General features: G+C 45.4%; 2 protein-coding genes across 3 annotated transcripts; one reads left to right on the plus strand and one right to left on the minus strand.

Moving 5' to 3' along the window:
* Nucleotides 1-41,344: 41,344 nt before the first annotated feature.
* On the minus strand, nucleotides 41,345-208,236 carry GLOD4 (glyoxalase domain containing 4). The gene is made up of 9 exons (XM_085649356.1): nucleotides 208,081-208,236; nucleotides 157,256-157,305; nucleotides 139,026-139,146; nucleotides 91,014-91,158; nucleotides 89,667-89,803; nucleotides 87,827-87,913; nucleotides 87,245-87,358; nucleotides 43,874-43,960; nucleotides 41,345-42,500 (listed from the first exon to the last, which is right to left on the minus strand). The coding sequence occupies exons 1-9, from the start codon at nucleotides 208,168-208,170 to the stop codon at nucleotides 42,435-42,437; spliced, it is 897 nt and encodes a 298-aa protein (XP_085505482.1). The 5' UTR covers nucleotides 208,171-208,236; the 3' UTR covers nucleotides 41,345-42,434.
* A 402-nt stretch (nucleotides 208,237-208,638) lies between these two features.
* On the plus strand, nucleotides 208,639-235,913 carry GEMIN4 (gem nuclear organelle associated protein 4). Of its 2 annotated transcripts, none has more exons than XM_085649355.1 (3): nucleotides 208,639-208,879; nucleotides 224,507-224,577; nucleotides 231,676-235,913. In XM_085649355.1, exons 2-3 carry the CDS (start codon nucleotides 224,568-224,570, stop codon nucleotides 234,879-234,881), a joined length of 3,216 nt encoding a protein of 1,071 aa, XP_085505481.1. In that variant the 5' UTR covers nucleotides 208,639-208,879; nucleotides 224,507-224,567; the 3' UTR covers nucleotides 234,882-235,913. The 2 variants fall into 2 exon arrangements, with proteins under 2 accessions (XP_085505481.1, XP_085505480.1); XM_085649354.1 differs by having other exon boundaries at nucleotides 208,654-208,928.
* The last annotated feature ends 32,282 nt before the right edge of the window (nucleotides 235,914-268,195 follow it).

Below are 268,195 nucleotides of genomic sequence, written 5' to 3' on the forward strand. Positions count from 1 at the left end.
AATTGCCAACACTAGCACTTATTACAGTCTGCCACATGGGGGCATAGTTTATGTAATTTAGAGATGAGCAGAACAACTAAAACATGCTTTCCAAGCTATTCTCATAGCTTTAGGGGCCTCAAATAGTAGGATTGTCACACTTATAGCAGTGTGATGGTTAGTGGTTGTGTAGGTACCGTCTTTAGCAGCGCTGGCTGGGGAAATGGGTGGTGCAAGCTGCAGTGGCCTCCTGACGAGAGCCCTGACACTTAATATTTTACAAACTAAGCACTGGAGAATGGTATGCCACATCATTGTACATCACGTCAAAGCATGTGAGTCCCTGGTGGCCAAGTTGAATGGAGAAGAAGAGACATAAACCCCTAGCAGCCATCATGGATTGAGGAAAAATCATTGCCCTAGCTGAGCACAGATGCATTAGTGTCATGCTGCAGGCTCCCCAGATTGAAATGGGTTGCAGCAACTCTTCTGTCCTGCCTCGGGCAGGGATGTCAGATCACGCCATGTACCGATGAATCAGTGCAGTGAATGACTTTTACACAAAGACTTTCACAGGCTGGAGTTTCCTGCATGCCCAAAGTCCTTTTATTTCTATCTTCACACATCTGTGGTGCTGTGTTCAGTGTTTATCTATCAGAAAGAGGGGGAATGAACCACATAAGTCTCAATACCAGAGTCTCAGAACTTTTTGTCTCAAACTTGTTTCTCTACAGTTTTTAAATAGTGAAGGTACGTGCTCCCACTAAAGAGTGCTTGTTGTTTTGTGTTTCGGGACAGCTTATTCTCATTACAATAGACCTGAGTTGTTTATGGTGGTAAGCCAAAGTTCTAAGCTACAGGCCTAACTAGTTCATAGAGAGGGAAAAGTTACGTCAGATACCCCACAAGTCTGATCTGTTTATTAAGAAAAGTTACAACAATGGCAGCCTGACATTTATTGTTAAATGCATATGTTTCAACCGATATGCCTTTATGGGTGGATTGCCATTGTACTATGTGAAAGCCTGTAGACAGGAATTGTGTTACATGGAATCTCTCAGATTACTGAAGCATGCAAAGTTTTTGGTGTTGATTATTTCTAACACACCCTGGGGATAGCAGCCTTTGTTAGGCCATCATAGGAGGAGTTGTATAATGTTTTGTCAACTGTACATTTACACATATTTGTAATTTTATGACTGTACGCCTTGATGTTTGCCATATGGGAAAGTGCATGCTTAGTACAGTAGGCCTGAGTTAGATATGATTAAGTCAATGATAAAGGATGTATGTGTGATCAGTTCACTGGGAAACGTTATGTCAGATGCCATAGGTCCAGTATGCTTTTTATAAAACGTTAGGAAAAAAGGTGCATTGTTATTACATTGCATTAGAGCCTGTAGATGAGTATTTTGTTACATGGAAGGTCACATATTACCCCAGTAGGAAAGAGTTGTGGTGGTAGTTATTGTTAAGATTCCCTTTCCTGGCAAAGCGTCTTGAATACGAGTTGAAACCTTAAGGCATGTTCCACTCCCTTGTTAGTTCATGAAACTCATACTTTTTAGAGACGTCCCCTACCTTTCATAAAAAGATGTCTCATACACGAATCAGTGCTTGGCTTACTCATCCTGCACTCGACTGGTGACCACGCCCCCATTTCTAGCAATTAGCTTCTGAATCCCTGAGCTACTAGTTTGCTCTCGCCTTGTTCCTGCTTCGTTTTGATATCAGTCACCTGAGGCGTCTTAAATAGGGACTGCGCTGATCCGTTCCTTCCATCTCCCCCGGAGCCAGTCAGCGATGCATATCTGTCCGCAGTCACGAATGATCGTCGCGGCTCCGCTCGCTTCCTGTAAACAGGACTAAACCAACCTTGAGCGTTTGTTCCGTTTCCTCCCTTTACAAGACCGGAGCTGGCCAGTGTGGTGTGCCCCCTTTCTCAGGTAGGCGTTTGTTGCTGCTCCGCTCTCTTCCCTCCATCGGAGCCTGCCAGTGCGGCGCGTTGCCTGGGTAGGGGGGACGTCGCGACTGCTCCGCTCCCATCTCTGGGAATTACTGCCAGCGTTGAACAAACGGTATAACTTTGTTTAAAGGTGTCCGTGACTGCTCCGCTCCCCGCAATTACTACAGGAGCCGGCCAGCACGGTACCGCCATTATTGATTTGATTCAGGGCAAGTTCCTGACTGCTCCGCTCTTCACTTCCCCTTTAGAGCCAGCCAGCAAGATTTGCCCTCATTTATTTTTTGACTCAACTGTGTTCGTGATTGATCCGCTCACCTCGCTCTTGAGCCGGCTAACTCAACACAATATTTTATATCCCTTGGTCCCTAAGCCCTTTCTGGTACACCATCAGGGTCCTTCGCATTTTCCCCTGCATCTAGTGTTGTATGATTGTGAGTGTGAGTGAGTCCTTCCTTGCCCATCCTTGGAGTCTATCGTATATGTACATCAACCCCGACATACAAGACTTCAAGAAAAGGTTGGTGATCTGGGCTACTTTCTTAGGAGGAACCTTAATTTGTGCCACACCGAGACACGCTATCAGTAAGTGGACTACAGGAGGAGAGTGGACATGCATTAATGTTATGAACGCTTTGTGTCTTTATATTGAACAGTCTTAAACCTCACCTGTATTTTCTTTCAGCATTCTAAAGATCAACTACCAACGTTGCCTGCTACAAACCTCAGGGGAAGAGTGGTGGTCACTCATTGGTTATTCCCCTCACTTTTAGCAGACAATAACTCAAGAGGAGGTTATTCTGTCTTTCTCTGAGAGTTGTTTTCTGAAAGTTTGGGGACTAGGTCTTCGCTCCTGTGGAAGTTCTGACTTGGTGTCCATTCCGGACCTCCCTGACAGTTATGACCTCTAACAAACTATGTGTAGAAGATTGAGTATTGTGCAGTGAGCTAGACCACTTCAGCCATTGTCTCTATTATCCTGTGAGTGAAAGCATTTTGTCTGATCACATGTGCTGGAAAATGAATAGGTTGCCAGGGTTGCTGGGGCCGTCGTGCGATTTTCCTTTTTCTCCTTGATTTCATTCTCCTTTTTTATTTTGGTTTAGGCTTCCAAGAGGACAGCCCCATTAAGAGGCAACATGTCTGCCACCTTGGATTGGTAAAAACAATGGCACATTGTGCATGATATGATTTCAAGTTGGTCTCCCTGTGCGATGTCGTATGGTACATAGGGTATCGTTTTCCCATTGGCCAACAGGCTACTTATAAACATGGCAGCCATGTCAGAACTTTAATCAAAGATACAATGCCCATATTACTATTTCAAGATAGCCATTGGATGCTACATTCCATTTTTAATTGAAGGCATCGGCCCACCATGTTGTTTCTTGTAATTTAACTCGCATATGCTTCTTGAGTTGGTGTGTTTAATTATGGGTGGGTGAACACAGGAACAAGGTAGTGATGCATGATTCACTGAGTGCTAGCTACCTCTCTTGCTTGGACTACTGCATTTTGTAAGTAAATCGAAAGCTGAGCGCTGTAAAAAACAAGCATTTGCAATGCAATAAGTCTTACATTTATGATAGTTTGAGCTATTGGCATTGTAAATGACAAATGCATTTTGTTTATGTGTTGTTTTTAATACAGATAAATAAATGGCATTGTCATTTACACTGCCAATAGCTTAAACTCTTGCAAATGCAAGACCTATTGCACAAATGCGTGCTATAATTTTTGTTTAAAGCGTTTGGAAAGAGAGTGTCCTGCCTGCAACAGCAGGCAGGACAAACCTATTTGAGAAAATAGTGCTCGAGCAACACACGTAACAGGGGGTATCGCCATGGGAGGTTTCAAAATGAGACAAGGCGGTACTATGGAGGGACTACTAAACCTTTTGACCAATGAACAGCCCCTGTTTATAGTGGACAATGACACAAGCCAAGGAAAAATGCGGGTAGAGCTTCAACTCCCTACCTCAATACAGCATGCCTCGCATTCGCTTGCCAGGCTTGACGTAAAAAAAAGACGTTAGTTACTCCCTTTAACATAGGACAGAAGGCTGAATGTTACTGGGATTAAAACTCATAACCCCTCGAACAGCACATTTTATTCAGCAGCAAACGTTCAACACCATGAGATATCTACACTGCCGTTATACATGGACATACATAAAGAAGAAGGGAATGAAGACAAGCTTGTGGAGCCGTTAAATAGCGGGCACATGGGGCATCAGAAAGAGATCAAAATAATAATAGGTGGATTCCGTAATGTGAAGGGAAGCTGAGCTTGCAGATAAGTAAATGACCTTTTGAATTCATGAATCCGCGCATGTCAGCGAGTTAGGTAAATAGCAAGTCAGAATCATCTTCACACAAACCTGAGGCATACTTCTCACCTCACCTTCACTCGCTCTGTTTTAAAACTGCTATTTCTATTGAAATTGATGTCACAAAATTGATTTGGTGCACTGTTTATTTTAAAATTGAAACTCACCATGCCAAAACCCGCCGTCACACCGGCTCGACTCACTTCCTGGTACTATCGCCACCCGAGCGCCAATCAGAGAAGAGGGGGAGGGGCTAAGGCTGACAAGGGCTACAAATGCCAGTAGCAGCGCGGGAGCGCAGCGGACGTGCGAAGCGAGTGCGCCAGCGGCGCGCCAAAGGCAAGCCCATCTGCGCCCGCCCGCGGCCGATCGGGGCAAGGGGCAAGCCGTTATGATCAAATTACTACCTACTCCATGACCAAACTCAAATCACTCCACTCTAACAAACTAGCAGTCGACCGGCGCTGTATTACTAGCATAGCCAAGAACGGGATAATGGAAAAAAGATCCTCCTTCCCCGAATTTTATCATCGTACACACCCGAGTAAATGTACTAACCTCAAGGCTATAAACAAGGTAAAGCCCCTAACAGTTATCTATCTAAATACCCGCTCCATGGTCAAACACCAACTAGATATACACACCCTGCTAGTGACCGAAAAACCAGATATCCTACTGTGAACAGAAACCTGGCTAACACAGGACTCCTTCCCTGACATCCTAGCAGCATTACCTAGCAACTTTTACATCCTCCAAGCCAACCGCCCTCAGGGAAAAACAGCCGTGGGGGGGTTTAGCTATAGTTCACCAGGACCTGAAATTCTCAGCACTTACTCCCCTCGACTTACTCTCCTCGACTTACCACAAGTCGACAACCTAGTGATTAAACTAGAATCCAACTCTGCCCCTCTGGTCTGTGTTATACTCTACAGACCACCACAGAGCATGCCACAGTTCCCGCAGTCTCTGAGTAAACAGATGACACATTTCATAACAAATCACGCGAAAATACTACCGATTGGTGATTTCAATTACTGGGCCAACGACCCAGCAGGTGGACCTCACTCAGCTGAATTAACAGACTTACTCATGGGGCTTAACCTCAGCCAGCACATCACCACCGCTACGCACATCAAAGGGCATACATTAGACCAGGTCTGGTCTACCAACCTGACTATGACAAATTCAGATGTGACTCCCTGTATCTGGTCCGACCACCACCTCATCAAATTTTCCAAACCTAAAATTTCTCTACCTGACCCTGGATCCTTTAGGAGCTGGAACACCATCGACAAATGTCAATTCCTAGAAACACTGGCCAACACAATCCCCATTAGCCAATCCTCTATCGATCAGAGTGAGAAAAACCTGTCAGACTGGCTTTTGACAGCCAGCAATAAACATGACCCACTTAGGAAAATACAACGAGCACGTCGCCACGAAGCCCAGAAATGGTTTTCCGCTGACTTAAAGGAATTAAAACTTGCTCTACGTCAAGCGGAAAGGAAGTGGAGAAGTAAATACTCAACTGATGACAAAAGCACCTATCTAGCAGCCCTCAGAACTTACAAAAAAACGATACTGACCACAAAGGCCGAATATTTCTCTTCTAGAATAATCACCTCCACAAACCGATCAAAGGATATCTTCTCAATAATTAACAAATCATCCAACCATGATAGAGTGACATTAAAAACTACACCTTCGCAATCCCTGAACAACTTCTTCATTGACAAAATCAAAACTATTAAAGCAAGCATCCCTATATTCCCAAGGCCTACTTGTCCAAATAAAAAAAACCCACACAGGCTAGAACAGATCTCAGTGATAAGTCAAGAAGTTTTCACAGACCTATCGACCAAAGTAAAATCTGCCTCTCCCAAGGACTGCTGACCCCCTTGGATCTTAAGGGAAGCCTTTACTGCCTGCCCGGACCCAGCCATGGCCCTCCTAAACAAGTCGCTATCCCAGGGTTACGTACCTGACGCCTTTAAAGAGGCGTCTGTTATCCCCCTCCTGAAAAAGCCAGGAGCTGATCCGGGAAATCTAGCCAATTACTGACCTATCTCACTGCTTCCTTACCTGGCTAAACTACTTGAAGACCACGTAGCCAAAAGCCTATCTGCCTTTTTGGAGCAGTCCGATTATCTGGACTGACATCAAGCAAGGTTCTGCCCAGTTCACTCCACAGAATCAGTGATCCTGTCAGTCCTGGATACCCTGCGAGAGAAAGCAGACAGAGGATCCCCACAAGCCTTGGTGCTGCTGGATCTCTCCGCTGCTTTTGTCATGGTCGACCACAACATCCTGGTCGACCACGTCAAGGATGCAGGAATCCAAGGATCGGCCCTTGAATGGATTTGCTCCTTTGTAACAAACCAATGCCAGGCGGTTCGCCTAGGAAATTTCACAACCCCCAAAATTAAAAACACTTGCGGTGTTCCCCAGGGTTCCTCACTCTCCCCTCACCTATTCAATTTATACCTTCTCCCTCTGATCCACGCCCTGAAAGAAAGGAAAGTCCAAACCTTCAACTACACAGATGACTTCCAACTAGTATTCCCTATCAATCCCCACCGAGACCAGAAAGACGGTTACCCAGGCCCTCGTCACCAGCCGACTGGACTACGGCAGCTCCCTCTACGCCGGAACCACCGCCAAACTCCAGAAGAGACTCCAGCGGATCCAGAATGCCTCAGCAAGACTCATCCTCGACATCCCCCGACACAGCCACATCTCCGGACACCTGAGAGACCTGCACTGGCTCCCGGTCAACAAGAGAATCACCTTCCGTCTCCTCACCCACGCACACAAAGCCCTACACAACCAAGGCCCAAGATACCTCAACAGCCGCCTCAACTTCTACACTCCCACACGTCAGCTTCGATCGACCAGCCATGCCCTCGCCGCCGTACCCCGCATCCGAAGAGTCAACACAGGAGGAAGGGCCTTCTCCTACCTGGCCGCCAAGACCTGGAACTCCCTCCCGACCCACCTCCGCCTGACCCAAGACCACCTCGCCTTCAGGAAGCAACTCAAGACCTGGCTGTTCGAGCAGTAGCAGACCCCCCTCCCCAAGCGCCTTGAGACCCTCCGGGTGAGTAGTGCGCTATATAAATGCCTGATCGATTGATTGATTGATTGATTGATCAATGACCCCCCTACCACAGTTCACGAATTCCAGAAGACAATGTTGTTCATCCGCGATTGGATGAACAGCACCCACCTAAAGTTAAATCCGGACAAACTGGAAGTGATCCTTACGGGAGGCTCACTGAACCCCTGGAGCTCCCACGTCTGGCCTAAAGATCTGGGACAGCCTTCCACATCTGCCAAAACCTTGGGAGTCATAATCAACAATGACCTAACCATGAAAACTCAAATTGGATCCGTGATCTCAACATGCTGTTTTCAACTAAGGAAAATAAAGAAAATCAGCAGGTTCCTTACACAGGCAGCAAAAATACAGGCAGTACTCGCTATGGTGATATCCCACATCGATTACGCCAACTCACTATACTTTGGCATGCCGGCCTATCTCACCCACCGTCTTCAAATGGTTCAGAACCAGGCGGCCAGACTGATTTTTCAAGAAAACAGGCGCCAACATATTACCCCTCTTTTGAAGAAGTTACACTGTCTTCCAATAACCCAGAGATGCGCCTTCAAGGTAGGATGCATTATCTTTAAATCCCTGAATAGCAAAAACCCAAAATTCATCAACAGTTTGATCAACAGGTGCACTCTGATTCGCATCCTAAGATCTGCTTTTATGCATCTCCTGACCATACCGCCCTTTAGACTAAAACGCGTTGGTGGGACAAGGTTCGCCACTCTAGGCCCCAAATACTGGAACTCCCTACCGCTTGAGATCAGATCTTGCAAAGAGCTCATGACCTTTCGCAAACTCCTAAAAACATGGTTATTTAGACAGGCATACTAGTAACATCTCAGTCCAACACCGTCAGAGTAGCACCAAGAAACCAACCTGGTGTATGTGCGCTCTACAAATAAAGTTTAACATAACATATTGAGTGATTGGCACGCGCCATGGAGGGGTCTCACACCTGCCCAGGCTCCAGCTGCAGTTCTGAGGCTCTGACATCATTCGGGACTAACTGCCGTCTGACACTTTGACAGCTCAGAGGTAGATGCAGCAGTCAGACGTTGTATCACAAAAGAGTTATTTGGTAAAACGCATTCACAGATAAATAATCCAGAAATGGCTGAAAACAAATCTTTAGCAAAGTCCAGAGTACTTTGAACACATGCTATGAAAGGTAAAATAATCTTTCGGTTTAAAAAAATCACGACTTTCCAGTTTCCACCGTAATGTGAGTGTTGACATGGATGACGGCGCATCCTGAAATCTCACCTGCTAAGCTGCCGGAAAGAGTTGAGGGCTTTGTAAGAGAGACTTGAAATATTAGTGCAAAGGAGGGCTGTGAGCCAGAGGCAGTAACAGGACCTTACCACATGAGGAGCTAGTGCAACTGGAGCCACACTGAGAACCTATGGTGGTTTTCATAGAGACATCTAGGAACAACATGTGGTACTTCAATCAGTAATTGATACATACAATGAGTAATTGCTATTTGCTCTAACCAATACTGCTGTCCCCCTTAGCAACGTAGCTTCTCAATTAAGATATTTTTTAAGGTAAAATTTATCTTAAATATGTGAAATAAAACATTTTCAAGAAAAAGATCACCCATGAAGTATCCCGCGCAGACCTAGTCAGCACAGCTGATCTGAAGGATGCTTTTATTGAATAACACCTGCGCAATGACCTGTGGGGGAAAAGAAACCAAAAGAGAACCCACTTGCAGATTTTGTTTTGTAAAAATAGTCTTTATTTCAGAAAGAAAGGTACAATTTTTTTAAGACAGACCAATGGTTTGTCTGTGGAAGCAAGGCCAATTCTCCTGTCTGCCCTCGGATTTGTCCAAGCATGTGGCACTGGCCACTGAGGGAAGGGAACCGGATTGATTAGAGTTAGTGGGTGGGCCGGGTCAGGCAAAAGGGGTTTTCAAGGTAAGGGGGTTCAGGAGTTCAGACTCTTTAGCTGATTACTAATCCATGGACAAAGGGGCAGTTGCCTGTCAGGTTAATTGAGGGTTAGTTTTTAGGCTAGGAGTGGGGCAGCTGGAATACTGGGTTAGTGGGTTTGTGTCACAGAAGGTAAACGTGTAGCTGAGGTACTTTAAGGGGGCTTAGTTATAGCTTGGGGTTGTGAGGATGGATCAAGCAGAGGCATTGAGGCAGTGGCGGCTGCTTTGAAATAAAAGTGGGTGGTAGCGTGGGAGACAAACAAGAAGAAAAATAATAAAGCAGCACTTACCTGGTGGCCGCCACTTCAGTGCTGTTCTGTTCCTCTGCTCCTCTCGGCTCCCAGCACTCCATGTACAGGCTCCCAGAGTCCCTACACCAATCCAGATGCTGTTCTCATGCTGGTAATACCCATTGGTCTGAGCAGTCTAGTTTGAGGCTCAGTCAGGCCCTGAGAGCCCGTGTTGGTTCTCCGCCCAGGTGTGCAGCACACCTCATGTAGAGAGATCTATTTGAGCATGTTGGTTTGACCGCCCTAAGACGCCCGTCCAAATGGACATGCGCACTTGCATCAGTGCCCACCACTCCTTCTCCCTACTGCCCATTAGGATGGCTCAGCTCACTCCATTCTAAGCTGCTTTATTATCATTTTATTTTCCATGTTTTCACTGCTGAGAGAGCAGTTGGGTGAAGTTCCTCCAACTTAATGGAAGAGCCACCGCTGCATGAGGGAGGCAATGGACATACTGTGTGCGATGTGGAGGGATGGTTTGCTAAAAAGCCTGGGTTTTGAGCCTGGCCAAAACGTTGGACAGCAGTGGGCATGGCACTGCAATAGTCGCATGTTCAATGCCAAGGGGATGAGTAAGAAGTGAGGGGGCAATTACGAGCCCTGTAGGGGATGTAGGAGAAGTGGAGCACATTGTGTGTCACCACACATGGGCTTGCCTGGTTTAGAATGACCCATTGGAAGTGCGTTAGAGCTAGGCAGGAGAGTGTTTCGATAGTTGAAGACAGGGAATAGGCCAAGAGGAAGATGCCAGGCAGGAGAGGAATCAGGGCTAAATCACCAGAGTGGCGGGAGGGGCTACGTGGTGCACACCAAAGTTTGGAGCTGCATAACGCCACCTCCTCCAGGCACAGTGGTGGGAATTGTGGGAATTGTGTAGCAGAATTCCAGAGAGCGAGCGCACCGGTATGGAGGTATGGGGAAACTAAAAAGGCAGAAGAAGTGGGTAAGGGAGGAACACATGAAATTTCTCACAAGTCCACGGCACAGTGGGGCTCTCTTTTTCAGGCTGTAAATAGGCACGTCCTGTCGATGACAGACTTTGACTAGCATAAGCCACACTGGGTCTTGGGACATTGGAATGTCCAGTGTGCTGGGGAAGGATGGCACCCAACCCCACTGGGCTTGCATCAACAACAACCTCCGTCTGCAATTTTGGATTAAAGTATGCCATTTCACTGGCGTTCCCAAGTGCATACTTGACTTTCTTGAAGCTTTGTTCACATCCACTTGACCATTGAAATGGAGCATTTTGTTTTGTTAAGTCTCTTACAGCAGCAAAGTCACGTATATAGCTTGAACAGTAGCTGGCCATACCAAGGAAGGATCTCAACATAGTTGCATCTTGTTGGGGAGGAGTGGATGACAAGACCTGTACTTTATTTGGATTCCGAGTCATTCCCCCATCAGAAAAGATATGACCAAAGTACTTGTTTGGTTTGATGAAACTCACACTTTGCCGCATTTAAAGTGAGACCTGCATTGGCAAGTATACAACACACTTGTATAAGAGCTTTATCATGTTCAATTTGTGTGGCCCCAAAAAAACGAGTATATCACTGTAATTGAAAGCATTTGGGACTGGCTGTATTATGCTACTAATGACATCATGAAATGTTCTGTATCAAATGACACTCCGAAATCTATCCTTTTGTACCTAAATAAAACAACATGAGTCGAAAAGGTAGTAATGTACCTGCAATTCGCTTCAAGTTCGAGCTGTTGATATCCTTTGTTCAAATCAAGGCTGGAAAATACTTTGGCTCCATTCAGCTGCATAATCAATTCAGCAATGTGCAGTCCTGGGTGTTATTCTCTTTCAGTCTCCTTGTTCTCTTGGTGCATATCCACATAGATGTGCACGGCTCCTCCACTATCCTTTTCCGGCACTACCACTATGCGCGATACCCATGGCGTCAGCCCAGTGGATCACTCAATGACATTGTGCTTTAATAGTATATCAAGTTCTTTCTCAACTGCCTCCTGTAAATGAAATGTAATTCGACAATTTCTTTGAGCAACAGGACGGATGTCCTCATTTATGTGAAGTTGCACCTTCATGGTCTTAAGTCTTCCTAGTCCATGAAACAAAGATGGAAAATGATTCACTATCTCATGATAGGCATTGACATTGTAGTTTACAAAAATCAGCCCCATGTCAACAGCAGTACTGAAACTGAGTAAACTTAATGAAATGCCTGGTAAGACATGTATTGGAGCTTGTATTTTCGTCTGTTTATGCTTCACAGTTGCTATGAATGAACCTTGACTTTGCAGTTGTGTTGAAGCAACCCAAGTATACACTGATTTTTGATGGCCTTTAGAGGGGGCACTAGAGACAGTTCATTGTACTTTTCCACTAGCATAATGTTTATCTACACGCAACTGCCTATGACAAAGTATGGAGCACCCATTCACTTTTAGTGTGATCTTGGGACAGTGTCCAAATTAATTTCACACTTTCACTTGTCTGCCTAACTTCGACTGGCATTCTTTCTTGTGCAAAGCTAATCCTACATGTGCACATCGTCCAGCAGTCAACATTGACATCACACACCCATCTTACTTACTGTTGCTTGACAATGACCGTGACAAATGTTTAGACAAGCAATTGGACGACAATTGACGTAGTTCAGTTTCTGCTTGACTCAACTGATGTGGTCGCTTGGCTTTGTGGGTGCACGTAAAGAGGCATGTCTGGAATGTTCTGGCATCAATTTTGTTTTTCCCATATGATGCACTTGATCTTTACTCCATTTTGTTTTCTTGAAGTGACGTACTTGATCTTTCCCGTGCTTTGCAAACCGTTACAAAATGGTTCGCTTTCTCGCAGCCTTTGCATATCTGTCCAATGGCAGGACATTTACCTTCATGTGGAAAGGAAAATCCACATTGAAAACACAACTTCTTTTTCTTTGGGGACATTACTTTATGTCCTTCTGCCTTGTGTTTCGCCTTACTTTTCACATTCTGCACTGATTAATTTTGGGCCGCTCCGACCTCCATGTTAGCTGCTTGTCTATCAGCTCGTTCTTCCGCTCTGGCAGCCATAACTACTCACTTCAAGCTGAGTGTCGCTTTCAGCATTCGGCATCTGAAGGAATCTGAGAGATCACCATCTAATATTCAGAGACGCATGGCCTCTTCTTCATTAAATCATTAAACTCATTGAACTTCCAATGCTTGATGAGAGAATCAAGTCTTTCTACAAACTCATCCATAGTTTCACCAGCTCTCTGCCTTTCTTGACTGAAAATTTACTTTTCATATTCGACATTCGGCCTTGGATTGAGCTTGGTGTTTAACGCTTCCTTGATTAGACGGTACATCACTTCATCTCCTTGTGGTATTTTCGTTATTACTTCTTTTAGTCCTTCACCTGCTAAATTCCTTAGATATTTAATAATCTTTTGTCATTTGCTTCTTCCAGCATATCAATGAAATAATCAAAAGTTTTAACTCAGGCAGTACATCTGTCGTCACTGTTTTGATTTTTGGCAGGATCGAAAGGAGGCAGTGGTTTCAAGGTGGCGGCACCATATCTTGCACTCTTTTCAGCAGCCATTGGAAAATGTCACTATTACGACCACCGCTCAGGCCTTTCAGTCGGTCCAATGGGATTCACCGGTCTTGTAAGCGCAACCAAGTGCTTCTGCTTGGGTTGCAGCACCCGGTGCTGAGGTCGGATGGCTCTATTTACTGAGGTTCTGGTAAGCGTGATCGTATTCTCTATATCACGCCAACCCTTAGGTTACTCATTGTTTACCTGTTTCTGGTCACAGTGTTCTCTCCCTCCTGGCTGTCGCTGATTCTTGCACCTTCTTTACCTCGTTATCACTGCCTTCAGTGTTTCTTGGTGCCAGAAATGTTTCTGCTTTTAGCGCTTCCTTGCACTCGGCTATCACAACCTTTAGTGCTTCCATGTACCTGGCTGTTGCCACATTTAGCATTGTCATACTGTATGGATTACGGCTCTGTGTCATGTTGTGGCGCAGTGCCTCTTGTCTCGACTTTACCAGTAAGTTTCTGGCAGAAGACAAACAACATTTCTGTAAGGTCTTCACTTTCATCACAGGCATTGCACTGGCTGGAGTGGCACTTTGACTCCACATATGCCAACTGTCGTGGACAACGGCAAACTCTCCGGGAGAGCACTCTCGGTTCTTCGGGTCATAGGTTTTACATAATCCCATCCTTGTCGACAGTTGTTGCGTCCTCCCCAGCCGTGACATGCAAATAATCACTCCACACATGGAGCTTGGAGTTACATGTCTTTACTCTTCAGTATGTAACCGTTAACTGAACATTCTACATCATGAATTCTATCACCCACGTACTTACGCTACTGTTCTACGGAGTCCGTCAGGAACCAAAAGAGTCCCATCATCTAAAACTCACAAAACGCTACATTGCATAGTAAAAAAAATGGCAGAAATAAATACAACACATGACTTTAACTATTTAAGGACAACCCTTCTCAAAGCAGGGCTTCAACAAAGTGAAATGAAAGTACTAAATGTTCCTCTCCCCAAAACAAAAAGATGTATCTTGTTCGACAAGAATTCAGGGTATGCTCTAACAATACCATGAGCAGCAATCAAATGAACTAATGCTTAATTTGAGCTAGTGGTTGCAGGTGGGGCCCACCTGGCACTTATTTATTTACTCAACGGACTTTGTTCCAGAGTCAGAGAGAGACTAAAACATAAAAAGGGGAAAGAAGAACGGGAAGAAAGATGGAAAAAAGTGACAAAAGGAGAAAGCAGGGATGAAAAGAACCTCCAAGAGTGCCTGGTGATGGATTAGATAGGTATGACATGAAATCAAGACGTATTTGGCATAGCAACATTCAGTAGCGTTGGCTGCAGGGTTCTGAGTAAAACCTTGGGTGAAGAAGAACATCATGTTTAGTTTTAAAAATAAATACATTTAGAGAATTTGTTTCTTTCCAAAGTAGGAGCTAGAGAATGAAAGTATCAAAGGGTTTGGCCATGTACATTTCTTAATGCCGGATGGTATGTGACATGGCCTGGCACTAAGACATGCACTGAAACGGTGTCCCACAGCTTGCATAATCAGACGTTTCGCTGCATAATCGTATATGAGACCTCTAAGAATTAGTGCCTATGACAGAGATAATGAAGCCTTTGGTGGTTGCGGTGTATTGTCCACATACACATGCAAGCAAAACCATTTTAATTAACTACTTATGCTGCTACCAGTTAGGCTGAGGAAAGTTTGTTTCTCATCATTTCATGATCATTTTAGAAAGATTAGAGGAAGTATTTGCACATCCGTGTACCGCAATGGTGCTATAGAGGCAATGGTAGAATCTACTATCATAACATCGCCTTGCTGTCCATAAGCCACATGCTTGGGAAGGGTTATTATTAAGAGAAACTATGGCCTAGATTTACTAAGGCCCTGCATCAATGCAAAATGCATTTTGCACTGCTTTGCGTCATATTTGGTTAAGAGGCGATACTGGGGTGTTACTTGGGAAGATCATTACAAACATTCAAGCTTTTGATGCATAGCCCGATCTACTAAGATAGCCAGACTGGTTTCTGTATTGAAAAACAAATACCTATTTGAGGCAGGTAGTACTAAGGAGAAATGTTTTAATTTCTCTAACAAAAACATGCATTGCATGTTTGCTGAAGTGCACAGCAAACATCCAGTGTGTGGGGTCCTTGTACGTTTGTCTAGACATAGGGATTTGTAATGGAAGAGTATGCCTCCAATTAAATCCAATTCTAGAGAGTGCTCACTGACCTCTCTGAGGGTCTGCGTCACAGATGGCATCCTTTAAGAGGGGACGGCTGCAACAGCAGCATGCTGTTCTTAATAGACATGCTCTGTGTTGTGATTTCCCCTTGCGCAATGCTTCAAATGTGGTTGCTGGGCTGTGTTGTGTGAAAATTTATTAAATCTGGGCTTACATTTCCTCTTCTCTTAAAATACAACTCATGTAGCAAAATGTTTACATTGAAACATAAAATGAAAGAGAAAAAGAAGCAGAGACCCTGATACACAGAGAGAAGAGTAATATATGTTTGGAAAGAAGATGAGCGAAATACAGTGGGGGAAGGTTAAAAAGAGAGAGCGAAGAATTGCTGGGCAAAGGGGTAAAAGCCAGAAGAATAAAAAGAAACAAGAGGTGTAGAAAGGGCATAAAAGAAAAAGAAATGAGAGTAGAGAAAATAAACACACACAATTAAAGGTATTAAACTGATTAGAAAGTAGGAGTGGCTGAGCGAAAGAGAGGTTGCGGGAGAAAGGGTTGTTGGTTGTGTAGAGGGTGAGACTTTATCAAGCAACAGCCACAATCCCCGTCAGGGTGAACCACTAAAGTCACGGAATTAACCTGCGCTTAACCCTCTAGTAGCTTACACACAAGCAGGCAGGCTTAACTTAGAGGCAATGTGTAAGGTAGTTATGCAGCACCCAGTCAGCGGTCTAGTGTGGAGGCGGGAGGGGACTACTTAGGGCGCATGCCAGGAAGGACGCGCAGCGGACGCACGCAACGGGCGCGCCAAACGCAAGCCTGTCTGCGCCCGTCCGCGGCTGGCCGGGGCTAGAACTCCTGCCCACCTTTTAACCGCCTACTATTACACCTGTGAAGAACTTCACATGATGCGCTCCCTCCATATCCAACTTATGTGCACATAGTATACAGCTAGGTCTCACGGTGCAAAAATGTGATCACTGCCCCTATTCATTGATGATAAACCAAGGGAAATTTGGTAAGGAACACGACTTCCAAATGACACTGGTCAATTGTGGGTCCCTAAGCAAGCATAAACATGAGCTCTATGATCTTCTCATGGATAACCAACCAGACATCATGCTATTAACCGAAACATGGCTGAACGAGGATTCTGCACCTGATATCCTCGAGGCCCTCCCCCTGAATTATGGGATCTTAAGACTGGACCGCCCTATAAGCAGAGGGGGTGGGATAGCTATGATCCATAAACTGTCAATAGAATGCTCCCTGGAGAGGGTGGCAGTGGAGGACAGCGAGGCGGGTCTCTTCACTATTGCAGCAGACAATACCCCTGTCATTAAAGGCCTTTTGATATACCGACCACCTGGTCCAGTTTCACAATTCGCTACCAGTCTTAGAGAACATGTCATACAACTAGCACTGCGATATGCCAAAGTGCTGGTGCTGGGTGACCTAAACCTACACTTAGACGACAGGGATAATGTCCCAGCACAAGAGCTCTGTCAGGAGCTGGCCGCGCTTCAATTAGTGCTACAATCCACTCTCCCGTCTCATCAGCATGGACACTTACTAGACCCTATTTTTGCCAACTGGGGAGAGCTTAGGGTTGATACTCCGATTCCAGTCCCATTGATAGATCATTATATGATTCCCTTTAGAATTTTGATTCCTAAAGCCCAAGCTGTGTTAAAATCAGACACAGGTAGACCCCCAGAGGAAATGGGCCAGTTTTCTGGCAACCAAGTTCAATCTTGCTCTACAGCAGGGGGGACCACCAGGAGGGAGTGATGTAGAAACTGCCTGTAGTGCTTTAGATCAGCGTATTAGTGAGGCGCTTGACAAGGTGGGGCCATGGGCCACCAGTGCTCCAAGCAGACAGTCTAGATCCGCACCTTAGTTCATCGAGGAGCTGAAGACTGTGAAATTCTTTTGTAAACGTCTGGAACGAATGTGGAGAGAAGATTTCTCAGAAAATAGTAAGGCCACATATAAGAACAGTCTCAAGCATTATCATTCTTAAATAAGGAAGACGCGAGCTGCGTACTACAATATGAAGATTGAACTAGCCGAAAATATTTCTAGAGAGTCATTTATGATCTTTAAAGAGTTATCGTCTCTTGACAGAATCTCCGCCCCTAGTAATGATTCAGTAGAATCGGGCAACTTGATAGCAGATTATTTTTCTGATAAAGTAGAGAGGATCTACTCAATCTTCCCGGAGGAGGCACGTAATGGGAGGTCTGATAGGACGGGAGCATGTAACAGGGAGGAGGCTTCCTGCCTCTCCAGTTTTAACCTTCCCTCCTTGGACGACCTCAAAACCATAGCTTTGAGCATCAAGTCAGGCTCACCGAGAGATCCTATGAAACCGAGAAATATGAGGGAGAGTATGGACATTCTGGCTCTCTACATTAGGCACCTCATCAGACTCTCTTTTGAGGCAGGAGTAGTCCCCCAAAGGTGGTAAGAGGTAGTGGTTGTCCCCATTAAAAAAAAAAACGGGATTAGCGCCAGCCAGTTGGAGAATCTACGACCGATCTCACTCCTACCTTTTGTTGCCAAAATTGCTGAAAAGACGGTCAATGCTCAATTAACAATGCACATGAACCACGCCAGTCTACTCCACCCCACGCAATCGGGCTTTCAGGCAACATATTCCACAGAATTGGTGCTGCTTCTGTCCACTGAAACCATCCGCAGACAGGTTGATGCAGGACAAACGGTGGCGCTGATTCTGCTGGACCTTAGCGCCGCGTTCGACACCGTGGCCCATCCCATACTCCTGCAGCGCCTTAAAGAAAGTGGACTGACCAACCTGGCTCTGAAATGGTTAAGCTCTTTCCTACAGGACAGGAGTTTTCAAGTATCCCAAGGGCCGTACTACTCCAAGAATATCAGGTTAGGTCAGGGGGTCCCCAGGGCTCTATACTAAGCCCTACGCTTTTTAATCTGTATAAGGCCCCTCTGTCTAAAATCATTGAAAAATAGGGCATCAGTGTCGTGTCATATGTGGATGACACGCAGCTTGTAGTATCTCTGTCCCAATCTCAGGAAGAAGCTGCCGCTAACTTCTCCACGTGCCTACAAGAACTTACAGTCTGGATGTGTAACAACTGCTTAAAGTTAAATGGCGGCAAGACCGAGGTCCTAATTGTGGGTAAGGCTCCCGCATAATGGTCACCAAGATGGTGGCCACAGACTCTGGGTACCACCCCCACCCCAAAGGAGCAGGTAAAGAACCTGGGGATGTGGCTAGACTCTAATCTCTCTTTTGATCACCACACCAGGACTGTGGCTGGAAAGTGCTTTGGCATAATGAAAGGCCTTCGGAAGACCTTAGATGTGCCCCGGTAGCTGCCAGGAAAACCCTAGTCCACGCACTTGTCAGCTCTCGCCTGGAATACGGGAATGCACTTTACATAGGCGCCAGTAGCAAGAGCGTTCAAAGATTACAATACATTCAAAACGCGGCTGCCCGCCTGGTCCTAATGCTTCCTAGGAGAGCCTCGTCCAAAAATGCCCGAACTACTTTGCATTGGCTCCCAGTAAAGGAAAGAATTCTATTTAAGGCCCTATGCATTAGTCAACGGATCATGAGGAAAGGTCCGAATTACCTTTACAACCTACTGTCCCCCTATACTCCTACCAGGGCCTTACGTTCTTGGGGCTCGGGGCTGGTTCAAGTCTCAGTTATAAAAAAAATGAGAAGGGGGGTGGGGGGGGGGGAGGGGGTCGATCTTTTCGCTACCTGGCCGCCAAACAGTGGAATTCGCTTCCCCTGGATCTTCGGATGGAACAATCTGAAAACATTTTTCGGAAAAAACTGAAGACATGGCTCTACCAGACATAGAGATTCTTTTATGTTTCTGCCTGCATTTTTATCGCATCTCATGTAGCATCTTCCGGACGCAGCGCGGGGACACACTAGCTAGTGTAACCAGGCGCTTTACAAGCTCTTTTATTATTATTATATAGTAAATAAGGGAAAACACAGCACAAGAAAAATTTCACACCAATTTAGAAACAAATAGAGGAAAATGTTATAAATTATTTGATCTCAAAATGCCAAAATCCAATTAGAAGAACCAGAGAGATGCAATTTTAAAGATTTAGGTAAAAATAGTGCTTGAAAGCACAAAGCGCCACCTGTGGTTTTCTGGTCAGGCCAGACTTGAACAAAGTCACAATTTCAGGCCGTTTGCGATGGAGCACAAACTAGATATGGGGAAGAGGATAGGCCTGCTAAGAATTGTACCTTATGTCCTTGATGTGGGGTGTTGCACCACGCAATGGTGGTTTCGAGGAGCAATGTGAGGTCCTGTATCGAGTTGCATCCTGCTGAGTCTGTTCCAATTAGGAGCTGCGAAGGTTGCAATGCGAGGTCCGTGCCGAGATGTGTTACTGCTGCGTCAGCTCCGATGAGGAGCTGCGAGGAATGGGTCAGATTACGTTGCACTGCGCCAGTTATGATGGAGACCACATCTGGGCTGGCAGATCACTTTAGCCCCATTTTCACACACCAGGACTGGCGAGGCACCATCTGGGGTGGAGGGGGTTAGGACTTACAGCATGCAATGCAGGTGCAGGGTTTAAGATGGTTGGAACCTTTTCTGTCCCAGAGGCTCAGATAAGGAGGCTGGCCAACTAGCCCTTGGCATCACTCTGGTCCTAGATTCAAGTTGCAGGTCCACCTTCCAATCCTTCTTACTCAGGCAGCAGAGCAGCAGGGCCTCGGAGCAGTGTTTGCAGCTGCAGCAGAGCCTTCCACAGGCCCAGAAGTGATCTGATATTGAGTGTGAGCGTCCTATTTTTATATCTGGCGCTTTCTTTGAAGTAGAAGAATTTTCTAGAAGTTCCACTTTCAAAAGTGCTTGGAATTTCCTGATTCTCTGTCCTGATCCCGGACTGTCTTCTGGTACGAAAGGTTAGTGCGGTCTGACTTTACCATTAAAGAGGATTTTAAAATGCTATTTCCCATACACCAAACATGACTTTCCTACCTGTCCCCAATCAAACGTTAGCTCTTACTAAAAGTAATGACAACCTGATGTTATCCTATAGGAGGTAGGCCTCACAGAAGTAAAAAACAAATGTGTGGGGTTTTCACTACCAGAGCATTTAAAATGTAAAAGTGAAGTGCATGGGCAACTTTTTTATCACGAATGCACCCTACCCAATTTACTGTCTAAGGCCTTCCTTAGGGTTGACATATATGTAGTAAAAAGAGAGCGTAAGCTTGGCAAGGGGGTCATTTTGCCAAGTCGAATGGCCAGTTTAAAAATGCTAACAGGCTGTATTGGCAGCCTGAGACTTGTTTCAAGGGTTTACTTAAATGATTGGCACAATAAGTGCTGCGGGCCCACTAGCAACATTTAATTTGCCAGCCCTGGGTTTATGGTATACTTCTTTACTAGTGACTTATAAATAAATGAAATATGACTACCAGGATTAAGCCAATTTTACCATGTTTTAGGGAGTGAGCACCAACACGCTAGCACTGGTTAACAGTAGTACTAAGCCAACAAAAACAAATTCAGTAAAAATAGAACTGAAAGCAAACTGTCTGAGGAAAGGCCACCCTATGGCTGACAGGTCTAACAGAGATGAATACATTTAATATGCACATGTAGGAGATATTGAGAAATAAGGATGAACGACAACAAGAAAGAAAAACTAAGCATTTGGAAAGCCTATTCTTCGGGCTTCTCTTTACTGAAAATATTTTGTCATGCTTTGCTAGCAGGCGCTGCACACGCACTGCATGGCAACAATATAGCCAGCTTCCTTAACATACATGGAACAACTATAGTATGACTATTAGAAAGGCAAGCAGGGAGTAAAGGTATAACACAAACTCCCCTTCCTCCAAACACAGTAAGCAATACCGGGCAAGCTTACATTGTCCTTGTGAGGGACTAGGCTTTGGCACTGCTTGCACATTTAGCCACACCAACACAGTAATGTATTTTTCAGCCTTCAGTTCAAATGACTTCCAATTGGGCAAATAATGTGATAACGCCACAGAGTCAAAGTGGAATGTGGGGGTGCAGAGGGTGAGATATTACCAGCAGAAAATGGAGGCTGTACTATCAAAATACAGTATAAAAATCACTGTCAAGGCATTACTTTGAATATTGTATTCCATTTTTTTGTCTGGAATGTTGTGTTCAGATGTTGAAACCTCATCTATACTGAGTTCAGATTTGGCTGTCTCATCTCAAGTATTGTGTCCAGGTCTGTAGCCAATATTTGGTGAATCGGAGGCTATGCCTGGAGTACTCTCTTCCTTGATTGAGGATTTATCTTTTATTTTGCTGCCAGCTCTAAAGGCTACATCTTGAGTACTGTATCAGGTGATTGAAGTCACATCTGAAGTATTGTGTTCAGTTCCTGATGCCATGTTACATTTCTTGCCACTAATTTTTAAGCAGCATCATTCATGTTGTGTCCAGTTCAGGAGGGCATATCTGAAGTTCATGTTAATTGTCTGAAACCACAGACATCTAAATGTATTGTAACTATTTTCATGGGCCTATCTTAAGTGTTATGGTCAGTTTTGGAGACCACCTAGATCAGTAATATACAGTAACAACATCACATTGTCTTACTTAGCTGCTCAGCAGCTGAGAGAAGTCTCTTTCATTACACTTTTCTATTATAAGTAATATTGGCTATTTGTTGGGCTTCTTGGCCATCTACTGTATACGAATATTTTTTCATCCACAGCTTATATGAGTTTCGTCATTAAGGAAGTTAGAGGTCCAATCGAATTTAGTAATATCTATGATCATACTCCGAATGGAGAATCATATATCTGATGCAACATTGTTGTTTTCCAAAACCACTGCTTTATTGTTGAATACAGGTTGCTGGCTTTAAAGTTGAGCCAGGCTTCAAATAAAACACATCAGCCATAAAGTCGTAACCTGTCTTGCTGTCAGCGAGTGAACTATTCAGCAGCGGTCCTGGTCTCTGGCACAAGTGATTTTTTACCGCAGAAAGCAGGATCACTGCTGATCTGACTTTTGCTTTACAAGGACCGCACCTGAATAATTCACTGACTCTTATGATTTCAGTACCCGCCTTGAGAAAGCCCCAGGCCTGCATGCCTGGAAGGGGCGAAACACGTGTTGGCTGATGTGTTTTCATTGAATTTGGCTCTATCTTAGAGCAAGCAACTTTTATTCAACAATAAAATATTGGTTTTGGAACACAACAATGTTGCATCACATATGATTATCAAGAAAGGCTGACTGGTATAAAAACTAAAAGGAAAACTAACATAGATGTTAATGATGTGCTTCAATGACTTTAAGATGCTTTTCTGGTTAAGGCCCAGCAAATATGTGAGAGGGCATGTAATCTGCCTTTTTCACCAATGAGTAATTCCCTATACATGGGGGGTTGCACACCAAATTTGGATAATGACACAGGCAATGTATCTGATCCATCTGGAGATTCACAAGTGATACCCTAAAGGTTTTGGGGTCCATTAGTGGGGAAAAGGAAGCAATTTGATAGCGTGAAAAACGAAGGGGACCAGTCTGCTAATGACCTGCATATACTAAAAATATTCTTGAGAGCATGTTCTTCCTGGATGATATCATCCATCTTCTTTTTGTGCTTTATCAGGGAAAACAGCTGCTTATGTCCAAATGATGCTAAGGCGCTCCCTAGAGAGAGTGATCCACGATTGCTTTCAAGCTAAATTTCCATTTCCCTTGGAGGGGAAAGTGGCCATGATGCCAGAGATCGATTCTAACATGGCCACGTTTCTCAGTAAATGTTTGAGGCCAGGCATAAGAAAGGCCTGGACTGTTCCTGGTGTGGGTGCAAGGATAAGGTGTTAGATATCTCAGGCACACTTACAAAATTGTAGATGGTTCAATGGTGGACCCAGACATCTTGAATGGATGAACAACGCGGGCTATCTGCTTACTGGGAAACACAAACTGCACCATCTCAACTTAATGGAGCAATTCCACGTAGACTGGGTTGGGCCCTAAATTGGGAGAATATGACTCCCCAATACAAAAAGTGTGTTGTTTATTAATCCTTTCATTAAAGAGCTTCCTGGATTTGTCAACCTCTTATCTGCTTTAGATAAAACAGTGTTCTCTTGAAAAGATCTTTAATCAGGGCCCTTTCGAGTAGAGAGTGCTTGACCAGCTAGGTGATCCAAATGCACAGCTCTGAAAACCAGCCAACTGTCAGGAGGTATGGCTTTTGAGAACAGTGCAGGTTTGCTCCCTTCTTTCCATCAAGATCCCCAGGTGTCAGTGGCCACTGCGGTGAGTATCATTTCAATGCAGGTAGCCATCTTAGGGGAAGGAAAAGACAGAGCCTTCACTCTTGGTCCCAGCTGGCGTCAGATGCATGCGTTCTGCAAAAGATCTATGGCTTTCACATAGAGTTCTAATACACTGTTGGCAACCTCTCATTCCAAGTCTTCTATTCTATTCACACCTGAATTCTGTTCAGATGATTCAGGCCATGCTTAAAAAACATTCAGAGAGATAGTACTACCCATGGCCAAATGGATTTATCAGTGATATTATTGATTGAGAAAAAAGACAAAGTGTATTGACTGGTGATAAATCAATGCCTTCAACCCCAACCTTTACTGCCATTTCAAGATGGGGGGCATCCAGCCCCTAAGAGATGTCCTGATATGGTGGGACTAAATGGTAGACTAATTCTCACATCTGACCATATCTTTTTTTGTCCTCCACACCACATACGTCTGCAGTTACAATGGAGGGATTTACTGTATGAAGTCACAAACATTTTCTTCGGTCTCTCATTAGCATGATGCTGCTTCATCAAAGTGATGCGAGCGGTGGGCAAAGCTTTCAGAGGACAAAGCACACGCAAAATTATCTACCTGGGAGACATGTTTCTTTGTTTGGAGGAGCCCTTGACCCTGAAACATCAAATGTCAATGACTGTAGCTTTCTTAGAAAGTTCTGGGTTTTATCATCAGTGGACCAAGTCGGTCATTCTCAGTCAAAAAACTGAGTTTTTGGGGTTCCAAATTGATTCCCAGTCATCATCACATTTTTGATTCCGGTAATATTTCCCAGCCCATTACATTACAGGGCCCATCAAAGTCTGAACACTCGGTTTCAGGAACGGGCTGGCGTATTTGATGTGATTGCCATTTTAGAGGAAGCCAACCGCGAACTGAATTGGTGGGTGGCACAGAAGGAAGCATTACACTACCAAGCTATTTTTGAGTTGCCACAGGAATCAAAATAGAGTCTGTAGCTAGCAGTATCAGGGAGCCGGGTGCAGTTCCCTGATACAGGACGGTCCTGGTCAGAACAGGAAATATTGATTCAGACAAATTGCCTGGAGCAGTTAGGAGGATCCTTTATTATCATAACGTTCACAGTGGGTAAGAAAAGCTGCTGTGTCCTAAAGATGGACAACATGCCAGCAGTAAGATACATCATCAAACTGGAGGCACCGCTCTCAGATACTAGCAAGTGTTGTACAAAACCTTTTGCATTGCTGCCTAGAACACACCTGGGAGTATCTTCTGGGCAAGTACAACAATGCTAGAAGATTAGAACTCCAGGTTCCTAAGGAACACCAGTGAATGGAAATTGGTGACAGCCATATTTCAAAGACTGATGAATCGGTGAGGTTCATGTCATAAGCACTTATTTACATCCCTCTTTTGACATGACAACTTCACCATTCTTCAGCTGGCATCTGGATCAGGAGGTAGCTGCCACATATTTCTCCAGGACTGCTCCCAGGGTTGCCATTATGCATGAATTCCCTTCATAATGATCTTGAGGTTTATGATGCAAGTCAGGCATCAATGAGCAGAGATGGTTTTAGTGACCCATTGGTGGCAGTCTCAAGTGTTGTTCTCATGGAACTGGCAGGTGCCACCTCATGTCCTTCTAACCTAGAGCCCTCAGCTTCTGTTGAACCTTAAAGGCTTACTTTATCCTCTGCTGTTGTCCAATCAAATGTGAGGGATGACTTGGAAAATTTCTGGAGATGGTGGGAGCTTGCTTGTCTTTTGGGACAATTAATTTTAAAGCTACTAGCCTGGGCTTCTGGCACCAAGAAACATAGATCAGCCTGAAATACGTGGACCTGTTGATGTCGTAAATTAGAGTTTGATCCCGTGGGGACTGGTGTAGTTCATGTTGAAATCTTTTGGCCGAGTTGGCTTCCTCGTGTTTAGCTTATCGTACAATTAATTTGTTTTAATCAATGATTTCAGGTTTTAAGGTCAATAACCTTGACTTAAAAAATAAAAAAAAAGGAATATAGGATGTTTTCAAAGAAGCTCATCCAAAACATGGCATGCATAAACCTCATTATATTAAGAGCAGCTGATGAGGTTTCCCTCAAAATCCACAAAAACATACCTGTATAATAAATTGTACAAAAAGCAATTATGAGAACAAAATTCTTAAGCATCCAATGAAAATTGGAAATCCCTAAACCATTGTGGTGGTTTTTGGAAGGACCACTTCACCCTTCCTTGCATTTCTTCAGCGATCTGAGAGGAAAGTCTCTTTTTATGGCCACAATAATAGGTAAACAATTTTTCAACACAACACAGATACTCGCGGGGGAGGAGCTAATAGTGTATGCTAATAGAGAGATGAGTGTCTGATGATCCATAGTGTCTATTTAATTGGGTTTATGATTTTCCATACCTGCGGCCATGCCCTGCACCCAACCCCACATGAATGACTAATGCCCTGCTGCGCACAGCCTTTGGCAAACACCTTGTAGTGGATTTATAGTTTCTCGGTTAATGATGGCAGTCTGTGTCTATGCAGGTATTTGTGTACCTCCTGCTATATCAGTGCTTCAGTGAGTGACTATATAGTGCTGCGCTTCCCTCTCCTTCCCTATTTAATGGCAGAAGTGTGCAACCAAGTGCAGCAGACGCGCCGCTGGCAAGTCCATCTGCGCCCATGCGCGACCCGACCGTGACCAGTGCCAGAGACCCTGGATCTCCGTCCACCCACTGCTACAACACAGCTGCTCTCCTTGCACTCAACCCCGGAAGGAACATCAACTGCCAGCTGGCCACGCTGAACACCACCTACAGCCAGTTCTCCTGCCGCCACTGCTGCCAGACCTTCACCACCCTCTCCACCCCCACGGCTGCCATGCCGGACGCCAACACCACCGAAGCCCTGAAATGCATCCTCCTCAAAGTGCGCTCCCTGCACAGACCTGCCATAGAGATCTGGGACCTCCTCGACACCCTCTCGCTAAACATCGCCTTCTTCACAGAAACCTGGACCAACGCCTTCTCCGCCCCGACATTGCCGACGGATACAAGATCCAGAGGAAAGACCGCCCATCAGGAGGACTCGCCCTCGCACACAAGAGCTCCCTCCGACTCACCACCTCCGCTATAAGCGACTCCCCGCCCACCACGAGCACCTCCATTTCCAGATACAGACCAGCCCCACATCCACACTACGCGGCACACTCCCCTACAGGCCGCCCGGACCTCGAACTGCGTTTGCCACTACCATCCCGACCTCATCACACCCCACGCCATCGCCTCCAAGGACTACATACTCATCAGAGACCTCAACTTCCACCTCGACAACCGCAACAACCCCAACTCCTCCACCCTCCTGGACAACCTCCCAAACCTTGGACAGAAACAGCTCATCACCAACCTCACCCAGAAGGCAGGATACACCCTTGACGCCATCTTCACAGGAGGGAACAACATCCACTTCAGCCACATCACGCAACCCCTCTGGACGGACCACCAGTGCGTACACTTCCACGTCATCAAACCGACCACCCCCAAACCTGCACCCCGCCCACCGCAAAGGAACTGGAGCAAGGTCACCAAGGAGCACCTCAACTCCACCCTCAACCATGATGACCCCTCCACTTCGACCGACGCCAACCTTGCAGCTAAAGAACTACACAGATGGATCTCCAACTGTGCAGATAAACTCTCACCCCTTCGGAACCAGTCACATCAGCAGACGTCTCGAGAATTGGCAAAACACAGGAAGACAGTACCACATACAAGAACGCCATGACAGAATACCACCATCTCATCAGCTCAACCAAACGCACCTTTACCCAGAACAAGATCTCCGCCAACGCCGGCAACTCAAAGGAACTCTTCAGCACCATCCAAGAGTTCACCAAACCCCCCCAGTAAGGCCACAGACATCACCCCTTTCCAGGACCTCTGCAACAAGCTCAGCTCCTAATTCCATCTGAAAATCAAGCCCCTCTACGACAACTTAAACGAACGACAACTTAAACGAACGAACTCCGGACTATGAAAACACTCCAAACTCCAGCAACACCAGCCAACCCACGATTTCTCCGCCTGGACCCCAGCAACCACTGAAGACACCGAAACAACCATGAAAGGCATCCACTCGGGAGCACCAACGGACCCCTGCCCTCCGCATATCTTCCACAGAGCCGCCGCCACCATTGCACTGGAACTACGACGCACAATCAACACCACCTTTGAAACCGGGACCTTCCCCGATGACTGGAAACGTGCAGAAGTCAAGCCCCTACTCAAAAAGCCCTCGGCAGACCCCTCAGACCTCAAGAACTACCGACCCATCTCCCTCCTTCCCTTCACAGCCAAAGTCACTGAGAAGACCGTCAACGCCCAACTAACGAAATTAATTGAAGAGAACTCCATCCTCAACCCCTCCCAATCCAGATTCTGCGCAACCACAGCACCGAGACCACTCTACTCGCCACCACAGATGACATATGCGCCCTCCTCGACCAAAGCCACACAACGACCTTGATCCTACTCGACCTCTCCGCAGCCTTTGACACCGTCTCCCACTGCACCTGCCGCCAGACTCCATGACGCCAGCATACGGGGAACCGCCCTCGAATGGCTCCGCTTCTTCTTCACTGGCAGGACCCACAGAATCAGACTGCCACCCTTCCTCTTTGAACCCACAGAGATCAACTGCGGAGTGCCTCAAGGATCGTTACGCAGCCCTGTTCTCCAACGTCTACATGGCCTCCCTCGCCGCCATCATCAGACAGCATGGACTCAACATAGCCTCCTATGCCGATGACAACCAGCTCATCCTCTCCCTCACCAAAGACCCCGTCACCACCAGACTCAGCTCCCAGGAAGGAATGAAGGACATCACATCCTGGATGAGCAGCAGCTGTCTGAAGCTCACCAGGTGATGTCCAGCACATGGGACCCTCGGCAGCCCGCCCACCCCCACCGACCATGCCCGGAAACTCAGCATCGTACTCAACTCCTCCCTCTCCATGACCCGTCAGGTCAATGCCGTCACGTCCACCTGCTTCAACACCCTCCGCATCCTTCTCAAAAGCTTCAAATGGATCCCCATCCGAAATTAAGAAAAAACGTCACCCAAGCCCCCATAATCAGCAGACTGGACTTCGGAAAATCCCTCTACGCCGGAATCATCAAGTCTCTGCTACTCAAACTCCAGACCATACAGAACACCACAGCCAGTTTTGTCCTCGGCATCCCTCGACAAGAACACATCACCCAACACCTGCGAGACCTCCACTGGCTCCCAGTCGAGAAGAGAGTAACCTTCAATATTCTCACCCACACCTTCAAATGCCTCCACAACACCGGACCCAATACCTCAACAAGAGAATCTCCTTCCACATACCCAAGAGAAATGTCTGATCCGCCAACCTCGCCCTCACTGAAACCCTGTGCATCTGCAGAGCCATAACGGGTGGAAGGCCTTCTCCCTCATCGCTTCCAAGGCCTGGAACAAGCTCCAGATCAACATCAGACACGCCACCTCTCTGAACATCCTCAGGAAGACACTCAAGCCCTGGCTCTTCGACTGAACGGAGCTGCTTACCGCCCCACCCCCACCAGCGCCCTGAGACCCTCACAGGTGAGTAGAGCGCTTCACAATTCCCTGATTGATTGACTATATACAGTCTCAATTGTTTGTGTATTTTATGTTTTCTGTTAGCACCCTCCTAGTCTCTTCTATTGGAAGATGTTCCTGATCAGGAGGAAGTGTATATGTAGCTAATGCTAGTTACACCTATCCTGGCAGCAAGAGTGGGCCTAAACGCACATTTTGTATAACATAGGGTTATTTATTTTGAAGCTAGTTTAAGTGTTCAAGAAAGTCTACAGCAATTAAATACAAACAGATCATATTGGGCTGGAGGATCAATCTCTGAATACCTTGTGAATAGCCCTTCTGCATCAGGAGCCTCTATTTCAATCCAAGAATAAAATACTTCAGTAGTATGCACAGGGTGTGCTCCGATCACAATTTTACTGTTGCCCCCAATTAATGGAAATCCCATCACCAACTTATGGGCAGAATGGGTTGGGCAAATATTTTTCTTTATCTCAGCCATCTCTAGATTCTCCAGCCACTGCTCAGAAAGACTTAGTGAGAATAGGGTACTTACTACATCGGCTGATCCGTTGTATCCATCAAGAACTTAAACAACCCCAGCAGGAGAGGGAACATCTTCGCTCCAATCGCAGAAGACTGTACAATACATCTGGATGTCTCCAGCTAAATTCTGCATGTGTAACTTATGTCCATAAGAAGAGAATTTGGGGTTTTGCTAATAACTTGTATGCGCTGTTTGAAGAATCTTCACAAAACTTTCAAAAATAAGGTTTATCAACTCCTTCCTGTAAGTTTACAGGGTGATCAGTCAAACAGGGGCTGACAAAAATTGCAGGTCCCGTAATGCAATTTTTCAATGCAATTTCCCAATAGGAATTTTGGGAAGCTATACAGAAAAACCGGATTAACACAATTACACCAAATTGGGCAGAAGACTAGAGCTTTACTCAGAAAGTGTGCATTTTGTGATTTTGAGTAAGTCCCTTAAGCCATTTTAGAGACATTAAACTTCAAAATGTAGTCCTGTGGTAACACAAATTTACAAAATAGAGGTCCCCCCCCGACCCTTTGGCACCGAACCCCCGGGCACACAAATATGTATGTTTTTTGGTGCTGCAGGCTTTGGGGAATAGTGAGGCCTTCCATGAAGTCCAATGGGGTACTGTCGGACAGTGCAAGCATTAAAAAGTCAAGCTTGCACTTCAATATCACATGGCACCTTGAAGTGCAGCTTGTGCAAAGGTATAGTAGATAAAAAGGGAAATGTGGGGTGTTTGTCCGTGGGGGTTGCCCAATTGTGAGGGATTGGCCAGCATAAGAAGTTGGCCATGGCCGTGCCCTGCAGCCAAATGGAAGGAGATAAATATTCTTAGCCAAACTAAATGGTTATCAGTGGTGTTTCTTCAGTCTTCCCTCAAGATAAACAGAGGATCATAAATAGGTGCATATCATTGGGGACAGCACAAATTCAGCAACATGGTCAGAAATGGGAAAGCAGTCTTGCTACCTTGTACATGAGTACACAAGGCATATCCTTAATTACTTTGTTGCCAGAAGTTTTAAAACAAATAAAGAAAGAATATGCGGTAGATTTAGGAGTGAAGTTTATAGGTAAAATAGATACAGTAGCTGATATGGTTGTATGGGGATCAGCATTATTGGCTAATCCCCAAAGATTCATTACTATTCCAAAAGATCAGAAAGAGGTGGAGCTGCAAAAAATAATATCTTACCTTTACGTATCCCTGGAGAGAGATGCCCTAACGAAGAGACCACAGAGACCCATGGAAGTGGCATTGAGAATTTAGTTCTTTCTTCTGGATTATTTATTGCACAACTTGTTATAATGAGATACATATCAAACACTGAATGGTAGACAGGCAGTTCCCTGACCTAGTACAGCATGAAGACAGTTTGAACAGTATAAACACTGATATATACAGATAAAACAGGTGTGCACCACTTGAAACAATTTTTGTTCTGGACAACTTGTTTCAATGACGAAAAAAACAACTGCTTTTTAGGTCGAGCCTAATCAGCGCGCAAGCGCGGCTTAGGATCTGACCTGTTGGAATCGGTCTGTACTTTTTGGAAAACTCGTGCGTGTACTACACTGTTTCCAATGAGTACTCGCGCATGTAAGGCATCCACCTTGCAGGAACGAGCAGCTTCGCTATCTGTTTCTAATTATCACACCCGTGCTTGTTAATTGGAAACAGATGGCGTTGCAAGCTAGATGCCGTACATGCACGAGTGCTTTCACTTTCTTCCCAGCTCTTTGCTCCGTCCTGCTAATGGCTTCTCCCTCCTGTCGCCTCCCCTGTTCTCACTCCTGTGCTCTTTTTGCTCAGTACATTTCCATCCCTCCATCTCCTGCTCTCTCCCTTCCCGCCTCTGCCCCTCTCTCTTCTCTCCTGCAACCTTGCCTGGCTGTCTTCTCTCTCTCCGCACTGGGAGAGGGGTAGTCTACAAGCAAGAGCGTGTAAGTGGTTTCATGTCACAAGCAGGCGCTACACACAACGATTAAATGCGGAATTAAATATAGTTTATCTGTAGCGCTTCGAGGAATGAAGCTCCCAATAGCGATCTATTGCCCCGCAGCGCTTTAAAGTGGAGCAGTCTATTCAAACAACCCACCAGCAGTCTATTCAAACATCCCACCACCACGCTCCTTTTCCCTCGCCCCCTCACACTTCCCTTTAGTGCTAGTCTTTTCCTTTCTGCTCCTGTCCCTTTGCAGTGCTTTGAAACCCCCTAGTGTCGCATGCGCTAGACAAGCATCTTCCTCCTACATAAATGTTCCCCTAACATCCTTCTTTCGTTTCCAGCGTCCCCGCCTTCCCTCGCAAACGCCATATCTCATGTCATGACCTATCGTAACATGAATTGAGATGTGTTGCCCACCTTTCTTCGCCACTTCTCACCTACTTTGTAGGGTGACGCAGTGCCCCGCCTCGGTGGCTGCAGCTTCTGAGACGTCATCAGTCGACCAACAGTCTCTTTTCCTCCCTCTGTGCGCTTCAAAAGTTATCTCACAACGCTGGTTATCCAGCCTTCTGATAATCCCTAGGCAGGTACATATATCATCACCACAGTTGTTATGGACGGAGTGCGTAACTGGGCAGGGCTACACACATTCTTTCCCTTGTTTTCCATTATTCCGGTTCTCAACTGAGATCCTGACTTTCCATTCCCCTAACTGACACCCTACTTCTTCCTCTCTCGTTACAAGGTTGTTCACCGTTTCCGTGGTTGGCTTGCATGAGTCACCTAGGAAGGCCACAGGCAGGGCTGCGATTAGCACCACTCCCTAGTCCAGTCCTCCTCATTGTCTACCAAGAGGCTTTCTGTGTCTTGTTTTCCCTCAGGCCACCTACTGGAACTGCTCCTCAATGCTCCTCGGCTTGTCCACTGACATCCTCTCTGCTTCTGCAGCTCCCAAGCTAGGGATGATGACTGATTCTCTACAGCCATGTCCTCCTCAGTGTCCCTGGCTCTGGCCTCTGACTTTTCCTGAGGAGATTCCATTAGTCCTTCTTTTATTTTTGGCCCCAGTCTTTTCTCACCTTCATGTCTCTCTCTAGTCTTTCTTCTCTATCTTCTACTGTGCTCTTCACAGATGCCTGCAGCAGCCCATGATCCTGCCAGCCCTGATTCTACCCGAGAGGTATTCCTGCCTCCTCTGACACCCAAATTAAAATCAAGGGCATAGAGTGAAAGTCTTGCCCCAAAACAACAGACCTAAAAATGCGGAGTTGAGCAAATATGCCAATTTTTTCTCAGGACCTGACAAGGGGCAAGTCTATAAGCAGGAAAGAAGAGTCGAGGGTCAAGACTCTCAAAGCAACCTTTACAGAAGAGTTATAACAAGGTTGTCTCACAGAAAGTGTGTTATACTGAGAAACAAAACATAGGCAGTGGCCGTAGTGGACAATAACTGTAAGCCACCAGAAATTCAAAGCCCACCCTATCCGTGGAGGGGCCAATGACTATGTTCAAGCTGAAACCCGACTCAGACACAGAGCAGTCACACTGTGAGACTGTCCCTATAAATGAAGCATCGATCTTCATTGGCTTATTGTGGTGATATTCCTAGTAGGGTGGTACATGGAGAATACATTCCAAATGTCAGGTATATAAATGTAGCAGCCAGACCCTGAATGAACAAATGAAAAGCATAGAGTCACTAGGAATGTGTCTCAAGGAAATGTAGTGGGCACCCACTGCAAGATGGAATATTCTGGGAGGACTTAGGATATAAAATTCTAAGGCATCTCCTGGACCTAGATGACATCTTACCTTCAAGTCCCTGCACCACTGTAAGACTATGGTGGCCAGAGAATATGCTGGCACAGGCAATCCCAAATGCCTTATAACGCAGTTGAAAAAATTCTTAAGGTTCTCCAAACATAGGGAAGGCTGGCCACACTATTACCCCTCTAGTTCAGGATTAACCCAAAATATATTACAACAGTCTTTGAGAGCACTCAAAAGAAAACTCATAGCGTTATGTGATCTTTAATTTAATAATTACTACAAAACAAAGTATTACTGTAGACTGTAATGTAGTGGCCGGCAATTGAAAACTCTTCCAAGTGGAATGGAACAAGGACTCGTATGATAGTCTTTACTGACGTGGAGTTTTATTTAGTAACATGCAGAAGATTTACTTTGACTACTGAAGAAGGGTGCATTTACAATCCCGTTTTCTGATAAGTGAAAATATTGAAATTGAGAATACTTTATCTTGCAGTTAATAATTCACTAAGGGCGTGCTAATTAAGGAGATACTTGCTCATTAATTGATATGTACTAGAGAGCCCTGACGAAGTTCAGGTTATAATACTGGATGAAACGTGTGTTGCCTAGTTTGCATTCAAGAAGAAAATAAAGAACCAGAACCTGGATAAACTCTTGATACCTCTAAGCATTTTCTTTGGAGTCCCTTCACCAGTGATTGAGCTAGAATTAGAACAAAGGATTTGCTTTTAGATATACAGTTGCATGCTTCCAAGTATGATACTGAACCATATCTCACTGTAGAAGTTTACAAGCTACTTCATGGCTTCAACAGATATGCAGACTGGCATCTACTATTTAAAATGAAACAAGGACAAATATCCAACATCATCAAGGAGAACACTTTTAAAAAAAAAAAAATCAAAATTAAATTAACTGCGAATTTCTAGACACAAAAGTATTTGCCTATTTGATGTTTTTGAGAAGTATAAAACAATACCTATAAAACTCTTTGGGGAACTGAGGGTTGGCAAATTCAAGAGCCGGGTTCATAGCTTTATGCATGTTATTTTACATAGTATTTTGTGCTTTTGAACAATACAAATCAGCAACCTACTTTTAAAAATATTTTTACAATACTGAAAAAGTATCAATACCTTTAATACCTGAACAGAATTATTCTCTTACTAAATTTCGAATTTGGAAAAGCATTGAGTAATGATGAAGTACAAGTGTTGCTTGATAATGGTAAAATTAACAATCTTTTTCCCAAATTAGAAGGATTTTCTTAGAACATTGACACCCTGTCCATGTGATGGCGTATCTAAGCATAGCACATTCCTTTATGCTTTTCTGCACTTTATTTTCTGTGCCACGTCGCTCACTCTTGGTCCCCATTTTGTGTGAGAGCAAAATCAGATCATATAAATTTGCTCTAATAAGCCTACAGAAATAAGACTCACCAAATATCTGTTTTGCTGTTTTAGTTCAGTGGCAAGATGGCCAGGTGAAACCGGCAGGAGGGACGGTGTGTATCAGAAGGAAACAGAGCAACTTCACTGCAGCAGAGATAATGTGGGCATGAGAATGCCCAGCCGCTTCCGTGGCAAAAGATAGCCGAAGCATGGTACGATCCGCTGAGCTGAGGTTTAAGCAAGTATCCATAATTTGGTGTCACTGAGTAAACATGTATTATCTTGTATCTGGATGAAAGTGGCTCCAAACGTTTCCCGAGACACAGCAGCCTATTCATAGCAAACTCCACTGGAAAAGCAGTAGTTTTATGTGAGTGTGAGGGGGGGAGAGATTTATCTAGCATGTGGTTTGTTACCCCATTGAAGTCCCTACTCACAACTACATCATTCAGTGGTATCTGGGAAAGAACAAACCCCAAATATTCGAGAAAGTCCGCAAAGAGTGGAGTTGTTGTTGCAAACATATTATAACAAGGTCAATGGCTTTCCCTGTATGAGGCCCAAGATGACGAGGTATTGGCCCAGGCAGCCTCTTTATGTCTTCAGGAGTGGAAAAAGTAGATGGCATTTGGGGAGTATGGTGATAGGCAATGACCGCATTACAAAGCCTGCATGTATAATTGTGGAATGACCATGGTGAGGCAAAAACCCACACTTGGTTCCATCTGTGTGATTCTTGCAGGAAGAGGATCTCTGGGAGGTATCTCTCAGCCACTGTTAGAACAGAGCTGCACTTGACCTCGTCTAACAAGCGATTTACCCTCCAAGAAAAGAGCTGGAGATTATGTGGTGTATTATTCATTTTCTCACCCATAGTCAGGGATACACACGAGGGACAACAAGAACATCAAAAAGCCAATGTTGATGAATGGGGAAAACATAAAAAATGTATATCTATACTGTAACTAACTCATATGTCCAGCCCCACCCTCTTCTTCTGAATACAAAGCATCCGCTTCTCATGTGTAAGAACCTCTTTGGCTGGATACTTGATTATAGAGTCTTCCAAATTTGAACAGCAACATACATACCCTTTGTCAGGGATCTCGTTGTATCCAGACTATACGCAAAACTGCTGAAGTTTCACAGTTGGAGGTCAACCTCTTGGTCATGGAAGTAGATGCAATTCCACAGTACTGAAGGAAGAGATGCAGTTACACATTCGTTTCAAATGGACTTGCTTCTGATGACACTTTGAGGAGTGCTCAGGCATGGTTTCCAGTTCCGCTGCAAGTAATGTGAGGTCCACCACTATTTCTCCCTCACTTACTGACTGACAACTGGGTTATTCAGGGGCTCCTTCCAGTTGATAGTTTAGAGGATTTAAGGGGACGTTGAAAAATTCCAGGAATTTCAGAATTGGTTGCAGAATTTATTTGGTAATCCTGGGTGGATTTCACAATCGATCAATCGACCTGGACTGTCAGCCACAGCTAGTGTGTGGAATGGAATCTTAATATTATTGATGAACCGGTAGTGTATGTCTTGAGTTTTGTGGCACATGTCCAAAATGCATACATAATGGTTAAATCTTTCCAGTCTGTTATTTGGCAGGGCATGCTTCAGTGGAAGCAGCCCCGTTGGGTAACACTTTTAGTCTGTCATCTTCTAACAGGGATTAGGCTAGCAAGACCACCAGGAGAGAAGTATCAGCAACTTTGGGATGTTAACCAAGTTCTAACATTGTTCCAGCGTTGTACATAACATGTAGCCGTATCCTGAAATGTTCTGTGAGCGACTCTGACTTTGCTGCTCTGTTTAGTATCATGTATGTGTGATGAATGCTTACCCTGGATAAGGTCATGTTTAATATAGACTGGAGAACTGAGCCCAATACCAATATGGTCACATTTATGAGTTTCTCCGTGATTATCCTAAAGAGTTTGTGGTCCAAGTTGACACAGTAAACTTCATGGATAAAGCAGAAGGCCCCAGGCCGCATAACCCTACAGACAGGTAGGACCCATGCCACTCCAGTGTGTCAGGAAATTCCAAATGTCAAACATTAGCATACATAAAGAGATGAGGTGAGAGTGGGACAACTGACAAAAAATATATAGTCCCTTTTTAACCTTGTATGTGGCAAATCACAATGGGAGTGGCAGATTCTTCACATAGAGAGTGGAGTGGGAGATTCTGGAGAGTATACAAATAGCTAATGACATTGAAAGGAGTTCCTCTTTTCAAACTTAACTGATATTTCTCTTAAGTGCACCATGCATCTCCCAAGAGAATTCAATCACTGGGACTGTCCACCACTGCCTCTTCTCTGCACCCACATAATGCAGGTTCCATGCAGTGGTTAATGTGTAAAAAAAAAAAGAAAACAGTGCCAGGGTTCTTGTGAGGAGGCAGCTTGCATCTTCACAAGAGCCCCGGTTCTCTATAAGCGCCGCCTGAACCAGAACCAACTACCAACCATGCAAGAGGAGAGAGGATGTGGCTTAATGGCCAGAGCTGCCAACTTCGGAGCTGGGGAACCAGATTCGATTCTCCGGTCGGCTCAATATCCTGTGATCCCCCCGTGCATCATAAAGGATCGTGAATGTGTCCTGAACTGGTGCTTGTGCAAAGCGCTGGTATTGATGATTAAGTGCCGGTGCTGAGCATCGGAAACCACCGGCTCAAACTAAGCACTGGATCCATGACAACTACACCCACTTAACGTGATCCCAATGGGCACAATCTCCCTATTCATCTGAAGCTGCGTCCTTTAGAATAAGCACGATTTCAACGGCACATTACACCCTCCAGCTAAGAACAGGTTCTTGTTCTTTAATTTAAAAAAAATCCTACCTTGTCAGGAAACTTCCAAACTGCTTATCTAAAATCCAAGTGTGAAGTACTCCAAGTTTTCCCAATCCTTCCTTTTTTTGCTCTTTGTTTGCATTTCTCTGCAATATAGCTGATAATCTCTGTTTATACATCTTATCATCTACTATGTAGTACAACCTCCATACAGGTGGCAACATGTTATCTATCTGTGAGCTGTTGTATTTTGAATCATATTTGGTAGCATCAGTTACGCATAAACAATTAAACCATAATCATAAATGTATACATCTCACAAGTATAATCATGCAGGCACTCATGAAATTACATAGTCTCGCTTTACAATTCAGCATAGTTCCGTAGAACCTCAGCAGTGGGCACAACAGAATATTCCATACAGTATGGCTTGTAATTAAGAGTATAAGGCCCTCAAAACACTATGGCCGTCCCTTCCTTGTGGATAGTATGTTGCAATCTAACTTCTCGGGGTCACTCATGATTCGTGAGCGCCTCCCACAGGCCCCCACTTCCCGGAGTGTTCTGTGCTACCCGGTATGATCTATCTATGGGGACCTTACAACTGATTTGGCATCAATGGCCGTCAATAGTGTGTCCCATCCTGTGGTGGGGTCCCCCTCCCTAGTTGGTACATACGAGTCATGACATTTATTTTTGCGGTACACCATTTTATCAAGTCTCAGAGCCATCTTGAAGTTGGAGGGGCCATAGTTGACTTCCAGTTCACTGCTATGCTCCGTTTCCCTAGAAGCAGAGCCTGATCCATAAATTTGGGTGTGTGTTTAGCTTTCAAAGGCGTAGTAAATCTCCCCAGTAGGCACACCTCTATCATCAGGTGCAGTAGTTCTAACAGGGTCTTCCAGTAGGATTTAATGTATGGGCAGTCCCAGACCATGTGAAAAAAGTCCGCCTCTGTTGAATGGCACCAGGGCCAATCGGATGGGACGCTGGGGTAGATTGTGGCTAATGTGCTACAGTTTAACTGAGTGTATTTAAAATGCAGATTCTTATTCAAGGTCTTAATATATCCAAAATTTTCCCCCACCATTTTGGCGGCAATATCTTCTCCTAGCTTCTGCTCTCACTGGAATGCCGGGCCGGTGCACTGTGAATGCAAGTCACCACCTTACGGGCCATCCTGTGTGTTAATAGTCAGGGCTTCAACCCCCTTGGGCTCATATGTTCTGCCTCCCCATGTGAGCAAAGCAAACACAAGATGATGGACGGTGCGCTGAAACTTTTCACACACTCACCCCCATTTCCAGATCTGGGTTGAATCCATAATCATTGTTTAGCTCACTTTGCTACCTCAGTTCAGACCCTGCTATATGCAAATCAGTCTTGACCCTGTGCCTCATGGGAACAGTCCAGCCCGAACTGCCAATCCAGGTCTTCCCTGAATCGGAAACATGCATCCTGGGACCGATTTCTGGGTAACACCCTTTAATAGCCAGGCTAGCTTGAATCTAGTGACAAAGTGAGCAAGGGACCCACGTCTAGGCATACCCTGCCAACTTAGGGCGAACAAAGCAAACACAAGATGATAGACGGAGCGCTGAAACTTTTCAGACACTCACCCTATTCACAAATCTGGACTGAATCCATCATCATTCTTTAGCTCACTTTGCTACCTCAGTTCAGACCCTGCTATATGCAAATCAGTCTTGACCCAGTGCCTCATGGGAACAGTCCAGCCCGAACTGCAAAGCCAGGTCTTCCCTTAACCGGGAACAAGCATCCTGGGACCGGATTCTGGGTAACACCCTTCATCAGCCAGGCTAGCATGAATCCAGTGGCAAAGTGGGCAAGGGACCCACGTCTGGGCATACCCTGCCAACTTAGGGTGATCAAAGCAAACACAAGATGATGGACGGAGCGCTGAAACTTTTCACTCACCCCCATTCACAATCAAGCTATCCTGGCTGAAGAAGAGTGACACGCCGAAACCGGTCCTAGGATGCTTGATTCCAGTCAAGAGAGGACCTGGCTTGGCAGTTCGGGCTGGGCTGTTCCCATGAGGCACAGGGTCAAGACTGATTTGCATATGGCTGGGTTCAAACTGGAACGGCTTGGTGAGCAAAAAAACGATGGAGTTATGCCCAGATCTCTGGACTGGGGTGAATGTATGACATTGATCTGCATTCTGTGCATCAACTGTTGTTTTTGCATTTGTCTTCCCATGTGAAGGCAATTTCTGTCCGCAAAGCCCAATAAGCCAGAAACTAGCCTCTGTGTAAGTCGGATTTCTCCGTGAGGACCTGAAACGTGATAAGCTCACTGTCTCTGTATAAGTTGCCCATTGTGATTATCCCAACCGGATCCTGGGCCTCTATGTTGTGCCGTTTTGACACCTTCGATACCAAAGGAGATGATAGATGGAGTGTTTGAGCAAATCAAACACTCACCCCCAGGCAACTGATCTGGGTTTAATCCATCATCATCCTTTAGCTCACTCCACCACCCCAGTTCAGCCACTCACCCCAAACGGAGCTACATGTAGTTCTATTTTCGAAGTTTTATCAAACTGAGAGAAAAACATTTATCTTTCCGATCTTAAGGTGCCAACAATTTTTGCAATGCAGGGTGGCATTGTACTTTTTAAAGGCGCTTTCTGAACTGTTTTTCAGTAGCATGTTCTCTATGGGCATGTGTGAGAAAAAGGAAGAACTGGGGTATGCTGATTTGAATAACTGCAATAATTGGATTCCCAATAGAGAGGTGTACTTAAAAAGTTAAACATCTTATAAAGATTGTGTTAGTCCTTTATATGGTTTTAAATAGTATCACTTTGTGCAAGGCCCAAGGCTTGAAATGCGTAATAATTTTAAAAGATTTTAAATGTTTTTACTGTCTTTTTTTATAGTATAATGTATTTGATGAAATGATGCTTTTATGATCTGTTACAAAAGATATCGAATAAAGATTATGATTATTATTATTATCCCAAGGCAATTAAGTAGAGTAGCCCCGTTTGGCCAGCGTGTTGCCGATTGCCTCCAAGTAGTTGCAAAATTCCTCCATCCACTGCTCCTGAGGAATAGGATGCTTCCCAGATTCTTGCAGGTAGCGGGTGTTGTTCACATTAGTAGTGTGGCAAAGGGTAATGAAGAAACACCTTGGATTAGCTGTTAAATGAGTTCATCAGCACCAGAATTCTAGTACTAGCTCCAAACAAGATGTGTATTGCATGGTATTGTGTGATACAAGTTCCTTATTTTGCTCAAGCTGCAATCCTTAGATGTTGACGCCTTTACCGAAACTCAAATTCCAACGTCACATTACACCCGCTACATTTCATCCCAGGTCCAAGAGGCAGAAAAGTGGTAGAAGAGCATTCCCAACCATGACTCTTGAATCTCTCTCTGCAAATGACAGTCCCCCTTTTGAGCCTTGAAACATGCAATTTAGTATCTATACCAAACACATTTCAAAATAGAGCTGGGACATACGCCTTACTCTTGATTCCATAAGTACTCTCTTTTGAATGTTCGGTTGAGAAGAATGCCCAAACATTATTGATTTTGTTGGTAGAGTGCCAATATTTTTTGTTGTTTTGCCTATATCAGAGACATATATTCCTACTAAACCTAAGTGCTGATAAAAAAACAATTGAACCCTCGTTCTGAGGTAAATTATTTTAATAATTATGATAACATGTCTCAAGTACAAAAATTTGCCAAAGTTAACAAGATGAATCTGTACCTTGGGCACAGTAATGTGGATAATTGGAGAAAGACACTAAGTAATTTGCTCTCTCTGCAACTGCTACATATTCATTTATTTATAGTCAGTACTATTTGTTTGGACCAATGCGGCAGCCCAAGTGTATGCCAAAGAACAAATATCCAACATACAATCAATCATGCACTTCGCTGCCATGAAAAGGCATTGCTGAGTGTGTAGTGTACTGCAATAATCAAAGTTACATCTCATTTAGCTGCAATCATTGAAGTTTGAATCAGGAGGAATGTATCGGGACTACCTATGGCTGAAGAAATATCACACATTTTTATTTTCTGCTTCCGTGTAACACAGAAACCAGCTCAAGCACAAAGGCAGACACTGTAAATGTTGATTTCAGAGTGTAATTGTTTTCTTAAATACCAGTTAACAGTTAAGTAGTATTTACAACACTGAATTTCCAAATTTTATATTTTGAGAATGGAGCTTGAAGAGCAGTTGTAAAGAACTCCTCAATCCCTCCATATACAAAATGTGCCAAATAGGGCAAGTCTGGCACACATATTTTGTGGTCTTTTTACATACTCAACCAAGTTAAGCCAATTGAGTGCGTTGAGGAATGACAACAAACCACATGCCATATGGAGAACACAAATGCTGGGACTGCTGTGATAGGTCGTTTTTTGGTTTAAGTTACAGTACTTTCATGTAACAAGGAAGAGAGGGTCCCCTAACTCACTTCTCCTTCTTCACTTGATGGGTCTTCGGTTGACTTAGTTGGTAGGATGTGAACGTGGGCACCAAGTATCACATAACACTGTGGTCTGTTGTCGGCAAGCCTATTATAGGTTGACTATTCTAACAGGTCTAAATCCATTCACAGCAGATATATGTCTAGTAATGCTTTCAAATTGAACAGAAAAAGAACACCCCACACCTTGCTTTGTAAGCAACATTATAGTCAAAAGCAAATATTGTATGTGCTGCATTATTCAGAATGCCACACAGTATCAGCATTAAAGAAACACAATCGGGTTATGCAGACATTTTTGGCTTCTTGTGTTTAGCAAACCACTCATCGCTCTTGTCAGCAGCTATCGCCTACAGAAATATAAAAAATAAACATTAGGACAAAAGAAATGGGTATCTGTAATAATCGTTTCTTAGTTTAAAAAAAGCAGGAAAAGTTATTGGCCTCCCTTACAGAACTAACAAATGAAAATTGCCTGAAAAGCTGCAATTGCATATCGTTTCAGAAGGCACAGCATATTCTGCACACAGTGGGCCAGATGTACAAAGGATGTTTGTGGTCACAAGTGACCCGATTTGCAGAATTTTACCATTTGCGACTTCAAAAATGCTTGTTTCTTTAAATGTACAAACTACACATAGGGAATCAGTAACTTGTTTGTGACCATGAACTGAATCGCTTTTTTGGAAGAGGTGTGTTCATGACGTGCCTTCCAAATAGGGAATCAGAATGGTATGTACTAATGTTTTGCAACAAGAACTGCGGTCGCAAAAACATTGCTTTATTTAAAAGCAGTCACAGACATGGTGGTCTGCTGACCCCAGCAGGCCACCATCCCTGTGATGGCTGTGATTCCTAGTGGATCACAAATTGAGATCAACCTCATTAGTTGTCATGAGGTAGATCTATTTATATTTGTGAGCCATTATGATTCACGAATTAGGAAATAAGGGCCAGATATAACTTTAGAACAATAGTAATCGTGTTTACCAAATAGCGATTTGCAAAAAAATACTATTTGGTAATCATCTTTACTAATGTTAGTGCACCTGGCCCAATGTTTTATATCTCAAGATGCCAACTGCACTATTTTTAACGCAATGAGAAGCAAATCATGCTAGCCATGCTGATGATGCCCAGCACGCCACACTAGCTAGGCTGACAGCAAGCCACACACTGAAAACCACACTTGCCAGGCTCACAGCACACCATACACAGAAAACAGAAAACCACACTAGCCAGGCTGACAGAAAGCCATTCACCGAAAACCACACTAGCCAGGCTGACGACAAGCCATACACAGAAAACAGAAAACAACACTAGCCAGGCTGACAGCAAGCCATACACCGAAACCCACTCAAGCCAGGCTGACAGCACGCAATACACAGAAACCCACACTAGCCAAGCTGACAGCAAGCCATAAACAGAAAACCACACTAGCCATGCCTACTGCCGAAAGCAAGCCATGCACAGCAACCAGCAAACCACAAATGCCATGCGGACAGCCGACAGCAAACCGTGAGCAGTGGACAGCATATCACACTGGCTATGCTGACAGTAGACAGCAAGCCATGGTAACAAGTCAGAACGCGGCTGCTTCTTATTTATTTGGCCAGGGCATCCCACCAAGCATCACATTTTTTTCTGCAGTCCTTCACGGGGTGCATTTCAGTTGAGAAGTAATAAAATGGTCATGAAGCAAAACCTTAGAAACGTCACTTACGTCATCAAGCAGTTTATTTGCTTCGGGGTCCATCTTTGAAAGTTCTCGAAATGCTTCATCGCCTACAAAGCAGATCTCATGACCATCCTGGAACAGGATTTTTTTGGAGACAGTTAGAGGGAATGTCAGAAAATACATTCTTACTTCCAATTTCTTACTATATCTACTTCATCAGAGAAAAAGAGATAACATGGAGAAGAAGCCCTTGCGGCCATTGGCAGTGCAGTACCAACACCATGAGCTGCAAACGCTTTTTGAAGTATTCCAATTATACAACTGTTCTGGAAAACTAAAGAGTTCTTCTACTTTCCATTCCAATTCGAGTTGTGGTGCGGTCGAGGGCCTTTTTAGACAAACTTTACTTAATTCAGATTGCTTTGGGTAGGGGTACAGGGTAAGGAAGGAGTAAATGCTGAGGACCCGTTTCACAAGCTGCATTCTGTAATGCATAACGTGGTACTACAGTAGTACTACTCACGTCTGGAGACCTCCGCCACTGCCATCTTGATTGTGTGAAGGTCTCCAGGTCAATGGCACACATGAGTATGCTACTTTTGTAGTAAATGTGGGAGGGGCCGGGGGCGTGGCTGGAAAATGGGCAATAGTTACTAAGAAATGGGTGGGGCTAAGGGAAATTTAAAGAGGAGTTTCGAAGAAATTTGCTAATAAAAAACACAAACCCACAAAAGAATAAAACTATTGGAATTCACAAAATACATTTTTCAATTACTACAGTCGTACAATTGTGAAAATAGGCTTAAATATACTGCAGTCCAGTCTTGGATTATGTCAAGCACCCCCCACATCCCAGTAGCAGGTTTGGTCACATCACCCCTCGACCAGATAATGTCAATGGAGATGGACTAGAGCGGGACATGCAGTTACCCCAGCAGCCGTCATATAAAAGAGAACCCAATACTTATCAGACTTGAAAACTGAATGATACCAAGATAACCGGCATGGCTGGAAGCTGAGATCTGCCTTCAGTGCCCTGCATGGAATTCTGTACCCGCAGGAGTTTTATGGACTGCATATGGAGGGTGAAAGTGCTGACAGGAAAAGTGAACTGAAACTGCCAGCACAGAATAGGCCAGGGAATAAGAGAGAGGAGACCGAGGAGGGTGCAATCATGATATGCAATGCTGCAGAAAGGAGCCCAGCATATAAGGCCCAGCACAACAATGCTCAGGAAAAGTGGTCTCATAATGGAATACCGAGCGTTCGCTGTCAAAGCCAAAGTCATCCTACACAATGAACACTGCAAGGGAGCTCCCACCTAACTCACATAGGGAATGTCACAACCTTCCTGATGCGATCATGCACAGAGTGGTTGCCACTACAGAGGTTTCCTCGCTGGAAATAAACGGATAACCCCTAGGAAAAGCATAAAGGGCCACTATATTTTTTCTCAAACTCCTGCGACCTTCTAAAGGATGCACCAGATGCAGTGTTTCTAAGTGGCTCTCAGGGTAACATGGAGATGCTAGGTTTCCCTTGTCTTGGGTCGCAAATACAGATGGATATGAGCAACGAATGGCTTTTGTGGAGGCCAAGGTGGAGGACCTGGTTCTCATGATTGATGGGAAAAGAAAGAAGCAAGAGGGTGTGTGGCTTGGACGATGACACGAATGGCAGGTTGAGCCTGCCACTCCCTCCAGCACAGAGCATGAGCCAGATGTGTGGTGGTCCCTACATCACCAAATGGGGTGCCGGTGACATGAGCAACTAATAGAACATTGGGGCATACAACAGAGCCCTTGGTGTGGTGAAGAGAGCCCGCACACCAAAAAGAGGCATTTCAAACTTGTAGGCGAACGCTGCAGAGATCTTTAAAATGGTCGCCGCAACTGTGCTTGACTTGGCTTGATAGAGGCGAAGGTAGGGGCAGTATCTCATGCACATGATACCTGGCATCAGCAGAGCTCACAGACTGTTTTCAGGGACATGTCTGTCTAATTCTTCCCTGTAACGTTTCGCAAAAAGCAGCAGTTTGGATCATCTGTGGCCTATTAATATGAATGTCCCAGCCCGTCTTGCCTGACTTCAAGAGGCTTTCTTGACCGAGATGTTTATCTACTGTGTGCGTCCCAAAGTGCTTGTCATCCTCATATTGTACGCTATATCTGTATATTGTACGCTATATCTGTATTACCTATGTGAAAACTTTGCAGTCATTTTATGCTGCTGCTCTGTAAATAGCGTTATCTTTGAACTGACAATACTCAGTGATCTAGAGGAGCAGTAAACTTATTCCTGTTCCACGGGGGTGTCTAAAAGGCTGAGTTTTAAATCCCAAACAAAATCCCAGTGAATACCAGCGTACAACGGGCTTTTCTCTTTGCTGCTACAAGTTTTCACGTTGCTGAACATGTTCCTCATCCAACAGTCCTCCTAGATGCACTGATATGTGAGTGTAAAGTCTTACAATTACTGGCTACAAAAGCAATTTTTTGACAGAATTAGATATAGTCTCCCATTGGGGAGACAGAAATATCGGTGGCATGCTAGCCACACCTTACTTCAACTACCTCCTGAACCAGTTATAACCCATAAAGGATCCAAGGTCCCGATCTCGATCTTTTCCAAGGTTAGGGATAACTTCGGAGGTCTGACCATGGCCGAAAAAGACACCAAAATGAGCCTTAAACACTCATAGGTTGAACACCCATCCCCAGACTCTCCAATTAAGGGCAAAACTGACAAACAGTACTATGGACATGATCTTAAAGACACTTGCTAGAGTCCACGACCTTGCTAAATCAGCGAAGTTCAAAACGAATATGATGCGGCTGGAATTGTGCGCCATAAGATCGGACATTAATTCAATTGGCAACAAAATAGCTGAAGCAGAGAATCAGATAAGCACACTCGAGGACAAGACCGCAAAATCAAATAAAGAAGTGAAGTTACATGCAACTACCAAAACCCTCCACAGGGACATGGCGGAATTGGAAGTCATAAACCGAAAAGGAAATACACAGATTTTTGGCATCCCTCGCAGGGAGGGGGGAGTCCGCGAATACTTGCATCTCTTTTCTGGAAAAGTGGTTGCCTTTCCTTCATTAAAGATTTTGAGCTAGAAAGGGCGCACTGAGTCTCATCATTTAAATCATCACACAAATCCAATATGAGACAGATTATATGTACGTCGTTGCGGTCATACAGAGATGATCTTGAACTACATGAGTAAGAATAATCACATTTTGTGCAATGGTCATCAAATATACATCTTGCAGGACAACTCAAAATTGACTGCGGACGCCAGGAAAGGTTTTCTGGTACATAAACCCAGACTCAGGACCTCAAACCTTCAGTTCTCCTTTGCTGGCTCAGCAAAAGTTATGGCTTATGCAGATAGAAAACATCATATTTTTGTTGACCATAAGGACTTGCTGTCGTTCTTAGATGGAAGAGACAGACAAAACATGGAGACCAAACACACCTCTGAAACCAAGAAGAAAAGATGAACTTTGACAACAGAAGTCACTCACTATCTGCGATCTTCTTGACGTGCTTCTGTACTACATCCACGTTTTCCTTCCTGCCAGCCCAAGACAGATAAGTTTATCTGTTGCATTTAATGATGTTATGGTTAGTAAGGAGTAGTTTCTTACCTGTAACTCCAGTTCTGTAGTAGGGGTATCTCTGTTATAGTCATAATCTATGAAAAGTCCCGCCCATGTGCAGGGACCCCGGAGCAATCAAAATATCTCTTAAGCTGTCCAGCATTTGCACACCTGCAAAGACACTTAAGAGACAGACAAAATAATACAGCCTAATAACAATATGGCTGCACTGGCCAGCACTTCATCTGAAGTGAACACAAAAGCCAAAATAAAGTTTAAATGTCATTTTTATTCACATCTGACATGTTCCTTTATTGTATCACACTCCCTACACCAAAATCCCTTTAAACAATAGAGAGGAAGGGGTGGACAGACAAGCCCTATAGGCTGTCATTATGTGTCTGCTAAAAGGATACCGTGCCTTTAAGGAACTCTCCAGAGACCCTCGGTATCCCAGGATGCACAGCCAAAGCAAGTTACTTTCAGTTCTTTTTGAAGGTGTATAACAACAGGCCTGATACTGTCAGTTTACTCCACCGGGGAGGAGGGAGGGTCGATTATGACTATAACAGAGATACCCCTACTACAGAACTGGAGTTACAGGTAAGAAACTACTCCTTCTGTAGTAGGGGATCTCTGTGTATAGTCATAATCTATGAATAGAATGGCAAGCCCATCCCAACCAAGAAACAGCGGTGGAGTAAAAACCGAACACCAACAAATTACTGTGCAAACAAATTCCTCAGCGAAGCCTGTCCAACCTGCGCATCTGCCCTAGCATCAGAGTCCAGGCAGTAATGCTTTGTAAACGTATGGACCGACTTCCAGGTGGCAGCCTTACAAATGTCAGCGATTGGAACATTCTTAAGCAAAGCTGTAGTCGCTGCTTTGCCCCTAGTCAAATGCGCTGTAGGCTTACCCCCTAATGTCTTATTAGCTTTCTGATAACAGAGCTGAATACAGGACACAATCCATCTGGAGATGGACTGTTTCGAGGTAGCTAGACCAGTTCTCACCGAACCATAATTTACAAACAGTTGATCCGACCTGCGGATGTCTTTTGTCTTATCTAGATAGAATTTCAACACTCTACGCACATCTAGTGAATGCAGAGACCTCTCCGCCGGAGAGGAGGGATGCTGAAAAAATGTAGGCAAAGTTATCATTTGATTTACATGGAAATCAGATATCACTTTAGGTAAAAACTTAGGATGAGTACGCATTACCACTTTAGAAGCATGGAACACAGTATACGGCTCTTGACAACACAGAGCCTGAATCTCACTTACTCTCCTGGCCGATGTAATGGCCACAAGGAAGGCAGCCTTCCAGGACAAATGCTGCAAAGAGGCCTTATGAATAGGCTCAAAAGGCTCCCTCATTAATCTGGACAACACCACGTTCAATTCCCATGGTGGAGAAGGTCGTCTAACAGGGGGAAACACCTTACGCAAACCCTCCCAAAAATCTTTAATCACAGGGATTTGAAAAAATGAGTTTTAGGAAGGGCCCTTTCTATACGCAGTCAAAGCTGCGAGATGAACTTTAATAGACTGAAAGTTAAGCCCAGATTGAGCTAACTGCAGCAGATAAGGCAGAATAACATCTTCTTTACAGGATGTAGGGTCAATGTCCTTTGCCGTGCACCATAAGCAGAACCTCTTCCACTTATAGGCGTAAGAAGTCCTCGTAGACGGTCTCTTCGCCTCTTTCAAGATCTCCATACAGTCCTGAGGTAGGTTCAAGTGTCCATACTGTACTAGCTCAGGAGCCATGCTGCCAAACTCAAGGACGAGAGATTGGGGTGAACCATCTGACCTCCGAATTTCGTGAGAAGGTCCGGCCGACACGGCAGGCGCCGGTGTGGTAGAACAGACCGGTGAAGAAGGTCGGTGAACCACCATTGCCTCGGCCACTCCGGAGCAATCAGGATCATCCTGGCTCTGGATTGCGACAGCTTGATCAGCACCGCCGGAATCAGGGGAATGGGCGGAAAGGCGTAGAGAAAGCTGTTCGACCAGTCGATCCATAGTGCATTCCCCAGCGTCCCTGGTTGGTAGTACCTGGACGCGAAGTCGCGGCATTTGCTGTTTTCTGCCATAGCGAACAGATCGATATCCGGAGTGCCCCACTCTGCGAAGATGTCTCTTAGCACGTCGTCGTTTAGCACCCACTCGTGATTTTCTTGAACGAGCCTGCTGAGCGCATCGGCTTGGGCATTCTGCACTCCCGGCAGATGGGTTGCCGTGATCGTGAGGTTCCTGGCCACCAGCCAATTCCAGATCGTCTGTGCCTCCCGAGACAGCGTACGTGAACGGGAGCCCCCCTGCTTGTTGAGGTAATACATGGTAGTAGTATTGTCCGTCTGAACTAGCAGGGAGTTCGTCTTGAAGGAGGGATGGAACGCCTTCAGGGCCAAGTGTACCGCTCTGAGTTCCAAAAAGTTGATGTGGTAAGTCATCTCCGTCTGTGACCATATCCCCTGAATCTGAAGAGGGCCCGAATGCGCTCCCCAGCCCTGGAGAGACGCATCGGTCACTATGGTCTGGACCAGAATATCCTTGTGAAAGGGAGTCCCCTTGCAGACATTCTCTGAGGAGCACCACCATTTCAGAGACTGTAGAGCGTGTGGGGACAGATGAATCTTGTCCTCCCAACGCCCCCGCCTCTGGTCCCATTGATCCTCCAGACATTCCTGCAGAGGCCTCATATGCAGACGTGCATTGGGGGTGAGAAAGATGCATGAAGCCATCGACCCCAGTAAAGAGGACACCGTCCTCACTGCAGGAGAGTGGGCTGAGAGGAGGTGCAGGGCCTTCCAACGGATAGATAAGCGTCTCTCCTCCGAAGGACACACGCTTGCGTTCAAAGTATTGACTGAGGCCCCCAAGTACTGGAGACACTGCACAGGGATCGGCACTGACTTCGTCATGTTGATGTGCAGTCCCAGGCGATGAAGCAAGGCAGCTGTCCTGTTGAAATGACACTGGGCTTCCTGGTACGTGGAAGCTTTGATCAGCCAATCGTCCAGGTATGGCTACACAAACACTTTGTTCTTCCGCAAATGTGCTGCCACCACTGCCATACACTTGGAGAACGTCCTTGGTGCAGACTTCAGACCAAACGGGAGTACTGTATACTGGTAATGGTTGTTGCCTACCAGAAACCTCAGGAACTTGCGATGCTTTTGTGCGATCGGCACATGAAAGTAAGCGTCCTGCAGATCTATGGCGCACAGCCAGTCTCCTCGATGCAACTGAGGGTAAATCTGATGCAGGGACAACATACGGAACTTTTCTCTGTGGATCCACTTGTTTGCTTGACGCAGATCTAGAATAGGCCTGAACTCGTTCTTGTCCTTTTTTCTGACGAGAAAGAACCTTGAGTAAAGACCTTTTCCTTTTTGCCTCAAAGGAACAGTCTCTATCGCCTTCTTCTTTAACAGAATGTCCGCCTCCCACTGGAGCTCTCGCACCATGTAGGGAGAGCGCACTGGTGGGATCTGTGGAGGCGGGCTGGTGAAACGAAGACTGTACCCATTCCAAACAATATTCAGCACCCACTTGTCCTGAGTTATTGTTCTCCACTCTGCCAGGTAGTATTGAATACTTCCCCCCACCGGAGCGGGTAACGGATGAGGGGGAAGTGACCTTTCATGGCTTCGACCCGGCCGGGCCTTTGTTCCCCGACGAGGATTGCTGCTGTCCCCTGCCCCTCTGGCGCTTTTGAAAGGACTGCCTCGGGAACTGTTGTTGTTGCTGGTGTTGTTGTTGACCAGACTGACGCCCTTGGCCGCGTTGTTTAGAATAACGCCTGCCATAGGAACGGAATGATCTCTTCTGTTCCTTGGGTTTTTCCAACCCTACGGCCTTCAGGGTTTCTGCTTCGGCCTTCATGCGGGCCATTTCGTCATCCGCATGAGACCCGAACAACGTCGTGCCAGAGAAAGGTAAGTTAGCAATCTTTTGCTGCGCTTCAGGCTTTAGAGAGGTAAGTCTCAGCCAGGAATGTCTCCTCATGTGTACTCCATGACAGTACCCATGGGCCGCCAGCAATGACACATCCCCCGCTGCACTGATGATCTGGTTGGAGACCATCATGCCCTCATTCAACACCTCCTGGAAGTCTTCCCGTTTATCCCTAGGCAGGGAGTCAGCAAACTGTTGCAGGGAGTCCCATAATGATCGGTCATAGCGACCCAGCAGAGCGGAGGCGCTAGCAGCCTTCATAGTCGTGGCCGACGTAGAGCACATCCTCCTCCCCAAGGAGTCCATCTTGCGACTCTCCTTATCCGGAGGAGCTGTTGAAGAGGGCGACGTGGAATGTTGTTTCCTAGCCGCAACCACAATGACAGAGTCCGGGGGAGGGACCACCCTGAGGAACGCCGGGTCCGAATCAGGGGCTCTGTACTTCTTCTGCAACCTTGAGGGAGCAGACTTCACCACGGCTGGCGTCAAGAAGACCTCCATGGCTGGTTCCTCCAGACCTGGAACCAAAGGGAGGAGGGGGCGTGATAGATGCGCCTTGTGTAATGTCTCGAATATCACAGAGGTAGGGGGGACTGGTACGGTCACCGAGATTCCCAATTTTGCCGCCCCTCTCATCAGTACATCTTGGAAAGCGGCAACATCATCCACTGGCGAGATTCTAGTAGGCGGCGTTTCCGACAACGTGGGGGAAAGCCGTCCAGTGCCAGAAGAGTCCGTATACCTCGTGCCTCTGGATCGAGATCTATACCTCCGTCGTCCATGCCTTGTGTGAGTGGATGATCTGTGTCTGCTCCGTGACCTCCGGCGAGATCTAGAGCGCGATCTCAGTCTGCGTGGGGTCTTAGGAGCCACTGGTAGCCGAGGAGAAGGCGGGAGCTGTGGCACCGGAGGCGGTGGTAGCGGAGGTGGCTTAGGAGGCGCCACTGGGAGCCGGGGGTCAGGTGGAGGAGGAGGAGGAGGCTTCTGAGGCAGTGGCAGGGGGTCCATTGGAGACTCTCTCCGTCCATCACCCCTTGCAGGAGAACCCGGACTAGCTCTGTCCGGACTGCCGTCCACCCTTCTCTTTTTTGCGGGTCTACCCCGTGAGGAGGCTGAAGCGAACGAGGGAGAGTGACCTCCTCTCCTAGATCCACGACTGGATATCGTAATCACCGAAGAAGCGTTACCAGGTGATCTCGTCCTCGACGTCGAACTGTGCGTCGACCTCGTACGGCTTCTCCTCGCCGTTGAACGCAAACGGCGTCCCCTCGACGTCGAACGGCGACCCCTGTCTTTCCTCGACGTCGAGCGCCTTCGTCTCAACGGCGAGCGATATCGCCTCGACGGCGCTCTCCTTCGCCTCGACGTCGCTCTCCTTCGCCTCGACGTCGATCTCCTTCGTCTCGACGGCCTTCGCCGGTGTCTCTGCGTCGATGTCGTCGACGATCTATGAGTCGACGGCGAAGGAGACGAGCGGGCTCGCCTCGGCGGCGAGCGGCGCTGTCTGCGGGGCGCAGTACGACGTCGATGGTGTGTCGACGTCGACTGTGAAGTCTTCGACGGCGACCGAGTCCTAGGTCTCGCCGGCCCCTCTCTCGACGTCGAACGTCGAGGACGCCGAGATCCAGAGCCCTGGATCGACGGCGAACACACCGGTGCTGTACCTCTCGCCGTCGACGTCGTCGTCCTCAACGTCGAACGGGATCTTCCGGCCGGTAGGTGTCGTTTCTGCTCCTTTTTCCGCCCGGAGGTCCCTCCAGTGGCTGAAGCATGCGCAGAGGATGGGGAAGGAGATCCTCCATGCCCAGAAGTCCCACCTGTTCTCTGCTTCTCCTGTCCCTGAAGGCGAATCTTCTCTCTGTCCCTCAGGGTCCTCTTGGAGAAGGTCTTGCAGATGTCACATGTAGCAGGGACATGTGAGGATGATAAGCAGAGAATACAGACATCATGTGGGTCCGTCTTGGCCATTTTCCTCCCACACTCAGGGCATTTATCAAATAAAGCCATGTTAAGTAAAATAGAGTGGGTCAAACTGCACCAAACGACAGGATGCAGCAGAGAAAGGCTCTAGACGTCGAATGAACAAACTCTTATCTTCAAAAAACCAATTTAAATCCAAAACATCCACCCAAAAGGGTAGAGCTCAATGCTCCCGGGTCCTGTTAGCAGGAGCCGGAAAAAAGAACTGAAAGTAACTTGCTTTGGCTGTGCATCCTGGGATACCGGGGGTCTCTGGAGAGTTCCTTAAAGGCACGGTATCCTTTTAGCAGACACATAATGACAGCCTATAGGGCTTGCCTGTCCACCCCTTCCTCTCTATTGTTTAAAGGGATTTTGGTGAAGGGAGAGTGATACAATAAAGGAACATGTCAGATGTGAATAAAAATGACATTTAAACTTTATTTTGGCTTTTGTGTTCACTTCAGATGAAGTGCTGGCAAGTGCAGCCATATTGTTATTAGGCTGTATTATTTTGTCTGTCTCTTAAGTGTCTTTGCAGGTTTGCAAATGCAGGACAGCTTAAGAGATATTTTGATTGCTCCGGGGTCCCCGCACATGGGCGGGACTATTCATAGATTATGACTATACACAGAGATCCCCTACTACAGAATGAATTGCTACTAAAACTATCTGTCACTCTCTCACAATATGGTATGCTTCTGCTATGGCACAAAAAACACACATTGTTCTGTTGTTTTCTGCCTACTTACGCACTAAGATGTGTTTCCAAGCTTGATAGATGCTCCTTAATGCTGTAGAAGACCTTTGATATGGTGGACTATCAGTAAGGTCTGCTCGGGTTAGTTTATCTCCCTGCCCTAGAATTATTGTGCCTATTGGGAATACTGTTTTACACTAGTTACTCTATTACTCGCCATGTGGGCTCCTTATATTAAGCCATATAGTTACCTGGCATACATACCCTCAGTCTCAATATCGAGATAGATATTCCAGAAAGCTTATGTATGTTCTGACAGAAGCATAACCACCTGTAATGGGTGTTACAACACTCACTGTTCTTTAGGAAATTAGGACCACATATGCATCATATTAGATCTTTTACATTGCCTCCCTGACTGCTGGGATGTTACCCCACTGACGTCTCTCCCACATTCAGTGTTAGGGGTGGGATAGGGTGACGGGTCTTTTGGATTGTTCCTTTTTTATTGCTTACATTGTATTTGCCTTTTCTTCCTTTCTGCCTTACATAACTTCTCTGACATGGCAATTCAACCATTCTGTTTAACTTTGCTAATTCATTGGCAACATAATGTACCTTCACAGAACCTCATAAAGGACATTTTAGCCCATTTATATCCAATGAGTACGATTACACAGGTACTAGGATCATTAAACATATGCAGTCCTTCGACCGCCTTGAGGCATTCTACAGCCTCAGCTAGTCCATTGCTCATTGATCCCCAATCAATACATGCATTCCTACATTATGCATAGTTCACCTCTTTCAGAAAATCTGAGGGTGATCTCTCTAAACATAAAGGGACTTAATCAACCCGTCAAATATAAAACAAATTGTGAACTATCTATTTAAACTTAAAGCTAATCTATTCTTATTACAAGAAACTAAGATTAAGTCTAAGGAAGCAGCTTCTTTTAGGAATAACTGGATAAGTGGGGTTCTCTGTTCCCCCGCATCAAACAAAAGCAATGTAGTGTTGACCTTGATTTCCAGAAAATCAGGCGTGAATATAGTTTCCCATGAAATTGACACAGGGGGAAGGTGAATACTCACAAAACACGACAAAAATGTTGATGGTTCAAACTTGAATGACCCGTACATTTAGGATTCTTTAGCTACACCACTAATTCGCATTCCGGAAGATGAATTGATTGTAATGGGCGACAGCTTCAACCTCCCCAAGACACAACCTCGGACAGGCAGTTAAAATCCTCATTCCATGCACCAAAGTCCCACAATTCTCTCTTCAAATTATGTTTGAGATTTAATTTACGAGACTGTTGAAGACTACAACATCATGACACCAGCCTTTCATTTTTCCTCTGATCCACACAACCCGCACTCGAGAATTGATTATCTTCTGGTCTAAAACCCGCATACGCACCTCATCGACCAAACAGATATGTTACATAAGTTGATTTCCAGCCACTCATCTATTTCCCTAATTCTCACAAGTATTAACGTGAAACCATCTTGTAAGATTTGATGTTTTAACGATGACTCCTACAAACATACTTTATCCAGAGACACTATAGAAAAAAACATTCTTAACTACATTAGTGACTATAATTCAGCAGACGTTTCTACCTCCAATTTTTTAGACGCACTTAAGGCAACTGTTAGGAGCACTCTAATAGACATGCAAGCAAAACTAAACAAAAACAAAGGTAGTAAATTATCAGGGTTGGAACAATAAATCTAGATGCTAGAGGCAAATCATGCGGCCACCCCAGCCACCTCTACACTCACCCTACTAACAAACAAGAAATATAAGCACAACAGAATATTGTGTGGGAAACCAGGAGTTTGGATTAATAAATATAAAAGCTTGAAACTGTGTGAAGCAAATAAAGAGGGAAATCAAAAGGGCATCGCCGCGATCAAAGATAAGACAAATGTGACACAAACAAACCCACAAAAGATCCTAGAGGTGTTCACAGAATTCTATGAGTCTCTATACAAAGATCTCTTATGAAATGTGCAGGGCGTATTTAGATGGTACACAACTACCTAAAATCTCTGAGGAGGATAAAAAGGCCCTCATTTCAGCATTTAGTGCAGAAGAGCTAACTGCAGCAATCAAAACCCTTAAATTGAAAAAAGCCCCCCCTCCCGAGCCAGATGGTTTTACTGGGAAGAGGTGTGGTGCAGCGGCCAGTGCAGCTGACTTTGGAGCACGGGGCTCCCGGTTTGATCGCCAGTGGCAGTTAAGCCCAGTACCATGTGACTCTGGGTAATAGCTTGCTTAATCTTCCCGACGGCCCCCAGCGCCTTGAGACCCTTAGGGGTGATCAGTTCGCACTTTACAAATACCGTGGTACTGAAATTTCTATAAATCATACATGTCCCCTTATTCACCATTTTGTGGCTTCCGGATCCAACTCGGGAACCAGAAATGAAGCCACTATAGTAGTCCTCCCGAAGGAGGGTAAGGACCCAACACTGAATGAAAACTATAAACTAATTTCACTAATAAAACTAGATACGTACGTTTAAATTGTGTTTAAAATACTAGGGTGCACATGCATCTAAGAAGTCAATAGCGATTCTTTAGTTGCGATTTTTAAGGAATCGCAATTAAAGAAATCGTTGTTGCCTATGCCTGTAGGAATCGCAAATAAAATTGCGATTCCTACAAATTCCTTAACTGCGACTCGCAAATTGCGAGTCGCAATTAAGGAATTGCTTCCCATTCATTCCTATGGGCCTAGAATGGGACTCTCAAATTGTGCATGCAATTTCAAGGGTGCCAAAAGGACACCCTGTTGCAACCCTGAAATTGTAATGTGAACGCATGTTGCGCACACACATGCCCCAAGGGCATGTGTGTGTGTAACCAGGAACTTTTAAAAATGCACTTTAGTGCATTTTTCAAAGTTCTTGCAAATTACCGTCAAGTTTCATTTGACAGTAATTTGCGTCCCCTAATAGTGGAATCATTATTTTCAATGGCATCATGCATTGCATTTGGAGGCATTACAATTTGCGATTCCTTAAACTGCGATTTTTGCATTTGGGATGAAGCATCCCAAATGCAAAAATGCCGGTAGCAAAGGGGTAGATTCTGAGAATCTGCCTGTTTGCGACCGGTTTTTCTTTTCATGCATGTGGCCCTAGAACCCTACTTAGTGTGCCTAATTAGTCATTGCCAGGTAGGCTTCATGAAGAACCGTATGTTTAACAACAACACATACCTTCTATGCCATGTCCTAGATGAAGCCAAGACCACTTATTCTGATACTGTTGCAATAACATTAGATGCCGAAAAGGCATTTGAGAGGGTATCATGGCCATTTCTCCAAGAAACACTATTAAAATGTTATCTTTTGAATGATTGTATTAGAATGATTATGGAACACTACAGTAAACCCTGTACCAGGGTGCAAGCAGGTGGACTCATATCTTCTTCCTTCACACTAAAGAGGGGAATGAGGCAGAGAAGTCTACTCTCCCCCCTCCTCTTGCCTTTGGAACCCTTGCTCCATAATATCCAGTCAGATAACCTGATCTATAATACTGCCTTAAACAGGACCACTGTGAAAGTGGTAGCTTGCATGATGATATTCTGATTGTGACTGATAAAGCACGTCAATCCATCAAGGCACTCAATATACAATTGACAATTACTCCTTAGTGGCAGGCTACAAACTTAACAAGCATTGGCATAGCCAATAGGTCTCGCCTTTGGGACCTTATAAGTGTTTAGCCATGCAACAGTTGATGTTGTTGCACCAAGGATATTGTGCTGCATAACTAAATACTTATAAAGTCCCAAAAGCGAGACCAATTGGCTATGCCAATGCTTGTTTTTATGGTCACGACTAAGATTTTCATCCATAGTGACAATGTTGGTTAGTACATTTTTTTCCCCAAATGGTGCGAGGGAAGCTTTCTAGGAGGCAAGTGTCCTAGCAGATTATTATTTTTAAATGGAAAATAGGGCATGGATAGATAAACAGCTTTTAATTTACTGTGCAATATGGATTCCCTTTAGGAAGTCGATGCCGGAGTATGCTTGTGCCTCGAGACTCACCAGTGTTGTTAAACAGAGCTGCCGGAAGTTGGCAGATGGTTGGCTTCTTGCTGAAAGCTCTTGAAGGGAAGAGGCGGAAGCAGCTGTTCTTTTGACTTATCTGAACTTTCGGGGAGGCTTGTGGTTTTTTTCCAAGCACTTTCTTGCAGAATAGACAAGAATATCGGAATCCCGCATGTGTCCCAGCTAATGCGTGGACGTACCCCCCAGAGACGTTTTAAAGCATGGGCAAAGTGGGCTCTGGCCCAGGGCCCCAGCCTTTCAGGGGGCCCCCTGATAGACCCAGCTCTGTTTTGTCAGGAGTCGTGACCTAATGACCTTGAATAATTCTTAAACAGGTTGTTTAAATACTGCTTCCTTTTAATTTATTTTTAATGCGAGTCATGTGCAAGAGTCTATTTCAGAATTTTTGTAGAGAATGTTGTGTTTATGTTTCTTGCAACATCCATAAAAAAGTTTCTTTTAAATCAAAACAGGACCTCACATATGAGAAATGGGAGGGTGTCACAGAAATATTTGCAGTTATAGTGGTCAGCTGCTGCTGTGTTAGTCACAATATTAACACGTCACTATCCCTGAATATTACATGTAACAGCTTTATTATTTGGACCAGTGTTCCTATGCACTGTCAATGACCTGGCCAAACAGGATAATAAATTCAAATCTGTTCAGTATAAGGGGCCCCCAAAATACGTTTGGCCCAGGGCCCCCCAAATTCTTAGGATGTCCCTGGTACCCCCTGCTGTAAACGGTGATCACTGCCCCGGTGTCCTGTGACCCGAAGCTGACTGAGCATAAAGCCGGTTGTGTCTTTATGGCGCTCTGGCGCATAGCCAAGTGCATAATAATGGAAGCTTTGTGCTTGGCTTTATTGCCCTTTACTGACGATTGTGCTCCAGGCCCTGGTACCTGTAAAAGATGTAGCCTCACCCAGTGGAAGCTAAAAGATTAAGGGTACGTTTATGTGTTACAATACAAACAGATATGCCTGCAAATAAAATCAAATTACAATCTGTTGGGACATTAGCATATGGAGAGACAACTATTTTAACTTTTTAAGAAACAACGGATCACTCAGTTTTACATATAAATGATTCATCCAACATCTTAGTTAAGTGATGTGTCACATTTTCTTTCTTTCCAGAATAATACTCCTACAATTTATAACAGATGCTTTGGGATTTACGCCTTTATCACCAAGAATGCTAGAGAAACACATAAATATGGAAAATATCCTCAAGAGATAACTCTAAAGCCCAGGTGTAAGTAAATAAGTTAAACTGTTCACCTAATAAGGAAGTACTTACTAAGTAAAAGAAAAAAATACAGCACTGAGATGTACATTTGGGACAGAAATTATGTTGCTACAAAATACCAACACTGTAGTAGAAATCACTATATTAGGGCAAGCTCATTTTGGAGACTTTTTGGGGGGTGAACCCTTAATAAATTGATTCTGGAATTCGTATATTTTAAAATTTTAATGGCAACAATATCAGATGTGGGCTTTTATAGCTATTGTTTTGCTCATTTCCAAAGTTTCCCAACTAGCTTTTAATGTTTTGTCATGCATATTAATATGGTGCACGTTCTGCCTTTGCTATAGGTTTGGTCCCTTTTCGTCCAAGTTTTGATGATTCCTTCACATACCGGAGTTGGTTCATGAGATATCGTAAGTAGTAGTGTAGGATATTTGTTTTTAATTGGATCGATCTATTGTAAGCTGTTTGCGGGAATACTGAAGACTTTGAATTAGTATTACAGATTCGGGAGCAAGATTGTGTTCTAGTGGCTACGTTGCAAACCTTGGACTTTGAAAACATCAGTATTAACCCCTCAAATTTGATCAAATTCTGTGTGCTCTTGGGCAAATCACCATGTCATGTGAGTTATGGAGCAAGTATTCATTTGCATTGAGGGAGTGCAAACTTCCCAGGTATCCTGGACCCCAATGCGACCACTAGAGGTCCCAACCTACATTGCTTTCCAGTGAAAAAACTTTCAGTGGGTGAAATGAGGGTTCACTGGGCCCTAAATACAAGCCTGAATTCACTTCGTTTTGTACTATTGCAACATACTGTTCTAACCGACAAACCCTTCAATTTCTTGAAGTTAACGGACAAGTGATGCAAATAAAAAAGTAGCAAATGCATTTTTACCAGAAAATGAATAGAGGGGTGGATAGGGGTAGTGGAGCCATTAGTGACTAATAAAGTGAAAGAGAGGAAAGGAAGTCCATATTGGGAGGATAATAGTGGGAATGAGAATGATGGAACGTAAAAGTTACAGAGGAGAAGCTGGAGAGGGCAGGATTGAATGATGGATTGAAAGGATCGAACACAAAATGAGTGAGGATAGTGAAAAAGGAGGAGAATACAAAATAGGATAGTGTGTATTAGGGCGAGGGAGAAAGAAGGTTACTGTTGGGAACAGGAGAGTGTGCGGGGGTGATCAGGAGTGAGGGTATTCTTTAGGTGTAGATGAAAAGGTGGAGGTGTGGAATAGAAGACAAAAGGTGAGGAAGGTGGTGAAAGTAGGACGGAAAGGAAAGGATAAACAAGCGCGCGCAGCGCGACGAGTAGGCTGGTGAGTGGGCAGGAAAGGAATTTTAACAAGCGCATGCTCCGCGCGAGTGGTGCGCACGGGCGATGGAAAAAGTAGGCTGGCGAGTGGTGTGCGATGCGGTGCTGAAAGCTGGCGGACGCGCGCGTGCACGCTTGTGTGAGCACAAGCGCTAGGCTAGCCAGCAGCACTTTGAAAACTCACCTACAAAATGTCTCTCCGAGCAGCGCATGCACGCTGACTCAGCGAGACCTAAAAAGGACAAATTGGAGGTTTAGGATTTAAACAACTTCTGTACCAATGGCCTTTTGGATAATTCAGGTCTGGCATGGCAATTTCAATATTAGAAATATTTAGGCACACAATAGAAGATTTATTGAATGGGTGGAACCCTAAATTTATCACCTGGTGGGGCGTATTGAGACGATTAAAATGATGGCAACACATATAGTCAACTATCTCATAAGTATGCTTTCACTATCCCTGTCGAATAATTTCCGTCAGAAATTAGATAAGGTCTTGGGAAAATTCATTTGGCAAAATATCAATTAAGAAACTGAGGCTCCTTGTGAACCTGGATGGAGTAAACTTGGCTGATTTTAGAAACTGTCAAACCACATTCAGAGCCAAGCAGGGCTCCTTATGGTTCTCCCAATTGCTAGACTTTACCCCTTGATGGCTCTCAGTTGAATAAGCGATCCTGGAGGATATACATTCCATTATGCTATTATCCACCAAAATTATACCCTCCCACCCTGCCAAATATATATTCACCAACACTAAACGGGCACTATTAGAGATAGACAAACTCCTAGAGGTCCCAATAAGTCAGCCTAACCTTTCCTCTTCACTTTGGAGCAACCCCAGACTTAAAATACACAGTATGCCTGTGTAATAGTTCCTGGGTCCTCCAAGGGTATCCACTTCTTGAAACAGCTTGGTACACAAAACTAACCACTCTCCTTTAAAGAAATCCAACACCAGACTCTTAAGGAGTTTTATTTTTATGACTTCCTTAAACTTATAGCCTGCATAGGCAAGTCAATGAGCTACCACAGGGAACCCTCTGTACCTACCCTTATAACCTCACTCACCAAATCCGCTCACCAACTTTTCAAATGTTACTACCTTTTAAAACCCAAATCCACTTGGCTGAACCTTGTCCTACTTAGGAAATGGGACGAGACCTAGCATCTCTTCAGATGACTGGAGTCTGATTTGGAAGTCTGCTGTTTCCCCACATAATTGCCCCTTCCTTGTCCTAACCTAAATATGGACTCCTTCATAGGTCATTCTGGATGCCCTCAAGTCTGCAGAAGCTGCCACTCATAGATGATCCAACATGCTGGAATTGCAATAAGGAGATCCGTGACTTACCTCATCTTCTCTTCCATTGCAGCTCTGTCACCCTATTTTGGGATAAAGTCTATGATTTTATCAAGACTCTATTTAGATTCCATTTGAAGTGTGACTTTTCCTCGCTTATTAACAAATTCTTGGACCCACGGGTCAGTTAACCTAACAATAGGCTGTTAAGAGACATCCTCTTATCTGAGGCCTGTAAGTCTGTGCTCAACAATTAGAAAGCCACTTCTACCACCTCCTTCAAGGCATGGCTGAACTTGGTTTCGCAGCTAAGAGGGGCTGACAATATTGCACTCCAACACTCACCATGGAGACCACATCAAAGACTTTTGTGGAGAATGTTGGACAACTATTTTGCTAGTAATAAACCCCCATGAAGTTCTCCTCAGCGACCTTCATTACTACATTCCGTGTTAGATGCTCTAGTTTAGCACTTATTACTACTAACTACTACCAACACAACAGGGAGGTGGGCATTGGATTTTATACTTATGTACATATGTCTCATTTGGGCCCTTATATACCCTCGGCCTACATATTCCAGTGCTATATATGCTTACAACGGGCTTTAACTTTTCACAGAATGTACACCAGCTTCTATAGTCTACTCGTAGATGTACTGCTCCATCACCTTTTCTGATGTCTAAGGATATAAACATGGACAAGATTTCCTATGGACTTGCCCTGTCATTTGTCGAAAATGTCTTTATTTATTTTAGTTTTTTCATTTGTGTGATGTGTCATGTTTTTATGACTCATTTCATTACAATATGTGACATGTATCACGGTTTCGTTACTGTTTTTCTGTAAAAATCAACAAACATTTTGAAATGAAAAATAAAAGGAAGAAGCAAGATTTATTGAATGACTCCATACCAACTTGGCAAAGATTACAGCTTCTTATCGATTGTCATTTTAAAGAAGAATGGTTTCAACTATGCCTATATGCCAACTGTAGAGAAGAAGCATTTGCAATGCAATGGGTCTCGCATTCGCGAGAGTTTCAGCTATTGGCATTATAAATGACAATGCCTTTTATATATCTGATTTGATAATTAACACATAAATAAAACGCATTGTCATTTATGATGCCGATACCTCAAACTTTTGTAACTGCGAGACTTATTTCACTTCAAAGACGCGGCTACCATTGTCCCAGCTGCTTGGAAAGTGAAAGCGTTCATGGCGCGCTGAATGTTGCAGGAAAGCATGTTGTGCCTGCATTAGGAGAAACTCATTAAAGAAAATAGTGCTTACAGACTAAATAAGACATACCGTGTAACTCAGTCCTCATGGGAGGTAACAAATGAAGACAAGGCGGTACTAAGACAGGACTAACAAGCCTATTAACAAATCAGAAGCCAGCATTTACGAAGGACAATGACAGAAGCCAATGACAAATATGGGCGGAGAGTGGGTGGGGCTTCAAGTACATAGCATGTACTGCCCAGGCTTGACCTAAAAATTGAGAGATTCTGAAATTTAAGAACAGTGACCCCCAAAGTCCTTGAAATGCCAATAGCTGAAGTGCACAAACATCTAAAAAAGAGTGACAGCTTCCTGATGAAGTCAATGAGCCTCACTGAGGGAGAAGCATCTGTAGATGTAAGGGACGCTCAGGCTTCTGGCCATGGGGAACAAAGATAAACCGGAGGCTCAAATATACTGTGTTAGTTACCATAGAGATCCTCAATTCATTGATTATTGCTCAAAAACAGTGATTGGTGAAGTGACAAAAAAGAGAGCTCTCAGGTTTCTAGCCCTGACACACTGCATAGGTGTAATGATCTGTAAAAAAACTAATAAAATCAGAAACATCCCTGTCAGTCCGGTAATCTGCTAAATTAGGAATTCATTATGAAAGAATAAGTAACATTTATACAAATGTGAAGGAGTGATTGTGCAAAAGGAGTGGCGTAACACTTAAGTGTTCTCAAAATGTGTTCTGCTGAGGGCCTAGATTTGATGGTTGTCTAACACTGCATGCTGTCGGTTTCTGCTACGGCCAAGCATTGGCAGATAAAATCCTGCACAGGTATTTTCTATTTGATGGACTGGGGGATACTGAAACCATGTAAAACAACTTTGGGCACAATAGAACTACATAAGGTATTTAACCCTTTCGATGCGCATGACGGAGCGGTTCCGTCATGCGCGTCGGTTGCGCTGTGCGCATGACGGAACCGCTCCGTCATGGCTCTGCCCGCGCACCGAACCTTCAGCACAGCGCAGAAATCCACGCCGCGCTGAAGGGGTTAATAGACTTTTAAAATTACTAAAAAGATTTGCATTAAAGGCAAATAGATGTTAAGTATACAGCTTAGATGGGAAGAAATGAAAACTGGATGACTGACGTTATAATGTGAGAGGGAGGGAGGAATACTTAACTTTATTTGTGTTGCAATAACTCAACCACAGAGGAATGTTGGGAACAAATATTTCATTTTCTGGAATATTCTGAGAAAATGTTTTGTACATGTTCATTAGGAAAACTAAAGGACTGGATGAGAAATCAAACTGCTGGAACCAACTCAGATTTTAGATGAATCGACTATGGGCCACTGACACACACACACTAAGGTAGAAAGGTGACCATGTTTTCGTATCAACACAATATTTATTTGTGGCCTATTTTGACTTTTGCGATGTTTCCAATACAGGAACTAGAGCAATATTCTATTTTAAATATGAACAGATGTACATCAAAGCAGCTATGTTGAAAATGATAATACTTTTGCACATAGAAACCCAGTCAAAGTTAACGGAGAGGTTACTAGTGAAAGTAGAAACAAACTGGAAGCCTTTAATGGAATCAAGCCTTCCTTGTGTATGCAGAAGGTGGAAACAGTCAAGCACGAAAGCCACCAGACAGCAAATCATAAGGAACTTCAGACTGATTTAACTAAGCTAGCTCATAGGCTAAAACAGATTTTATTATTTCTTCTTGATAAGAGGAATTTAAAAGAACCTATGTAACTACAGACCTGCTTTACTGTTCTTCTGCACTAACAAGATCTCTACCTTGTGTACGATACTGCCCAGGCCCTACTTACTTCCACAATACTCCTAGCCCCTAAGTGAGCCGGTGCAGGGGCTGCCACTACGGTTAGTAGATTCTTGTTGGCGATAGGGTTAGTGGGCGTATATAGTGAGGAACTAGGGAGTAGGATCAGCGGGGACACGGTTTTTAAACTCCCTTTCAGAAAACCGCAGTGGAAACCGTATTGGACTCGCCCCTCTGGAAGTTAAGCCTCAAGGGCTTCTTTATTCTGTTCTGTGGTGGTTACCCTGTGGCTGGAGGCGGCAGCAAAAGTATTCCCTGTTCAAGCAGAGGTGCGTGAAATCGTGTGGCTATTTTTTCATATGTTATTGGCATGCTGGCACACTCTTGAATAGCTCTACATTCCCGGTCATACTATACAGAAGTATTCTTCCAGACAGGTTTACTAGTTAACGGATCTACAAAATTGGTGGGATACTCAACATTAAAAAACCTAGAGAGGCACTAAGAAAGTGGGTTTCCATGTGAAGGTCTGGTTAAAACTATCCAGGATTTTTTTTTTTACCATTTTGTATAAAACTTAGCTAGCCCTGAATAGCCCTGTTTACATATTTGAAAGACGTGTGTAAGGTCTTTAGGAAATAAGAGAGGGACAGAATTGTGGGATATGCTAAAGAATGTCTCATAATGCAAGGTTTAAGTTGATCAAATTTCCATACTTGCAACACACCTACTCAACTATTTCATTCAACTATTTCACTAATTGCACCACACCTACTTAAATCCAGCTCTACTTTGTAAGATCCACGACTCCCACTCTATGAATTTTCCCAATTTTAGGACTAAGAAACCAGACTTATTTTCCAATGTAGGGGACTTCCAGGGGCTACAGCATTTCTGGGTACAAGTGGTTAATAGAGTCTTGACACTCTTAAGTAAGGCAAACCAGCCCTGTCCTAAGGTATGTACTACTATTGATCAGCCAAATGTTTGCCAGACAGGAATGTAGCTTTCCAGACCTAGTGCTTCTGTTTGCGTAAAAGCAGGACCACCATTTCGTGGAAGTCAATGGTGGTTGTTAAGCTTGCTAATTAAGAGGATAATTTATGCGTATAGCTGAATGCATACTCAGCGGTGACTTAGAAGTCAATGATGGGAGACCTAAGAAGGCACAGTGATGATAATGGCCCTCAGATGCCAGTAGACAGAGAGCCTTATAAGGTTAAGAAGATTAGGTATAATCCTTAGCTACATTTTCCAACATGGCTTGGTGGCGGGCACCCTTTCATCAGCTCAAAATTATGATTAGGGCTCCCGGTTTTATGGTATTTATTTTTGGACATTTCTGTCTGTATTTATCCACATTTATTTTTTGATAATTTTATCTGTATTTATCCATTTTTATTTTGGGTTTTGTGAAAAAACGAAGCTGAAATTAGTATATTTCCACATTTATTTAATCGATTAATATGCACTCATACTTGAATGCCTGCGAGGATTCAGTGCTGCGAACACCCACTGAAGATGAATTGATGGACTTATATGAAAATATGCAAACTTCAGTATCAACCGTGTCTATATTTATCTACCGCTGTTAAAGCCTCTTTACTAAAATCCCTTTCTTTTTTAACTTATCTACCTATCAATCCACATAGGTATTGTCTTGGCAGTCATGGCTGAAAGTATTTAGAATTACTCAAAAAGCAACCTAATCTCCGTTTTTATCTGCATTTAAAAATAAATACAGACATGAAAATAAATGTTTTCTATCTGTATTTATCTGTATAAATCAGTTAAAACGGAAAACAGTGAGCCTTAATTATGATGCATATGTACTGGAGTGAATTCACACATGATAACTGTGGAGGAAAGATAATGGTCCATCTAAGCTCTTTTCCTGGCTTTATGAAAGCAGGTATCACATTGAACCAGTGATTAATGAAGTGACTTGTCTGTTTCGTCTACTTTGCTGATGTGTTATATTTGATTTTTTCTGTGTTGAAAAGCTTACAAAAGTATGTTTTTAAATACAAAAAAGAAAGAAAAAGCTAAAAAGCTAGCCTTGAGCGATTTTGTATTCATGTCCACTGCAAAACACCAAAACCGGAGAAGATGGTATGTTTCTCCTAGGCCATAATAATTACTTTCAAAAACAAGTACTGGCAATGCCAATAAGGTCAGGCTTATGAATGAAAGTTCCTTTTGGGTCACTGATGGGTTTAGGCATTCAATAGGTGATTATACACAATCATCACTCACCCTTGCATCCATTCATCCTTCCACGGACTCATTTGTATTCACCATCTAACACAACCGGAATAAAACACACACAGACTCAAAAACATATGCATGATAAATTAAAAGAATGCAAGTAGAAAAAAGACAACATGCTGCCCTACAAACACAGTGGGCATATGCTTGCAATAACAAACCTAAATGTAACAGCAGGTGTCCGTCTTGCAAAGGTATTGTAAATAGTCTAACGTTTTATAGTTCCAGTGTGACTGCCACATTTAAAAACAATGTGTTGGCCATCTTGGAATGGTAAAGCAATGATACACAATGGTCTTCTGGTTTAGAGGAAGTGGGCATGTGGACTGCAGTGTCCCACATTGTAAGTGACCTATTAACAGATGAAGAGCTGCAGTATTGTCTTAAGAAATATTAAAATAAAATGAAGAGAAGCAAAGAAATGAAAGGGAAACTATAAACGGAGAAACTTAAAGGACTGTCTAACCAGCCTTGATACTGAAGTGTATTCATTTTGAGGTGTATGTACATATTTGATCAGAAAATGCTGTTATTCAGCGGGCAGGAGAGCCAATGAAAGACGTGGCCTGAAGCATCATCCAATGCAGTACGCTTTCATGGATGGGAACAGAGGAAAAATGACACTCAAGCAGACCAATTGCACAAAAGAGCAGAACCAAAGGCCCTCTATGTACCTATATGGATATATATTTTTATGTATTTGGTTGTAATTATTATTTACAATTTGTTTTATTACAAAATCCTGGCAGATAGCTAAGAGGTGATTCTAGCAAGAATTAGTACGTGCAAATTTTCTCCTCCCTAGGGTTTGTCGGAGGTGGAAACCAACATCAAAATCCTTTCCCACAAAGGTAATTGTGACATTTCATTTAACAGGCTTTAATACAGAGAAATAATAACAACCAACTTTTAAAATATAAGCCTTTCCTCAAGGCCACCCTCCGGTATACCATAATAAATTTAAAAATATGTACATAATGCTATTTTCAAAACACTACAAAATCCCTAATAATAGAGCTAAATAAGGATTACCATAGTGCAAATCGTTTATTCCTATGATTTGTTTGGGTGGGTCACCAACACATAAGCCCTTGCCTCCTAAAGTAATCTGGTAGATTCCATGTAACATAATACCTGCCTACAGGGTTTAGCACAGTGCAATAACAATTCACCCTTTAAAAAAGCCTATGGCCTTCAACATATGCTTTTCACAATGAGTATGCAAGTCCTAGTTGGTTTATCATAACTTTTCCTTCTAAACAGACCACATCTAAGGAATCTGACATAGCTTTTCCCAGTGTACTGATAAGACGTCTACCCTTTACCAATGGCTTGCCGCTGTATACAACACAGGCCTACAGAAGTATGCATAAACTGGCAACCATCATGCATACAGTTCTAAAATTACCAATATATTAACAAAACTACTGTTGGCAAAACAATATAGAACCCCTTTCAATAGACGCAAGAAGAATCATCATGGTGAAATTCTGCTCCAAGGGTTTGTTAGAGCGGGTGACCAACATCAAAACCATTGCCTCCTATGGTAATCTCTGAGATAACATGCAACCCAATACCTTACTACAACCTGTAACATAACGTGACAACAATCCCCCGTTGCCTATTGTATTCACCATATGCTTTTCACAATAAATAAACCCGACCTACTGCCTTTGTAACACCTTTTCATTATAAACAGGCCAGACCAATGGCATTTGGAAAAACATTTCCCTGAACAGCAATCAAGTGAGCAGTAATCATTGGCTTTTCAATATAACCAACTCAGACCTACTGTACTGAGTGTACGCTTCCTCACAAGGCAACCATCAGGCCAACAGTATTCTGTGAGATTTCATGTAATAACTTTATCGTAACTTTTAATACTAAACAATCAGGCCTATAAGCCTTTATCCTTGTCAAGTCACCAAAACCAATTCAAGCTAGTGAGCGTACAACTTCTACATGGCAACCATACAGCATACAGTCATAAAAGTATACATGCATACAAAATTGCAGTTGACAATGCAAAATACTATCTCTCCAAAGAGAGCTTAATAAGAATGATTCTATCCCGAGGTTTGTTCGGATGAATCACCAACACCAAACCAGTTACATTCTATGGTAATCTGTGAAATTCCGTGCAACAAAATACCGGTCTACAGCCTTTGCGCAGTGTAATAACAATCCTTTCTTAAAAGCATGTTGTCTAGCATATGCCTTTCACAATAAGTAGGTTAGGCCTACTGGCTTTGTTATATCATTTCATAATAAACAGAACAAACCTTTGAAATGTTGCATAACGTTTCCCAAAGAACCCAGGAAGCCTTTACCATTTGTTTTATACCTTACTCAACCCTGGCCTATTGAAGTGCACATAAACTGCAACCATTATCCATACAGCTATAAAATTACAAATATGTTGAAAAATACAGCTTGCAAAACAAAATGCAATCCCACTCAACAGGACCAAAAAGAATCGTCACAGTGGAAACCCCCAAGGTCTGTGTGAGTGGAAGACCAGCTCCAAAATCCTTGCTAACTATGGTAATCTGTGAGATTACACGTAACAGAATACTTATTGGTAGACTTTAATATAGAGTAATAACAATCCTCACTTAAATGACTATTGACTTTAACATATGCTTTTCACTATACATATCCCAGATCTAGTGCCCTAATCATAACATGCCATACTAAACATATCTGGCCTATAGCTGTGATCATTGGCTTGTCACCATAACCAACTCAGGTCTGCTGTATTAAGTATAGGTTTTACAATGAGCAAAACACACGCTATACAAGAAGTCTTTTCTGTGAAATTACACACATACAGCCCAATCAAATCTTGTACTCAGAGGAACCAATCTAAGTCCCTCTCTCACTAGTACTCTGACAGTTCTTTTTTGCTGATCACAAATTCTTCAACCATTGCACTGTCAAGCTAGAGCTAACATCTCATGTAGATTAATGCAGCCCTGGGCATCCCATACAGCAGTGAAACACAATATTTATTTTTATTTATTTTTTATAAAACGTTTTATTAAAGAATGAGCATTAGCTTATCAAGTACACTACAGAGAAAGTAATAGGTCAGGCAACATGAGGACCATAGGTAAAGCAATCAGTAAAAAATATCAGTGGAAAGGTCTAGGGTGAAGGGGGGCTATCACTGCCGGTGGTGAGGGGAGGTCGACATATGTCCCCACTATAGGAATTCCACAAGCCCCACACACAGGCCCACTTCTTGGGGCAACCCCTGGCTACATATACCGTCTTTTCTCTGAACATTGACCAATCCAGATCTTTCTTCCTGTCACCCACTGTAGGAGGTTGAGCCGCACCCCACCTCTGTGCAATATTTCTCTTGGAGAGCATGAGCCCTAGAGTGACCCATTGTGTTAGGCAAGCATTCAGATCTGGTGAAACACAATCTTAACTCTAAAGTTAATGATGCAAGAGGAGGGTGCTGGGACTGCAATACATTCCTTATGGCTACCCTCCCATCTGTGCTGTTGCCAGAGAAAGACAAGCACCATAAATGACTGTGTTATGTAAGGCACTTTAACAGCATTACAGTGTCATGTGTGTGCCCCTGAGAGCGTAATATCATAGAAGATGGATAAATAAACAGAATGATCACAGCTGGTTGGAGGGCAAGCACTTTTTGTGTGGGAGCACACTACGTCTATCCAATGAAAATGCACTCTTGGCTCAACATGTGGGTAGAGCCAAAATCCCCCTCTTGGTGTTCTCAAATAACTGTCTGGCGACAGACCATAACAAGCATTGGCATAGCCATTAGGTCTCGCCTTTGGGACCATATAAGGGTTTACCATGCAGCACATTACTCTGGGTGCAGTACACAGACTAGTTCATTAACCCCTTAAACTCCACCCACCTCTGCAAACGGATGAGGCAGCTGCAAGAGTGGACTTAATTTGCAGTGGTTTCTTATGTAACCCTACAACAGCTGGTGCTCTGATTACAAATTAAAATTTAAATGATGAATAAATGTGCTCAGAAGAAAGAGCGTGACTGTCAAAATGCTATTAATAATTCTAAAGGCACGATATGTGCAACGTAGAAGCCAGCCGACAACTCAGTAATCTTAAAGGTAAGCAAACGAAATGCAGAGGAAGACTCGTGCAGTGTCTTAAGTACACCATTTGGTGAAAACAGAACAAAGAATTCAATTTGAAAAGGAGTTGGTGCTGAGATTAGTAGCAGACCCCATCCCAAAAGAAAAGCATTATACTTTTGAACTACCAACGAGCAAGCCATGTTGTTAATGGTCAGACAAATTAAAAAATAGAGTGAAAGCCATAAGTACGGCAAATGTAGCTAAATAAAACAGTTACTTAAGTTGAGAACACAGGTCAATCACAAGCAGCCGTTGTGACAGCTTCGAGAAAAACGTTATGCCCTGTTAGCATGATCTAATTAATCAAAGAACACGCTCAGTATAAACCTATCAGGAAGTGAACGTTGTTGGTGCGGCACATGAAACTTGTTAAGGCAGAATAAAGAACAAGAGCAAATATGAAAGAGCCGTTGTAGTGACTTCAAGCGAAACGTTTATGCCCTGGTGGCATGATTTAATTGATTGAAGAGCACATTTAGTATAAATCTATCAAACCAGAAAAACACCAGCCATCCTTAAGGTCATACAGTGGTGTAATGGAGGCTATATTAAAGGCAACGCCAAAATAAAATAAAAAATGTAAGCCAAAGACTTCCTTTGTGCGTAATCTATGTCATATGCAGACAAAATCTCACAGATCTGCAAAACAGTCACCAAGGGGCATACGTATCAAGCCCTTTTCCAGTTCGCAAACGGGCCGATTCTCAGAATCGGGCGTTTGCGAACGGGAAAAGGCCTTTTAGGGTGCATCATCCCAAAAGGCCATTGCAAAATAGGGAATCTCAAAATGTGCGATTCCCTATTTTGCAATTGCATTTAAGGAATAGCAAATTGCGATTCCTTAAATGCAATTTAGGAAGCACCCAAGTTGTGAGATTTTGGCTTAAGAAATTGCAAATTACCAGCACATTCAGGTTGGTGGTAATTTGCGATTTCTTTGAAAAATGCACTTTTTTGCATTTTTCAGAGTGCCATGTGGCACACACACATGCCCTTAGGGGTGCTACAGGGTGTCCTTCTGCACTAATGGGCACTAATGGGTACTCGCAAATTGCGTATGTCTTCCCATTCATTCATGAATGGGAAGGTATTCCTTAATTGGGAATCGCAATTTGCGATTCGCAATTAAGGAATATGTAGGAATCGCAATCATTATAGCGATTCCTACATACATAGCATAATAGCGATTTACTAAAAATCGCTATTAAGGACTCGCAAAACGGCTTTTTCATACATGTGCCCCCAAGTGTTTACCCATGAAGCATATTATCCTAGGTGCTGTCCACGGACGAGTTCATTAACTCCTTACAGCCTCCCGCCCCGAGCAAACGGATGAGACAGCCACAAGAGTGGACTCAATTTGCAATGGTTTCTTTGTTACAGTGAACAATATGGCTTTTCATATTATTTAAAAAGCAAGCGCTTAAGTGCACACAAGAGACGCTATTCCAATTAAACCTTAGAAGACGGACTAAACATGTGAAATCCCTTAAAAAAAAAAAAACGCACACACACACACACACGAGAATAGTTCATCCCCAAGCTCGCAGGGAAAAGCCTAGATAAAATAACTCTGAGCTAGTAATTGTAGGATTTGGCACAACACAATAAATGTAGTATGTAAATTGCATTGTTCCCCTGCTCCTAGGTCTCCTCACTTCGGATTCTTTCTCTCTGTCCAGGGAATACTAATACTCGCTTGTCGTGCACCTGGAGCAGAAGCTCCAGAAAGGAAACTGAATGTGTTTTCAGTTTTGGCGTGGGGAGCCTTATTGACTACAACGACACTGAAAACCACTTTAGGGATGGCAATAAAAACTTACGCCGATGCTGAGAAGCCACCCGGTAAAGGAGAGTCAATGGCAGTAGTTCCAAGAAACGGTGGCTTCTGGGCATAGAGTTGATGACCAGACCACAAACAACTGCACAAAAGTGCATCGCGTTACAATACATTTCTTTTGCACATGCTGATCTCCTAAACCAATCGATCTGTTCTGGAGTCAATCATGCCTGCAAAGCAGAGTGCTGAGGTCCAGCTGTAAGAGGGGAGAATCCGAAAGCAGAGACCAGCGTTTGGACGTAGCCTAACGGCAGGACGCTAAAGCATCCTGTGATTTAGGGCACTTCCCTTAATCTCCCGTGCCTGAAAAATGAATGCGTGTCTGTAGTGCAATAGGTGCTCATGTAAAGCGCTCTCATACCTGCGGGTTGAGTTTGCACTATATAAAACTGCAACAAAAAAAACAGTGTTGCAAGAGGGGTGTCACCTCCAGCACTGCCTACTGTGGCCTTGACCTTCCAGCAGAAGACACATATCTGCTCCAATTCAGCTTATGCTGACAGACTGGCTGGGCTGTAACTGACGTGGCAGCCTCTGGTTCTCCGAGGACTCGTCTATGTACCATGCCTCCAGCATGATTGCAGCTCTGTCTACGCACATGAAAACAAGCCCAATTCCCTTCAAAAGAAAGCCCAAACAAAGCAAATATCAACACAGGCAAACAGTAACAGACTAGGAAACCAAGAAAAAAAACATATGAAGAACCATTGCGTAATGAGACAGAACTTAGCCCATGCTGCGTGGGAGGAGAAAAAGGAGGGACAAAGAGGCAGGACTGGCCACTGGCAAGCAAGGATTTTTAAAGGACACTGAAACAAAAAAATCAAGAGCAGGAGGATGGTTTTAAGCCCAAAAGAGAAATTACCACAGGTCTCGAATGCTCGACCTAAAAAGGATCCAGAAATATTCACAGAACAAAAATATTAATTTAACTCCCAAACTGGAGGCCACATAAATGTGGCACATAAAATATTATGTACCAAATATTTTAACTAAGTAAAAGTGCATTTAATTTAGCCTGAAAGTTGGTTATTTAAGATGAATGAGGAGATGTGACCTAGCGGTTTTGCAGCCTTTAGGCTCAAATCATGACCTTAACTCTAGACAAAATTGTGTTTAAAATAGTGATCTATTCACTGTTAGGATATTATGTGCAATGCCCGAGTACTGGATTTCATACACATGGATCTGTGGCTAACAAGCGTTTTTGTATGTTTCTGAAACTTGTAAGGTCAAGTGCAATTGCAGTATGAGAGTCAAATACGGTAATTAATTTTGATTATACCCATTATTGTAAATAAGGCAGCTGTACACTACCAAAATGCAGTGGCGTAATGATAATTGAGGGGGGCCCCCCTGCAAGGTACGTGGAGGGGCCCCCTCTGGACTCTATCAGGAGCTCCCCGGCCGAAGTGCAGTGCTGAGGGGGCACCCTGGAGCTTGGGGCCCCCCACGCAGTGCGGGGGCCTTGGTTACGCCCCTGCCAAAATGCTTTAGTCTGATTAGCTCCTAGCCGGTTGATATAAATCCAGAGGCTTCATAGCTAATACATGAGACAAGTCTCATTACAGTATCAACCAACATACCATTACACCTTCCTACAGTTGCCTATGAAAACCGCAGAGTTCTTACTTAGAGCTTAGGTGTTCACCTCCTCACAAAATGTGCCTGCACATGGAGACATGCTACTGGATCAGGCACTTAAAATCATTCACTTTCTGTGCAGAAGGCTGAATATGTGCATGAAAATGGTTTTCATCTCTGCTGCAGAAAATGGTCCTCTGAAAAGATTATTTTTCATGTGCTTCTAATAAACATTAGAAGTGTTTCCGGTCTGGACAATTCCATAGTCATTACAGTTTTCATTGTAGTTGCATACTTCTTCTGGCTGAATTACTATGTTACTTATTTTAAAATAAAATATTTCAATTCATTACTTTTTAATGTAGCTTTTTATGTGATGCAGAGAAACATTTTACAAACCGAAAATCTATATATTTTAAATGGTTTTTTGGAGTTCCTTATAATAAATTCATAATACAAATGATCTAGAAGCCAGTGCACATTCTTGCAGGGAGAATCATCTAATAATAAAAGAAAGAGGGAGAAGTAAAAGGAATAATGGAATGTTTAAACACCAATTCAGTCAGAGGGACTCACGGCCCCCAAAAAACACAGATCTGTTCATTTTGAATTTGAGCTCTGTCTGAAAATAGCCTCTTGCAACTATAAAAAAATCTACCACGTGCACTTAAGTGGAAGATCAAAAAAATCTGTTTAGGTCTACTAACAGTACTATTTTAAAATGGAAAGAGGTACTAAGTAATAGAGGATGAACTGTCCAAGGAAAGGGGATACAAGATTTAGAAATTTCTCTTATTAACTATATTTAGCACTTTGGCTTTTAGTCATATATGACATAAGTTCAAATTTCCCTTCACATTTTTGGAAACAGATGGTTTTTTTATCTGCCTTAACAGCTCTCTACTCATTTATTTCATTAAGCGCCATAATAAAGCTTTTACACGCAACTGCTCCTAATCCAGTAACATGGCATTCAGGAGACCCTCACGTTGGCCATGAATATAGAATGTTAGCATTCTAGGTGCTCATTAGAACTCTGTGATGAAAACACAATACACTGGGGAGTCAACTGACAAATGTCTGCTGCTCTTTTGAAGTCCACGTTTTACCTAAAATGTCAGACATTTTTCTCACAAGGATAAGGATGATATTTGTGGATTTACAGAAACTGTGCCCTCATATTAGCTTTATGACCACTAACAATAATGTCCATGAGAAAATCAATATGACACAACCAATAAATAATTTATAACATCTAAAATCTGTTATCAACTTTTCTATATGCTCATTTTTGTGACCCACAAATTCAGACACTCATTCAAATGCATTTCAGCAGGAAACAAATAGTGAAGACCTATCACCAACAAAAAACCTCCAACAGGTATGCATCTTATAAACATTCACCTGAGCAGTCCCATGAAAATCACAACATCTAAAAGGCATTTTTCGGAAATTTCATTTTACATTTTACGGCTCTAACTTAAAATAGCAATATTATCTAGAGTAAGGGCACTGCCATTAACTTAATGATTATGGGAGCTTCGCCTCGGGCCCTCCAACGTCTCCTCAATCAATCACTATTCTTGCATAATACTGCTTCAATTTTAAATGACCTTTAATAGTCAAAGCAGAAATATTTTATTCACTCTCAAATGCAAAGGACATTTTGGTCCAAAGAGAATCTGCAGGGGAGCTGCATGATGTGATGGGTATATTACAGGACAGAACAACAACCATCAAGAGCGAAGTGCAGGTTCAAGGTTAATTCCATTAAGAGATGGGGTCAAGACTGTGAATGAAATAATTATGTCCACCTTCAGATTTAAAGGTGAAACTCACTCCATTTGTTGGTGTGGTGAAGTAAAACCACTAACTTTTTGAGATGTTTGTCAAAATAATGCTAACCTGAGGACTTTCTTAGGAAATATGTTGGTTATGTCTAGTCATAGAAGCAAGCTTTAGATTGTTACTGTCAATTTAGATATGAAACAAACAAAAACGTGATGGTGGAATGCTTTATTCCCCACAGTTCGCAATTCTTCTGGAAACCATTCCAGTCTATCATTTTTTTTCCCTCTGTTCAACTGCGGAAAGGGGACAACCACATGCAAATTAGCTTTGGTCCTGTTCCAATTGGATCCTTCCAGCTCAAACTGCCTGACCATGTCCAATCTGAAAGCAAAAACATGTAATGCTGGACCAGTTTCAGCCGTTTGGGGCCTCAATGGTGAGTTGTAGTTTGATTTTTTATCTAAAGTGAGATATAGGAACCACATCTTAGTCCTGATTAACTACAAGTGGCATTTCAACCATCTCTTTTTTATTTTTTAAGTGAAATGCCTTAAGTGCATATGGTATCACGAGATGTGGCCCTGTGCTCAGTGAGCCATTGGACTTAAGCTGAACCTTACAGTGTCTGGAGTTGCTTGTGCTCAGAAAGAGTTTTATAGCCCCTGGTTGGAAGTAGTTGCAGGGGCTTGTAGGAGGTAACACTTTCTTTATGCCTCTCTAACATCTGCATTGCCCTCATCTTTATCTGATGTATGTTTTTTGGATCCCCCACCATTTATACAGAGAGGAAAATCAGATTTAATTGGATGGTAGTTAAATGCCTTCAATGCAGAGGCAAATCTGTGACTATGTTCTTTGCGCTATTTAGAAACCAAATGAACCCATGCCTGAAGGTGGTGCAATCAAATTTAATTCACAATTCAAAGCTCCGCAATCTGAAAGTAAACAGCAAAGGTTTTAATGGGACACCAACCTGCCCATTAAAGACCATGAGGGACACATGGTGAAGGACTTTTCACTAACTGCTCTGGCAGAAGCAGATCCATTTGAGGTTCTCAAACTGGATGAAGCAGAGAGCTGTTGGCACACTCACTTACTTCTGTTTGAATTACTGCCACTAACTCCTGTTTGAATTACTACCAAGATATGTTGTCATGACGAAGCCAACAACCGGGAATGTGGCTGAAATCATGTTCTCTGAAGAAGGGATCATAGGTCCGGCCCAAGGACAGACCTCCACCGGATTTCAGTGGCAGCCAGAATAAACATTAAAATTACACGTCTATCGGGGGCGTGGTTTGGACGCCGGGAGAAATGGCGGCGTAGCGTTTCACTCCTCCCGTGGCGACCTGCTCAATGATCATTTTGGGACACTTAGATTGCACCAAGTACCGCTTTGAGGACGTATTCGGGGTTCGGAAGCATGGGACCCACTTGAGGCTGGTTCCTGGGACATTACGAGGCTCCGACGCTGAGAACCATGTGTGAGCTCTGACGCCGTCAACGCTGCCGACAACGTGAGGACCGCGGGCCGCGGAGCTCCCGCAACTCCTGCAGCGGTTGAGCCGTGGTAGCTGTTTGCCTACCTGCATCGGGAGGAATTGGGCTCCCGAGGCCACCGCGTGAGTACAGATTGGAACGCGCTGTTCACAACTGCCTTATACTGCTGATCTCTGCTGCTCGGGCACCCGGTGCACACAAAATGGCGGACGCACCGAAGCCTAGAACTTAAACGCGGTCAATAATAAGAGCGGCGCTTACTACTCTGGAGCACCGAGCAGGTATTCGTGCTGCCGCTGAATCCATGATGTGGCACACTTGTATATTCTTGAGTCGCCGGTGCATGTATTCGAGCTGCCGCTGAACCCATGACCTCGCAAAATGGCGGGCGCGTTAACGGGCGCATTCACTGCTTAAAAATCGAATCTCTGAGGGGTTGTGGCTGCCTAATGGGCATGAGTATAGCGCTTGGAGGGGGCACATGTAAGCGATTTCCTGGTCCTGTTATCTGAAGCTTGATGGGACATGTGTGCAAAGCCTCAATAACAGTGCGAGTACGTGTGGAAGGCAGTACAGGAGAGCTAGCACGAAGACAGGCTATATTATGATGGCGGGCGGTTTGGTACAGTCACATCCTCTGGTTTGGACCCTCTGAGCCCTCGGATCTGAGCCCACACAGACCATACGTCCTAAGAAGGACTTCAGTAACCTCTATTCCCTTTATGTTCAGGGGTTGCGCTCTAAACTGAGGGTGGTCATCCCGGCATACCGCACAATACGCGCTGCTCATCCTACGCATCCTCATTGGCATCCTCATTAGCCCTTGGGATTACCATTGGGATTACCACTGGGCCGGTCGCTCAGAAGGTGAAGTAGAGAAATTCTGTGCTAGTACCCCGCTGCAGGTGCCATTATGGGCGACAAAGAAACAAAAAATCTTAAGAGGCTCAAAGCCGAACCTCCTAACCCGATCTCACCTATCAAGGGCAAGAAGGACGTCAACGACACAATGGATATCATATTGAATAAACTTGAGGAAGTACATGATCATGCGAAATCCACAAAGGAGGAAATCGTGGCTATTAGGAAAGATATTCGAGATACCAACTCTAGGCTCACGGAAACAGAATCAAGGATCAGCCATCTAGAAGACTCGGAGACAAAGATCTGCAAAACTATTAAAAGTCTTTCTATATCCTCAGAACAGATGACAAAGAAACTGTCCGAGTTGGAAGCTAGAAATCGAAGGGGGAACCTTCGTATATTTGGGATACCGGAAGGCTCAGAGGAAGCCTTCGGCTCCTGTGTTTCCTTCATGGAGTCATGGTTCTCGCAGAAGCACTGTTCGAAGAAGGACAGCTCCGGTCGTACCGCCAGCTTATGGACGATTATGACCTGCCTCCAGGCCAGTTCTTGCTCCACCGCCAACTTCTCAGCCACTACCGACCATACTCCGACCTCACATCGGGGGAACCCCCCACACACCCAGTACTCCACTCAATACTACGAATGGGATCGGGTCGCCATCTCACCACATGGTTGTACAAATCGATTAGGGAACTGACACCCCCACTATTAGGATCCCTACGTGCCCTCTGGGAGGAGGAAGCAGGACGACCATTCCATGATAGCGAGTGGGAAAGAGCGATAGAATTCCCCCAAAAAGTATCCAGGAATGCCCGGTTTAAGAACATACAGTTTCACATCCTACATAGGGCCTACCTAACGCCAGCGCGCCTTCAACGCTTCTACCCCAACACGACCTTCCTCTGCCCTCATTGTCAAGCGGGGGACGCAGCCTTTTCCCACATGTTCTGGACCTGCCCGGGCATTCAGACCTACTGGTCATCTATCCACTCGACGCTCAGAGATCTCACCGGGCTGACCCACTTGACTACCTGGGAGGGTTGCGCGCTGGGCATACTCGGACGGAGGAAACGACACACAATACCAATGCGCTTTGTTTTCCTAGCCCACCTGTTGGCCAAACGCTGTATAGCCATGCATTGGCGGGCCCCATCGGGACCTCCACTAGCGGCATGGGTGGGGGCGGTTCTTAAATGGGCGGCAGCCGAGGAGGATGCAATCCGCAAGGAAGAAGTCAAAGGTATCCGCAAGGTCCCAATCTCTTTAGAATGGGCGCTTCTACTGCACCAATTCAGACAATCCCAGACCCCGGAGGTCCCGGGCACGGACCTACATACCCCCGACACCGTACAGCCTCACACTCCACGACTTCCCGCGCCACTCCTAGACCCACCGGGTCCGTCCTCGCCCGTCTGCCACACTCCACGGCCCCCCACGTCGGCCCGCGCACCCGCTTCCTCCCAGGTGAATAGTAGCTGCACTAGCGAGTAGGCAATAACGGACCCACAGTACACGCCTGGCCTAAACACTAAAAACCCCATGGCACATCCCAGTTTAGATTTCCCCCAGTTTTTCTTACTGGCAAAGACCTGCTACAACACAGACCGCATCCACACTGAATAAGATGTAAAACGTACTCTATGTATTGATGACGGTCTACTCTGCTACCTATGTATCACAGTCCTCTTTACGAAACATGATGTTTGTACGCTTAAATTACCAAATGCCAATAAAAAGAATTATTAAAAAAATAAAATGGAGTCATGGTTCTCGCAAGCAACCAACCTCACTTTTCATCACCCGCTCGAATTCGACAGGGCGCACAGAATTCCCAGTAGGATCACGTCGAGCCAAAAAGGCCCCAGGCCCATCGGCTGTAAACCCCTGAGGTATCAGCATGTGGAGCAAATTTTATCCTTTGTGCGCAAAAACAACCACATTCTGTGGAAATCAAGCAAGATCTTCATCTCGCTGGATGACAGTAAGGAGACGGTTGACGTGAGGAAGGCCTTTCTTGCTCTATGCCCGAGGCTACGGTCGCTAGTCCACCAATTTGGATTCATAGGTCCAGCAAGGTTTTGTGTGTTTATTCACGTTACTTCTCAGTTCTTCACCGATCCGCAAATGCTCAGACGGCTCCTAGACGGCCCAGACGTTCTCCATATGGACACGACGACGCTGGTCTCCGCAGCTGCTCCTAAATGAGTATCCTTTTCTTTATGCAGGTCTCTGATAACATATGCCGACAGAGTTTTCTATCCTCCAGCTCTATCCTCCAGTTGGCGGCTGTCTGCGTTGGATCCCGCATAATTGCAATGTACATTGCTCGGTTGCTAAGTTGCTCTGTTGCAAAATAGGTCCTTAATAGTGATCTAGTCCTACATAAGACGATGTTGTGGGGAGGGGGGAGTCCTGCCTCTATGTCTTTGTTGCCAGGTTCACCTACAAATCTGTTATGACAAATTATTGACACAGCCTTTCAAGGTGGCTGTGCTCACTCCGTACCCCACCTGAAATGTGTTACTCTCGAAGATGAGGTATACAGGGTTGTGGTAAAGGGGAATGTGGTAATCTGTAGCAAAGATGATTGTAGTAAGTAAAACAGACTATTTCAAGAATGTCACGATTCGCTGTACCTATACCACATGTGAGCTTCAGTATGATGGTTTATGTATACACTGCTTCCGGCAACCAATGTTCTACGCTGTTTCAATTGTTGATCCAGTTTCCAAATAACACTATGGTGACTGTTCAAGGCCATGGGAGGGACACTGTTTTTTCCTTGTCACCATGCCTAATACTTTCTTTCGGGGTGGGATGGGTGGGTTGGGGGGGGTTTGGATTTTATTTTATTTTGTCTTTTGTCTATGTCTTTATTATTTAATGCATACCAGGATCAGGATGCATGCATTGTCGAAGATGTTCTCTATTGCTCCACAATTAATGCTGTCTTTATCCCTATTGATGCTCTGCCTTTGCAGGTTCAGGTATTGTTATCTACCTCATACAAACACTGCGGTACTTTGGTCAGGATCGGTCGCGGTTCCTATGAGTACTCTGCCTATCCGAATGGATACGATCTTCCATTAATTCTCTATGTCACTACCCATAATTGACACATCGCTCGGCATAGTGAAGGTGGACAACCTGAAAATACTTTCACTGAATGTTAAAGGTCTTAATCAACCTGTTAAACGTCAGAAAGTCCTAGATTACCTACGCAGGCAAAAGGGGGATATTGCCCTTTTGCAAGAGTCTAAAATCGATGCTAAACAATTTAATACACTTAGGAACAAATTCTATGTCGAAGTGGCAGGTTCGGAGGCAATAGGCAAGAAAAATGGTGTTTTAACATGAATAGCGAAAAAATCCAATGTTGACTTGCTCTCCACCATAGCTGACACTAAGGGGAGGTGGGTCACAACCAAGTTGCTCAAAGATGATACTGAATTCTATGTTACGAATGTTTATGCTCCTAACACATGTGATTTAAGTTTTTAGTCAGACCTCACTAAACAAATTGAGACCAACCCTGACTCAGCTATACACATTCTCGCAGGAGATTTCAATCTACCCTTCGACCCAACTCTTGATAGGGATTCCCGATGCACCTTCCGTGGCAATAAGTCTCACAAGGCCTTCACTAACCTCTGTACCCGATTTAACTTAGTAGACTCATGGCGGTTGCAAAACCCTGATGGGAGAGACTACACATTTTACTCATCTCCACACGATTCGTTCTCCTGTATCGACTACTTATTTATCATGAAGAATGGCATCCCCAGAATAGAGGAGACAACAATAGAGCCAAGGGTTATATCTGACCATTCGTGTATATCCCTGTCCATTTCCAATGTGAAATCGTCTACCCGTCAATCAATTTGGCGGCTCAATGAGGAGGTACTCGAAAAGGAGCAGCATCGGTCTGCCATTGAATCTGCCATTAAAGATTACCTGGAACATAACGTTAGGGGGGACACCACTGATCTGATCCATTGGGAAGCACTTAAAAGTACTGTTAGAGGGGTCATTATCAAAATTAGGTCAGCCGTGAACAAGAATCATAACAAGGCCCTAGAAAATCTAGAAAGAGAAATATCTGCCCTAGAGAATAGACATCTGCTTGATAGGAAAAAAAAGACATTGAACAAGCTGGCCAACAAGAAATATGAATACAACAAAATAATAAGTGAAAGAGCAGGGGTTTGGCTGAATAGGAGGAAACAATTTAAGCTATGTGAATCAAATAAGGCTGGAAAGAGTCTGGCTGCTTATCTCAAATTTAAGGTGCAGAAAAACACGATAAATTCCATTCAAGACCAATCGGGGGTGCCCCACTCAGATCCTGTCAAGATCGCAGATGTATTTAAAGATTTTTATGAGCGTCTCTATGCAAAGAACACAGAAGTGGAGGAAACCAAAATTCAGGACTACTTAGGGGAATGCGAGCTACCGTCTCTCTCCCTTGCCGATCAAACCGATCTTAATAACCCAATCACGATCCAGGAGATTGAAAAGGCTATCAAATCTTTAAAAGTGGTAAGGCCCCTGGACCGGAATGGGTTCACTGCTAGATTCTATAGGTGCTTCTCTTCTCTCCTATCACATCTACTACTAAACCTGTTTCAGGAAATCAATAGTACAGGGGAGGTGAGAGGTACACTATCTGAGGCTATCATTGCCGTCCTTCCCAAAGAAGGGAAAGAACCAATACTCCCTAAGAACTATAGGCCTATCTCTCTTATTAACCTTGATTGTAAGCTCTTAGCCATGATCCTAGCCAACCGCCTCCAGAAAGTTCTGCCCAAACTAATCCACCCCTCCCAAGCAGGTTTCTTGAAGTATAGGTTATCCAGTGACAACACCAGGACATTAGCACATGTACTCGAAAAGGCGAAGCTTCTAACCACCCCCACTGTAGCGTTTACGCTCAATGCCGAAAAGGCATTTGACAAAGTAGACTGGACTTACCTGGAGGCAGTACTAAATAAATTTAACCTAGGACCGTCCTTCACAAAGATGGTGATGTCCCTTTATTCCTGCCCCTCTGCCAGAGTTAGAGCGGAAGGCTCGTTCTCCTCATCATTCCGATTACAACAAGGAACCAGACAGGGGTGCCCCCTCTCCCCTTCATTATTCCTACTGGCGATCGAACCATTCCTCCACCATTTGCGGATTAGTAAGGGCATTTCGGGAATTCCATTTAAAGACTGTACAATAAAGCTAACCGCATATGCTGACGACGTCCTGGTTGTCTCGGAAAAGGCGGAGGAGGCTATACCGGCCCTCTTGTCCACTATTGACGAGTTCTCGAAGGTATCAGGGTATAAGCTAAATAAGGATAAAACGGAGGTTAAATTGTTAAATAATCAGGGAAATAAGGATGTACCGGGGGACTTTGGTCTAACTTGGCAAACGGACTGCTTCAAGTACCTGGGGTTGGACTTTCATAAGGACCTAATTACAACAATACGCATCAACGAAAATCTAACCTTAAAGAAAATATCAAAACTATTAGATGGTTGGTCTCCTAAGTACCTCTCATGGTGGGGCAGGGCCGAAACCCTGAAAATGATGGTAACTCCATTGGTGAATTACCTGGAGAGTATGTTGCCGATGACCTTTTCGGATGACTTTTTAGCCAGGGTAGACAAGCTCTTTGGTACATTCCTGTGGCAGAGGAAGAAACCCAGGATATCAATGAAGAAGTTACAGCTATCTAAAGAAAAAGGCGGCCTGGGTCTCCCCTACTTCAGAAATTATCAAACTGCGTTCCTTTGTAAACAAGGCGCACAATGGCTGATTGAGGACTCGGCCTACACCCCGTTGTGGCTGGATGTTGAGAAATCCCTCATTGATAAGGTTCCCTTTACTGCATTACTTACTATGGATCTCTCCCATCTTCCTCATTCAAAATACATTTTACTAAACACAAGGCGTGCCTCCTAAGACTCGATCAAGCCCACAAAACAGGCTTAAAAATCAAAAACACTACCTTGGTAGCCTTGCGGCGTAATCCCTCCTTTCAGATTGAAGGAAAACCCCTCCAATGGGAATATTGGTCCAAGAAGTGGGTCAATTTGGTGAGCGACCTGTATGAAGGGATACACCCTTTACCGTTCTCCTCGCTCCAGGCCATGCATAATCTGGCGCCGATAGACTTTTATGACTTTTGAAGCTAAAAGTCCTTTTATCTACACGTTCTCTTAAACCCTGTGATCCATGGTTTAAGACCCATATAACACGTATCATGGCGGCTGGTCATTTTGTCTCGACATACAAGCTTATCCTCCCTCTACCTAGGAAAGCTCACAGGCGAAATGAGATTCGATGGGAGTCGGAACCCAACTCTACGGGATTAACGTTTGATTGGGACATGATTCACACCACTGCTTTCTCGAAGAAAGTCTCTCCAATACTATTCCAAACCAAATACATGTTATTAAACAGAACGTACTGGACGCCAGATAAGCTTTTTAAACTCCAACTGAGAGATAGCCCTAAGTGTTGGAACTGTGACTCAGCTGTAGGAGATTTGGCCCATATGCTTTTTAACTGTCCCTCTCTGGGGAACATTTTTTGATTGCATAGAGCATATTTTCAGTATCAAACCTGCGAGGGAATTCGTGTATATCCTATTGGGTGTCCTGGACCCAAACCTAGTTAACGCACATGACCGCCAATTGCTTGATTTATTGCTTACCCTGGCCTGTAAAGTAGTTTTATGTAAATGGAAGAGCGCTTCTGAGGAGTCCTTTAGGATATGGCAAGAATGGTTATCCTTTCTAAGAGGAGCTGACAACCCTGCTCTACATTCCTCCCCATGGCGCGCTTCCCATAAGAAGCTTTGGCAATCTCTTGATGCCTCATCTTTTTCATTTGATCCTCCATGATGTGTTATAGTCATGTGTAATAATTAGTAGCAAAGTGGAGGTTATTTGTCGTATACTTTATAGTGTAAGGTGAGGGGGAGCAAGGGTGGAACCATCATCCCTAAAGGGATCTATTTTCAATGAAGTTCACGGAAATGTACACAAATTAGAGTTTTAAATCCAGGGCTCTGGACAAGGCATTGTATATGCAGCATTGTATGTGTAGCAGTGGTTTTCAATTCGCATTTCATAGTCGGATCTCATGGTATGTGTTTTATGTAACTCACGGAATAGTGTATTATCCTGCCTTTATTTGTTATTATTTGTGATGATTTGTTATGATTGATTTATGTATTATGACAATGTATCTAATTCATTTAATGTATTTCTTTCTTTTTTCCGTTTTTTCTTCTTTTTCAATAAAAACGATTTGAATTCAAAAAAATTACACGTCTATCCCCTAAATTCTCACAGGGTCAAGAGCCAAGGTGTTTGGCATACATTTTTTAAATGCAAATCTTAAGGGAAGGAATTTTGTTTTTTACCAGTTAGTATTCCATTATATAAGAAAGGTAGGGTGGTGAAAAACTCTTGCATAGAAAAACCTCATGTCTGGAACGTTCTGACCTCACAAATGAGAACTATCTGGAAATATGATATTGTTTGAAGGGATCATTTCTTACCGACTATTTGATTTGGATATCAATACATGGTTCTGCTAGTGACATGTTAAAGATTGAATAATGCACAGAGAGATGGTTGGTTTATTCTCTTGAAACATCTTTTCATTCACTAAACTTCCATGCTTCTTGAAACCTTGTTCTAAGATCTGCCTTTACTATGAGCATATTCAAATTTGCAGTCTTCAACGAAAAGTTTCTACCACTGACCTCTGCCTTGTCACTTCAAAAATCAAATGTACAGACACATTAACCTCAGTCTAAGATGCACCACGTAACAGATGCACTTTCATGTCACATCAACGCTCCAATATGCAGCCTGGATTGTGTTATTAAGCAGTGTCAGAACTCTACATAAATATGTTGATGTAAACTCCATGCTGCATTTCTACAAAGACATAAAGATGTCATGAGTTATTTTAGCATATGCAATTGTCTATATATTGAACATTTGTAACAGCCCCTTGTCAATACTGTTTTTATAGTTCAGTACAATTAGTTTAGGGCTGGCACACATTTTGCGTGCCAAAGAAAATGAAAGGTGGAGTTGGTTATGCAGGGAGATAGTCCTAGCACCAAGATAAAACATGCATGTGAGAGTTGAGATTTCTTCCTTTTATCATACTTACGGGGTCAGCCAAAATCACAACTTGTACTGTTGCTTTCCCAGGAGTATCGAGACTAACCAGGGGAGTCAAAATCGTGTGGTTCTTTCTTTTGATCTCTGCCTCGATGGTTGGTAACTTAAAAAGAAAATAAGAGTGAAGAATAAGGTAATAAAATCAGTGTCTGTGTTACCCAGGAACACTGGTACAGAAACAAGCTTAAAAGAAACGGATATCTGGTATTCTTAAAGTTCTGAACTACAACTCTGTTGCAAATATAGATATTTTAAATGAGACCGTGCATGAGAGTTTTTGGGAATTCTGGGCAGTGCCAATGTTAGAATGATTTGAAATATACCTGCTTTTTTTGTCCGTGACATAGCTCCCATTTGGAGTTGAAAAACTAGTCACATTTTACATTGCCGTATTATGACTTTGCCACAGATAATCGACTTCAAACACCGTCTAAAATGTTTGATGTCTGGACATTGTAATTTAAGAACACCCTTGCAAACTCCATCTGGAAAAAGATTTTACCGCACCCGACGGTGGCACAGCATCTAAATCCAAATGTTTCTGAGAGTCAAGAAGTCAGGGAAGACCTACCTCATCCTTCGGGCAGGAGATGGCGATTCTTCCGAAAGCTGTTCCATGATCCACTGATGTACCGATGTCCTGTAGCTCTACTTTACACTGGGAACAAATCAAGACATAGGAGATCAAATTATTGGATTAAATAACCCTCCTAGTTTGGTGGCAAAGAAAGAAGGAGCATGGAGTGGGGACTCAAAGATTTGGCATTTTGGTTTGTCTTAACCAGATGCTGGATCTTCCATTCTGATGGTACGTACACATTGGAAGTCACGGGGGCAGGCACCAACTGCCTTAAAACTAACAGTCACAACTTGTAACTTGGTTGCACTTAATACTGAATAGTACAGATTCTCTACCCTTTGTTTTTTCAAAAACGGTCCATCTATACAGGTTTATGGAGTACTAAAGGTGAAGTGTGCTCAACCACCCAGTGATTCTGCTGTCCATGATGCACATCCACATAGGGTGAAAGTGACGAGTGTAAACTTTTGCTAACAACTCATGGAACTGACATAACAGGGTGAAGTGGGTAGTACATATTGGGTAATGGCAAAGCTCTTCCCAGGATTAACTAAGGAGGGGTGCGGAGCATTGTCCATTCTCTTTAGTCAAATGTTCCAATTTGCTATAAATGGGCTGAGCAGGTACATGTTGCTGCTTCCTACAAACTTCCAAGGAAACCACTGAGGCAGGTTTGTCTCATAAATCACAAGAACTATTTCAGTGAACAGGGAATGCATTTTACTTTGTGTGTTTCAGACTGCAGGTAGTGGGTTTAAGCAGAGGGAGCTGGTTACTATCAATTAAGGCAATCCACAGTCGCTTGTAAGCACGTGGGACCAAAGGATGGAATCAGCGAAAAAGAAACTTACACAGTGCTGTGTGCTGATGCATTGTAGGCTAAGCCGCCTCTCAAACTCTCACACAGATCAACCCATGCTGAACAGCTAAAAACTACAACTTTGACTATTAAGTTTAATTCCTTGCAACCCGTTCCTTTTCTTTAAATTAGCACAGGACTGTTGTGTCTCCCGAGAAACAGCATGGGGACAGACCTATGTGTACCTCTTTTGCTCTTCAGCGCTTATACTGTCTCCTTTTGTCACCAAACTCAGCCACGTTCCCTGCCTCTCTCCTGTGTAAGAGAGCAGGTCCTCACCAAAACTCCAATCGATTTTCAGGGATTTCAGAGACCTACTCTTCTCCTCCAGACTTCCGTGTTCTTCACCTTGCTCCACCCTCAGATCCTCTCTCAGAATTTACTTCTGGCTGTCAAAATCATCCCGCCATAAAAGGTTCCACTGATCAATGCCATTGTTGCATGAGGAAGAGATTACAGCAATAGCAGATATACGGCCATTCGGATTAAGTTCGCAAAATATACAAAATAACTATATATCTTTCCAACTTCATTCACTGCGCATTGGTCCAAACCATGCAAAATGCAAGGCCCTCTGTGAGATTCAGAGCACCTTCTATAATCATGTTACTCTTTTGGGAATGGGATTTCAGAAATATTCTTCTTCTCTTCCGTTACATCTTTTTCCCCGAAATCACTGCTGTTCATTCCCCCCTGGTGGCTGGAAAAGCTCAGGGTGCGCTCTTTTATGTCAAAGAAAAGATCTTTTGAATTTCTTAAAAAATTGTGAAGAAATAATGAGACTGTTACAAGTTCAGAAAGAAGTAAGAGATCTGACATTTCACAGTGCAATATCACCAGCAGACTCAAGCGAACATGGTTTTAATCCTATCACAACCCATTCCTTTTTTTCTTTACCATGCCAAGATCCTTTTATATGTAACAGATATAAAAGACTATGAAAGAATGATTACATGCCATATCATAACTAACCTGATTATCAGCGTATCCAAGTAAAGCCCTTTTCTTCTCTTTATCGTGATCATATACTTTCATTCCCAAAATACCGGACCAGTAGTTCAGGGACTTCTGCAGCTCTGACACTGCTAAGGTTACTTTTTGCACTGGATCTGGAAAATTTACAATGAGGAGTTTGTAGATATTAATGGCAGGAGTTTTGATGGCAAGCACAGTACTATGTTCTTTTCAGCGCCTACACTTTACACTTCTATTCTGTGGAAGATCCTGGGTTTAAGGTGTCAATTGGTTATAAGTGCACCATTTAGATTATGATACAAAACTCTCAATTTAGTGTGCAGGATGGGAGGATACAGGTGGGTGAAGAAGCGAAACACCAAAATCAGTAAGATTAATAGGAAGAAAAGATTAAATCAAACAAGCGGGGCATAAGCAGATAAAAAATGGCATTGGTACCAATAAGAAACATTACAATTCATACTTATGCCCATTTTGTACTACAGGTGTACATGAGCATACCAGTTATCAAGTAGCACTTTTGCTAGAGCCTATAACCACCATGTTGTGTTAAACTAGGAGGGTCACAAACCAAGAGCCTCATAAGCCGACAGACAATGAACACCAGGGGCAAAAATGTGCCAAGATTTTAGGTTCCATTAAACATGACCATTATATAGTGCCAGAAACATGCATATCAAATTCTTGTGAGGGAATTATCTACTGATACAGTGCCAGAGGATATACTTTCACATTGGTTCCTAAAATACAGCCAAACCGAAGCAAGAAGAATAGAGTCATTTTGTTTTGCCACAAAATATGCCACCCAATTCCACAACAGAATACGTCCATCAAATATTGTCTAAGGAAAAGCGATTCGAGTATGCTTATAAGGTGGCAGTATAATTGACTCCACAATGAGAGCCCTAAGAGAACACCCATCAAGCAGAGCAAAAGAATAGCACCAACACACCTGTCAGGCTGCCCGAGAGGAGACAGCATGGTGCTAGCACAACTTGTCTGGAAACCAAATGAAAGCACATACAGATAGACAAGGTGCTCTTTCTTCTCTGGCCCCAGCAACAGAGGTGGGAGTAGAGGATCTCTCTTCTCACTGGTCTGGTCCACACACTGCTGGTACTCGTTGACAGCTAGGTGCCCTAAATGAAAGTGTTTCAAATATTCCTACAAAGCTTCTGCCCTAAACCTTCCACCAGCTGCCAGGCATAGCTTTTCAGGGGCAGGCTGAAGTCTAGTGGTACTGCGACCAAACTAAGCCACTGATAAATCATTTAGCAGCAGTTTAGGACATATAATCCAGACGTTTCCTTGCCTACTCCCCTGCCACTGGCATCCATATCTTACCAGACTTTTGCTGCTCCTTGTTTTCCAGTAAGAATTTATACCCTCCTGGTGCCAAGGTTTCAATGATGCCGCCGGGGGTTTCGGTGAGTGCCCAGCCTAATTTCCTGGCATTGCTGATCGCCTGGCTGGACTGAATCGTTAGACCCTGACAAAAAAAATTAACATGTATTTTACTTTTTAAAGAAAATCAGTACTCTGGCAGAGGTCAGGATGACAGCACTACCAATAGACCCCCGAGGCTGCTCTGTGCATGGAACAACAGTCCAGCACCGTGCAAGACCAGAGCAAAAATGGAACAGATTTAGATACATTTTATTAAACTAACTGACAAGAAAATGCACACATCGACCTACTCATTAGTACTGAGAGAGTCTGCTAATGTCTTTTATGGACAGCGTAAAAGGATCTGGAAATGGAATAGAGAACTGATTTATCATTATGTATGTGTTGATGTTACATACCATAAATGTATATGTTTTTTGGTTATTTCTGTGCTGCCCATTAATGAGGGGATAAGCCCTGGTTGAGCATTCCCCAGTTTTGACAGATACATGAATTAAGGCACAGAGAGAAACAATGAAATGGTTGGGTTAAACAGTTTAAGGAAGTTGCATCAGAAATTAGATCTCCTACAGTTTGCTTACTCGGCCTCAAATACACAGCAGGCAATAAACAGTAAGTAGGTATTTTACTTAAAAATGCACTGGCAAAGAGGTCATATGGCCTTTTGCCAAATCCCCCACTGCAGATAAACATGGCACTGACAGCAAAACCTGAAAGAAAAATAAAAGATCTTTCATGGCATGCTCAATCCTGATGTTTCGCTTCTATAACCGACTATAAACAAGGAACTGGAGAAACCCGCAGGGTGCACAACACAAGGACGATGGAATTATTCGTCACCGAGCTTGAATATCTGTGTTTTCCAGTGTGACTTCCATCAGCTTCCACTGCCCCACTGATATAACATTCCTTTTCGAGCTGCTTTAAGCAAACGAGGAACTTTAAACGCAGCGACATCATTCCGACTCAATGTAATAAACTAGCAGTCCCAATAAGTAACTGGGAGCCACATCTGCAAAAAAAGATTTACAATAATCATGGAATATATGTATCCATGATTTTTAAATGCAAACAGTGATAATAGCTAATGCTATATATTTAGCAAGTGGTAGATGCTACACCTAGAAAAGTGGGAGGAAGTTAAATGAAGTGTATATTTATAAAGTGCTCGATTGCCCGAGGGCGTTCTGGCGCTGGCACTGCATGCAGCCATGACAGAAGAGTCAGGCTAGGTTACCGGAAGAGCCATGTTTTCACAGCTGTTCTGAAGGAGGGGAGATCTGAGCTTTCTTTCAGAAAGGAAGAGAGCTCCATAGTGTGGCCGACAGGTTATGAAGCTTCTGCCGCCCTAGGAGGCTCACTTGAACTCGGGAGCGACCATATACTTGGCTTTGGAGGATCGAAGCGCTCTGGGAGGGGCGTACCAAGGAAACTTTCATTTGAGGTATTCAGGGCCCAAGTTATGCAAGGCTTGAAGGCAATACAGAGGGCCTTGAATTCGATGCGCTTCCTTATGGGCAACCAGTGCAGCTTAACTCAGGCCTGGGATGCCGACTGGTGTCTAGGAGTCCCCAACCGCAGGCGTGCTGCTGCATTCTGCCGAATCTGCAGTATTTGGAGGGGTCTTTGCTGCATGTTCAGAAAAAGAGCAATGCAGTAATCCAATTCAGAAAAGACAACTGCGGTCATTATAGTTTTCTGGAGGTCGGGGCAATGAAAGGACATACTTTCCCAATAATTTTCAAGGTGAAGAAAGATGACGAAGTCACGGCATTGATCCGATATGATCTGATTGACTGAAATTCCAGTTTGCCTGGTCAGCCAGGTTGTTTGATCCCAGGTTTATCACGGATATAACTGTGTCTCAGTTCCCTTTTCTGACAAATTAAGGACCACGCAGAAACAACCGGAATATTCACACACTTGGATTCATCTTATTTATAGGTTGTTGTTGGGCACTGCCCGAGCATTTAAAAAAAAAAAACTTTCGAGTTTTTACTTTCTTTTGTCCATATGGTATACATACTAGGCTTACATGCCGTATTACAATATACATTTTCTTCCTGTAAAATCTCCATACAAGGAGCAGCATGTCCATCAGTATGCTTATTCGGAGAACTGTAAACATATATTACCAAACGAGGAGAAACAAAGGATTTTTCCCATATCCTAACTTCCATCTGCTAAGTCACAGAGCATGTATATTTCAGCTATTACCCATAAACACCCCCCACCTCCCTTTCCTATATCCCAACCCCCTCCCCGGACTCTGACTGTATTACACAAAATCCTAGCTGCACATCCCTCTCTCACCATGCTTCTTTAAGTATATATTAGCTTATCGCACCATTTCGTCCTGACCTGTCCACAAATGACTGCATGGGAACTCCGTGCTATTGTTGTGTATGTGGAGAGTCGGGAATATCATCAGGATTAGTACTTTATGGGCTTCTACCATTGTGTCCCATTCCAGAGAAATTGAGGTTTTTCCTTAGGCCGCGGGCCTCCTCCCTACGCAGTGCCATGCTTTCAGCCCCTGCCCACCTGGTCAGTTCACTATGCCATATGCGCACTGTGGGGGCTTTGATTGATTTCCAGCGCATCGTGATAGATCTCTTTGCAATATGAGCGGCAAGTCCAGAAAACGTAACTGAACCTTGTAGGCCTTTTTGCGCCTGCGGATGCCTAATAGGCTCTCCAGTGCCGCACCTCCTATCGAGAGATGGGTAGCTTTCTCTATCAAGCTCGTAACCCCTTCCCAGAAGTCACCAAGGTTTGGGCACGCCCATAGCATATGAAGCAGGTCTGCTGCTGGGAATTTGCATCTAGGGCATTGATGGACAGTGGCCGGGTACATTCTCTGTAATCTATATGGGGTCAAGTAAGCTCTATGCAAAATCATACATTGAATAAAGTTAAACTTGGCGTTACAAGGTATTTTCCCTGAGTATTCCAACATATCTGACCATTCCTTGTCTGTGAACTCTCACCCCATATCCATTTCCCATTGCGCTCGAAGCGTGTGTAGGGGAGCTCTGGCATGTGTACGGGCGCTAATGTACAACCACTTAATAAGAGGACTACCATGTCCCATATAATAGAGAGACCTAATTAACCCATTCACTTGGGGCTCTTCCCACTGTGGAGCCCATTGTTTTTTAGGTCGAGCCTAGAGCAGCGCATGCGCTGCTGCTAGACTTTTAGCAAGGGGCTTTTCAAAGTGCTATACTGTGGCCTTAAGCTTGAGTGCATGTGCGCAGGCACGCGCTTACGAGCAGAGGCGCCATATGGCTTTCCTCTCTCGTCGTGGTCATCAGCTTTCAAGATACAGAGAGCTTTCTTTCACATTCCTGAAGTTGATAGCTTCCTTGTTGCAGTTTGTTACTACAACTGTCCACAAGGTGGTGGTGTTCCCACATTGTATATGGAAGCTACTTAATATAGACAACATAGAAGTTAATACGGCATAGTGTTGCTTCCTGGCCAGTATTGTATCGCACGGTTGGTGTTTGTATGTCACGACCGTTTAAACAAACAAGCATTGGCATAGCCAATAGGTCTCGCTTTTGGGACCTTATAAGTATTTAGTTATGCAACTGTTGTATGGCTAAACACTTATAAGGTCCCAAAGGCGAGACCTATTGGCTATGCCAATGGTTGTTGATATAATGCAACAGAGCGGCATGTGTCATGTACAATGTGCTAGGCACCCCCGTTTCTCTTCTAAATGCGTTGTGGTCCATCAGTGTCCCACCATCGAATAATGCCCCAATAGTCTTCACCCCCGCATCCAACCAGGGTCCGAGTGCCTGCAGCGTCAATCTGCCACTCTGCAGTGGTATACCCACTAGCAGGATATTATCTGCATAAAGCCCGCTGGTGGAGGTGTATTTCAGGGCCTTTTTCCAGCAATGCAATGCAGTGTGTAGTAGAGGTGGTAATGCCGGTGGAGGTTTAATGTGCGGTAAGAGTAAAGTGTGGAGCATTCCTTGTTCGATGTGTCTATTAGTGTAATCTATTTCCTGCAAATTGCATCCTGCCGTCCAGTAGGATAACCACTGTAGCTGGCATGCATAATAATATGCTTTAAAGTCAGGCGCTCCTAGGCCGCCCCCCCACGTGTCTATCTGGAGTTTCTTAAGACTTATTCTGTGGCGACCAACACCCCAAATGAGATTTAATAAAATAGTATCCAGTGTGTTAAAAATGGTCCATGGTACCACCAAAGGTAGGTTCGTAAAATAATATAAAAGGCGAGGGAGCACCAACATTTTAGATAATGCCACGTGTCCAATAACTGATAAGGGAAGCGTGACCCAAAAAGCCACCTGTGATCAGACACTCCATACAGCCTTGTTGAGGTTACCATCTAACATGTTCGCTTGCGAGCAGTAGATATTAATGCCCAGATATTTAAAGGTGTGTGGGGCCATCGGTAATGTGAATCTCCCAAATTGAAAAGTGTACGGGTGCATACAATCGTGGAAAAAGAAAGTTTTTGACTTGGATTCATTAATGGCTAAACCTGATATTTATTCAAAGTCAGCAAAAATACGAGGAATTTGGCCCAGTCCCTCCAATATATCCGACACATATAGTATTAGGTCGTCAGCATATGCCGACACCAGGTGTGTTGCAGTGCCTATAGGTATACCGCATTGTATAGCCCCCAATCGCAGACGGAGTGCCAGCGGCTCCAGTGCCAGGACAAATAATATTGGAGACAGGGGACATCCCTGTCGTGTGCCCCTTTTTATGTAATATTCGTTAGAAATTAGTTTCCCAGATCGAACTCTTGCAGTTGGAGTGGCATATAACAGCCTTATCCATTTAAGATATTCAGGGGGTAAACTGAATCGTGCGATAGATTTGAACATATAGTGCCACGATAGTGTGTCAAATGCCTGTCTAATGTCTAATGATATGCAGTCAGCTTGGTGGTGTCGTGTAAAATCCGTTGACATAATCTGGTGTAATCTACGTATATTCAGTGATGTGCTCATGGCTGGTATAAATACACATTGATCAATGTGGATCAATTTATTGAGATATGGCTGGATTGCCAAAATCTTACTTAGAATTTTGTATTCTGTAGATAATAATGACAGAGGTCGATAACCCGACATATCCGATAAATCCCTGCCTGGTTTGGGTAATGATACTACCAACGTTTGAATAGTGGTGCAAGGAAGATGTCCTATTTCAAGTGACTTAAGATATATCTCTTCCAATTGTGGGATTAATATTTCTGAATATGTATCGAAAAATTATTTTGGTAGTCCGTCTAGTCCCGGTATTTTATTGCGTGCGAGCCCACCTATTGCTGTTTTGATTTCTGCCCTCGTGATGGGTCCCATCAGGTCGTCCTGCATACCATTTGGGGCTTGTGGGTATAGTAAATTTGTAAGGAACTCGTCATGTAGGATCCTTCTAGCACCGGCAGCGCACTATAGAGCCCTTCGTAGTATGCACTAAATAGTTCATTAATGTCGTACTGCGTGTACGCGGTGCCTCCCCTAGGGAGACTAATATGCCCAATGACGGTGATCGGTGGGTCATTCTGAATTAATTTCGCTAATAGTTTGCCCGATTTATCCGCGTCAGTGTCTCATTTGAGTGTAGGAACAATAATCAATCAGTCTAAGGGTTTCAAGCATCATTGCATGTTGAATGCGCGCTTCCTGTAGTGATGTATGCTTCGTGGGGTCATGCACTGCCTCTTGCTCAAGCTTTGGCATTTTGTTCTCGGTGTCTTTTAGGTTCTTATGTGTCTCAATGACCCCACTGTAGTACAAATCGCCGTTCCCCGTACAACTGACTTCAATGCGTCCCATTTAACCAGAATTGTGGAGGCGGTGTTTGTTTTCTGTGAAATAATTTGGGAGTGCTGTTGAGAGTGTACTTCGAAACACTGTGTCTTCCAGTAGTTGGGGCCATAACCGCCACGTAGGGACAGGGGTGGGTACTCTACCCCATGTGAAGACAGTCTCCAGGGGATTATGATCAGAGAATATCTTTGCTAGATAAGTAGTGTCTATAATTTGATCTGCTATGGAATTGGAGCACATGATTCTATCTATTCTGGTATGTAGGTGATTTACCGGGGAGAGGAAGGAGTACTCCCTATGAGATGGATTCCCAATCCTCCATATGTCAGTCAGAGACCATCCCTCTACCCAAATACTTAAGGCTTCCGCCTGTTTACTGGCCATCGCGCCTCTCAGGGGTGTGCGATCGATCTAGGGTGATGTCCAAAACTGCATTACAATCACCCCCCACTAGCCATGGGTAGGCTTCCCACCCCGCTAATATCCCGTTCAGACCTGTGAAATATTTGTGCTGATCAAAATTTGGAGCGTAAACATTTCCCAGGACGATCGGTATTCCATCCAGCGTGCCTTGCAAGAAAATATATCTGCCCTGTGTGTCTATTCTTTTGTCTAGTATAACAAATGGGACTCCCACTCTTACCCAAATCATCACACCTCGGTCAAACGCGGAGTAGTTTGTAGAGATTATTTGTCCCCTCCATTTTTTCCACATTTTTGTAGCTTCAGCCTTCGTCAGGTGTGATTCCTGGAGGAAGAACACGTATGCCCCCCGGCGCAGTAAATGTGCATATACTCTATGCTGTTTGTGAATGGAACCCAGCCCCCGAACGTTCCACGTTATGAATTTATATTTGTTTAGAGTGTGCATTTGCATTCAATCGTGATTTATCTATTCAAAATAGAGGACCGTGCTGTCTTGCTGTATATATCAATGGCGTTGAGTCAGAGCCCTTGAACCCCGGAACTAAACCCAATACCAGGTCTCGCCTACAAACTAAACCAGGCCAGACCAAACGTAACATACATAAAACTGAGGCATAATAAACTGCAGCAGTCGCAAAGTGGGGACCTGTAGCCATAGCCATCATGTAAAGGGTCATACTAATAGGAGCTCCTCTGAGCCGAAGCAGATTATGTATAACAGTACATTTGACATATATACGTATAAAGAACCAGAGCAAAAGGATACATGAGTTCTAGGGTAAACGTGCGGTTAACGCCCTCATCCACAGCGTTTTCCAGCGTTATAGAGAATATACAAAGATTACGACCCCATTAGGTCATCTGCCGTTTGAGGAGTCACGGTAGGAAAGAATGTTAGATTAGTGTCTGAGTCCGATCGCACCGTACTGTGTTCTGAGGATTCGGAGTCTCGGCGGGAGGAGTTGTCCCTGAAAGTGTTAGCAGCCACTAGGGCCGCCTCCTTGCTTTTCTGGACCTGCTTCTTTCTGGGTCCTGGTAACAGCGCCGCACCTATGAGTCCGGTCACTCGTCGTGAGCGTCATCTACTCATACTCTCAGAACTGTGTGGCGGTTTCAGAAGAGACTGACCAGAGAGCTGCTTGGGGTCCATGACCTCCAGCCACTCCTCTACATCCTCCGGACTTTCGAAGAAGTATGTCTTTTGATCGTATATTATCTTCAGACGTGCAGGGAAAAACAACGCATATATGAGGTTCATGCTTCACAGCTTCCGCTTTACCACCTGGAATGAGGGTCTTCGTCACTGCACCATTAACGTATAGTCAGGATACAGTGATATCTGACAATTCTCAAATTGGATCTGTGGTTTTTCCCGTGCTTTTTGGAGTAGCACATTCCGGTCTCTGTAGTTGAGAATTTTTACTATCATGGGTCTCATAGGAGCACCCACCCTCTGCTTTCCTGTGGGAATGCGGTGCACTCTTTCAATGCAGAAGAAGTCTGAGAGGCCCTCAGGGGCCACATGTGTGCGGAACCATTGTTCCATATATGTTGTCGACTCCGTCCCTTTGCTTTGTTCCGGGAGACCAATGACGTGAATGTTATTAAGTCTTGCTCTGCCTTCTGAGTCTTCAACCCTGTCCATCAATCCGGTGACCTGCTTTTGGAGAGCCTGAAGCTGCTTCGTGTTCTCTTTCTGTTGTGGTACTAAATCATCCAGCACAGAGGTGTGATCCTTCACCTTGGTGGCCAGTTTGGCATGATCTGCCTTAAGCAGGGTAAGGCCGGTGGTAAGAGCACCTATATGCTGCTCTATTGCTTTCCTAGACTCACAGACCTCTTTAAGGATCAAATCCAACATATCCTGGGACCCCGTAACGTCTGTGGGCGGAACTGTGTTGGTTGATTGCATGCTCATGGCGGGATCCCATCCTCCGTGCTCTGTGAGCTATTGGTGTCTGCCTCCTGCATTTTCCCTTTCAGGTGGCCCATCGCCTCACGTGCGTGTCTCGGACCACTCGTCCCAGCTCTGGCGCATGTTGATGAATAATAGCCGATTGGTCCACTATTAGGGAGGATAACCTTTGCACAAGCCCCCTTGCGTTACTGAGAACAGCCAAGTACAGGGAGGAGGTAGAGACAAACTGCCCCACAGTCCCAGAACCGTGTGGACGGCGTGGCGCCTCCAGGCACCCACACAGCCACTGGAGTATATCAGCTAGGTGGGGTAATAAAATCAGGGCTGTTGTAGATGTGGAGCCCTGCGGCGACTGTGGTCTCAGAGGAGCACCCACCCTCGGCTTTCCTGTGGGAATGCGGTGCACTCTTTTAATGCAGAAGAAGTCTGAGAGGCCCTCAGGGGCCACATGTGTGCGGAACCATTGTTCCATATATGTTGTCGACTCCGTCCCTTTGCTTTGTTCCGGGAGACCAATGACGTGAATGTTATTACATCTTGCTCTGCCTTCTGAGTCTTCAACCCGCGTCGCCGGTGAGACGGGGGAAGGAAGGCCCCACTACCGCCATCCGTCTCCGCCGTGCCAGCCTCACCCACCCACCACCGGCAATGGGCCGGGGGAGGGAGGAGAAACGCACCACAAGCCCCCCGCCCCTAAGGACTGGGGCGACACTCACCCGTTATAGGTGCCCAGCTGAGTTCCACAGCCCAGGGCAGACTCCCCTCTGTTATTAGGCGTCTTCCGGCGCTGCAGCTCCGGTCCTGTCCGGGATCCGTCACGAGGCACTTTGCAGATGGTCGGCGTCCAAGCACTATGACTTCGCCATCACTCTACTTCACACCAGGCCTCCATAACCAGGTCTACAGCATCACCGACCTGGGCACTCTCCCGCTTCTCGGCAGCCGTCCGCGCCACCTGGCCGGCCTTGCTGTTTGTCTGCGCCGTCGCACGGCACTTCCTCTGCCAGATTCCACCAATGAGGCCGCAACCTTAATGTCATTAATCGCTGGGAATCGGCGCGGTCTCGGCACCCAAATATATGTTGCTCGTCGCTTTCAGAGCCCCCGCACACCTGGCATGGCCTAACGGGGTTTCAGATCCTCGATAGCCCAGGATAATTTTGCTCGGGCTCCGGAGCTCATTCAGCTCGTGTCCGCCATGATCAGCGGCTAGCCACGCCCCGGGTACTGCCCCAGCATAATGTTTAATAATCTTGTGATGGAGTAATTTCAGATGTTTGGGCTGATTTGAAGAATACTCGATTATCAAATCTAGCTTCCAGTTATAGATTGGTTTTCGACATTAAATATTTTTACCAGTACTGCCTCATCCACTAGATCTCAATCCACATACTTTGTTGAGAACACTCATCGGTAAATGCACGGCAATCACCAAAGCAACTACAACCCCAAACAGAAAGCCACATTAACAATAAAAGGAGAGGGCAGAAAGAAAAGTCACGGAAATACCTGTTGAACCAATGAAGTGACCAACCGAGCCACACATTGGAAACAAGAGAAGATACAAAGTTAACAAAATAATCATTACTCATGACCTTATCTACTTACAACACCTCAGGAACAGAAGTGCATCCCCTCTGGTTAAATTACAGAAAGCGACAGGGTCACAACTGAACTAGACATTTTCAAGTTCATCAGTATATTAGGACTGAAATTATTTTTTGTCAACAGATCACCAATACCTAGTAATAAAAGACAACTCCTTCAAAAGGAAATGAGAGAACTGGATCTAGAAGTGGTCAGCACAGACGATAACTAGAACAAGTACATCTTGATTATTTGTCTGGGTGACAAGTCATGGTATAAATATTTAACCCTGATAAGCAACAATACCCGTAACATAGATCTTGCAACCCATGACACAAAAACACAGAGCATCAATTTTCGGTCAACAATAGTATGTGAAACTACATTCCGAACATTTTAGAACACAGGGAGCGTGCCCCAGAATTTTACACACAAGCAGTGCTCATCTACCTGATCAAGTTTCTAATATTCTAAATGAAGACATTTTTCACATTCTTTGAACAAAATATACACAATGCAGTTGAATGCTTCTAACAGAGTGAATATAGTACGACCAAACTGACAATTACATTGAAAAAACCCTATTTCTCTCTGAGATGTGGCTTCAACCTACTACGAATTAGAATATCATGCCCAGAGCCTCTCTATGATTCGAATTTCACTGTGCCACAAAATGTGGCAGAGGGGTACCACTAATTTGTTGCTCTACCATTGTGTGCAACGTTATTGCTACATCCTGTCTGGATGACACCAACTGTATGATTTTCACATTAAAAACCAACTCACTACTCGTTTACTTTTCTTTCAGGAAGATTGCAAGCTGTTTGTTTTGGCTTATCCAAATCATCTGCTTCTACAATGGTCAAGGGAGTGCCTCATGAATCATCCAAAGTTCTCCTTTAGTTAATATTTATATGGTACTCCATTCTGATCTATTTTGCTTCTTCAACTTTGAAATCTTCACTTATACTGATAACACACAAATTGTCACTCTTTCTAAAAATTCTTTCACCATTAAAATTCAACTCCAAGAATGCATATCTGCAGTCTCCAGCTGTGTGTTTTCAAGCTGTTTGTGGCTGAACTCAGAAAAGTCGGAGTTATTCCTCCTGGGCAAATTCAATCATCCATTGATAAATGACTGATGTCCCTCCTTCTCCAGCCCTGCACACTCCTTGGTCTCATCAGTTAAGAATCTTGGGGTTGTGTTCTACAGAGATCTATTGATAGCTTTACGGGTGAGACTTAATCGCTCTGTAGGCAAGACAAATTGCTACCTCTTGTTTTCATACATTAAAAATGCTCATTCCTCAAGTCAACACATTCATTGAAGAATTGGTCAGATCCTGGATGCCTGCGGATGCCCTGTCCCCCTAGTTTGCTGTGGAACGAGTCCACCGTGCTCCTATCCCGAGACTGCCGCCAGGAGCCCCACATCGTCCAATCATTAGGAGAATCCTAAACTTTGGGGATTAGGACGCTATCCTGCAAGAAGCCCGCTCACGACCGGAATTACTCCACAAAGGGGTCAAGATAATGATCTTTCCTGATTACACCAGGGAAGTATAGGCACACAGGCAATCCTACAACCATGTGAAGCAGAAGCTGCAAGCCCTCAATCTGCTCTAGAGACTCCTCTTCCCAGCCCGCCACAAAATGATGCTCTAGGGCATATACTTTTTTTTAATACGCTAGAGGCGGCACGGACCTGGTTAACTGAGGAGTGCTCGATGCGCCTAACGAAAAATGTCCCTATGACAGACCCTCAGAAGGAGCTACGCGGAAATGCACCTGCAACGAGCTGGGTCCCGGAGAGGGCGCAACGCCCACGGAGCGACATCCGCCTCTCCGGCTGAAACCCCTCTGGGGAGGAGTGGATCACTTAGACTCCGAAAGAAGTCCAATAGTCTAGACCTGGTGACTGTGGTGGGTCCCGACAACTTCGCGGGGGACCAGCTCTGAGGACACTGATGTATCACGCAGCCCCCAAATCTGAACACAAGCACTGTCACTATGAGAAACGAGAATCCGTGAACACTGGGGGATCCAACGTGTAGCCCTACACTACGCCCCACAACTAACTAAGTGCCTATCTTTACTTTAAGCCTTGTTCATTGGACGACAGATGCTTCAATTAGGAAAGTATAGGGTGGGGAGTTGGTTGGGGTTTTTGACTGGGACTGTTCTCCCAGCCTTCCGTTGTGTTACTTTAGGTTATAGCAGCACCGTACACCACGTCCAAGAATTTCCGCTGGGCGATCATGGAAGTGACCACAGATGTGTCCTGCCCTTACCAGGGCCCATGGACCCAATCCACCTTAGCCATCCCACTTGCTGGACCCTTGTACTACCGCTCTGTTACAATGCCCGGTCCCCGTAATGGGGGTGAACCCCTAAGAGTCCTTTCATGGAACATTAACGGCCTTCTAGACAAAATCAAGCGAATAGAGATTTTAAAATATGCCCGAAGGATTAACCCAGACGTCCTATTATTACAAGAAACACATCTGATGGGTAACCAGTGCCCCTTTTTGGCGTGTCAGGGATTCGACAGAGTATGGCACTCAGGGTTTTCCAGGCGTGTGAGCGGGACGGCAATCCTCCTGAGGCGCGCCTTTCCCTTTTCACCGACCCAAATGATTACTGACCCTTAAGGCCGTTTTACTGCCCTCACAGCGAATCTAGAACCCACCCTTCGGGCTGCACTGGAGACGGTCAGGCCTCCCTCAGGGCCTGACCATAATTGGGGGAGACTTTAATGCGAAGAAATCAAACATATCTCCCTCGAATCTGCCAAACTTGTTTGGAGATCCTCAGTTGCCAGGGTCTACGGGTGGGGAGACAAGAATGGTAAGTTGCTCCACTGGCTCACTACCCATCCCATGGCTAACGGAGTTGTCCCCGAAATCTGTGATGTGCAGAGACAACTCTCTCGCACCCCTGCAACAATCGCACGGACCTTTGCATCCTACTATAAAGGGCTATATTCGGCAGATCCCTCACATATGCCGCCCCAGGGCAGCACCTCCTTTTTACAAAACATGCCCCTTCTGCGGCTCTCAGAAACAGAACTTAAAATCCTAGACGAACCTATCACGCCTGAGGAAATTGGGGAGGCAATTTCCTCACTCCCTACCCACAAGACCCCCTGCCCTGATGGGTTTCCCGCATTATACTATGCAGCATTTCGTAAAATCCTGATCCTTAGGCTCCATGCCCTCTTTGAGGAAGGTATAGAGAAAGGCACCTTCTCCTCTATCACAGACACAGCCACCATTGTGGTCATACCCAAAACAAACCCTCCCTCGACCTCATGTACTCAATATCGTCCAATCTCACTTACTAATACGGAGGTTAAAATCTTCACAACCGCCCTCGCTGCCCGCATGAAGTAGGTGCCCAAAACTCTCATACACCCTGACCAATGTGGCTTTATGCCACGCCGCAGCACTAAGCACTGTCTTAGGCACTTACAAGTGTCCCTTGCCCACCGTGATGCCCTTTCACCATACCTGGCCCTAGTGCTGCTTGATTTTGAAAAGGCCTTTGATATGGTCAATTGGCGCTACCTTGGGGACGTATTGGAAAACGCCGTCTTTGGGCCCTCCTATTACTCCGTTAGCCAGGGTCCTTTTAAATGGAGCTTTATCGGACGTCTTCCCGATCGAGAGAGGAACCCGGCAGGGGTGCCCGCTCTTCCATCTCTTTTTTGCCCTGGCAATCAAGCCTTTGGCTTGTCGCATCCGGATGGACACCCAGATACAAGGGTGGCATTGGCAGAGCTCCCATGAGGACCGGATCGCCTTATATGCGGATGATGTCCTCCTTTACTTGGTAGAACCAGCCCGATCAGGAACAAGATCTCTGCAGATCCTTCATTCTTTTGTGAGGACGTCTGTCTTATGTCTCAACACGGCCAAATCCATTGTGGTACCCCTCCATGCCTCTAGGGAATGTGTGGATTGGCAAACAACCATCCCCCTGCGAAGACTCTTGCTCAAATATCTCAGGATCTGGGTTGCGCTCCTCCCCGAGTTGACCTGCTCCCTTAATCTCACCCCGCTCCTTAACCATACAAAAGATGACCTTCGCCGCTGGCAAACTCTTCCCCTTAACCCCCTGGGTTGAGTCGCTCTCTTCAAAATGATGGTACTTCCCCTTCTCTTGTACACCATTCAAAACCTTCCACTTCACCTCCCTTGCAGCTGGTTTCGCGACTTAGATGGAATAATCACGACCTTCCTCTGGGGGGGTTCCAGATCGCGTTTGGCCCTCACGACTTGTCAATGAGCCACATACAAAGGGGGTATGGGAATGACAAACCCCTTTTTGTACTTTTTAGCCACCCTAGGGTAGAAAGAAGTTTCCCGTGGTGCAAAATAGTATAGAAATTAACTGAGTTGTTCTAAACAGAAACACAAACATAAGCCCATGTGTTAGGATATGTCTGATTGATATAATTCATACCACTATGCAATTTAAAAAGACATCATATTTTATTAAAAACCAGTTAAAAACACGTAATACAAAAACAGTTTTTGATCCTGTCAAGAACTGTGCCTATTGCCAATACACAGATAAGTTCTGCTGAATCAAAGAGCACAACAAATACGTCTTACTTAGGTGTAGTTTTACAGACCCGGCAGTACACAGTGACTGTGCCCATCGATTAACAAACTCATAAACCGGAAGTGGAGAGACAAAAATAGACAGTACAGTTTGTCATTAAATAACACATCTGCTAATGAATCTCAACAGAGCTTTTCCTATACACAATATGTAGATACAGTGTCTTATCAGAAAAGCTGTTCCCACAGATTATGTTGTAGTGTTGCGTCGACGCGTTTCGATGGTTTAATCTAATTGTCCATCTTTTTCAAGACAAAGATTGTCTCATCCTCTCAATTATTGTAGGCACTGAATGGTTGCCGTTGCGGTAAACTCCTGTTAACAAATGTATCAATAGTGCAAAATTACGTTTATGGCAAGCAATGATCACTTAAAAACGTCTGCATTGTATATTATTAAAATGGTCTTATATATAACACATTGTTTAGTCATGTTTGGATTTCTTTACATTTTTAAATTGATTTTTCAACTCCAAAACGAACAGTATCATATATATTATCATATGGATAACATCTGCACACAAATTCAAATTATTTGTGTGTTATCCTATCAAATGGGCCATTCAAACATACAGGGCTCAAGAATTTGTGGGTCTTGCGTGTAGGAGCATTTTAGGTATCTGGGGGTTACCTTATAGCATGTCTTGAGTTCTTCAAGTTCGAGGATTGTCTATTTATTCTTGTAATTTTATCAACAACATCTGAAAAAACAATAGGTGAATCAGCCTTGAAGTTGGCCGGATCTTAATAGTCCTATCTTGCATTCACCTAACATCCTTAGACTCTTAATCTGCTTTAAAAACCACCATATATTTTTAAGAAGAATTGCCCTCAACCTTTTTTGTGACTAATACGTCTCTACTAGAAAAGAGGCAAATAATATTTTTAAATTTAAACACCAAGTCAGCCTCCGAACTTTAATATTCCTTATTTTTTTGCACTTTTTTTCACGGAGGATTCGTAGCATGCTAAATCTCATCACCTTGTTAAGCGGTATTGCTTTCTTTTACACTGCTCCTGCGTCTTATCAGTACGGGGCAGAATGTTCTGTGATACTCCTCCTTGCTTTATCTTTGGTGATTTTTGCCTAGAACGTGAACCATTTTGTTAGGTCTAAATATAATACTTTCATTTCTAATTTTTGTCCTAGAACATTAAAGTTTAAATGCCTACCGTGTTTTACGAGGGAAACCGCTTTGTTTGTTATTTCAGTATAACCGAGTAAGATAAACACATATCGCTTCCTGGTTACAATGTTGGCCTCCTTGCTTTAACTCGCATTTACCTAAAACAATTTTTTTTAACATTACGCTATAGTACCACAATAGAGTAAAGATACTATTATCTATTTTGTAGGGCATAAATTATAGCCCGATAGTACACTTATCTCTGACTCGATAACCTCACCGTCTCAACGATCTTAAATGACTGCCAATGGGTTCCTCTCGTCCTCCTGACTGCCAGCATAAAACATACCCTTGTCTTGCCGATTTAAAAGCCCAAGAAGGCAGGCTCTGATTGGCCCATTGTGGGGAACATAAATCAATATCAGGTGTGCTTACAGATTTCCCGCGCCAAACTATGAGAATGACGGAGGCATATACCTTAACGGTCTTGTGTATCCTGCCTACAGTGATCCGGAAGTACTGATTCCGGAAATGCAATGCGTTTCAACCTACGGCTGTAATCTACCGTGTTGGCACATTGTATGCATGATGTCCATGGTGACCCGGATATACTTTTACTCTTTTTTTCTCTTTTTTTCTTTTTGCAACGTCGTCTAACTTTATCGATCCGGCTCTCGACCGCTAGCTATACGCCCGGAGTTTATTTATTATTTATTTAGCGATTTGTAAAGCGCCTGGTGACCCAAGGGCATCCCCGCGCTATAAAATTTGCTGTCCAGATGGGAGGGAGGAAAGAAGGGGGATGGCCTTATTTAGGGAATAAAAGTGTTTTCAATTTTTTTCTAAAAATTAGATAATTGGATTCCAGTCTAAGGGTACGTGGGAGGGCGTTCCATCCAGTGGACGCTTTTACTGAGAAGCGTCGACCTCCAGTGAGTGTCTTTTTAAATTTGGGGATGTTGGCTAGGTGCTCACTCTCAGACCTCAGGGATCTGGACGTTTTATATGGAGTAACCAGGTCGCTGAGGATCGAAGGGCCACTTCCATTGATCAGTTTAAATGCCGTGCACATGGCTTTGAATTCCACTCTTTGGCGCACAGGGAGCCAGTGCAGGGCCTTGATAGCAGGTTTCGCTGACACTCTGGAGGGAAGGTTCATGAGTAGACGGGCAGCTGCATTCTGTGTTCGCTGCAGTTTCGCCAGGGTGGCCTCAGGGGCTCCCAGGTAGATCATGTTACTGTAGTCCAAACGTGATAGTATGAGCCCTTGGACCAGTAGTTTCCTGGCTGCGGGGGGGAGTAGGGGGAGAATCCTGCGGGTAGTACGCATAAGCCCAAAACAGGTTCCTGCAGTTTTGGCCGCTTGCGTTTTCATGGAGAGCTCGGGTTCTAACCATACACCTAGGGTCTTAATTTCATGTTTCGGGGTAGGAATTTCTCCGAACACGTTTGGCCAGACCGCTGGGGGGATGGTCACCCATTGCTTTCCCATGAGCATCACTTCGGTCTTTGACCCATTTAGTTTTAGTGATGACTCACACATCCATCCGTGGATTTCCGTAAGGCAGTTTGCCAGTTTGTCTGGGTGGTCGTCTAGTTGGGATAGGGAGACGACCAGCTGTGTATCATCAGCGTAGCTCACTATTTTTATGCCGAATGGGATCACCACGTCTTCAAGGGGGGCCATGTAAGCATTAAAAAGCGTTGGGCTCAGGGAAGATCCCTGAGGGACCCCGCTCATGAGGGGAAGAGTGGACGAGCGATGGTTGCCGTCCCAAACCTGGAACGTGCGCCCAGCAAGGAAGGACTCTATCCATCTGAGTGCCGTCCCGGTCAGCCCTGCAGCCGTCAACCGATTGAGGAGGACACGATGGTTGACTGTGTCGAAGGCTGCACTAAGATCCAGGAGGATCACTGCCACTGACCCTCCTGAATCTAGTATGCGCCTTGCCTCTTCGATGACGGCGAGAAGGGCAGTATCTGTGCCGTGGCCCGGGCGGAACCCAGTTTGGGATTGCCGTAGGATGTTATTTACCTCGAGAAACTGAGACAATTGTCCGTTGACCAGTTTCTCGGCTACCTTGCTGATACCAGGGAGGAGTGAGATTGGCCGGTAGTTGGCCATGGCCTGAGTTACCGAGACTCAGAACGAGCCCGTAACCTCGATCTAACATGTTCACGTAAACTATGTTTATTAAAGAGTATATTTTACTCATAAAATTAACAGCATCGCTTTCTTTTTATTTTTACTTTTCTAATTCCAAAATGCATCGATTGCAGTTTGTCATGACCGTAGGGTGATCTTTTCCCCAGGTGTTTCTTTTGGTTTTTGTTACATAAACATATACACATATACACATCCATGAACGGAGGTACACATATATATATACATATATACGCAAACTGTCGACTCAATGGTCTGCATTGTCCTAGTTCTAAAGCCAGTTAAAGCAAGGAGGCCAACATTGTAACCAGGAAGCGATATGTGTTTATCTTACTCGGTTATACTGAAATAACAAACAAAGCGGTTTCCCTCGTAAAACACGGTAGGCATTTAAACTTTAATGTTCTAGGACAAAAATTAGAAATGAAAGTATTATATTTAGACCTAACAAAATGGTTCACGTTCTAGGCAAAAATCACCAAAGATAAAGCAAGGAGGAGTATCACAGAACATTCTGCCCCGTACTGATAAGACGCAGGAGCAGTGTAAAAGAAAGCAATACCGCTTAACAAGGTGATGAGATTTAGCATGCTACGAATCCTCCGTGAAAAAAAGTGCAAAAAAATAAGGAATATTAAAGTTCGGAGGCTGACTTGGTGTTTAAATTTAAAAATATTATTTGCCTCTTTTCTAGTAGAGACGTATTAGTCACAAAAAAGGTTGAGGGCAATTCTTCTTAAAAATATATGGTGGTTTTTAAAGCAGATTAAGAGTCTAAGGATGTTAGGTGAATGCAAGATAGGACTATTAAGATCCGGCCAACTTCAAGGCTGATTCACCTATTGTTTTTTCAGATGTTGTTGATAAAATTACAAGAATAAATAGACAATCCTCGAACTTGAAGAACTCAAGACATGCTATAAGGTAACCCCCAGATACCTAAAATGCTCCTACACGCAAGACCCACAAATTCTTGAGCCCTGTATGTTTGAATGGCCCATTTGATAGGATAACACATAAATAATTTGAATTTGTGTGCAGATGTTATCCATATGATAATATATATGATACTGTTCGTTTTGGAGTTGAAAAATCAATTTAAAAATGTAAAGAAATCCAAACATGACTAAACAATGTGTTATATATAAGACCATTTTAATAATATACAATGCAGACGTTTTTAAGTGATCATTGCTTGCCATAAACGTAATTTTGCACTATTGATACATTTGTTAACAGGAGTTTACCGCAACGGCAACCATTCAGTGCCTACAATAATTGAGAGGATGAGACAATCTTTGTCTTGAAAAAGATGGACAATTAGATTAAACCATCGAAACGCGTCGACGCAACACTACAACATAATCTGTGGGAACAGCTTTTCTGATAGACACTGTATCTACATATTGTGTATAGGAAAAGCTCTGTTGAGATTCATTAGCAGATGTGTTATTTAATGGCAAACTGTACTGTCTATTTTTGTCTCTCCACTTCCGGTTTATGAGTTTGTTAATCGATGGGCACAGTCACTGTGTACTGCCGGGTCTGTAAAACTACACCTAAGTAAGACGTATTTGTTGTGCTCTTTGATTCAGCAGAACTTATCTGTGTATTGGTAATAGGCACAGTTCTTGACAGGATCAAAAACTGTTTTTGTATTACGTGTTTTTAACTGGTTTTTAATAAAATATGATGTCTTTTTAAATTGCATAGTGGTATGAATTATATCAATCAGACATATCCTAACACATGGGCTTATGTTTGTGTTTCTGTTTAGAACAACTCAGTTAATTTCTATACTATTTTGCACCACGGGAAACTTCTTTCTACCCTAAAGTAGCACCCTATTCCCCTGGTTGGTCAAAGGGGTCACTCTCACTTCTACTTTAAACTTTTTAGCCACCCGCCTTTTAGTGAACCACAATTAGTTTAATGGTTGATGGTCGGACCCAGCTTATCGGCTGGAATTAGAGAGCCTTGGCTTCCCTCAAGTCCAGGCCATGCTTTATGGGACCCCGATTCCTCGCAATTTACAAATAGTTACCCGCACAATTCTTTTGGCATTGCGCTCCGCGCTGCGACACATCTGCAGGGACACTAAGCTCTCACTGCAAACACAACTGTGGCACAGCACTTGGCTGCGGGAGATGGCAACATTAACAGGTTTTCAGAAATGGGAATTGATTGGCATAACCTGCCTAGGAGACATATGGAAAGGGGAGCACTTGTCCTCCTTTCGGGACCTACAGCAGACATACGCTCTACACTCCGCCCAATTTTTTCCGATACCTTCAGCTGCGCCACGCCCTAGCCCTCCACATCCCTCACCACACGGCAATCCCCAAATTCAGTCCACTAGAGGCAAAGCTCCTCATGGGAAACGGGGGAGAATCCCAAATTTATCGATCCTTGATAAACAATACCCTATCCACGCTAGAACCTCTTAAAGCCAGCTGGGATCACTGGCTGGGACCTCTGGAGGAGGAAGACTGGAGCAGCCTGGAAGAACTCGGCACCTCCCTCGATGGCTAAATTGCAAAAAGGTGTAGACTAATGTGCCATCCAAGAGAAATGTGTGTACGAAGCAAGAGGGTGCCCAAATAAACTTGAGCGGATATGGGGCAAATGGATGAGGACGCTGGACTGAATCTCCACAAACAGACTGGGGAAATCACTTGCAATTGTATTGAAATGTCTTATATCAAGGTGGTGCTATGTTTATCTTGTTGTTTAAAAATGCCAATAAAGAGGGAGGAGCCTAGCGCGCATCCAAGATGGTCGCGTGAGCACAGGGCTCCCCGGACCCTCGCTGCTCCTCGGAATTTATCCTGACTTTATCCTGACTTGGTTGATGGAATCTGGAAGACGAATGTTGGCTGAACACTAAACTCCTTTCGGAAACCAAATCGGACCTGGCAATCCTGAGTTATGGTGGTTTGAACTTTTGAGGCCCAACCGATGGCTGTGCCCGATGCGAGGGTGATCTGTGGAGCCGGGGCGTAGTTGAACAACAACGGCAGCGGGGCTGTGCCAGTGGCCGTCCCATCACTTTCGGTTTCACTTTTGGATCTCTGAGGGGCTGGACAGTGGAATTGCTTGGTGCGACTGGGCTTTCACTTTGCCTTCGCTTGATGCCTGTGTCTTCGCCTGCTGCCAGTGTGCCCATCGACGGTGGTCCCTTTGCTCCGCCACATTGCGGCCTCTGGTGCGGCCCGCGTCTGCTTGGCCTGTGCCCCCTCGACGCTTACTCGGTGGTCCCCTTCGGCGAACGTGGTTCTCATGGGAGGCAAGGGAGACCCCGAGAGGCGTAAGACCAAGACATCCCTACGTGGGGGACCGGTCCAGACGAACAACATGGACCGCTACACTCAGGGTAAAGGATCCCCCGGGACGGCCAGTGTCCCCCCGGATGATGCCAGTGGTGGCCCGTCCGTTTCTCCGGATCTGTCCCTGCAGGACATCATGGGCGCCATTAATGGCATCAGGGAGACCATCGCTACGCAGTACGAGGCCTTGGCCCGTAAAATCGACACGGTAGCCATTGATGTTACGCTAATCCGGGCGGATCTCTCTAAGACCAACGAGAGGGTTCAATCGCTGGATGTGCGGACGTCCTCCCTTGGTACGGACGTGTCGGACCTGCAGACTACTCTCGGCGATCTCAAGTCGGCCAACGATCTGATGGCCCGGCGGCTGGAGGACTTCGAGGGACGGGCTCGACGCAATAACATCCGCGTCATAGGCGTTCCGGAGACCTCCGACAACCGCCCGGTTGATCTCATGGTTGAGGAGCTCATCCTCGAACAGCTTGCCCCCGCTGGCCTGAGTAAGTTCTTCGCCGTGGAGCGGGCCCATCGAGTTCCAGGTGGTCGGCCGCGACCGGGGGCCCCCCCGAGGCCTATTGTTGCGAGACTTTTTCATTACAGAGACCGAGATGCGATTCTGCAGGCCTCACGGGTCCATGGCCCGGTCCGATATGAGAACTCGTCCATTAACTTTTTCCCGGACTTCACCCAACTTGTCCAGAAACAGCGGATGGGCTTCCAGGGGGTGAAGCGTCGTCTCCGGGACCTGGGTCTCAAGTACTCTATGCTTTTTCCTGCTAGGCTCCGAGTGGAATATGAAGATCGGACTATCTTTTTTGACTCTCCGGCGACTGTGAGTGACTGGCTGGATTCGCTGCCGGACCGGGGTGACCGGACTGGGCCCTCTGCCGGTACCGAGGGTGGCGGGTCTCCTTCGGAGTGACTTTTGGTCCTTGACTTTGCCATTTTGTATTGTTCGGCTGGGTTCTACTTCTTTTGTGCATTTTGTTTCATTATGATCTGTGTGGGGGGCGGGCGGGGACGGGTCCCTTTCCTCCTCCGGGGTCTTTTCGTAGAATGGGGTTTGTAGGGCGACAGGCACACTGCAAGTTGGGGTGGTTTTTTGGACCGCAGGGGTGCAGGGTGGGGGGTGTTGGATTCGGGGGGGGGTTGGCGGGTGGGTGGGGTTGTTTGGATTTGTGTTTTTTGTTTTCAAGGCGAGGTATTGGCTATGGTTCAGTTTCGGGTGTTGCGCTATTTGCTAGGGGACCTTTGATCTACTGGAGGGGATGGGGGGGGGACGGGTTGAGATTGATGTCTTGGAACGTCAACGGATTGGGGGACCGTATCAAACGGGGTGTTGTGCTGCAATATTTGCGTCGTCTGACTCCTGATGTGGTGTTCTTACAGGAGACGCATCTGGTTGGTAATGTTTGTCATGCCATGAACAGGGGGGGATACCGACTCGTGGCCCATTCTGGTTTCACCACTGGTTCTAGAGGGGTAGGCATTCTCCTGCGATCTTCACTTCCGTTAGAGATCACCAGGGTAGTCCTAGACGATAGAGGGCGCTATGTGGCTCTGACTGGGAGGTGGGAGGGGCAGTCCCTTTCCTTGATCTCGGTCTATGTTCCCCCGGGCCTCCAGAACTCCACCTTCTCAGACTTGGGTCGTATGCTGCTTGGGCTTCCTGACAGTCTTCTGCTTATGGGTGGGGACTTTCATTCGGTTGTCTCGGGTGACCTGGATCGCCACCCGCCCAGGGCCCTCCCTGCCGCCCAGGCGTGGCTCGGCGGACTCCTGGAGACCTTCGGTCTGGTGGATTGTTGGAGGTTAATGCATCCGACACAGTGTCAGTACACATTTCACTCTGGGGCCCATGGGAGTCTCTCCAGATTGGATTATTTACTTATGCCCGCGGCCCAGACTGCCCGGATTCGAGAGGTTAAACACCTGGCCCGGGGTATCTCTGATCATTCCCCACTGTGGTTGCTTTTTGACACTGGGACGCGGTCCGCTGGGCGGATCGCTCCTATTAACCCTTGGTACCTGCGAGACCCCAAGATCCGTGATAGCCTGATTAAGTCGATTGATCAATATTTTCTTGAGAATGAGGGGTCGGTGTTGTCCTCAGTGTCCCTGTGGGAAGCTTTTAAAGCAGTGCTCCGCGGGCATGCCCTGTCCCAGATAGTGGAGGCTAAGAGGGTTAGGAGGGAGGCGGTGGTGACGCTGGAGACTGAAATATCGGGGCTGGAGGCAGCCTTGGAGGCGGGTGTCACTCCGGATGGGCTGCATGCCCTCAGCCTGAAGCAGTTTGAATATAAGTCTCTTGTTACTGATGCTGCCAAGACCATGTATAGGGAGCAGCAGAGTAGGTTGTATGATGCCGGAGATAAGGCGGGTAAGCTGATTGCCTGGTTGGACAAGAAGGAGAGAGTGAATCGTGTGGTCCCGGAGCTTCGGATGGAGTGTGTGTGACTGAACCTGGTGAGATTGTGGAGTGTTTTGCTGACCACCTCCGGGCTGTGTACTCCCCGGTGTCAGATAGAGATGAGGACGACTCTCGTCTTCTGCTGCGGGATATTGCCCTGCCCGGCTTATCCGTCGAGGACCGCGAGCTGATGGATGCCCCTTTGTCTGTCGACGAGATTGCTACTGCGATTCGCTCCCTTCGCTCGGGCAAGGCTATGGGCCCCAACGGCCTGCCGATTGAACTGTATAAATTACGCCCGGATAAAATCGCGCCTTTCCTCCGTCATATGTTTCAGGAGTCGCTCGAGAGGGGTTCCCTTCCCGACGACCAGCGTCTGTCTACTATAGTGGTGATTCCCAAGGATGGTAAGCCACGTGACCGCTGTGCCTCATATAGGCCTATTTCCCTACTAAATGCCGAACCCAAAATCCTTGCTAAGGTCCTCGCTAATCGCTTGCTGAGCGTTATATGTGACTTGATACATCCGGATCAATGCGGCTTCATCCCTCATCGTAATACCGCTCTCAACTTACGGCGTCTGCACGGCGTCCTCGCTAGGGCGGAGTACTTCTCTGAACCGGCCGTATTGGTCTCCTTAGACGCCACGATGGCCTTTGACACCATTGAGTGGCCATTCCTTTGGGCCGTCTTGGCGAAGTTTGGCTTTGGGGAGGGATTTCTTAGCTGGGTGAAGCTTCTTTATGCTGGACCAATGGCTCAGGTTGTTGTCAATGGGCGGGTTTCTCGGCCTTTCGCTCTCGGGAGGGGAACTAGGCAGGGGTGCCCGTTGTCCCCGCTGCTCTTTGCTCTCGCCTTGGAACCGCTCGCTGCCTGGCTCCGTTGGGAGCCCTCGATCAGGGGGCTCCGGTGGGCCCCGGGCTTCGAGGATCGGGTCTCATTGTACGCGGATGATATTCTCTTGTATCTCACCTCGCCGCGGGAGTCGCTCAATGTTCTCTTTGATGTCCTTACTTCCTTCGGGAAAAATTCGGGTCTGATAATTAATTGGTCCAAATCTTGTGTGTATCCTATCTCTGGTGGCCTTCCTCTCTTGCCGCCTCGGCTTCCGCTCCAAATATCTCAGTCCGGCTTTAAATACCTGGGGGTGTACGTTTCGTTGGATCCGGCGGTCCGCTATGAGCAGAATCTCCTGTCTCCACTCCGGCGTTTGAGGGCGGATACGGCTCGGTGGTGTAAGTTGCCCTTGTCTCCACTTGGTCGCACGGCGCTGTTTAAAATGATGTCCCTTCCCAGATTTCTTTATGCACTCCAGAACTCCTTCGATGTCATTCCGGCGGCCTACTTTAGGGAAGTGGAGAGTTTGCAGAGGAGACTGGTTTGGGACGGGCGAGCGCGTATCGCTTTGGCAAAGCTGACTCTCCCCTGGTATGACGGGGGCATCGCGCTTCCTGATATTAGACGGTACTATTGGGCCTCCCAGCTGTCTGCCATTAACCATGCTACGTACGCTCCTGGTTTGAACCCGGCATATGAGATGGATAAATTCCTGCTTCCCGGCGGTAACTATAACAGAGCGCTTTACTCTCGATCCGCTGGTAGGACCCTTACGGGCCCTACTAGGATTGCGGTACGTGTGTGGAAGGCGGCGAACGTAGCGATGGGCTGGAGTGAGCGTTTAACGTGTGCCACTCCTTTATTCGCCTCAGAACGCTTGGGAAGCCTCTGGACAACGAAAGGCTTCGAGCGCTGGGACACGATCGGCATCAGCAGAGTGGGGGACCTATGGGTTAAAGGTGCGGTTAAATCCTTCGCGGCGCTCCAGAGCGAGCACGAGCTTAGTGAAAGAGAGTTCTTCCGTTATGCACAGGTTCGGCACGCCCTGCTCTCGGTCTTTGGGGAGGGGACCACGGTCCCTGCTTCTTCGCCTCTCGAGGACCGCATACTCGATGGTCACGTCCCCGACAGTACTATCTCCTTGATTTACAAAAAACTGATAAATAATCGGGCTGACCTCTTGGTGCGTCTTCGGGAGGCATGGACGGGAGATGGGGTGGAGTTGGACGACGAGGACTGGCAGACTGCACTGTCATCCCCTAAGGAGGTGGCCATCCCGGCCCGTCTCCGTCTCCGTCTGGTCCAGCTTAAGATTCTCCATCGTGTTTATGTGACGGGCCCCCGCTTGGTCTCGATGGGGTTCTCTGACGACGGACTCTGTAAGCGTGGCTGCGGGCTCAGTGCCACCTTTCTCCACATACTATGGGAATGCCACGAGGTGGCGGAATATTGGCGCCAGGTGCATGATGTTATGAGACGAGTCACCGGGGTCGCTCTGCTGCCGGAGGTGCGTCGCTGTGTTCTGAATGTATGGGAGCCCAATGACTATAATGCGGCTCAGGCTCGGTGGGCGGCCTTGGGGAACATGATCGCAAAGAGAGATATAGCGCAGCTCTGGGGTTCCCAACGGCCTCCCACCGTGTCCGTATGGAAGGAGAACATGGACTGGTGCATGTTCAGGGAGAAAACTGTGTATGTGGCTCGTGGTAAACCGGGGGCATGGGGTAGAATTTGGGGGCAGTGGAACGTGTATCGCGGGTCTATCTGTGCTCCCCCCCTGGTGGATACGTCTGGGGTTGCCTCATCCCCCTGATCCTTGAGGGTTCCTTGCTTATCTCGTACTTCGGAGTACAGATTTGGTTCTCCCGTGGCCCCCCCTCCCTCTCAGGCCTCCTTTTATTGACCGCCCTCGGGTGGTCGGGTGTGGACTCCCCCTGCTGTGGTTCGACGCCCATTTTAAGTCGTTTCGCCTTGCTTTTGGTTTTTCCTATTTTTGTTGTTATTTATATTAAAAGTGTGTATCCTGACTTCCCGTATGTGCAGTCTGATCTACTGTAATATAGCGGAGCCCCTGTGGGCCAGTCATTGTTTTTTGATCTGCTTGACCACTTTAACTACTAGCGTCCGGCCCTGGCTGTTGTAGGCCCGTGCTTGTAACCTTTTCTCTGCACAATAATTTTTTTTTCAAAAATAAATAAATAAATTAAAAAAAATGCCAATAAAATTGGTTATCCCCCCAAAAAATGCTCATTCAAAGTTCTACCTTCATCTGGAGGCAAAGAAAGTTACAACCCATGCACTTTTCATATCTATGCAGGACTATGGATATTTTCTGCATCATGACATTCTGCTTAAATACCTTGCTCAACCACAAACAAAATGCTGTTGCCTGACTGATTTTGAATCTTCCCAGGTCGACCTGAATTTCCCCTTTCTTGCTGAGGCAACACTCTGACCTACCGGTAAAAGAGACATTTTAAAAACCCTTTGCCTGGCTCATAAACCAGATTATGGATGTGGCCCTAAATATATTTCAGACAAAAATAATTTCCATTGCTTGGCTAGGCCTTTCCAATCTTCCTCTGCCTGCCTTCTTGATCTCCCTCTTATGCATCGGAATAGATAGATATGTAAGGCTCCTTCCTCATCTTGTTCCTGAGAAATGCAATAAGTTGCCTCTGGCTCTCCACAAGGAACTCAAATTTTTGCAGTTTAGGAAGAAGTTATTTATGTTATTATTCACCCTATCCTAATCTATTCTTGCATTAATTCCTCTGACCTCCTTAGTATCAGCACCAGTGCCTTTCCCGGGCAGCAGCGCGTTCTAGCATAATGTAACAAAACCTTCCAAGAGACATCCCAGAAGTCCATACTTAGCAACAAATCATCATCATAAATAAATGAATATAAACATCAGCCAAAAATGAAGATCTCTGCTTTATTATCACTGTCTCAGAGGCATTTCATCATCTTAAATGGATATTGAGCAAAAATGTAGCAACACTACATGCTAATGCTACTCTAGAAAAACATTTTTCTAGGAAAGATTTCAAACGATTACACAATATTAAATCGTTTGAATGCTCCTCAGAATACATATCAAGATTGTGCTTCCTTGGTACGACAAATCCATGAGGTTTTTACACATGCCTCCAGTGATCCTTTTGAAAGTTGGGCATAAATAAAAGCAAGAAAATCCCAGTGCCATTAAGAAACTAATCAGTTGTCAAACTAGTCACATTGTTTATGCCTTATCCTGTCCTAACAGCAAGGTCAACATGGGCAGCACAATTCGACCTGTGAAACTCTGCATTCGAGAACACTACAGGTCAATTAAGAACCAAGATGCTGAACACCCACTCACTGAGCATTGTACCAGAGAATATCCTGATGCACAAGAATTCAAATTTACAGACATTTAGCATATTCCTCCATTGAGAAGACGAGAGGACAGAGAATTAAGAAACCATAAACGAGAAACTGTTCTTTTGATGTTTGTGCCCTGCCCTTTAAATGTTATTTTACTTCATACTTTTGATATGGGGAGATCATGCATGATAGAATGCATGTACAATTATTTAGCACTTTCTCATAACCAACTGCCTATTGATAAATCCACATTTGTCTATCTCTCCATTCTACTAAGCAGACTAGGGCGATCTGTAATGGTCAGGGACAGACCTAACATATCTATCACTGGATATTAAGCACAAGAGTTCTTCCTACTTTAAAGGAGGGAATGTATCATGCAGACGACCACCAGTATTATCTTTCAACAAGATTTAATCTCAGGACCGGGGATTAGACAGGAGTATCTCTCCTCTATACTACTTTCCCATACTCACACTTTAAAAAAAACCTAGATTGAACTCACTAGTGCTTTCCTTCCTCTTGTTGCTCCACCTTCTCACCTAAAAGTACAATAATTAGACCTGATCACGCTCTTCACTATGATACAAATCAATGTCTATCATAAGCCTGCAAAACCTCAAATAATACTGCTAAATGGTGCCCTTATAGAAACTACTCACTGGTGGGGGGGGGGGGGGGAGGGTAGCAAGAGCATGCCCTACTTATTGGGCTCTCAACCAGACAAAGACTTTAATGTCTTTGTTTATCATGAATTTACCTCCGTTATAGAATAAGCAGACTGACCGGGCAATGCCAGAGTACAACTGTTGTAACACTGTGCCATGGACAAGAACTACTGTTTCTAGTACCCTCAATTAAAGAGTACAAAGGTAGTACTCATTGAATGAAGGCCTGTTCTGATAACTCTAATTCAATCATATAGGGTGTGTGAAGGGACAGGATGCTTCGCATGGCCCTATCCGGCCTCTTTGTAGTAAGGCTTGTTACAACAGCCAATGTTAAACTAGCTATCATGCGTATGCAGTGATATGACCTCTTTTTAATCTTTATTTAACCTGATAATTCTTCAGAGAGCTTTACAAATAGAAGTCCAAATGTTGCAACTTAAACTTGCACGCTCATCCACTTTAACCATTTAATGAATACATAATCAGTTTCTTATGCCTGTGCCCAACTCATGTATGGAAAGTCGCACCTCTTTTAGATTTCGCTAGAATACACTGTTTGCTCAGGTAGCCCGATTACTCAAACAAGACATGGAACAGTGCTGTGGAGAGCTTCATCCTGGTGCTCATATCACCATTTCGTCCAGACACATCATGATACATCTTTAGGTAATTCACCCTCTGACTGACTATCAATATTGTCTTACAGCTTGTACCTCTCCGGTAAAACTGTGCGTTTGTTGGACAACATAAAGGTCAGGATTGTGCCAGACCGAGTCCATGCACATCCTCAGGATATGTTGACGTATAGTCCTGCTAGCCCACAGTGCACGATCTGCACCTCTAACCTTACAGGGCAACAAATGTGTGTGCAACCTCAGAACATGACAACCCTGATCCCCAAGAAATCGTGGTAATAGATCTAGAACCCTTTCGTATGGTTATTTCTGCATACCCAAAGAAATACACAAGTAATACTCAGCAAGGCATTTCAATATTTATTGCAGCAGTGTGATTCTTGATCAAAATATGAGTGCTGCAGAATAGAATGGAATGAAACAGAATAGCATAATATAGTGAAAAAGATTAACAATGGTACTATAACAGTGAATATATGCTGGCATATAAGTAGGTGGGTGATCTGCCAAATCCCTGTCAGGGGTCTAACGCCCCATTTCCTGTTGGTTAGTGTCAGCAAGCTGCCCATCTTGGTGTAGAGTAGGACAGCATCCTTCGCATAAGGTGACAGGAATCAGCTGAGCTGGAATTCCGGCATGGACTGACCTCTTAGTGCCAACAAAATGCTCCTCTGCTCTAAACTAGGAAGTGGTTCTGTTCATATAATAAACAGCTCCCATTCTGACATGTTGGAGTCTTAGTCAGACCGCAATTGTTTATTCTAGTATGATAGCTTTGTCGCCTACTGGACAATAATAACAATGACATTTGCACAGTGAACGTTATCCCTTTTACTGAATGTTAAAGGTGTCGTGATAGTGTGCCTATGAAGTGGAAATGTAAGCAAATGAAGTTTCAGAGAATGCTATCTTGCACTGACACGCATGCAAATGTATGTCAAAAGTCACTGTGTCTAAGAGAGAAGGCAACTTAGGAAACGTGTGCTTACAAAATGGCTTTTTTTCTAAGCGGGTTAAACCAGCCCACTTGACAATATAACACACAGTACAGTGTTAATCTCCGAAGATTCTACTTGTTCAGGACGCTGCTATAGTTGATCAACCACCATGTGTATGATACAATGACAGCTACTGAATGTTCTTTTCAATTGACTAATATGGTGCTGGTTGCACAGACTACACTTAGAAAAGCTGACACAGACAGCAATAGATCCATGTTTATTTCATTGAAGTTTGCTAAACAAATACAGATATTTATAATGACTGCTGCCCTAATGTAATTATTTTGCTTACTTATTGCCTAAACAGACTTTTCTGCTTAGAATTAGGACTCGTTCATTTTATGGAGTCAATGGGCCTGAGGTATCAGTTCACGTAACATTGTGTTTTGCAAAGAATAACTATTGGAATGAGAGCACACAATTAGTTTGAAATGATGTAATGTCATGACATGAATAACAATGCTAAAATGCTATCTGAGATGTTTGATATTCTTAGGACACAGATTTGTGCCAGGCAATATTTGCTTAGTGATGAGCATTTCACACCGTGGGCCATCCGCAGTCCGTGCAGGTAACAGCAGTGGGGCAGGAGAGCCGGGTAAGTGGGAATTTCAAGGGACGATGCGGAGGTAAAATTAATTATAGATTTAATTTCCCCTCTGCATCGTCCCTCGAAACTTCCCCTTACCTGGCCCCACCGCTATTACCTGCACGGACCACGGCTGCCGTAGGCACAAACCATGTACATTTTAGGTGTATTCTGTATCATTTAATTTAATTTGGAGGACCATAAACCTTTTTTTAATTGCAGCACAACTGTGGAAAAGCCCAGGCCTGAAAGACAAACAGGCAAACACATGTTGTCAAAAACAGAGCCCTTACTACCCCTGATGAGGCGTTAATGCCGTTTTCAGCAAGTACTTCAGGACCCAAAGGATTCAAGGTGGATTACTATAGGGAGATATAAGTTGAGTGGTGGACATGTGAGTAAGTTAGTTTGATTGAATAGGATAAAGGAGGGATAGAGGAGGGACGAGTCTAGATCGTGTTATTTGGGAGATCATAGTACTAGAATGAGGTTTGAGATGAGTCAGAGAGTGGAGGTAGAAAATATATTGAAAGAGGTATAAGATGAGACACGGTATGCATTGGATGAAGTTGAAGTTTAAAAAAAATTGTTTTTATTTCATTTTTTCTTTCTTTCTACAGTAGGAGTAAAGTAAGAGATAGATGCATAACTACATACAAAGGGTATACAGGTATAAGGAAAATAACAAATAGACGTAAGATTGTATTGTATAAAGTTCCATATGTGCATGTTTGAATATATAGTTAGAAATTCAGACTTTCAGGTGTTGCTGTATGTAAAGGGTGATTACCAGGAGGCAGGATGTAGGAGCCCTTTTTAGTTTTAATGCACATAAAAGGGAAATAAAATTCCAATTGGTGCAAAGTAAAGGTACCATTATCTTAGAATGACTGTAATGTGAAAATGTAGTTTAAACACAAATGGAAGGCTAGATAAACGTTTTCACAAGGGATGGGGCATGGCATCCAAGATGGCAGACATGCCTAGATGAGCTTGGTGAGGTCTGAAGAAATAATCATAAAACTTAGTGGGAAATGCTCACCTTCTGTCCTGAAAAATACCAAATCTAGAATATAGGCTAGCCTTGCATGGGACTCCCATTGTGACAGACCCCAACAGGCAAGCATTGTTGGGACCAGACCAGAGGCATTAATCCCCAATACAGCACCTTATGGCAGGGATGCGAATGTCTCGAAGAGCAGTGCAGCGAATATTTGGATCTGACACCCATGGTGGTTCGGGTGTGTGATAGGGACTCAGGGAGTTCTGTGGTCGCTACACGCCGAGGTGGCCTGAGCGGAGGCTAAAGTGCAGCAGGCTAAAGGGATCAAGGTAAGAGACAACTGTTGGAGCGGACCTGCCTAGAGGGTGAGGGGTACTGACCAGTGCACCTGGGGGAATGCACTGTGACTTGTGAAGGCAGTAGGGGAGGACCGAGGCCACATGAAGGAGAGAGACGCATGGGACTGGTGCCTGTCTGGGAAGAAGTTGGCACTGTGACCCTGCTCGGAGACTGCATTGCTGCAGCCGATAACAGAAGGTTAGTGCCAGTGACTATCAAAATTGTAGTGTGCCCCTAATTGGACAGGCCGCTGGGGCGGAGCGCCTCTCGAGGGGTCGTTGGATGAGCTAGACAAATAGATTCACTGGAGGACTAGCTCCTTACACTGAACCCCCTGTCTCAGAAAAGGGTAATGTAAGCATAAACCAAGGTACTGTGAGGGGTGGACACCCCAAGTGAGCACTAGTAGAACTTACCACCAGGAGCACTGGGCTACTAAACAATAAATGCTTAGATTTATTGTATATTGAAACTCTTTATCATCCTCAAATGAATGCACAACACTGATGAAGTGCCTCTGGCATTGGCAGATGTGTCTAGTGTTGCATGGTGAGATTAAAAGGGCCTTTGTCTGGCCTAACATGAATATAAGATAGGAGGAGTCTCGCCACATCATTGCAGTCAGTGCATCCAGCATCACTGTCTTGTCAAAGACCCTGACTAGATGACTAATTGGGAGTACTTCATTGTCTACGTACAATGGTCTTCAAACTTTTTTGCTTTGAGCTCCGTAAGAAAAATGCTTTTTAGTCGAGCCCCAACCCCCTCTAAAACTTTATGGCAAGGATTACGGAAGTGGTAGGGACTGGGCTGAACAATAACTGAGGCCCTGATTAACAGGATACCATCTCTGCCACTTTTACCCCATTCCCTGTCATCTCTCTGAGGCCAAACTAAGGTGTCTCCTCTGCTTCCATTTTCCCCTCTCTTGAGCCATTACTCCGAGGCCCAAAGCAATACTGGCATAGTTAAGTCTGCACTGGGCCCTAATTCAAGAAAGGAAGGATAGTAAAAGAGCCATGTATGGGTTTTAGTTGGCTCCTGATCCTCCTGCGCCCTGATGCCTCTATACCTGCAGCACCAATGATATTATGTCCCTTTGTGTTAAAAAAAAAAAAAAGCAGTGAGAGTGACCTGTGCTCTAATGCTAGCAAGGACAATGGGCCCCCACTCTGCTTTCTCGCAGTAAGTCAACCATATTTGGAGTGCAGCAGCCACATACACCCTTGTCCCCAGTACCTGCTGCCCAAATAGTAGTGATAGCCCTTTTTAAAACAAGCATTGGCATAGCCAATAGGTCTCGCCTTTGGGACCTTATAAGTTTTAGCTCTGTAGAAGGTCTTTTTTTTTGATAATCGAATTTATTATAATCAAAGAGAACAAGAAATTCATCGGCAGCAAATCAGACACATTATACACGCACAATGCAATCCTTGAGAATGACAGAGATCTATAAAAGCAGTCATGGGATGGATAGCTCACCAGCTTTTATATGACCACATACAGGATAGACACGAATACCTTAGGGCCGCAGAAGATTAAACCATTTGCCCCAGATCCTGCCAAAGAGTTCAGGACAACCCCTAGCTTAGAAAAGAGGCTCCTCCTGGGTACCACACCAGTCCACCCCTCTTCTCCATCTACACATTGTTGGGGATTTAGCTTGGGACCAGAGTGCTGTGATGTCGCGTTTTGCCACCGCCAACGCCTTTCCCAGGAAACGTTTCTCAGCCCGGGATCCATCAAGGCTGTCAAACACCCCCAGGAGCATGCGCAGCGGGTCATGGGGCACCTCCCACCCAAGGGCCTGCGTGAGCTCAAGCTCCACCCCCGCCCAGAACGGCGCAAGAGCAGAATATTGCCACACCATGTGATAAAAATCAGCCGGGGCCTGCTGGCAGCGTGCGCAAGATGGAGAGGACCGCAAGCAAGCCCTGTACAGGCGTGCGGGGGTGAGGTAAGCCGCATGGAGATAGTAGAGCTGGAAGAGACGCAGCTTGGAGGAGGTCGTCAGTGGTTTGGGGGCCATAAGGGCGTCCCTCCAATCCGCGTCCAGCCACCCCTCCCAGCGAGCGCGAAGGAGGTCCAGGACCGCGGGACCGTTGTTCATTAGGGAGCGATAGATCCATGACACCCCCCCTCTACCCAGGTTCCCCATCATCACTTGGGCCTCTAGGAGGCTGAATTCTGGGAAGGATGTGGGGGAGGGGATGTGGCCCTGAATGGCATGTCTAAGTTGTAAATATTTGTAGAATTGGGAGAAGTGGAGGGAATGACAGATCTGACATGGTCCCCCACCCAAACGTCTCCCAGAAGCAAAATCTCTGTAGAAGATTTTAACACTAATTTTTAGATTTTACCTTCTGCACTTCATCCAGCACCACGTCAAATAATTTCTTGTTCAATGTTTGAATATTTGCTAGCGGACTCGCAATTGCTTCAAGGGTTCAACAAATCAATATTCTAGGAACGGAGATAAAAATCCCGATCACCGAAGAATGGATAAATTAAAATAATAGACAGCACCCGTGCTTCTGAGTGCAGTGACCCCCTAAGTTCGTGGCACATTAGATGCAGAGTGCTTTGTTTCTCCCGTTACTAGCCGTGTGATGCTCCGGTATTACAGCAGTGAGGAAATTACAGCCATCAGCCATTATTGGGCACGTCACGCCTCCCTTCCCCCGGGGCCTCGGCTGCTGCTCGTTGGTATGCAGTGCGCATGCTCCAGGGACAGAATGAGTGATTAGATCTGTGTCCTCTCTGTTTACCAACCAGGCGCTAAGATCTGAAGCCATGTGATCACAGCAGGAATAACCTTTGAACACTGCCTTTGGCTCAATCCTGAAAACATCATCGTCGCTAATGCGCTCCTTCAAGGTGCAAGGCATGTTTTAGACCCACCTTTCACCCTCTGACAGATTGCTTATTTTATTTGCACGGGATTTAAAGGCTAGAGCGTTTCTTCCGTCCGTTCATTTACAGCGATTCGTGGCTGTCGCGGTGCTGTTAGACACTGGATGCTGCAGCAGGGGGCTGTGACGCCGTCAGACTTCAGATTTAAGATCAGGATGGGCCCCCCTCTGCCACATGTGGTCGAGGGTTCCAGTATATCCTGCTATATCGTAATTGCACGATATAGCGCTTAGTACCACTGACGAGGATTCAGCGGTGTCCTCATTTTCCGGGCTCACGGAAGAGGTTTGGTGCCTGCATCTCGTATATCAGATATGCCCGGGTCAGGTGCTCTTCTTAAAAACCCAAGTATTCTCGCCAATGTTTGCCCTTTTCAACATTTTGTTTTGCAGTTTTATGTAGTGGGAACTCGACCCGGAGGTATTGCTGTGCTTTATATGAGCGCCAGTTACATTACACAAGGACGCATTAATTTAGTTAGGCACGGGGAGACTACATTCAGATACCCGATGTAGACTTAGGGGCAGTGATTACAACAGATCCCCTTCAAATATGGCGGCCTACCTCACCAGAAGCGAACATCATCGTCGCTAATTCGCTCCTTTAAGGCGCTAGGCATGTTTTAGCCCCCCCTCTCACCCTCTGACAGATTGCTTATTTTATTTGCCCGGGATTTAAAGGCTAGAGCATTTCTTCCATCCGTTTATTTACAGCGCTTCGTGGAAAACACAAGGGTAGATTCCTTCCAACGCGGGGAGCCCAATGGATAGCATAGATTTGTAGCAGCAAACTGAACAAGAACAAGCCCGTGAGTGGTGTGTGCGCGCGCTTGCGAGCAGCAGCCCATCTGTTTCCAATTATCGCGCCCGCGTCTGGGCACGATAATTGGAAACAGATGCCACTGCTGGGCGTAACCGCAAGCCCTAGGCCATGGGCGTCAATATTGTCTCATAAAGCTGGGACAAAAAGACGCCTTTTGCCAATTGTGTGCTGTCTTTTTACAAAGACGCACGCAAAGGCCAATGGAATATCAGGACTTCGCGCACGAGAAGGCAAGCTCGTGCGCGAAGTGCTGGTCAGCTCCAAGAGGCCTTCTCCTTAGAGCAGCGCATGTGCGCTGCACTAAGGCTCGACCTAAAAAGCCTCCATATATCGCCTACTTCCTTGGGTAAATGTCTCTGAGGAAGCGGTCTCTCTCTATCAGCAAACAAAAAACAAATGAGCCCTAATATTGTGTCCCTATTCTGAACCATATATTATATATGACACTATCCATGGTTCTCTGTCCTTTCCTCTTTCTCCTGCCTGTGCCATTTCTCTGAGGCCCCAATGATCCAGAGGGTTATGGCTCTGCATCTGAACGAAGCCCTGTTAGCGTCCTCCATGCCACCCTCTGGACTCACCTTTTACAAAAACACCTGTCCCTGAACAGTTAATGCTGAAATTGAGGATCATCTGCCTGAAAGTCAAAGGTCGGGTGGAAGAGAGCTAAAGAAGAAACAGACCTTCTCACCAGCCTTTAATTGGCGAGTCAGTTAAAGTTTTATGGTGACAACGATCTATTCTTTAAAGAGGTAATGTAAGTGTGTTTTCAACCGAGTTCTGGAGTAATGAAGACACTTACAAACATTTTTACACTACGTACATTCTGATTACTCAATGCTAAATTATAGATTTTGAAAGTATTTGTTTTATTGTAAACACTAAATTATTTTGTGGTAGCCTAACAAATTGTTTGTAATTCTATTATCAAATAATGACCTAAATATTCAAAGTGCTTTATGTCAAAGGATAAGACCTTGTAGCACTATAACTACAAAATCCACTGTTCCCCACTGCCCCAACTTGGATTCAATTCTGTGCCTCTCTGGTATCACACACACAGACATCTGCAGGGACGGCATTAACCAACTGAGGTTTCACGTAAAAGTGTACATTTCCCACCATTAGTTGTGTGCGCCTTATTTTACATTCAGTAACTAAAAGGCAAAATAACAACAAACTGTTTATCGACTATTTTGTTGTTTTTAGGCTCCTCTTTGACCCCGCCATCACACTCATTGAGCCCTGCCCCCATGGCACTCAGGATCACGGTTCACAAGCTTTTTTCATGCACTTCAAGGGCTGCTTGTAAATTTAAACAGCCTGGAAATGTGCCAAATAATCAAGGTCGCACTTCCAGGTCATCTGCATTACAAATACGTACCAAGGAATTGGCACCCCTCTAGGAAAGCAGCCACACAGTCAGACCTCTGGTCTAAGATCTCTAATAAAATAGAAATTCTTCCCCTGTGCAGTCGAGAACAGCAGATGGCAGGCCCCCAAAATATCTCAATGCGTTACTCCTCACTTGATCTTAGGCAAAAGGCAGAGACTCGATCAATGCATTAATCCTTGAAATTAACAACAGGCCACCAGATATTAAATGAGAGCCCTGCTGTTGCAGAATGGGCCAATTAAAAGAAGCAAAAGCATCAGACAGATTAGATGGCGGACAAGCCACTGAGGAAAGCGGACAACTGGTTGAGAAGATGGAGCAAAAGCCAGAGGGTCATACACAGGATGACTCGGAGGTACAGTTGAAGTTGGACAAACTATTCAAACTAAGGAAATACTGGAAAAAATGATTAATGCAGTTATAACTAATGTAGGACTACTCGGAGACGATCAAAGGAAACTGCGGAGAGGGTAAAACTGAATAACGACTGGAAGAACTAACTTCAGAAGTAGCCTATCTCCAACATGAAAAACAAGACATCACAGACAGAGTCCGAATCCTAGAGAGGATAATCAAGGACTTTGAAGGAAAGTCCTGCCGCAATAACAGCAGAGTGATAGGACTCCCAGAAGAGAAAGAAGCCACCAACATGGGCATGTATATGTAGAACTGGATGTAACAAAATCGCTCACCCAGGCCTCTCCAAACTGTTTGTGATTGAACCAGCCCAGAGAGTTCCATCCTGTTTCCCACGCATACTACCTAGAATGGTGGTAATGTGTCTTTAGAACTGTAAAGACCGACGCATAATCCTTCAGATATCAAAGAAGTTGGGCACTTCATAGTGGAAGACAGAAAAGTCATGCTGTTTTGGGACAATATCCTGGCAGTCTAACTCCAGAGACTGTCTTACCTGGAGGTCAAACGGCTGATCCAGGATGATGGGGTTATATAATTCAAAATAATTACAGATAATATGACTATATTTTTCAATGAGGCCATGGATGCATGGGACTTGCTTGAAAACACACCAATAATGAACTTACAGAAAGTTCACCTCATAGTCAAAGAGGACTTAAATGCACCAAGATTAAGGATTCACTGATTAATAAAAAGGGCTGACATACAGTCCTGCAAGACATACAGTCCTGCAAGACAAAAATGAAAGGTAAGACTGAGTAACTGTAATGTTATGTTAAAAAGTTTATAAAGCGCTCGAATACCCATGGGTGTCTTGGCGCTGGTTAATTGGCAGTAAGGTGAGGGTACTGGGTACCTAGGGGTTAAAAAGCCAGGTTTTTGTTAGCTTCCTGAAACTCAGCAATGTGGGAGCTGCTTTAATGCTCATTGGTAGACTGTTCCATAGGACCGGGACTTCAGTGGTAAAACAACTGCCTCCCCATTTAAGTCTCTTAAACCTGGGACAGGACACCTTCAATGCAAGTCTGTGAGTCCAGTCCCAGTGAACTCCCAGCACTGGTATTTTAAGTTATAATGTTATAATGTACGTAGTTGGAATATGATGATGTAAATGCTCATTTACATCATTACAGTCTATTGTATTGGCAGTTAAATTGTGGCTTTAAATGTTGCTCGCAGTGGAGGGGTCCCTGCGTGTTCACCCTCCATTACCGTGTAGCTCATATGTAGTATTAAACTGATCGTATCCAGCTTGACTTCTCCGGTCTGTTTATTACAGTAACATTAGCAGCGAAGTGCCTGATGACCTAGCGGACCAAAATACAAGCTGCAACAGAAAGGGACCCAACCAGCTCTGAGCCAGACTCGATGCAATGGTGAAGTCCGAAACGGAGGGCCAATTCTAACCACCAGAGCAGAAGATGAACTGGTATATTTATGGTATCTCTGTCTTATGATGATCACTCAACAGACCAGAGAGGTTTGCATGCAGGCGCAATATGCAAACAACAATAGGGGGAACAGAGAAGGGGCTGGTATAAGCCAAACAACATAGAGTAGCACACTAAGTAAACATAAATCACCCATCCAAGTCAATGAGGTGATTGCATTACATAATTAGATATTAATTCACAATTTTGAATAGGTGTGGTTCTGGCACTGACCCTTGTATGGGAGTTCAATACAGAGGTTATATTTATAGTTTTTGTACAAAGAGTATGAACAAGCACACATTTTATCACAAATGAAGACCACCAGGGAGGATTAGGTGTAGGAGAGCTGTTAAGAACCACAATACTCGGGACAGACCCAATCCCCTACAGCATTATTGTAAGGTACAATGGCAATGAAAAATCCTACTCCACCAGGCAGGCCGTATAGATATAAAATATTGACTTGGAATGCCCAAGATATACATAGGATCCCTAAAAGACATAAAATACACACATATTTTTGAAGCAGAGGAGTGGACATAACTTTACCACAGGAGACACACCTAACGTCTGCGAAGATCATTAAAATTAAAAGACGGTGGAGTGGGGAAACACTTTTGCAGAGGTATTTTGATAACCTGGAATTGCCTTCGAGTTTTTGAAGCAGATCATAGACCCAGAGGAACGATATGTCCTATTACTGGGTAGGCTGGACTGGGTAGTGGTTTTGCTGGGTAGCATCTGTGCCCCCAGTGTTGGCCGGGGAGAATTCTATGATACCTCACAGCTGAATTAGCATAATTTGCAGGTTCCCATATGATACTGGCAGGCGACTAATGGAGGGAAGATGTCATTAAGAATAGGTCACATCCGTGGTTCGTCATGGCCAAAACAATGAGGATAGCTAAGGCTTTGGCGACTTGGAGAGCGCACTGAGCAATGACAGATGTTTGGAGAAATGCTCAGCCTGACTCAGCTAAGTACCCATTTTACTCATCCATCCGTGACCTACATGCTAGATATACAGTGAAACCATTCTCTCCCAGGTGTCTTATGCTGAATTTCTGAGCCGATCATATTTAGATCATAATCTGTTGCTGGTACACCTTGCACGGAGGCATAAAAGATCTGCTATCCCAACGTGGCGACTGCAGCTAACTGTGCTAGATGAATGCAGTTTTAGGAACATAGAAGGTAAGGAAATAGATAGGTACAATGAGGAGAAAGAAGAAACAGCAGCATTGGTGAATAATGAATGGGAGGTCTTCAAAGTCGTGCTGAGAGATTCATGTATTGGGATAACCTATGAGATCAAAAAGACTATAGCAAACTTTGAAGAACCACTGCAGATCTGAGATCAGTTAGTCTCAACGATCGTTTGTCCCAACTAACTGAGGCGGACAGGTAGGCAACTGCACACCAACTTAAGTCGTCAAATAAATCGCCACACCTACAAAACACATATGGTGTCCAGGCTTTTGATCCAAACAGCTGGACATACCTATTTGCAGTTATGAAACAATTGGGGTTTGGGGACATGCTTGCAAAATGGCTAAAAATACTTTACACTGACACAATAGTCATAGTAAAGATAGGGGAAATAATTTCAGACTCTAGCAGGATTCAAAGAAGAACAGCACAGGGCTGTCGCCTACCACCACTGCTTGCTTTGGGGATGGAGCGCCCAGCGATCTGCAAAGCAAATTATTAGGGATTAATGTAGCAGGGATAGACTACATAAAATCACAATACGCAGATGATGTCCTGATATATCCCAGGGAGGTCGACAGGGGACTCAGTTGCACGACTGAAATATTAGAGCAATTTGGTTGCATATCAGGTCTTAAATAGGGAAAGACGTTTGTTACCCAATTAGATTGATCAACTTAGATGACCCAGTTGCGCAGCTAGGAGAGCACTTGACATTGGAGCCATGCTCCTTCAAATATATGGGTATCCAGATATTTCATAAACCTCAAGACATCATAGAAGCAAACACTGGCACAGCAATTAAAACTCTCATGAATAATGCTGACAGAGCTTTCACCGAGAACAATGCGCAGAGTACCTGTCAATCAATCAATCAGGATTTGTAGAACGCAGCTGCTTCGCCCGGTGGTAATATTGTAATGTTATTATGGTCTCTCCTGTTTACCTCCATTCTGTTCCTCTATTGAGGTATGTTCTGGCAGAATGTTTGACTGTGTTAGTTTGAAGTAGAAGCAGTGAAAGCAGTTGGAAGGGATCCCTGTGGGCTGCTATTCTGTGGCTGGAGTTTCTCCATTCTACAATAAACCTTTCACTGTGGATTGGCAACCACGTCTTCCTGTCCTTCCTTTCCACATCAGCCCTCACTAAAATATGCTTCCTAGAATGCTCTGCTACATCATTTAATTTTCACACCAATTCTCTGGTGGGTTAACCTGTGTATATCCCCCATTTTTAATACTCTTTCGCGTTTCCCATATTTAAACCACAACGACTGGTTGTTGTTACACACGAGCCATCGTTTTTAGAATACTCCACATCTCTGCTTCTACATCCAATTCAGGATATATACCCACCACTACGATTGACTATAATGGAGGGCCAAGGACTGAGTTTTGGTGAAGCCTTTGCTGACGAGATCCTGAGTGCCCCCTCTATTCTGGGAGCAGATGGAGGCTCAGCCACAGGGAGCCAATCGGAAGATTGGCAATCCCTTTCCTCTATGAAAAGAGAATGGGTCAAGATCACCCTCCACGGAGCCCTCATGACCGAATATCTGAGGGCCAATATTGCTCCAAATGGACTAATAGTTAAAATCTTCCCCCGTATCTTTTTAGAGGATGGCCCGTTTAAAATCGACTGGTCCCAGGTCTCCTGGAAATGCACCAGAGACCTCCTCATCTTGATTATCAATACTGCCAAGAGACTAGCAGAGGCACTCTTGGCGAGAATCCAATTGGCAGAAAGCACATTGAAAAGCGCTACTGCTTCCACTCTGTATAAGACGAAACTTTCAGAAATCAATAATGAAATGGCCGAACATCGTGAGTACTTGATGAAACAGAAAGTAAAGAAACTACAGAAAGATGTGAGCAATTTCGAGAAAGAAAAAGTCTATCCTTACCTGAAAGAAGACTTTATACCACCTACCTCTAACAATTCAGGAGATTCAGCTTCCAACTCCTCAAGGAGAGGATCTTCAAGCAACAGCAATTCTAGTTCCGAATCAGTGAACTATAACACATTCCGCAAAGGCAATCGCCAAACCTACCAAAACTTCCAGATGGGCCCCTTTCAGAATCCTGCATTCTGGCAATACCCCATACACCCCCATGGTCCCCCACCATATCCTATACCACCACAAGGCCCACCCCAGTTCTACCCCCCGGTGTACAACCAGCCTTTTTTAGGCAGAGGTTGGGGCAGAGGGCGAGGGCAAAGAAGAAAAAACAATCAGCCAACCCCACAAGGGACGAGAATTCAGTGGGAGGACACTCCGAGAACCATGGAGACCCGGAGCTACACCAACAACAAAAAGAAGACTTAGTAGTCAACCTTTCCCTAAGACATCTTACCGAGATTGAACATAAGGTATTACAGAGAGGCCTAGGCTTTGTACCAACTCCAAAGATAGACCTGTTTAAACAACATTGTGAAATCCAACAGTTCTTCCGTAAGGTTAGGCTAAAGTCGTTCTTCAAAGACACGGCAATGACGCAACGGACAGACAGTGGACTACACAACAAATCTACTTTCACCCCCCACACTAATATGGTGCCACCTGAGGTCATTACTTTTGAACAGGCAGTACTTAAAGACCTGTCTCATATACCCATGCTCAGCTACATATTTACTCCTATAATATGGGGTCCTTGGGTTCTTTTTAATCAGGAAAGAAGCTTCTTTCTTGCTTATCCAACCCTGGCTCTCTGCTGAGAAGACCAAAGCTGTGATAGTTGTCAAAAGTCGCTGCGTGGGGTTGTGTGTGACTGGAGTGTAGTAGTCCCGGTCACTTAGTTGTCGTCTACATTCCAGTTCGTAGTCAGTTGTTGCCATAATGACTGTTGCCCCTCCTTTGTCTGCCTGTTTTATAGTAATAGATGTGTCACTGGATATGTTCTTGATGGCCTCTGTTTCTGCCTTGGACATGTTGTTGTAATGCCAAGGCATTACAACAACATGTCCAAGGCAGAAACAGAGGCCATCAAGAACATATCCAGTGACACATCTATTACTATAAAACAGGCAGACAAAGGAGGGGCAACAGTCATTATGGCAACAACTGACTACGAACTGGAATGTAGACGACAACTAAGTGACCGGGACTACTACACTCCAGTCACACACAACCCCACGCAGCGACTTTTGACAACTATCACAGCTTTGGTCTTCTCAGCAGAGAGCCAGGGTTGGATAAGCAAGAAAGAAGCTTCTTTCCTGATTAAAAAGAACCCAAGGACCCCATATTTCTACACTCTGCCAAAAATCCATAAAGGGATTTCTCCGGTACCCGGTAGGCCTATAGTGTCAGGAATTGACTCAGTCCTTGAACCCCTTTCGCAATTCTGCGATTATTTTTTTCAACCATTTGTCAAAAAAACACAATCCTACATACAAGACACCTCAGATCTACTTCGCCTGATAACAGGATTACCCTCCACGGATGAGATCAAACTACTGGTAACCCTAGATGTACAGGCGTTATACACCAACATACCTCAGAGGGCTACACTTGATGTGGTGGAAAGCGTACTCAATTATGATCCCTGGGACCATAACACCCCTATCAGCTTTATAATGGATTGCGCAACGTTAGCCCTAACTGAAATTTTTTTTTAATTTAAAGGCCAAATTTACAAACAGACACAAGGCACTTGTATGGGCAGTAAATTTGCGCCGAGCTTAGCATGTCTTTACATGTCTGACTTTGAGACACGCAACATTTTCCATCACTCAAATCCATTCTCTGCTGATATATACCTTTGGAAGAGGTTCATTGACGACATCCTGATACTATGGAAAGGAGAGATGTCAACCTGTATTGACTTCTGTAGTTGGATTAACACTCTTGATCCACACCTGAAATTTACACACACGATCTCCGGAAAAAACATCCCATTCCTAGATCTGAACATCGTTCTTAACCCCTTCGGTGCTCATGACGGAATGGTTCCGTCATGACCCACGGTTGAGCTGTGCTCATGACGGAACCATTCCGTCATGACCACGCCCGCGCAAGATTCCGTCAGCACAGCGGCGGAATCTGCGCAGCATCGAAGGGGTTAACAGGGGTACTCTCACCACGACTCTATACAAAAAACCGACAGACCGGAATAGTTTGTTACTTTACTCCAGCCACCATCCACGGAGTTTGAAGGAGAACTTACCTGTCGGACAATTTTTGAGGGTAAGACGTAATTGCAGTGACCTGTCTGACTACAAGTTGGAGGCAAAAAGATTGGCTACCAACTTAAGAGCACGGGAATACCCAGAAAAACAAATTGCCTTAGCTAACAAGAGAGCGCGCAATAACCATCGAGAAGCGTTGCTATCACCTAGGACACAAAACCCTACTGATGTCCTTACCTGTGTCATCTCATTTACTCCTGCTTCTAATGAGATCACAAGATGCATTAAAAAACACTGGAAAATCCTCAACACAGGCACAATGAACATTGAAACCCCCAGGTTCTCGTTTAAACGTACGAAAAACTTGAGGGATACACTGATCCACACCCGTCCACGCACACAGGGGAACTCCAACCAAAGATCTCTATGGAACCTACCACCTGTCAGTGGACATTACCCATGTGGCTCGTGCTCCGTGTGCCCCCTCACTTCGACACACAAATCTGTACAATTCAGCAATGGCTTCAAGTGGGAACTACGTCACCACACCAATTGTAATACAGCAAACTGCGTTTATCTTATTACATGCCCTTGCAGACTACAATATATTGGCATGACAACTCGTCCAATAAAAACACGCATTACAGAACACCGCAGCAATTTTCGTTGCAAAAGAACCAACACGAAAATGTGTATGCATTTCCAAGAAATAGGACATACACCAGACTCATTCACATGGCTAATCTTGGAATCTTTCCCCAACATTACCAAAGATGCGCTATTTGTGAAAGAACAAAGGTGGGTGTACAGATTGGGGTCCCACACCACAGGCCTTAATGAAGCAATCCCATGGTCATCCCTTAAACCACCTTGATTAACACCCAAACTGCTATATTGGCCACCAGCGCCTTATGACTCCTCCACACTACCGCATTGACTCCACATCTCATATACCAATCTGGGGTGCCCTTCTCATGTCAATGTCTCACCCTCTCTCTTAGATGCTCTCATTAGGACTAAGGGTCTATGCACTCTTTCCCCCCCGAATCACAATTTTGAAACCATACTCTATTTCCGCACTATTTATTCCAAACGGGCTACTTAATTGCAGTGCCAAACCCCACTTACGCAATTACTACCATAGCAACACACACAACAGCGAGCGCATCACTCATATCGATATAACATCGTTTTTTGTCCTTGCTTTGGTTCGACTGCGCCGTTATTAATACTCATCCAAGATGGCGCCCACGATGTACCGTAGCATTCACCTGAACAACGCCATACGGTCACGCCCATTCCCGCCGCCCGACATGGGAGCACTTCCTATTTGAATCCCCGCGATACTCGACACTTCACCTCCCAGGCCTGGTAGAGCGGGGTAGGTCATCTGGAGACGCGGACTCGGCGCGTCAGTAAGTACCCTCATGCTATTGACTTAGTCAATAATATTTTTAGCGGGCTTTCACTTTACTACATGGATAGACTTAGGCATAAAGACTTTGAAGGGGAACTGCTCTGAGTTATAAGCTTTGCTGACTAGACTCTTTACCAGATAGAGAGTTTTCTTTTCCACTAAGATTAGGTTTCAAACTTTATCCAATCTTTGCTTTGTGTGTCCTATTTACAACAGCCAAATGCGGGGAGTCAGAGATATGTTGTGATTATATATATTATATATATATTTTTAAATCAAGAGAAGGGGTCTATATTACCCTGGAGTTTCTACCTTTCACTATGCCATTCTGCTAGCAACCTTGTCATATATACAATTACAGAACGCAAGGAACTCCTTGCGTCCTCTACCAGGAACTGCAGCGCGCTAACCTATGAATTCGATAGGGTAAGTGCACACAGCACGTTCTTGTGATGCTATATAAGGCTATTTGGAACCCAATGACACATTGTGGAGTGTTCACATCACATGGTTTTATTGTGTTTTTATCACCACGCTTAGCGTGCACCATCACTATAGTTGCACATTCTTGGCTTACGAGACGCACCTTATAACCGTAACAATTTATGTTTGGTATTCTTTGATCATATTGGTCTTCTTTCCCACAGGTAGACCGAGTTGCAGGTAATCTCCTTAAAAAATGCTGTTTTAAAACTTGTTATACAGCCCACATGTAGATAGAATCCAATAGGTCCTGATGAATCGCCAGAGTAATTCTCAGACAGGGCGAGAAACATGTTGACCCTAGATGAGGCAGTGTTGACTACCTAGCACATAATTCTAGGCATCCACACTCCACCTCACACAATTTTTAATTAGGTAAGAAGGCCCCAAAATAAACTGATTAAGTTGGCACTCCCCTATCTATTTTAACATTTTCACTTATTCTTTCATCTACATCACAATAGAGCCCCCTACCCTCAATCACCTAACGGCTGTCCGGATAAAAAGATCTCCATAAGAGCGCTCCTTAAAAGAGCCCGTTGAGCATTGCACCAGCCGGCCCAACGCAGGAGCAGCCCGATGATGATGCTTCACATCCCAACGGGTGCGTGATTCACGACACCAAGACGGTTGTATGAGGGCTCCTATATCCGACTTAGTGCTACACACATCGGTCACCTGTATACTCTCTTGGTCCGTCTCATTAGCTTTAAGGAACAGCTTTGGTATCTTTTTTGTTTGACATTTAAGATACAATCAGGAACTAGAACCTTTACTTGCATTATTAATATGGAATAACTCCAGGGGCCCGAGTATGTAGAAATGGGTTTGGTTGGGCGGAAACTAAGTTGGACACAATGCGTAAGGAAAACTGCAAAGCTCTGGGCAGACAGTAACATACCTGTAGATGGGAAGGGACCCTGCTATAACTCTGGGAGAAGACCAATCCCAACAATGCCGCTGGGATTTGAATACCAAGAAAGGGGGACCAGTACCCGATACACAAGAGTGGGAGGTGGACTACCTTAAATGGATTACCTGGAACAAAGGCGGAGAGATATTTGAAGGGGCTCATTTACACAAACAATTCTTGATCTTGCTCACAGATATCATTAACTAGTGACATGCTATGGTCAGCATTCCCCCTGAAGAATTAGACCAATGAGTCCCACTCCACTTTCACCTGGAGGTAGAGTGGTAAAAGAACACCATGATCATGGTCAACCATACATGTTTTTATTTTAATTGTATGTTCATATGAGCTTATTATATTTAATGCTGATTGTTTTAAAATATTCCCTAATTTAATAGTATGATGTGTCTTCTGAGTTGTCAACACAAGTCTCACTGAAGATACTGAAGAATATGATAATGACTAACTTGCAAAATTGATGTGTTGACATAAAAGCACTTTGTAATAATTTGGAAAAAAAGACAATAAATCTTTTTACATTTAAAAAACACATATGGATGACTAAACACTAAAAAGGTGATAAAGAATGGGAAAAAATAATGGTTAATTAAAGCAGTAGCCCTGTCACTGCTGTAAGGTACTTCTGTATAGGAGAATGTGCAAACTGTAGTCACTAATAGTACAAGACAACGACAGGGTGATGTGGGCTGACCCTTTGCCTCGTGCTGCATTCTGGGAAGCAAAAAGTGAATGACAAATGAAAAGGCCAATTAAAGTAGAGGGCTGATACAAAGCCCTGCTACATGTATTTGTAGAAATACACTATGCTTAATGGAGCAGCAGGCATACATTGAAGAGTGGATGTACAGTAAGGCATACAGGAGCAAGTTGGGATGAAATTGCCACAATCTTTGTTTGAACAGTGTGTAAAGGAACAGGTCTTTAAAGGCAACTCACCAAGAAGTCGTTGCCCAGTCGATATTCACCCAAACCATAGTTGTAGGTCAACTCTACCACAAAATGATCGTCCTCTGGCCCAAAGCCCACCATGGTCTTGCTCCATTTTCCATCGTATGGGCTACAAAAAGGACAAACACAGCGGAATCAATTCTAATGACAAATTATTTTTTGTGTGCTCGATTAGATTTGTAGGAGTGTGGTGGTATTTCATGGACAAGGAGTTTGATGTGTTGCAATAGGAGTAAATATGTAGCTGAGCAGATGAAATATAGCATTAAAGGGTGGGTGAGAAAGTCCTTCAGTTCTCTTCTGTTGGGGATGTAATTTCTACCCTACAAAAGCTGGCGACATCAGCATAATATTGGGCCTGGAGAAGTTGCATAGGCCCCCCATCACCTGGACATTCCAAGAACAGCAGGGGTAAAGTATCAGGTGGGGAATGCTGGCCACAATCTTTTTTTCAGGTAGGAAGGAGGCTTTAAGGGGCTAGAGGGTGATAGTAGGCCAGTGAAGGTAGGTCAGCCAGGGAGACATATGGGAGGTGGTGAAAAATGAATGAAAGAGATGAAACAAACATTGGTAAAACCAATAGTATTCGTCTTTGTGAAATCTATTGGGTTTGTCAATGTTTTACATGTTACATAGAAGTGCATTTTAAAATTGAAAAAACATGCAGAGAAAACTTATTAAACCTCGTCAGAGGACACACAGCTAATAAACACATGAATAGAGCCACTGACACGAAACTTGAACCATTTCTTGAACTTTGAACTGTTCTCGGGGGCTGTGGGACGAGCCCACTCCGGTCTGCGAGCGCCGAGCCTCCTAAAGCCTGGTTTATGCGGATGCGTATCCCGAAGCAGTCCCCCTGCCTCACATCGCGCCTGATCCTGCCGAGCGGACCGCTCTACCCCCACCCCTCCACAGCAGTTGAGACTCTTTTGGCACCGGATCAACCATCGATCTCAAGAAACCGCAAAGAGCTTCCCTCTCCCATTGAGCATAAGACGCCGAGCGACGCTGGTTCGGCGGGGCCATCTTGTGGGGCCGATCTATACGGGGAGAGCATCTTGCTCTCACCGGGCCACTTGGGGACCGATGACGATAAAAAGCAACCGCTTACGAGCTAATGAAACACGATCTCAGCTGCTACCCCCTAAGATCATATATGCCGGTAAGCCCTAACTTGTCACTCCTTTGCGGGGCTCTTACCGGGACAATATCTGTCGGCTTAGATGCAAAGTGCGGTACAGCGCCCGATCACAGAGGTGGTCATAGCCAGAGTCTGTACTTTTAAGCACCCACTGCTAGCACAGCGCGCAGACATTTTGACCCAAAAAGCACCGGAGGGTTACCCTTCGAACTCTCTCGGAAGGGTGCCTGACCTCAAAATGGCGGTCTCACGAGATCAAGTGTCCATGTCTGAAACGATTTTGAAAGGAAATTATTGAAATAATACTATTAGAATTGAAATACTTGTAGTTGGGCAGTGCTAGTTTTGACATAAAAAGCACCTATTGGCAGGTGCAACCTCGATTACCAGACAAATTGTCATGTTATGGTGCCTGACCCTAAGATGGCGGTCTCGTAAGATGAAGTAGCTTTCCACCCAGATGACACAGAAGTGTGCAGTTTTGGCGCTACGATTCTATATGGTTATGGCACCATGTTTTCAAACAGAAAGCAACAAAGTATGCTCAACTTACTAGACGTTTAAGCAAATTATGCCCTTACAAACTTTGACACCTGACATTGAGATAGTGACTGAATTTAACTTAACCTAATTGATCACAGCAGTCTCCCCCACTCAAACCAGTGTATGCTTGACCCCCTGATCTCGACATGCCCGATCAAACAAGAACCGATCGAATGAGCATCATTACAATTGGAAGAAGATAGCGAAAAGGCTACCCAGTGCCAAGCATTACATTTATTACGTAAGGTGACTGAATCTTATACACCCATAAACAAAAAAGGGTTTCCCAATCCCAACAGTTTATCCACAGCAGACAATACATTCACCCGCAAAGCAGGCGGACATCTTTAACGACCCTATCAAAATGGCAGTCTAGGTTCCAACCTTCTATTAATCTACCTCCCACCACCCAGAAGGTAGGACACCACACAAAGAAAAAGGAGCTACCACATCATGGCTGGAGCACATATGATACCTGAAGGAAACAGCGCATACTCTATTCTTAACCCCCAACCTATCTATTCAACGCCAAGAAAGGCACGATAATCAATAACCTCATATTTTTCACAAAAACAACAGCCAAATGGCAGTCTACCTTTTCTAAGCTACTAACCATCCACGTCCATAAAAATATCCTATACGGAGCCAGGATAACAACAACTCCCGCACCAAACCTCAGAGCCACCCTGAACATAACGTCCTACAAAAATTGCATTATTCTTATTCAAGCAGCTAACAGGGACCTAAAACTATTTGACAAATACTTTCTCACCCTAAAAACCCACACCCTCTCTCCACCTAACGCCCCACAGGACCTACCCACACCCCTCACTTCCTCATCTCCTGTAGATCAGAGTCCTCCTCCCCTACCCAGAACCTATAAAAGAGGCATCATCAACTCACCTACCTTAGAACACATTCCGCCAACATCCTCTAATGGAAACATCATCAGATCTAACGACACCACACCTTCCATTACCTCCAATCTCTGACCTTCCTCATCGCCACTCTCCACTACCTCCCCTATCCCCAATACCCTCCCCCATACCCATATACCAACCACGGATAACACCCACCATGACACAGCTACTCTAGCAAGGCAGATTATAGCCCCCAGCCAGCTCATACCCCCCTCATTATCCACTACCCCACTCCCAGCCACACATACCCTCCACACTGCCCCCACAGACATCAGACCCCTCAGCAATACTACTCCCAACCCTTCCAGCTCGCCAACTCTGTCCCCTCCTCCCTATCACCCTTCGGAACAAGATTCACTCCTTATCCAGTCCTACCGTCATATTGGAAATCAAAAGCATCCTACTACTCACCGAAAAATCTCTATCCAAACTTACGCATCTTCAACAGTCTCTATCTAAAGGCAAAAACATGTTAAAAACTATTCCACTGCCTCTGACCAATCGACACTTACGCACCCGCAAATCATCCCACTGCCTAACGGAACTTGAAGTCCAAACCCTTGTACTACTCTACGAAAATCCTATGGGCCCCAACACAATTGAAGAAGATCTCAACTACCTAACGGAGCTGGAAATCCAAACCCTGCTACTGTCATATGAATCCCCTGCCTGCCACATCACAAATAACGAAGAGGAATTCTATATTCTCCCAGTCCCTATCAACACAAACAGGACATCCCATCAAAAACAAAGAGGAATCAACCGGAACAACCTCCAATCCATAACCCACAACCCTGTAACCCACGAGCCGAACGTAAAAAGCTCCTCTAAACCGATATCCTGCCTTCTCCTAAACTGCAGCTCAGCCTTTAAACACGCCTCTAACATCGCTGACCTCATCCTAAACATGAAAACGGACATAACTATCCTCACGGAAACTTGGCTCAAGGAATCGTCCTCGCCAGGTCTTGACCTTCTAGTCCCCCTTGACTACAGCATCATTAGACTAGACAGACCTCTTAAAAAGGGTGGAGGACTAGCATGCGTACATCGATCTGACCTCACCATCTCAAAGTTTCACTCCGAACCCATGGACTCCGGTGAATACCTTGGGATCTCTGTCAAATCTTCAGATAACCACTTCCACAAACTTCATATGCTCTACCATCCCCCAGGTAAGAACGCAGGATTTACAGACCAACTTATGGAAATCATTACTACAAACACTTCCCCTCATTCCAACGACATTTTCCTCGGCGACTTCAATTTCCACTGGGAAAATCCCCTAGACAAGCAGGTCAACTCCCTCAAAACCTTCCTAGAGGACCACTCTTTGATCCAAGCTATCTCAAAGCTCACTCACTCTAAGGGTGCTACTCTTGACTGGCTCATCTCTAAACAAAATACGATTGACTCCATCCTGATCACCCCATGTGACTGGTCAGACCATCACATCATCACCTTCCATATTTCTTCCACTTCCAAGAAAACTTTCCCGTAGCAAAATAAGCCTACACAATGGATAAGAAGCACGGAAAACCTCGACTGGAACAACCTAGCATCCCACTGTGAGAAAGTTCTCATCCCCCCATCAACACGTCAGACATCAATGACCTCACCGATCATTACAACTCCACGATGACCAAGGTCTTAGACCAAGTTGCACCACCAAAACTCAAACGTATTCCAAACAAAGACAAAAACCCATGGTTTAACAAAGACTTGAATGAAGAAAGGCGTAAACTTAGATCTTCAGAATTGAAATGGAGACAACATCCCTCCCCCCTCCATCTTAACCCTTTCGATGCTTGTGACGGAGCGGTTCCGTCATGCGCGTCGGTCGCGCTGTGCGCATGACTGAACCGCTCCGTCACAGCCCCGCCCACGCAAGAACCCTTCAGCACAGCGCGGTAATCCGCGCCGCGCTGAAGGGGTTAAACTACTTCAGAAAGCTAGAAACTCCTATAATAAACATATTCTACAATCTAAAAAAGGCTTCTTTAGATCAGAACTAGACAATGCCAAAAATAGGCCTAAGAAACTCTTTGAAATTCTTAAACAATCTGACAAATTGGCTAAAACCTCACTCTCGACCCTGAAATCACAACTTAGCAGTGAAGAATTCTCCTCTTTCTTCACAGCAAAAACGAACTCCCTCCAACTTGAGCTTAACGCGGCAGCAACCAACTCATCCACCCCAAAAAGCATTCAAACCAAAAACGCTGAACAACCTGAGCTACCTCTGCCAAAAAACTCTCACTGGTCCACTTTCAAACTCTACGATATTAATGACATCACCAAAACCTTAGCAACTATTAAACTTAACAACCCAGTCCCCTCAAACTGCCTTCCCCACATCAACCAAGTAATCTCCCCTCTCTGGACCAAAATCGTCAACGCATCGCTTGCACAAGGACACATACCAGATTGCCTAAAAACGGGCCAAGTCATCCCTATATTGAAGAAACCGACAGCAAACTCCGCCGACCCCAATAATTTCCAACCCATAACCAACATTCACATGCTAGCCAAGGTCCTGAAAAAATGTGTTCAGCAACAACTGAACCAACATATCATGGTTTTTCTAAATTTAAGTACAAACAACTTAAATCTTGGTATGAAGCGGAAAAGGGGGATATAAGTTGAGATTGGGACACAGATTATTTTCCAATCAGTACAGCCAAAGAAGAAAGAAATCTCTACTTGTATAAGAAGTTTCTAGATGCAGAAGATATAGAACTTCCACCACAATCTTCGGTCTGGAACCAATCCCCCTTTGAGCCTAACATTGCTGACCTATTTGAGCCCTCTTTGAAATTACTTTACAAATTTATCAAACCAGCCAGTCTAAAGAAGAATCATTTTTTTGTCATCAATCGACAATATTATACACCTGCCAGGATAGCCAGGTTCGCCCCGTTGCCTACTCCAAAATGCCCTAGGTGTATGACATCCAATGTGAATGACATCTATATCTTTTATGAGTGTCTCGAATTAAGAACTTTTTGGAAGGGGGTGGGAGATACTCTCTGTGGTATTTTTAAAGTCAACATCGAGGTTAATTTATCATTAGTGTTCTTTGGGAACAACGGTTTATCAACTCTGAATCTATCACAGATTCACAGCGGGTTGTTTTTATACTTGGTGTTACTTGCCCGGAGAGAGATATGTATGAAGTGGAAAGATACCCACCCTCCGAAGAGAGAAGATTGGCTTAAAGCCTCATTTGCAATGGTCCGCCTAGACCAGGATGGGATTGGGGATAGCTTAATAAATATCTGGCAGCCCCTAATAAGTTGGGGCCGAGACTTGAGAATAATATAATCTGTATGGGTTTCCCCCACGGTCCTATGATTACACCAAGCCTCCATCAAACGGGGCCGGCCAGGTCGACCTGAGCAAGTGCAGTAAGTCGTAGGGTGCCCAGCACGAGAACAACAGAGAGATAAGATCTGCAGAAGCTTATTGGTGAGATGAGGACAAAAAATAAATAAAGAAAAGATAAAAAAATATATATATATATCATGGACTTCAACTTTCTGAACATCCACCAATCAGGTTTCAGGCCCGGCCATAGCACAGAAACAGCCTTTCTGCACATAGTTGACGCCCTCCTTGCTCTTGACCGTAACAAAACCTGTCTACTAGTCCTGCTCGACCTCTCCTCAGTCTTCGACACGGTCAATCATGACAAAATTCTAAGAAGGCTGGAAAACAGGATGGGTTTATCTGGCACAGTCCTTCAATGGTAAATACCCTTCCTGGAAAACAGAACACAATTGTTCATGGTGAACAAAAATCTCTCTCCCTCCTCACTGAACCTTCTAGGAGTACCACAAGGCTCCACCCTATCCAACCTATATGTCGAACCACTAACTGAACTACTTCAGCAAGCGAACATTGCCTACCATATGTACGCGGACGACACTCAACTTTACATCAAGATCTCCTTCATTGAAGATATAAAAACAATGAACCTGGCACTCGAAAAGACCGTCCACTGGCTAACGACCAACTTCCTCAAGCTAAACTCGCAAAAGACAGAATTTATTCTAATCTTCCCCCCCAATAACTCCCTGGAGACAAAGAAATGGACCAAGTTGACCACAGCTCTGAATTGCACGCCAACTTTGGTGGACTCCACCAAATCACTTGGAATAACAATAGATAAAAACCTTAACATGCAAACACACATCAACCTGATAGCTAAAAATGCATTCATCGAAAACCCGGACCTCAAAACAGCAGTTCAGTCCTTAGTCATCTCAATGCTGGAAAACGGATGCACCACCCTCGCGGGGCTCCCCAAAATCTCAACCACCCCTCTGAAAGCCTGCCTCAACGCCGCAGCAAGACTCTTAACAGGATCTAGAAAATTTGACCACATATCACCACACCTGAAAGCACTCAACTGGCTACTTTATAAAGCTCGAATCCACCTACAAATGGCATGCATCACTCACAAAGCACTTCACCACAATACGCCCCAGTACCTCTCCCAAAAACGTACCCTATCTGGAGGACTCAGACATTCTAGGAGCGTCGATAACCTACTCCTGAAACCCTCACGTTTTCAGTAAGAAGAAAACATCAGACCGAGCATTCTCCGGAGCAGCACCAAGAATATGGAACTCACTCCCTCCCTACATCAGAAAAATCTCCTCTACTATTCTGTTCAAAAGAGAAGCAAAATCATTCCTGTTTTGCAAATTCCTCCCGTAAACTAACACAGGACTCATTCCATCTCTACATCCTTATACTTGCCTCCTTTCCCCCTCCAAGGACTCCCTCGCACCTATTACCTGTTGCTCAGATTTTCTTTGTCGCCTGTGCCCCTCCGATCTTTGACAAAACATGTTGATATTATGTACTGCCTTATCTTGCTAATTGTTTTTATTCATCTTGTGTACTCTGATACCCTACCCTGGGTCTATTTCGCGATATAGAAAACTCTAAAAATAAAATACATTTCTGAAGTCAGGATTTCTGAATTTTAAGTGCGAAATCATCGCAACAAAATGCTGTTTAAAATAAACACTTGCACACAGAAAGCATTAGACCCGGCCAAACAAAGATATGAACACGGAATGGAGACTTCAATAAAATACACACTCCCACAAAGCCACTGGCATAAAGTACATTACAAATAAAAACAAGCATTGGCATAGCCAATAGGTCTCGCCTTTGGGACCTTATAAGTGTTTAGTTATCCAGCACAATATCCTTGGTGCAACAACAGCAACTGTTGCATGGCTAAACACTTATAAGGTCCCAAAGGTGAGACCTATTGGCTATGCAAATGCTTGTTGAAACTCAGGAGCAGCAACAGTGTTGTGGTGTCATCGGCGCTTTAAGTGGAAGCTTTTCCAATATTATATACAAACCATAGTTGCTGCTTATTTATCTTATGCAACTAACAACCATTAACAAAGCCAATAGTCCTGACTTGTAGGTATGATGTGAGTTGTATCATATATTTGAATGGAGTGACAAACAGCAAAATACAAGTCGGGTGGCACACTATGGTAAGCACAGATTTTTCGCTTATGTGTTTTTAAGCCACGCCCCTAATTGAATTGGCCACGCCCCTTTGAGAGACCCCCCCGAGTGTTTTCATCCCACTTAAAGCCCCCCCGAGCATTGGCATAGCCAACATCTCTACCCTTTGGGACCTTTGAAGTGTTTCGCCATGCAGCACATTCCTGAGCGTCCGCCAACGGAAGATCCATGTTGGTGGGCATTGCTGACAGAGTTATTATGCAGTCCCAGCACAAAGGTTACAGTATGGAACTGCACTCTGACCAGGATGGAACAGTCCTCACTAGAGAGCACTGTGTCGAAAAAATTGGATTCTGCTTGTGACTTCAACGAGAAGTAATTACATTTGGTGGCAATTCTAAAATGCAATTTGTAGTTTGTAGCTGAATATGAAAGGACTTGTACAGGAGTTAACTTGAACTGTGTAGCAGAAGATACTGTTCAAAGTCTTTCATAACTAAGATGGGAGTGTATTTTGGGCGAACTTAGATTGCCACCACAAAGCCAGTGCACAAGGCACAACACTGGTAACAACGACATACAGTACATAACAAGGGTAAGCACACACCAGTCCCTGGTTAGATTCACTCTTAAACAGGTTCTACGTGCAAGACAGGAGCAGAATGAGCGCAAAATGTGCGGCTTCCATCACCAGGTCAAAGGACACTAACCGTGGCAGTGAGCACTGCTAATAAAGGAAATCACGAGTGCCAATTATGCATCCTATCCAGTCCATGGATTCATGGGTGTTGTGCTACATACCCGGATTGCGACACACATGCGGAGCACGTCATGTTCCAGCAGGGAATCATGGGCAATGTGGCAGGCGTATAGGACGCACCACGGTTATGCAAGGAACGTCTGAAATCACAGTCAAAGCAAGCTTCTGTGGTGATTACACAAATGGGGGGCTTGGGGGGGGAAGGCGACCGCAGGGAGTCCCCACCCCCGGGCAGTTTGGGAGGGGGCGTGTGGAGGGAGGGGTTTGCTGGCCCTGCGCGGCCGTTTTGAATTTGGGCTTGCTGGTAGGGGAAATGTAGCCCAAATGCAGCCCAATTAGAGCCCAAAAGTAGCGGAATGTTGCGCAGGTATAAATACCTTAGGCGCCCGCCCCCGGCCACCATTTTAGGTTTGGTGACCTGGTGGCCGGGAGCTAGGATAGTGTCGTGTTTTTTGTTCTGGTCAGCAGTGTTAGTTTTATTAGTGTCTGGTTGCGATGGCGTCCCAGGACTATAGGGTGTTGGAGGCTCTCAGGCTTCTGTCGGAGGCTGGTCGGATGGATTTGGTCATCGGTGAGGTGGCGGGGCTGTCGCGTCCCCCGCGGCAGGCCTCGGCTGGAGTGGCGGCTGCGGTGGCAGCGTGTACGTCTCCAAAGCGGTCGCGGCAATTAACGGTGAGTGAGCGGGGACGCCCGCGCGTGCGGAGAGCGGTCCCCGCTCGTTATGGCCAGGCCGGTCGGGCGAAGGTTTTGGGGGAGGCGGGTGCTGGTAATGCGGCGGGGATTGGTGGCAGTGCTAGCGGTTCGGCGGAGCTTTCCTTGTCTTCCCCCGCGGGGGGGGCTAAGCACGGAGGCGGGCGCGGCATAAAAAGGCGCTCGGCGTCTGGGCCTGAAGTAGCGTCATGTAGCGCGAGGGTGGGGAGCGCTGTCTCGAGTGTGGGCGGGCCGGTGGTTGTGGCGCAGGTGGCGAGGCGCGAGCATGGGGCAGATCCGTGGGCCGGGCCAGCGAGTTTTGGTTCCGGGGATTCTTCTTTTGTTGGGGGAAGTGTGGGGGGGTTGGAGGCGGGTTTCGAGTTCGGGACGCAGGTGCCAGATGGGAGGGGTGGTTTTAGGTATGCTGAGGCGGGTGGCCCTGCCGTGAGGCTCAGGGGGTGTGGCGAGGCAGCGCCTAGCAGCCCGTTATTGTTTTAGCCGGGTTCCTCTTTGGGGGGTGTGGGTTTTTCTGTGGGGGAGAGCTCTATGGGCGAAGGCGAATGGGCGCAGGTGGAGGGGTGGTGTCCAGCGCAGGAGGTGGGGATGCAGGAGGTGTCGGAGTGGGGGAGTTCTGCACAGGTACTGGAGCAGGGAGGGGCGGTTTGGCGTTCGGCGGGTGAGGAGTTTGGGGAGAGGGATGGCAAAGTGGGAGGGGATGGGTGGTTTGGGGGGGGATAGTGAAGCGTCTGGGGGGGGTTTGGAAGGCGAAGGTTTGGACATTTTCCCCTCCTGGGCTGAAGGTGTCCGGGGTGGTAATGAGGAGGGTGCGGTGGGTTGCTCAGGCGCGCGGGGGCGGGACAGGGTGGGGGGTGCCAAGGAGAGGGTGGTTTATGGGGCGAGCGGTCGTGCCAGGAGGAGGTCGGGTAGGTCGCTATCTTTGGGGGAGGAGTATGGCGAGGTCTCGGCGTCCGTTTTGGGGCATGCTAGGTTGGAGTGGAGCGGGGACGAGGAGGAGATGGTGCCGTCGCAGCGCGGGGGGGTAGGGCGAGCGGGTGTGTATGGAGGGGCTATATCAGGCGCGGGTTTGTCGAGCGGTATCGGGTCGCGGGAGGCTGTTAGTTTCATGGCTCCCGGCACACCAGTCCAAACTTTTTCTTTTCAGGATAGGTCAGGTAGCAGAGCAGCAGACTCGGTAGGGCGAGGTGCGGCCCAATATCGCCGAGGAGAAGGGAGGATGAGGCCTGGCGCGGCACATTCCGTACCGGCGGGGGATCCCGTCGCGGTCAGCTCACGAAGGTCAGGCGCGACCTCGCTGGCCCCAACGTCACGGCGTTCAAGGTGGATGGACTTTTCTGATAAAATGGATGCTTGTGTTAAGCGTGGTAGAGGGGAGGACCGGCGAGTACAGTCGGCTCCCCCGCAAGGTGGTTATAAGGCCATGGAGGCCGCTGGTGCTAATGTAGGGTCCGGTAAGGCCCGAATGGTGGATTTTGCTGAGGAGGCGCTGATGGTGGAGGAGTCATTACTGCTCGACTATGATGAGGATAGCCCCGAAGAAGGGGAGATACGGGGTGATGAGGTGGGGGGACACTCTCATGCTTCTCGTAGTCTGTTTCAGGTTCCGGGTGTGGCACCCATTGCACAGTCTGTGGTGGTGAAATCGGCAGGAGAGCACGGCCCGTCAGCGAGGGCGCATCCTCCAAGGGATTCTTCGGCACGGGCGGTGCAGCGGTCGGAGTCGGTCCGCACACCCTCCTTAGAGCCAGGTGAGAGCGCGAAAACACAGGCCAAACCTATTATGGTGTCTGTGGGGTCTGGGGAGGATGGGGGTGGGGGTGTGTCGGAGGGGAGATTATATAGAGGCAAGTATGTGAAGGACACGGGGGTTGGCACGGGGACAGAGGGAACATTGTCGGGGACCAAGGTGGAAAGTGGGTCTCAGGTAGAGGCAGGCGATGGGAAGGAGAAGCCGCAGAGCAAGGAATTGAAGATCAAGAAGCTCCCGTATATGGGGGTGACTAAGCCTCTGGGGGCGCATTTGATGCTGGCTACAAAAGAGCGTATTTGGAAGGGTGAATATGTGGAGATTCTGAAGCTGTTGCACAGGGAGGTGAGGTCCAAGGAGGGTTCGAAAGAGGAGGAATACGAGTTGGCCAAGCGCCCTAAGGTGCCGCTGACGATAGAGAATTGGACGGCGGCTTCCCTAATTTATGCTAGTGTCTACTGCGAAAAGTTTCCCGAGCGCTGCGTAGCCATATTTAAGTATATGGACGTTATCCGAAAGGCTCAACTCACTGGTACTGGGTATGCTTGGGCTCAGTATGACGAGGAATTTCGGGCCCGTATGGCTTGGGATTCTGAAGCTAAATGGGGTGAGCTGGATAATGACTTGTGGCAACATACTATGGGGGCCGCGCCAGGGGGTAAGACGATTTTTACGGCTAGTGGTTTGCCGCTGGTTTACCGGCCCTGTCAGGGAAAGCCCACCCGGGGTGGGGTGGGAGGCTCAGCCGCATCACAGTCTGGGGTCGGGGCTTGTTGGGATTTCAACAAGGGCCTGTGCACGCGGGAGTATTGTAAATACAGGCACGAGTGTTCTAAGTGCGGCAAGCGGCACTCCCTCGTTAACTGCTGGGGAGTTAGGCCATCAGGAGGGCAGCAAGCAGGTGCAGGAACGTCTGGTGGCGCGCAGCAGTCACAGGGTGGGCGAGGGGGTAGGGGCGCACAGGGTTCTGGGCCCAAGGGCTCCTACGCCAATTAAATTGGATCGGCTACAGGATGCATTGGGTGGCTACGGGGACTTGGTGGCAAAGCAGACTCTTTTGGATGGTTTCAGGTGGGGTTTTCATTTGGGGTACCACGGGCCCCGGCAGAGACGGTGGGCGGATAACTTGAAATCCGCCGCAGAGCACAAGCTGGTGGTGAGGGAAAAATTGCGTAAGGAAGTGCATGAGGGGAGGATGGCAGGCCCGTTTGGAGAGTGGCCAGTTCCTAATTTAATCATTTCCCCTATTGGTGTGGTGCCCAAGAAGGAGGAAGGGCAGTTTCGGCTGATTCAGCATTTGTCATGGCCTGAAGGGTCGTCAGTCAATGATTTTATCGATGAAGACGCTGCTTCGGTGTCATACTCCTCAGTTGACGTCGCTATGTCACTGGTTGTGGCCGCGGGCGCAGCTGCAGGGATGGCAAAGTGCGATATTAAGTCGGCTTTCCGGCTGCTCCCGGTTCATCCGGACAACTGGCCTTTGTTGGGCATACAATTTGAGGGTGAATGGTATGTGGATAAGGCGCTACCCATGGGTTGCTCGTGTCATGTGCTCTTTTTGAGCTCTTCAGCACTTTTTTGCAGTGGTTTTTCACACATCGCACTGGTCACAGATGGGTCACACATTATTTGGATGATTTCTTTTTTGTGGGCTCTTCGGGCTCTTCGGAGTGCCGGCGTGCGCTGGAATCGTTTCAGGAGCTTATGGAGGAGTTGGGGGTGCCTTTAGCTCCGGAGAAAACAATGGGGCCGGATACTGTCATTTCATTCCTGGGCATTGAACTTGACTCAGTTGCGATGCAGGCTCGGTTGCCCGCGGATAAGAAATCCAAAATGTTGGTTTTGCTGGACGAGATGTTGGCTCGATCGAAGGTGACGGTGAAGGAAATACAGGTGTTGCTAGGCCATCTGAACTTTGCTTGTAGGGTGGTTCGGGCGGGGCGGACTTTCTGTCGGCGCCTGGGCCGGGCCTTAGCAGGCCGGCACTTGCCTCATCATCATGTGCGCCTGTCGGCAGGGGTGAAGGAGGATCTGCGGATGTGGTCCTTTTTCTTGCACTCATTTAACGGGGTGCCTTTGGCCAGGGACGAGGATGTACAGTGGGATGTGCAGCTTTTTTCAGATGCAGCGGGCAGTGAAGGTTTTGGCATTTACTGGCAGGGGCATTGGTGTGCAGAGCAGTGGCCTCAGGAGTGGAAGAATGGTGGGCGGAGCATTGCCTTTTTGGAACTTTTCCCACTTTTGGTGGCTTTGACCATTTGGGACAAAGAGCTGGAACACAAGAGGGTGCTTTTCCGTGTGGACTCCATGGCGGTGGTGCAAGTAGTCAATAGACAATCGGCCAGGGATGAGCAGATCTTGAAATTAATGAGGGTGTTTGTACTCGGCTGTTTGCGCTATGACATTTCATTCAGGGCTTTGCACGTACCGGGCGTGGACAATGACATTGCGGATGCTTTGTCTCGTTCACAGTGGGGGAGATTCCATGGGCTGGCCAAAGAGGCGGACAGGACACCGACCCCGATGCCGGAGCACCTCTGGTCGGTCGGCAACGCAGGGTGTTTCAACTGGTGGTAGGTTCTTTGTCGGTTTCCACGCGTACGGCGTACACATTGGCATGGAAGGAATTTCTGGCGTCAGGTGCTAGTAGGAGGGCGGAGCCGGGGCACAGTTCGGAGGATGTGGTTCATTTTATCCTTGACCTCATTGAGAAGGGTCTGTCACGGGTCACTATTGCGGGGAAGCTGGCTGGGGTTGCTTTCATGGGTAAGCTTTTTTGGGGTTATGCCCCGTCTGCTGGGGAAATAGGTCGCAGGATGCTGGAGGGTTGGGCGAGAGAACGGGGCGGGACTGGGGTGTCCCGTTTGCCGATTTCCTGGCAGACGCTGGCTCGTTTGCTGGCTGTGTTGCCTGCAGTTTGCACTGATGATTTTGAAGTTGCATTGTTTTCTACCCTTATGGTTTTCATGTTTTTTGGAGCTTTCAGGGTTTCGGAGCTCCTGGGAACCAAGGTGAAGCGGGGTATTTGTTGGCAGGATGTTTTCCTATCGGACACAGGTGTACACGTTTGGTTGGCCAGTTCCAAAACAGATCAGAAAGGGGTTGGAAAAGGGGTTTGGTTGGAAGCAGGATCCCCTAGTTGCACATGTCCGCTGCGCTTGGCCAGGCAGTGGAAGACGCTCTCAGGGGGGGAGGGGGGCCAGTTAGTTTTTCAACACATAGACGGGGCGCGCGTCTCTGACTATCAGCTGCGTATGGTCCTGCGTAAAGGGTTGCAGCGGTTGGGGTTGGATGGCGCTCAGTTTGGGACACATTCTTTCAGGATTGGGGCAGCGACTGAGGCGCATAACCGGGGTTGGTCGCAGGGCGATATAATGCGCTTGGGGCGTTGGTCCTCTTCTTGCTTTCACAAATATGTAAGGGAGGATCCTCCTTCGGCGCCTGCGTCTACTGCTTTGGTGTGAGTCTCATATGTGTTTTTCATTTCAGGTTCGGTGGCCGGGCCACACACGAGGGAGTTGACGGTGTGGATTGTGGGGCATTCCTTCGTCAAGTGGGCGCACGTTCAGGCGTGCAAAAGGTATTTTGGGGAGAGTTTGGGTTTCAATAGCAGCCTTTTCAGATTGGTATGGAAGGGTAAGGGGGGGATGCTTTGGAGGGAACTGATCCCCTGTCTGAATAAAGCCATGGTGAAGGGTCAATGCCCGGATATTCTCTTAATTCACTTGGGGGAGAATGATCTTTGTAGTGTGAAAGGGGTGGTATTGTTGCGAGCCATGAAAAGAGACTTGGAGTTGTTGAAAGAGCATTGGTCGGGTTGTCATGTTCTCTGGACAGAATTGGTCCCGCGGAGGGTGTGGAGAGGGGCTTTGAAGCCCAGGGCGGTTGATAGGTCTCGGAGGAAAGTGAATTTGGAGATCTCCAGGTTTTGTCGAGATTTGGGCTTCGGGAGAGTCACCCACAAAGATATCCGCTTTGAGGCGGTAGAGTTTTTTCGGGGAGATGGGGTACATTTGTCGAGGTTGGGCATGGATCTTTACTTGTTGGAGCTCAGGGAGGTCTTGTCCCGGTGTTTGAGTGGGCAGAATCAGGCTCGTGGTGTATAAAGCCTTTTTTGTTGGGGGGCAGAAAGAGGGGAGGGTAGTTGCACCGCCCCCCTCTTTCTGGGTGGCGGGGGTTATGGTGAATTCTGGTCAGTTTGACCGGAAGTTGGTGGAGTTATTGTGGTTGAGTTGGGGTTATCGACAGGGAAAGGTTAGTTTGGTAAGTTTAGTTCGGTTACACAGTTTGGGGGCCGATAGCTGAAAAGGGGCAGGCAGGGGAGTTTTGGTTAACAGAAGGTTTGGATTTAGAGATTGTTGGGGGGTTATACAGGAGTGTAATGTTTTATAATGTTTTATAATGTTTTTATATTGTTGTAAGGTTGTAATGTACGGGCGGGGGCGGGCTCGAAGGTATTTAGGGGAGGGGGCGGTGGGCGGGGCTAGGCATGTTATATTTAGTGAGGCCTAGTTTTGGAAGGCGTTTCGGCCAAGGATTTTAATTTGTAATGTGCACCTGTTTCCAATAAAGCGGCCTTTTACACACAATAATCTTGTCAGTGGCCTGCTTCCCCCCTCCACCCCTCCCTCCCAAGGGGGGCTTGGGGGGGAAGGCGACCGCAGGGAGTCCCCACCCCCGGGCAGTTTGGGAGGGGGCGTGTGGAGGGAGGGGTTTGCTGGCCCTGCGCGGCCGTTTTGAATTTGGGCTTGCTGGTAGGGGAAATGTAGCCCAAATGCAGCCCAATTAGAGCCCAAAAGTAGCGGAATGTTGCGCAGGTATAAATACCTTAGGCGCCCGCCCCGGGCCACCATTTTAGGTTTGGTGACCTGGTGGCCGGGAGCTAGGATAGTGTCGTGTTTTTTGTTCCCACCCTTACCCCCCCTCAAAAAACACGTTTTTGGGTTTTTTGCCCCCCGACTATTTTCGTTTCGGGGCTGGGTTTTTCAGTGTAAGTTTTTTTTTCTCCAGTTTTTTCCCCTTTTGCGTATTTTTCAGGCGTTTTTGTGGGGACAGGTGTGCAAGGGGTTTCTGCTATGTTTGTTCTTTGTCGCTTGGAGCAGGTGCTGTGCGGGGGTTATGGTGAATTCTGGTCAGTTTGACCGGAAGTTGGTGGAGTTATTGTGGTTGAGTTGGGGTTATCGACAGGGAAAGGTTAGTTTGGTAAGTTTAGTTCGGTTACACAGTTTGGGGGCCGATAGCTGAAAAGGGGCAGGCAGGGGAGTTTTGGTTAACAGAAGGTTTGGATTTAGAGATTGTTGGGGGGTTATACAGGAGTGTAATGTTTTATAATGTTTTATAATGTTTTTATATTGTTGTAAGGTTGTAATGTACGGGCGGGGGCGGGCTCGAAGGTATTTAGGGGAGGGGGCGGTGGGCGGGGCTAGGCATGTTATATTTAGTGAGGCCTAGTTTTGGAAGGCGTTTCGGCCAAGGATTTTAATTTGTAATGTGCACCTGTTTCCAATAAAGCGGCCTTTTACACACAATAATCTTGTCAGTGGCCTGCTTCCCCCCTCCACCCCTCCCTCCCAAAGTGATTACAGGGCAAGAAAATAGTCAATGCTGCTAACACGATGGGTATTAAACATCATTATTAGTATTTTGCAGCCAGGAGTCACAAGATAAGTGCAAAGTGTGTTGTTGTCGGGCAATGAAAACGCGCGGAGTTAAAAAAAAACCAATGAATGCGCGTGAGAGAGGGGAGCAGGAGGGGAGCCCGGGAGTGATGCGTGCGCACACAGTCTGCTCATTTTCAAACACTCTGCTCCTGCCCCTGCACGCTCCCGCAAGGTGGATGCCGCCACAAGCACGAGTGTGTGCTTGAAAATGAGCAGCGCAACGGCTAAAGACCGTCCAGACGAGACCTAAAAATAGCGAGTGGGGGAGGGTGCTAGGCAGTGATGTGGGAAAAGTGCTGGGGAGAAGAGAGCCTGCAGATGCACTTGAATTGAGCGCTAGATAGGTACTTTAAAAAAAAAATATTGCTATCAAAGGAGGTAGCTAGTGGAAGGATACTGGCCACTAGCCACTGTCCAGTGAAGCTGTACTTGGGCCATGCTCCACGACATGGACAGGAAAGCAGGAAGACGTGCAAAGTCAAAGCAGACTGCATGCTGACCAATCAGAAGCATGGAGATTAGAGCGATGTTGATTCCAACCAATTGTAAGTAAAGGTAATTAACAGACAGGTGCTAAGTCCCTTTTAAGATTTTTTTGTTTTTTTGCAAGCACAGCGCAAGTGATGTTCAGGTGAAACCGAAAAATGGGGCTGGCATTTTGCACAGTTAATTGTGAAGTTTTCCAGTACTTCATCCAAATTTGTATAAGAGGCTTCCCAGTGATGAAGGTTACTCGACTCCCTGGACCTCAACCTTCCCAGCATGAGCAAAGATCGCAAAGGGCTCAAATATAAGCTTTCAGGAGGTCCGTACTTATGAATTAAGTCTGGGAAGAATCTCATTTACAAGTGGTTAAGTTACAAATAATGTTGAATATTCGACTAGATAGACTAGTTGATTTTAGTCTTTAATCACATCAGAAACTTGGAGCAAGAACCACGAAATTGTATAGAGCAGTAACAGTACACTAATGTTGCCTTAATCTCGAATAAACCACAGACCTTACGGTATCAAGGGAAGTGCTCTGACGAAATGCTTAATAAAAACAGTGAACACTGGTACTTGTGGCAGCGGAGGGAAGAACTTGTGCCACTTTGCAGCTGCATGCCGGCCTCCAGCGCTCCTCGCATGTCCCCTTCACTGGAACTATACATAGAAACAATAACAATTCATTGCAGAATATGTGCTCCCAAAATGCATTTGCTGGGCCTTTCACCAACCACATCCACTTCCTTACCCGTTGCAGGACGCTTTGCAGCCCTCCTCAAACTCCTCGTGCCTCAGAATCTGTAAAAAAAAAACACATATGCAGCACAAAGATTTTAAATATTTTGTGGTGACACTTTCAAAATGTACACAAGCCTCAATTCTCTATTTACTTTATTTCTTCAAATCATGATTTTGTGAGAAAGCAATCCTTCTCACCGAGAAATGTTGTCTTTGAAAAGCATTGAATTGAATTGAAATAAGCTTTATTTCGATAAAAACATATCTTAAAAAGCGCATACAGTATAACATACAGAATAGACACAAGCCGCAAGAAATACGTTAACAGCCATGCATCCCGAGATAACAGCAAAATTTTAAAAAGTACATATAGACATATAAATAAGACAGTTTAAAAGGAGAATATATACAGAGGGGGAAATCAATCATCCGATTTGGCTAAGGGCTACAAGGGCTTTAGTTCTTAGCAGCCAGGACCACCTCAAGAATTTCGACAGAACACAAGCATAAAAAGGTCGAGCATCTGATTTCAAGCTGTACGATGGTCACGTGTTCCCAGAGTTTTGCATAAGGGAGTAAGCCAGTAGGATCTTGGGATTTTATATCTCGGGCAAGCAAATAGGACATGTGCGATTGACTCGATTAAGGACTCACAAAAAGGGCAATATGGTGACGTCTGGGAGGGTGGTTTCCAGCGTGCGGTCAGCTCACGAACCGGGAGGGTGCCAATCCTGAACTTGATATAAAGAGATCGATCATACGGCTTTTGTATTATATCAAGGTAAGGCTCGTAGCACACTACATCTTTGATCGTGAGGAATTCAATAGTTCTGCTGCCGCCAAGAGAGTTAGAGTTTCTTTTTGCAATCACCCAACTCCAGTAAAGTTTCTTAAGTTCTGCTTTTGGGGGGGGAAGTTTTATTGTCCCATGCATCTTTGAGGCCGATATCATAAAGCAAAACTTTGACTTCTTTCAACCATTTGATTTTATGCCAGGAAGGGATGGATAATATGTCGGAAAGACCCTCCGCATATTTAGCTAACTCAGGGGTCCGCCAAATCCGGGCCCATAGGAGTAGGGGGCGTACTTTTGCCAAGTGTGTCACTGAATGGCACCCTAGGTCCATTAGTAACGGTACTAAAGGGGTGCTCTGTGGGAGTGCCAGCAGTTCCTTATAGAATCTAGATTCGGACTTGGTAAGCTCATCAGTATTAGTTAAGCCCCATAGTTCGGCACCATAGAGTGCCGAGCTCACACCTTTTGCTTTATATATGTCCAAAGCTGGAGCTATTGGCCGGGACATGGAGGATCGATGTTCCCTGAGAAGAGCGCCAGTAACCCTCTTGTGGGTTAGTAGCATTTTTCGTAGATGGGATGACCAGGACATGGTGTCTGTAATGCGGATACCCAAGTAATCGAATTCTTTCACCCGCTCTAGGGGAACCGAATTTAAAACTGGGGGCCGCCCTAACTTCCTAGGTGGATTTAGGATTAGATACTTGGTTTTGGAAGTATTTATAATAAGGCCTCTAGCACAACAGAAAGCTTGAAAGCTATCAAGCAGAGTTTGCAGTCCTTTTGGTGATTTAGACAGCAGGAGAGTGTCATCCGCGAACAGGAGAGTTGGAATACGATCGCCCGCCAGGGATGGTGCATCAGAAGGAACTTTTTTCAGATGATCCACTACACCGTTCACATAAAGTGAGAATGGGGTAGGGGCAAGAACACATCCCTGGCGGACGCCCCTGTTCACTGGGATTCGCTCCGTTTTCTGTCCCTGGGACCCCCATCGCACTTGGGCGTAATTTCCCTCATGTAGTTTCATTAATAAGGCCAACAAGTAAGAAGGGATATTCATGTTGGCCAGAACACGCCACAAAGTGTCACGAGGGACAAGGTCGAAAGCTGTTTTCAGGTCGATGAAGGCAAGATAGAGACTGCCCTTTCCAAGAAGTACAACCTTCCAATAAAGGAGGAACAATCTGAAGGCCTGCTCTATGGTGCCTGTCCCGACCCTAAAGCCTGCTTGGTAGTCAGAGAGGATATTATTATCGTTTGCCCAAGATAAAATCCTCTCCAAAATCACTTTCCCGATCACCTTCTGAGATGAGTCAATGAGACTGATCGGGCGATAATTCGCTGGATCGTCTCTAGCTCCCTTTTTAAATATGGGAACGACCTCCGCCCCCTTCCAAGACTCGGGAACCGAGGCACCGTTGTCAATGGCATTGATTAGGCTAGAAAGAAGCTTCCCCCATCGAGATGGATCAAGTTTTAAAACATCACCAGGAATGCCGTCTGGGCCAGCTGCCTTCAGGGGAACAATAGACTTAATGGCAGAAGCTACTTCCCTTTCAGTGAAAGGAGTGGTGTTTGAAGCTTTCGCAAGAGAGGGGACATCTTCAATGGAGGGTGTCCCCGAATCTTCTGACCGGGAAGAATAAAGTTTAGAGAAATGATCAAACCAGGCCATGCTCGTAATGTTACATGTTAGGAGTACATGAGCTGGTCTGGTTTTGGTTCTAATGATCTCCCAGAAAGAGCTGGAATCTCGTTTGAGAGAAGCCTCTCTTAATGTCTGCCAATACTGTTCTTCCCAAAGTTTTTTAGCATTAAGGACAGTAATCTTATAGTCCTTCCTAGCCAACTGGATCTTGGATATGATCCTTGTTTTGATAGCCGCGATTAGGGCAGATTTTTTCTTCCTACAAATTGGTGTGTACCACCCATCAATGGGGATACGTTTGGTCACACCTCTGGGTGGGCCACCATTACCCTCTATACGGAATAAATTACCCAACTTACTTATAGTATCTTGGAAAATCAAAGAAGCCTTATCAGGGGGAGTGACATGGGTACTTAGTAAGGCTAGATCGACTTGCACTTCCTGCAATATTGATCTAATTAAATCAACTTTTACATCATCTAGGCACACGTTACGCCATTTAAGGCGTCTCTCGCAATTAGCGGGACATACCTCATGGGTTTGCATAATGCTAGTAGCTGGAAGGGGCAGAATCCCACGAATATCTTCCCATAATGATTTTATGCTAAGAGATAGCTGATTGTGGTCACTATCATGTGAGGGGAGTATTTCCAGGTCTACCTCGTATGCCCAGAGATTAAGATCGAGAAGTATATAGTCGATCCGAGATGTGCAGTTGGTCCTATTATAAGTATGCATGCCTTGAGAGTCAGAAGGTGTTCTGCCGTTTGCAGCCCTTAAGCCAAACTCAAGGGTCATAGTATTTAAAAATATGGCTGTTTTCGTCCATCTCTTTATAGGAGTTAAGGATAGCAATGGAATGCCTCTTTTGAGATCATCCTCAAAAAGGTCAGGAAGATCCAATGAGGCGAGAGGCTCATAGGAACAGTTGAAGTCGCCAGCTATTAATATATGGGATGTATGTTGACACTTGCGCAATTCATCCTCAAGGAGTGGGAATACAGGCGATAGTGCACCACCGTTGAGACCCCTGGCGTAAACATTGAAGATCACAAGAGACTTCCTACCATGGGAGCCCCTTAAGGTAAGTTTTAAAATATCAGGGGAAACAATACAAGCCTTCCTTACAGAGCACCCAGTGGAGATATTGACCCAAATCAAGAGACCGCCCGAAGGGCGACCTCTTCCTGTTGATGGTAAAATGGCCGGTATGAAGAAAGTGGTATAACCGACCATATGATGGGGCACTATACTCCATGTCTCCTGGAAAATACAGATGGAATAGGATGTTATTAAGGAGTTCCAATCTGGTAAGTCAAGTTTGCTGGAAAGACCAGCTACGTTCCAGCTAAGAACCTTTAAGGAGGAAACTTCAGTTGCTACATCATGGGTTATAATAGGACCCGGAGAGTTGGTGGTGACCTGTAAGGGATTGTGTGAGGAGGGCAGCAAAGGACAGTTGCTAGCCTGGTGAAAAGAAATAGGCTGCAAGCTACACTGCTGAATATTTTGGGGGAATTCCTCAGTAAAGTAGTAGTTTTTTGAATTCCTACAGAAGGGTAAATTTTGTCCCCTGAAGAAATGGATTCATGTCAATAGGAATCGTAGCACCCATAAGGGGCACAATACCTATTTTGGACGAAAGGAAGGTGGACATTTCCACGAAGAGGCCAATTTGCCACGAAATTTTCAACCTGAGGCAGGTGGAAGGGAGAGGAATGTGAGTGATAAGAATACACAGGGTCAAAATAAAAATGGCTTAAGTCTAGACATTGTATCCCACTGGTATTAGAGTCTGGATATCTGTTGTTACAAATTAGCTTGGTTACGTAGGGATTCCTGAAATTTATGACAACACAATCACCAGACGTTTGCTTTGTTCTGTTCACCACCCAAGAAACCCTCCTAACATGAAGAACATAGCCGTCCAGATGCCTAGGGAGAGGCCTATTAGTGTTCAGCCAGTATAACGTCTTGTTTTTGAGCTCGGAGAAAGATTCCGACTTGCCAGCCTTTAGGTGTGGAACGCCTGTTAGAACAGCAACAAAAGGCTGGCACTCGGGCGGAAGATTAATATGGGGTAGTTCTTCCACAGGGTTACTGGCGACGCTGTTCAGGTGATCTTGGGCTGGGCCTTTAACAAAAGTTTTAGAAGGGTTCTGTTCGGGATTAGCCGCACGGGCTGGTGCTTCGAGAATTATGGGGCTATCAGTTGGAGCAATGGGTAGTTTCTTTCCTTTGGATAAAGTACCCAATTGAGATGTAAATGCCGGGGATTTAGTGCCAGGAGAAGTAATTCCATTCCTTACCCCTGGGCATGAGGCCACATTAAGGTGTAATGAACCTATTTTAGAAGCAGGATCAGCACGGGTAGTATGCAGGGGGTCAATGGTTACACAATTTTGTTGGCCCATTTTTGAGTGCAGCTTGATTAAAGATTTAAGGGAAAATAAGTTATCCAAAGAGGACTGTTCAAACTTCTCAAGCCTCTCAGCCAATATTGACATTCTTTCCATCAGAGGTAATAGAAGGGAATTGATGAGTGATTTAATTTGGTCGATAAGCGAATGTTGGAGTTCTGGAACCTCTAGTGGTTCAGAACGTATAGTGCACTGCTCAACAGGATTTGTGGGAACTAAGTTAGGGGTCTGTACAAGAGATGGTCGTAATATCTGGTGGCGAGGTTGGGAAGAAACTGTGCGACCAGCTTTCTTTCCAAGAGTATTACGCAATTTCCCTTTGCATTTCTTGGAAACTTTTGATTGATCCCCAATGATTTCACTGCCCACACTTTTGCTCAAAATAGGATTCTGTCCTGCTGAGATAGGTGGCTCAGAAGAAATACAAATTTCGGGGGAAAGGGGTGTGTTAGTAGATTCAAGAACATCTAATGTGGTGGTGAAAAGAGAGGAATACGATAAGTTGATCTGTAGATTTGGGCCATGGGCTGGAGGTCTCACAGATGGGACAGCCACAGTAGGTGACATGTGTTGCGTGTGTCCCATTTGCGTTCCTTCAAGTATAATGTTGTTTGCTGGGGCAGGGGACACAGCGGAAGCGATATTTCCAAGTGAAGAGCGTTTGTCGAGGTGCACGTCAAGGGAAAGACGACGTTCAGTGAGGGCAATTTCTTTTTCGAGTACAGAACAAGCGCGAATTATAAAATGATCTAATGTGCCACTCACTGAATTGCCGCCTGAGGTGCCTCCTCTGCCCGACCGAGTTGACATTGCCATTGGCAGGTGGTATCAGGACAGTACGTTACAAAGGGTAGGGCTACCAGTATGTTAAACGGTCAAAAACCCAGATCAATGCAGTCAATAATCAACAGCTAATGGTCAGATAGTCACAATACCGTCCTAAGGCAAGGACAAGGACAAGGCGCCTGGAGAGTTGGCCCGGCCCGGCCTCACTCGGCCCCGGACGGTCACAGACGGCCCGCCCTCTGCCCGGGCTCAGCCCGGCGCCGCCCGCGCGCGGTCCCGCGACGCGGGGGCTGTCCTCACTTTAATAGCGCCTCCAGGTGTTGATGGGCGTGAGCTTCCGCCCCAGGTGCTGCTGGAAGACGTAGTCCCCCTTCTGTGCGCGGCCGCGAAGGTGATGCACGCGGCGGCGTGAGGGAGACACACAAGGCAGGAGCAAGAACCAGGGACCCTTGACACAACGGCCAGGTCAAGCAATATCCACCGACAGAGTCACGAACACAGGAAAGATCCCCCGCTCCACCGGGGCTGTCCTCACTTTAATAGCGCCTCCAGGTGTTGATGGGCGTGAGCTTCCGCCCCAGGTGCCCCAGGTGCTGCTGGAAGACGTAGTCCCCCTTCTGTGCGCGGCCGCGAAGGTGATGCACACGGCGGCGTGAGGGAGACACACAAGGCAGGAGCAAGAACCAGGGACCCTTGACACAACGGCCAGGTCAAGCAATATCCACCGACAGAGTCACGAACACAGGAAAGATCCCCCGCTCCACCGGGGCTGTCCTCACTTTAATAGCGCCTCCAGGTGTTGATGGGCGTGAGCTTCCGCCCCAGGTGCCCCAGGTGCTGCTGGAAGACGTAGTCCCCCTTCTGTGCGCGGCCGCGAAGGTGATGCACACGGCGGCGTGAGGGAGACACACAAGGCAGGAGCAAGAACCAGGGACCCTTGACACAACGGCCAGGTCAAGCAATATCCACCGACAGAGTCATCCCAGGGCATAATACAACCAGAAGGTGGGAGATTAACCATGATAATATAATGGTGATGGGTGAGGCTAGAGATATGATAGCTGCAGGCAGGACACTGCCCTTAGGTACATCAAACACTCTGTCTCCCAAAGTAAGAGCATCCCCGCACGCTCCAGACACCCGCGCTTCCAGTTTCGAACAGACTTCATATCTAGGCTCGGAGAAGGTCCACTCAGCGCACTGAAGCACAGTACTTCTAGGTTATGGATTGTATGAGCGAAGCTTGCATTTCCGCCTTTCTCTTTCAACACGGTTCCCAGTTTTGTGCTGAGATGCTCCCCGCATTTCCCACAGCTAAGACTGTGGGCATACTGCTAACAAAAACAATGAATATCATGCAGCATTAAAGATGGAAAAGAAGATTTCATCACCTTTGGTGAAATATAGGTGCATCCACATGTAGGGGCAATCAAGGCTTACCTGACCGGTGGCTACCAGTTTAAAGCTTCTTAGAAACTGAGGCTCAGTCAAACTTCCAGAAATCATGCAGCTCCTCTCTAAGAAGGATTCTGGGACATATTTTAGAGAGTTAAAGTTCAGCATAGTGTGCAATTGCTTTTTGTTTTGCACTTAGCGCCCCACTGACGGCTCCAGGCCCAAACCACGGTATAAAAGGCCTCTCAGGCGCTATGTTCAGTCTAGTGAGAGGTGCTCACCGCCCTGTTTTGTGTGCCATTAGCTCTCCTAAGCCTTGAACATTGGCAATGGAATAGTGACTGTTCTTAAGACTCCATGTACTCCCAAAAGTATCCCTGAGTCTCTATCTATAGTAGGTGAAAAAATACGGGTTGGAATGCTACCCAGAGCACCTGCAAGTGGTTTCGATTATTTTGTATGTTTGATGAAACACCTCAAATGGCCACTGGTATGCCCCGGCATGGGTGACTTGCTCACTGTGCCACAGGATCCAAGCTGCAACTCACTGATGAGACCCAATAAGGACAAAACCGGTTTGGTGTTCCATGTGTTCCCTTCTGGAGGGAGCCTCGACTGACAGTTCATGATGGATCGTTCCCATAAGGAGCAGTCAGTATTGATTTGCAGATGGGCAAAAAACAATGGGACTGAATGCTACTCTGAGCAATTGGCAGTGGTTTAGCCTATTTGCAAGCATTCCTCCCATCATCTTTTGTGCGTGTTTTTAACCAATTTATTTTTATTGGGGGTTGCAAAACAACATGATAGTACCGTACCACCTGCCCTTCCATATGCTTCTACACTAACATACAGAAAATATCAATATGAAAGAACATCTCAACTACAACCATGCCTTTTGACCAGCTGAAATTAGTTCCTTCGACGCCATATTTTAGAATGATTACGTGGGCAGTCATGGGCCTGGTAAATAGATTCTTCGAGTTTACCACACCAATCCATTGTCGCCTGCCGCATCGAGATTTTGGGTGACTTCTCAGAGTTCTACTTGCAGGCGATGATGTTCCTCTTGGCCAGTAGCGTGGCTAGGTCCACCAGTGTGGGCTCTCCACAAGGACCAGCCAGATTCTCCAGGATATCCATTAGTGCAATACTAGACACAAAGTCATGGGTCTTTCCAACACCCGAGTCAACTCTGTTTAATAACTTTACAGTATTTCATAATGATAGGGCATGTCCAAACTACGTGGTAAAAGTTTGCATCAGGTTCAAAACAACAGGAGCAGACTGGTAAAGCCAGTTTGCAAGCCCATCACAAGCATTGAGGTGTGAGTTATATGGTGTGCAACCAGTTGAGTTGCATAAAATCAGTCAGGATAAATGGCCAGGGCCTGAGGGGCAATGATTGCATCTCTCCAATCGGCGTCATCGAGAGGTCCTGTATAGCTCTCCTTTTTCTGCTTTAGGGCTTCAAATCACTAATGATGTGTGGATCTGGCAAATAACCTCATCCCCCAGATAGCCCATTAGGAGTTTAGCTTCTAGGGAGCTGAATTCGGGGGGCTCCAGTATCTACTTCAGGTGGTACACGAGTGCGTGTCCCAACTGTAAATACTTATGGGATTGGGTGGTGAGATTGGCAAATTGGGTTTGCAATTGTCGGAAAGGTTTCATTGAGGACCCCTGCCAGACATCAATAACCTGAGTAGGCAATGCCTATTTTATCCCATTTAACGAATCCCTCCAGCTGTGTTAGCTGACGTAGCCATCTCCCCTCCACAATGGGCGGTACTGCGTTGGTTTCCTGTCCCAGCCAGTAATGCGCAGCACGCCATGTTGAGATAACCAACCTGGTGGGCACAGAGAAATAGGTCCACCGTACAGAACACACAGAATGTTATCAAGACCCAAGAAAGACAGCTCCAATTTATAGGCCGGATCTCCCCACCCCCCTCACTTAGCCAATCATTTATCACCAGGAGCTGTGACGCCCAGTAGTACAACCAAACAGCCATGTCCAATCCTCTCTCTGCAGATTGGCAATATTTGTCTAGGGCGATGCAAGGAGGGAGTCATGCCCGAGGAAGGAACATATTACAGTCGCAAGGTTTCGCCACCAAGGCACGGTGATAACCAATGGGAAGGTTTGTAAGACATTAAGAAAGGGAGGGGTAACCATCATCTTAAAGGGTGCGATCCTGCCAAGAATCCGGAGTGGAAGGTGGGACTCGTTCTGAAAGTCTCACTTCATGTAGGATATAAAGAGAGAAAGATGGAGGCCACAAGTCAAGGCCACAAGCCAATGAGATAGATTTGCCAAGGTATTGGAAGCTGTGCTGTAGTATTGGGATCAGCGTCAGCCAGTTGATCACATCTGTGTTTCCTCTGAGAGGGATCAATAGGGATTTGGTCCAGTTAGTGAGTAGACCTGAAGCTTTTTCATGAAGGGCGAGGATGCACAATACGCGTCGCCCGACTGATGGGGATTAGACAGGTATAAGAGAATGATGTCTGCACAGAGCGCGATCCCATCTTTGTCGCCGTTACCCCACTGACAGCCCTGCATTTGTGTGTCACATCTAATCAGGTGGGCCTATGGCTAGGACAAAGAGGAGAGGTGAAAAGGGACATTGGAACTGGAAAGGTATCAGCAAGAGATCTGTGGATAGGCACTTGTACAGATGAGTGCAGGACCCCCACATTGCGGCAAATAATTGCCTGAAGCTCATTCACTCCAATCTACTGTCAAGAAAGGACCAATCGTCAGAATCGAACGCCTCCTCGAAGTCAACAAGGAGAAGGACACAAGGGTCATGAGTATCCTGGAGGCTACCTAGCCCCAGGTGTAGATGTCTGATACAGTGCTGCATGCTGTGGACTGGAAAAATAGGCCTAGAGAAGGAACAGAGCTACGGAGGGCGCCCGGGTTCTGAATAACCAGTAAGTTGGCTAGGTCAAGGTCTGAGAGGAATGATCCCTTGTCTTCAGCATCCCTATATAGAACTAGTAGGCGGGGGAGTAGCATCACCGGAATTTGAAATAATAATCGATGGGGAAGCTGTAAGGGCCATGTGTCTTGTTCGTTTTCATCTGGGGTAAGGGCTCACCTATATCCTCCACGATAAGGGGGTAGATCTAGGTCTTCCTTCTGGATCAGAAAATGTGAGGGTAAGGGGATTGTCAGTCAGGATAGGCCAATTATGTTGACTTTGGGGTCTCGGTTGATGGGTGTTGGACTTGGCCCTTTTTGCAGGGTCATCAGTGAACTTTTTGCCTTCCTCCTGTATTTTTTCTGACCTGTTTTTGTTGGTTTTATGACTCTGGGCACTTTACCACTGCTGATCAGTGCTAAAGTGCACAAGCTCTCCCAATTGTAAAGTGATGCATCGATTAGTGACTCCATGATTGGCTCATTTGGTTTACTTGTCAGACCCTAGTAGAGTGCACTGCGTGTGCCCAGGGCGTGTAAATCAAATGCTGCTGGTGGGCTTGCAGCACTGATTGTGCAACCCACCGGAGTAGCGTGTAAAGTATGTCTCAGGCCTGCCATTGCAGAGCCTGTGTGCAGTCTGGTACTGCCATGTTGACTTGGCAAGTGCACCCACTTGCCAGTCCCTAAACCTTCCTTTTCTACATGTTAGCCACCCCTAAGGTAGGCCCAAGGGCAGGGTGCATTGTATGTAAAAGGTAGGACATACCCTGATGTGTGTGGCATGTCCTGATAGTGAATTACAGCCATTTTCGTTTTTCACTATTGCAAGGCTACCTGTCCCCATAGGTCAGAATGGGCAGTTTGATTATAACACCTTATAATCCTAACTGACCTAAGGTACATGGTAGAAATTCGATTTTAGTATGCCGGAACTCAAAATGATAAAATACATCTTTTAGTGAAGTTGGTTGTAACATTCTGTGTTTGAAAATACCACTTTTAGAAAGTAGGTATTTTCTTGCCTAACTATCCAAGCCTGCCTCTGCTAGGTTGTGTATTCCATGTCTGGTTTCTGAGTGACAGGGGCTGGGGGGTGAGTCAGCACAAGGCTGAATAGACCTATCTGCATGTAGAGTGGTGGGAGGAGTCAGCACCTGGGTCTGAATAGGGCTGTGCCTGCCTTCCACAATGCTGGCTCCACCTCCTGTGGTGCGTCTGATGTCCCTGGCCCACACTGTCAAAGGAAAGAAGGAGTCCTGTAAACAAAGTGCTCCAGGACTGCACAGAACTGGTTTGGACTAGGTACAGGCCCCTCTGTCTTCAGAGCACAAAGGATTTAGTAGTATAAATATGGGGACCCAGACCCCAAGACTTTAGATCACTTCTGGGAATCAAGACGAACCTTTGCGGAGGAGAAGAACCAGGAAGCTGAAGGAGGAGACTACCCCTGTGTTGTGTGTTTGGGGGTTGGCCTGCAGTGGTTGCTTCATTGCCAAAGAAAGGAGAAGAGGGCTGAGTGTGCTTTTCATCGGCTTGCAGAAGATCTCCAAGTGCTTTAACTTGAGCTTGCGTCCTGCCTGAAGTCTCAGGGATACAACACTTCACCAACCAGCTCCCCCCTGAATTCCCTTGCTGGGAATTGAAGTGCCTGCTGTTGTGCTGGGCCTTCTGAGAGACTGCGTGTCGCTGGGAGCTGGAAGCGCGACTCAACGATGAGAAGCACGTCGCCGCTGCATCTCCGGAGAAGCGTGTCGCAGGGCTCATCGAGTCGCCGCACGGCCGTCAGGCGTGCACGCATCGCATCAACGTTGTCGCATCGTAACCAAGACGCCATTTTGTCGCATCGCACGGGAGAGAAGTATCACATCGAGGTGCCATCTTGTCGCATCGTCCCGGAGAGCAGTAAGAAACTGATGCATCATCTAACAGTAAGGAAGCGAGCATCAACTCCCCTGCGCAGCAGTAAGGAACCAACGCATCCACTCCCCTGAGTGCAAGGAACCGACGCATCACCTTCCCTGCGACCCTTTTGTTTGCACTGTGTTACGCACCCAAGGTACTTTGCGAGTAAAGTGTCACATTTACAACTTGAGAGAACTGAGCTATTTTCTACTATTTTAGAGTCTATTTTTGAGTACAGTATTGTGGATTTTTGTCGTTTGTTCTTGTGATAAGTCTATATAAAGAATACTTATTTTTATAATACAACCTGTGTGGTGTCCATCTGTAGTGTTGTCACTGTATTACTGTATGTCTTCACAAATGATTTACACACTGCCTCTGAGATAAGCCTGCCTGCTCGTGCCAAGCTACCATGGGGGTGAGCCGGGGTTATTTTAATAGTGTAGCCCTTTACCCTGACTAGAAGCAAGGGTCCCTATTTGGTCAAAGGTACGTACCTCTGCCAACTAGAGATCCCCAAATTCAACAATGGGTATATAGAGCACGATAGTATTCTGTGAATGTCTCTGTGGTGCTTGAAGCCCACCAGCATAGCTCTCCATTCCGGTCGAGTACTCCGGGGACTATTCTCAAGGTCATATCTCAGGTGGTCAGCTAGTAAGACAATTTATTGGTTTTATCTCCATATTTGCAGACTCAAGAAACATTGCTCTCCAGCATTGGCAGGCTTGCACAAGGGCGAATTGACAGAGTAACTCTTTGCCCAACTTCATTTGGCATTGGTGGAGAAGTGTGGCTCAATGGTTAGAGCGGCAGATCTCGATGCAGAGCACTGGTCCGGGACCAGGGTTCGATTCCCGCCGCGGCAGGGCCTCGGGCTATAAATTCCTCAGACCGGATATTCTCGCCTCAGTGCCTATTCTAATCATGGGTCCCACGCTGCAACTCTGGGCAATAGCTTTCTTAATCTCCACAACGGCCCCAACAGCGCTGGGATGCCAGGCTTCACCATGGGGGTGCCCAGGCGTGGACACTTCACACGGAAAGCCAGGAAGGGTTCCTTCAGCGGTATGAGTACAGCGCTGAGATACCCCTAGGGGTGATTCGGCGCTATACAAGTACATTTACATTGGAGAGTTGGAAGTGTTGCCATCAGGCACCACTTTTTAAGACAAAGGGTTTTCGTCTCCAAATCTGACATGTGGGCTTGCTTCTCTCGCTCCCTAAGGTGGAGAAAGTATTTGCCCGCGCCTCCAATCATGGCCTTACCGGCCATCTGTAGTGTGCCTGAAGAGGAGATCGAGCTGTGGTTGATATCGAAGTAGGTCTTCAGTTCTGCAGCTAAGAATTCAGAGCACGTAGGATCCACCATGCTTTAAGGAGGCAGATTGGCCGGTGAGTCAAGGGAGGGGAGCCAAGAAGGTAAGGAGTGTGGAGTGGTCTGAGATGCCATGTGAAAGGATATCCACTGCAGTGGTACATAGGACATTCGAGGCTGGGAGGAGCAAAAGATCAATGTAGGAGAGTCTCTTTTGTGCGGCCGATGTGTGTATAATCCCTATTGTGTGGGTGCCCACGTCTCGCAAAAAAACAGTGAAGTCATCCAAGACGTCAGGATGTTAGCATGAGACGTGGGGTTTGCAGTGAAGTCTTTAACAGGATTTGATGTAGCATTGAAGTTTCCCCCAAGAATCATGATGTCTTGAGAAAGCCCAGTATGACATCTTGCAAGTTTCTAAAGCCAGTTTAGTGGGCTGCGGTGATATATACATGCTCATAAATTTATGCTGAGTGCCTTTCTAGGTTGCTGAGATACCCACATATCTGCCCTGTGGGTTTAAGACTGTTGCAGTAACTACCAGGGAAAAGCTTTTTTGTAGAAGGGTGGCAATACCTCTTGAGCCTCCAGAAAACCCACCTCATACCCAACAAATGGGTCTCTCTGAGCATGAGCACTGCAGGCAATTTCTGCTTGGCATACGCGAGAGCAGCCTTTCTTTTGGGACAATACCTTAGAGCATTTATGTTTCGCCAGAGGACTGTGAAACAAGTAATGGGGATGGGGGTTTAGTAGATCAAAGGATATGAACATCAGGTGACTCCGGTCTGGGTTGGGTCCCAGGGGGGTTAGCAGTGGGCTGCAGTAGCGAACTGTGTGGCAGTGTATCGGAGTTTGGGAGGCTAGCTTGGCATTTTGGAACAAGTGTTAAGAAAGCAAACACACATAACAAACCCCTTCCCCTCAGAATCTGTCGCCCTCAAACAACCCTCAACACAACACAACACAACTTCAAAATCTTGACAGGACATTAGAGGCAGACCTCCTGACAAAAGGATCTTAGGGATAGCATCGCAGCAGCAAGGTCAAGGCATGCGGCCATGGGTAGAGGTGGGCAAGCAGAATGAGCTCACCCAATGTGTACTGGCCCTTATATAAGTCCATAACAGCCAAAGGTGAAAAGTCAGGTTTCAGATTCCAGTGGATCAATTCCAGAAACTGTCTTTTCAGGGACCCCAAGGGGTGAAAGTTCCTGAGACTGATCGGTTAGCTGGCTCGAGATGAGCCCCTATCTGGATCAGAAGATACGGGGGACCTTCACGACAGGCCACGACCCCTTTGGGATTGCATCCTCCTCCGCAACCGGGGTCACAGGAGACCCAGCATCAGCTGGCTAGTCTGCTCTTGAATCTTCTTGTTCTCCAGCAGGCCTCCACCCAAGTCCTTCTTCTCTGCTGCCTAGTCCTAGGCCTCCTCGGGGGTCTAAAAGAAATGGGTCCATGAAGTTTGGATTCAGCATAGCTAGAAAGATAATCATATATTGCAAGTTTATTGCTCTCCGCTTTTGCTTCACTGCGTAGAAGGATTTATGCCATTGCTTGACCATCTTAGCGTATTTGGGAAATATCATAATGTGTGTGGACTGAAATGACAGTTTTCTGGCTCTGTGCCTCATGTAGTATTACATCTCGGTCTCGACAATTGAGAATGCAGGCAATGATTAGATGCAGACAGGCTCCCGGTGGAAGGTATTGGGAGCCGAAGGTCTGTGAGCTTGGAGACAGCGATTTACCGACCATCCAGCAGTTTAGCCAGCATTCCAGGAATTTCTTTAGGTCTGTGGATTCAGTCCCCTCTGAGAAGCCACAAGTCTGGGATTGTTGCGTCGAGATTGGTTTTCAGCATCTTCTGCTCTGGATTAAAATTGTTTAGTGGAGGAGAGGAGTTTAGATACAATGAATTTGAGAGCGGCCACTTCATCCTTCAGTGTAGATACCCAGCCTTCAGCCTCAGAGAGTTGATTTGATTTGTTATGTGGGTCCTGTCGAGGAGGGTCCCATTCTCTTTCACTTCTTCAGTCTTCGTCTCTGCAGCTTACCGCAAAGCTTGGATAGCCTGCATAATGGTACACGTGACTGATTTTGGCTAGGTCAAGGTCAAGGTCTGAGAGGAATGATCCCTTGTCCTCAGCCTCACTCAGTTGAGCACTGGACTGGTGAACTGCCCGCTGAATGCCTGGCAGCTCCCCATTGGTTAATGGTAAATTTACTCATTTTGGTCTGGCCCTGAGATATCGGGCCCTTATCCTTCCACATAATATGAGTGAAAGGGAGCGGATACTATCCGGTTCTGGAACAGTGGGGCCTGCCTCCAGTGGCCAACAAAGTGAGAGTGCCCCTAGGGTGCACCTCCTTCAGGGTCCACTCTAGAGCCAGCCAGCAATGAGAAGCCAGCCATTGCTACTGGCACACGTTTAAATCTGGGATCTCAGGCGTCAGGCAAGGTCCAGTGAGGCGTCGGTCAGGCGGAATCACAACTGATAAGGAATCACAGCTAGCGGTGCGGTTGAAATAGAAATCCCCAGCGTCCCCGGTGCCAGAAAGGGCCCTACCATGGAAGAAGGGGAGAAGAGCAAGGTTTGCTCTCAACCTCCCTACCTGTGCCACAGTCTACCAGGTAGGGCATGAATCCATCCTAGGTATCAGCATTAGGACAGTAGCTGTTCCAGTGCCTCCTCCAGGCGATCCGAAAGGGAGCTGCCCAATTCAAGACTAGGCTGCTATGCTGGCCGCCAATGTTTTAATGTCTTTCCAGGGCTATCAAGCATATCTCTTTGGTAGCAGGCATGTTGGCAAACCTGCCAGGATCATCACAGAGAGCCTTAATATACCAGCAGCAACGGTGGATGGAGGACATTTTGGAGGTCCAGGATCTTAGTTAAACACCCTCCATCATCTTGGCCGTTCCAATCTCGCTCCCTTTTGTATGTTTTTGAAGACATTAAAGGCACTTTTATGGTGGCTCTCTGACTTTCAGTCAATAAACTTTGCATCATTGTTCAGTCCATTCAGTACTGGTACAAGTTGGAGGAGGCACAGGAAATTACTATAATTGATTTTTTTAAATACAGTGCTTTGAGCGCTACTAATCTGTATGCTTGGGTACATCAATTAATATGACCATGCATGTAGCCCTGGTGCCCTTATGCACCCTTGACGGTGACCTTCGAAATAAAAACAGGAGCCAATAGGTGAGTAATTTATGACTTATGAAAGAGGGGTTGGCGAGATAGCACTGATAATCGGATAGCACAAGCGGACTAACATTAAGAGTACATGGGTCACTACTGAATGAGCAACGGGTGCTGTATGATGTTACCAGTCTAGCAAAAGTTACATAAGTAGCTGTCCAGCCCTCTTTCTCTTCCACTGCTTTGGGAATCACAACATGGTTATACATAGGTAAATGCAGGTCCTTGTGATCACTGGTACCAATTTACTGATCAGTGTCTGGCTCTCTAAACTGGGCCCTCTTGTGGGGTGATTGACGCACAGAAGACGCATCATCACTGAAGAACCAGCAGGTGTGGCCTGGTCCAGTACCAAAACTGAAGTTGGCAGTATAGACTGCGTCTGGGAAACTGGAGCCATGGGTGATCCCATAATCTTTGGAGCAGGACCAGAAACTACAGGAGATGCACTGGGGGCAGAACGGCTGAATGGATCTTTATGGCTTTCAGCTTTGCTCTCAAGGCATCCAAGGAGTATGTAGAAAAGATAGGGGCAGCACGGGGGCAAACCCTTCAGTGATCAGTTGAAGTGGGTGTTAGTCCTTTTCAAGTAATAATGGCACTATGCTTTACTAAGTCCAGGTAGGTCTCAATGATTTAAACCTGAATTCAAACGTTGGAAGCTGTAGCACAGAGCAGACAGGCTTAACTTAGGAGAAATGTATAAAGTGTTCGTCAGTGCCAAAACAGTTTAAAAAAAAATGCAAAACACAACGCAATAAAAATCTCACTTCAATTTATGAAAATTGAGAAAACGTTAATGAGTAAATCGACTTCAAATCAACAAAAGTTGGATGTAGGGTACTGGAGATATGGTTCAAAGTTTTAGATGTTTCCAGTGCCAAAATGGGCAAAAGCACTGAGTGCAGGCATCTGGTCAAGCTAGACCGGGTCAAAGTCAGAAGTTAAGGCCGACCAAAATGCAGTGTGGGTCGGATACAAGGACCACATTCAGTCTGGACAAAGTTTTACCTTCTGACTTACGGACTAATTTATATTTTTACAAATGTTTTTTACTCTGTCAGGGCGACTGAGTAAATTACTTTGTCGCCCTGACTGAGTAACCGCCTTCCAAATTTTTAAATGTTTGTCAGTCCGACAAACAGTTCAACCATTTACTGGAACCGCCATCAAGATGGTTCCTGCAATGTATTGGAACTTTGCCATACGGCTCTGCCAAACATGACAGAGCCATAAGGCAAAGTTTCAATTTTTTTTTCCATTTTCAAAAATAATATCCTCTTTGAGGTTTGGTTAAGTGGGGGGCGGTTTGACAACTAAGACCTCGTCGCTATGGGAGTTATCTCCTAAGGCAAGGGAGACTTTTTAGATTTTTACTGCCCCCTACGACCGGGGCTTTCCTGGTGGTGAAGGCAGGATAAACAGATACATGCCTGCCTACTGCCCTTACTCCAATGGAGACGTTTGGCCACGGTGAAGACCGAGTAGTCTCAGTTGTTGTCAAACTATGGTCTGACTGCATCTAAACTTGCCAGGCGAACAATTATGTTGGTGGTAGGCATACTACGTCGCAACTGGGTATGCTTAGCGCCAACATATAAATCAGGCCCTTAGTCTCTCGAATGGAAGTCAAAGATACTCACAGGAGCAATGCAGAAGGCTGTGGTCGAGATGGGTTCCATTGCCGGATAGCCATTGAATGAAGTCCTGCTGAAGACGTTAACTTTTGCAAGGAGAAATTTGAAAGTCACTCCCAAGGACTGTCTCCCACTAGCTGGATACTTTTGTCGTCTTCACTTGGTGAAAATTTCTACCTTCAGATTTTGAAACTTTTTGGGATGTCAGGACTCTGTCAGCGAGTCGATTCAGCAAGTTGAGTCCGACCGGCAGGCTGATGGCGGCAGCTGCAGCTTGGCTGCAGACTGGTGGTAGCCTCTGGTTCTTTTGTCAAAAATCCGCAGAACTTTTTTAAGTCTCTGCTTCTAGGCTTAGGCAGGATGAATACAATTTGACACTTATCCATGGGGTTCCAGAACCCTTAGGGACACCACTTGGGGGTCAGAACGCACTTCAGGGGAAGCCACCAGCAGGGTCTATAGTAACTCCATTAGGAACTAGTCAGCTAGGCTCTTCGGAAAGATAAGTTTCTTGCAGCTTTGGTGCCCCTGGAGTGAAGGCTTCTCCAACAAGTAGCTGGTGAGCTACTGGCAGCTCTCCACCTACCTGTAAGTAGCTTAACTGCATGCAACCTAGTCTAATAAATTAGACGTTTCTGCTTGGTTGAATTAACATGTGTATACCAAAATTGAAAAGTGTGTATCCGAAAGGAAAATATGTTTACTCAGGAGGATTTTCATTGAACATAAGCTCATACTGCAGTAGCTCATACTGCAAAAAAGGCTGGAGATTCCTGCTGTTGCCTAACAGGAGGCTAGACACCTAGCTCTTGGATTCCACTCCCCTATCCTGGGTTCAAGAGGAAGCAGATCCAGCCCTTGGAGGATCTCCACCAGCATAAAGTAGGTGCAGTCCTCTTTCTGAAGTCCAAAGAGTTTAGCAGGTGCAGTCCTTCTGTAGTCCTCCGGTCCAGCAGTGTTCTGAAGTAGGTATCCCGGGGTGCCAAGTTTATGCCTGGCACTAGCTTGTGGGTGGGGGAAATACCTGTCTAATAGGGAAAATATTCCGAGAAGCCCTACCCACTTTGACACCATTACCTGAGAGTTTGGCCCTAGACAATCCCAGTGCCCTGCCAAAATACAGCATGGCATAATCTTTCTTCCCTTGGTCAGAGTTCTGGGCACACCTCTGAAGGGTGGCTAGAGAAATGCAAAACTCCCCACGCAAACCAGTAGCTGCCTGCTACCGGGGATGCCCCTTTAAAGCTTGTGCAGTTTGTGAGCTCATCCCCCAGGCCATGCTGTCAGGAGGAGGTCACAGCTCCTCCCACCCAATGTGCTTTTGTTCCCTTTACTGGGAGCCATTCACACCTCCTAGCAAGATGACAGGTGACAGTTGGGGATTAAATCTGAAAAGGGAACTGAAGGATTTAGGCAGGAGAAATGTCAAGTTTGTAAAAGTGGCATTTTAAAAATAGTAATTTAAAATCTGACTTGACCATCAGATAGGATTTAAAATTCTATTAATTTGAGTCCTTGAACCATAGTTCTAGCTATTCCCAAGCTGAAGTTATGCATTATAAAAGTGTTATGATGTAAACCAATGCCTTTCTGGCATGTAATGGGTTGTCTACCTCCACCACTCCTCCCCTTGGGCATTCCCCATTCACTACAGTGCATATAGTTAAAATACGGAGACTCAATGGTCGTGGTCTCAGTGCCCCCAACAAAACACTTTGCACTCTTGTCTTTGCTCAGAGACTCAGAGTGCAATACTTACCTCCTGCAGGATACACACCTCATGAAGAACAACTGCGGGTGGCTGAAATCCCAGTGCTTGGATAGGTAATACTTTGCTTCAGTACCAGGCAAGAGGCTGGAGTGACAATTCCGCTTGCCACAAAATTCAGGGGTGCGTCATACAAACGCAAGAAGAGATACCCGGGAGACTCCTCTCAATATGTTTTACCTTACACTCTTCACACTTGCTAAGCTATATGCACCCAACGATAGGCAGGAACACTTTAAGTTTTAAGCACTGGGCTTAGTCACTTCATCAGCTGATGCTGACCTTATAGTGGGTGGGGATTTTAACCTTGTGCCCCGACCAACCTAGACCGATCAGCCCACAGAAAAGGGCAAATCGGGGCTTTCACACAGGACAGATTATGCTGAGAAAGGCAGGACTAATTGATGCTTGGCAGTTCCAACACCCCACAGATAGAAACTACACCCATTTCTCAGCCTCACACCAGACATAAGCCCAGATAGATTACTTTCCCACATTGCATCTTGTAGGCCAATAGCCAGACAGAGATGGGCATGTTGGCACTCTCAGATCACTTTCCCATCACCATCTCTTTTCAGATTCTGAGGCTGACCATCCCACACCGGATTGGCTCCATATAAAGAGGTTAAAGAGGAGTTCCAGCATTTTCTTCAGATCAACGATACCCTAGACACTTCTTTCTTCCTAGTGTGAGACGCACTAAAAGCGACTGTCAGAAGTCCATTTAAAGCTATTTCAGCTCGCCTCAATAAACCGAGGAAAGAGAAACGTGTCTCACTAGAGAAGCAAGTAAGGGATCTTGAAGAAGTCAACAAGCAGTCCATTGCCCATAAGGTACAGAGACAACTGGCCCTGGGTAGGAAACAGATTAGAGTGCTCGTGTTGGCTTGTTTTGGACAGGGCCGAAAAGGTCCTCCTCCGCACAAAACAAAAATACTTTGCAGGAGGCAATAAAGTAGGACAACTCCTCGCCTACAAATTGTGGGCTCAGAACCATAAGGCTAAAATAATAGAGAGCCAAACACAGTAAGGGCATAATGCATACACAGATAGGGAAATAGAACACACCTTTGGGCGCTTCTATGCCAACACCGTCACCAGAGACCACTCAATACCTCTCCACCCTTCACACAACTAGTGTGCCACCTACAGAGGTACTTTTGCTACAAGTGGATCTCCACTAAGATGAAGTTCTCTCCAGGATAACCCAGCTACAACCTAGAAAAGACCCCAGGTTAAATGGGTTCACACCCTGCTTGTATGAGACCTTTAGCGCCCAAGTGGCTCCCATCCTCATCAGCATCTACAACTCCTTTGGGGTTACCGGTACCCTCACAGACTCTATGAAGTAGGCAGTGATCATTGTTATACCCAAACCTGGTAAGACCCCATGGAATGCTCTTCTTATCGCCCCACGTCCTTGCTCAATGTGGACGCTAAACGTTTTACAGGCATCCTAGCCACCCACCTCAATCCATACTTGTAGAACCATACAGACCTAGTCCTGGCTGGTTTCATACCAGAGAGAGGTTGCAGCGATCACACCAAGCAATTATTACATCTTACTGATAAAGCAGCCCGCTCATGCGCACCTTCTACTATCTGGCCTTTCCTCTTGAACGTCCTCACAAACTAGAGGCACTTGACAGGGCTGCCCCCTCTCCCCCTTCTGCCCTATAAATTGAGCCATTTGCAGAACGGATCTGGGCAAGTGGGCAGATCAAGGGCATTTCGATCAGTCGCTAGGAACATAAAATAGCCCAATATGAGGATGATGTCATGGTAGTGCTCTCCAACCCTTCCTCCGCACTTGTGGCCTTTTACATGAGCTCGAGGCATTTGGCGACCTCTGGTTTTTAAGGTCTACATTTAGAAATCACCAGCCCTTAATCTCATCGTACAGCAACGAGATAGGCTTCAATTGGAACACCAGTTTCCTTTCCAGTGGGTGCCATACTTGGGACTTGAAATCTATCCTTCTCCAGAGAAAACAGCAGACTCCAACTACGCTGATCTCATTTCCACAGCCTGCCTGGACCTGCAAACCTGGAAAGTTGAGTACTCTCATGGCTAGGCAGGATAGCTGCAGTGAAAATGATCCTACTGACTAAAAGACTGCATGGGATTCAAACACTGCCCTCACAGCCGCCCCCACACCTGCTCAGCAAGCTACAGCACATGCTAGAGGTGTACATCAGAAGAGGCAAGAAACCCTGCATTGCTAGAAAGTGGGCCTACCTGTCAATGGCAGAGGGAGGCCTGGGCATCCCCCACCTTACCCACTACTACCTACCACCTCAACTGTGCTACTTGGTGTAATGGAACAGACAGCTCTTAAAGAAACACTGATGTTTTATAGACCAGGGAATCACTGGGATTCATATCTGGAAAACATCCTCGCTCCTCAAATGATACAGGTCCCCTGGGGTACATATATCACCAATCTTAAGGGCCACAGTAGCATGAGATAGAGTTATGCTTCTTAGAGGCCTCTCCACACCTATCCTTCAGTCAGTTCTATTAACTTGAATAATCTACTCAACCCAACTGTAATGTACTTGACCCGTGAACTGCTCTCAAATTGCGTGATCCTAGGCGAATGTGTTGTCTTATGGAGCCGCCTTTTTCCTCATTAACACATAAGAGAGCACCTTCAAATATGTAAGTTCACTATTTCTGCTATACAACAAAAACTCTGTATTTACTAGACTAAACGTTTGCTCCATGTACAATAAGAATCAAGCCCACATATAAGGTACACATGATCCCTGTCTTGCCTCTTAGTTCACTAATAGCATTGTTAACTGGGCAGGAGCAAGAATATTTTTCCAGTTCTGATTTAAAAATTCACTTTTCATAAATATACCACTAAAGCATGATGTGGTAGTGCACTGTCATTTATAGATAGCACGTTTTCCATTGAAATGACCACAAAACTTTCCCACTAACATGTAGTATTACTAATAAAACTATATAGCACATAAACAATGTTCGGAAATTGGGTTTCAGTAAAAAAAAAAAAGAAAATTTGCACATCATCAAGTAAAGTGTTTTGATTTATTTTGATCCTATAAAAATCTTTTTTTTCACAACAGAATTACAAAAATGTGTCTACATAACTGGTGAAATATATTTGAAATGTTTGAAAAAAGCATGAAATCATACAGCCTTCCATTTCATATGTTTTGCACAACGGGATTGTCATCCAGTTCGCTTTACAAAATCTTCTCACTTTAGTCACAGAAAGAAAAGTAAATGTAGGAAGACATACTAACTTTAGACCTTCGTCTCTGAAAGCCTGAAAAGATAACACGATCTAAAGGCATCTTTAATGCTCATTCACTTTGTAAGCAAACTGAATACATGTTCAGTTCGCCAGAACGGGTGAGTAGGCCAAAAAGAAAGCTTGTCCCGATGAATTCGGGCTCGCCATAGCGAGTGGATTTTTTGAGCCCTGAAGAGTACGTATATATATTTTTTAAATGATAAAAAAAAAAGTTGAACTGTAAAATACACAATTTTAACCAGTCGCTCTGGAACAAGTGTGCCACACTCGTGGCATAACGGAGTAGGAAGTATGAAGCAACTAAGAAGATGATATTGTAGTTGTAAAAGAATTAAGAATAGTGAAAGGTTTATCCATAAAACAAACACTAAGCAAAGCACAGTGCTAATCAGGCTCAAGATGAGACTTGTGCCTATCCATTGGCAGCAAATTCACCAAACACTAAACAAACTTTCCAAGAAGATAAGATCGAGCACACTGCAAGCTCGAATTTAATTTTCCAAATGGCAATACCCAAACTCGGGAAACATGGCGGGTCAGATTATAGGTAGAGCTAACAGGGAGCAGTCACTGCAAATATGTTGATACACAGCCACCCCCTTACCAATAGAAATAAAATGATAACCAGAATGGGGGGGATCAGGAGAATACAATACTCATATTTAAAGTTAAGCCTATACCCAAGATGCATTACATACAGAATCAAATTACGTTGCACCAGTAATTACATAAGAAAACTTACTTAGATAATAAAAGGTGCCTTTGGCCCTATGCTCAGCAGCTTTAGTATTTCACAAATTAATCCTTAATTTATTCAAGAATGACAGATAAGCAATGTACCTCAAATACATTATTTAATTCATCTATAGGAGAAGTCCATATGCATTTAAAAGAGCTTTTAAATGCACTAGGAATATCAAAAATGCAGCATGACACAAAATTGGCAAATAGAGTTTTGTGAAAGGGAAATACAATATGCTGGTTTGAGGAGTAAGAAAGAATGGCACAAACATCTGCAACTACTACATAAAAGAACGCAGCAACCTTAGAAAAGTCTGATACCTAAAAGAATGCATGTGCATATGGACTATTGCTGTTCTTAATATAGCAACTAGAGCAATAAAATCACCTAATGCAATTATGCTGTTATAATAAATGCAGCAATTGTGAGCAATTAGCTGTTTTAAAGTATACTTATGGGTTATTATCAGAACAGATCATACCTTCCTCCCCCTTCCTACTTTTTCATTTTCTCTTCCAACATTTCAAAATAATGTGTAAAACAAAAGAAAGAACAGACTATACATCTGCAGTAAACAAGTCCTCCAGGAGAAATTTGAGGATACTGAAAACTGCTCCCACCACACAAATGTCTGTATCCATAGCGTACCCTAGGGCACCAAATCATCAAACATTGAAGTATATGTACAACTCATATTCCCGTTATAAACTAAACAGGGATGACTCAGAAGTGATAGAATTAAGCAGACTTCACATTAGTGCAGGCTTTAAGCAAAAGGGCAACCGGGCACCGGATATACTAACCAGAGCTCACTGTTTTCTGCTGGAGAAAAGGATCCCAGCGGTGTCAAGAGACACTGGGAGACTTCCAATTTGGTGGCTCCAGAATCACCCTCTACCAGGACCTCTCAATTTTGATGCTACATAAAAGCAAAATCTTTCAGACTATTACCGTTTTTTTGAGAGCGAACAATAAGTCCTACTGATGGGTAATCCATTCTATATCATCTTTAATAGGAGCAAACAGCTATTCCAATATAAAGTTGCCAGTAAAGCCAAGGAAATATTGGGCACAAGATGACAGAGATATTACCTCACAGATAACAAACTGAAGAGCCAACCCATCACTTCCGCAGCTGAATGGCAAAAGGAGTTACGAACTCCACCAACCATCAACAGAGACTATGCACATGGAACAAAAGGCAGCAATCAACCAAGCAAAGCGCCTGCTTTCCTCTCTCCAACGAGGGACTGAAGTGAATCGAAGTCATTGGTTGTGAATTAATGACTGAAGAGCCCATGTTTCATGGGTCACGGATTCTGCAGTGAGCTGGATGGGTGACTGTTAGGGGAGTAGCAAAGAAAAATGGGGTGCACTTGCTGTGCTAGGTTGGCTATAGATCAATCCTCAAAGGGTATTTCAATTTGTAGTTTCAAAACCACTTGAGGCTTTACAAAAGTCCAGTGGTTAGTTTCATTTTGTGAGATGGGAGAACAGGGATGAGTGTTTTCTGGGATATTTTCAAATCGGGGGCAGGGAGAGGGGGTTGTTCCAAGACTGCAAAACATATTAGCTTTATGACACAGAGTAATGATTAGTGAGAAAGATCAGCAGAATTAAGGGAGGCTAGAGAGCTAAAAGCCCTGGCTAAACAGCTTTGGTGTCCGAGCTCACTCTGTAAACTGAGAGGGCACAACAGCCTCCTTCATGAGACACATTTACTAAATAAAGACACATAAAGGCTTTGTTTCCTGGCCCTTCCCTTCTGAGCTTTTTGCATCCAGCAAGACTAAATTGGCCAGAAAGGTGTTGTCTTTGCAACACACCTGCGGTTCTCCTTGACTGACTCGTTTCCTGACAAGGAAGGTAGATGGCTTCTTCAAAACAGCTTCCAAGGGGAAGTGAAGTCTCCATCACCTCAGTATATGCATCCAACTCAAGCCACAAAGCCTTTCTTAAATTAACCTTGTAGAACCTGCTTCACTGGCTACAGGTCCATTGAATTGGAGGGAGGGATGCTGAACCCTAGTACTAGATGGTAGGAAAGACAAGGCACAACAGGTGTCAGAGGAAAAATAATACTGTCAGTTGGAAAAGGCTGGAGGAGATAGGTTTAACAAACACATGGTGGGTGAGAAACCAGAACTGGACTATTTTCACTACTCTGCTTCACATAAGTACTAGATTATTCAATCCTGTACACTGTCTCACAGGACAGGGATGTGGAATTCCTATAGCCCAAGACATATTGTTTGGGGTCAAGGGCAACAAGTATTCAAGTGTATTTTGTGCTTGGGACAAGTAGGCCCAGCCCCCTGCAGCACAAACCCATTATCTGCCAGTTTGCAGTACCACATTGTGAATCAGGGAAGGGCACTGTCTGTAGTTAGGTAATATTTTTGTCCATATGTTAATGCTGTTCAAAATTGTATTTATGGTTCATTAATTGAAAGCCGTTATTATTAGGGTGAGCGCTCTAAGTAAATGTTGTTAGCTCTGACTGCACTACTGACAGTGGTTCCAGTATAAAAATGTGTACCCACATTTTCAAAGTTTAGCAATATGAGAATGTGTATACTACTCCCAGAATGCTCTCTGATTTGATGCAAATATTTGCAGAAGCTTGAAAGCAAGATTTATGATTCTTTGCTTTCATAATAAAATGTTCAAAACAATGAAAGCAGGAAAAAAAATTGCTACACTGTAAAATTCCAGGTACCATTCCTTTGCAGCATCATTTAGTAACATGTGTGGATGCATGCTAGTATTTCCCAAAAATATTTATAATGGTAAATCAGTGTAACCAGTTTCAATAAGATTATGGGAAACAAAAACAAACAAGCAATGGCAAAGCCAGTAGGTCTGAAATTAGTGGTCAGCTTTTTAGTTTTGTCAATGTGTGAACTGTTATGGTATCGTTTTGTAAAACCTTATTGGTGTGGGAGCTGCTGGGCCCTCACCAATATAACAAATATTGGCAAAAGAAAAAATATTTTTGGTCTTAAAAAGCGCACACTGCCACAGTGGTTACTGGCACTGAACAAAACTACTTTGTGTGTCGATATGCTCCGTGTGAAAGAACCGAATGCTGTCACTCACAGTGAAGCCAGCCGATACAGCGAGAGAGAGAGAATTTTAATAAGCGCAAAAGATCATGGGCAACACCGGACCAAATTAGGGGCCCAATTATTAAAGGAAGTTTCAAAAGTGCACCCATGGTATACATCTTTGCATCAAATGCAGCGATATGACGTTTGTGTATTCCCAAGAATTTACAGAAGTAGGACAAGAAATAGTACTCCTATGTGAACTGCATTTTAGTGTTTGCAAGTTAACTTTCCTTCCAACCACTTTTTCCCAACTCTGGAAGAAGGGTTATGTCTGAAATTGTTAGGGGTAAATTTCCAACATTTCTCAGTATGGGAAAAGATTAGAGAAGAGTTGTTGAAAACCCTTAAAACATGCCATTTAGTAGGTTTAGCAGGGAAAAATATACGAGCATGCACACCTTTCCTTTCATTTTAACCTCGTACTTCAAGTAATTTTGTTTAAGTGCGTGCAGCCAGTGTCTGTGGATCGCCCCAACCACAGTTCATACAATAATGTCCCAAAAGAGCACTCTCGTGTTCTACACTGGCGCACTGCGAAGCATGGGACTCATTACCCAACATTGTATTCCAATCATCCACGTACTCCCATGTAAACTCTTTCACCATGTTTTTGTTGTCCGGTATTGCTTCCATTAACGCTTTAACTTCATCACAACGGAGACAGCCTGATTGAATCTGTAATCTTTATTAAACTCTTCCAATACCAACTGCTTGCCACTCCAGGCTTTTAACAATGGTACGAACAGATCGCTCATGGTATGAAGTAAACACCTTGTGCAATCATCCAATGCATTTCGAGCCCATTTGGCTCTTCATAAGGGATAGCTAAAACAAATACAATAAACAGCTTAGCCTCAGATCATTATAGACATGATAAATTATGTAAAGACCCAACATTAATTATACAAATGCATAAATCATCGGTGTGCCAAACGGAAGTAAAATAAAATTTAACGACTATTACTATCTGCCCCCACCACCTCTAAAACCTGTGATTGCCTTGAAAATATTTTGAAACTTAAACATACACAATAAAGAACATTCCGCGAAAGACTCAGTGCACCCCATGTAATTCACCCTTATCATCCACCCCCTTCTCTTCAACTCTCTCCCCCTCCATCTCCCTGTCTCTTGCTTTTACCTTCTAGAACGCTATGGTCTCCTCATGCTGTTCACCATTGCTACACTGCTTTCTCAATCTGACCGTTAGTTGAATAATCGAGTTTGTCATCACGGAGACGGAACAAATGGAATGGAGTTTTTAAGCATCAAAGGACACGAGAGTGCTCTTTTGGGACATTTAGTAGGTTTACACAGTTACAAAAGGGCATTCTAACCCTGGAACTATTGCTTACCACTACCTTGAGCCCCTGTATGTAGATCTGCGGAAACATGGCAACATAAGGGGATTGCAAGTATTCAAACACTACTATGGTATGAGTCCTGGCACAATCAGAGAGGCTATATCAGAGCTCTTATATAATGAGATTGCTGCCATAATTTGTCGCTGCACTACATGGCACCAAAGGGACAAGTGGAGTTTGCCACAGGACAAGTAGATTTATAAATCAACCTGCTCCATGGACATGTAGATATTTTATTAAATTCCACACCCCTGCAGGAGCAACATGTGTGGAATATGGAGCCATCTCACTCCAACCATGCCCCAGAGATGTCACCTGGGTGTGACACCAATAAGATGGCACAGTCGCACATGGCTATTATTCATTTACTCTAAGAACACAGGGTACAGAACTTTAGAAATTACATGGGATGCGCTTAAGATTGAAACTTCAGGAAGAATTAAGAGCAGTGAGGCCCAACATAATAATACCTCAATCACAAAAAGTATGGCATAAGGTCCTTACAGTACAGGGCCTGCTGAGAATGTTCGACTTTAATAAGGCAAGTATTCCCACGCTAAACTGGGACATACATTTTACAAGGGGGGGTGGGGGAGAAAGCGGGGAAGCTCAAGGCCCCTTCCCTAAAAGCCAAACAGAGACAGAACCATATAGGGATTATTAATAGGACAAGGGGATTCAGCAACTGAAAGACACTAAAAAGGTGAGAGGTTCCAGGGGTTCTATCAATAGCTACTGAAAGCCAAACAAGCCAATCCTGACTCCGTTGCCAAGTGCATTAGTCAGGCTAATATGGAACCACTGCCCTCAAAACAGGGAGAGCCACTGTACCAAACTATATCCAAAAACTCAGACCTTCCAAGGCACCCAACCCAGATGACTTTACGCCAGTATTTTATAAAAACTTTTGGCTCGTAACACTGTATCTCATGACAAGGCTCTTTAAGTCAACTGGAATTCTAGAAAGGCTGCTTTATCCATGCCGGAGGAAAAGATTTTGGTGCTATCCAAACAAAGGAAAGACAGGACGAGTGAGGGTCATATAGATCAATTCTGCTCAAACACTGATGTCCAAATATTTACCAAGATACTACCAACTACACTGATAAAAATAACCACAGAGGCAGAACAAAGGTGGGTTTGTCAGTACCAACACACAAACGTAGGACATATGATACATGCAGCTGCAAAGCTCAAGGTCGAGACTATGCTTCTCTCTTTATGAAGAAAAGGCTTTTAAAAACAAAGTATATGAGCAATCTGATGGCAGTAGAAACCAAGGGAAAAAATAAATAAAATAAGTTAAAAACTAGATTTAAAAATGCCATGATATATCTGTAAATGTCTCAACAAGTTCAGATACCCAAGCTGTTTGGCACTACTGCTGCAACTGAGGAAAGAAAAAAATGGAATGGCGATATTGTGGCTTTATACAAAAGAACAGAATGAGAGAAAAAGGGGAAGCACAGTGATCACAAAAAGAATGCAACTGGTAATTAATACATTTCAGTTGCCAATAGCCGATTCAGCCTTACATTATCTTTAGAGCAACTTTATTTGAAAAGAACACTTTGCTTGATGCTCAGTTCTTGCTAAGCATCACTACAATTGCTTGAATATGAGATAGGCTGAATTGAGATAAGTTGAAAATGTCTGAAGTTGTCTATTCTCAATCTATTTATTACTTTGTAGCTTAGAGACTTTTGTCTCTGATATGGTGTTAAAATATGGTTTCAAGCAAAATCACATTCTAACATGTTTTGCATTATCGAATGCAGATATCACAAACAACTATAAAAACCTCACCCAAACCTATTTACTTTCTTGCATCATGAAGCACATTTAGCTTTCTCAATCCAACAACAGATCTACATGTACCACAATAGTTTGAAAAGTAAGACCTGATAATCTTCTTACACCCAAAAATTCAAGCTCTCCGTTTATATGTGCACCAGTTTCTATGTTGATGAGCTAAATACATCTGGATTCCTATTAAATTTCAGTCAAATCTTGTGAAAATCAGAGTTCTGAATTTAATTAATTCAAGATACACGTTTAAAGGCAACCTATTGACATTATGTCTCACGGATTCATTAATATCTTACTGAAATATATTTCAACGGCGTTGGGTCATGTGGACCTTCTTACTTTGATAGCAAAATATTCAAATGCTTTAATGAGAAAAGCATTACGAAATACATTGCCGTGTTTGGTAGAAAATCAACAGAGCATGGCGCTTTTCTAGGGTTTCAAACGGTCAACATATTCACTGAAGCACTCTTCCTTTCAAAACAATACAGCATTACTGCATAAAGCAACTGAAATATTTCCAAAAGGTCTGAGGAGTACCCTATTTTCAAACACATCACTGAACTTCTCCTTAATTTTTGAGCCACTGGCAACCTGGGTGAGAGGGGACGTCTCAATTAGAGGTCTGAAATGAGCAGAGGGACACGAAGATAGAATTTCATTGTATGCGGATGACATCCTGGTATATCTAGCGTCCCCATATGCTTCAATACACAAACTGTTGAACATTTTCATCAACTTTGGCAAATATTCAGGATACGCCATTAATTGGACCAAAGCAGTGCTATTTGTTCTTCAGGGTCCTGTCCCCAGGCTCCCTCAGGGTTGTGAGATTGGAATAGCTCTAGAAGGATTTCGATATTTTGGGGTTTATATTAAACCGGATCCCCAACTCTTCTATGATGAGAATCTGGCCGTCCCCCTAGAAAGATTACGTAGTGATGTCAAATACTGGAGATCTTTGCTGCTATCTCTGCTGGGCAGAGCTGCTCTGTTTAAAACGCGATTCCTTTATATCCTTCAAAATTGCCCCTACAAAGTCCCTGACTCATACTTTCAAATTATTGAAGGTGAAGTTTGATTGCTGTAATGGGACGGGGGAGCGCCTTGTATAGCGCTACACAAACTGACTAAAGGGTGGTATGATGGGGAGATTGCTTTCCCAGACATCAGATTCTATTATTGGACCTGACAGTTAGTGGCCATAAATCGCTGGCTGTACTGTTCCCTGGTAGACCCTGCATATATGCTAGATAGGTATCAGATGGGAAGGGAAGGGTGTCTAGGAGCTCTATATACGAAGGTCCAGAGGGAGAGATATGTGGGGCCTACTGTGCAGACGGTCGAAATTTGGCATCAGGCAAGTAAACGCCTGGGTTGGACCGAGGTGTTGACCAAGGCCACTCCCTTATGGTCTACTCAGAAACTCTGGCTCCTGTGTTCTCAACCGGGATCTGATAAATGGGGCACAATTGGTATATCTAACATTGGCCATCTAGTGAAGAAGGGCAAAATCCTCACATTTAATGAACTACAACAGAAATATAAGTTGGCCCAAGGGGAATTATTCCGCTATTTGCAAATCCGCCATGCACTCATGACAGCACTTCCGGACCTAAATACCCTACAGGAATCGTCCCCTCGGGAGGACCGGCTACTCTCTGAGCCCATGCCAAACAAAGCCTTATCACTAACGTATCGGAAACTTTGCAATAACAAAGACAGCACCGATGTCTCAGACGGAAGCAGCTATCACTCTCCGCTTTCGTTTAATCCAACTAAAAGTCCTTCATAGAACATACCTCACAGGATGGACCCTAGTAAAAATGAGAACCAGACAGAGTGCTCTCTGTCTACGTGGCTGTCATTAAGAGGCAACCTTTTTTCACACTATATGGGACTGTCCCTTCCTGCTTCACATATGGGAAGGGGCGACAATACAACTGCAGGACGCCACAGGGAAACAAATAACTCACACCTTCGCTGGGGCTTCTTAATATCTGGGACGCCACTGATCTTACAGAAATAGAACAGCAATTAGCCACGCTGGGATACACACTGGTCAAGAGAGCAATAGCAATGAAATGGGGGGTAGCGGAACGACCATCGATCAGACACTGGGCAGCGGAAATGGACAAATACATGTTTTTAAAAAAAAAATAAACTTTCTTTTTCAGTTTACAGGTTACAATATAAATATTAAACCAACAAATCAGCATCAAATCGGTATATGTCGACATATCGTTGACTGACATGTAGGACAAGGGCAGCAGCTGGGGGGGGAAGGTACAATGGGGCGAAACAAAAGAAAAATACATCATTGGCAGTGATCTCATAGTGAGGGAGAGACGGGCATGGCGCTGAATTCAAATACAGACATTGCTGGGGTCAACCCTCTTGCTCCTCGTTGGATCTGGTCCCACCAGCTATATCTAATCCACTCTCCCCGCTGCCGGAGGTATCCCAGAGGTACACATGTCGCGCCAAGCTAGTAGGTCACCTTGCAACTTCTCGTCCCTGCGGGTGAGCTTCATGTGGGCCTCCTCGGCCAGGGACCATTCACGGAGATCTTTGAGCCTGATGGGGACTTCTGGGGCCCTTTGCCTCATCCAGGTTAGGGCTACCCTGCGCCTAGCAAGCACAAGCATTAACAGTAGAAGCTTGTAGGGGAGTTTCTTTTTCTTGGGCTTCCGGACTAGTGCAAGCAGACAATGTAAGGGTTCAGGTATTATCCGGAGACCTGTGGCTGTAACAATTCTTTCTACCACCTCCACCCAGACCTGTCGGACCATTGGACAAACCCATGCCAAATGCAAAAAGCCCGCTTCCTCCTCTGCACATCTAGGGCATCTATCTCCCCTGTCACTAGAGATGCGTTTCAGGGATACCGGAGTTAAATAAGTGCCGTGTAGGAAGTTGAAGTGCGTCAGCTTAAACCTGGCGTTGCATGAGGCTGTGCTTGTGAGGGAGCCCATGTGTGCCCATTGTTTCTCCTGCAGCTGGATCCTTCTCCCAGGCCGCCCGGGACGGCGGTACCGGAGGGGAGGAATCCTGTTTCATAGCCTTGTAAAGGAGAGAAATCAGTGTGCGACCTGTACTGCATGAGAGAAGGATATCCAAAGTGTGCGTCAGTGGTGGGATATTCGGGTACTGGGGCCATGTGATTTTCACCACATCCTGGATTCCCCAGTAGTGTAGGAATTGGCCACGTCCAAGGCCAAAGTTCTCTTCCGCCTGCTCGTAGGTGATGAAGGTCTCGTTAGGAAAGGAGGTCGGCCAGGGCTTCACACCCACCCTCCCTCCAAGGCTGAAAGGACATGTATCGTCCCATGTCTATGAAGGGGGCCAGTATCCAAATCGGAAGTTCCCTGTGAAAGGGTGCCCTTCGTAAGACCCTCTCAACAACGAGCGGCCATATACCAGCTCTTTGTCGCCAAATATAGGGAAGAGATGTGTCAGACCCCCTACCCTGTATCAGTGCTTCCTGCAGCATCTGAGTAGCTACCCTGTCAGAGAGAAGGCGTTTCTCCCAATTGTCAAAACGTGGAGCTTCCAGACTACCCTCCTCATGACTGCGAATGATAGTGTTAAGAGCTACCCTGCTGCGTCGGCCCGCCCAGAGCAGAGTCGTGAGTAACATGTTGAGAGTTTTAAAAATCTGTGGCGGTAGCGGGCATAATGAGTTCTGAAGTACATATAGTGTCCTAGGGAGCATCACCATCTTCGAGATGGCCAGCCTGCCCATCAACGAAAGCGGCAGAGTGTTCCAGAAGGACACCGACTGCTGTAACGAGGAAATTATGCGGTCCACATTCCGGGCTAACGCCTGTGTATCTGTCGGAGTCACCTGTATCCCAAGGTAACGGAACCCTGTCTATTCCCAGCGCAGCCCAAGTTCTGGTAAGTCCTCCAGGGGCACTGAAGCCAGTCCCGCTAACGGAAAGATCAGGGATTTAGTGAGGCCTCATCGAACCAGTCCAGCTGGCGTAGCAATTCTGGTAGGGCGTCCCAGGGAGCGGCCAAATAAAACAGGGCATCGTCAGCATATAGGGAAACAAAATGTGTCGTGTCCCCCACTCTGATCCCCCATCGTTCCATTTCAGTCCTGATCCATAGCGCGAAGGGCTCTATGGCCAGGGTGAACAATAAAGGCGAGAGGGGGCATCCCTGGCGTGTACCCCTTCCCAGTTGCCACTCGTCGGACCTTGCACCTCCAAGTTTAACCCTAGCGCGAGGAGCGGTATACAGCATGCAAATCCAGTGACAAAATTTGGGACCCAGCCCCACAGCGCGCAAGACCTTAAGAAGGTATCCCCAGTCCACTGTGTCGAACGCCTTGACGAGGTCAATGGACACCAACACCAGGTGTTCCTCCCGATCCCGCACCTCATGTAGAATGTGATTCAGCTGCCGCAGATTCATAGCTGTGTTTCGTCCCGGTATGAACCCACACTGGTCCTCATGGACCAAGTGAGTCATGTATGGCGCTAAGGGGGAGGCCAGGAGCTTACATAGGATTTTAACATCTGTGTTGATCATCGTAATCGGACAGTATGATGAATGCTAATGGGCATCCCCTCCCGGCTTCAGAATCTTGCATATTTCCCCTTGTGCCATGCTCGGTGGGAGAACTCCGCGTTCGAATGCCTCGGTATAAACCTGCAACAGGAGACGGGGAAGCGTACCTGTTAATGCTTGATAAAACTCAGGAGGGAACCCGTCACTACCCGGGGATTTGGCCCGTGGCAGACGCTGCAGGGCAGATTGTATCTCGCCCAGCGTAAGGGTTTCGTCTAGTTCCTTCTGCGCTTGTTTAGGGAGATACCGTAGGGGCAGATCCTGGAGATAAGGGAGGTAGGAGGCCTCACTGATCGTTGGGCCTGCAGTGTATACTGCAGTGTATACTAATTCAAGAAGTGATTTGAGTACCCACAACAATCCCACCTCAGAGTGCACTAGGTTCCCAGTGGGCTCCCGCAAAGCCACAATCATAGCAGGGGCGTGTTCTCGGCAGAGAATCCAGGCCAGAAGACGCCCAGATTTATCGCCTTCCCTATGAAGGAGTTGTCTATACTGTGTAAGAGTATATTTGTCTAGCCTGTCACAAATATCATGAATGTGTTCCCAGAGGCCACGCTCCCCATCCCTCCCTGATGGATCAGGGGTCTCAGAGGTCTGTACTTCCTCCTCCTGCAACCCTCGTTGAAGCTGCTTCCGAACCCCACATGTTAGGCTTATGCATGCCCCTCTCCTTACCGCCTTCAGAGCTTCCCATTTCGTGGCCCGCGATAGGTCCGACCCGGCCCAGATTAGGTTGACGTAGTCTGTCATGTCCGTTTCAAGGTGGTGCCTCCCTACCTGATTCTCAAGGACCTCAACCGGCAATCTCCAGTTCCGTGGGCGACTTGTTGGGCCCCCCAGTTAACCACACACGCCACCGGGGAATGATCAGAGAGGAATCGCGCATGATGGGTCACCTCAACTGACATCAGGGTTTGCGAATAAAACCCTATCCAAGCGACTGTATGTACTATGAGTGGATGAATAACAAGTGTACACTTTCTGGGTCGGGTGTCTCTGGCGCCATACATCTTGGGCTCCTATATTCCCCATAACCTCCCGGAGTTTCATTGTCATCCTTGGTTTCGTGCCAGTGCGGGGCGGGAACCTGTCAAGGACGGGGTCTAGGACACAATTAAAATCCCCCATCCAAAGTAGCGGGACCTCTAGCTCCGATACCAGCTCCTCTTGCAGGGCCTGAAAGGAGTCCGGGTCATCTGTATTGGGTCATAAGTGTTCATTATGGCAATATCCCTACCATCTAGCTTAGCTCTAAGAAGCAAGTATCTCCCGATAATGTCAGCTTCCACATACTGGATGGCGAACGGGACCCCGGGGGCCACCCACACAAGGACTCCCCTAGCATAGATAGAGAATGAAGAGTGGAAGACCTGTCCCCGCCACTTTTTTGCCAATTTCTGAGCCCCTTCTTCCGTGAGGTGAGTTTCTTGGAGGCAGGCTACCGAGACCTGATGTCTGCAGAGAGAAGACAGGACCCTGTATCTCTTGGTGCATGTGCCCAGCGCCCTCACATTTCAGCTTAAAAATGTAAACCCCATGTACGATAGAGTATCCAATCCCCGTGTGTTCCATGTCCCATATAGCTACATAATCTCTGTGCCCTAAAGGCGATGCATACAATGCCTAAGAAAAAACAACAACCTTCCCCGGTAAACACCTCCCCCCTCCCACGAGCAATTTACTGACAACAAAACATGCAGAAATGTGTTATGTCTGGTTATTACTTTATGTTACTATGTGTGTATGGTACTTTAAATGTGGAGATTCTATCGTATGTTCTAATGTTGCCATAGGAACATTATAGTGGTGTTCTTTGCCTGGCAGATGTATGCTGGCTCCTGAAGGGATACCAACGCTATTCCTATGCTCCTAATAAACATCTGTAATCTGGAATAACAATCTCTCTCTTGTTGACTGGACTTATTCATCACAACAAATGGCGACGATCTTTGGAGACAGCAAGTAGAAATGGATGGATGTCAGAGCAGAGAGGAAGTAGCGTTTCGGTGAAAAGAACCCACTTTTGGAATTGACCAAAGAAAAAAAAAGAGAGGGAGAAGAAAAGATAAAGCAGCGAATTCAGAATTGTTTTGGACATAGAACAAAGAAAACGGTGAAACAGCGTGAAATTGACGAAATCGGTGACTGCGTCAAACGGTAAACTCAACTGCTACCTGTTCGTAGATCAACATCTTCACGCGATCACTCTGTGACGTCGGACATTGCTTTGTTTTCATTGTGCTGTTCTTCTGCCATCCTCGTGGACGAAGTTGATCAACCTTCGAGAATCGAGCGGAGGAGACAGTGTCCATAGCTGAACTGAGTGATCGACGGCAGTGAGTGACGAGTGATAACAGCGTCTCGACGTTCAGACGACAGTGACGCGTGCGTGGTGATGTAGTTGGCGGCCATATTGGTTAAGTATGAAGTTGCCGTTGCTGTGGTAACCAACACAAGTACAAGAGATCGCGGCAGTTTCGAGTGAAATTGACATTCGTATTCAACGCGCTGAAGTGAAATGGACTATGGTTTTGAGCGGTAGTATTTCTACGGTGAAATACATGTTCTGCTTCAGACTTTAGGTTTGGCGAATATATACATGTTTCTACGGTGAAATACATGTCCTGTTTCAGACTTTAGGTCTGGTGATTATATACTTGACAATACAACGTATTTATTTAACGTAAAGGTTTAGGTGTTAAGGTAGCGTGCTGTTGCTTATTTTTTTCTTTATTTTATTTTTTTTTAAAAGTAGAAAGCAGTGGAATATGGAGAGCATTAATGTTATAGCGCCACCTTTATTTCTTCAACAACCAGGTGATCCACCCGTAGAGTGGGAAGAATGGATCGAGATATTTGAAAATTATATTGAGGCCTTAGATGGCAAAGACTTCAGTGCCTCAAGGAAAAAAGCGTTATTACTAAGTACTCTGGGAAAGGAGGGGCAACATGCATTTAAATTTCTACCACCTGGTGTAGATGTGGAAGGTAGGGCTATAGCGAATGTATATTTGGAGGCAAAAGAGAGGCTAAGGAAACAATATGCCAAAGAAAGAAATATAGTGATGTGTAGGCATAAATTCTATACACAACCACAGAGACAAGATGAGACCATTGATCAATTTGTAACACGCTTGCGTGAATTGTCCTTGGACTGTCAGTTTGGAAATATGAGGGAAGAGATGATTAGAGACCAGTTTATCGTACAATGCTGTAACAAAAAGATGCAGGAAAGGTTATGGGCTGCAAAGAATCCCACGCTCACCAATGCTATTGATATTGCTAAGGTAGTGGAGCAATCGGAATCGTGTATGAAAGAATTAGAAAAGAAAAAAGAGAGCACCACAGCTGTAACATGCATAAGTAAAGACGATGTAGCAGCGCTGGGTACTAGCAAAAATAGTGAAAGCAATGAAAAGAAGCGAGCACCTGGGAGGAGGTATAGCAATAATTCCAATATGAACTTGGATAATAATAAGATGCATGAGAAGATGTGTACTAGGTGTGGCAGTACATACCACACAAGTGACTATAAAAGGTGTTATGCTATTGATAAGGAGTGCAAAAAATGTGGTCGTAAAGGTCATTTTTACAAGATGTGCAAAACGTATAAACCTAAGGTATCGGTAGCACAAGGTGAAGTGGGGAACATAACAGCATTATGTGAGGTGGAGGGTCTCAATAAGATTCTGTGTGTAGAGGATGAAAATATAACAGATCCGGTTGGAAGGAGGGTAAGACCCAAGGCTATGTTCGTTATACATGGGAAAGATGTGGAACTAATGGTTGATTCAGGTTCATTTTGGACAATTATTCCTCGTATTTTGTTCGAACAACATTGGCCAAACAAAGAGTTACTTCCTAAAGATATCAACCCAGGAGGGTATCAAGGGGAGAAAATAGATATCATTGGTTATATGCTAGTAGATATCAATTTTCAAGATAGGACCATAAAGGGAAAGGTGTATGTAGCACACAGTGGACCACCGATATTGGGATGGGTACATCAATATGATCTACACATAGTTATTAGCCCGAGAGCTGTAAACCAGGTGATGGTGGTTGATGAAATAACGACTGATACAATCATAGAGGGAATGAGTAATGTGTTTGCAGATGGTATAGGTGAACTCAAAGGGTATGTGCATTAGATTATGCTTAAACCTGATGCAATACCAATGCAACATAAGGTCAGGAAAGTTCCTATCATTGCTAGGGAAGAGGTTAAGCGAATGATATGTGAAATGGTGGAACAAGGTATAATAGAGCAAATTGAGACGTCAAGCTGGATTTCACCTGTTGTGATCACGGGCAAACCTGACGGTTCTTACAGATTCTGTGTGGACTTGCGCACACTCAATCAAAATATTGTAGTTGACAACTATCCATTACCAAACATAAATGAACTTATTCTAATGCTAAAGGGGGGAAAATATTTTTCAAAGCTTGATTTACGCAGTGCGTACCATCAGATCAAATTACATGCAGAGTCTAAACCGCTTACAGCATTTATTACTACTGAGGGTATATTTCAGTTTACAAGAATGCCTTTTGGTTTGGCGTCTGCGGCTGGGGTGTTCCAGCGCATGATGGGATCGGTTTTGAAAGATATAAAGAATGTTGTTTTTTTCCAAGACGATGTTTTGGTGTTTGGGGATACGAAGGAACGTCATAATCTGGTTTTAAAAGAGGTGTTATCAAAAATGGATAATGCTGGGTTGACACTCAAAAAGGAGAAATGCAAATTTGCAGTAGAAGAGGTAGAGTATCTGGGGTACACTTTGTCCAGTGAAGGGGTGAAACCAAAACGTGACTTATTGGAGGCGATAAGGAAAGCTCCATCACCTACAGACAAAGATAAACTCAGATAATTTTTAGGTCTTATAGAGTACTACGCAAAATTTGTGCACAATTTTGCGGAAAAAACGGAAGGAATTAAAATACTTCTTAGGAAAGGTGTGAAATTTGTGTGGGACGTGGAGCAACAAGAAACCTTTGAGAAGATTAAGAGGGAAATTTGCGAGGCAGGAATTTTGACTCCATTTGACACCAGGTATAGGTCAATTCTTACTGTAGATGCTAGTGCAGTAGGTATAGGTGCTGTGTTGGCACAGGTTCATACGTCAGGTCCCAAAACTGTGGCATTTGCTTCAAGAACACTTACTGATTCTGAGAGGAATTATTCAATAATTGAAAGAGAGGCTCTGGCGGCAGCTTGGGGAGCAGAATATTTTCGCACATATTTGTGGGGTTTCCAATTCACTTTACAGACTGACCATAAACCCTTAGTGAAGATTTTGTCCCCTGGTGGAGCAGGGAAAGGGTCAGCAAGGTTGGCAAGATTGGCTGCACGTTTACAAGAGTATGTGTACAAGATTGAATATATTGCGGGTTGGAGGAACAGTCAAGCTGATGGATTGTCTAGACTTCCATTACCGTGGGATGAGATTGACAAGGTAAATGTGGAGGCGTTTCAGTGTGAAGGTGCGGTTGCGGTGGTGGATGAGTTGATGGAAATGTGCGGCAAAGCAATTGACAAGGATCGTTGGATTGCTGGTATGTTAAAGGACGAAGTACTTCAGGTGGTTAAAGAATTAATTGTCAAAGGGGGCAGAAGGGAGAGTACCCTTCCGGTGGCTGTGAGACCTTTCTTGAAGGTTTTGGAGGATTTGTCCATATTTGATAATGAGGGGAATGTGATTATGAAAGATGATAAATTTGTCCCTCCACAAGAGTTGAGGTTTTCTTTGTTCAAGTTGGCTCATGAGGGTCATATGGGCCAGACACTCACGAAGAAAAGATTGAGGGAGCACTTTTGGTGGCCTGCAATGGACCAACAAATATCTGATTGGGTTGAGAGGTGTGGTGAGTGTGTGGAGAGTGAGAAAAGGTTGAGGGTAGGTAACCAAGCTGATTTTGGCAAAATTGGGGTTCCTGATATACCTTGGCACACTATTTGTCTAGATTTTATTGGTCCATTTTCTGGGTTGGGTCCAGAATTGAAGTTTGGTGTGGTTGTAATTGATCTAATGTCAAAAAGGCTGTGTGTGGAGTTTGTAAGGGAAATTACCACGGGTAGCACTATCAAGGTGCTGGCGAATATTTTCAGGGAGGAAGGGTTTCCGGTAAAGTTAATCACTGATAATGGCACACAACTAACCTCGACGGAAATGATTTCTTATTTGAAATCATGTGGAATTGTGCATTCAAGGACTTCCTTCTATAATCCACAGGGAAATGGTGTGGTGGAAAGAGCTAACCGCATGGTGAAGGGGATTATCCAAATGGCTATAGTAAATAGGAGGGATGTGAGGACTATGGTTAATGATTTGGTGTGGGCATATCGTACAACAGCAAACAGTGTGTCTGGAAAGGTTCCGTTTGTTGTTATGAGAGGACGTACTGCTAGTACCAAGTTAATCCCAGCATGGATGAAAGAGTGTATGGGTTTGGCCAGTTTGGATTATGATGAATTAAAGGACAACAAGTCACTTCCACTTGGAACATCTATTAAACCCAATGACTGGGTTAAAGTTAAACCTGGACGCATAGGGACTGGATTTACGAAATTTCGCGGTCCGTTCAAAGTAAAGAATGTGTATAGTAGGCATGTCACTTTATACAATGGAGAGAATTGGAACTTGAGAAGGGTTGCTTTGTATAAAAGAAATTCGGGTTCGGACAGGGAGTTGGAGTGTAGACAAGATGGTGATCTTAATCCATACCTTCTTATTAGTGATGGTGAGATGTGTAATAGACAACCTTCTGTGGTCACAGGAGACCATGGTGATAGTATCAATAATAGGGCTGTCTTACAGAGATCCAGATGTCCACCAAGGTACTTACAAGATTATGTATGTGGGGATAAATAGGCAGGTGTCCAGGATGGTGCTTTGGGGAATAACTGGGATATGCGTTCACTTTGATTGTTTTCTTTGTTGTTATAAATATGAATAGATTAAGGGGAAAGGATATGTTATGTCTGGTTATTACTTTATGTTACTATGTGTGTATGGTACTTTAAATGTGGAGATTCTATCGTATGTTCTAATGTTGCCATAGGAACATTATAGTGGTGTTCTTTTCCTGGCAGATGTATGCTGGCTCCTGAAGGGATACCAACGCTATTCCTATGCTCCTAATAAACATCTGTAATCTGGAATAACAATCTCTCTCTTGTTGACTGGACTTATTCATCACAACAAAATGCCCTTTCCATGCTGGTGCCAGGACGTGCACAGCTGTCCCATTAGCCCAAACGGGACTAGAACTAATCCACAAAGGAAGAAGAAAACACCCCTCCCCCAAGTCCAGCTCCCGATTCACCCAGTCATCTCTTTGCGCAATACAATGTCCTAAACTGCCCCATTGTGAACCCATAAGACACACATAGGGTATTGCCTAGCTAATCCCACAAAATGCATAGAACTTCTGCTGCAATTCGACAATTAACTCTCCCAAGTCCCTTCCAAACAGCAGTCACTAGGCCTCTAAGAACCGGCCCACACCACCCCAGCAACAGAAAGAGAGAAAAAAAGGATATCATCTGCAGGGCGGTGATGTATGAGGAGTAAATGGGTCCATGATCGTTTCTGGAACCACATGAGTGGACGACAGGAGAGTCTCTGGTACCAGGTTCTGTTCAGGAGTCTCCGTCACAGGCAGTGGGGGGGGTCATCAGAATCCGATGACTCCACGCGTAAGGCGCCGTCGTCCCCCACCGTGATTCGCGATCTCTCCTCCTGGGCGTCGTCCACCGGCTGACTCCTGCGTCTGTCCCTGCGGCCCCCGGATGGTCTGGTCCCCCAGGTACTCTGGGATCCCCGCCGCTCACGCTGGGGGGAGGGCCTCTCCCCTGATCTCCAGCCATTCCCATACCTCCTCCGGAGAATCGAAAAAATGGGCCTTTCCATGCGTTATCACCTTGATCGCAGGGTACAGTAACATGTACTGTAGGTGGAGTTCACGTAGTTTCTGCTTGATGCCGAGAAAGGATTTCCTCTGTTCCTGCACCTGGCGGGTGTAGTCCGGATAAATGGATACATTGGCATTATCGAAAGTGAGGTCCGCCGTGTCTCTTGCTGCTTTCAAAATACAGTCTCTGTCCCGATAGTTCAAAATTTTGGCCATGATGGCCCTGGGAGGTGCCCCCGGTGGCGGCGGAGGAACCAGCGCCCTGTGGGCCCGCTCCACCACAAAGACCTCTGACAGACCTATGGGACATAGTTTAGTACGTATCCAGTTTTCCAGAAATTACTCTGCATTACCCTGTTTCGAGCGCTCCGGAATTCCCAGGACCCTGATGTTGCTTCGACGGGCCCACCCCTCCGCCCGTCGTTCTAGTGCTCCGGTGGTGTTGGTGAGCTGGGAGACCTATTGCTTCAGAGAGGCAACTTCTCCCTGGAGTTGGATGATGTCACCCTCGGCCGTGGAGACCTTATCCGCCACCTTCCGCAGGTCCGCCCGCAGTAAATTCACATCAATGGAGACTGTTTCGATTTGTTTCTCCAGGGCAGTGCGGGACCCCTGGATCGCCTCTAGGAGCTCAGCCCGGGATGGCTCGTTAGCAGCATCTCCCTCACCATCCTGGCCCGTTTGATGAGTAATTCGATGCGTGGCTAGGCGCTGCGTGGTATACTGCAAAATGGTGTTGGGGTTGGAGGTGCGAGGCAGCCTGTCCTTAACCATGATGGAAGCCTCAGTAAAAAGCACCAGGTTGCGCAAGTATCACAATCTCCAAACTCAGGTTCCCTGTATGGGGCTAGCGGTGGCGTACTTATGTCCCTCCTGCAGGTGACACCAATAGTGCGGTGGCGAGGTAAGCGCGAGCAGGCCCAGGGAGCCGGGTCCCAAGGGGGGGCCCGAGCAAGCAGCCCAGCAGCGGCCGTAGAACTGCTCACTTCAGGGCTGCCTCCAGTGCGATGGGGCCCATACAGTCATGCGCCATCAAGTGCCCCCACAGGGCTCCAGAACAACCAAATGCCCCCAGTGCTGGCCCCCAACCTGACAGTCTGTTGGAGGATGTCGAAGGGGGGCCGGGGGACCCCACTCGTAGCCGGCGTGCGAACCCTGCGTTCAGGCAGCCACCCCCTTACTGGGCCGCAAACAATAAAAGGAAATATCCCAGGAGGCCCCCAGGCACCAGCAGGAATATCCCAAAATGCCCCACCAAGGAGGACGAAGCAGGCCAAGGCACCATACCCCAGGAGTGCAGGCCCATCAGTCTGGCCGGGCCGATCGTGGTCCTGCAGTCCCAGCAGCTTCCTCGGCGCTCAGGGAGAGAGAGCACAATTATCCACCACCAAGGCCCCTCGGGGCTTGTTCAACTCCTTACTGCCCAACTGTAAAGGCCGGGGTCGGTAGAGTCCGGCGGGTCCCCAATGGCTGAGGGCGCCTCCACTGTAGCCGGGCACGCAGGGAAGGAATCGCCACTATCAAGACCCGCAGAGATCTCCAGCGGGCGCAGGCCTCGTCCCCGCGTGATTCCAGCCAGGGAGGCTGCCAGGCAGAGAGTCGCTGCAGCTGGTAGCTCCTCCCGGTCCCGTGTTTCCCCCCCGGGGGTGGGGGGGCCCGCAGCATACAGAAACTCCGCTGCACAGGGGGGGCTGTCATGGGTGTCTGTGGACAGGATCGAGCAGGATTAAGTGGGTGGGCGGTCGAGAGCCGAAGGAGCACACGTTCTGTCGGTCATGCTGCTTGGCCAAGCCCACCAGACAAATACATGGTTGCCGAAAAAGACGTGTATAAATCTAGAGGGTGCCCTAAAAAATGGGATAAAAAATGGGGAGGGTGGAACACACATAGAGGAGGTTTATGTACATCCCCAACGGTCAAAATGGACATGTCCAGGCGCAATAATCAGCTATTCGGATTGTTAGACCAAGTGACTGTATAATGTTTTACCATGAAAACATGGTGCTTTACTATGTATGACAATTGTGCATATAAATGCTTTGTGATGTTTGAAATTAATAAAAAAACTATTTTTAAAAAAAAAACACTAAAATACTCGATTTTTTAATATGATTAACAACGAGAAGATCAAAGCAAAATGTTAGAAGGGCAGTTTATGATGCAATTACTTACCAGTAATAGCATTACTCTGAGTCCTTCACTTTCCGTGATGAACTACACTATGAGGCCCCTGTAACTCCTGTCACAACCCTCTTCAAGCCTATAAAAAAACCATCTCCATCCTTGCCTCCTGTTTTGTACCAAGCCCACAACTACACACAATTGGACTGGCTGACAGGGCCAGAGGGAGGAGGTAATTCATCACAGCGAGAGAAGGACTCAGAGAAAAGCTATTATCAATAACTAATCGCAGAATTACCTCTTCATCCCTCTCACAGTGCTGAATTAAAGCATGAGACGTACCCAAGCGATAAACTGGACCAGGACAAATGCAAATCATATGCAGACAACAAGTTGAATCAACACCAGGGACAAAAAGCTATTACAACATAGAAGCCAGGACTTTGGAAAACAAAAGATCTGACACCTACGGACTATGGACCACTCTATAATGGTTAACACAAGTAGAGAGAACAGCCGAAGTGGCCGCCCGACAAATCTCCTGTAAAGAAGCCTGGTGGACCTCAGCAACAGAAGCAGACATGCCCCATGTGGACCTCCCCTAGATCCCCAAAGGAGATGACAACTGTAGGAAGCTGGCTCTGTATATAATATGCCAAAGTAAGGTATAGTGTGCGCAGAGTCAAGTGGATCCCCAGAGGCTTACAGAGGTAAAAGTAGATAATACCTTACTCTCTATTTGTGGTAGCATGGGCGAGCAGTAAGACTTTGCCAGAAGGTAGTGTTAAGCATTTATTGTACACACTCTGGCAAGAAATGGCACACACTCAAAGAGTGAACTCAAACCAATTGTTTGTAGTGAAAATATTTCTTTAGTTGTATTTTATTTTTAGAACCAAGCAGGACTTAGTACAGGTGAATAGAATGGTACTTTTCAAGACAGACAAATTGATCAACAAGCAAGCTGGATGATAATGACTTTTGTTACAGGTTTGTAAACTATTCAAACACAGTTGAAATAACTTTTGGATTACTTTTGGTTACTTTTTAGTTAACTTTTTCTACTCAGTGTGAGATGCCTAGATATCACACTGGGACATTTCCTAGATAAAAGGTAAGTAAAACAGTTTTCATAAAAGCAGTTTTTTATGTTTCCACACAAACACCCTCAACACAGAAGTTTTTCAGGGGAAAACAGTCAATGCAATCCGATGGAGAAAAATTAGGTCATTGGTTTGCAGGTAAGTAAACGATCTTTAGGGCTGAGTTTCTGGGGTTAGAACAAGGGTTCCCCTAGGGTCAAGGATGCACTCCAAAAGCACCCACAGTGGCACAGGGGCGGCCAGGTTCAGGGTGCTGGATCGGTGTCGGGTGCCTTGTTGTTTTCAATGGGAGATATCTGGCCGGAACAAACACTACAAGTTCGGGCAAAGAGGCTTCCTGGAGCTGACCACTGGTTGGTGAGGTAAGTTGGGATGCTGGTGGTTTCCTGGACACCATCAGTTGGGCCACCCAAGTCCGTGGGGCGTCTGGTGCAGGGGTGCCTTGAGGCGTCGGGTTTTCCTTACCAGCTCTGGTTGCAGTCGGGGTACCCTCCAGATAGAGGCTGCAGGGGTCGTCGGGAGGCTTGAGGTAGGTCAGGGGTCACCAGGGCGCAAGTCAGGATCGCTGGGGGAACCTCCTTATGGGATTGGGCCACTAACTCGGGCCGTGGTTGTTGGGTACAGACTTGCGGATTTGGCTAGAGGCAGAGTATGGTTCTTGAGCAAGTCTGGTGCTCATGGGAGACAAAGTCTTTGTAGGGAAGGCAGGGCACGTCTTCAGGGTTCAGGGGGCTACTGGCTGCAGGACCCGCCGGGATTCCGCTGGACCAGATCCAAGTCGGGACAGGCCGGTAGGGCTGAGGCCAAGGCAGTTGGTCCTGTCTTCTTCTTCCTTCAGCACGGCTCTTTGGTCCTTCTTCTTTTTTGTCTGAGGAGGCAAGGTTTCAGAAAGCAAGGTTTGAGGTTGCCCATAAATACAAAATGTAGGGGTGCTACAGGGAGGTACAGGTTGGGACCAATGGGTTCCTTCCTGGGGGGGTACACCCCTATTAATCCACCCTCCAGTGGGAGGGGGGCATAAGCCTCACTCAGGTTTGCTGAGTCTCCCCATCTGCAAGATGGCAGTGACTGAGAGTTGGGCTTCGCCTCTCGCCTACCCCATCTGAGGGGTGGGGTTGGCAAAGGTGGGCACACCTCTCCGCCTAACTTGATTTTCCCACCGATTCTAGTGCTGAAAGTGGGGATCAGAACCGGTGGGGGGCCAGCTGCTGGGAGCAGCAAATAGCTGGGATAGCTCACAAGGTTCCCCTTCGTGGAACCTGCACATCCTGGGGAGGAGGCTTGGCACCTCGCCCCAGGATGTGCTTTGTTTCAGGACTCCGAGAGCGGAAGGCTCTCTACCCAGGGGTCCAGAAACCTATCTGGTGGTGACAGCTGATGAACAGCCATTCAGCCAGGAAACTAGAGTTAGGTCGCTTGTCTTGGGGCCGCTCTGAGATGCCCTCTGAGTGCATTTTTTTATTAAATCTCACACTGGTATCAGTGTGGGTTTAATGGACTGAGAAGTTTGATATCAAACTTCCAGTTTTCAGTAAAGCCCCTATGGTGCTGTGGAGTTCGTAACGACAGACTCCCATACCATATACTCTTTATGGCTTTACTGCACTTACAATGTCTAAGAATTGACTTAGACACTGTAGGGTTACAGGGCTCATGCACCTGCACCCTCACCACTGGTATAGTGCCTCCAGCTAGAGGGGTGGCTTACCTATGTCAGGGCAGTGGATTGAAGGCATGGCACACAGGGCTATGTGCCATGTCGACTCGTCACTTTGTTCTGCAACAAAACACGCAGCCTGCAATGGCAGTGTGTGTGTGTTAAGGTACAGGGCCTCTAATGGTGGCACAATATCTGCTGCAGCCCTTAGAGGCCTTCCCTAGTCCAACTGCCCTTGGGATCTATGGTTCCTTTGACGAGGGACTTACATGTGGCCAGAAAGTTGCCAAATGAGTTTTGCAACAGTACAGTTTAGGGAAAGAACATAGGCCCTGGGTACCTGGTTGGCAGGAACCCAGGGCACACTCGGTCAAAGTACATCAACATTAGCCAAAAAGTGGGGCACTTTCCTACAAATATGTAAACAGTGCTACCACAGACTGCATCCTTGCTGCTAGTAGGAGCAAATAAGTTAACTGCAAATTCAAATGACTCCTACAAAGTATTACTGATGTACAGTGCTTTCGGCCACAGGCTGGTACTTCGTACCACTAAACATACCCAAGTCATTATTCTCCAGTGCATTAACCAGTATTCAATTTTGTGTCCCTCTGGCTCATAGGGAGTCTACGTGAGCTTTGGCCCTACAAGCAGTTTTGGCACGAGGACACCGGCTATCAAGGGGGTGGGTGGTGAATTTTCTATCAATGTTCATTAAGGTGACATCCTTCACCTTGGATTAATGAAGCATCACTCCACATGAGAGGCTCTATTGCTCATTCACTTACTTGTTCGGTATCACGTACACCTGGGACTCATCAACAAACACTAATTGCGTACAACTATGGCACACATTACATAATCATCTTCACTTTTAATGACTTTATCTTATCTTAATGTGGATTCTAAATTGATTCATATTCCATGTGCTAGCATACCTTGGTGCTACTGCTGGAGCAGGGTTTTCTGTTGAAAATTTATCGTGTTTTAAGCTCCAGTTTTGTCTATATGTTATGATTTAAACTACTAATTTGAAAACACTAATTAATAGTTTGTTTTGTTAAAAGTCCGGATTAACCAACATTACTAATAAGAGAAACTACACGTGGGATGCATATATGTTGCTTAATAATAATGTGCAGTTTTACTAAATGAGTGTTGTAAAAGTGCTATTTGTTTCATGTTTATGCTTTAAAAATAACGTGTACTAATGCTTTATTACGTTGCAGAAGGCTAGCTAATTACATATACATAAGGGTATTAGTGGGGATTAACACTGTTTAATCATTATGCTGTGGTAACGTTGTTTTGTGTTTCTTTTAATTAAGATGGTCCGTTTTGGCCTAAAACAAGATGGCTGCCTTTTACAGCCTGCACTCGAGTCATTGAATTTTGACGAGAGGCCTTGCTGAACATGGTCGAGAGTCACCTGACCACAGTCTTTGCCTGGGTAGAAAGTTTTCCGTGAGGACAGCAGCACTGGGAATGGTTCCAACTGTCCTTGGAAAAGGATAAAGCCACAATGAACAATGACTAGTCTGCGGTGGCTCTGCTAAGATATCAAGGAAGAACATTTACGAAAGATACATTTGCAAACTCGAGTTTCCTTCTTCCGTATTTTTATTTTTGTGATTTTTCCTGAGCGGAGGTTTCCTAAATGTAACCGAATGGCATCCTTTCCTGCTCGCTCTGCTCAGTGGCTCAACGGATATTCAACCTTTGTTTGTTACTTTTTATTTGTTATTTTCCCTATAAATATGTTAGACTAGAGAGGGTCCGTGTTCATTGCGTTCTTCGTGGGTTCCCATTGCGTCCATCGCGTTCATTGCGTTCACCTGCGTTTGGACTTCTTCCTGAACCTATGCTGAGGACGGCAGCTCGAGAGACTTTACCGAGAGACCTGTCCTGACCCTTTTAGCTAGAATAGGTAACTATGAGAATAATGATTTTGCTAATGATTGACTTTAATTTCGAATTAATTTAGATAAATAAGCATTTGTTTGAATTACAGTGTTGGGTGTTCATTTCTTGTCATTTATTGAGTTTCAAATGTATTTCCTATGTTTAAAATCATGACTCAGGACAATATCATTTATGGTCGCATTGACCTCGTTTAGATGCAGATTGGTTTAGGTTTTCTCTCCTATATTCAGTGTGGATAGAGTAATAGTGTGAATTTAGTGTAATTGGCCCTAGCGTATGATGTGTGTTTGTGCGTGTGACTGTAGGTTTACTCTGTCCGTGGAAGCAGGGAGAATTTATATGCGCCGATCTGCAGCACTACACAATACCTGCCCTGATGAAGTCTCTTCAGACAAAACACACGTTGGCTGTTCAGATTTCATCCAAATTCTATTGATTCTTCGAAATTGATTACATCTTGTGGATTAATAGCAACCTTGAAGGACTATACTCATTATGTCTTACCAAATGTCAAAGCGTTGAATACAATTGTGATATTGGTAGAAGTCAATGTATTTTACTAATACTACGAATAAATGTGTTTCTTATTTGCTTCAAATTACAAATGAATAAATCTTAACATAAACGTCTAGGTGCACCAGGATCAGTAATACATAAAAATAATTTGCACTATATACAGTGTGGGTGTTACTAAAATCTCAATTTTGGAAGCACTTTTTTTTTATCTTAAACCTCTTTGCGCATTTTGTAGTAGCCTATCTTATAGTGTGTGTAATTTGAGTTTAAAATAATGACTTGCATATTCACAGTGCTTTCAGTCACAGGCTGGGACCTCGTAGCACTAAACGTATCCAAGTCACTATTCTCCAATGGACTAACCAGGATTCACTTCTGTGGCTCTCAGGTTCAGACACAGACCTCAAGAGTGCATTAACTAATGGAGGATTCATAATGTTCGCTAGTGAATGTGCCACTGATTACTCATAAACTTGGATTTTTTTCATTTAAGGTGTGCCTTTTTTAAAAGTACTTACCTGAAAATAACAAAAAAAAAATTATATAATGTTTTTTTTTTAGCGAGACCTTTGTCTCCACGCACACTCGCTCCGGTCCCTTTGCACACGACATCACAGTTCCCATAACTTTTTAATACACTTCGCCCACTGCATATAGCATTTTAATTAATCCCTTCCGCATGTCAAAGATGGCGCAACTAAGCCCCGCCAAGACAACCGTCTACAGAAACATGAAAGGGATGCAAGACAAAACTACTACTCTTCAGGTATAACGTGATCTACACATTTGATTCACTCGTAATGAGTGCCTCGCTTGACAGGCTTCAATTCGGCATTAAATATACTTTCGTGATCACGTTTTACTAGATATGCTCTTTTTACCTCCCTCCCTACCTTCATGCCTAGCAGCTCCCTGTAAAATGTTGCAGTCCGGGTTCTGTCTCCCACTTTGAACACATAGTGCAAAGCCCTTCTGGATGCCATGATACAATATGGATTCTCAAAACGTCCTGACACCAAACACGTGGTATCGATTGCACAGGGTATGCCTTACTACACTGCGCAAGCCTCCCAGCTGATCGGGCTGTCCTGAGCGGCGGACATGACAGGGACAGGCAGTAAGTTTCTCCACCCTCCCTTCTTTTAAATAAATTATTCCTCTGTGCTTTCATCCTAAATACTCGACGTGAGCGCGCTTTAATCGTTTTAAAACAGCACTGTTATTATGAATAAATCCATACGTACAAGGGTTAAACTTTAAAATCGATTGCTAACCAATCAAAAAATGGGGTACTGAGAAACCTGGATAAAACCCGATTAACAAGTTAAGGAGCGTAATACAAGCATTTTTGCAGCTGACTTTTTCATTAGAGGGATTGGTTATGGTTAGGAAAAAATGCCCCTTCCAAAATCTCTAAACTGCGTAACCGGAAGAGACTTCACCACTGCTCCGGAAGACATTCACCCGGCCGCACGCGAGCCCGGATTTCAACTGTGTGCCGTGTTACTTGTCGCTGCACTCGAAAGTCCCGCTTTTCAAACAGTGTGAACTTCCCTCTATTTTCATGCCTCCGCGGAAGCACAGGGCTACAACAAACGGAAGCCCAGGCGGGAAGGGTCTACTTACTGCCAGCGTGATGCCGAGAAGTGTGCATCCCTGTCAGAGCTGACTCGATAAGCAACAAACGCCGAGGTGTGTGATTCCTAAGAAAAATTAAGCCTGGTTTATTCAGCAGCTACAGGTAACTGCGTGCGCGTTCCTAGTTGCTGTCAGTTCAACACTGGGCCATTTAAAGAAGACAAAGAAGTGAAGAAGAGTTGCCCTATTTTCATATGATTATAGCTGTCATTCGTGATGCGAAAGCTGCCTGGTTGCAGTTGTCCCTGCCATTTAGTCCGTTTTAAAGACCTGTTTCAATTGCATACATGCCAACATTTCAGAAGAGCAAAGCGGGAGATTCTTTAAAAAAAAATCGGGAGAATGGGGCCTTGAATCGGGTTACTTACTGCATGGGCCTCGGAAGTGTGCTGCTGCAGGATCGGACATTTGAAACGCAAATGCACGTTTTTTTCTAACCTTTCAAAAGCATAGAGCGCAATAGCAGGCAGAGAGAGGGTGATGCAAGTGTTCTGCACTCACTGGCCAGGCAGGTTGCTGGCAGTGCATTTACCACCCCCCCCCCCCCCCCCCCTTGTGTGTCAGCCCAGGCACACACACACAGCTGCCCCCGAGTACTTCACAGGTCTTTAAAAGACCATTCGTTTAATGGAGCTTTGTTGGGTTTTCACCCCTTCTAGAGCCCCTGCATCGCCACTCTGACTATTGTTTAAAGGATTAGCACGTTACATGATACCAAGCCCTGTCTGCTGAAACCCCGAGGAATCGGGGTTTTGCTTGCAGGAATCGGGAGGCGGGAGACTAGCCTTGAAATCGGCAGTCTCCCGCCTGAATCGGGAGGGCTGGCATGTCTGAAATTGTATAGTTTAATGGTGCATTGTAGTTTAGTGTTTTGGATACATGCAGCGTTTGAAATAGTTGTAGTTAACTCTTACCAGTTTTAAAGTTGTGTGGAATTATTTAGATGCAATTGTAGTTTTATTTATATAGCATTTACTACCCCTGACGAGGCGTTGAAGTGCTTTTCGGTAAGTAGCGCGCTACTCCGAAACCCAAAATGGATTAGTGGTGGGTTAGTATAGGGATATATGTTGTTAATTCGAATGGTGTATACGTTAGTCTGTTAGTTGGATTTAGGAGATCATAGTACTAAACGGAGGTGTGGGGTGAGTCTAAAGAAGGATAGAGTAGGAAAGAGTCTAGAAGTGCTATTAGGGAGATCATAGTAGTACAATGATGTTTGGGATGAGTCAGAGTGGTTGTAGAGGATATATTGAGCGAGGTATATGAGATATACAGTAGTGCATTGGATAGAGTTGAAGGTCTTTTTTACAGTAGGAGTAAAGTAACAAATACATAGAAAGGCATACATATATATGGAAAATAGTAAAAATATGCAATTGTATTACATAAAGTCTCACATGTGCATGTATGGATTAATAGTTAAAAAGTCTGACTTTCAAGTGTTGCTGTACATAAAGTTAATTTATTTGTGTATTTTCTTTTTTTAAGGGAATTTTGTTTGTTCATTTTTCACCAATATTTCAATTGTGAAGCACTTGTAGATACAATTATTATGATTATATACAATCAGATAACTTATATGTAAACTGTGCGGTGACCTTTATACATGTTAAGCATAAATAATATATACTTATACCATAAGTAATGTATACGTTTGTTTGGCAGACCTATAAGAATATATATTTTTAAACCATAAGTAGTGTGTGTGTATATATACTTGTAGAAAGAAATGCATATATCTAAATGTTTACATACACAGGCATATGCTGTACATTTTGTGTTTTGAGTATGGTGGGCATGTAGAAAAGATTCAACTCTTGAGTAGTCATCTGAAGGTAAGATAGTTATCTGACAATCTTATGTTTGGAGGTAATGAATTCCATAGTTTGGCTGCTATAACAGAGAAAGATGTACAACCCACGTTTTTTTCTTATATACTGGGTTTAGAGGCATGGTGCCAATATGGAGTGGAGGTTCCGTTGTTGTATGTATTTGGTGATTTTTTTATCTGATGTAAAGTGGTCCTGTTCCATGTATTTCTTTATGGGAGATACAACGCAGCTTGAAGGTGGATCTTCTGGCAACCAGTAACCAATATAGGGCCCTCAAAGCAGGGGAGATGTGGACTTTTGGCTTTACATCTAGGAGTAATCTGACAGCAGAATTTTGAATTTGTTGTTGTCTTTTCATAGTTGATAAAGATCATTCATGGTAGAGGCCATTGGCGTAATAAAGATTAAATAGTACAAGAGGAGATAGTAGATTGGACTTTGTGTGGAAATCCTAGGTGGGGGAAGATACGTCAGAGTTTTCATAGTAATGAAGCTTGATCTCGCTAACTTATCAATTTGAGTATTTATCGATAGCTTAGAGTCCATGGTAATTCCAATGTTTCTTACATCCTTGGATATTTTAGGAGGTGGTCCCAGGTAGTCAGGCGAGGCACTTCACTCCGATGTTATCATGGATTCTGCGGAGAACAACAACTAAGAAGCAAATCTGCAGACCAAGACATACATTCTAAGTAGGAAGTTAGCTGCACAGGCAGAGGTGTGTGGGCTTACAGACTGAGATGGAGTGCATCAGTTAATGCACTGAGGCAGGCTTCCTGAGACATTACACCAAGGTATGGTGTTCTATCATTCCAACCGGGTCTGGCAGAATGGTTCTTTCACAATGCTTGCGCTAGTGAGGGATATTAATAATAGTTAGCAAGTAATATTGGGAATAATCAACATGGTCGAATTGTTCATATTTTTCACCATTTTAATAAGGCTTATAACAATGATGTCTCCCCTGTCTAATGATCGCAGTCCATGTCTTAATTACAAGGATTACATCTTTCCAGTTAGCACTTGAAAATGTATTATTGTCTCTTCTCTTTGTGAAACCTTGGGTATGCCAAAGTGATATATGAAAGTGTTGGATCTGTTTCCACTGATTCCTTGGAAGTAAAGGTGGCCATGTTCAAGGTTGCCGACAGTATCTATAACTCTAAAGGTTTAAGTGTTTAGATGCAGTAATGTGAGCTTGCCGGACCAGCATTTACGGATAATATAAGAAAACTTGGTCCCGATATTATGAAATTTTGTTGACCCACTCCACTTCCCTACTAAATTTATAGGAACCATGCAACAGTGGGTCTAGGTTTGTTTTCTATAATTATAGGGGTATGTATGCCTTTCTTAGGGGCATATTATTATGGGTTGGCAATAACATTATCGCCGCCTTAGCGTCCGTTTTCGGGCGAAAAGCGGCGATAATTTTATCGCTTTATCAACAAGGACACGCTAGCGCATGTTTCCTTGCCTCAGCGCCCGTTTTCCTATCGCCTTGCATCACTAATGAGATGCAAGGTAGGCTGCCCCTTACAACTACATTATAAAATATCACCAACGGTGCTTCGCTGTATTTACAACAAAACCCCGTCCGGTTTAGCGCTGATTTATTTCGCGCTAACTGGGCCTTAACGCTGGAATTTAACGTCTTTTAAATTCCAGACTAAGGCATACCTAACATGGGGGGTGGATTGTGTGGCTAAGACCACAGGCCCTATCATCGAGGATATCGCCGTTTTCCAGCGATGTTCCATGGAAAACGGCGACATCCCCGCTATCGCTGGAATATTTATCGCCATGGCACTGATGGGTTCCAGCGATAGCCGGCGATAGGAAAATGTGCGCTAAGCGCGGTCATCGATAATTATCACTGCCGCTTGCTAATATGCCCCTTAGTTCTTCTGTAAATAGACCCATAGTTAATTATTGATGATTGTTCTTACGGGTGTGGCCGCAGAGGTAGTTTAAAGAATGTTCTTCAAGATTTGTGGAGGACAGGGGTCAGAAGGGCAGTCGGCTGGCCTGCTTGCTTTGACAAGTTCCATAAATCCGTTTTAGGTCTCGTCTGAGCCAGCGCATGCGTTGTTGCACTGCAAGACATTTAGTTAGTGGCTTTTCAAAGTCCTACCACAAGCTTTGCTTGGCCTCAAGCTTGCGGTTACGTGCGCGGGAACAGCCGTCGTATGGTTTTCTGTAATGCCATTCCACACATCGCTCAATCATGGCTTTCCTTTCGAACGCTCCTCCCCCTCCCCACCACAGAGCGCGTCCAGCTCCTCCCGCTGGCTGCTGCTGCTCCTGGCATCATCTGGCCACTTTCATTTTCATGGACGCGCGGCCGAGTCACTTTTACATGTTGGTAAAACCACTGCACTCTACCCCGAAATTGAGCAAGCAAAGTGGCATCCCCCCTTTGATTTTGAACAATTATAGGCGTGCTACCTTCTTTTTAAATAGAGCGGCTCGCCCAAATCTTTTTTGGGGGGGGAATTATATGTTTGTTTATGCAGTGCAGCACGCCTGATCAACAACAATGGCGGCGTGCACCTTTCTTTCATTTTTCACGGCACGCCTGCAGCCTTTTAGCCACACCTCCTCAGCTCCCTCCAGAGTGCTACAGTAGGGGAAGGGGCGTGTGTCTACCCTCGCAGCAGTCCGATGGGGCTGTCCGTAGAGTGCAAGCGCTCCACAGCAGTTCAGATACAGTAGGGAAATGAAGGTGCAACAGCCTCTCATTTCCTCCAGAAGCAGCTTGCGGTGGCATTGTGCATTTGGGGGTGTATGCTTAAGTGCACCAGGACTGCCCCATCACAGCCCGTACCATCCCTGCACACCACAAGCCCTTACCGTGCCTACACACCACCGTTCATTACAAACATGTGGTCGTGCACCCATCCAGGAAGTGAAAGCACTGCCCTTCTCCCACCAGCAGCCGTGCTTATAGACACATTTGAGAATGCAGACCCACTTTATACTCCGTTTGCAAAGGGATTTTTTAATTCACTCGAGATGCAATTCAGGGAGCACAGAATCCAAAAGAACCGTGAAGTGCTTCGTGGTTTTCATCAGAAATGTATCACAATGAGACCTCGTTCATGGGCTCAGAAGTGCTGTGACGTCACCTCGTACTACAGTGAAACCCACAGCTTGTGAAGCTCAGCGAGGGGGGGATTGCTGCATATTTCTGAAGGCTTTCTCTGCATTCCTCCTAACTTTTACCTCAATGGACACTTCGGCCTCAAGATTCTGGAATGGCTTCCCACCCAACCAAATAGTAAATGCCTTCAAGAATGAGTCAGTAATCTTATGCTACTCTGTTTTTAAATTCATAATTTCTTTCATTTCATTTTTAGGTCTCGCTGGCGTTGCAGCGCGAAGCGCTGCCGCCAACGAGTACTATTGTTGCCTAGTTGCCTCCCAAGGGAGACAGATCGGGGCACGCGCAGCGATCGGGGTCTGTGGACGCGCAGACGCACACACAGACACACGCGCGCGCACACACCCCGCCGCTGCCGACCCCGGCTGCCTAACGCGCGCGCGCGCACACACCTCATTGCTGACTTGCTCCACGGAGACGGCTTGTCCTTTCTGTTGCCGTCATGTGTTACCGTCCAGTTCTCGCCCTCATCCCGATGTCTGCGTTCCTTCCGAGCGCGACTACACCACCTGGGGCAGACAAATGCTGCACACAGGGTGCATTCACGCTACCCCCTTGCACCCGGCACGTAATGTACTGCTCTTACAACAGCGCCTGTGCATACTCACCTCCTCCAGCGCCCCTTAGCACTGTAGGCCCAGTAGGCACTTTACAGCACTGCGCGCTCTATCGCACTTTGCTCCAGCAGCACTCCCCGTACTGCACCCCCACTGTCACGAGACCATGGACGGACTTACCTAGGGTGTCAGCCAGCAGGCAATGCAGAGGCAGCATGCCCAGCACCAAGCAGGAGCCCCGGCCGGCTTCCTGGCTACCCGGTAGCTGAAGCATGTTCCTCAAGCGTCGGTCCCTTCCTCCTCTCTCAGGCTCCTCCAGTGCTAACTTTCAGCCGGCCCTCCGCTCCTGCTCCCGTCAGTGTCCACACTTGCCCGCTGCTGCCTCCTTCCAAGTGAGACTGATGGGCAGACGAGGTGGCAGCGAGGCAGACCAGTCCTGCCTCGCACCGGGGGCTGCTGGAGTTCCTCTCTGGGCTCCCCGTTTGCTGTCACCCAGGAGTAGCGCAGACTTCCAGCACTTTCTGTGGCTCCTCCTATCGCACTGTGGGCGATAAACAGAAACACGGAGGCCGGCTCTTTTCATGGCGCACGCTCCTTGCAGGGATTTCACGGCCTTGTCACGTGCGCACCTCTCGTGGGCTTGTGTGTGCACCACTAGCGGGACGCTGCTTTGTGATGGCGCCCGCTCCTCACAGGCATCTCGCGGGCCAGGAGATGTGCACGCGTACGGCGTCTAGTGCCAAGAGACAAGCGTGCAAGCCACAGCAACAAAGATAGCTCACGGGCACACATACCTGCTGCAGGACTGTGGCCACGCTGGGACATCCGGCGGTGAGTTTGTTTCAATTTTCTTAATTGATTTTTTTTGCAGAGCATGTGCGCAGTGTGCATCCCCACCCGGCTACCATGGCCATTAAAACAAGTATCTGCAATACAATAGGTCTCGCATTTGTGATAATTTAAGCTATTGGCACTATCAATGACAATACCTTTTATTTATGTGTTTAAGTGCATGTTTACGCACTGCTTACAGGTTTTCAAAACACATAAATAAAAGGCATTGTCGTTTACCGTGCCAATAGCTCAAACTCTTGCAAATGCGCGACCTATTGCATTGCAAATGCTTGTGTTCTTTCCCATTCATTGTGTATTTTGTTTATCTAAGCACACATTATGGCGCTAAGTGAATAAGATGTACGTAGTAGCTAAGCCAGTAGCGGGGAGCCATTTGCTACTGCTTAGAAGGCTGCAGAATTAGGTAGAACGTTTTCTGAGTAAAATGAAGTGTCACTGTTAATTAAAGGTCCATGGCATAGCAAACATCTGATACTAAATAACGGAGTCTGCCACCGAGCCTGTGAATTGTTTTTTATTGGCCGATCCGCAATAGTATAGCATGTGTGGAACAATAATCATCAATTTCGTCACAAGAATCTCTCCAAAGTTGTATGTTCCTTTGGGATCCTGCCCTGGCGATGTCCCATCTACATCCTGTGTTGGATATGTTTCTCTTAGGTTACATCCCATCGCATTCCTATCAAGGAGATATCCCCCATCGGATAATTCCTGTCTGGCATATATACCATCTGCAGCCTGTCTTAGGGACGTTCATGATGCCTGCTTCCTGTCTACGTGTACATTCTACCATCTTCCTGTTTTATAATCCATGCTTTCCTCACAGGAGGCAATCCCCTCTGCCTCCTGTCTTGCCTATTTTAGGCAAGGCCACTGGATTTATAAGTTTCGCAGCTGCATAATTTTCCGCATATTTATGAATTTGCCACATGACCCCATCATGTGCTTCATAATCTGAACATTTTAACACAATTATATTTTTACCTCAAACAGATCAAAAGTTGCAGAAAACTCAGCAACGCATGTTGCATCACAGTGAAAGGCCTTGTGCAAAGGATGACTGGTCACCTTTCTATTGTTACTTGCCGTACTTGTGTCCTAAACTGGGACTAATGTGATAAAACCTTTGCTCGGACAGTGTTAATATGTATATACAATAGGTCTTACATTAATGAAAGTTGAGCTATTGGCCCTGCAAATGTTGATGTTTGTAAGTTTATTTATTTTTGTTAAAAAATATCCCCGCTGTAGCATAAGTAATACAATAAAATCCATGAAGCAAGAAAAGGGTGCATTACCACGGGCTGTTAATTGGTGTCCCTGTGGAGTTGAAAAGGGACGTGGATTAGGCACATAGGGTACTGCACCCTTACTTATGTTACTGCTGGGATATTTGTTAACAAAAACAAAATCTAATAAGCATTATTATTTGCAATGCCGATACATCAAACTTCCAGTAATGCGAGACCTACTGCATTGAAAATGCTTGTTTTAGTTTGTGGTTACACAAAAACCTCTAACATATTATCAAAATGGTACACAATGCTTAATTTAAAAAACTTGCCTATGAAGCGCACGGCTCTCCAGGATAAAAAATTGATTTTATATTGCTAATATATTACACTCCATAACATAAGTGTAAACAAGCATTGGCATAGGCAATAGGTCTCGCTTTTGGGACCTTATAAGTATTTAGTTTTGCAGCCCAATATCCTTGGTGCAACAACATCCGCTGTTGCATGGCTAAACCATGTACCTTATAAGTGTTTAGCCATGCAACAGTTGATGTTGTTGCACCAAGGATATTGTGCTGCATAACTAAATACTTATAAGGTCCCAAAAGCGAGATCTATTGGCTATGCCAATGCTTGTTCTGATGGTGTTTGAAGGAATGTAGAGGCTGGTATAGCATACCCCTGGAGAGGATTGTTAAAAAAAGGTTGGTGCTGTTGGTTTTCTTTGTTTTTAATAGGAGTCTAATATGTCTGCTTTAGTTGTGTAATGATTTGTCTGTAAATTCTTTATTAATGGTATGAGTTCCTTCTGTTCATTAGGTTTATGAAATTCAGTGAGAACGTTTGTAAAATTATTTACTTGCACATTTAGCATTTTGAATTCTGTTTGAATATTCCCTTTAAAAAAATCTTTTTTGATGGTTGACAGGCCTCAAAAAATATACCTGCCCACTCACAATGGTGATTCAGATTTCATCAGGTTGAGCTATTTTTCGTACCTAGAGGTCCCTTCTCGCGAGCGAAATTAATATAGAAAGGAGCAGGTGTTCTGTTCATTCCGAAAATGAATGAGTAAAAAAGTTGCCTTTAATTCTTGGTTTTATTTTGACTCGTTTGCTGTCTGTTCAAGGAAAGAGGTCATATGACAGTTTGTCTTTTTACTAATTGCTGTTTGGAAAATTGATTCATTTTTCTTTTTCTTCAGTTAGAGGTTTCTCTCAAGTGAGCTGTCAATAATTGTGAAACCAAACGCTGTAAAGTGTCAGTTTTCTTTTCATACACATAATATTTAAATAGCTTGCAAATGATTAGTGCAAATATTTCAAAATATATTAGGATTTCCAAAAGCAAATATTTTTGTAATTGAGAAGTGTGACACAAACACAAATTTAAAGAGGAGCAAAACAAATCAGAATACTTTACTTGGTGATGTGCTAACTCATTTTTCCAAATTTGAGATGATTGCTTTTAGGTGGTCAGCACATGCCAGATTGCCCTCCTTCTCGTCTTTTAAACCCCCCACTGAGCATCACCCAATTACTTGTGCCACCAACTTTTTTTGTGAGAGCTACTTTTTAGGTCTCGCCTGAGCCAGCGCATGCGTTACTCTGCGAGACATTTAGTAAGTGGGCTTTCAAAGTGCTACCCACCGGCTTTTGCTGGACTAAAGCTTGCGTTCACACAAGCGTGAAGTGCGCAGCTGCTAGCTTTCAGCACCCGAGGCCCCATCTGGAGCGTGATTACTTTCACTTTTGGCGCTCTTGCGCGCGCACCCTGTATTTTGCCTTTGATGCGGTTGTATGACTTTTCCCATCGCGCACGCACCACTCTCATCCACTTTTTGCTTGCGCTTCTTGTTCTAGTAGTTAGCAGGGCCTGTCAGTAGAGCTAACCACCTCGGCGCCTCCCCCTGTTTACAGTGCCCGAAGCTGGGCTATGCGGCGTCCCTGCGCTGCTGCCGCAAACCCAGAAGTGTTGCTCCCTCCACGCCGGCATCCTGTGCTGTCGTTGGTTGGTTGCCGCAGAGCGGCTCTTTTCAATCTGTGAGAAGCGGAGCCTGTGCTAGGTGCACGGCTCCACAGCTCTCCTGTCTGCCCCACCCCTGGCGCACCTGTAGCCCGGAGTGGCACCGCTTGGGCCCAACCTGCTACTGGTGCTTCACTAGGAGACCTGGCCTCCACCTGTCCCTCCCCCGTGATGCGGAAATAGTACATTAAACATCAACCTGCACGCCGGCTTCCTCTCCTATACGCACCACACCTGTAACCTGCCAGTCTCTTCACAGGGCTCTGACCTGTGCCCTCCACTAACAGCTCCGACAGCCCACCCATCATGGCCAAAACCAGCACTCCGGCTCTGCAGTCAGCGGTTCCCCAGGGGTCAACAGAAAGCCCAGGAATGTAGCACTCATCACCGGTATCACAGGGCAAATAAGAGTCTAGGTGCAGCATTATGGCATGTGGGCATCTAATATGGCCCGACTTAAAAGAAAACATTAACTTACCTGTGCATTCCTGTCCCAGTAACAACATATGCTTCAGTTCCAGGGTTCACATCCAGTTTAAAGCTGCTTTCTGGGAGCTGTAGTCTTAGTTAACATCGGCTGAATTTAACTGAATTATTGGATGATTATATTATTCAAAATACATAAGCATCGTAAACATGGGTTTTTGGATACTTGAAAGATCATATTCCGCCCTCTTAGACCATGGAACTGTAGTTAAGACAATTGTAATTTGGCGATGTAAAGCAGATGTTCCATCAATAAAGTTCCAATAAATAGAAATGGAGGACGGGAGCGGGACATCAGATAGTAGTGGCCAGTTGTTTGGTGCGGTTCGTTAACTATAGCTGACTTTTTTTTCTTTAGTTCCCGGTCTATAATAAAGCTTTTTTCATAACTACAGGACTTCAAACATCACAACGATAGAAAGGTATGTCTGTGAAAGCCACTAACTTGCCGTTCGTAGCTCTTACACGTGACCGCTGTGAGTGGCTTATCTATTGGTGGGTTTCGATTTAGGCAGTGAGTGGTGGACTTGATTTGTGTGGGCATACATATATTATTTGCCATTAGTTTTGAAGAGTAACTTTTTTGTGTTGCCATCATTAGTTGTTTTTTAACTTAGTAGCTATCGTTTGGAGTTCAAATCAGACACGCTACTTAAAAGAAGGTCCTGATTAAATTATTGGTTTACTCATAGTTGACTTTCAGAAATTATGAGTGTGCTAAAATTACATTTTGAAAGGTTTTTGTGATACCAACACCAATTGTATCAACATGCGTTGGCATAGCCAATAGGTCTCGGTTTTGGGACCTTATAAGTATTAAGTTATGCAGCACAATGTCCTTGGTGCAGTAACACCAACTGTTGCATGGCTAAACACTTATAAGGTCCCAAAGGCGAGACCTATTGGCTATGCCAATGCTTGTCTCTTTTGTTTCTGCAACTGTTACTGAGTGCGGGTTCGCTACATTCCTTTATTCAGGTAGCATTTGATAGTTTCATTTCTATCATTCTGCATTTTAATTGTTTACCTTCATTTAGTGATTCCTACTGCAGCTTGAGCATGTTCGTATTATTATTATTTTTTTCTAAACCTGAAATAAAGACAGCATAGGCGGCTCCGGTACCAAGATGGGCTTTTTTACACCCGGAACCCATGGCTAAGGCAGTTTCTCTTCCAAAATGTTTGGATTAAATTTAGCCTGCATTCACTGAAGGGAAAGGCTGGGCTTGCATTTGTCATCTCTAAATCAGCATTGAAGTGATTTTATGAAACTTGGATTTTTTTTTTCCTTCATGCAAACACAACAGGCTTTTTTTTCTTATGGTACAGGGAGATTAGGAGATTTGCCCACAATCCCAGGATGCTGAGCCAACGCTGAGATTCGAACCTCGTTCCCCAGTTCCATAGTAGGCAGCTATGGCCATTATCCACCTGCCATATTCCATGCAGAGATACACGGAACTAGGCGTTTAGGGTATTCTTTTTCGGTCTTGCCCACCGCACATACGTTATCTCTATGAGACATGTTGGTTTCTATCGGGGAGTTTGGAGGCCGCCCACTACTTACCACTCGTATGCTTCATCGTCATTCTTATTTGACTGCTTCTTATTAGTCAGCAGCCTTGGGCTTCCTTCCTGTTCGTGGGTTTGCCCCTCCCTGTGAGCTTAGGTCCATTGCATGTGTGCTTCCAGAACTCGTCTTCTAAGGACTTTTTTTTTTTAATTTATTTTTTATTTGGGTTCAAGCACTCTACTGTAGTGAGTACCTTGTGTACATATATCGCTTTTTTCTCCACCTCATGAATTTGCTTTCCCTCCCCTGCCCTGCGTCTGTTTATTCCCATGTTGTTACTTATCACAAGAACATCCCTCCCACCCTTCACTGTCTGGGTGCTTACTTCAGCCCTTCCATCCCTCCGTTGTCCGTCCTGCCCCAACCACTTTCCACCCTCTGTTGTCTATGTTGCCCAGACTCCCATCCCTCCCTCCTAGTTACCTGCCGACCCGCCCTACCTACGTAATAAACATAAAACAAAGTGCTATGATACGGCTGAGGCTTACTGCATCGTAGCACTTTTTTCCCTTGTATCAGCCACGCTGCTAAGCACAGTCTGGAGTTGTGAGTTTGCAGCTAAAGCTGCATTCCTGTAATTTAACAGGTGTTTATTGAAAAACTGCTCTCAGAAACGTGCACATTTGAAAGATGCACTGCCAGTTTGAACCACTATTAGAATAAGCATTGACAAAGCCAATAGGTCTTGTCTATGTGAGATTTACTTCTTTGTCAATTGTTTTTAGCCATGTTGTACAGCAGTCACCCCACCCCTCTCTCCATGACGTAGGCAACATTGGGTACTTCAAAGCGCATTTTTTAGTTTACTTTCAATCATACTGCTTAGTGGGTATGCAGCTGTACAACATGGCTAAATGAACATTGATGAAGCCAAATAGCTGTATTATTTGGATTTGTCAATGGTTTTTAAGCTATGTTGTACAGCAGCACGACTGCTGTGCATCTTGGTTGAAAGTGTAAAAAAGCACTGTGATGGCACCAGTGTTGACCGCGTCATAGTGCTTTTTGGTTTGCTAACAACATCCTGGGGATATTCTAAAAGCTTCTCTGGGAATGCGTTCCACCCATTGCTTACCATTGACTTTGTGGTTTGTAGCTCACATTTTCTTGCTTTCTTTTTGCTGGCTGTATTTATTTTAGGCTGTCCAGATTAAGCTTGTCCTGTCCCTTGCCTGAACCCTATTTACTGCATTCTTCCACCAGTACTGGATTTCAGTAAACAGTCCTTTACTTCATGTTCTTATCTTGTCACATTTGCTGTGCATTCATAGATAGAGGTCAGATGTCGGGTTCTGTCTTCCAGGGAGCTTGGTGTTTACTTTTCTTTCTCCAACTTCAAAGTGAGAGGATTTATGTGACAAATATACTGGCTACTGAGGGAGTGCTTGAGGAAGGCTGTCAATGTTTTTTTTCCAAGCACACAACAAAATGTAAATATCTGTAAATGAACTGGGCAGATAAATCTGAAAATATCAAAATAGAAAAGCACAAATACACCACAGTTTTTGGTAATTCTGAAGTGTGGAAACAAATATTTTAAAACAAATCAATACATTAGGTGATGACGTTGCCACACATAATGTGTGCGCTGTATACTTTTATCAGTTAAACTATGTCTATGGACGAGTTTAATAAATATGGGGCCTCAGACTCTGATGCAGACCAGGGAGAACAGGAAGTATGAACATCTGCGGAGCGTCTACCGACGACAAGAGTTGTGATCACCAAGCGTGGACTTAATGAATGTACAAGGCAAGTTAGCTTACAGACTTGGTATGAGTAATATTGCTTACTCTATTGATTCTCATTTCCAGGAATACTGAATGTTGAGAATGGCACTGCACATGCCCATGTGCACTGAATGTTACATTTCCTTGTTATGGAAAGTGCAGAAATAACGTTTTTTTTTTTTTTTAAACGGTGTCTATGTACTCCATTCTACACCACTCCAAGATACGCCTTTCCAATCCACACCACTCTACATCACTGCACTCTATGCCTCTCTACTTTATACTACTCTATGCCAATGCACTCTACCCCCCACACTACTCTGTGCCACTGCACTCTGCATCACTCTAATCTACTCCACACTCTACGCCACTGTACTCTACCATGCACCACTCTACTCTACCATGCACCACTCTACCATGCACAACTCTTCTCTCAAATCATCTACTCTACTGCACTGTACGCCAATCTACTCTGCAATACTTTAAGCCTCTGCACTCTACACCATTGTACTCTCCATCACTGCACTCTGTGCCACTCTAGTATACTCTGCCCCACTGTATTCTACGCCATTGATCTCTACGTCACTCAAGTCTGCACCACTACACGTCACTGCATTCTATGCCAAGGCACTCTACGCTACTCTGATATACACCACTGTACTCTACGATGGTCTACTCCACAACACTCTCTGCCTCGGAACTCTATGCCACTGCACTCTACGCTATGCCAATCTACGCCACTCTACTGTACTCAACTCTACTCTAAACTACTGCAGTCTACACCAATGCACTAAACACCACTTTACTCAAAACCAATTAACGATATGCCAGTTACTCTGCACCACTGCATTCTATGCCACAATACTCTACTCTGCAACACTCTATGCCATTGTATGCTAAGCCACTGTACTCTACGCCACCGCTCGATGCACCCCTCAACACTGCACTTATTCCCACCGAGCTCAATACCTCTCTACCCTACACCTCTCTACTCTGCACCACTGCATGCTACCCCTCTCTCCACCATTGTGCTCTACGTCACTCCACTCTGTCACTCTATTCTGCTCTCTGCACCACTCAATTCTACGGCAATCTACTCCATGACAATCTACTCCGCTCTAGACCACTCTACTCTACAACACTCTACGCAACACCCTCTATGGTACGCCACTTCACTCTGCTCTACACCACTCCATAGTGCTTTTAAGAATTTACTTTTAATCATGCTGCACAGCAACCAAGCTGCTGTACAACACGGCCAAAAATAAAGAAAGCAAGCCAACAGATCTTGCATAGGGGAGACCTACTGTCTTTGCCTGTACTTATTTTTATTGTATTCAGTTATGCAGTGATACTGTAACCCAAGAAAGCTATGTGAGGCTCTTTATTGCACGCAGAAGTACAGCAAGATAGTTCCTTATTACATGCTGTTAGAACAGGAGAGATTATTATTTATTCCACGCAATGGCAGACATGTCTTGTGTGTTCTTTATTGCAGGCTGTACGGTAGAATGAAGGGGGTGTTGTTGTTCATTCCACACCATTACAAAGGATGATATAAATAGCTGGACAGTGTTCTTACAGACTGTGATCCACTCTACTGCGACCACTCCACTGTGATCCACTCTACTCCAATGTAATTCACTCTACTCCACTGTAGTATACTCCATTCCACTGTAATCCACTCCATTGCAATCCACTGTAATCTGCTACACTCCACTGTAATCCACTCCTTCACTCTAATCCACTCTGCGCCACTAACTTTTTTAGCCATGCTGAACAGCAGGTAAAGCGCGTTGTCAAAACCAACAGCTCTTGCATAGGTGAGACCTATTTGCTTTGCTAATTCTTATGTTTTTTAGTCATGGGAAAGGGTCATTATTTAAATAACTGGGAAATTAGCTGCTGTTTCATTCTTTCCACAGAACCTCAAATAAATATGAATAAACCTACATAAAATTAGTTAAAAATAAGGCTGTAAATATAGATGTAAATGTAAAAAAAAAATCCATCAAACCAGGAACTTGAATTATAATTGTTTTTATCAGTGGTGTGAAACGGTGACATAAGAATTTTTTACATATATATACACACACACACACACACATGAACAACGATGCATGAAAGCCTGTTACTGTCCTGTTGACCTATAGAAACACTTTTTAGGACGAGAGCATTGTAATGAGTTGTCGCTTTAACTGTCCAATGTTTCTGTCCTCCAGGTGACCTCCTCCTACATCTCCACAAGGTGGAGCCAAATTTCCAAAGCTGAAAAGCAGCAAAATGGACTCTGGTAGGTGTTTCAGTTGACTTGTCAGTGCTTTACTTGGCTCACAAAGAAACCTTTATTGATGTTTATATAGTACCGCTATCAGCTAGTGTTGTCGCTGCGCTGCATTATATGAAACGCATGTTATCTGTTTCAGTGTATGCTTTTCATAAAGCGCCTTCTTGTGAGCCAAATCGCATGTAGTCTTTTGGACATTGGTGCCTGTGAAAAGTGAGGCGTTAAGAACGTTAAAACGATATGATGAACACAGACAGAACATGACCTATATGGCCCGCCCCGTTCAAGTGTGTCCAAGCGCTACACTGCTTTATTATTATATTTTATTTATTTTGAGAATTTGTAAAGCGCGGCTGTCACCATTGCAGGCATCCTGGCGCTGAAGGATCAGAGGAGACGGAAGTGAAAAAACACAGGGAGTGAGAGCTTACAGGCAGACTAACGGGGGAATAACCAAGTTTTAATCTTTCTTCTGAACGGGAGGAGTTCGTTGAGGTACCTAATCTCGATAGGAAGAGTGTTCCATAGTCTGCCGGCTGCCACCTCGAAGGATCTACCTCCGGCTCTGACTTTCCTGAATCTGGGTACGACTACCAGTTTGGCGTCAGAGGATCGAAGCTGTCTGGTTGGAGTGTACCAGGCAAATTTGGATTGTAAGTTGGCTGGGCCAGTGCCATGGAGAGCCCTAAAGACTATACAAAGGGCCTTAAATTGAATCCTCTGTCTTATAGGAAGCCAGTGCAGTTTTGCCTGGGCGTACGGTCCATGAGATCTTCTCGGAAGCCCCAGAGCCAGCTTAGCAGCTGCTGATTAGACCCTCTGGAGCCTGTCCAGCAGGAACTCAGGGGACCTAAGCAGGAGGGCATTACAATAGTCCAACCTGTTAAGGATGGTACATCTAACCACTTGGGAGCGGGCATGGGTAGGTAAGAGGGGCAGAGCTCTCCTTAGGGAACGGAGGATGGCAAAACAACAGGCAGACGTTTTTTGAACATGCGTCTCCATGCTGAGCCTATGATCCAACATGACCCCTAGGTTACGAACTGATTCCACTGGCCGTACATTGGACCCTGATTCCGGGGGCCAAAAGTTGTTTGGAAACGGTCGGGGAATCCTAGTTCCGGCACTGAAGAGCACCTCTGTCTTCCCTGCGTTGAACTGAAGGGAGTTGTCCTTTAGCCACCGGGACGTGTCACGCAGACAATTGTGTAGGACCTCCACTGAGGTTGAGTCCTCTCCTTCCAAGGAGAGGATCATCTGCGTGTCGGCGTAGTTGATAATCCTGATGTTGAAGCTTTTGATGAGTAAAATTAAAGGTCTGAGGTATACATTAAAGAGTATTGGGCTGATTGCTGAGCCCTGGGGGACCCCATGCGTTACCAGGGAAAAGGCTGACTGGAAAGGTGGCATGGATACTGCCTGCTGCCTATCCTGCAAAAATGAATGAAACCATTGTAGCGCAGTGTCTCTCACTCCCGCCTCAAACAGCCGCCTCAGTAGGATCTTGTGATTCACCGTGTCAAAGGCGGCAGACATATCGAGCAGGATCAGGAACGCTGCCTGTCTTCTGTCTGCACGCCTTTGAAGCTCATCCATAGCGGTGATGAGGGCTGTTTCGGTACCATGGGCAGGCCGAAAACCAAATTGGTCCCCATCTAGTAATAGATGACGTTCCAGATGGTCGGAGAGAGTCTTGCTAACTTGACGCTCAACTACTTTGGCAGGGAAAGGCAGCAGGGAGATGGGCCTATAGTTTTTTTAACAATCGGGGTCTAGGGAGGGTTTTTTTTAACAAAGGAGAGACTAACGCCCGTTTCCAATGAGCTGGGACGGTGCCAGTCACCAGGGATTGGTTACAAATTTGGTGGAGTGTGGGGAATAGTTCATCCTCAAATTCCTTCCAGATTTTGGGAGGCACCGGATCCATGGGAGACCCGGAGGCGATTCCTCTAGCTAACTTAGTGAAGGCCTCATAAGTAAGTGGTGGGAACTTGAGTAACGTTTCCTTCGTAGCTGTGGCAGGGCCAGCCAATCGATCCACCGAAGAACCAGGTCGGAGGGAGGGACGAGATCCAAAGGAGTGTCCAGGTCTTTAAGGATGAGTTCAATTTTTTCCTTAAAAAATACAGCAAGGTTGTCACAAAGGTCTTGGGACGGGACGATCGCATTCTTGGAACACTCCGGATTGGTGACGCTATTTAGTATATTAAAAATACTCCTGGAATTGTTGGTGGTGTTGCAGATCAGAGAGGAATAGTATTCTGCTTCAGATTTTTTAATCAGATTCTTGTAGGCATGGACCTTAGTTTTCCACACCTCTTTAAAGGTGTCATTATAGTCGCGTCTCCACCTTCTCTCAGCTTGTTTGCATCCCTGTTTTAGGTTTTTTAGGTCGTCATTAAACCAGGGGGCGGAGTCTTCACCCTTACAGCTGCGTGTTTTTAGAGGGGCATGGGCATCGAGGACCGTTGTGATTCTAGTACAGAGAGAGGCGTAATTTTCGTCTATATTCTTATTCTCATTGAAGAGCTGTTCCAAAAGGAACACCTCACCGATAGGGTGCAGACGTGTGAGGGCCCTCCAATCTCTGCACTTAACTTCCCTAGTCAACACAGGAGCCTTGTGAGGACCACCATTCGTGTGAATAAAGAATTTTACGAGTGAGTGGTCTGTCCAATCCATAGGTAAGGTTTCCCCCATCGCCACCAGGTCAGGTGCCACGAAGACCAGATCTAGGAGATGACCAGCTTTGTGGGTGGCTTTAGTGGCCAGTTGAGAAAGACCAAAACTTTCACAGGCTTGAAGTAGGTTCCCGAGACCCGAGTCAAGGGTACCGTTGCGCCAGAGATTAAAGTCGCCAAGGAGAAGTAGCTTATGGTGAGAGAAGGCGATATTAGTCAGGGTAGTTAATAATGCTTGTTGCTGCTGAAGGCTGAACGACCCTGGCGGGCGGTAGCATACTATCCCAGTGACAGTAGTCCCGGAGTGGGTCTGAATTGATAGCCCTAAAAGCTCAGTGCCCAGAGTAGGGTGTAAAGTGAGGACCTTAATGCTGCAGGACGCTCTAAAAATAGCTCCCACCCCCCGCCTCTTCCAGTAGGCCTAGGGGAATGAAGAAATTTGAACCCAGGAGGACACGCAAATCCAGGGTCACCCAAACAGTCAGGACGAGTCCACGTTTCCGTCATGAAAAGAATGTCTAGTTCGTGAGTATCAATCAAGAGTTGGATCTCTGTACTGTGTTTAGGCAGGGACCTAACATTCAGAAGCCCACATTTTAAAAGATCGTCGCTCAGGAAGTCGGCTCGTGGGTGTGCCGTATGTAACAGGGAGAATATTCCTTTATCCGCATGGTGCTTACCTATTTGGATGAGTGCCTCTCTAGAGTAGGGGGGCCCAGAAGGAGGCTGATCAAGATGTGAAGGGCCAAGACAGGCAGCATAACTGGCCCATGGCGCTACCTTGGCGCAGACGGGCTTGCCTTCGGCGCGCAATCGTCACGCCTGCTGCGCTCGTCCGCTGCACGTCCGGAAGATGCACATTTTTTTATAGGGAAATAGCCGGCAGTAAGGGGGGTGTGGCCACTGAAAGGGCGTGAAAAGGCGGCAAGATTTTGTAGTGGTTTTACCGCGGCAGCGCTGAGATCGGCTGCGTGGCCTGGCCAGGTGCAAGCTGGTGCCCTGATGTGGTGCCAGGAGGGGGAGAGGGGTAAGTGATTTAAAAACACACAAGTGACTCTCAAATTGTTAAAAATTATTCAGGTCGCGCTCCGGGCTTCCGCCTCAGGAGATCTATCATAAGTAACACAGGCGCTTGTATTCAGCGTCTTAAGTACTGGTTCGGCGGTGGGCGTGGCCTCTGGGAAAGGGGCGTGGCCTCCGCGAACGTCAGGCATGGCGGCAAGATTTTGTAGTGGTTTTACCGCGGCAGCGCTGAGATCGGCTGCGCGGCCTGGCCAGGAGCAAGCTCTGGTGCCCTGATGTGGTGCCAGGAGGGGGAGAGGGGTAAGTGATTTAAAAACACACAAGTGACTCTCAAATTGTTAAAAATTATTCAGGTCGCGCTCCCGGCTTCCGCCTCAGGAGATCTATCATAAGTAACACAGGCGCTTGTATTCAGCGTCTTAAGTACTGGTTCGGCGGTGGGCGTGGCCTCTGGGAAAGTGGCGTGGCCTCCGCGAACTTCAGGAATGGCGGCAAGATTTTGTAGTGGTTTTACCGCGGCAGCGCTGAGATTGGCTGCGCGGCCTGGCCAGGAGCAAGCTGGTGTCCTGATGTGGTGCCAGGAGGGGGAGAGGGGTAAGTGATTTAAAAACACACAAGTGACTCTCAAATTGTTAAAAATTATTCAGGTCGCGCTCCGGGCTTCCGCCTCAGGAGATCTATCATAAGTAACACAGGCGCTTGTATTCAGCATCTTAAGTACTGGTTCGGCGGTGGGCGTGGCCTCTGGGAAAGGGGCGTGGCCTCCGCGAACGTCCGGAATGGCGGCAAGATTTTGTAGTGGTTTTACCGCGGCAGCGCTGAGATCGGCTGCGCGGCCTGGCCAGGAGCAAGCTCTGGTGCCCTGATGTGGTGCCAGGAGGGGGAGAGGGGTAAGTGATTTAAAAACACACAAGTGACTCTCAAATTGTTAAAAATTATTCAGGTCGCGCTCCCGGCTTCCGCCTCAGGAGATCTATCATAAGTAACACAGGCGCTTGTATTCAGCGTCTCAAGTACTGGTTCGGCGGTGGGCGTGGCCTCTGGGAAAGTGGCGTGGCCTCAGCGAACTTCAGGAATGGCGGCAAGATTTTGTAGTGGTTTTACCGCGGCAGCGCTGAGATTGGCTGCGCGGCCTGGCCAGGAGCAAGCTGGTGTCCTGATGTGGTGCCAGGAGGGGGAGAGGGGTAAGTGATTTAAAAACACACAAGTGACTCTCAAATTGTTAAAAATTATTCAGGTCGCGCTCCCGGCTTCCGCCTCAGGGGATCTATCATATGCTTGAGAGTTAAAGCTACTGCCTCACGCTAGTTGCTACAGACCCCAGGTTTCTCACCCCATGCATGCGTCACGGGCTCCTCACAATGTCAACGAAGCATCCTGAATCCCTCACACTCCGACCATGGATCCGAAGTATCCCGTTCTGTGTCGAAAGCTTCTCTTACTTCGTTCATGGGCCAGAAGCGTCAGTCTCTGTGCCGCAAGCTTTATAGCTGAAACTCGTAGCCCGATTGCTCCTCGCCACCATGATTCTCACACGCTGTCCTTCGATCCAAGCGCTACACGCCCTGTCCCTGTGCTCAGCACTCCCCGCTCTGCCCCTGCATTCCAGACCTTAAACTTTATTCACGGCTCAAGCTTCTCACGCTTAGTTGAAGACAACATGCTACCTATTTTGTCTTTCCATGTTATGTCCCAAGACTTTAACACTCAGTCGATGTACCCGAAGCTCCTCCTTGCCTACCTACATGTCGCACAATCGAGGCACATTCTTTCCATCATACCGTGCCCTAAGCTTTGTAGTAAGGTTCAAAGCTGGATTGATCGGAGATTAGCCAGAGGAGAAAGGCTAAAGCCATTTTGCAGTCCCAGGTCTAGAGAAAGCAGTGAAGGTTTGTGTTTAAATCATCAAAAGAAACGTTTTTCTTAGAAAGATAAAGGTAGGCATAAATAACGCTACTATTGCACACTTATAAATAGAGAAAATGCATAATCTTTGTGATAAATGTCTGGTGTTGCTTTTTCACTCCCACTGAACTGAGGACAGTGGAAGGTGCAGTCCAGCCAAAATTGGTGTCCAAAAGGTCAAGAGGTATCCCTTACCATGGAGCGATATCAAGGGAAAACAGAGAGGCTTGTCTGCCCCGTTTCAAGGCCCGCTCTTTTATGCCACACTGTTATGGCTACATATTGTGGTGCAGCCAGAGCTACATTCAACTTTTCTAAATGTTTTGTTGTAAATGCAGCTTCCTTATCTTCACAGTGTGAGGACTGTGCTGTACTTAGCTGCAGGTTGACTGCCACCCCTCCCCCCAGAAGGACTGTGCAACAGTTGGGCAGCACTTGATATATTTGCCCCTGTTGGCTGTACAGTTATTAGATCTGGCTAGAATTAGCAAGGGAAGGCTGTCTCGGGGCAGCTAGCTCTGAAGCCTTTTTAACCTTCCCATCTGGAAAATCTTTTTGAGTGTGGAACTTGGTCCACCCTCCATTACCGCCCCCCATTCTTTTTGCTGTTCCTCAGATTTTCAAAGCCTTTCTCTTTAGGCAAACCTATCTAAATTAGTCCTGTCTCCTTCCCCTTCTGATTTACTGCCATTATTTGCACATGGTTTTAAATGTTGCACTTTTTAGTTTGTGTACCGTTAAGTTTATTTTCGCTATAGTTTTATTGGATACTTTATTTTGTACTATCACTCACATTATAGTTATCTGTACAGCATCCCTTTGTCGTTTGGCTAGATTCTCCGCTTTATACATTGTATCAATAAATACAAATCTCCATGAGTATGAATCTCTTCATTATGATGACCTGTAGACTGTCTAACTAATTTCCTTGGTTATTCACCACATAAAGCACAAGCCCTCCCAACAAATGGACCTCTCGTTAGTGCACAACATATTAAGGTTTTACAGATAACATTTGTACTTCGCTCAACCTTTTGGATAATTTACTTGCCCAAGAGCAATCCAAATTCTTGAGGCCTATTGCATGAAGGAGCAATACTGTCTGCATCTTTTAAAAAGACATGCCACACTTAAAGCTGTATAGACATAAAGGCTGTTAATGCAGTTGGTTGCATATACATTCTTAGATATCCAAACCACATTTTATTTCTGCCTTCCTTGAACCTCTGACAGGTCACATTATATAATAACTGTTAAAATGTTGACCACTGGTTCGGTTACTGCTATTGACAACTATATCATGTACATGTTTTGTATTAACGGATTTTAAGCAATTGTATTTATTGTACCCTTTAATTTGCTTTTTTAATTCGATATCACTGTATTTTCATGAATCTCTTTAAAGCTGTTCGATATATCCGCTCAGTACACCAATAGTCTGTTTCTCAGCCGGATGATTTTGAAAGTGTTAAATGTTGTACACTTTTCCCCACAGGAGTCTGGGATGTCCGTGAAGAAATTGCTGTTCTGCAGGGCGGGTTCATGCTGGCCGAGAAACAGTATCACCCAAAGCACTTAATTCACTTACACAAGTCTGACTGGGCCCTCACTGGACAGCCAATAATCCATGCAGTGGATGAGATTTGCAGAGAAAGCGGGCAGGCCCAAGTCTGGAAAAAGAGATTCCTGGCTATCATATGGGCCAAAATTCTCGACTGCTGCTCAGAGGCTGCAGTGCCTCCGGAAAGCAGAGATGTTGATAAGAAATGGAAAGAGGATATCTTCTTTTCATTGGGAAATATGCTGCCTAGTTTAAATCACACCACACTGTTTGAAATTCTCAAAACAATGAAGATTTACAGAATGTACGTTGAGCTATTGCTGGTGCTGCCAGAGGAAATTTGTAGTAAAGAAGCCAAGTCATTTGTTGAACATGTTCTTGAAGAGACTTCTGCTGAAGACATAGTGCTTTTTTTGGATGTCTGGTGGGAAATCTTGAAACGCTCTGAAGAGCAAGAAGATAATATGGTGACTGCATTTCGGACGGTGGCACACCAGTATGCGTGTGATTCTTCTGATGGGTTCATTCAGTATCCCAAAAGATTTAAGTGCGATCCTCAAGTGCTCCGGCTGGCACCTAATAGTGCATGCATACTCACTTTTTTTCTTGAAGGACTAAAGCAAATGAAAACCTGCATCCTACCTCTGAAACAAAAGTGCTATGCTCTTGCCAACCTAGCAGACACACTTTTAGCACCTGAATCCCTTGATACGCTGCCCACGTTGCTGTCCATTGAGCAGTATTTGGCGAAGCTGGCAAATGTTATAACATCCTGGAATTCTGATATTCAGAATTCATATCATCACAGCAGCTTATCCGAAAAGGTCAAGGAAGCAGAGCGGCAAGTGCGAGCAGGTGAGAGAACTACAAAATTCACACTGACGCCAGATGAGAGAACCTTGGGCTTGAGAGTTCTCAATGATCTTCTTATCTGTTGGGGCAGTGAGCTGCAATGTCTGGCTACAGGTGGCAGTAACAATAACTCTGAAAGCTACAGAACGGCTGAAAGCCTTTCATCACTGCTGGGAAGGCTGAATAGTTCAGAACATGAATGTGCTCCTCCCAGGGATGATACAACTGCAGGGATAATGAAAGAAGTAAAGTACAGCATTATAAACCTTCTGCAGAAGTTTTCCACTGATAGGAAGGTGGATGTTGACATGCTGTCTTCCATTACTATGAATATAATCACAGGAAAAATGTACCGGCACAAGGAGGCCTGCTTAGTCTTTGCTTCCAAAAGCGAATGGGCCCTGTCAGCTGAATGGGTAAACTGCCTTGAAGAAAATAGAGCTCTTTTCTGTGAGCCGGACCTCATAATTTCTCTGTTAGAAACAGTTATGGCTTCTGTGTGCAGTGACCAAGACCAGATCCAAAGAATCAGCAAGGCCATGTGCGCTATTTTGAGTTGTTTTTCAGAACTTTCCCTGCCACACAAAAATAAAGTGCTCTCAGCAGTGCTGTCTACCTGGGGCGAGAAAGGCCTATCTCAGAAACTGAAGGCTTTTATGGCTGGGTTCCAGGAAGAACTGAACATGGCTTTCAACCAAATCACACAAAGCACGACAGACAGTGGACTGGCAAAGGCTGTCTCAGCTGTGGCTCGACTTGCTCTGCTGCACCCTGAGGCTACAGTGCGGAAAGCATGCTGCACTGCTGTTGGAAACCTAGGTGCTCATACATTTTTATCACAGATAATTGGTTCCCTTCCAGCGCTGAGTTTTAGAGATCCCCAGAACTCCAGTGCCTCGTTATTGGCAAATTGCTTGAGAGACACGTCGTGGGGGAATTTTTCATCGGACAAAGAAGAGAGGCAGTTCTTGGCCTTTTTAACCTCCCTTATGAAACCTTCCAAAACTACAGTGGAGTCCAGTTCTGTTTTTCTTCTAAGCCCAGATGAAGTGATGAGGACACTTGTTCTCCCTTATCTGACATCTGATTTTACCAATGTGACACTTTGTTTACAAATTCTTAATGCAGCCCTAAGTGTTGAGTTGCCTTCAGACAACACAGGTAGGCACTGGGTCATGTCATGCTCCCCCTTTCCACTTCTCTTGTCCCTTTGCAGACTCCTCAACGAGTACACAAAGTATTGGCAAAATACAGATGCACCACACTTCCTCTCCATCGAGTGCAAGGATTTAATTATTGATGCACTCGAGAAACTATGCGACCTGGTACAGCTGGAGGTGTCGGGGTTCCCTGAAACGTGGAACAAGTCTTTGTTCTGGCTGCACAGAAAGATGGAGCATTTGGACTGGACTGTGGGCCTCCGGTTAAAGCATTTGTTTGGTGATCACTTTAAAAATGAAGTTCCCGCCTCCCTGTTTCAGGTTTGTATGCTTTCTGAAAATGACTGGACACCTCTTCGCATTCCAGAGTATGGACCTGGCACAGGCCTCCTTGCTTGGATGGAATGTTGCTCCATATCAGCTGCAATGAAAGACCAAATGCTCTCTCTCCTGGTGGTTAACACCAAAAAACCAGAAGACGTGAACTACTTTAGCAAGGGCTTTATGGTTGCCCTAATACAAGTCTTCCCATGGTGTAATTCCCGGGAATGGAATCTCCTATCTCAGGTGGTGAAGAGCCTGTTGAAGAGACAGTTGTTGCATGTGCCCTACACTTTAGAATATGTACAGTTCATGCCACTTCTAAACCTCAGACCTTTTTCCTATGACCTTCAATTTTCAGTGCTTTTGTTGAGGGGATTTCAGTTGCTCTGTAGCACCAGTTGTTCAGATTGGCTTCCGGTTGAAGGCTGGAAGCATGTTGCACGATTGTATTGCAGTAACATTGCAAGTATGCTGGAGTCTGTGAAGGCTGTGTTGTCTATGCATGACCTAAGAGAAGGTGTCAAAGACCAGGATCACTTCCAGGAAGTCCTATTCGTTTACACCCAGGTGTTCTGCCATGTGCTGCACATTGTTGCAATGATGCCTCCTGATACTTGTGAACCACTCTACTTCCTGACTCTTGAAATTCTCTGCTTGTATGAAACAGCAGGTGCTTTAGATACTTCCACCAATAGCCTGCTGAGGAGAGCAAATGAAAGGCACTTCTTGCATTCCATAACTGAGAACGTAACAAATGAGGAGCAGCGAATAACACTGCTCCAAAAAATAAGCAAGCTGAAATAGATCACTAGAAAGAAGACTTGAGGAAGAAACTGAATGCAATAACTGCTTCAACTATAACGTGAATGCTTTCTTCCTTATTCAACCAAAGTAGGTATTTGTGTTCAAAAGTCATTTCAACGTTAGACAGGTGGAAATTAACCCCATTTATGGCAAGGATAAATCCTCCTCGTTTATGTGAAATGTCTCGGTGTAGCTTATTTCTGAGATCAAATACAACCATTTTAAAAGGCAATAAAGTAAAAGTTGTATGTGGCCTTCTGAGACATTTATTTCCTTGCTTTAATGAGTAGTGTTCAGGCCATGCAGGTAGGAGAAGCCTCATTAAGAGGTGACTCAAAGTAAGCATTGATTGTGTCTCACGTAAGGCAGACCACTGATCAAAAGAGCCTACATAACAATTATGGCTAAAGAGAAGGATGCAGTTCCAAAAGTCAATGAAATTAACTTAGTTAATGAATTTCTCAAACTGGCTTTGTCCAACGAGAGTGGGTAGGAAGATGTTTACTGAGAAGAACAAAACGTGTTGGCTTGAATTAATTCCAGCCACTGGTGATTACTGTGGGCATAGAAGGTGACGATAGAGGAATCATTCAATAGGTGTGGGTGTCTGACATTGCAGCTACAGAATGCTAAATAAATGTAGATTATTTTTGTATCATTTACATAGTTCGTGTACATGCTAGGATGTCCACTCATTCATTGCCTGTTTGATCTGTGCCAAGCATTACATATCTACTAGAAGCATCCCTATAGGGATTTGTATCCAGTAAGGATAGTCACAAACACAATTCCCTCTGCCTGAAACCTAGTTCAAAGAGTTTTCTATTGCCGTTGAAATAATTAGGTATAGTGGACTTTGTTTAAAATTTAGTGGTTTTGTCATTCTGACTTGGAAAGATTTATGATGGCGCCTGGATATTAGAATGCCTGTCAGTAAGGCTCATAATATGGAGCTGAAATGGTGTTTTTAAATACGTCTGTGTGCCGCTCTACACTGAATTCAAGGTAATTAAAAATGTGGATCGATACAAAGTTTCTGTGTGGTTGGGCTGTTTCTTTTTTTTTTTTTTTTGTCCTCTGGGGATCTTTTCATTCACCTTTTTAGAAAAGTACCCTTAGTTTCATCCAGTTCCATATGCATAACCAGGTCAGCTGCTATGATTTCCAGACATTGAATTGAAGAGACCTCTGAGTTACATGAAGGAGCAGACTGGAATGTAGCGTCCTCCCCAGCTCCGGGAGCATGCAAAGGAATACGCCACACACATAGGTTTGGATTGTACTGGTTTATTCCTCAGCATACAATCACACACTACCCTCTCATTACATTATAACCGTTAATAACCACATTTTAACACCTCCCAGCAAGTTACATAATTCCTGGTTGAGTCCGGCCAGAACCGCAAGGGTCCTATCGCACATTGTCTCGTGGCACAACAGGGACAATGTTTGGTAACATTTAATTCAGTTACGTATAAAGCTAGTAAATTGAGGACCCTTTAAACCGATTGCCTCAAGTGCTTATAAAAACAGTTTTACCTAGGAGCAGGGTTATATCCCTGCTCAAATCCACAATCACTTTTGGTTTTCTGTATTCCCACAATAGTGCCTTCATCACACCATTCTAAGGCAGAATCTGTTGCCGTTCTCCCAAAATAAACATTTCATGCATACCTCTAGATTGCCTGAACCCTGTTCTTTTCCTGAGGCCAGTGTTTTTGACTGAGCTGTGTTCACTGATTCACTTGACCCATTTAAACTCCTTAGTCCTGCTTGCCTAGTATATATTAAACCGATTTATGTTGGATAATGGATAGTGTGTTTATCTGGGTCATTTGCACAGCATACACACCCAGGATGTTCTCTGCGTGGCCTCATACTGTCTGTAGACCGGAGGTAGGGTGGGGGGCAGGGAGCAGGCAGAAAAATGGAAAATACCACTCAATACATTTTAAATGGGTAAAAGAATAATAGGTGAATCCGTTGAGGCAATGGTCCCTTCTATAGGGACGTAGTGTTGTACAAAACAACCATTATATGTCTAATGGGTGTTTCTGTCAAGATGTCAGAGTTTGGATTATTTTTTAGAGGAAATCTCGTGGTTTTAACAATCAATTTACAGTGTATCCCCTTCATATGAAGTCTTTTTGGTTCACAGAGTAAAGCACACCCATTTAACATATTTCAGAATTTTCCAACTTCTCAGTTTCCATGATAAATAGATTGAGAAATGTGATGGAGAGACAGAGGGTGATGAGATTTGCTTTTGAAAGGTTGAGGAATGACCGTGTCACTACAGGGAAGAAATACTTACCTTTAATCCTAGTACTCCTCCAGGGATATCATTGTTATAGTCATAAGCACTGAATTTGAATTATACTGTCCACATGTGGAATCTCAGAGTACTTTCTACAAAAGTGGCTACACTATATTTTTCTTCCTGTAAAGCACATTTTTTAATAAAGCAATTTTGACATCCTTTAAAATCTTATTCTACAAGTTTTAACTATTTTCTTTGAAAAATAAATTGTAAAAGGCAATTTATTTTTTATTTTTTAAAAGGAACAGTGAACGTAAATAGGAATAATAAAGCCAAACAGGCTTCAGCTTAAAAGGTTGTCAAATTGACAATGTTGACAAGCTACTTTGAGGAAGAGTCCACCACCAGTACTGCAGCAGGCCCCGTCAGTGAGCCAGTTTTTTTTTTTTCTGGCTTCTGATGACTGGATCCAAGAACGTTAAGCTCAGCCTGCATAGACTTTTTTACCTTTTGGAAACCTTTCAAAACCTTCTAAAAACAACTTCAGGTGAGTTATTTAGGTGCAGAGAGTACAGTTTGTTTACGTCACAAAATGCTTTCCCTTTTTTGAACTGCTTTACTTGTGGGAGATAACAGGCCCCCAGACTCTCTCAAGGTCTGTATTGTGTTTTTAAAAAGCTCCGACTGTCTAGAAACCTTTCAGTGCTGCCCACAGAACATTCAAGGACAGGGAGGAAAAGTGGTTGCATGGCCTGCTTGAGGAGGGCCAGCACTGATGGGAAGGATCAGTGTCTGATCTGAAGAAGTTGGAGAGGGTGTCCCTTCTACAATAGCACCTTCCACCATTTCTAGAGACTCCTCGAGAGGGAGAATGAAAAATTTCCCAGCTATCATAACAGAAAGTTTCAATTCTATTAAGGACACTGAGGCGAGGATTAAGCGGTTCTTTCTTCATTTTTATTATTACAGCAGCCTCGTTATGAAACAATAATAGCCAAACTACATTTCCCATGAACCACTGGGAAAGAAAAGAACACTTGAGTCCATCCAGTCAGTAGGCAGCATTCTCCTTTCTCCTTGCTTGAGGATACTACAACCTTCTCTTTCTTCCTGCGACCAAAGCTGACAATTCTGACCTTCATTCTTTTTTAGAAGAGCCTGCACCTACAGGAAACAGATGTACAATTACTATCCAGGCGCCCAGTCCTGAGTGCAGCAGTAAAGAGTTGAACGTCATATACAGAGACAGTAACACTAGCATTAGGGTATCCATTACACAGTGGCGCTTGTAACAAACATAATCTCTGTTTATCTGGTTGGGAGAAATGGCCATAGTGCGTGAGGTGGTCTAATTCTCGCATCTGTCCTTAATACAATTGAAACCTTCCGTTACGGTAGCTAGGAGATTTTTCATTCTATATCCAGACTGGAGGGGAGGTTTACGCTAGTTCAAAGCTTATCCATCACCAGGGCTGCACTGCTAGGGACTGGATTAAAGTAGAATCAATTGAACGTGGAGTCTGATGACTGGTATGACACATTGAGGATATCCTCCAGGTGTGCCTCCAAAATAAACGCATTGGATGCCACTGCCTTTAACAGAGTGCACCCCAAGCATCTTTGTGTCAATGCCAGCTTACTGCATAGCCCATCTGGCAATAGTTGAGGAGGAAACTGCCCTGGGTGGCTTCCTAAGGGCGATGAGAAGTTGTTGTTTCCCCGTCAGCGCATCATATGCCTTTATGCTGCAAACCACACAATGGTTGGGTGTATGTGGCAAAACAGGGTCTGGTACAATACGGGAATTACATTTCGTTCTTTTGGAAACATGAAAAATGACCCCTACCAGGGTATATACTCTCTACCTGTTATATCCAGAGCTCTGACATTCTCTTACAAGACACTAGGCACAGCAATGTAGCCAGTTTCGCTGATCTTTCCTTACTGGAGAGTTAGTTATTGGAAGGCCAGGAAAGGAAAAGATTGAGAACCCTATTAACATCCCAAAGAGCGGAATACATTGATTCTGGGGGAAAGGATAAACGTATACCCGAGAAGTGTGCGGACCAGTGAATGTTTACCCATTGGCAGATTCCTAATATGAGAATGTCCTGAAAAGGAAGATCAGACCGAACAGTGTTGATGGACCTATTTGCCATCCTGTACGAGGTGAGGGGGACCAGGAAATTTACGATATGGACGCCTGCCCCATGGGATCCAGAAGTCTCTGGTGGCACCAATGCTACGCAACCATCTAGACCAGGCCGATCTATAACGCTTGATGATAAAAGCCCATGCTTTAGAGAGGAGTGACTCAGCGTGTTGCAAAAGAACTGGGACTTTCCAGCATTCCTGGTAATGCTTCACGTCCTGAGACGTACTGTGCCATCGAGAACCAGACAGTGAATATTCCCCGCGGCATCCCAGAGGAGAGTTGGAAACTGGGGTAGACTGGAGAATCCCAAGAAAGTTCTATCAGAACTGGATACCACACTTGTGTTGCATGGATAGTCTAATTATCATCGCAAACAGGGGGTAAGGCACACTCCTGTTGCCAGTGATGTAGGAAGGCATTGGTCGCTGCTGTATTGGGCCTCCAGCTGAAGTACATGTCCAGTTGGTGGTCCAGACGAGACTCAAAAGAGGTCTACTGTAAACGGACCTCACTTGGCCCTGAGTTTCTGGAAGACTAAAAGGTCCAGCTTCCACAGGCTCGCGACCTGCCAGTGTCGGGATTGTCAATCTGCTACCCGGTGGAGTTCCGCCATCATCGAGATGTGATTCTCGAGGCAGTAGTCCCAGAAGCTGGACTCCAAGTTCAAGAGCGCTCCGGATCTCGTGCCCCTCCCTTTTGGTTGATATATTGGACGTCTACCAAGTTGTTTTTAGGAGCACAGAGCATTGAATCATGCTCTTCATTCAGCACTTCACTATGAACAAGCCTGCCATCGGGTCGAGGCAATTGTTGTGAAGGGATTTTTCGGCAGAGGACCATTTTCCTCCGTTGGAGAATTCCCCACGTCCTGCTCCCCAGCCTGTGCCGCTGGCATCGGATTTGATCATTAGATCCGGTTGGGACGCAAAGGTGTCAGCAATCCACCATCTCATCTCTCCTATCTGGTTTAATCCGATATGGGCACTGACTGAGAATAGGTGAGTCCTTGCTGAGGGTGAAAGGTCTTCAGGCATTGTAGGGCTCAATAATGTAGGGGTCCCGGAAAGATGGCGTGTATGGTGGATAATGGAACCCTCGCTATTCGTGCAATGTGCCTGAGCGATGTGGATGGTCTGTCCACCATTCAGCGCTGTTCGTGTTTGATTTTGGACAGTTTTCGAGCGGGGTAACCCAATGTGGCGTTGACTGTCAACCATGAACCACAGGAAGATGATGGATTGAGTCCTCAAAAGAATAAATATTTTCCTGTTGATAATGAAGCCCAGGGAGTACAAGAGGACGACAGTTATCTGCAGCCATTCCGACAGCTTTGATAGGCATTGGTCCGTGAGGAGGATGTTGTCCGGGTAAACTGAGACACATAGCCCTGAGGTGTTCCACCACCAGCTTCATGACTTTGGTGAAGCACCACAGTGCTGATGACAACCCGAATGAGAGTTATGAACTTAATTGTTTGGCGTTGCCACTGAAAGTACAGAAAGCGACGATGTGGAGGGTAGACCGGTACGCGTCCTTTAGGTCCAGGTGAGCCATCCAGTCACCTAGTTGCAGAGGGTCCAGCAGGAGGTGAATACCCTCCATTTTGAAGTTGCGAAAGCCCAAGCACTCATTGAACTTCTTGAGGTTGATGACAGGACATTGTCCCCTCTCCCTCTTCTCCACAAGGAAGAGATTGCTGAGGAATCCAGTTCGGTGAGGGAAAGCACGGGCTATTCCCCCTTTCGAGAGAAGATCCTTGATTTCGAGTCCACTAGGGCGGCCTCTGATTCGGGGAATGAAAAGGGGGGGGGGGTCAATTGGTGTGGGGAACAAAGAATTCTATCCGTAAACCCCGGATCGTTTATAGGACCCAGGAATCGCCTGTGTCCTGGTCGGATCACTTCCCTATATTTTTCACCTGGGAAGTCACGCGGCCTGCATGGCCAGCCCGCTGCCACCGCCTTCTGAGGTATAGTAAAATTGACCCTCTCCAGTTCATTAGTTCTTTGGCTGCCTCTCGGCCTTCCCTTCAAGAAGACCTGGAGGGTAATGTCTCCAGGTTTTCAGACTGGATCGCTGATTCGGTGTCTGCCCTATCCGCATCTCGCCTGCCTAAGCTGTCAAGAGAGTCCCCTTCCACGCCCTGGTTTTCTCCCGAGTTGAAAGCCCTGAAACATGATTGCAAAGTATTGGCGAGGGTGTGGCGCTCCAGTGGTTATTGTTCTAAAGCCAAACTCGCACTTAGAGGCAAACAAAAAAGCTATTATGCTGCCATTGTTGTCGCTAAAGGCCGATACTACACTTTGCGTATCGACCTGGCTAACAATAATTAAAAATAAATTTTTGCAATCGTGCAAAATGTTATGTCCCCCAGTGCCCAGGCTCATGTCGTGCCAGTTTCGGAGTCCTGGTGCAACATCCTCTCTGTTTATTTTGGACAAAATATGCAGTATACAAGATACTTTCGTGGCCCCTACCAGGGTGGTTACAGTCGCCCCGTCAGGGCAATTGGCTGCCACCCCGGCCAATTCACTCTCCACTTTTATGCCAATAGCTCCGTCCTGCTAACTTAAAATCCTTAAGGCTTTGAAGTCGGGTTCACCAAATGACCCTTGTGCTGCCAGACTCCTGGCTGCTGCTGCGGACATCATTAATCCCGAAGTTAATCTAATGGTTAACAAGTCTCTTTGGGAGGCCATTGTTCCGGTGTCTTGGAAGCAGGCATTCATTCTTCCCCTTCTTAAGAAGCCATCCCTTGACCCGTTGCTACCCAGTAACTACCGCCCAATCTCGCTTTTGCCAAGTTTGGCTAAGGTCTGCGAGAAGGTGGTCACAAATCAACTTACCAATTATGCGGAGGTATCGGGTCTACTTCACCCGGCACAATCTGGTTTCCGACCATCGTATAGCACAGTCAGCATTGCTAGAGGTTTCGGAGGTGATCCGGGAGTGTTCGGACGCCGGGGGTAGAGTAGCTCTGGTTATGCTAGATCTCTCGGCGGCATTCGATACTGTGCCCCACTCCCTGCTCCTTGATCGCCTCTCGGAGATGGGCATATCCGGGTCTGTGCTGTGTTGGATCAGGTCCTTCCTGGAAGGCCGGTCACAGCATGTCTGGCTCCCTCCGTATGCCTCGGTGCCTCAACAGGTGGCCAGTGGTGTCCCTCAGGGGTCATCCCTTGGCTCCCTTCTTTTTAACATCTATGTTACTCCGCTGGTTTATCTAGCGGATTCATTAGGGGCTAAGGTGATGGCCTACGCTGACGATACTCAGCTTCTGTTCTCTTGGGGTAGGGATGATGACTCAGTCCTTGCTGCGCAACATTGCCTGTCCTCTGTTTTTCACTGGCTTGCTCAAGCGCAGCTGCAGTGTAATGAAGGGAAGTCTGAGGTTCTCTTGTATGGCTCATTTCCTGCTGACTTCAGTGAGAGGCTGTGGCCCCCTGGCTTCCCCAGGCGTAGTGCAGGGAGAAATGCTGCAAAAATGTGGGCGTTTGGTTCAAGTAAAACTTGAACTTTTCAACACAGGTCAAGAAGCTGTGTGGGACCTGTTTTGGCACTGAAAGCGCTGAGGAAGTTCCTCCCTCTTCTTCCTAGACCTGCTAAAGAAACGGTGGTCCGTGCCTTCATCTTGTCCCGCCTGGACTATGCTAATGCACTCTTAGGGGGTATCCCTGGCTACCTCCTAAAGAAACTGCAAGCAGTCCAAAACTCGGCGGCCAGACTCCTACTGGGTTTGTCAAATAGGTGTAGTGTGCACGCTCATTTGCACACACTGTACTGGCTCCCAGTGGAGTCTCGAATAAAATTCAAAAGGCTGACCATTGCCCATAGGGCCCTCTATGGCTTAAGCCATATCTATCTACAGAAGAGATTTGCTTTCTATAACCCAGGGAGACAGCTGCGTTCCTCCTCTCAACATCTGATGCAGACCCCTAGGTTTAACCGCCAAAGGCTTGGCGGGAGTTCTTTTGTTCGGAAAGCTGGCTTGGCCTGGAACGCACTGCCAGTGGCATTGCGTGGCATCCAGGATCCTATGATCTTTAAGAGAAAAATTAAAACCCTTCTTTTCTAGCTACTGCCTGGCTTTAGGTTCCTTTTCCACAGCACGCGCCGGGACACTCTGCTGAGTAGCCGTGCGCGGTACAAATAAATATAACATAACATCTAATTTAATTGCCCCCTCCCCCCCAGTTGTGAGCGAAAGCCACCAGTCTGCCCCTAGTCGCACCTGCAAGAAGGGATTTACACTCCCCTTGAGAGGGGTTGTGGCCATCACTGCCCCTGGCAAACCCTCTGGATCCTTGTTGGCGGGGATATCCTCTGGTGGGGTAAAAGTTCCTGAACTTAGCAGGGCCCAGCCACTGCCCTAGCATAGCACAGTAACTGCTGGAGGGGGCCTGATACTGGGATCGGCTGGCCGAGCGCACCCTACCAATACCAGCCCTCGTTATAACCTGGCATGGGAAAATGCGTTTGATGGACACCTGAGCCTTATCCAGAGAACTGAATGTGGCCACAAATATTCTAAGCTCACTTATGAATAGTCCCCCATGGGTGATGGTACCCATCTCTGAGGTCGCCAGGTACCTACACCTCTCTGTGGAGACGGTGCAGTTGATATTCCCCAGGAAAATGATGGCCTGCTAGGCCCAACCTGACAGAACCTCCGGGGAGATGAGGGAACCAGACGACTTGGTGTCTTTGGCTATATCTAAGATCTTAGAAAGAGGGCCATTGAGGTCGAGGAGTTTATCCTGATAGGGGCGCCAGGATCGGTCGATCCCTTTCTTCAGTCCCTCTTGCACTTGGCACAGAAGGTGGCCATCCGGGCATCAATCTCCGGCGTTAGTGCCATTTTGCCATCCAGGGACGGACAGTGGCACTCTACCCTGAGGCGCATGCACATTTCTTCTAGGGGCTTCCTAAGTCACCTTGTCAAGTAGGCAACCATGTTGGGCCTATTCCGCCTAGCTGGGGTGCATTAATTCTACTGGGTCCAACATGCCTGACCCTGTGGCAATGGTACCCTTACCTGGGGTATGATCGCCGTCGGCCGTGTTCATGAGGGCGGCGGGGTGCCAGGACCAGTCCGGCTAGTTATCCCCATCAAGAGGCCATGGAGGAATTGTCCCCATCCATGGGGTTGGGGTGGGGGGACGACTAGGCAGATGCCCCTCTGAGGTCCCCTGTTCGGGATGACCTGGGTTTTCAACCCTAAAGGGTGAGTGCGGCTGATTTAAAGGCTTTCTTGAGCCCGTCAAAATCATCTAGGTCGACTCCAGGGTCGTCCACATGCTTTTGCTTGCTCTCTGTGAGAGTCTCGGGCAACCCTAAAGGCATAGAAACAAAATACCAGAAAGGTCTCCCTCGGAAGTAGGGGTTTAAAGTATTTTTCTGCTATCTGCAGAAGCTTCTGCTCCAAGGGTGCCACCGTATAGATACAGCCATGTGGATGGAAGTGTCCATCATCTGGCAAAACTTGTAATCAACGGGGAGGTAAGTAATGCGCTCCCCTCTAGGTATGCCTCTGTAGAGTCCTACATTTGAGGGATCATATTTAAACTGGGGTTACCCAGGAAAGTATTATTGGCAGTTTGCAATGCCAATGGAGTAACTGCATCACAGGGCACACCCAAACACCTACTGGTTTTTGGGGGCCGTAACTCACTGTAATCACCAGCCTGGTTCGTCGTCCCTGTCGGCATATGCAGCGTGGGCTTGTTGTGCAAGCCGTAAGTAAGTACCCCTGCAGGAGAGTTATGACTCCAGTAGATGGGCTCTTTATTCTTTCGTTAATTGCACTCCCAGGGGCTGAGGCACTTCCGGATGTGCTACTCGTAAAGGTCAGAACTCAAGCTAGCACGCCAGCACTAGGAGGCAAGTATACATGCTCAGCGTTTTCAATTTCAAGGGTTGTGGTGCCCCTCTACTGGCAGGTGTAACGCTCAGCACCAAAGAACCATCGTGCCATAGTGCAACAAATTGAACCAGAAGTGGCAGCAAAGGAGTGACGAAGCGCTCCCGCAGCCACACTACCAGTATTAAAGCAATAGCGAGTCAACAAGCACAATACAGGCAAACAAAGCGTAGGGGGCCCGAGGCCCGTTATAAATACATTAAATCAGCTAAACTAATAAAACAAAAGGCACCAAGGCCATTCTGCTTATCTGGAGGCTGCTGGAGCAGCAAAGAAAGATGAGGCAGGAGTGTCTTCAAGCAAGGATAAAGGGGAATGCTGCTTGGATGGACTCGGTGTTCTTTTCTTTCCCAATTGTTCATGGGAAATGTAGTTTGGTTATAAAAAAGGCTGCCGTAATAATAAAAGTGAAGAAAGAACAGCTTAAGCCTCTCCTCTGGTCCGCTCATAGAATCAAGGAAAGGAGCAGCAAGGTTTGTCAAATCTATATCACCGCTTATCACCAGGTTTGAGACCATCACACCCTCGCTGAGGATTTCCTATCAATGCGGTTTTCTTTGTTTGGGTAGGAATTCCACAAATTATTGTAGAGTGTCTGACGGGGACAGATTATATATACTTAGTAATGTGGAGGCACCGGCTGCATTCATGGAGATTGCCAAGGTGCCACAGGTTTTGCTTCCTCTCAAACCCAGCATCTTGCTCCCACCCCCCTACTAGTGGGAGTGTGTAAACATAAGCTGTCTGAAGTGACGTCTTGGCAGCAGAGACAATTATTAAATGTGGTTAAAAATAGAATCAGTAAGCCTATATTTCCATTTGTAGACAAGCGAAAGCTACTTCTGTTTAGCAGCCTTCATAAAATGTTCCATGTCGGTGCTGAGAGGGCTGAAGCTAATAGCAATACAGGTGTGATCCTGTAAAAATGTTGATTTCCTCACCAAAAGAGATTTTTGAAGGTGGTGCATCTGTCAAAGTAGGTAGTTAGGATCGCACACTCAGACAGTTTAGGAACATGTGGTGGTCCTGGGGGTATGGCCCTCTGAGTATGTGATGTAGGAGGTGATGCATTGAGTGACATCAAATGGGTACGTTGCCATTCCGCAGGTAGAGTTCTGTTGGAAAGCTGGTTATCAGGCAGCAGAAGTATAGACTCCAGGTGGGTTCTAGTAAGCTTTATTCACCATCTCCACTGCTCCACTCCGGTCACAGCCTCGGTACCTCACAAGCCTAACTCAACATTCTAAGGTACCCTTCAGAATCCCACAGTGGGAATAATACACTTAACAATGGGAGGGAGGGTGGAGGAAGATACCAAGTGGGAGGAATGAAATTGCAACACATCGTTCCCCCTTAGGGAAACAAAAAGGGAAGAAAAAGAGCACAGAAAGGAAGGGGGAACGGGTCAGAAAAAGAAGGACGGAGGATAGCCAAAGCAAAGGTTTACATATCCCAAGGAAAATATTCAGGTGTTCATGACATAGTCTTTATGCCAAACCGGCATTTTTGATTCTCGGCAAGTCGTGATCTCTCTGCTATGGGGGCTTGGCTCGCTCCCACTTGAAGAACTCTCTCTGGAGGGCAGTTGACGAGGGTCATGTCCAACTAGTCTGTCCATGCTCCAACATTGTCCATTATACATTATGGCAACATTTAGTTTAGTTGCAGCAATGCACATTGGTTGAGAGAATTTGGACATTGACCCTTCTCGGCCCATAGGCCTCTTTACATGCACCCAGTCCCCTACATTCCATATTTTACTTTTGGTGCCATGTGTGACGTATTGGTTTTCATATTTGGTTTGGTGGGGTGCAATCTTAATCTCTGGTCAGGTTGGGATCATGAGTGACTTGGTCCCCCACACCCAGCCAACCTGGAAACATTTTGGTACAGGGTTTTCTTCCCTTAAGGGCAGTAAAGGGTGAGACTCCAATTAGAGTTGGAAGCGGTGTGGTAAGCCCACAACAATTCCTGCACCGCACTTTCTACGTCCAAACAGTTAGGGCAAGCTAACTGGATGCATTCCTTAACCATGTGGTTGATTCTCTCAACCAACCCATTGGCCCTGGGGCAGTATAAGGCAGTCTTAAAGCGGTAAACCTTGAAATGGGTCAGAAACTCCACCATGGCAGAAGATGTAAATTGCACTCAGTTATCTGTTACAATAGTGGCCGGGATTCCTTCACAGTAAAAGGAGTCTTTAAGAAACTTTATAATGTGCTCAGTGGTGATTTGGTGGACCATTTTTTTTTTCCACCCAGAGAGAACTGTAATCTACCATGACAATTGCGTAGCGTTTGGTCACCCCTGCCTTATTGATAAGGCCAATGAGGTCTAGGGCTACTTTCTCCCAAGGTTTATCGGGAACCTGTACTGCTGATATGGGAATACGATGGACAACCTTAGTCTTGTTGCTGTTGGCACATATAGTGCAGTCTTTCACCTTGGTCTCGACCATGCTGTCCATACCCGGGAACCAGAAGCGCTCCCTCACCTGTGATTTGGTGAGGCTCCTACCCAAGTGACCTTCATGGGCAAGATTGATAACTAGGTCCCTTAACCTTGCAGGGGGTATGATCACGCTGAAAATCCTGACAATAAAGAGGCCGTAGCTTTGCTGAGGGACCTATCCACACTAGGATTAACAAAAATCAACAATGAGCCCACCCACCGGGCAGGGCACACTAGACATAATTTTTACTAATTCCCCCAACATCACCTACAAAACCTCTAGCCCTCTGACATGGTCGGACCACTTTCTAATTGATTTTGAAATTCACGGCCAGAAAAACAACATAGCCCACAACACCCATCTTACCAAGAATTACAGGCAATGGCAGAAAATTGCCCCCACTAAGTTCCATTAAATATTCACACCCCCCAAGATTTCGGACTCCGACACGACTCAGGAACGCTTAGCGTCCTTCACATCCAGTATGATAACCACTATTGACTGTCTAACCCCTCTGAAATCACTACCGACCAAAACTAAACATCTCCAGACCCCATGGTACACCCCCGATCTAAGATCCGAAAAATGACAATGTAAGAAACGGGAACGGCTATGGCGCCTTTCCAAAGATCAGCAAGATAAGGAAAACCGCACTAGCAGCATATCCTAAAAATATAAAACTCGCTCGGAAAACGCACATTATAGCACAACTTGAAAGCGCTGGAAACTCCTCTCGCACCTTGTTCCAAGTTTTGAACTCATTTATCAACCCCAAGGCTTGTCACACCGAAGTAGCCCCCTCCCAAACTTTGTGCAACAGCATTGCAAATCACTTTTCGGAAAAAAATTGACACCATCTACCAAAAGATTAGCTCCAGCCCCTATCCTCAATTGGGCCCCAGCATAGACTCTACCCCAATTGCTACCGACGCTCTAACCCTTGAATCCTTTCCAGCTTTGACTGCAATCGAAGTGGAATCATTGCTGAAAGTGGTCAAATCTGGATCACCCCCAGATCCCATACCTGCTGAGACCTCTGCCCTGTTATCCAAGACGCTTGCTGCTCCCATTTGCTCAATTCTCAATAGATCTGTGGAAGAAGGCAGCCTCCCACCAGAATGGAAAGCAGCACAGATCACCCCCATTAGGAAGAACCCTAAGATCACCATTGATGAGGTCTCTAACTACCGTCCCATTTCTCTGCTCCCCCTACACAGCAAACTCCTAGAGAAACATATTAACAAGCATCTGTCGGAATTTATTGAATCCTCAAATCGTTTAGACCACTCACAGTCAGGATTTTGACCTAAACACAGAACAGTCAGCCCTGGTGGAAGTAACGGACAACATCTGCATGCTGGCAGACGAAGGTCGAGTAGTACTTTTGGTGCTGCTCAACCTGTCCGCAGCATTTGACACCATCTCCCACCAGATTCTACTCCAGCGACTCGAGGACATAGGCATCCGAGGGAAAGCCCTGAAATGGCTGACCGATTTCCTCACCAAAAGAACGCAAAGCATAAAACTAGGCCCTTTCAGCTCACAAACCACCAAAGTCACCAGGGGGGTACCGCATGGCTCATGCTTGAGCCCCACATTATTTAACATCTATGTTACGCCCCTGGCTGGCCTACTGAGGCAACTCGGTTTTATCCCTACGCCGATGATACGCAACTTCTTCTCTCCTTTGATAAAACGGACACGAACATCCAATCCACCTTCTCGGAGGTTATGAAAGGCATTGCACACTGGATGAGAGACAACCTCCTCGAACTAATCACTGAAAAATCTGAAATCATGCTGTTCGGAGAAGCAACAATGAAATGGTCCCCCCACAAGTGGCCTGAGGAACAAGGGTCAGACCCATCCCCCAAACATGTGGTGAAAAACTTAGGGGTGAAACTTTACCAGAAACTTTCATTAGAAGAACACGTTAACCACACCGCAGGGACATGCTATTGCACACTGGGCCTCCTCCGTAGGGTCTTCCCCCTTCTACCAACATCCATGCGCAAAACTCTGGTCCAGGCCCTGATTCTCAGCCGCCTGGACTACTGCAACGCTTTACTTATCTCTGCCAAGGAATCCTCCCTTAGCAAACTGCAAGTAGTCCAAAACACCATGGCCCGATTGGTGAACAACGCCCCTCCCAGAACCTCGGCTGCTCTGTTACTTCGAGAACTTCACTGGCTTCCAGTGAAACAGAGTAAAATTAAAAATATGCTGCATGGTTCACAAATCCCTGAACAACATGGGATCCAGCTACCTGACCAAAAAACTGGTCAGATATATGCCACCCAGAATCTTGCGATCAAGTAACCAAGGATTCCTCCATGTCCCACGCTTCAAACTAGCCCGCATGGGCGGTAAAGCATTCTCCCACCTCGCCCCGCGATATTGGAATCAGCTCCACCCCCCTGTTGCGTCAATGCCCCAACTTCCTGACTTTCAGAAAACTGCTGAAAACGACACTGTTCTAACTCTCCTTTGGTTGGCCACTAGCAGTCACAGAGCTGAGATACCCCGATGGGGGTGATTCGGGCGCTATAGAAATCATTAATCAAATCTTGTAATTCCTGATTATTAGGTTATTGCTGGTATTTATTTTGTGTTTCACTTCCCAAAACGCTTTCACCTCTTCTTCCATCTCACTACTGCTGATGGGCCATCCCTGAAGGGAATACGCTTTAACTTTGGCCAGCACACCATCTACTGAGATAGCTGTATTCCACTCTTCATTGGTGAGGGCCGGGAGATTGATGGCTAAGATCGGGTATTCACATGTTTCGAATTCTTCAGTTTCCTCTATGGGGGATCTGGGGAGGAAATCTGCAGCCTTGTTCTGGTTGCCAGGGACGTATTCCAGTTTGTAGCAAAAACTCTGTAGACACAAAACCCATCTAGCTATTCTTGGTGTGCTGTTGTAGGATCCTTTAAAGGAAAACATGTGAATGTGGGGTTAATGGACTGTTCTGATGTTGGATGTTGGATGCCCCACAGGTTAAATTCAAAGTGTTTGACTGCCCAAAAGCATGTAAGGGCTTCTCTCTCTACCACGGAGTAGTTAACTTCCTATTTGTTAAGGGCACGAGATGCAAAGACCAAGATTCGCTCCTTACCCTCAATGACTTGTGAGATGGTAGCCCCCAGGCCCTTACTGCTGGCATCTGTGTTGAGAATCGTTTTCCTGCTATGCTCGAAGTTACATAAATATGGGGCAAAAAGAATGTCTCTCTTGATGTTCTCAAAGGCTTTTTGATGTCATGAATTCTTGAATTCCTAAGGACTTCAACTCCTCTTTGCTTTTTAGAGCGACTGCCTCTTGAACAGCCTTGAGCGGCCACATTTTTGGCTTAAATCCGTCCTTTGAAATAGAGTGCCCCAGGTATTCAACCGTGCTCACCCCTATTTTGCATTTGTCTCTGTGTAGGGCACGGTACTCATAGTACAGCCCGCGGGCTTCCAGCGGCCCGGCAAGCCTTCCTTGGCGGCCCGCGGACCTTGCCCACATCGTACCTGTTTCTTAGAAAATGTTTGAAAGGGTGTCAGCAAACACCGCCGGTTGCAGCAGTGCGACTCTAAGAGCCTCTGCTCTATGGGCAGCGATATTCAGAGTAGAGATGCTTGGGCGTGAACAGGAGGTGAAATACAACAAAGCCTCATTAGCATATAAATGGTCTTTTAAAGACCTGTGAAGTACTCGGATGCTGCTGTGTGCGCGCCCAGGAAGATGTCTCAGCCGCGCTGACACACTCGAGAGGGGAGGGGGCGAAGCCCTTTGAACTTAATGGGCGATGCGCTCCTGTATGTGGCACACATATTTCCTGCAGGGCTTTGGCCTGGCACGCAGGTTTATGGTGGTCACATACATAAGTTTGCTTGTCCCTGGCTGACGGCAGGGCTGTCCTTCACAACCTACTCTTAATAAGGGTCCAAAGCTTCTCTTTACACCCAGCGCATGGCTGGAGCCGGGCCTTGGGAAGCATCTGACCAGGAGCCCCTTTGGCTATGTGACTCAGGGGCCACCCCTGCGGTTGGGGGGAGCAGTCCTCCCACTTCGCTTCTTTCTCTGCTCTCTTGTAATCCGGGGATTGTTGCACAATTACAGTGACCAGGATTCGAAGACAAACCCTGTGACTGATTGAACTGAGGTGAACTCTGAGATCACTCTGCGCAGCTCGTGCTCACCTGAGTGGCATTTGTTTTATCCACACTGAAGGGATGAAAGTCTGAGTCAGCCCAGCCTTACTTGGAATCTCTGCCCTCCGGATTACACCTGATCTCTGCCACGGCGGTCCAGCCAGCTCTAGTGCACCCTCTACATTAGGGTGTCATTAATAACGTGCTGCAGATTTTGGGAAGGTGGTTCAATGTGTGCAGCAAAGAGCTCTTGCTTTTCGAGGCATTTCTAATACAATTATTACACCTCGCCTAGACAGAGAGAGGGAGAGGGAGGGAGACGGAGGGAGGGCGACGGAGGGAGGGAGGGAGAGGGACGGAGGGAGAGAGAGCGAGAGGGAGAGAGACAGAGGGAGAGAGAGAGAGACAGGGAGGGAAAGAGACAGAGGGAGGGAAAGACAGAGGGAGAGAGAGGGACAGCGAGAGACAGCGAGAGACAGAGGGAGGGAGAGAGAGAGACGGAGAGAGAGAGACAGGGAGGGAGAGAGACAGAGGGAGGGAGAGAGAGAGACGGAGGGAGGGAGAGAGACAGACAGAGGGAGGGAGAGAGACAGACAGACAGAGGGAGGGATGGAGAGAGAGACAGAGGGAGGGATGGAGAGACAGAGGGAGGGAGAGAGAGAGACAGGGAGGGAGAGAGAGAGACAGACAGGGAGGGAGAGAGAGACACAGACAGAGGGAGGGAGAGAGAGAGAGACAGACAGAGGGAGGGAGGGATGGAGAGAGACAGACAGACCGAGGGAGGGATGGAGAGAGAGACAGACAGACAGAGGGAGGGATGGCGAGAGAGACAGACAGAGGGATGGATGGAGAGAGGGAGGGAGGGAGACAGAGAGAGTGAGAGAGAGATGTGTGTATGCCCGGTCTGGTGGCTCAGTGGACGAAGGCGTCCGCTGCAGGGGCCTGTGTTCAACCTCATGGTCAGTTTTTTTGTTGTTGGTCTAGCCCCGCCCCCTCTCTCACTGACCCCGCCCCCACCAGTGCGGCCCTCGGCAACAAACCACACTGTAAATTTGGCCCCTGAGAGAAAGTTTGTGAGTACCCATGGTGTAGGGTGTGTCACGGCGCACTGTGGCGGCCGTCGAAGAACACTGCAGAGATGCGTTGCCATTGCCTCTGCCGGGTCCGCTAGAATGGACCACACTTCCCATGAGGCGCTGGGGTAGTGACGCCTGTGACGTCACCAAGTTCCCGGCATCCGGATATGAGGACTTCCGGGGCACCAGGTGGAGGTCATTGATTCCTGGATCAGAGCAGAGACTCCAGGAGGAAGTAAGGAGGACTGGTAGCCGTGCACTCTGCACCATTTATTCCTTATTCCTTTGCTATTTCTTGTTGGCTCCGCTGTTTCTCAGATATGCGGGAGCAATTCTTTGTCACTGTTTAGCCCCGTTGGACGAGCCGTGGGGCTAAGCGAGTGGCTTATTGATACCTCTTCCTGAAAGGGGCACTGCAGAACCAGAGCGGTATCCAATCTCGTTACACCGCAAACACTGTATAGCAAAGAACCCGGCAGCACACATTGGTTTCTGCTAACTCCAAAGAGCCAAGCCTTTATGTATTCAAGTGGTTTTTGCTTATTGTGAGACATTGTAAACTTTGAGGTTATATACTTTGCGAAGGTTCCAAGAAGGATTGGAAACTCAGTCATTATTTCAGGGATTTGCATAATTGACGTCTGCTAAACCTCTGGCGTGACATACAGCACCTTTACCTTGGCTTGTTTATCTTTTCAACAGCAGGGGTGTGTCGAGCATTTCCAGGAGGTAGCTCTGCACCCCCCCCTGTTAGAAGCCACTATTGGTTCCTTTTGGTATGTTGCTCAGATGCAATGTATTACTGTATTGGAGGACAGTGTCTCAGAATTATTGATATTGTTGTTCCATCCATAGATCTTTAGTGACTTCACTTCGCCCAGAACCCCTGTTCAAGGATCTCTGCAAGTTATTTTTCTTTACAGGTATTAGTGCCATACAGAGCTAAGTACATAGATATTCTGGTGTATCTTTGGTTAATGTATTATGTGCTCACAGTGATTTGCTCTCGTTACAGGTCTCCCTCCCTGCTGTTCCCATCCTTTCCTCACTTGATCTCCCCATCAAGTCTGTTGTTTTTACTCAGACCTTGGGGCTATCAGGAGGTGGAACCCCTTGAGCATCGTACGACTGAGGATTCAAGGCCTTGACAGAATCAATGGCCGACGAATTGCTATCCTCCCGTTCGTACGTTGACATGGCCACCTTAGAAGATGACCTAGCCGCTTTGACCTTAGTGCAGACCAAACTAGCCCCCTCTAGGGCCGAAACAGCTGCCCTACAGGCTCAGGTAGATCGGATGGCTCGGAAGCCCTTTGATGTAGGGTCGCAACACGCTTCTCATGCAGCACCCGTGGTAGTGGAGGTACCTACGCCCATTCCTTTAGCTACGCCAGAAAGGTTTTATGGGGAAACCAGTAAGGTACAGGTGTTTCTCACACAGGTATTATTACACTTTACATGTAAGCTTAAGGCATTTAACAACAACCACGCTAGAGTAGCGTTTCTGATATCCTATCTGGCAGGGGATGCTGCTCAGTGGGTGGTGCCACTAGTAAAGAGGGATGATCCCTTGCTGTATGATTGGGATTCTTTTATTAAAGAATTCAAGAGAACATTTAATCGCAGGGCCGCCACGCTCTCAGCCGACCAAGACCTGCTGGAGCTAAAGCAAGGGAACCGGGAACTGATTGCCTACTTGAACGATTTTCAGAGGCTAGTGACGGAAACTGAATGGCCGGACGCCAAACAAGCGGCTAGATTTCAGCAGGGATAGCGGGAGGATATGAAGGATATTAAACAACAAAAGAGTGTGCATTAAATACCAGTGATAGAACTAAATATGCCTGTACGGGTAAGCTTACAATGATATACACCGAAGTATATGCATATGTAAAATGAAAAAGTGCTGCTTGAAAGAATCAATCAGATATTTGTGTAGAACCCTCACTCACCGACCTAGTCGGTGACATGATTCATCATGGGGTTCCACCAGGGGTGCCTACTGCACCTCTGGTGTGCTTCAACGCTTCAGTTATAGCGGAGCTCAAATATCAGACAATCGGAATACTCGAGTGTAACAGAAAAAAAGGTGAGATTTAAAAATGCCCAAAGAATTCGCCCTAAAAGCTTTAATAATGACGAACCAGGCACTAAATTTAAAAACAAATATAGGATGACTGGTACTGATAATTATTGATCAGATACATCCTAATAGGTTATCTAAACAACTGGTCAACATGTTTTAGCTTATTGTTGTCAGTCACAAAGCTTTCATCAGGACCTAGTAGATAATACCAAAAAGAAACTTTGGCGGTATAAGCTCTCTAAGGCTTACCCTGACCTAAGGTTCAAAAGGACCGGATACACTCACGGTTTTATAAATGGCCTCGAAAAATCCACGAAGGCCTCTGGATATCTGAAAGAAAACAAAGTACAAGCCAGAGTACTTCTTATTATGTGTACTAGTTAAGCGCAACATATTCTAAACGCTGTAGTACAGTGCTAATAGAAAAAGACAACAGCACACAGATACATTCGTGTACCAACATTGGGGAATCACTGTTTGTAAAGTGTCAGTATCTCTCTTTAGTCAATTTAAATAGGATCGTAAAAAATGCTCCAAATCTGTTTTAAGAGAAGACATTCCGATCCATTCCTGCATAAAACGAGTAAATTATCTCTGTTATGCTTAATAGACAACTAGACTGTGGCACACAAAATAAAATAAAATGAAGAAAATGCAGGGCTTACGTTTAAAACAAAGGTAATGCGCTCCTTAGGCGAGAAGGTCTGCAGGAATGGATCGGAATGTCTTCTCTTAAAACAGATTTGGAGCATTTTTTACGATCCTATTTAAATTGACTAAAGAGAGATACTGACACTTTACAAACAGTGATTCCCCAATGTTGGTACACGAATGTATCTGTGTGCTGTTGTCTTTATCTATTAGCACTGTACTACAGCGTTTAGAATATGTTGCGCTTAACTAGTACACATAATAAGAAGTACTCTGGCTTGTACTTTGTTTTCTTTCAGATATCCAGAGGCCTTAGTGGATTTTTCGAGGCCATTTATAAAACCGTGAGTTTATCCGGTCCTTTTGAACCTTAGGTCAGGGTAAGCCTTAGAGAGCTTATACCGCCAAGGTTTCTTTTTGGTATTATCTACTAGGTCCTGATGAAAGCTTTGTGACTGACAACAATAAGCTGAAACATGTTGACCAGTTGTTTAGATAACCTATTAGGATGTATCTGATCAATAATTATCAGTACCAGTCATCCTATATTTGTTTTTAAATTTAGTGCCTGGTTCGTCATTATTAAAGCTTTTAGGGCGAATTCTTTGGGCATTTTTAAATCTCACCTTTTTTTCTGTTACACTCGAGTATTCCGATTGTCTGATATTTGAGCTCCGCTATAACTGAAGCGTTGAAGCACACCAGAGGTGCAGTAGGCACCCCTGGTGGAACCCCATGATGAAGCATGTCACCGACTAGGTCGGTGAGTGAGGGTTCTACACAAATATCTGATTGATTCTTTCAAGCAGCACTTTTTCATTTTACATATGCATATACTTCGGTGTATATCATTGTAAGCTTACCCGTACAGGCATATTTAGTTCTATCACTGGTATTTAATGCACACTCTTTTGTTGTTTAATGTTCTAGCTCAGGGGGTATAAGAGTGTGACTTAACCCTCCCTCTCTTGTTGTTTTCTTCTAGGATATGAAGGATGTCTTGGCCCAAATTGATCCCCAACCCCCCTCGTGTGAAGACCTTATCAGCTTGGTTCTAAGGTTGGATCATCGCATCCGCAAACGAAAGGGAGAACATAAGAAGGACCGATGTGCACCTCGCTTTGATCAATCCCGAATCCCTGACAACAGCCAAACCCTTAAACACGAACCTAAGGAGATTGGGACAGTTCGGTCGCTTCTCACAACCGAAGAAAGAGATTACCGGCAAAAGAAAGGGTTGTGTATTTACTGTGGGAGAAAGGGTAATTTCATAAAGGAATGCACTCTGAGACCAAAGTATCCAATGACGAAATTTAAAAAGGTGTCTACGGTCACTTCCAGCCCCAGACGGGAAATGATCGAGCTTGAAGACGGAGGAGGGAATCACTTCAAGCCAGGTTTACATCCCTTCACTAGAAGCCATGACAGAAAGACATCATTTTTATGTGGAAATACACCTGCGGATCCAGGATAAGTGGCACTTTGTTCGAGCCATGCTGGATTCCGGAGCCACCAGTTGTTTTATGGACCAGGAGCAGGCACTAACCTTGGGTATAGCCCTGCAAGAGAAGGAAACACCGGAGGCCGTATTGGCGGTGGCTGGAATACGATTGGATGCAGGGCCCATCCGTCTCCAAACTGGAGCCCTAGAGATGTTACAAGGAAGCAACCACAGAGAAAGCTTGGTCTTTAACATCATCCGAGCTCCCCGATACTAGGATTACCTTGGCTGAGAAAACACAATCCCCAGGTGGATTGGGAGGAACAAACCCTTCTGTATACGTCACATTACTGCAGGAACTGTTGTATCCCTCCCCGTACTAATCCAGCTTCGGCCTTGGCATTTATTCATCACGTTGCTACAGTGGTAGAACATGATGTGGCCTTACCAGAGGAATACCAGGAATACGCGGAGGTATTCAACAAAACGAAAGCGGAAAGTTTACCACCACACCGACCTTACGACTGCCAAATCAACTTAGTACCAGGGGTTATTGTACCAGCAGGGAGAGTATACGCTCTCCCAGAACCTGAGAATGCTCATCTCAGTGCCTACTTGGATAAACATTTGGCGTTTCGGTTCATACGTGACTCCAAGTCCCCTGCAGCTTCTCCTTTATTTTTTATACCTAAGGCTAATGGGGAGTTACGCGGAATGGAACTACACGATAGCAGAAAAGGAGCTACTAGCGATAAAAGAGGTGTTTCTGGATTGGAGACACTTTAATCTGATGGGGTCAAGCATGTTGTAACCGTGTTCACCGACCATCACAACCTCCAATTTATGACAGCAGCAAGACATCTGACCCCATGTCAATTGTGGTGGATGCTATTCTTTGCGGAGTTCAACTTTCTGGTAACATATCGACCAGGAAGCGAGAACAAGAAGGCAGACGCTCTAACCCGCCAGTCCACTCCTGTGTGTCCTGATGACGGCCCGAAAAATGCCATTATTAATCCACAGAACCTGATAGGGGCGACCTGTACAGACACCTTCCTTAGGAGTATCGCCCATAATATCCTCAATGAAAAGTGGAAGGAATGGTTGGGGAAGAACAAGGACTGGAAGGTGAGAAAGGGCCTCCCGGTACACGGAAACCAGCTTTAGCTACCTATCCGTACCCTACGAAAACAAGCCTTCAGATGGTGTCAAGTCTTACCCAGTGCAGGGCACAACGACCAGGAAAAGACATTAGAACAAGTGATGTGTCAGTTCTGGTGGCCCACCATAAAAAAGGACATAACTAATTGGGTTACTGAATGCACGACTGCAGCCAAATGAAACCCTTGCACGCTTGACAGGCTGGGCTGTTACAACCACTTCCTACTCCAGAACAGCCCTCGGAACACATCTCGGTGGACTTTGTGGTGGTAATGTCAGCGGACAAAGGATGTACAGTCATTCTGGTTGTTGTAGACTACTTGACTAAGATGGCCCACTTCATTGCATGCAAACAAATCCCCACAGCAAGTACGTTGGCCCATTTGTTGTTAACACACATAGTCAGTTTACATGGGTTACCCAGAATCAGAGTCTCCGACTGTGGCGGACAGTTCACGGCCAATTTCTGGAGGGTATGTTGTTAGGCACTAGGCATAGCTTCCAATACAACCACCAGTTTCCATCCACGGCCAGACGGAAAGGGTGTACCAAACCCTCAAGCAGTACCTTAGATGTTACGTGGATTTGTCTACTGAGTCCTGGGTTGACAGGTTATGGTTAGCCGAAATAGCTCATAACAGCGCTACCCACAGTTCAACGAAGATCGCTCCCTTTTTCTGCACTCACCGGTTTCATCCGTGTTTCACCCCCTTTTTACACCCTTTACGTTCTACCCAGGTGCCAGGAGTACATGAATGAATCACCCATATGCAGAACACCTTGAGGGAGGCGCAGAAAGGTTTAAGAGCCGCCAAGACAGTACAAAGCCTATGCTGACAAACACAGACGGCCAGGGCCGGTGTATAGGAAGGTAGATTATGTATGGCTATCCACCTGACACATTAGGTTCAAGAGATATAGCATCTTTAATCCCAAATACATAGGACCCTACAAAGTGATCAAGCTAATTAATACTGTGGTGTTTAAACTAGCCTTGCCCTTCACCTTGAGGATACACCCTGCCTTCCATATGTCACTAGTGAAACCCTCTCATTCATGGATAAGAGGGGCCCGAAGCCGGTGATGGTGAACAATGAGGTAGAGCATGAAGTGAGGGGTATCATAGACTCTAAAATCTACCGGACTAGGCTGTGGTACCTGGTAGTCAGGAAGGGGTACGGGAATGAGGAGAACTCCTGGAAGCCCGCCACAGGGGTTCATGCCCCACGGTATATGAACCTCTTTCACAAACGCTTCCCTCAGAAGCCTTATCTCTGTCAGTGTTCTTCGGGAGAGGGATGTACTGTCACGGCGCACCGTGGCGTCTGTCGAAGAACACTGCAGAGACGCGTTGCCATCGCCTCTGCCGGGCCCGCTAGAATGGACCACACTTCCCATGAGGTGCTGGGGTAGTGACACCTGTGACGTCACCACGTTCCCGGCCTCAGGATATGATGACTTTAGGGGCACCAGGTGGGTGCAGTTGATTCCCGTATCAGAGCAGAGACTCCAGGAGGACGTAAAGAGGACTGGTAGGGGTGCACTCTGCACCATTTATTCCTTATTCCTTGGCTATTTCTTGTTGGCTCCGCTGTTTCTCAAACATGCAGGAGCAAGGCTTTATCACTGTTTAGCCCCGTTGGACGAGCCGTGGATCCAGCTCTTGCGGGGCTAAGCGAGTGGCTTATTGATACCTCTTCCTGAAAGGGGCACTGCAGTACCAGAGCGGTATCCAATCTCGTTACACCGCGTACACTGTATAGCAAAGAATCCGGCAGCACGCATTGGTACGCTGCTAACTCCAAAGCACCAAGCCTTTACGTATTCAAGTGGTTTCTGCTTATTGTGAGACATTGTACATTTTGAGGTTATATACTTTGCGAAGGTTTCAAGAAGGATTGGAACCTCAGTCATTATTTCAAAGATTTGCATAATTAACGTCTGCTAAACCTCTGGCAAGACATACAGCGCATTTACCTTGGCTTGTTTATCTAAATTTTCAACAGCAGGGGTGAGTCAAGCATTTCCAGGAGGCAGCTCTGCACCCCCCTGTTAGAAGCCACTATTGGTTCCTTTTGGTATGTTGCTCAGATTCAATGTATCGCTGTATTGGAGTAGAGTGCCTCAGAATTATCATTGATATTGTTGTTCCATCCATAGATCTTTAGTGACTGCACCTCGCCCTGAACCCCTGTTCAAGGATCCCCGCACAGTTATTTTTCTTTGCAGGCATTAGTGCCATACAGAGCTATGTACATAGATATTCTGGTGTATCTTTGGTTAATGTTTTATGTGCTCACAGTGATTTGCTCTTGTTACAGGTCTCCCTCCCTGCTGTTCCCATCCTTTCCTTCCCTCACTTGATCTCCCCATCAAGTCTGTTGTTTTCACTCAGACCTTGGGGCTATCAGGAGGTGGAACCCCTTGAGCATCGTACGACTCTGAGGATTCAAGGCCTTGACAGGCTGAGTCCTGCATCTCTAAGTTTGCCCAGGACTTGTCTTAGGTGCCTGTCATGTTCTTCTTCCATGGCCCCATAGATTAAAATGTCATCCTGGAAGCAAAGGGATTACCTCCAGGATGTTTTGCATGATCTTTTGGAATGCTGCGGATGTCGGCCCAAACGGCATTCTGCAAAACAAGAAGGAACCCATCGGTGTGGTGAAAGACGTCAACCACCTGGACTCGGGATGCAGTTCAACTTGGTGGTACGCGCTGGATAGATCAAGAACTGAGAAGCACACGGCATCGCCCATGGTGCTCAACATTTCGTGGATCTGAGGAAGTGGGTGTCTGTTGATCCAGATGTTGAGGTTGAGGTCACACAGGTCCACACACAACCTGATCCCTTTACCCTGGTCTTTCTTGGCAATCACGATGGGCGCCAACCAGTCAGAACTCTCAATCGGTTGAATAATCCCCAGGCTTTGTAACCAGCATAGTTCGATCTTCAACGGCTCATTCATGAGGTGGGGAATGTGTCTTGTCTTGTGCACAACTGGTTTGAATTCATTTTGTGCTGAAACTCTTTGAGTAGGCCAAGTCTATCATTGTATATTTAGGGAAATTCATCGCAGATCCAGTCTCTAGTATTGGATTGACAGATCGATAGGACTTGCTCTGGGTTGTTTGGGTCTAATTTAATCCCCAGTTCCTTTTGGTGTTGCCACCCCAATCGGTTGGACCCTTCATGGACCACATAGACATTACCTACAGTAGTGCGATTTTTAAAGGTGATGAGGGATTTAAAACATTACCTTGAGTGGAATGGGGTCGCTACTATACCCACTGGGAGCAATGTCAGGAGTTTGAAGACCTTCCTCCATGGCAATTCTCATCTTGCTAAAATCTGCTGAGTTGAAGGTTTAGGGAGAGCAAGAGTGAGCGAACACTTTGATGGGGTTGCTGTCAAGGCTGATGTCACAGATCGGGTAGTTGACGGCATGGATAGTGGTGAGGCAGAAGAAGTACAGACTACAGGTGGGTTCTAGTATGCTTCATTCAACGCCACCACTGCTCCACTCCTGTCACAGCCTCGGTATTTCACAAGCATAACTTAACATTCTAAGCTACCCTTCAGAATTCCACAGTGGGAACAATCCACATAACAATGGAAGGGGGGAGGTTGGGAGGAAGATACCAAGTAGGTGGAATGAAATTACAAGTTCTGTGTTTCAGTTTCCCTCTAAGAGAGTCATCATCAGACACTGGGCCTGGAGGTTGAATCTGCCCCATCTCTAGGCTCACCAGACCTCTTCAAAACTAATTGCAGGCACTATCTGTCCTCTAGCCGTCCATTAGAGGGGGGTTTATCCATGTCCTTCAAGGTCCGGTGAGAAAGCTACAGACAGCAAGGACGCTTATCTGGACAATGTGTGTCTAGCAGGCAGATAGTGTAAAGCTTCTGCAGATTTTTTTCAGCTTTTTTCCTGCCAAAGGCACTCATTGAGAAGATCACAATACGCTCAGATTGTAAAGATGTCAAGAAAAAGATTATTTCCATAGGAGAAAAATCACTTAAAAGGTGAGTTCAGTGCTTTAAGATTCTGTTACGAAGCTTGGAAAAACATAACTGGAGCAACTGCTACAGGAGCAGCATCAGTTTTCCAGCTTCTAAAAGCTTCAGCCTACGTTTTTGTTTGTTCTGGTAGGTTTGTGAAATGTTTTTTTTTTAGCCACTTAAATTAATTTAGTGTCCTTAAAATGACAATTGTTTTTTTTTAAATTAATTAATTTCAGCCAATAGGGATTTTAGACTAGCTTTCAGAAATTACAAATTGAGTTTTTCTAATGAAAATTGGAAAATCTGTATTTAAAAAAAAAAGTGCTCTAGGATCTGATGTGTGGTCATAATTAATTATTCAGTGCGTAGGATTAACAGTAGAGACTCCCCAACCCCGCCCCCAAGGAAATGGCTTAGAATTATCAATAAAGATCCCCAGAAATCTTCCTAAATGCTAGGTGATATTGGATGTGTCGTAGTATTTTTTTAATGATTTTTTTGTTTTGTGGGATATCTCACAAATGCCTGTGAGGGTTTTCCCCTTGCTAGGAGACCTGATCGCGCCAGCAGAGTTAGTTGCTATTTAGTGAATAACCAAGATTTCAGCTGCCTACAAAAAAAACGGGTGATTCGTTTGTGTGATTCTCTACAAGTAGAGAATTCCACCATCTCATATTCTGAAAAGAGTGTCAACTATGATGGATTTTACGATACTTGGGAACCAAGAGACCTGTTGTGGAGGATCTAAGAGAACTGGATGGGACTTTACAGAAAAATGTTTTCCACTGGACACATTGGGACCAAAACCAGTCACAGCCTTATTGCAAAGATAAAATCTCTTAAAGATGGAGAGCTTGGCCAAGTGATACGTCTGATAAGGTCGTCCTAGAAAAAGGAGGTGGATGAGGTACGCAAGAAAACCAGAACAGAGTATGTTACAATAATCCATTACAGAACCAATGTTCGCTTGGATAACTGTAAATTGAAATTAAAACTGCAGGAACTGTAAAGGTTTCATGACTGGGCTAGAATTAAAGAAACGGACCAAGGAAATCCAATTGATTTGAAGAACAAGGGTAAAATGATCGATTTTCTATTTTTCTTTCTTTTTTTTGGGCTAGTCTCCAAACAGTTGTACTTAAGAAAGGACGTGGACGGAGAGCAGATGGCCACCAGTTGCTCGACCACAGTCTAATGGGATGTCCTGAACAAGAACCTTCATTTTGATCGAGTTAAACTTAAATACATCTCTAATTTTCAGATCTATAACAGAAGACTTGCAGTTTTTACTATTGGCTTTGGCAGAGGTTTGAGAATAACATGCAATAAAAAGAGAGATCAAAAGATTATAAAGCAAAGGGAGCCATGTAGCTATTAAAATGGGACTCTGAGATGAGTCTTGTGGGACTCCACTAGAAATGGCCTTGAAGGTTGACTGAAATGATGGGAGGATTACAGCCTGGGAGTGGCCAGATTACATTGATGAAAGTATGGCACTAGAGAAGTCTTTCCTTTTTCATATTGAGCGCAAGGTTACTCTAGCTCCGTGGTACTCCTAGTACTGGCCGCCAGCGGCCCAGCAGGTCTTCATTGGCGGCCCACAGACCTTGCCTTGTCTACATTTCTGATGAGGCCAGCAGTAAACACAGAAGATGACCACAGGAGCTTAAGTAGTGATTACGTTTTAAATAGGTATTTACTACGTATGCTCCTGCAGCCATCTTCTGTGTTTACTGCCGACCTCTGTGACCTCACGGCACCGTTGAAAAGCTTCCCAAAAGGCCCTTTAAAAGTCAGCTGTAAGCTCTTTCACAGCTGACTTTAAAGGGCCTTTCGGGAAGCTTCCTTTTTGGACAGACAGATCGAGGCAGAGGCAGATAGAGACAGACAGATAGGGACAGAGATAGAGACAGACAGCGAGAGATAGAGACAGACGGAGACGGATAGAGACAGACAGACAGAGACAGCTAGAGATGGAGAGAGATAGGGAGAGAAGAGATAGGTAGGTTAGATATAAAGTTAGTTAGAGAGACCGAGAGAAAGAGTGCTGGGATCTGTATTGTATATTGCATGTCCTCCCTCACTGAATGCTCTCATGGCACAGTTCCCTGCGTGGAAAATGGAATGTTCTGCCTCGGCAGTTGCTGCCTGGGAGTTGCCATGATGGGACATAATAAACGGAGTACTTACCTATGCCGAGATTGTACTTACTTTCACTGGCGACGGGTTGTCCCGTCTTCGGCCTCCCCTTCCTGGAGTAAACCTGCTTCCTTCCAGCCGACCCCCTCGGAGCTGTGGTCTTCCTGTGTGGCGTTTTTTTACTCCACGGCGTCTCCTCGCGGTCTCGCCGTCCTTGTGGACTCCTGTCGTGGTCCGGTTGCAGCCCTGGTACTCAGACGTCAATTCTGGCTATTTCTAGCCATTTCAAGGTACTTTTACAAGTTTGATGTGCACGCGCGATTGAAGCAATCTTCGGTTGCTGCGCCTTCCCCCTGAGACGTCTCTGCCGAGACGTACTGCGTACCCCTTTGGAGTCTTGCCTGACTTGCCTGGAGCTTCCGCACGCAACGTCCTTACATTGCATGCGTCCATTTTGGATCATTCAGCTTCTTCAATTGTGCGCTGCCATAGCAACACCACGGTTGTTTTCACCGCTGATGCTCACAGCTGTTTGATCGTATTACCACGTTTCTTGATTAGCACACCAGCATAGCAACGCTAGTGTTGCTTTCACCGCTGATGCGCACAGCTGTTGAACATTCATTGTTTATGCGCACATCTTATGTAGCAATCGTTGATGTGCACAGCATATTTCTTAATTGTTGTTTTTCTCCTTGATTAACACACACAGCTCCTACTTACTACAAGTTCTGGTTTATCTACTTCTGTGATGCACTCACAGTGTGCATCATAAGAACTCTACAGTGTTCACGTGTATTCATCTTATAGTGTGGGCAGCAACACACCCACGTACTGTTTTACCATGGATCACGTGTTAGCTCTGCCACCCTTCTTACAATCTCCTGGTTCTCCTCCCATTATATGGCAATAATGGAAGGATACATTTGAGAGTTATCTGGAAGCCATCGACAGTGATATGTTCACTACAAAGAAGAAGATAGCACTTCTTATGTATTATCTTGGTGCTGAGGGTAGAAGCATTTTGAAAACATTGCCTCTTGAGGTCGTCAGCACTCGTATGAGTGGCGGCGATAACGGTGATTCCCTAATCATTGATGACTATGCATCACTGATAAAAACTTTGGACAAAAGGTTCAACCCCAAGAAGAATGTTGTACTTGAGCGTCCCAAGTTTTTACAACACGCCCAGGTTCCTGGTGAATCAATTGACGATTTTGTCTCTGCGCTCAGAACTCTTTCAATCACCTGTAACTACAGAGAATTTAGGGATGAAATCATACGTGATCAACTAATTGAGCGCACATGTAACAAGAAAATTCAAGAGAAGCTTTTGTCATCGGATGACCCTGACCTCGAGACAGCTATTAATCTTCCGAAAAGCATTGAACATTCTCAATTTTGCATGAAGGAGATGTGCAACTCTTCTCAACCTACTGAAGTTAAACTGTTGTCAGCAAAGCATAATGTTAAGCCTACCAAAGTTTCCAGTGAAAATAAAACGCAAAATTCATCTTCTCTACCTTCGCCTAAGATCAAATCTGAAAAAATGCAACTCTTTTGTTTTCGTTGTGGGAGTAAATCTCATTTAGGAAATGCTAAGTTCTGTTTTGCCTTGAACCAGACTTGTTTCAAATTCGGGTAAAAAGGTAATCTGGCACATCTCTGTAAAGCTATGGGGTCCAACAAAGGAAACTCGCAAATCGTTAAGTCCACTTGAAGAAATCTTTATTGACTCTAGTGACAATATGTTGTTAATGTGGTCTTCTTCATCTTTACAATCTGAGGGTGTCGTTAAAATTGCGTCCATGGGTGGTTTGTGCAAGAGAAAATCTCCCACATGCGTTATTTGTGTGAATGGAAAAAATTTGAATTTTATTTACCCTTATCAATGCTAAGGATTTTGGGGGGTTAGAAGACATTCAATTGCACCAGTCTAACTTTACAATTTTTGTATAGGGGGGGCAAAAGAGTGGAAGTTCTTGGTAAATTTGAAGCAAATTTGGAATTCTGTGGGGATCTTGCTACAGGAACTGTATACATTGTAGAGGATGGTGCAACTTTGTTGAGATAAGAGGAGCAAGGAGAGCTCGGTATCATTCTTGATCCTAATCATCCCGACATGGTCTTGTCTAGGCATGAAGCACGCACATTTTACACTCCATCTTCATCTTCCAGTCTGTCCAATGCGGTGGTGGTGGGACACTTATCAGGTGATGAGTGGATGCAGAGGTATCCCGAAGATTTTTGTGACAAACTTGGCAAGCTGAGGGGTGTTCAGCACCACATCATCCTAAAAAATGGTGCAAAGGCAGTTGCACACAAGGTGCGTAAGGTACCCCTGAGTTTGCGTGTGGAATTGAAGCATGAACTTGAACATTTGTGCACCATGGATGTGATCGAAGCCATAGAAGGATCCGAATGGTTAGCCCCCATAGTTCTTGCACGCAAGGCTGACAAGTCTCTTAGGATGTGTGTAGACTTGCGCAATCTGAATGCTAATATATGGATCGACTGCCAGCCTTTGCCCACTATAAATGAAATGCTGGCGACGTTAGATGGAGCCAAGTATTTTTCGGCATTTGATATTTCCTCAGCTTACCACCAGGTTGAGTTAAGAAAAGACTCCAGACATCTCACCTCTTTTGTGACACCGGAAGGAGCTTTCCGTTACAAACTAATTCCTTTTGGTTTGGCATCGGCTTCAACTGTGTTTCAGCGCCACATGGGCAACTTATTCAAAAACACAGCGGAAGTCGTGTTTTTTCCAAAGTGATATTCTTGTGTATGCACAAACTGAGGTAGAGCACGACAGCAGCGTTAAACATGTACTGGATACTGTGAAACTTCATGGGCTAACCTTAAGAAAGGACAAGTGCAAGTTTTTTCTGGAGGGTGTGGATTATTGGGGTCACCATATTTCCTGCAAAGGAATTGAACCCAAAATGTAAATGTTAGATGCCATTCAAAATGCTCCTTCACCCACAAATACAGACCAACTTCGATCCTTCCTAGGTCTAGTGGAGTACTATGCCAAATTTGTGGGAAATTTTGCTGATAAGACCTCCTGTTTGCGTGAATTACTTAAGAAACATTTTACATTTGTGTGGTGCGATAAGTGTGTTGACCTTTTTCATCTTTTAAAAAAGGAAATTGTGCAGGCATGTCCTTTGCAATTGCTTAACATCAATGACAAATGCATCGTTTCTACAGATGCCAGCATCATTGGATTGGGCGCTATTCTTATGCAAAAGATGGTCGTGAGGAGATCATTGCGTTTGCCTCCAGGACTCTTCGTGGTGCTGAGAGTTCTTACTGTACCATTGAGAAAGAGGCGTTAGCCTTATGGTGGGGTGTCCAGTACTTTCGGAATTTCCTGTGGGGAAATGAATTCATCCTCGGGACCGATCACAAACCTTTGGTTGATCTCTTCACCACCAAAGGTGGCGGTCGTGCCACTCAGCGGATTGTCAAATGGCAATACAGACTACAGGAATTCAATTATTGTTTGGTGTATGTTGCTGGTGTCAAGAACAACATTGCGGATTGTCTATCCCGTTTACCTCTTGTCAAAGACATCAGCGAACCTTCTGAGGAGGATCTTGACATTGTGTGTGCTGTTGGTGCTGTAGTTGACATTGTGAAGGGTGCACTTTCTGAGCGTGAATGGTTGCAAGCTCAGAGGACAGGGAGATCAAGGTGGTTGTTGACTTTTTGGTTCGTGGCTGGCCTGTCAACAAGGATTTGTCTTCTGAGTTAATTCCTTTCAAAAGGGTTTGCGATGAGTTATCCATGGTGGATGGAATTTTATGCCGGGGAATGGTCTTTTG

The sequence above is a fragment of the Triturus cristatus genome, chromosome 3_2, assembly GCF_964204655.1.
Source record: "Triturus cristatus chromosome 3_2, aTriCri1.1, whole genome shotgun sequence".
Classification (NCBI taxonomy): domain Eukaryota; kingdom Metazoa; phylum Chordata; class Amphibia; order Caudata; family Salamandridae; genus Triturus; species Triturus cristatus.

Bases quoted from the DNA above. Each gene is read 5' to 3' on its own strand.
- GLOD4 (XM_085649356.1), bottom strand. From the start codon at position 208,170: ATGGCATCCAGAAGGGCTTTGCACTATGTGTTCAAAGTGGGAGACAGA. The intron at 87,914-89,666 runs GTTAGTTATGAT...ATTTGTTCCCAG, and splicing joins TTGGATACGCTGATAATCAG to TGTAAAGTAGAGCTACAGGA. The intron at 43,961-87,244 runs GTAAGTATGATA...ATCCTGTTCCAG, and splicing joins TTGTGATTTTGGCTGACCCC to GATGGTCATGAGATCTGCTT.